The sequence below is a fragment of the Astyanax mexicanus genome, chromosome 12 (assembly GCF_023375975.1).
Source record: "Astyanax mexicanus isolate ESR-SI-001 chromosome 12, AstMex3_surface, whole genome shotgun sequence".
NCBI lineage: Eukaryota > Metazoa > Chordata > Actinopteri > Characiformes > Acestrorhamphidae > Astyanax > Astyanax mexicanus.
In genome coordinates, this window is record NC_064419.1 from 12907701 (window position 1) to 13196058 (window position 288358).

A 288358-nucleotide genomic window follows, 5' to 3' on the forward strand; every position below is an offset into this window, starting at 1 on the left:
TTGTGACTATGGTGTTGCTATGTGGTCACAATTTTTTTGGTATCTGTGGTGGTTGCTAAGCCATTGCTATGGTGTTTGTGGTGGTTGCTTTGGTGTTGCTAAAGTGATTTTAATGGACTGTAAAGTACACTGTTTAATACACTGGCTGCAATATAGGAGGAATAGCCTCTCTGTTACTGTAAATCCAGGTCTTCTTTTCAGAGGTTTGATGAGACACTTATCTCACAAGACATGGCGCAATATTGGGTTCCCAAGAACGAAACGAGACAAGATTTTAGCCATATTTTTAGAAGGTGTTGCTAAGGTGATGCAAAGGTGTTGCTAAGGTGTTGCTAAGTAGTTGCAAAGGTGTTGCTATGGTATCTCTGGTAGTTGCGATGGCGTTGCTAGGTGGTTGCTAAAGTGTTGCTATGGTATCTGTGGTAGTTGCTAGGTGGTTGCTAAGGTCTTGAGGGCATACTGCAATCACACTAACTAGGTGCCTTATCTGGATTTGCTGGGGAATCGTGCAAGAAGAACTGGAAAACTTTTATTAAAACTGGACCTTCCTCCGACAGGACATCCAATCAGAAGTGGCCACCGAAGATGCAATTAACATACCAGGTGTAAAAGGCTGTGTTTTCACTATAATTTGCGGTGTAATGATAATCAGGATGCATGTTAATCTCAGGTGTGAATGTGATCTAAAGGTCAGAAGATGGTTGGGGTGAGGTAGAACTGACCAAGAATGTGTAAGAAATGTAATTTAATTTCAGTCATTTAAGCCACTGTTAGATTCAACCTTCTTAATCCTGCCTAGAATTATAAAAAAGACACCGCTCTGTAAGTTTAGTTTTGCAAATACTATTGCAGCATAACTGATCCTGCAGTTTTCAGGATATCAATGCTGTTCCAACTCCAGATTTTCAGTCTTTATGGCTTTTATATGGCTTTTTGATCAGACACACAATTTGTGTACTTTTTGTCCCATAAGTAGGTTTATTTTATTTTTGGCAAATTCACTTTTTTTCTTTTTTTTTCTTTTTATCAGGGTTTTTTCCATCACATTTTGGATTTCCAGGTTTTTAATAGTGCTGTTATAATAAAAAATGCTAAACTATTTTTATGACTGCCATATTCTGTAAAATAAAATATACCAGCCCTGCTTAAAATGCTTAGAAATCAGATGCAAGGGAGATCAGAGTGGTCCAACCGGCTAAGCGCTGCCCCTATAATTGGGAGATCGCTGGTTCGAATCCTGTTAATGCAGCCTGCCATTGGCTACCGAAGCCCTGAGAGACCACAATTGGCTTTGCTCTCTCTGGGTGTGTAAATGGCGCTCTTTCCCCTTATCACTTCTAAGGGTGATGTCGATCAGCACAAGGCGTCTGTGAGCTGATGTACTACTCAGCAATGCTGCATCCGCAGCAGCCCGAAAAGAGACGGAGTCTGACTTCACATGTATCAGAGGAGGCATGTGCTAGTCTTTACCCTCCTGGTGTTGGGGCATCACTAGTTGGGTAATTGGCCTTGTGAACTGGGGAGAAAATGGAATAAAAGACAAATATTAGCAGAATTTAGATCTGACCATATTTTGACTTTGAACTTTTACTTAGTTTCCCAAATAAAATTTAATGGATCAAATGTATTTGGATATCAAAATGATGTTCCTGTGCTGGTTAGATAGAGAGATAAAGTTCTGATGTTTGATATGATATGTGTATTATATCTGTACCTTCTTCGGCTTTTCAGTTATAAAGGTTTGAACACTGGTACAAGGCTACAGTACATTTTTTAATTCTGTGTATTTCTGTGTTTTTATATCTGAATTCTGCTTCTATTACTCAATTCCGTGATATTGTCCATGTTTTCCACTTTGCGGAGATATCACAACTGATGCAGATGTATGTATTCCTGAGGTAAAATTAATGATCACTTTACATATTGTTATCCCATGACATTTGGCATGTCAGTGGAATTGAATTCAGTAACTGCCCCTATCTGTTGTAATTGATAATGTTACTGATGCATTTGATGGAAATTAGGTTAAAATGCTAGAATTGTCCTGTGATTAGAATAGAGCTTTTTTCAGCACACGGGTGCAGATGTTCACAGAGCAGAAGATCATGAGGAACACTGTGAGGACATGGAGGACAACATGAGGACAAATGGAACAAAAAGTCAGATACAGACTGACATGGGCATTTGGCACAGATTCAATAAAAGACTCTTGATGACAGGGCTCTGGGGTTTATGTAGGACATTAAGAGCATTGTTTTGTATTACCTTTTATAAGTTAAATAAAGTTATATGATTATTGTGTTTTTATAAGGTGTACAGTGTTATTCTTTTAGTCATAGTAGTTGTAACATATTAGTTTTTTTTATTTAATTTATGACAAAAAATCACTCCTGTTAATGGTACTCATTTCTGTAACTGGAACTCACTTCTGTTACTTTTTTTTGTTTTGAGTAACAGGAATTAAAGTAACAGGAATGATTTTTTTTAGCATAGAATTAGCAAAAACATGAAAAATGGCTAAGTGGTGGCTATGCTAATACCATGAGGGCACCTAGCACATTCTAGCAATTGTCCCAAAATTTGTATTTTAAAAATAAACAAATAATAATAATATCTAAGAATTCTTTTAGATAACAGAAATAAGTGTTGAGATTGACCACCTCAGTCATAGCAACAATAACATCAAATATACAGAAAAACTAATGAGGGAACTTAATTTTAGAAGAATCGACTGATGTCACTTCCTGTTGTAGATGTGACTTGTAAAATGTTGAGATGTTTCAGATGGTAATGTGTTACGGTAACAAGACTGACTAAAACCCAAGAACTACTAACACAACTAAAATGTGTATTTTTATTATAAAAAATACTTTTAAATCATATATAGGGTTTGAAGTCACACAACAATTTAAAAATGCATCTCTAGATGATTTTAATAATTATATTTCATGATGAAGTTTATAGTTAGAGAATGGGGACGGATAACTAATGCTTTTTTCAGTCTAAGTAGTTTTTATTATTATTTTTTTTACCTTTGCTTAAAATGTGCTTGTTAGTTTGAGCTTTTGGTAACTAAAAGAACAGAACACTTGTGTTTCCTTCCAATGCTCACTTTAAACACCTCTAACACACTAACTACTTCTAACCCCATTTCCTTCTTCCCCTCCTTCACTTCTCTATCCCTTTATTTCCCTTCGACCTCCTTTAAGCCCTATCTAAAAATGGTTTATCTTAATTCCTATTACTTTTGTACTTCATTATTGTAAGTCGCTTTGGACAAAAGCGTCTGCCAAATGAAATGTAATGTAATGTAATGTAAAAACAACGGGTCCTATCTTACACCCTGCGCAAGGTACCCCATGATGCTCACTGCTATCTTATACCCCACCAACACTCTATTTCAACTTCTTGTGCATGAAGTAAAAGTTAGTTGTTATAATTATAAAAATGTTAGGAATCATTCTAAAGCCCACGTTATCACTAAAGTCAGAGCAGTAGATGATCTGCACTGTTAATGGGTTTGATAAAGCTGCTCATAGTTATTACAAATATATATATATATATATATATATATATATATATATATATATATATATATATATATCTGTCTGTCTGCTTGCCTGTCAGTCTAACTGTCTGCCTGTTTGCCTGCCTGTCTGTCTGCCTACCTCTCTGTCTGTCTGCTTGCATGCCTGCCTGCCTACTCTCTGTCTGCCTGCCTGCCTGTTTGTCTGCTTGCTTGCCTGTCTGTCTGCTTGGCTGCCTGCCTACCTCTCTCTGTCTGGCTGCCTACCTGCCTGATTGCCTTCTTGTATGTCTGTCTTCTTGCCTGTCTGTCTGTCTGCCTGTATGTCTGTCTATTTCTCTGCCGGTCTACCCGTCTTTTTGTCTGTCTGTCCTTCTGCCTGTCTTTCTGCCTGTCTGTCTGTCTCTCTCTTTCTGTTTGTCTGTCTGTGACTTTCTGTCTGAGGACTTGATCAGGACGGTCTGAACTTATCCTCACACTCATCCTCCCCCACCGCCTGTCAGCACCTCTGAGCTCTCTCCTCTCTCTCTCTCTCTCTCTCTCTCTCTCTCTCTCTCACACACACACACACACACACACACACACACACAGCAGGCGGAGGCTGCGGGTCGAGGCGGACGGATGGCTTCGTTTAACGGCTCTGTTTCTGAGGAGAGCCGGTCCAGAGCGACGCTGGAGGAAACCAGCCGGACCCGGAACCAGAGCGGTAGGTTAAATAATAAAGAGCAGTTCAGATTTATAACAAACACAGCCCTAAACTACTTCTGCACTAGGAAATAAACAGGTCAGCTAACCTTAGCACTTACACAAATCATGAGGAACCTTCAAAACTTGTTTTACAGTCGTTTTTATTTCAAAATGACGTTCTAGTAAATTAATAAAGCCAATTAATATCTACATTTACTTTACTGTGATGCCTTTATTTTAACACTATTTTTAGCTGTTGTATTATGAATATTACGAAGTAGTTAAGAATAAAAATTAAGTGACCCTGACAGAAGAACATTGAGTAAACGTTTTTTGTCGTTGTTACATTTAAGCCTCTTACTGTAATTACATTAACGACTTACTGTACAATAAATGTACATTACCTCAATAATATTTGATAATCGTGATTATACTCGTATGTTGTGTTTATTTGTATATTTATTGTTCACATATATAACAGTGAACAGTTTTTATCCAGAGGAAAATGGATTATCACAAGCCATCAAACCAATATAAACTGCTTGAATGTTCGCACCAGGAAAGCCATATGGCATATGTCATCCAAAAGCAGTGTGTAAGACTGGTGGAGGAATACATGCCAAGATGCATAAAAACTGTGATTAAAAACCAGGGTTATTTCACCAAATATTGATTATTGATACTGAAATATTGATACTCTTAAATGTTTATGAATATGAAAGCTCTGCATCTTTTTTTGTTATTTCAGCCGTTTCTTATTTTCTGTGACATTTTCTGTTTTAAAAAAAAATTAAAAACTGAAGTGGTCTCTTAATTTTTTTTCAAAGCTGTATATCAGCTGCATTTTATCCAGTTAAACAAGAACACGGTTTACAATGAAACATGCAGTCATTTATGCACGAGTGATATAGTGATCCACAGTGTGCTTAGAAAAGTGTATTGTGACTCACAATAACTACATTGACAAACAGTATGATAACTATTGTTATACTGCCCACCCTTACACCATTACTGGAGTTTTTGTGCATTTTGAGGCTTTTAAAATCTCTAATGTAGAAACTCTTATACAAGAACATTAGACACTATTGTTGCACTAGTTTAAACAATGGAAACCAGAAGTGTCTGACTTGTCAAATGACTCAAGTGCGTGTTCTTTTTTAACGGAAATACAAGCAGCTCTTTTCGACTGCATCTCCTGTTTTCGTCTTCGGGTGTTACAAGGCAGGTAATAATACTGCAGCTGAGAAATATTAATACAATATATATAAGAATTTACTTTGGTGTTTACATATTTTCATATAACAAAGTCTACAGTTTACTACCTTATCATTTTTCTTTAAAAACATTGTACTGTATGTAAACCCTCAGTTATATACACACGTCACCATGAGGAAGCAAAGAGACAAAAAGACTTTTCTTATCACAGAACAGCAGCTCTCCCTAGGAGTGTGATAAAGAAGAGGCCCTAGGCTGTGGGTGTTATATATTCAGCCCCTTTCTAAGAATTTAAGAGAAGAAATGTTTTTAGATAAACGTATTATTATTTTAGTAGACATGCATTGTTTAGCAGCATCTTTCCAAATTCTTGTGAAAATATTAGATACAGAAATGTGAAAACATACACAGATTGAATGAAACACATGGTCTGATAAGAGTCATTTAGACATGGTTCCACTATATGATTTACTACAGAGTGCAATATATCAGACAAACCCATCGCAGGATATGTTGGTTTCCAGCTGTTTAAAAGAAAATGACAATAATCAATGTTTTATTAAAATATGTTTCTTAAAGTTTTTGCTACAGTGTTTCTGAAACTGTTAATTTCTCTTTAAAAGGAAACAATTGTATTCTTATGATATGAAATGATCATTATATGAGTATAATAAAGGGTCTTAATAATGCAACAACAATAATTTTGTTCATCTCAGTTGTTTCTGTGACAATAAATAATCATCTAAACCAAAAAGTTAGTGTAACATCTGTACTCCCATACCTAGAAAAGTGCATAGAAAAGTGTATTGTGCTTCTAAAACTGTATCTATTCTTTTTTCTTAACGAACTTAACACACAGATGCCCAGTCCACACATATACACACATACATCCACACAGCATGCTGAATGTCATGTGGTGCACTTCTGGATAAAGCAAACGCTGCATCCAAAACTCTTGTTAGAATGCTATTTATGCATACAGACTCCACACACACTCTTGCAACACTGCAACACACATGCTACATTTGCTGTAATACAAAGATATGTACAAAAAAAATCTAAAATCAAAAATGTATACTAAATAAAAGATTATATAGTATTATAATTCATGTAACAGGGAACAATATCTTACTGTCTTGGGTAAGTGATAAGGTTCCTTCTGGTCAGATTTGGTGTGAAATTGTAATTGAGTGTGTATAGCATGTGTATTTGTGACTTTATTTACTTTATTTAATGAAATATGGTCATCCTATCTATAGTTTGTCAATAATTAGGGTTTTATGCAGATAAGTCTACTTTAAGATTTGATTAGTCTGACTTTTATTTACTTTACTTTTTTATTGGTATTGTTTCCGAGTGTGAGCTTGTTTGTTGGATGATATAAATTTAAAAATGCATTAAAAATATTTGTAAAAAATATATGTAACACTGACAGTGGCACGGCGTCCTGTGCCCTGTGTGTTGAAACGTCATCAGTGTAAAGGATCTTGCGTTCTATTGCAGTTGCATCTCTAGCTCCATCAGTCACTAAAACCCAACAGTACAGTAGTACAACAAAACTGCAGTTCAGTATAGGTTGGGTCTCGTGTTCAGGACAGTGTTTTAAAAAGTCCAGTAAGAATGGCAGGGTATTGAGCCTGTATTGCTGTGTGTATTGTGAGTCCAAGTCAGAAAATGAGCTCATAGTTTAGTGTATCCGATTAATAGATCTGATCATTGAGTTTGAATTTAGTAATTCCCAAGATTTTTGGATTTTAACAACAAAAACATTTTTTTTGTTTTTTTAGGTATTTTAAACAGCTGTTTTGATTTGTGACTTGAGAAAAACAGTGATTGATTAAAAATTTATAAAATGGAAGTATCAATGGGAATTGGTGTTTTGCATAAATCAGCAGAAATTCATGTAAATTCATTGTTTTGTTAACAAGGAAAGTTTATTACTATAAAGGATCCTGTGTATCAGCATTTTATTTCATGTTTTTTATTAATGCTATTTAAACATTATTTTATATTTCAATTTGTATATTTGAATACAGTTAATTGCTCGTTAAAAGATGTCATTGCATTATTACGCTGTTGTCTGTTTTATGGAGTTGATGGGCAGATCTGATGACTGGGACGATTACAGAGGAGCACTAAACTCATTGACATGTTAGTCAGTTTAAGACGATGTTTGCATTGTGACGATGTGTATTGTATATTGTATTGTGCTGGGAGAGTCATTAGTAGAACAGGCTGTGGCATTCAATCAATCGATGATTGGTTGATTGGTGTTAATGAGCCCAAAGTGTTTGAAGAAAACATTCCTCACACCATTACACCACCATCACCAGCCCAGACTGTTGACACTAGGCAGGGTCGATCCTAAATTTAACCTAATTAGCCCGTCTGACACTAATAATCCCGTCTCACTTTATTCTGACGGTTGATTGAAACGTCATATGAAGCTGTTGGCATGTGTCGACAATTTTTATGATTGTATTAATTGCACTGCTTCCACATGATCAGCTAATCGCATGTATGGGCATATTCACGAGTCAGCCTAACAAACTGCTTAGGATAAATATAGTGCACAGAAGTTAATCAAATTAATTTAATTAATGGAATTGCTGTCTTAATAAGATTTTCATTATGTGTTAAACAAGATTGTGCATCTTGCCAGAGGGCAAGAAATCTGTAAGGAAATTTAGCACTCAAAGTTGTTTTGTGAAAAATGGAAGAGCGAAATTATAATCAAGAATTGCTCGAATATTTAAAGAATGTTTAGATTCTGCAGAAATCAAAAGACAAGGATATGTACTGGGTTTAAATCTATTGATAGCTCAGCTGCTTTTATTGTATATTGCCTGCAATGGGAAACGAATAGGACAAAGCTAAAATACAATCTGACTCCATCTATCTATATCTATTTAGCTGGTTAACAGCCCATCATACTAGTAGGACACAATCATAGGTCAGCTTTGCTGATTGATTAATTAAGTGATATTAATTAGTAAAAACTGTGTGGATTAGGCATAAATTATTTGTTTTTTAGTTATAAGATAATGAACTGCACAGTTACCACAGAGTTTCTAGACTGTGGACTTGTCAATTTTGTGGACAAAATGTTTAATCTTTTTTACAATATCAACCAGCCATAGATAAAAGTAAAGTCTTGTTTTAAAGGTCTTTTCAGTTTCATTGATTTTATTTAGCATTCTGTTGCTAATTAGCAGCCTAAATCCACTGTAAACAAACTTCCACTAATTCAAAATGCAGCAGCAAGAATATTAACACACTAAAAAACACAACCATCTCAAACCCATTCTAGCTTCCCTTCACCAGCTGCCTGATGCTTCTAGAACAGATTTTAAGTTTTTATTATTAGTAGTAGTATATAAATTAATAAATAGTTCTAAAAAATTCATACATTTCTGAAATGCTGATTAAATATGTTCCAATTCGTACCTTAAGATCATCTACTGATCATCTGCCTCTTCCAGATCTCCCATGTGAAGTTTATAAAGAGAGGAGATGCAGATTCTGTTCAGATTTTGCGCCAAAATTTTGGAATACATCACTGATAAATATTATTCATGCTGTTAAGTTATTTTTAAGTTTATTTTTATAGTAGCTTTTAATTACATTTTATTTTTTTTATTTATTGTTTTTGGTTCTGAGTTTTTTTTTCTCTTACTTTCTTCTTGTGTTTGTTTGCTTAATTTTGTTGGTGTTTGTTGAGCTATCTGTTCATGTACAGCACTTTGAGCTGCATTTTAATCTATGAAAGGTGCTATAAAAATAAAGTGTATTATTATTAAGGTTTCAGCTGAACAAGAAAAAAGACACTTTGCATGCAGTTAATGTTTTTCAGGAAACCCTAATCTATCAGTGTTGTTCTTTGCGTTCCACTTGTGTCAGTCTTTCCCGTGCAGTGTGTGAGCTCCTCTGATGATACTGTGTTTCTCTCTGGCAGGTCAGTGTCCTCCCATGACTTTAAGTTTTGGTAAAATAAAGATACAGGCGGGAAACGGCACCAGCGTTGGGACGGTGATTACTTTAGAGTGCCCCAGTAACCACAGGCCAGATGGACAGATATCCTGCATACAGGAAAATAACAACACACGCTGGAGCGGGGGAGTTCTTCAGTGCAAACGTAAGATACACACAAACACACGAACAGCTCCTGAACAGACTGTTTACACTGCAAACTAGAGCTGTAACGATACACTCAATTAACCATTCGATTCGTTTCGCAATACTGAGTTCACGATTTTCTCACAATATTTTAAACAGATGTGAATTAAGATGTTTTTTTTTGTAAAAATAGCTGTGTAAAAATGCACTATTTTTTAATATTTATTAACTGTATACCAAATAATAACTAACCAAAATGCACCTCATATAAATGCTCCAAATATTTGTATAGTACCATTTGTTATTAAATATTATAAGTACTGTTTTAAGCTTAAACAAACTAATGTGCTGTTTAATTTCATAATTAATCCCTTTTTTAAGTGCTCTAGAGTGAAAGTTTTATTGTATAAGACGTCTAAGCTGAACAGTGGTGAACAGTAATGAAATAAATGTAAATATTCTACTAAATAGATTTTTATCTATCTAATGGTCTCAGGTTGAGTCCTAGCTCACACATGCCAAGAGAAATGACAGATCCATAACAAACACTTTTAGAAAGATGCAACAAACTCTGGATATTGATTGGCTTAAAAAAGTGACTTAAATTGAAAAGTTGTTGTGTAATTGGCTTCAGTCTAAAATGATTGACCTTTGCTTACGCCCACTGGATCTCAGACCAGCACTAGTGGTGTTCAAATAATGCAAATGCTTGAGATTTGATAGTAAGAGAACACAGAATCATCTGTTCCCGCGATGCACATTATTAATTTTTTTCCAGCGCAATGCATTGTTACACCCTTACTGCTAACTCTGCCACCATAAAAAAACTGAAACAACGCTGTTAGGATTCTCTGACAGAGGCTATGGCGCCTGACGTGCGCCTGAATGTGTCTGAAGGAAGAAAACAGGCCAGACTGAGGATTGGGAGGAAGTTTTTAGCATGAGTACGACAGAAAGAGTAAAAATAGGGACCTGTCCCCTAAAAACCCGCCTTCCACATTCTATAATATAGCAGTCAGCACACCCAGTAACCTCAGAGCTGCGGGGGCTTTAAGCAGACAAACTGCAAGCACTGCAGGATTAGCAGAGCGTGCCACACTTCATTCATTTCCTCTGACTCTTTCTGTACAATTCTAATTTATCCTTTATACATTTCCACTGTCATGTTCTGTAAAACACTATAAATCTGGTGCACTGGACTTTAAGTGACAAGCTTTGCCAGACTATTGTTTCCTATAACTTTCCTGAATATATAAAACTATTTTGTTTTAACTATATTGTTTTCTCAATTAAACTAACAGCATTGATTTTATTTAATTATTTTGTATTATTTGTATTGCTTTGTTTTATTTGTATTGTTTTTGTTTTATTATACCTGTGATTAGTCATTCACAACTACGTCTCTTTATAATGATTATTAATATTAACATAATAATTAAGTAATGAGGACATATATTGTATTTTCTTGATATTTATTTGAGGTCAACTTTATATACCAAAAATAGCCCATTACAAAAACTCTCATATTCTGTGTTATTGTTATTTGTTATGTTTTTACCAATATGAAAAATTAACACACTATAGTAGAGGATTTGTTTATTAATTTTACCAAAATGTTTGCATATATCTGTACAGGCTGGTGAGGAAATGATATGCTTTAAGACTATGACAGTGTTTACACATTTCTGTAAACTATTTCATTAAAAAACTAAATGGCCCATTTAATTGTTGATGTCATAGAGCAAAATATCCTTATTATTAAGAATAAAAAACATAGTTCTTAGTTCTGTGTATGTTTTTAATATAGTTTATTTCTCCATCTCTTTTTCAGTTCTTCCTAATGGTGTTTTCCATCTATAGTTCTGCTGTATTGCTGCTGAACTGTAATTGTTTCCTAAACAACAGAATAACTCTTTCTCTCCTCTTTTCAGCTCTCCCGCAGTACGAGAACGACGCCTTCCGCCCGCGGAATGTGGGTCACGGCTTCCACCTGGCGGTGCTCCTGTCCATCATCAGCTCAGCCATCATCATCTTCATGAGCATTGTCTTCATCACCTCGTGCCTGCTGAGTCGAGTGAAGAAAGAAGAAAGTAGACGAATGGAGAGGTGAGAAGGGGAGAGGAGGAAGTGAGAGAGGAATGAGTGAGGAAATAAATGAGGCGAGAACAGGAAGAAAGGTGTTAGATGTTCCATGACGTGTGTTTTTTTAGTTTATTTATTTATACATCACCACATTCTGAACTATGATTATCTCTAAGAATCGAACATAGAGGGCCCTATCTTTGTGATGCTCATTAGTATCTCACACCCCATCACAACTTTAAAGAATATTTATGTAGATGGGCACGGTGGTCTGGAAATTTATGCTGTTGTTCATATAGATATTAAAATTATATTATATCGACCAAAAAAAAAAAAGATTTTAATTTTGGCCATATTTTTTAGCACTAATTATAAAAACTGTAATTTCTAAATGGTAATTTGTATTTGTAATTGTGTCTCAGTATACAGACTGTATAGTGACAAGTATATTTTAAAGCTTCATCCCCCTTTAACTCCAGCTTCAGTGTAATGTTTTAATTTTAACTGCATACTGATTTACAAATAATTCAGTACCTACTATCTTAGAATCTACTATTATTCATTACCCAATAACCATTATAATGATAATTACTCAGTATCTATTATTTATTTAAGTAGTAATTCAGTAAATACTAATTATACACTGACAATCACACTAATAGTTATCTATTATTCAGCACCTACTGAGTATCTCCTAATTGTCTAATATGTAGACAGTAACTGTAGTGACTGTGACATTTTTGAAAGTTACCATGTGTCTGTGTGTGTATATAGGAGGAGGAGGAAGGAAGATGAAGCATATTGGCAGAATATGGATCAGCAGGAAATGAGAGAGGCTTTTTACAGCCATAAAACTGGAAATAACAACAACAACAACAACAACAACAAGACTCAACAACGCCAGGCTGCACCCAACGTCCAGACTCTCACATTTAAACATCAGCAGGCAGCCTCCAGGTATAGCATCATCTGCCTGATACACACATTAACTCCCCCCCGCCCCTCCCAGACAAACACACATATATGGAAAGAGTAGCTATAAAGAAGAAGAAGAGTAAAAAAAAGGCAAAGTAGCCTGGCCTACTTAAACAGTGTGATCAGGAGAAAATGAACAGCCAAATGAACAGAAAGAAATAACATCAGTAGCATTTATTATTACAATATATATAATGTAAAATATATATTTACCATGTTTATTACTATAGAATAATTTTAAAAAAGCTTTAAATGAAGGGCATGAGCAAGAGTCTAAAAGCTTAACAAACAAAACAGAAAGAATCTAACCTCAAAAACCTAGATGGGAACAAAATATACATATATACATTTGCATTTTACATCCCTTTCAATGCAATGAGTTGCACCCATTACTGACACATAAACATGAACCTATGACATAATTCCAAATACCAGTGGAACTTCTCTACTTTATCCAATAATTCTCAGGTTAGTAGGTGGAGGGGTTGGGTGGGGGTATGCAGTGATGGAATAGTTACATAGTTACTTTGAAAAAGTAATCTGATTACTGATTGCCCCTTTAAAAATACTTAGTTTTTTATAGATTACTTCATTTTAAAAGTAACTAAGTTAACTTTTAAGTTAATGTCGCCTCAACTTAACAATTTTGCCAAAACACACTTTACTGGAAGCTTTGCTCCAGCTTTGGGACTTGTTCTGTAAATGTGCCACTGAGACTCCAAACCTTTCTTCAAATTTGATGTTGTGTCTTTGAAGCTAGGTAGTCTCCAGCACAGAGTGAACAACCAACCTTGATATTGATCATCTTTAACCTATACAAACTCAAAATAGTGGCTGCATTTAAAACTGCTATAAAACGCACATCTCACTCCTCCCTCCAGTGTGTGTGCCACTGTGTGGTGTTACATGTGTGTCGCATAGGCCAGACGTCACTCCTCAACACGCAAGAAGAAAGTAAAAATAAACTGTGGTGAATCTGCAGTCATGTTTTGTGTTTACTGACTGTTAAAACATGCACTGTTGAGTTTAGAGTAGAAGACAGTAGGAAGAGTGTAGGGGTTGGCCAAGCAAACAGAGAACTACACACTACTAACAACAACTTTATTAACTTTTTTTACTACTAGTCACAACCAACCTTTGCAAGACACACACACACACACACATACAAAAAAAACATGTATTATCATACAAAAACCTACACTGCCAGTAATACACCAGCTCTCATTGAGAATATCTGTCATGTTTGTTTTTTTTGCAGATGCCATCAGCAAGGCTACCATTTGATTGTCCAGCCCAGCCAACCTCTCCATGAAGCTATGCCCCCCAATGCATATAGGAACACACATACTTCCTTTGTCCTACAGACACAGTTACTTCCAGCCCAACCCAGCACTAGATACAATCCCACACTGGAACAGCCATCATGGATACGGCCCATTCCAACACCTGCGGTCCCACCAGACGGTGCAGTCTCAGGAGGTAGGGGACACAGCCTCAAGGACCCATTCTGGCAAAACCAACACTCACCTGACCCAAAAAGCCCACCCATCTGGGTTATTTCTGTATGAGAAGGGTCAAGATTCATTCAACAGCAACAAGACTGTTTGACAGCTGTGAACACACCAGTGAACTCCTAACATAGACTGAGAAGGATGCTGAACAGGGGAATAAGGCCAGGCCTGGTTTCTGGTCAGGGCTCCTAAGTTAGAATGGGTTTTCTATGCATTTTTTTATGAACTGTGCCTTAAAAACACTTCCAAAACCAGCAACTTGACTTGAAGCATTCCTATTGGACTATCATCTAACAGACCAGTCTCCTCTGTTATTGTAAAGTTTATGAGCTAGTTGGCAGGACTGTAATTACCATTTACAGATTTCTGGCAGATTGCTATTTTAACAGCGCAGCTCCCTGGATGTGTCCAACGCTTCTTAGCAGAGGAAACTGACCTGCTCATCATTTAGTATTTAGTATTCTGTTTATTGTTGATGTAAAAGTTGGGCTTGTCCATGCATGTGTGTAACAAAGTGGGGTGTACGCTGCATAGCTAAGATAGATATGGACTATTGTCAGGGTTTTAAATCAGTCAGTGGCGCTGACTGCCGCCAACATAGCAACATGACAGAAACACGGGTGCAAGGTGTGAAAATAGACTGTTGACGGGGCGTAAGATAGCAATGAGCATCACGATGTGCCTTGGGCAGGGTGTAAGATAGGGCCACTGGACTGCTACAGACTGAAGCCATGTTGTCTTTGGCAAAATATCAATATCTGTTCGGTTTCCAACCATGGTAGAGTTTGAGCATGAAGGCCTTTTGGTGACTGCTCTATATTCATGCCTTTGCTATGAACTGACACACTGCTGGTGTGAAGATCTGAAGAGGCATTATTTATGATTTTTTACCCCTAGTAACAGTTTTATTTTACAGTTTTATGTGATAATTGTATGATATTTTATCAGCGTTATGTGCAGAACATTCTGTGTTGCCTCTCATGTCCGCTTCTAACTAATGATTTTCAGCAGGATAACTGAGGCCCAACTGCAGCAACTATGGCCTCCATCCCCAACGGTATCTCATTTTGTATTCAGGCTAGAGGCTGCCCAACAGAGTAATAGAGCCTCCTTTCAAATGTACAGTTTTTTTTCCCAATAAACCAATAAAATAAGGTCATGTTGCCCTAATGTTGTAATGACTTGCATATATCATCAATAGATTAAGACAATAAGTTTCCTACTTTTTACTACTGTCTCTTATGAGTGTGTCCGTGTTCTTATGATACAGTAATTCAGAATGTGTGGAAAAAATGTCATGATAACTATTAGGGACTGCAGATTTGCATTTTCATCTAATGTCTACGCATTAAAGATATGTAATTCATTATTTTTTTTGCATTATATGTTATTCTTTTCTCTCTTCTAAGTATATTTTTCTAAATAATATCTATTGCTATTCACATGGCAGCATAATGGACCAATTTTGTTGTGAATAATAGCAGTTAAACAGTACGATGGGGGGAAAACAAAACCCATGTTTAATGTAATTAAATTAGAAAGGACGGTTGTGCTAATTTCAGCTTGTTTCAACTAGTTCCACACAGCAGAAAATGTTTTGACTGCAGGCTGCATGTTGCACTGGACTGCGTTGTCTTCCTTGAGGAACAACAAAAAGTGTAAACAAACAGAGGCTATATAGACTTTATTTATTTGCTAAATATTCATAACCCTTACATAACATTCTCTGTTATTTGAAAAAAAAAGCTGGTACATGTTCATGATTTCTCAAGGTGGTACATTTTCTCAAAATCTAATTTTTTTTACAGGAATAACAGGGGTTGGAAGGAACTAAAATACTGACTGAATAAAAATACCGAACTGGATAATAAAACAAATCAACTTTCTAACTATTGGGGTGCTTTTTCTTCATTTAGCAAAAGGAAGAAACCTTAAGTAGGAGTGGAGCAGTTTTTAAAGAAACAGGTAAGAACCCGTTTTCTGATTGGTGGTGATGGGTGCCAAGGGTTATTTTCACGGAGTTGAGCAGACTACCAGTAACTGAGTCTCTGTTAAAGTTTGCCTGGCTCGAGTTTATTGTTGCAATTATACCACCATTATCGCTGTTTATTGAAAGATTTTGAGTTAAATCTGTTTGGTTATAAACACTCGACTTAAAATAGTTCCACTGCTGCTCTGTTTGGTTTGTAAGTGCTGCATTGTTGCTAGGTAACCTGTATGTAATACATGGAGTGCTTTGGTTACAGTGCATTACCATCTGATAATGGCACTCATAAAACACTTCAGCCAATCAGAAATAACTGTGGAATAATTTAAATTGAACACTTGAATTTCTTGTCTTTTAATGTGTTTGAGAGCACCAGTTGTAAAGTTGTGAAGAGGTAGAGTATACAGTAAATAGCTCTATTTGGGTTTAATCTAATCCATATTATGGCAAAAATTACTCAACAAAGAAAAGAGAAAAAATAATTTAAGAAAGAACGAAGATCAGTCAATCTAAAAAGAATAATATTGTGGCGTGGAAGAGGAAGGAAGACCCGTGAGACTCATGATGAGTGCTCTTAAGCTCTTTTATTAAACAGGCTTGCCACTCACTTACAATCTTTAACAATATTAGGAGAGCTAAACCAACCTATCAAATAAGCTACCCACAGAACCCAGTGACTAAACTCGCTACTCACTTACTTTACGGTGAGTGCCCTAAACAGCACCCATCTGCATGGCCCCTCCCCATACCCTAGGTTACGGGGGAGGTACCAGCTACGTAGGCTGGAGCAACACAGCACAACAAAACACATAAGGCCCCACACACAAAAGAACAGAAACATGCCTACAGGCAGCCACACACACAACCCAGAGCCGCCACAATATCAAGAAAGTAGCCTGAAGTGCAGTCACCACAATCACCAGTAAAATCATTATACTGATGAAACTGGCTCTCATCAGGACCGCCCCAGGAAAGGAAGACCAACTACCAGCCTCAGAAACGGCAAGTTAACATCAGCACAGATAAGAGAAGCTAAATGCTTCACAGTGTATTTTGGTCTGTTTAACACTTTTAAGTTACTACATGATTCATTACGTGTTCCTTCATAGTCTGAATCACTTCACTATTCATTTACTATGTAGGATAAATTAAAATCACTGAATGTGAATTACACTGTTTATCACAGGTATTATTTCAGTGACTCGGTACAGCTCGGCTCGTTTCGGCTCATTCCGTCATGGATCTCCGTCCCCTCGGAGCGGACTGAGCGGAGAGTCGGCGCTCGGAGAAATCCCCCGGTTTCTACAATGGCAGGTCGGTATAGATCTTCCAAACGGACTGTTTTTTTTTAGTTTGAGTGGGTGGATTTAGTTTATCCGCGACTTTAGCGATGTTTAGAGCTCGCTGACCTGTTGCTGAGGGTCGGCCGGCCTTCAGTTAACTCAGTAAAAGTGTGGCTTCCAGCATAGATTCACAGATTTACAAAACATGCGCACTGATAAATCCCGCCGCGGAGCGTCTGTAAATCGTACAGGCCAATCCAGGTCCTGGGAGTATTAATCCGCCACAGGGTTGTACTGTTACTGCGCGCGCATGTCTGCTGCAGTCAGCTCCCCGTCCAACTGATAAAAAGTCCTGGGGCGGATTATTACTCCAGGATCTGGATTGGCCACCGTCTCAAGGAGCTAAACCCAGCAGCCTACTTAAATACGTCCTGAATTCACCCGCGTGACTGAATACAGACACTTGAAGCTGTTACACACACTGACAAGCGGTACAGTACTGAATAATTCACTTTATTAATGTGTTACATAATATGTCGGGCGTGTTTGTGCTAACATAAGACTGTAGCTATCGCTGTCTGTTACAATCTGCTGTAACACATTATATATATATATATATATATACGTATATATATATATATACACGTATATATATATATATATATATATATATATATATATATATATATATATATATATATATATATATATACGTATATATATATACATATATATATAGTGGCGTGGAAGAGGAAGGAAGACCCGTGAGACCCATGCTGAATGCTCAACAGCTTCTTTATTTAACAGGCTTGCCACTCACTTACAGCCTTTAACAAGACTAGGAGAGCTAAAACCAACCACCCACAGAGCTAAAATAGCCCAAAGGCCACCAACCCAGCTGTGTGTCTCCCAGATGGCAGATCCAGAGTGGTGCCCACCCTCTCTGCATAACCCCTCCCAAGGGAGATGCCCCACCCCTGTCATCCTCAATAGTATCTGTCTGCAGAGCCGCAGAGCCACGGATATACGGCAGCAGATTCACGCCAGCAGTTTCAAGCCAGTGGCATTCTGCGCATGCGTCAGCAGAACCGCGGATTTAAACCAGCACTTTCAGGCCGGTGGCATTCTGCGCATGCGTTGATACCTTCTTCGATTTTCTTAGCGTTAAATAACTGGTTTGACTTAGCTAGGGTTAGTTAAAAAGTTTTAGGAGGTATTCATATCATATTCTGACACATATTAGTCTTATGTGCCTCGATAGACTAATGGTCTATGTAGACATATTGTTCAATTACCCTTCAATTTAACCTCAACATTGATAGTTGGCTTACATGGGATTTACTTTTACATTTACTCATAACATGTATATGCCAGAATTAACTATTCACATCAAATATACAATACGTGATGTATATCATAATATAACTTTGGTGCAATGTTTTATATTTAGATTTATGGTTTCTATGCCAATAAAAATGATGAAGTTCTCCCATTTTTTATACTGATTGTCTTTTTTTTTTGGACACTTACATTTACATTCTTTTGTTCTGAGCTGTGAGTTAAAAGTGTCCCAAATGTGTGATGAACAAACCATTGATTTATCTTACCACATGTGCAGGAATTAAACTGAGCATAATGTTAAACACTGGGCTAAAACAAATACATATAGACATTTACATGGTAAATATTGCACACATGATTGTATAACCTAGCTAATGATTTATGTAAGCACCCTAAAATTGGACATGAATATGCCTAGGAATTAAATACCTTAATTAGCTATAATAATTAGAAGGACAAAATATCACTCATCTGCTTAATTCAAGCTCAAAGTTGAGCAATGGCTTTAATAATACATGGTCTGTATGTGTACAATTCCATGTGCAATACTTGAGTAAAATAAACGCTGTTGTTCTATTTTATAAATTACTGACACTGTTTCTCCCAAATTACAAATAAAAATGTAAATGAAAAATAAACAAAAAAAATCAAATACTGCAAATAATGCAAAGAAAGTTCATATTAGAATTAGAATTAATGTTTCTATATGAATATTAACTTTTTTTTTTGCATTATTTGAGGTCTGAAAGCATTGAATCTTTTTATATATATATATATATATATTTTTTTTTTTTTTAATTTACTTTCTGCAAATACATGGTCATACATAGTAAAATCAGACAAACTGATCATGATTTTGAAGTAGCCTATTTTATAAAGTATATTTTGTATATTGTGAAGTATACACACACACACATATATATATATACATTATATACGTATATATACATACATATATACTATAGTCTATAGTCTGATATTAATATAATAATATAACGATTGTGTAAAATACTTATTGTATTCACTGACTTACCTTCATGTTGGACTGCTCGGTTAAAATGGAGTTTTAGGTGACTCCTAAGTTTTGTGGCCGATGTTGGCTTATAATGCTGTATGGAGCACAACGGGCAGTGATATTTTTGGCAACATGTGCCACATTGCTCATATTTTGGCACGGAATTGCCTTTTCGGATTGAAACATGCATTTCAATCCCAGCAGAATCGCGTTGTCCTACTGCGCATGCGCAGAATGCCACCGGCTTGAATCTGCTGGCGTGAATCTGCTGGCGTATATCCGTGGCTCTGCGGCTCTGCAGACAGACCCTTCTCGTCATCCTCGCACACAGGAGAACAGAACCATGCCTACAGGCAGCCACACACACAACCCAGAACCGCCACATAGCAAGGACCACCGGGGCCGACCACGGGCTGCTCGAAGGCTCAATAACGCCCGTACTCGCCATCTCGCGGACTAACTGCTCCGCCGCTACGCGCTTTGCTAACGCCAGACGATGCGGCCTCAGCCTGATGGGCTGGGCGTCACCCGTGTTTATCGAATGAACCGCAAGGCTAGTTTTAGTACACTCGCGCTCAGACACAGCGAAACTCGTGCGAAAACGGCCGATCAGTTCTCGCAAACGGAGTTGTTGGGGACCAGATAAACCCACACAACTGCGCTCCAGCATCTCCTCTATCGGATCTACACTCAACCCCGCATCCAGCGGACCCTCTACCGTATCACGCACCGAATCACACACATTCCCTCCCACCAGTTAACTTACGGTGAATTTACACTGCTCCGACGCGACAACGCACATGGTCGCACTACCCCCCTCCAACCGGTCGCATGTGGGCGTGACAAAGGCTTTCCCTGCGTCGTCCAATTGAATCGTTTTAATAAATGGGAAATGCTTTTTATATAAGCTATTATTATTTCCAATAATTAATAAATATAAATGTGTCTTTATAGATATAAATGTTTGAATGAGCTTCATTACACTGTCTAGTGAGCAGTATATAAGCTGACAAAAGCAAACTTTTCCAATTAAATTACATATTAATATTTTAAAACCCCACCAGAGACTCCAACAATCACAGCAGTCTTTCTCCTCGCTGACAGAGTCCCTGTGAATCAGCAGGGATTTTATAAAGAACAGGGAAGCCTGAAACTTCTCTTCCAGGCTTCTCTGGACGCTTGAAAGCGGAACTAAAATTTGTTCATGCGCTGCGCTGAGGACGAGTTACAGGCCAACACCTGCTCTCTGATTGGATAGACGCATTGCGTTGGACGGACTCATTTGCATAAAGTTCAGCTCGGCTCAACTTTTCATCGCATCGCATCCCCCGCTCTCGACGCATCGGACCCATGATGCACCGCGCGACTGCGTCTGACGGAGGCGGCGCTTCCCATTGAAAATGAATGGGATCCGTCGCTGTGCGTTGTCGCGTCGGAGCAGTGTAAATTCACCGTTACCCCTAACTCGTCGCGTATCTCTACGGGGAGTCCAGTCACCAGTCACCAGCACCGAGCCCCTTGCACAGTCAATGATAGCTCCGACGCGTGAGAGCAGGTCCTTGCCCAGAATGCACGGGTCGTTGATGCGTCCTACCCAGAACTGTTGTTGAAAGGGCCCCTTGCCGACATCAATCTTCAACTCCGTTAATCCTAGGAGACCTATAGGATCCCCGGTGACTGAAGAGAGAGCGATGCGCTGGCTGTTGTCAGTCACAAACTCGGCCGCTACCTCCGTCGCTAGCTCGGGCCGTATCAGTGAGACTGACGAGCCCGTGTCCACCAGCGCGCTCACCGTCACTCCATTCAATGTGCATTTCAGGAAATAGCCGCTGAGTCCGGCAGTTCCGGAATCAGATCCCGAGGGTAAGCATAGCGTTCCTGGGGCCACCGTAACCCTCACTGGGTGGTCCCGGCTCCGACGGTTGGCGGCTGAAACGTGTTCTCAGCGCCCGCGTCAGTTCAGGCAGCTCGCAGTGGCACTCGGCAGGGAGCTCGATCAGTACCCTCAGCGCGTCGCCCTGCAGCGCCAGGCAGAGGTTGGCTGCCGTCTCGGCGTCCGTCCAGCCCGCACCGCCCGCCACGATCTCAAGCTGAGCTTCGAAGGCTGTCCAGTCAGCGCTGCCGTCGTAGGGAGTAAGGCGGGGTTGAGCCGTCAAGCCCGCCATCCCGCAGGCTTGCGGCGCCATTATCGCGCCATCCGTTCCGCGAGTCGGCACCGCTGTCCTTGCGCCATCCGCTCCGTGAGCCAGCGCCGCCGTCCTCGCGCCATCCGCTCTGGGAGTCAGCGCCGCCGTCCTCGCGCCATCCGCTCTGGGAGTCAGCGCCGCCGTCCTCGCGCCATCCGCTCTGGGAGCCAGCACCGCCGTGCTCGCGTCGTCCTCTCCCCGGCCACACCTCCGAACAGCCCGCTGGCGCCGTCAGGTCCGAGTCCACTCCGCTGGAGAGCCTTGCCTCTAGTCTGTTGGTCCGCTGTCTTCCTCCTCAGCCGTCCGATTTCCCCTGCCAGCAGCTCAATATCTTCCAGCAGGGTCACTTCTGACACCAAATGTGGCGTGGAAGAGGAAGGAAGACCCGTGAGACTCATGCTGAATGCTCAACAGCTCCTTTATTTAACAGGCTTGCCACTCACTTACAGTCTTTAACAAGACTAGGAGAGCTAAAACCAACCACCCACAGAGCTAAAATTACGGTGGCCGAGAAAGCCCAGCGCAGTGCAAATTGAAAAGCGCTGCAAAAGCACAAAACACATCCATCAAAATTACAACACAGGCGCAGCAAATAGAAAAACGCGCTGCAAATAGAACCACAACACAACGGAAGTGAGTCACAACACAACGGAATTTTCCCGGGGGACCTTAAAAGATGCTGTACCAGCTGTATACAAAGGACAATAAGTGGCAAACAAGCTTCTGAAAAGTAAGTTATGTTTATTAAAAGTTCTGCTTCACAAAACGCCTTGTTTGCCACTTATTGTCCTTTGTACACATAGTGAAGTCCGAGACGTTACTGAAGACGCAGCTTAGCTGGTACAGTATCTTTTAAGGTCCCCCGGGAAAATTCCGTTGTGTTGTGACTCACTTCCGTTGTGTTGTGGTTCTAGTTGCAGCGCGTTTTTCTAGTTGCTGCGCCTGTGTTGTAATTTTGATGGATGTGTTTTGTGCTTTTGCAGCACTTTTCAATTTGCACTGCGTTGGGCTTTCTCGGCCACCCTATAAAATAGCCCAAAGGCCACCAACCCAGCTGTGTGTCTCCCAGATGGTAGATCCAGAGTGGTGCCCACCCTCTCTGCATAACCCCTCCCAAGGGAGATGCCCCACCCCTGTCATCCTCGCACACAGAAGAACAGAACCATTACATTACATTACATTACATTTGGCAGACGCTTTTGTCCAAAGCGACTTACAATAGTCAAGTACAATGTAAAATAAGTTTAAAGGAAAAACATCTTTGGATAGGTATAAAAGGAGGACAAAGGGGAATAATAGGATAGAGGAGTGAAGGAGAGGAAGAATATATATATATATATATAAATAACTTTAAAATACTTTTAATTATTAAGCATATTGTCTTGATCTAATTGCAGAAATAACATATCTAATTAAAATCATAAAAAAACTACTTATAACACTGAAAAAATAGCATTAGTTACCCGCCCCCACTCTTTAACTTTATCATGAAATATAATTATTAAAATCCTTCAGAGATGTATTTTTTTGCATTGTTGTAAGACTCCACATCCCATCTATGCTTTAAAAATATTTTTTTTCTATAAGAAATCCATAATATTAAAGTTAAAATACACATTTTTGTTGTGTCCCTGGGTTTAACTGATTCCTGTTACCGTAAAACATTACCCCATCAAGTCACATCTACAACAGGAAGTGACATCAGCTGGTTCTACTGAAGATCATGGGAAGACCAAAATTAAATCCCCTTCATTTCTTTTTCTGTATATTATATTAATACTATTGTAACTATGACTGAGGAGCTTAATCTCAACACTCTGTCCTGTTTCCTAAATTAATTCTTAGATCTTATTGGTTTATTTTTAAAATACACATTTTTGGAAAATCACTAGAATGTGCTCAATGTCTTCATGCTTTTAGCATAGCCACCATTTAGCTATTGTTAATTGTTAATGATAAAAACTCAGTTCTGTTACTTTCAATCCTGTTATTCAAAACATAAAGAGTGAGTGCCAGTAACAGGAGTGAGTACCAGTAACAGAAGTGAGTGCCAGTAACAGGAGTGAGTACCAGTAACAGAAGTGAGTGCCAGTAACAGGAGTGAGTACCAGTAACAGAAGTGAGTACCAGTAACAGAAGTGAGTGCCAGTAACAGAAGTGAGTACCAGTAACAGAAGTGAGTGCCAGTAACAGGAGTGAGTACCAGTAACAGAAGTGAGTGCGAGTTTTTTACAGTTCTGTTTGATTCGTCATTTATCTATTTGTTTAATAAATTGCATGATAATAAAAATGTGATTCATTTTAGGTTTGTGTTTTCTTGATAAGTTAAAAATAGCTTTGCATGTTTTATAAAGATACAATGCGCATGTATATATAGTGATTTTATTTGTCATAAATATCAGTTATTTGAACATGCAGTCACCCATTTCTTTAAAATAAAGACTTTCTTGAGAGAAAATTAAAGAAATAAGTGGTCTTGCTTTTAAACATGATTTTCATATGTCATATGAGTTTAAGAAAAATGTACCCATCTTCAGCTTAAAAACATGCCTAAGACCAGTACATGTTTTAAATAGTTAAATACATGTTATTAGATTCAGACTTGAGAAAGATAAAAAATAAGTTAAATAAGGAAGAGTTACAACAAGCATATTGCACCCACTCGGTGGAATGGCCCATATACAGTGAAGAAAATAAGTATTTGAACACCCTGCGACTTTGCAAGTTCTCCCACTTAGAAACCCTGGAGGGGTCTTTTCATCCAGAAATCACAATGTATGATTTTTAAATAATTTATTGGTGTGTTACTAATGTAAACAAAGTATTTGAACACCTGTGAAAATCAATGTTAAAATTTGGTACAATATTCTTTGTTTGCAATTGTTTGCAGAGGTCAAACATTTCCTGTAGTTTTTCACCAGGTTTGCACACACTGCAGCAGTGATTTTGGCCCATTCCTCCATGCAGATGCTCTCCAGGTCATCCAGGTTTCTAGGCTGTCGATGAGAAACAACGAGTTTGAGCTCCCTCCAAAGATTTTCTGTAGGGTTTAGGTCTGGAGACTGGCTAGGCCAATCTAGAACCTTGATATGCTTCTTACAGAGCCATTCCTTGGTTATTCTGGCTGTGTGTTTTGGGTCATTGTCATGTTAGAAGACCCAGCCACGACCCATCTTCAGTGTTCTAACTGAGGTAAGGAGGTTATTTTCCAAAATCTCGCAATACATGGCCCTGGTCATCCTCTCCTTAATACAGTGCAGTCGTCCTGTCCCATGTGCAGAAAAACACCCACAAAGCATGATGCTTCCACCCCTATGCTTCACAGTAGGGATGGTGTTTTTGGGATGGTACTCATCGTTCTTCGTCCTCCAAACACAGCGAGTGAAATTAAGACCCATTCTATTTTTGGTCTCATCTGACCACAGAACTTTTTACCATGACCCCTCTGGATCATCCAAATGGTCATGGGCAAACTTAAGACACGCTGGACGTGTGCTGATTTAAGCAGAGGAAACCTCCGTGCCATGCATGACTTTAAACTATGACATCTTAGTGTATATTACCCACAGTAACCATGGAAACAGTGATGCCAGCTCTCTTCAGGTCACTGACCAGCTCCTCCCGTGTAGTTCTGGGATGATTTCTAACCTTTCTTAGGATCACTGATTCGCCACGAGGTGAGATCTTGCATGGAGCTCCAGTCTGAGGGAGATTGACAGTCATTTTCTAATAATTGCTCCAACAGTTGATCTTTTTTCACAAAGCTGCTTAGCAATTGCCCTGTAGCCTCTTCCAGCCTTGTGGAGGTCTACAGTTTTGCCTCTGGTGTCTTTAGACAGCTCTTCGTCTTTGCCATGTTAGTAGTTGGAGTATTACTGGTTGTGTGAGGAGGACAGGTGTCTTTATGCAGCTAAAAACCTCAAACAGGTGCTTCTAATTTAGAATAATAAGTTAAGTGGAGGTGGACTTTTTAGAGGCAGACTAACAGGTCTTTGAGGTCCAGAATTTTTGCTAATTGTCAGGTGTTTAAGTACTTATTTGCAGCAGTAACACACAAATAAGTTATTACAAAATCATACATTGTGATTTCTGATTAATTATTTTTTTAGCATTATATCTCTCACAAATATCTATATGTGAACTTTCTATTCCTTGTTTTTTGGCCCCAGACAGGTACCAAGAACAGCTGCAGAAAGATGCACTGTTCCTCTGCTCTGACCAGCACGTGGACACTGAGCTTCTGGACAAACTTGTGCTCCAGCTGAACCGCATTTACCCCCAGATACTGACAGACAGAGAAGCACAGAAAGTGAGTGGTTCTCCACTTTCAACAGCACCTGCCCTGATTAGAGAGGTGTATTTGCTATAAATAGGTTTAACGGATCTTGTCACTTTTAATTACCTGTTACTGTTTAAAACTTACTCTAGTTCTGTCTTTTCTCTTGTTTTAAGAGCATTTTCAGTTTTTTTTATAGTTGTTCTTTATTGTTAGTTGTAGGCAGTTTCTTGTTGCTCCAGAGTGTAAACTGTTTACTGGAGTCAACCATTTAAAAAATGCAGATAAAAATGCCAGGAAACCACTTTTTCTTTATAACAGTTTAATATTCTTTATTTTAAAACTGCTTTAAAACGGGCTATTTTTATTAATAAGCATCTAACAACAGCATTGCATAAAGTGAGCAACAGGGGTTGAAAAGAGAAGCCAACATAATTTGCACCCTCTGGTGGCTGGCTGCAGTACAACATTAATATTGGCAAAACAGGCATTGCAATCGTTTTTTGTCTGCAATATATATTGCAATATTAAAAAAGCAGGAATTTCCACCTGATTGTAGCAAGATGTAATTGTATTAATAATACACTCCAAAATTTGGGACAAATTGATCTCCAGATTTATATGGAATGGGAGAAAACCAAGAATAAAATATTCAACACTACAACTGCCCAAAGACAAGGGGGGACTGTCTTTACCTAATCTTAAAGATTATTATCAAGCAACTCAACTAGGACCTATACTTAAGTGGTGCAACAAAAACTACTGTTCAAGGTGGAAAGATATAGAGAAGACAGTTTTGCAATTCCCAATCCAATCTCTGGTTGGTGATATGAAACTTGTAAAGAAAATACAAGGCTTGATAGACCCCATCACCACCCACACACTAGATATGTGGATTGATGTATTAAAAAAAATACAAATTAGAACAAGAAGCACAATTGCTAAATTGGTTTGCCTATGATGAGAGATTCAAACCAAGTCAGGCAGATCACACCTTTAAACAATGGGCAATAAATGGAATCACAGAAATGTGCACAATTGTCAAGAATGGAAATCAAATGAGTTTTCAAGAACTAAAACTAAATTTTGGCCTGGGTGATTTTTTAGATATCTACAATTAAGGAACTATTTCACAACAGAGTTACAAGGCAAACAAATTCCAAAGACTCCAAATGCAGTCATTGATAAATTTCAGAGGGAATGCAGTGCTTCTTCCACTGTGTACATTAAAGTTAAGTGGGAAAAGGAGCTTGGCGATAATATCACAGAGGAAGAATGGACTAGAATTAATATAACGCAACACACTACAACTAACTCAAGAATATGGAAAGAATTTGGATGGAAAAATCTGACTCGCTATTTTATAACACCTGAAATAAAGAGCAAACAAACTGGGCAACACCAATCATGTTGGAGGATGTGTGCAAGTACGGTGGCGAATCATACACATATTTTTTGGGAATGTAATAAAATTAAGTCTTTTTGGGAGAAAATAAATTATACTATTACAGACATTTAGGAGTACCTGATTCCCAACACATGTAAGGTTATGTACCTTGGTGATATAAATAAATATGTCCTTATCTAACTAAGATCTTATTGATAGCAAGCAAAAAATTAATAACATGAAATTGACTGAAAAAAGACTGAACCCCCCACTTTTGAACAATGGGTACAAACTGTTAAACAAATCTATGTACTAGAAAAAATGTCTTTCAAGCTCCGTTTAAGGGGAAAAACATTTGCTAAGAACTGGAGGAAATAGAAAATGTATGACACCACAGAGTTAAATAAGAATGAATAGATCTAAGCACAAGAACACTGATTATCCATACTTACTATTGTAATAATATATATATATATATATATATATATATATATATATATATATATATATATTTTTTTTTTTTTTTAATATATTTTATTTATTTTGAGTGTTATTATTATTATTTATTTATTTTATTTTCTGTTTTTTTGGATTTTGTACTGTGGATATTACTGTGATTACCATTATTGTGAGTTCTATTAGTAGTATGTAACAATATGTTTGCATCCAGATGTATATTGTTAAATATTGTGGAAAAACACTAAATAAACATTTAAGTTTAAAAAAAAAATACACTCCATATATCAAAGATCAAAATAAAATAAAATAAATGATATTGAGCAGATATAATCTGTCTCTGATAGATATTTAATGGGAAATGAGAATAGTGTGGATTTTCCTTTTGTTTCAAATAGCAAATAAGTTGTACACAGAAGTGTTAAACCATTGTGATAAAGATGATAAACCGTTATACTGTGCAGTCCTAAACTTTAACCCTGCACCATCCTGTGTAATTAAACAGAGCAGAAAGGGAAATAAAACTTTTATTGGAAGTCAGTGTAAAAATGGCAGTGCCCTGCAACCATGGACAAAAGGGTGTATAGTTTATCACAATATTTAGTTGTTGTTCCTTTAAGTACTGACAATGTCTATAATACAATAAAAACAAAACCCACACTAATTTTTATTACTGTCCCAATACACTACTGTCACAATAATAAAGGGAAATACCAGCATTTAATAAAAGAATCTTGATTTTCATTCATTTTCTTAATCTATTAAACGTTGACAATCTAACGCTGATTTTTTATTTACGTTTAAATACACATTCAGAAATATGTGCACTGTTTGAAATGCACACTCAAGTAAATAAAAAGGCCTTAAATATATAGTTTCCATGAATATATTGAGCAACTAATTAATAAACTTTAAAAAGCGAAGGCAGGGGTCATTTTTTTAGTTGGGAGGTCTGGAGATGATACCATCAGTCAGGACAGAGCAAGCATTTTCTGCTGATATTTCAAAAAAAAAAAAAAAAAAAAAAAAAAGAACTCTTAAAAACTAAAATGCATCCAGCAGCATCCTTAGGAAAAAGATTTGTATTTAAGGGACAAGTATTGCTCATTGTTTGGTTGTTCCAACAAGATCCAGAAAGATGTAGTCTCTCATGGTGACAGTATGAGAATGAGATTACTCAGGTTGGCTGTTGTTCAATTGGGTATTGAAAAGTTTGAAACGATATCCAGCCCTAGAAGTAGCTGCAGGTTTCCATTGTAGCTAAACAGAAGCACATGGGCTGTTTAAAGACTGACCAACTCATTAAATGTGGCCCGGTGTGGACAGGATTGACACCTCTGGGTTAGAGGGTTCATTTGTGTAATGTTTCCTTAGGGTCAAAATCTTCATCCCAGCAGTAATTAGGAAGAGATATATTGTGCGGAAAACATTTTAAAGTTAAATGTGTGCACAACAATCAGTAGCCTACAGTACAGATACATGCTGTTTTTCTGTGTGACAGTTCCGTAACCTGAGTGTTCCTGCTGTCACACGGCTGGCTGAGCTGCTGAGCTATCTGCAGGAGAAAGGGGAGGAGGCATGTCACGAGTTTTATCGAGCCCTGCACCTCCACAATGAAGACCTGTACCTTAGTCTGCCCACACGTGTGTCTCGCAGGGGTAAGAACAAATCACACACACTCATACTACTCAGGACCCCACAGGATAGACCCCCACAGAGCAGCTATTATTATTTGGGTGGTGGATGTGTTAGTTAAAAGCTTAGATCGGGCCCAGAAAACTAGGAGGTGCTCATAATGTTAAGCTTGATCTGTATACAGGGTGAGCCAAAAGTCAGGACACCCTTTTATTTCAGAAAAGAAATATGGTGACCCAAAATATAGGACCCCTCACCCAATACTTGCTTGTGTATTCAGATATATTATTTTTCCTTTGTTTCTGAAATAAAAGTGTCTTGCGCATTTTGACTCACCTTGTTTATACTCTCATATTAACATATCTAAGTGCTTTTAATAAAAAACAATGTTTGCATTTTGCACAGTCACATTAATTTAAGCTTGATAACCTATGCAATTTAATAGATTTTTGTTTTGTTTATTTATGTATGTAGCATCCACCCATCTAAATGGATATGGTTGGATATTATGGACATTCTGTGCACATTTTTAAACTGCTGAGCTTGCCCTTATGTGGCTGACTAATGCTGGCTTTGTCCACAGAAGCTCCAGAACTAAGTGGATCAAACCCTAAAGTTTTCTACAGGGACCGCTGTGTGTTTAACGACAGGGGTAAACCAGTATTTACACATACGTTTACTCACTCCTATAGCCTGTCATTTTTAGTTTTTGTGCAGTTTAAACAAATCTGTTTCTATCTCTCATTTTAACAGGTCCTCTCTTCTTCCTCTGTTGTTTCAGCATAGCTTTGGGTCTGGCTTTAATTCACTACCACAAGGGTAAGGCCCATGATTTTAGTAAATCTATACATTTTCAGTCATTCATTCATTAGTTTATAATCATTAATTAATTCATTCATTCATTTATTTTATTTCTCTCTTTCTTAATGTTTTTAAAACTATTCAATGTGTATTTTCCAGAGGGGAAGATTGTGACTGATTCTGTCTTCAGCTGTACAGTGTTAGAACTGGGCCAACATGCCAAGCATATACTCCTGTCCTACTCCAAGAACGGATGCAAGATGGATTAAAGAAAGTTAAAAAAGAAGCATGCACTTCTGTGGACAGGACATCTTAAAATATTCACTATGCCAAATTAGGTTGAGCTAACACTTTAGTCAGCTATTCATAAAAACATTTCTGTAAATATTTGTAGATGACTTGTTCTAAGAACAAAGTTAGTCTTTGTATGCTCTTTAAAAGAGTGTCTTTTTAGGTGGCCTCCTTTAAACATTTAAACATTATGATTCTGTTTGGTTTTCAGTGAAATTATTTGGTAAAGTGCATGATAATTTTTATTAGGCAGGAAATTGAGGCCACTAGATTTTTTATGTACAGTTGTCGAATGAACTCATTTTAATATTGAATATAATAGGGCAGCACAATATATATTGTTTTATTATCAACACTGCAATGTGCTCATGCATAATAGTCACATAGCAGGGCATGCAACTGCAATAAAAAAAATGTTTTTTGCAGCTTGATACAACAGGAAAATTACAAAATAGCTCCTTCATTCATGTGCATTTGAGTCGCTTGAGGATTGAGGATCACCGAGTTGCAAGTTTCAGACTGTCTGATAAAGGCAGTGTTCTCTATTAATGTTAAAGGTGAATAGAAGTCTGCAGGATGTGCCTCTAGTCTCAGTCGACTGTGTGCAGGTTTGAAACTTTATCTTCTAGACTTATGATTCCAGCCTCATTTAGCTGGAACATGGTCGCACAAATGGTGGTTTAGCAAAGGTTTCAACAGTATTCACATCATTTCTCAGGTAAAATGATAGATTCTAGAGTTTAAAATACTTCTGTAGAAGTTTTTACTCTTTAAATAAAAGTGTAAACGTACTGGATTCAAAGCTACTTTAAGTATAAAAGTAATATAAGATGAAAAAATTCCATAAGTACAAAAGCTTAGGCCACACCACAGGATCCTATAGTGCACCACCCCCCTCCCCAAAACACATTTTTCTAAAAACCATAATAACTATAATAATATATAAAAATGTTAATGATAAATTTGTGATGTACTAGGCTCCCTGTTTCAGCTGAATACATGCCCATTGAAAATGAATGTATTTTACTACAATGTTAATAAATTAAAGAAGCTTAGTTGGGATGTTTGGCTCGAGTTCTCTCGCTTATCATCTTCATACGTCTGCTATGTTCTTCCTGGCGTGACAAGTGATTTTGCTATCATGATTGGGATTTTATTAAACGACGAGAGGCCGGAATGAAAACAAGCTAAAATAAAATAGGAGTAAGGAGGCTATTTTTAAAATGTAAGGAGTAGAAAGTTCAGATCATTCTAAAAAAAAAATTACTCCAGTAAAGTATAGCTAAACACCATTTGACACCTCTGTGATTTAGTAGTTAGCGGATCTCTTTTTAGAAGCTAGTGGTTAGTCTGTTAGCAGTCTGCTTCTTAGCAGTTAGCCTGTTAGCAACTAACTCCTAAACTAATGGGATGTATCTAACTAAGGCTTCACTCTCTTAGAAATGAATTTTTAACATCAGTACTAAAAACAGCTGTACTGAGCTGTAGTACCTGCCTGTATGAAAAAGGTGAATACTGCCTAAGCCCACACTGCACTCCTTTTCCATGACATACAGAATCAATTTATCAATTCTATATGATAACATAAGTGTTCTTTCATATATTGAATGTATTTGATGTTAATCAACAATGTGGAAAATAATAAAATAAAAAAAACACTGAATGAGAAGGAGTTTCCAAACTTTTGACTGTTTTTGTACCTATCACTCATTATTTCTTTATTTAGCTCCAATGTTGGATAAACAGAGTTCATTATTAGTACCATGATGTTGGATCTCCAGCATTTATCTTTTTAATGCATTTACATGAGATGAGACATATGAACAAACTTATCTGGCACCAGATAACGCTGGGCACAAATCAAACCTGTAATCAGTTTGAAAAACTATATTATTGGGCAAAAGTCACTGTTATTTTACAGTTATTGTCGCACACTGTTATACTGATCAACTCATATTATAATATTGTGTAATTATAGGTACACCAGCACTAGGTTACCTTTAGCATTGGAGTGGTACTCATTGTTAAAAAACACTATTCCATTATTCTAATTAAACAGGATTCATTATGTAGTGTAATGAAACAGTCTGTCAGCCATGGTCTGTGGTGGTTTTAGCTTGTATGGTGCCATAGGTTATCCTGCCTCCTTCAATGTTCCCAGTGGGCTGCTCATGTGAGGAGCAATTTTTCCCTAAGAAATGTAATAAACAACATCATCCTTTAGCTTGTTTATTTAGCTGGACGTTTTCACCAGGAATGTTCCAAATAGTACTCGGTTCTCCAGCGTGAACCCTAACGGCATCATGTCTGTTTGTACAGGAGCTGCTGTGTAATGCCTTCTGTTGATGATGTTTGATGTGACATTTTGATGTTTCCACTTATACTGGTGGAAATGCAGGCTGGTTTGCTGAAAACCACTATGGTTCTTATGGACGTGGTTCAAGAACTAGAGTTCTTTTGGTGGAAAAGTGTCTTAAAATAACAGTGCAGTCTGCAAATGATAAAAACAATCCACCCCAGCAAGATGGCACCCTGGGCAGCATTCCATGTTTCCAATACTTTAATCTACCACTCAATGGTACTGTGGTGATGAAGAAGGTTAAAAACCAAACAATTAAATGGTTTAATACTAAGAGTAATTAAGTCTGTAATGTTTACCTGTAACCTTGAATGTACACTTTACTAATTCTGGTTTGGCCGTTGAACCCCAAATGCTGTGATGAAGACGTTGATTACCACAATAATGAAGACACATCCTGTGGCAATGTTCTCCATGAGGTTTAGCTGATGTTGTTTCTCTTCATCATTCAAATTCCACTTCACTAGGACAAACGAGAACATGTTAAAACATAGACTTAAATGTTTAATGTGTTAGCAAAAATTAAATGATATACTTGATGTTGACAGTGATTACTTTGGTTCACAAGGTTTTTGTTATTGTTTACTATGTAATATTTTTTTAAGAAATGGCCCAAAATGTGAAGACCATGTTATCATTCTATTTAAAACCCTGGCTTTTGTCTAATTTTTCACAGCACATTTTTAAACACTCTTTTTTAACTTTGAGTTATTGTCAGCTGTCAGAATTATAAATTTTTGTCTTTGGTAATGTCTTTTGATCTCCTTGTTTTGCTGTATGTTATTCCCAGTCATCATTTTTCTTTTTTTCTTATTTCTAATTCTACTCCCATTTTCTCCCCAATTTACACGGCCAATTACCCAACCCACCAATTAGGACTCACCCTATCACTAGTGATGCCCCAACACACCAGGAGGGTGAAGACTAACACATGCTTCCTCTGATACATGTGAAGTCAGACTCCGCCTCTTTTCGAGCTGCTGCGGATGCAGCATTGCTGAGTAGCATCACAGCGCGCTTGGAGGACAGTGCAGCGACTCTGTTCCGATACATCAGCTCACAGATGCCTTGTGCTGAGAGACATCACCCTTTGAAGTGATGAGGGGAGAGAGCACCATCACTCAGAGGGAGAAAGGCCAATTGTGCTATCTCAGGGCTCCGGTAGCTGATGGTGAACTACCATATGATATAATAATAACCCCCACATGATATAAGGTCCTGATATAAAGAGGACCTTATATCATGTGGGGGTTATTATTAAAATAATGTGCAATGTGAAAATAAAACAGTATGAAGGTTGTCACTGATTCACTCTGACTCATTCCCAGGATAACAGAGTGAACAGGAAATTTTAGGATGCATTTAAATAGCTTGTATTTTCATTAAGTTAGCAAAGTAAATAAAAAGAAATGACACAAAAAAGAAATATTTTTTTAACATAACATTTAACTTAACCAAGTACCACTACAGGAATGGCAAAACACTCATCCCCCATATAATAGAAAACGGTATAAAAATGTTCAAAAAGACTGCTCCATATTTAATGATCATTTAGAAAAACATACATTCTTAAAAAGCGTTTTTCTGAAATGTAAACCGCAATTGTGTGAGTTGGCATTAAGGCATGACTGACAGGATCCACCATTGAACATGTTAGCGAATATAAATATCTGGTCATCTGGCACGATGAAAAACTTTCTTTTAAATCCCACATTAACAAACACTCCATTAAGTGCAGACAAAAGCTCGTATTTCTTTTTTTTTCTATTGGAATAAGTCCTGTTTACCTGTGCACGCTAGAAAAAGAATAGTGGAGGCAACCATACTAGCAGTGCTGGACTATGGTGTTGTAATTTATAAAAAAGCGTCCGCCAGTGCTCTCAAACCATTAGATTCAATCTACCATTCTGCTCTGAGATTCATTACTGGCGACCCTTACACTACTCACCACTGCACACTATACGATAGAGTTGGTTGGTCCTCATTAGCTGCCCAAAGAGAATCTCACTGGCTAATTTTTCTCTATAAATCACTCTCTGGCCATTTGCCATCTTATATCTCTTCACTGATCTCACTTAATAATAATGCATATCAGACTCGCTCCAGTGGCTGGATCACCTGTCAGATACCAAGAGTTTTTAGTGAACTGGGAAAATCTGCTTTTAGCTACAGAGCATCAGCGAGCTGGAATTCACTACAGGAAAACATTGAAGCTTAGCTCTCTGGAATCACTGAACCATTTTAAACTTTTAGTTTCTAATCACCATCAGAAAGCCTGTGACTGTTTTAAATGACTTTTTTTATTAGTTTATCTTTTTTCTTATATTATTTATATTATATATATATATATATATATATATATATTATTGTATTCATTTATTTTTGTTTATTTATTATTACTTTTATTTTTTATTTCATTTTAATGTTTTGTATTTTCATTCTTGTTCTTAGTTCTATTACTCATTTAATCACTTATCATTTTTAATATTTTTACTTTACTTTTACTATTATCTATTTACTTATTTTATATTTTATAATTTTATTTGTATGTCAAATTTGTTTTTTTTAATGGTATTTTAGAATGTTCTGTTTTACATATATATATTTATTAAATGTTGATTTAAAATGCAACATTGTGAATGAGGGTCACCCTCAATGTTTCTTCCCGGGTGAAAATAAAGGTTGATTGATTGATTGATTGACTTTAACTCTAGCTAGGCTATTCCAGCAAATGCACTTTTTAACTTGTTTTCAGACGGCTTTGGGTGAGTTTCGACAGAGCGGGGCGTGGCAAACCCCCTCATTCACACTTCTGCGGACCTCAGGGGCGTTACTAACGGCATTAAAAGGCAGTCTGGTCTGTTGGCCAACCGCTATGCGCAATTTAGACTTTAGACAATTTAGTTTTTCATTTACAATCGTCAGCTGTTGTGTGAGGACCCTCTCATGTAAAGACCAACTCGGGTGAAGACCTGCGAGTCCACCGACTAAGGCCACCCACAAGGAAGCCCATTCTACTGCCTCCTAAAATGTGCTCCCATCAGATTCCTATTATCTCCGGTACACACAGAAGGTGAAAAAACACACACAGGCGGCAGAATCATATGTATGCCGCCCTTACACCTAACGATTTTCAACCGATTTCACAGTCGCAGACAAATTTCCAGAGTCGGGATAAAATCACGAGAGTCTGGTTAGAGTCGAGCGGCAGTCGAGTTGTGTTCACATCATCTAGATTGTTAAGTGTAAGGTGGATACGACTGAAAGTTTTAGTCAGTCGGATTCGCGTCCTGGCGCTCCGATATAATCAACCGTGTTTAATATTATCGTATGTCTTGAGACCCAGCTCGCACAAAGAGTGACGTGAGTGATATCAACAACCAATAGGAGAGCTACAGGAAGAGGCAAGAATATGTTTCATGTGACTGTTCATGTACAAACAATTTAAAAAAGAACACATTTTGCAGTTAATAGGTCTTATTGGTTCTTACTTTAATATGTACAGTATAAAGTATAAGTATAAAGTTTAAACACAGGTAGCACTTTAAAGTCATTATATTTATAGTTATTTTATTTTGCACTACTTTGTCTTATTGTGCAGTGTTATTTTTAACATGTTCAATACACAGTTTGCAAGAATGTTGCAAGATGTTCTTTATTGTATTAATTCTATCTAAAATAAGGCAAATGTATGTAATGTACAATGTGGTAGCAAAAAAGGGGTAATGATGCTTATAGGCAGACTTGAATACAAAATATACTCTATTAAAACATATCAAGAACAAACAGTGTGGCGGAAAAAAATAAACTGTTGATTGGGACAAAAGTTGTGAGTCTCTGATAAATAATAGTATGGATAGACACATTATTTGTAACTTAATATGTAGTATGTATTGTAAGTAAACTCCATCAGAAGCATGATGGGAAATAATCTCAGAATCTAGTTAGATTCTTAGCCTTAGCAAAATCTGTGACGAGTCTTTAGATGTGAGAGGTTGTCAGACTTCAGTCTGTTAAAAGTCTTTTCATTGTCTTTTCAAAGTCGTGTAGTGTATGGACAGTTTAACCTGCGTTCACTAAAGCAAACCATGCCCACTGCTAGCTCATTCTCTGTTGGGCTTTGAAACTGCCAGCTAGCTGTTAATAAAGCTGATTTTATCGCCTCTTATGCAAATCATCTATCATTACAATTTCTGACTCTGACTGAAACCTGGATTAAACCAGAAAACACTGCTACTCCGGCGGCACTTTCAAATAATTTTAATAAAATAATAAAATAATATTCCTTCTCACATACTTCTCGTCTCTCAGGAAGAGGTGGGACTGGCCTATTAATTGCAAATGGCTTGAAACATCCACTACTACCTGGAATCTGCATTTGTGCAAAGTGTTTTCTGATGAAACAGCTTGGTAAATCTTAGGTCTTACAGGAGTAGAAGTCAACCCTTTCCTGTGGGGTCAGTGGTAGACAGTGATGGGAATAACTGCATTGAAATAAACGGCATTTATAACGCGGTTACTTTTTTCAGTAACGAATAATCTAACTAATTACTCTGACTGTCACTATAATGCGGTTATCATTTCCGACAACCCGTTACTTAAGACTTTGCTCCTGTGCTGCTGATTACTGTATCAGAGGAGCAGTCCTTGATCGTGACATGTTATTGGTCTCCCACTAAGAAAGTCAGTGATCCAGGTGACCAGATGCAAACACCTTCTGTCTCTATGAATGACAAGAGAATCTGGATTTGCTCAGTGTTTCCAGATGAATCTTGGTAAATCTTAGGTCTTACCTCTGGGGCTGCAGTAGAGCTTAGATCGGGCCCAAAAAATCTGTCCGGACACGGCCCAAGCCCGTGCAAGTTCTGCCCGAGCCCGACCCAACCCGACCCATAAACTGTCATTATTTGATACTTAAATCCGGTTCCGGTTGAGTGAACGCTGGCGTAATTGTCTGCCGCTGCTCTCCGTTTTTTTTTTTGTTTGTTTTTATTAGTGGATTATCTCCCCGGACGTTTTTTTTTGGGACTAACAGTAATGCAGTTTGTTTTCCTCACGTGCGCTGAAAAGTTTGTCACCTGCCTCTCACGAGTCCTCTCTGCCCTGCTCCACTCGGTCTCTGCCGCGCAGTAAGTAAGTTTCTATTCTTTAAGCTGCTGGGTTTTAGTGTTGTTCCGGAGGGTAGCCGCAACTTTTCCTCCTGAGCATCATGTCTCAGGTGGTTCAGTGGTTCAGTTGACTAACGTGTTATTAAATAAGGCTGTGTGTGCATATGAAGTAGCCACGATGGAGATTCAAACACTGCTTCTGACTTTGCTGGTATTATTTGGAATTATTTTTGAGCTCCGCTTCACCCCCCAAATATACGCTGTCCCGAGCGGGGCGCGCTGCATAATCCACGAAATGTACCGCTATACACGTTCGGACCTACTGCAGTTAAAGTCATCGGCGCCTTTGTCTCCAAGAGTTTACGAACTTTGCATTGCCGCAGGGATCGCCCGCCGCCCGCGTTACTGTCACCGGGGCTCGCGCCGCAGACTGTATAGGTGAGAAAGCACGTGTAGTAGCGGCGGTATTCCGGCTTTCTGGTCCGTGCGCTATCAGGATCCTTTAAGAACCACCAGATCAGTGAACTCTGATAATCTTCGTCCTCTGCAGTATCTACCAAATGCTGCTTCCAGTCCAACTTCGGATAAGATCAGACTAGCACTTGTGAATGCAAGATCTCTGGTTAATAAAACCTTTATACTGAATGACTTTTTTGTTTCTCGTGAACTGGACTTTCTTTTTATTTCTGAAACTTGGCTCACCAGTGGCGACTCTAGTCCACTAATTGAACTCTCTCCCATGAACTGTGACTTTATTAGCACCCCTAGACCTACCGGACGTGGAGGAGGCTTGGCAACAGTTTTTAAGCAAAAGCTTAAATATCGATCACTTCCAGTTGATAAATACTCATCCTTTGAAGTGCAGCTTTGCAAATTAGATATTTTTAGTCCATTGCTTTGTGCTCTTGTGTATAGACCACCAAAAATCAACAAGCTATTTATTGATGAATTTTCAGATCTTTTAACTTCTATTTTAGCTAAATCTGAAAAAGTTCTCATTCTTGGTGATTTTAATATTCACGTCTGCTGTTCTTCAAAGCCCTTGGTTGGAGATTTTTTACATCTCGTTGATTCTTTTAACTTAACCCAGTCAGTTACTGGTCCAACATATGAGGGTGGACATACATTAGACCTTGTCTTATCTCATGGAATAAACATTGACAATGTGGAAATATCTGATTTCATTCTGTCTGACCATAAGCCTATCATTTTTAATATTTCAATTTTACATCTGCCATCTAGTGAGAAGCTATCCTATAGCACTCGTGTTATCAAGCCTTCTTCTGCTAGCCAGTTTTCTACAGCTTTTACTGAAGCCCCTCTTGTCTATCATAACGAGAACTTTTTGAGCACAGATCAATTGGTTGACCAGTTTAATTCCATCTGTAGCAACATTTTAGATGTAGTTGCTCCACTTAAAACCAGGAAACCTAAAACAAAATCTACACCATGGCTGAACAGTGAGACACAAGCATTAAGGCAGGAATGCAGGAAGGCAGAAAGAAAATGGAAGAAAAACAAATTACAGATTTCATACTGCATGTTAAAAGAATGCCTGACTAATTATCAACGCGCTGTAAAAACTGCTAGAGAAAAGTATATTTCGTCTCTCATTTCAAAACACTCCCACACCCCTAAAGTGTTGTTCAATACCATAAATACAGTGTTTACTCCATACCTGGTGCTGTGAAGAGTTTTCAGCATTTTTTATGTCCAAGATCGACAACATAAGATCTCATATTGAATCTGGGTCTCTTAGCTCTGTTGACTCTTCTGTATGTTCTGCCTTCCTGAATAATTTTGAGCCAGTCTCCCTATCCTGCTTATCTGAACTAGTGTTAGGTATGAGGTCTACCACTTGTACCCTGGATGTGATACCCACACCCAGTGGCGGACTTAGCAATTTGGGGGCTCAAGGCGAATTTAGCTTGGGGGCCCATCAATAAAAAAAAATATTGATCAATAAAATACTAAAAATATTTAAAATGAATAAAAACTAATTAATATAAAATAAAAACTAATTTAAAACACAATCAAAAGCTAGTGCGCAGAATAATATCAGTTTCAGTTAGTTTCCGTTTCAAATAATTGAAACAGCTCCCCAAAACCTACACCTATCCTTTATATTTGACAATATTTGATTAACTTTACAGGTCCTCACTCATCTTAATTTATTTAACTAAACTGAGTTTTCAAATTATTTCTAGCCTCGCGCTGAATTCAGCTCCGCGCTGCGGGAGGGAGAAAGAGAGAGAGAGAGTGCGCGCAGCGCAGTGCAGCGCGGTGCATTTTGCCTGATTTCTCTTGTTTAAATATCAATAAATATGTGAATTTAATATTTTTTACTACCATATATTTTACTTCACTTGATAAGACCTTATTTATTAAAACTTTTTTTTTGATGCAATGCCGCGCGCGCTTTCCTTGTGACTGACGCTAAACTATTTGATGCAGCTGTTATATTATATTATGTTATATCAATACCATTTTAAAGTTTTTCGTTTCTATGTTTTGAAATTCGTTAGATTATATTTTTTCAACATTTTGGGTTTATTTTCGTTTGTTATTTTTCTAATAATAATAATAGAATTTACATAATTTAAAGTAATTCAATTACTTTTACTAGTTACATTTATAGTGGGGTAACTCCGTTAGTAACTAGTAAATATAACTGATTGCTTTTTCAAAGTAAGGTGCCCAACACTGGTTGACAATGAGCAAGTTTCCCGACGCACAAGAGCAGGCTAATTCTATTTGCCTGAACAACATGAAATGTTTAAAATTAATACAGACATGTAGAAAAAAACGAAGACAAACTGTAACCTAGATATAAATAATAATATCTTAATAATAATAGAATAATAATAAATAATATAATAATATGCCAACTAGGCATATTTATATCAGTAGGGTATTTTAATTTTCATCCCTGACTCTAATTCATTTAAGTCATATACCTGATTTGATATTTTTCCATACAATCCCTGCTAAAGTTTTAGGTGAAGGAGACCCAAAGAAGGTCAGTGCATGTTTCTGGAAAAACAAAAAAGTGGGCGTGGCATCGCAATGGTTACCATCCATCGCGATGTTGGGTCATAAATGACGATATGGCACCTCCTCGTCCTCCTCCTCCACCAAAACATTCGGGTCCGGTGGTGCTGACACACTAAAAAAAGCTTATCAGTTTTGGAAGAGCATCTGTTTTTAGTTTAGCCTCTTCCTTCTTTTTTCGCTCACATCCCACTTGTACACTTAATTTCACCTTAATTCCATCTTTCACAAGCAGCACGTTCGCGGTTCACGGCATGGCCACAAGGCATGGATGAAATATTTCATTTTAACGCGAAAGAGAGGGGGTGTGGACGGAATCTGTATTTCTTTGTAATTTGTTGTGTTGTCTTTGTTTCCATTTTAAACATACAAGAATCACCATTTATGAACGCACTGTGAATTACTGTGAATTACTGTGAATTACTGTCCAAAGGGCCCAATTACCAGTTGTAGGCCTATGGGAAGTTTGCAGCTAGTCATGGGGCCCCTACAGTGGGCTGCAGTGGGAGGGGCCCAAGGCAGTTGCCTAGCAATGCCTCTATGCAAAGACCGCCTCTGCCCACACCTTTGCTCAAAGATGTGCTGCATACTGTGGGCCCCAGCATTCTGTCGATTATAAACAGTTCCCTTGTTAGTGGTATTGTTCCTGACAGTTTTAAACATGCAGTGGTTCAGCCTCTATTAAAGAAGCCCAGCCTGGATCCTGCATTTTGTGATAATTATAGACCAATATCAAAATTGCCTTATCTTTCAAACGTCTTAGAAAAGGTGATTTTTCTGCAGCTTTCATCATTCTTAACAGAGAACAATCTTCTAGACACATTTCAATCTTGTTTTAGAGCACATCACAGTACAGAGTCTGCACTACTTAAAGTAATGAATGACATTTTGTTAACTGTGTATTCTGGAAAGTGTGCTGTGTTAATCCTTTTAGATCTCAGTGCTGCATTTGATACAGTAAACCATGACATCCTTCTGGAGCGTTTAAAGTGTGTAGTTGGCATCCAGGGAACAGCTCTACAGTGGTTCTCATCCTACCTGACGAATAGAGCTTTTACAGTGAGGCTTGGCAATTTTTCTTCATCTTCTGCTGAAATTACTTGTGGAGTACCACAGGGCTCTGTCCTAGGTCCTATTCTGTTTTCCTTATACATGCTTCCCCTTCAGACCATCTTTCAAAAGCATGGGATCTCTTATCACTGTTATGCGGATGATACCCAGTTGTATCTCCCAATGGAACAAGGAGATGATTGTTCCATGCTTGCACTAAGTAATTGTCTGCAGGATATAAAACTTTGGCTGTCTAATAATTTTCTAAAACTGAATGATGATAAAACTGAAGCCATTGTTTTTGGTCATCCAGACTGCACAAAAGTAATAGCTGATCACCTGGGCCCATTATCTGTAAATGTACGAATTCAGGCTAGAAATCTTGGAGTTATTTTTTATTCTGCACTTAAATTTGATAAACAGATAAACTCTGTGGTCGGTACAGGTTTTTATCAGCTTAGAAAAATTGCCAAGCTCAAACCCATGTTAACTGTTAAGGACCTGGAAATTGTAACTCATGCTTTTATTACATCATGTTTGGACTATTGCAATTCTCTTTATCTGGGTATCAACCAATCAGCTCTGTCACGTTTGCAGCTTGTCCAAAACGCTGCTGCTCGACTCTTAACTGGGACAAAGAAGAGGGAGTCCATCTCTCCTGTACTGGCCTCCCTGCATTGGCTGCCTGTCAAATTCAGAGTAGACTTTAAAATCTTATTAATTGTTTTTAAAGCCTTAAATGGCATGTCTCCATCATATATCTCTGACCTTCTGTGTCCTTATTCAAACCGAAGAGTCCTAAGATCTTCAAATCAGCTGCTCTTGGAGACGCCTTATTCTAAACTGAAGTCAAAAGGTGACAGAGCTTTTTCCGTTGCAGCACCCAAACTTTGGAATAGTCTGCCTGTTTTTATTAAAGCATCTCCCACCATTATGGTTTTTAAGTCGAATCTAAAAACCTACTTGTATTTTCAGGCCTTTCAATATTTTTAGTAAGTTCAAATGATTTATCTGTATGTCCGGGGTTAATCTAAATTTTGTTTGCTGATGCTGCTTTTATTTACTTATCTTTTACCTTATTGTTGTTTAGTTTTTACACGTTATTGCTCATACTTCTATCTGTATTGTACAGCACTTTGCTTGGCCCTTGTGGTTTTTAAATGTGCTTTAGAAATAAATTTGACTTGACTTGACTTGATTATGAGCCCGAGCCCGACCCATAAACTGTCATTATGAGCCAGAGCTCGACCCATAAACTGTCATTATGAGCCCGAGCCCGACCCATAAACTGTCATTATGAGCCCGAGCTCGACCCATAAACTGTCATTATGAGCCCGAGCTCGACCCATAAACTGTCATTATGAGCCCGAGCCCGACCCATAAACTGTCATTATGAGCCTGAGCTCGACCCATAAACTGTCATTATGAGCCCGAACCCGACCCATAAACTGTCATTATGAGCCCGAGCTCGACCCATAAACTGTCATTATGAGCCCGAGCTCGACCCATAAACTGTCATTATGAGCCCGAACCCGACCCATAAACTGTCATTATGAGCCCGAGCCCGACCCATAAACTGTCATTATGAGCCCGACCCATAAACTGTCATTATGAGCCCGAGCTCGACCCATAAACTGTCATTATGAGCCCGAGCCCGACCCATAAACTGTCATTATGAGCCCGAGCTCGACCCATAAACTGTCATTATGAGCCCGAACCCGACCCATAAACTGTCATTATGAGCCCGAGCCCGACCCATAAACTGTCATTATGAGCCCGAGCTCGACCCATAAACTGTCATTATGAGCCCGAACCCGACCCATAAACTGTCATTATGAGCCCGAGCCCGACCCATAAACTGTCATTATGAGCCCGAGCCCGACCCATAAACTGTCATTATGAGCCCGAGCCCGACCCATAAACTGTCATTATGAGCCCGAGCCAGACCCATAAACTGTCATTATGAGCCCGAGCCCGACCCATAAACTGTCATTATGAGCCCGAGCCCGACCCATAAACTGTCATTATGAGCCCGAGCCCGACCCATAAACTGTCATTATGAGCCCGAGCTCGATCCATAAACTGTCATTATGAGCCCGAGCTCGACCCATAAACTGTCATTATGAGCCCGAGCTCGACCCATAAACTGTCATTATGAGCCCGAGCCCGACCCATAAACTGTCATTATGAGCCCGAGCTCGACCCATAAACTGTCATTATGAGCCCGAGCCCGACCCATAAACTGTCATTATGAGCCCGAGCTCGACCCATAAACTGTCATTATGAGCCCGAGCTCGACCCATAAACTGTCATTATGAGCCCGAGCTCGACCCATAAACTGTCATTATGAGCCCGAGCTCGACCCATAAACTGTCATTATGAGCCCGAGCTCGACCCATAAACTGTCATTATGAGCCCGAACCCGACCCATAAACTGTCATTATGAGCCCGACCCATAAACTGTCATTATGAGCCCGAGCTCGACCCATAAACTGTCATTATGAGCCCGACCCATAAACTGTCATTATGAGCCCGAGCTCGACCCATAAACTGTCATTATGAGCCCGAGCCCGACCCATAAACTGTCATTATGAGCCCGAGCTCGACCCATAAATTGTCATTATGAGCCCGAGCCAGACCCATAAACTGTCATTATGAGCCCGAGCTCGACCCATAAACTGTCATTATGAGCCCGACCCATAAACTGTCATTATGAGCCCGAGCTCGACCCATAAACTGTCATTATGAGCCCGAGCCCGACCCATAAACTGTCATTATGAGCCCGAGCTCGACCCATAAATTGTCATTATGAGCCCGAGCCAGACCCATAAACTGTCATTATGAGCCCGAGCCCGACCCATAAACTGTCATTATGAGCCCGACCCATAAACTGTCATTATGAGCCCGAGCTCGACCCATAAACTGTCATTATGAGCCCGAGCCCGACCCATAAACTGTCATTATGAGCCCGAGCTCGACCCATAAATTGTCATTATGAGCCCGAGCCAGACCCATAAACTGTCATTATGAGCCCGAGCTCGACCCATAAACTGTCATTATGAGCCCGAGCTCGACCCATAAACTGTCATTATGAGCCTGAGCTCGACCCATAAACTGTAATTATGAGCCCGAGCCAGACCCATAAACTGTCATTATGAGCCCGAGCTCGACCCATAAACTGTCATTATGAGCCCGAGCCCGACCCATAAACTGTCATTATGAGCCCGAGCTCGACCCATAAACTGTCATTATGAGCCCGAACCCGACCCATAAACTGTCATTATGAGCCCGAGCTCGACCCATAAACTGTCATTATGAGCCCGAGCTCGACCCATAAACTGTCATTATGAGCCCGAGCTCGACCCATAAACTGTCATTATGAGCCCGAGCCCGACCCATAAACTGTCATTATGAGCCCGAGCTCGACCCATAAACTGTCATTATGAGCCCGAGCTCGACCCATAAACTGTCATTATGAGCCCAAGCCAGACCCATAAACTGTCATTATGAGCCCGAGCTCGACCCATAAACTGTCATTATGAGCCCGAGCCCGACCCATAAACTGTCATTATGAGCCCGAGCCCGACCCATAAACTGTCATTATGAGCCCGAGCCCGACCCATAAACTGTCATTATGAGCCCGAGCTCGACCCATAAACTGTCATTATGAGCCCGAGCCCGACCCATAAACTGTCATTATGAGCCCGAGCCCGACCCATAAACTGTCATTATGAGCCCGAGCTCGACCCATAAACTGTCATTATGAGCCCGAGCTCGACCCATAAACTGTCGGTTTGGGGCCGTTTGAATAAGCAAAATCTGTTCAGAACGATGTTAATTAACACTAAAACACCGAAGGAGCACAGACCTATTATTTAATAAAAATGTTTTTTTAAAGTCAAACGCGGACAAGTGGAGAAGCTCACGTGCGCCCAGAGCTGCGTGATTATTACATTCTAACTGGTGCAACTTTCTATAAACAGTTTAATTTGTAACTTACAAGGTTATAATAGTTTTATATAATATATAAATTATATAATATATAATTATATAATATATAATTTTCATTATAGTTGAATTTTTTTTTGTTTATATTTTTCTCCTCCAATTTCTCCACCTTTCTCCTCAGGTGTATGAGATACTCACAGGTATTTATAGCTGTGTGGTGTTTATTCCACTGTATCTCCTTTTTTTTGCATAGTTATTGTTAGTAATACAATGATTGTTTCTGGCATGTATTACAGGCCTAAAATGCAGGATAATTTGGGATAAATACATTCTTGCTGTATTTTGACTGCACTGCCATTGTCTATCAAGTAATATGTTTCTATTTTTAAAAGAAACAGAAACATTTACCCAGTTATATGCTAGTAAAAAGTGTCTGCGTGCCTTTCTTACCTATAAAGATGAGTAACACTCCAACCATTATTTGCAGACCTAGCGATAGGCTGATGAGAGTTATAAGTGGGGCGTAGAAGTTAAACTGGGGTCCCTGCTCCAGCACAGCCTTTAGCTGAGAAGCATTAGCCATTAACAGTGCTATGTCAAGCATGCTCTCAGCTGCACTCTTCTTGTTGGCGTAGTGGTTCATGTTCAGAGAAGAGGGGGGCACATGTCGATCATGGGAGGCCTGAAGAGAGGTAAATAAGTGTAATGTAAGTTAGAGTTTAGTGTGTTTACCCATTAGAATCTGTATATAAGCTGCACTTCAGTTCTTTACTCTCTGAAACATCAGTTTCACTGGTCCTACAGTAAAACCCTGTGAAACCACAAGATCTGCTCTATTAACCAATAGTCACTACAGTTTCACACATACAATGTGTATATTGCATGTCTTACATACTGTGTATTAATAAGTTTGTGTGTGGTAGCTACATGTGTTCATGTGAAATGGCTTGTAGGTGGAATTTGGAAGTTTTAGTTTAGTCATTGGTGGTAGACGGTCTAGAAACTCTGAGAACCACTGATCTGGAGAAATCAGTTCAGTTTATTCCTCTCTTACTCTTCAGTACTATTATTGAACATTATATGCACAATTTTATGGAAACTTTCATTTTTGTGTCCATAACATTTTCAGATATTTACACATAGTAAAACATGCTATAATTGTTTGTATAGTTTTTATTTATATTATATTACATTATTTTCACAAATAAACCTTCTTGAGCTACTTTGGAAATGTTTGTTTTTAATCAGGAATTTAGTATTCCAGGTGTAACCGGTGTTTACAGATGTGTTTTTAGTGGATTTTAATCTGATAAACAGACATAAACAGCCTTTACCTCTAGATAAGTGGGCACCTCTTTTCTCCTCTATGCTGTTCTCCCTCTATATTATGAAAGGGCAAAGATATTTAATATGCCCAGATATATACAGGCTCACAGGCTACTAAAATTAATAGCAGGATAACAGATAAACAATTAAGCATTTAATAGGTAATACAGACTCAAACTAGCATAACTATCTTAGCTATATAGCCTAACCCTGCTAAACAAATTTTAAACATAAAATAAAAACTCTCCATACCTGATAACAGAAATAAACAGTGTGTTTTTGTATTTGCATTGTGTTTCTGTATTTGCAGTGTTTCTGTATTTGCAGTGTGTTTCTGCATTTGCAGTGTTTCTGTATTTGCAGTGTTTCTGTATTTGCAGTGTGTTTCTGTATTTGCAGTGTGTTTCTGTATTTGCAGTGTTTCTGTATTTGCAGTAATTCTGTATTTGCAGTGTGTTTCTATATTTGCAGTGTGTTTCTGTATTTGCAGTGTTTCTGTATTTGCAGTGTGTTTCTGTATTTGCAGCGTGTTTCTGTATTTGCAGTGTTTCTGTATTTGCAGTGTGTTTCTGTATTTGCAGTGTGTTTCTATATTTGCAGTGTTTCTGTATTTGCAGTGTGTTTCTATATTTGCAGTGTGTTTCTGTATTTGCAGTGTTTCTGTATTTGCAGTGTGTTTCTATATTTGCAGTGTGTTTCTGCATTTGCAGTGTTTCTGTATTTGCAGTGTGTTTCTGTATTTGCAGTGTGTTTCTGTATTTGCAGCGTGTTTCTGTATTTGCAGTGTTTCTGTATTTGCAGTGTGTTTCTGTATTTGCAGTGTGTTTCTATATTTGCAGTGTTTCTGTATTTGCAGTGTGTTTCTGTATTTGCAGTGTGTTTCTGTATTTGCAGCGTGTCTCTGTACTTGCAGTGTTTCTGTATTTGCAGTGTGTTTCTGTATTTGCAGTGTTTCTGTATTTGCAGTGTGTTTCTGTATTTGCAGTGTTTCTGTATTTGCAGTGTGTTTCTGTATTTGCAGCGTGTTTCTGTATTTGCAGTGTTTCTGTATTTGCAGTGTGTTTCTGTATTTGCAGTGTGTTTCTGTATTTGCAGCGTGTCTCTGTACTTGCAGTGTTTCTGTATTTGCAGCGTGTCTCTGTACTTGCAGTGTTTCTGTATTTGCAGTGTGTTTCTGTATTTGCAGTGTTTCTGTATTTGCAGTGTGTTTCTGTATTTGCAGCGTGTTTCTGTATTTGCAGTGTTTCTGTATTTGCAGTATGTTTCTGTATTTGCAGTGTTTCTGTATTTGCAGTGTGTTTCTGTATTTGCAGTGTGTTTCTGTATTTGCAGTGTTTCTGTATTTGCAGTGTGTTTCTGTATTTGCAGCGTGTCTCTGTACTTGCAGTGTTTCTGTATTTGCAGCGTGTCTCTGTACTTGCAGTGTTTCTGTATTTGCAGTGTGTTTCTGTATTTGCAGTGTTTCTGTATTTGCAGTGTGTTTCTGTATTTGCAGCGTGTTTCTGTATTTGCAGTGTTTCTGTATTTGCAGTGTGTTTCTATATTTGCAGTGTTTCTGTATTTGCAGTGTGTTTCTGTATTTGCAGTGTTTCTGTATTTGCAGTGTGTTTCTGTATTTGCAGTGTGTTTCTGTATTTGCAGTGTTTCTGTATTTGCAGTGTGTTTCTGTATTTGCAGTGTGTTTCTGTATTTGCAGTAATTCTGTATTTGCAGTGTTTCTGTATTTGCAGTGTGTTTCTGTATTTGCAGCGTGTTTCTGTATTTGCAGTGTGTTTCTGTATTTGCAGCGTGTCTCTGTACTTGCAGTGGTTCTGTATTTGCAGTGTGTTTCTGTATTTGCAGTGTGTTTCTGTATTTGCAGTGTTTCTGTATTTGCAGTAATTCTGTATTTGCAGTGTTTCTGTATTTGCAGTGTGTTTCTGTATTTGCAGTGTGTTTCTGTATTTGCAGTGTTTCTGTGTTTGCAGTGGTTCTGTATTTGCAGTGTGTTTCTGTATTTGCAGTGTGTTTCTGTATTTGCAGTGTGTTTCTGTATTTGCAGCGTGTCTCTGTACTTGCAGTGTTTCTGTATTTGCAGTGTGTTTCTGTATTTGCAGTGTGTTTCTGTATTTGCAGTGTGTTTCTGTATTTGCAGTGTTTCTGTATTTGCAGTGTGTTTCTGTATTTGCAGTGTGTTTCTGTATTTGCAGTGTATTTCTGTATTTGCAGTGTGTTTCTGTATTTGCAGTGTGTTTCTATATTTGCAGTGTGTTTCTGCACTTGCAGTGTTTCTGTATTTGCAGTGTGTTTCTGTATTTGCAGTGTTTCTGTATTTGCAGTGTGTTTCTGTATTTGCAGTGTGTCTCTGTACTTGCAGTGTTTCTGTATTTGCAGTGTTTCTGTATTTGCAGTGTGTTTCTGTATTTGCAGTGTGTTTCTGTATTTGCAGTGTGTCTCTGTACTTGCAGTGTTTCTGTATTTGCAGTGTTTCTGTATTTGCAGTGTGTTTCTGTATTTGCAGTGTGTTTCTGTATTTGCAGTGTGTTTCTGTATTTGCAGTGTTTCTGTATTTGCAGTGTGTTTCTGTATTTGCAGTGTGTCTCTGTACTTGCAGTGTTTCTGTATTTGCAGTGTTTCTGTATTTGCAGCGTGTTTCTGTATTTGCAGTGTGTTTCTGTATTTGCAGTGTGTTTCTGTATTTGCAGTGTTTCTGTATTTGCAGTGTGTTTCTGTATTTGCAGTGTGTTTCTGTATTTGCAGTGTGTTTCTGTATTTGCAGTGTTTCTGTATTTGCTTTTACACCCCAGACAAATAAGTATTTTCAGCATAAAAAATGGGCCAAATTTGAGCATGCATAATCCATAGTTTTTTCCTGGCAAGTCTGACTGCACAAACCAGATGATGGAAGATCTCTGTATAGTTATTTTGCAATTTTAACATTATCACTATCATACTTTTATTACCAAAAATGAGATTTTTTTTTTTGCGTAATGTAGTTTAAATGATAAAGGAATGGTAAGAACAACTTAATGCCTTTTCAAATAAAATATTATGTTTGCTGATAAGTTTATATCTATATACAGTAAAGATTTATTGATTTTTATAATTCCAAACCTATATTGGCAATAAAATCAAATAATAATAAAAATAATAAAATTAACAAAATTAAAAAAGACAAGAAATGCAAACGTTGTTTGACGAAATAAGGCCACTTGTGAAATTTGCATTTTTAATACATATATAATGCAGATTAAATAATGTTTAAAAATGACCATTAACAGCATCTGCAGTGTTAAAAATAAAGAATTATGTATAATCCACTACTGATTCTATGTTGTTCTCCACCAGGTAACATAAGAGGTTTTTTATTTGTATTACAGAATGCTGATTATTTTTGGACAGGTGGGCATTGTACATGATTTATGTAAAAATAGTAGTTGCAGGAGAAGTAAGGTGTCTGCAATTCTTGAGTGTTATTATTTATATTTAGTATATTTCTATTAATTATCACCCAAACATCATTAAAATGATCAGAAAATATTGCTTTTTAATGTAGTTTGTATATAAAACAATATATTTTAGCCTTAAATATGTTTTTTGCCAATTAAGTAAAAGTAAACAATTACATACAATTAGATATTCCACCAAAAAATATCAAAGTTTAAAACTGATGTTTGTTGCATTAAATCAAATATATATATGAGTTACCACACTAAGATTAGTGTGAAAGTTAAAGCTAAAGTTAAATAGTTTAATACACTGTCAGTTGGTCAACACTTTTTGCATGAGTATGAAAAGTTGGCTTTGGGACTATGTTCATCAATAAGGTTAGAGTGTTGTTGACAAAAGCTTAGTATTAGTTATTCAGTTATTAGTTATTAATTAGTATTAGTTATTCAGAAGCTGAGGTCTCATGTTTACCTTCCTCTTCATGTGGCCATTATCTGACACTTGCCTTTACAAACTGCACTGTTTTCATTGATATATAGCTGCAATAAATTGTATTGAAATGTGGAAAAATTATACAACTGAAAGACATCTTTTTATACACATCTGTTTATTATTATTAATTTAAGGACAAATGCATGTTTTTGTTTTTTTACAGAATACAGCTGTATTACAATAATTTAGACTGGTGCTATTTCCTGAAAAAAGAAGGAACCTATGTGATCCAAATTCATTCAGTTCACATCCTGAGAGCATAGTTGTTTGATTTAAGGGTATTAAGGGTATAAGGATCTATGGAAGCCCATTTCCGCCACCTGAAGAAATATGGGATAGTAAGTCATAATTATGAGATAGTACGTCATAATTATGAGATAGTAAGTCATAATTATGAGATAAAAAAGTCATAATTATGAGATAGTAAGTCATAATTATGAGATAAAAAGTCATCTCATAATTATGACTTTCTATCTCATAATTATGACTTTCTATCTCATAATTATGACTTACTATCTCATAATTATGACTTACTATAATTAGGACGTTTTTTTTTCTTCAGGTGGCGGAAATGGGCTTCCATAAGGATCTGTATTAATTGGTAGTGAAATTTTATAAAGCACTTAAGGGTAAATAAATATTATTTATTTATAATACAATTAATAATAAAGAAATGTAATAAATGTAATAAAGCTGTTAAATCGGAAGAGGATAAATAGACTGTGATCCATAATCCAGTGGACCCTAAAGCCTTAGATAGGCTAATTTACTGTGTACTGGTATACAGGTATTTACAGAAGAAACTGCAGGCAGATTAAAAGCAGCATTTAGACACACCAGCAAGTGTTCAGTGTGCCTGTGCTTTATGGTATGATAAAGATTCTTGTGCACTAATAGCAAGCAGTTCTCTTTATTTATGTGAAGAAAACTTCCTTAGACTGTTCCATATATGTGAATGTGTGACCAATTAAGGACAAATAATGAGTCTTCATAGAACAGTTTTACCAAAAACCTGGACTACCGTGAAAGTGTCCACATTAACTAAGTATTGTACTAAGTGGAAACACGTTAGAGAGTTATACATAGGCTTTTCCCAATTATTACATTAACTATATTATCAACTTATCGTACAATAAATATACATGAATCAATAATAAGTGATAGTGGTGATCATAATGGTCTATTGTGTTTATTAGTATGTTTGTTGACATATATAACAGTATTCTATTAATTCTTTAATAATTAACAGTCAGTGCTTCACTAACTGTGACTCTATACACACAGTGTGCAGTGACTGCAGTAGGTGAAGAATATAATGAATATAATATAAATTTCCCAAACTATAATTAATTACAAATGTGTTGTCTTTAAAAGAGTATGAGTGTTTTGTTTATGCTACACTATTATCATTAAGTCAGTGGCATTTAAATTATTTTAAAATATATCAATCACTTAACCTTTTTCTTTTCACTAAGTAATACATAGAGGGTAATCCTTATTTTCCATGCAGCTGAGCATTTACAACTTAAAGGGACTGAAAAAATAAATAGTAAAATTAAAATCAAGTATTTAATTGGGTTAAGCTAAAGTAGTTCAAGTGGTCATGCTAAAATGTAAAGCAATAAAATAAAGAGATAAATAAGTGGAACATTAAAAGACAAAAAATGAAGTAGCTAAAAAATAACACCAAAATTATAAAAAAGAAAAGAAATAAAATAAAAGGTAAAGCACAAGATATAATAAATCAATGATGACATGAATAAAATAAATAAAAATGCCATATATAGATCGATAGATAGATAGATAGATAGATAGATAGATAGATAGATAGATAGATAGATAGATATTTAAAATACATTTCATTATTAGTGTCTAGTACATTGACCTAATTGCAAAAGTAAGATATGTAATTCAAGAAATTCATACAAACCACTTAAAACACAAAATAGCACTTGTTACCTGTCCCCTCCCTCCAACTATAAACTTACATTGTTTTGAATAGCTAAATACACGTGTTATAAGTTGGAAAAAAAGAAGTTTAATTGGGAAGAGTTACAACAAGCAAATGCCACCCGTTCTGTGGCCCTTTACAACTAGTTTAAAATTCCCAACAACCACACTTGGCGTAATTCTAAACCAATACTCATAATATTATTATATGGGCCACTACATACACTGTATTTTAAATTTAATTCAGTCCAATGTTATGCTGGTTTAAACTCACTGAGAGGTAACTGTTCCTTGTTAGCTACAGGATGGTATAATAATCCAGTTAAACAGCAAGTTAGCTTAACAGTTTGTAAACATTACCAACCTGGACAACATAGCCGCTGTCTGTGTGCATGTTTAGCTCCGTGCTGTCCATTGACATTAATTAGGAAACTCAGGTTGTACAGTATTCCCTGTTTGAGTCCTGAAAGGCTGCTCTCGCTCCGGTTGCAGTGTTTGTGAAGTAGCAGAGGAGGCTATTGGGTTGCAGAGGGCTCAGGAAAGGCGAGCTCTTCTGCTCAGTTCCACACACACACTGCCTGTGTACTAGTGCTGTATGCATTTTATGTTGCTTAATGTGATAACATTTTCTACACCAGTGATTCTCAAACTGTGGTATATGTGTTACACTGGAGGCAGCACACCAGAAATTGAATGCATGCACAAACATATTAATGATTGACGTATAACGGGTTTTACCTCTAATCTAACCTTTCACAACATCAGGTTTGTTGAGTTTAGTGTTTAACCTGGTAGATCCTGTAAATAACCTTCAATTTCATATTTCAGTTCTTTACAGTTTCAGTATTGTAGGTCCTACAACTGAACCCTGTGGAATTCCACTATTCACACTAACAACAGTTTCTGCATCAGTAATAATAGTAAAATAATTAGGCTAGGGTTTAAGGGGTGTCCTGTAGACTCTGTAGTTCACTACTACCTATTCTTCCACACTCCTGTTATTTTATTCTGTCTCAAACTTTCCACATGTCTCAGTAGGTATACTGCATTTACAAAAATCTATAATCAATCATTTGCAAAGTGGGTAAGGCTCACACAGTTGCTCCAGTAGCTGGTATTTAAACAGTTGTTTTGATCATGGGTGCTACTTTGCGTTAAAAGTTAAAAGAGAACCACAAATATATTCATTTTAATCAGATTTCCTCAGAAATAGAGAGTTTGCCTCCTCTTGCTCCTCTGGGAAGCCTTTACACTGTATGTATGGAATCAAGTTCCAAAATACACAGAATGAGGTGTTAGTATTCTTGTGCAAACACATGCGCTAAGTTGACACTAGGTGAATGGCGGTTGGTGGGCTTGAAGGAGAAAAGGAACTTGCGGGAATTTGCGGGTACGCATCATCAGTAGTGTACCTCTAGGTCATGAGGTGTTTCGGCCTTTAACACTATACACCCATAGGCGGCCAGCTGCAGGGTGATCAGTCCTGAGCTTGCGTCCCGATCCCAATTAGCCTGAAAGTCAATGTTTGGCCGACATCTCAGGGGACTATGCATGGCAGGGGCATCCAGTTCCCTGAGTCAGGCCTAGGCTGGCTGACTGCATGCCTCCTGCTTCACTACTTGGGGGCCCAACTGTGGTTGTTCCTCTTCAGCCAAAGCCACTGGCTGCTCCTTTCGGCTGCCTCTGATGCGTCTTTTATGGCTGTGTGCAGGCTCTGGCCCCTAAGTCCCATGTCCCTTAGAAGTTTTGTGGTAGATTTTCCCACAAAGCCTCTGCACCCAACCTCTACTGGGCGGACTTCAGTATTCCAGCCTTGATGTCGAGCTTCTGGGCCAACTCGGAATACCTCAGGTGTTTCCGCTCATATGCCTCCTCCATGGAGTCCTCCCAGGGTACAGTTAGCTCGACCATGTATACCTTCTTTAGGGAGGGTGACCAGAGCACCAGATCAGGCCTCAAGGTGGTAGTGGCAGTCTCTGAGGGGAAAACCAGCTGTTTGCCAACATCTGCCAGCATCTTCCAGTCGCGTGCTGGGCACAGCTGGCTCCTCTCCGATGGTATGGAGTTACTCCTGGCAGCTGTGGTCCCAGACAAATCAGACAAAACACTGAATGTACAATGCAGAACCTCCAGTGATTGACAGAGGCAAAATTCCCTCAAAGGAAGACTGGGAGGTACCCAAGAGTTCATATAAACTTGGATGGAATCAGTAGGGAAGAGTGAGCAATTAGTCTGAGGCAGGTGAATAAACTGGGCGGTAAGCAGCTGATCTGTAGTGGGTAATGAAGAAGGTTGACTTCAGAAATTTCCATCAGTCAGGCCAGATCAGGCCTCAAGGTGGTAGTGGCAGTCTCTGAGGGGAAAACCAGCTGTTTGCCAACATCTGCCAGCATCTTCCAGTCGCGTGCTGGGCACAGCTGGCTCCTCTCCGATGGTATGGAGTTACTCCTGGCAGCTGTGGTCCCTTCACGGACAAAGACAGTTCCCCATGAGGTTTAAGATGCCACTGATGGAGATTAGTTGGAGATGGAAGGACATCATAGGTGGCTCTGATGGTGAAACTCAAGCTCTTCGCATTCATGGCCCAAACATCCCTCCAGCTCAGCTTCCTCCTTTCCACTCCTTCCCATCGTGTCCACTGACCCTGCTTGCCAAGGGCGACTGCTTTGGCCCATCTTGCCGCCTCCTCCTGACGGCGCACTTCCTCCACCACCATCGTCCTCCGTGCTGGTGGGAGGAAGATGGTGGTGGAGAAAGTGCGCCGGCAGGAGGAGGAAGAATATCTATCTGCATTCAATCAAACTCATCACAGATTAATTAAATGAAGCTCCATTACTGTATACAATGGGGTTCCAACAACAATAGTTGTTATGTTGCTTTAGGGCATTTTCCCATTGTGTCTCACTTAAATTATTAATCAAATCTGATTTTGTTAAAAATATAAAAAAAATAACCTTGATAATAAAGAGTTCTGCACCCCCTTAAAGAAACTGGCATAAAATGAAAACATACAGACCTGCCTTATGAAACTGTAAGAGTTTAAATTCATTATTTGATTATTTTTATACTAAACACAGCATACACTACAGTTTTCAACATTTAATGCAGTATTGTTCACTGCACTGCCTCAATAAAAAAAATATACCATCGAGAAGCAATTGTATTTATACAGGGCTCAACTATTCTACACCATTTTGGCTCTTGGCCGACCACACACAGGCTATCTAGTGGAGTAAAGCCAGCATGGGTTTAAACCTTTTGACAAACCGCAGCTGAAAAGCTTTTACAAATCCCAGACGGAAGGATTTCAAACGGATCTTGCAAAATAAACCTCTTTAACAATCACAGCCACTGTGAGTTAACATTTGACAGCATAATTGTCCTGGAGTGTTAAGCTGGTTTGAGCAACTGTATGTCGTAACGCAGCTTTACAGAAAGTGGTATCAGGACAGAGAATCAGACAAAACACTGAATGTACAATGCAGAACCTCCAGTGATCGACAGAGGCAAAATTCCCTCAAAGGAAGACTGGGAGGTACCCAAGAGTTCATATAAACTTGGATGTAATCAGTAGGGAAGAGTGAGCAATTAGTCTGAGGCAGGTGAATAAACTGGGCGGTAAGCAGCTGATCTGTAGTGGGTAATGAAGAAGGTTGACTTCAGAAATTTCCATCAGTCTGGCCGGACAGGAGACATGAGATACTGTGTGTCTAAGTGCAGTGGGCCCTATGTCCATGAACCCCTGGATCTGCAGCCTTATCTAGGGAGAATCAGGTCTGCAAAAAATAATTGCCCAAACCATTTAGTCCTTTAACAATTTGCTAAACCTTTTGATAAAGCACCTTTTGAGTCACTATATACTTTTGAAGAAGGTGTGATGTGATGTGCCATCTCTATCAATCAGCAGAAGCATGTCAGGTAAATGAAATCAACTTGAGGGCACTGTGTCTTTGAGTAGTGTGACATAAATTACTCTACATACACTGGGTACGGAAAGTTTTTAGACACCTCAATCCTTCACTGTGTTTTATTGCAGCTATTTGCTAAAATCCAAAAAGTTAATTTTATTTCTTATTAATGTAAACTCAGCACCCCATCTTAACAGGGAAAACAACAGAAATGTAGAAATTGGTGGACAGCCATTTTCAGGTCTCTACAGAGATGCTCAGTTGGGTTCAGGTCAGGGCTCTGGCTGGGCCAAAAATGATCACAGAGTTGTTTTGAAGCCACTCCTTTGTTATTTTCAGTCTGTTTAGGGTCATTGTCTTGTTGGAAGGTGAACCTTCGGTCACAGAGCACGCTGCACTCAGGTCCAGAGCACTCTGGAAGAGGTTTTCTTCTAGGATATCTCTGTTCTTGGCCACAATTATCTTTCCTTTAATTGAAACCAGTTGTCCTGTCCCTGCAGCTAAAAAAACACCCCATAGCATGATGCTGCCACCACCATGTTTCATTGTTGGGATTGTATTGGGCGGGTGATGAGCAGTGCTTGATTTTCTCCACACACACCTCTTAAAATTAAAAGCAAAAAGTTCAATCTTTGTCTCATTAGACCAGAGAATCTTATTTTGCATAGTCTAGAAGTCCTTCATGCGAGCTTTCAAATGTCTTTTACTGAGGAGAGGCTTCCGTCGGGCCACTCCTCCATAAAGCCCCGACTGGTGGAGGGCGGCATGGGCGCAAATGGCACTGGGGACGGGGGGGGACATGTCCCGCCCCAGATTTATAGTGACCTCATCCGAAATCTAGCATCTACAAGCATAAACGTTGGGGTTTTAATTTAATTAACTGTACGTTTGTGGAATTCTGTGTTCCACAATGCCCTCGTTTTTAAACTAGGAAGCGTTCAGTTCAGAGGTTACATTGTTCGGAGCTCCGTGTTCCAGTTCCAATGTAAATTTAACGCACCTTCTCAAGTCCGGGGTTCTAAGGAGCTGGTAACTGCCTGTAGACTACAGACACAGGCAGTTACCTATGGAACGCCAAAAGGCCCAAAAAACGCCTGGACCAGACGCCTTTTATCGAAAAGAACGGCGTAAAATACGGCATTCTGTGTGAGTTTTACGCCGTATGATTTCAAGACGCCGTAATATACGCCGTATGATTTCACGACGGCGTTAAAAACGCCGCTAAAAGCACAGAAGTAGCCGTTTCCCGCGGCGTTTTTCGACCCTTTTGGCGCGTCGTACAGAGCGCCGTCTCAGTGCAATGAGACGGCGTAAAAAGCGGCGTTTTAGTGTCTCTCTTGACGCCGTAATAAGCGGCGTAAAAAGCGGCGTTTAATAATAAGATAATGAGCTCCACCTTCCAGTTTTGAAAGCCAATACATTTAAACTCTGTTCAGCCAATGCTCTTACAGAGAGACTCAGTCTAAAGCAATTCACTGCAGATCCGAGCTCCTGAACCTGAGCTCTTCAGTTTTTAAATACAAATTTACAATATACCTTCTTCAGACATTCCCGCTGGTGCTCATGGCTTTTATTAGTCTAATATTTATGCTGTTCAATGTATTTTAAATAAAATTAATAGAAGTAGGGACGCCCCTTGTGCATGAATTTTATTAATTAATAGTGTGTTTCTTTTTAGGCTATACGTTTGGTAAATGATAGCGAATAGGGTCATTCTGCTATATTACAAGAGTTTCTTGGTTTATTAGCTCTTAAATATTTGGCCAGGTACTGTATCAGTATTTATATTATTTGAAGGATCTAAATAACAGGAGTGTTAGTAATCATAAAATGTAAGGAAACGTAAATGTTTATAAGATATACAGTGATAAACCAAAAAACTTAAAAAAAAACACCCCGACAGCTGAATATTCAAGGACACGGAGGTGTTGGTAGAGAGGATGACGGCTAAATTTATACTCTCAATCACTGGATAGCTCAACTTACCGATCATTCAATCATTCAATCAATAAACCTTTTTTTCCTCTCGGGAGTACATCATTTCCAGTGTAGCCGAGCATTTACAATTTAAAAGGGACTGACAACATTGAGTAAGAAAATAGAATTAATAAGAATAAAATATATATATATATATATATATATATATATATATATATATATATATATATATATATATATATATATATATCAATGCCAGGCTGATTTGCCCCTGTTTGTGCAAATAAATGATTTTTAAGACCACCAGAGACAAAATTATGAAAATATGAAAATTGCAAAAAGTACACAACAACAATGTTAAATTCAAAGGATTTACAGTAAGATTTAAAGGCCTTTTTTAGGGCAAATAAATGACAAGACTTGATAAGACATCCGCAAACCGTGAATAGGTGTCTATACAGGAACGTTGCTATAGCCCCTTTTTAGGGATGTTTTAATTGTTTTTACAGAAGTGTCTCTCTAATATGTTAAAAATATTCAAATCTTAAAGTATACTACAATTAAAGAATTTTAGTAACAAAATCAATCTCCCCACGCAGCGCGGAAGATCTGATCCACTTTGTCTCGGAGCCGCGTCAAGAAAAATGCATACACGCACGCAAAATTAAACAGCGCTTTTTTAAGCTAATGATCCAGGCTGTCCAGCATTTAGACTGGAGTGAGTTAGGCTAGCTGTGGTGCTGTTGGTCAGTTTGTGTGTTTATAATAAATACTGTGTATTGTACTGCCTGTATGTGTATCAGCTAATTGATGTTACATAATAATAGAATATGATGAGATAAGTTGACACTCATAATGTGCGTGGGGCTTGCCAATGAGTTTGGATATTGAATAGATTTTCCAAAGTAAAGAGCCAGATTAATAATTTAATGAAGGTTTCTAAGCGACTGAAGTAAATATAATATAATAACAAATATAAATATAATAAATATGTAACTTGTAAGTCTATGTCTGTAAATGACATTACTTGTTTCCTTATGGAAATAGAAAAATTACCGGATCTGCTGAAGTATAAAAACTAATATTAATAATATTATGCTTAAACAACAACAAAACAATAATATTCATAGTAAATTAAGAATAATTTACATCTTATAATAATAATAATAATAATAATAATAATAATAATAATAATAATATTATATAATTATAATATATAATTTTATATAATATAATATATATATAATATATTATAATTATACTGTATAATTATAATATTTTAATAAGAATAAAAATAAGAAGAATCAGCTTCCTAATATAATTTGTAAATAATTTAATAAATTAATTTATTGAAACCCTGATGTTTTTGCAACAATAGGGTTCTTCGTGTGTGATATACTGACAAGGTGATGTGATTTCCGTCTGGATAAAAAAAAAGTGGGGAGCTGCACAGCATTTTGCTTTCACCTAAACCTAGAGTTTATTTTTAAGGGTCGAAAAACTTCTGTCTTCTGTGCTTTTAGCGGCGTTTTTAACGGCGTCGTGAAATCATACGGCGTATATTACGGCGTCTTGAAATCATACGGCGTATATTACGGCGTAAAACCCACACAGAACGGCGTATTTTACGCCGTTCTTTTCTATAAAAGGCGTCTGGTCCAGGCGTTTTTTGGGCCTTTTGGCGTTCCATAGTTACCAGCTCCTTACGGTACGTGTCCACTGGCGCTTTTTTTCAACGCAATCCGCTGCGCTGGATCTCCTTGCTCGTTTTTTAATTAAAATGAAACAACAGAAGTAGACAGTCATAAGTTTAATATTTTTATTTTTTTTACCAACCTCACTGTAACCTATAGCTCTATAAATCCATATTCTGCCGCTTTCAGCTTCTCTTCTGTGGTTGAAAGGCGCGCCTGTTCTGTGTGTGTGTGTGTGTGTAAGAGGCTTGTGTGTGTGTGTGTGTGTGTGTGTGAAGACGCAGCCTGCTCTTCCCTCATTGGCTGGACGCAGCCTGCTTTTCCCTGATTGGCTGGACTGGACACAGTGCGGCGGCCGGATTTATTTGAATAAAGTTGAGCCGGAGGGCGGAGCTGCGTTAAACGCAACGCAACCCGGCATGCACCGAGGCATGCAGCGGCTCTCTCCATTGATTTTATGTATGATGTTATTATGATGTTATTTTAGTAAGCAGTCGCTGTTAACTGAAATTATAAGATGTAAAATGTTAACATTGTCTTCCTGGTCTTGCCTAGGCTGTAGCAATGAAGAAACAAAAAACAATAACATATAACAATAACAATATTCTAAAGTTTATTGCAGCATATATATATATATATATATATATATATATATATATATATATATATATGATTTTACAGCTTGGTCCCCCCCAGTTCAACATTTCCATCTGAAACGTGATGGTTGACTTTGTGGAACTTTCTACCATCTTCCTACTGCACCTCTGGAGCTCAGTCACAGAGATCTTTGGGCTCTTCTCCCAAAATTGCTCAGTTTGGCTGGACGGCCAGGTCTAGGAAGAGTTCTGGTCGTCCCAAACTTCTTCCATGTGCTCTTAGGAAGCTTGAGTGCTGCAGAAATTCTTTTGTAACTTTGGTCAGATCTTTGCCTCGCCACAATACTGTCTCTTATCTTCTTGGGCATTTCCTTCCACCTCATAATTCTCATTTGCTCTGAGCTGCGCTGTGAGCTCTTATATAGACAGGTGTGTGCATTTCCTAATCAAGTCCAATCAGTTTAATTAAACACAGCTGGACTCCAATGAAAGAGTAGAACTATCTCAGGGAAGATCAGAAGAAATAGACAGCATGTGAGTTGCAATTTTTTCTGTCAAGATGAGGTGCTGAGTGTACATTACTGGGAAATAACATGAACTTTTTTTATTTTAGCAAATGGCTGCAATTTGCATTTTGTATTTGTGGTTTGTGTTGAAAAAAACACAACACTACTTGCTTATATTATTGGCCCAAACAAAAAAAATATATATATTTAATATATATATATTTGTTATACTTTTTTTCTTGCTGAGGTGATAAATAAATACATTTCCTGAAAGTGCTTTATATCAGCATTATAACTTTTGCATTACTTTGCCGTGTGTGTGAAAGAGAGAGAGAGTGAGTGAGAGAGAGAGAGAGAGAGAGAGAGAGAGAGAGAGAGAGAGAGAGAGAGAGAGAGAGAGAGAGAGAGAGAGAGGCCCTTTATCGAGTTTCACTTAAGGAGAATGTGACCTCATTGTCCGTCTACTGGCCTCATGAGATTGTATTGCAGCAGGGGAATTCAATTACATGCATTTAACGACTTCATGACATAAAATGATTAGTATAAACAGACTTAGTTTTGAACTGACTGAGTCACTCTATATACGTCTATTATACAGACGTGTTACTCTGTTTGCAAATGTTTTAGTTGAGTGGACAAAGACTTTTTCAGCAAGTTAAAGCCCACTGGGTTTAAAGAGCATTTTATTTTGTGTTTTTATTTTTTAAAGCTTATCATGGAATGTAACATTTTTTTGTGAGTGTGCTGGGACTACAGATGTTAGGCTTAGATGTTAACTTTTTCTAGAAGGCAAAGCAGTATTACAACATAATTAAAGTCACTGTGCTTTATAGAGATTGTACAACCACAACCATGTTGTCAGAAATTACCATTAACTTATTATAATGAAAACAGAAATGAAGCACAGAAATATCCATCAACATTTTTTTTCTTTTTATAAGTGGGGAAAACGGTAAAGAGTGAGAAGTAATTTTCTGCAAAAAACTCATTTTCACAGAGAGATTAAAAAATTCTAAACATCATTTCTTGGTTTAACATAGTTGTAGAATATGGAAGGAAGGCAAAATCAGCAAAACTCCACTTAACTCTTTAAATCTAAATCTAAACACTAGAGGGTACTGCCGAGCGAATCCACACTGAATGGGTTCATATGAAGCTTTTAGGCAAAATCTTAATTTGTAAATAAATGATTCATTCTTTTTTTTCTAAAATCTAAATAAAACATTAATAATGTTTATGTTAAGTCATTTTTATCTGCATGGTGCATACTGTCTAGCTCCAGACATAGCACAAAAAAGCACAAACATATATGTGTATTTATGTAGTGCATTTTTTCTGACTTTCCTAAATGAACAAAAAATCCTGAGTAAAAAAAATAGTCAATAACTTCCATTTATCTCCTTATTCATTCAGAACTTAATCTGCCACTCTCTTTTAAGCGTGTATTGGTCATTTGTGGTAAAAACAGAAAAATGGTTCTGCTGATCTGATCCAGATCGAATCCACAAAATCCACGAATCGACTTCCCATCACTGCTTGCTGCTGCGCTGCATCCGTACCTACGTTCCCTTCAGCTCGCCTCCCGCCTTACCTCCGTTGTCAAACAGCGGCGAGGCTCGAGCGCAGCGAGGCTTCTGATTGGCTGCTTGGCCTCGTCGTTGCCATGGGCGTGGAGGCGATGTCGCCTACTAAACTCGGGTTATCTGGGAAGGCGGATTTTCGGACGGACGCAGTGAATTTCAGAGGGGAAAACGAGACACAAAAGGAGCCTGGCGGTGTTTTTTAATCAGCGAGCTCAGCGTTTGGAGCGGAATTTCGGACTGGGCGTTTAGATCCGCGGCTTTAGCGCGTAGGATATCACATTTCTGAGATAAAACGCCGGGAGCGCGTCCACAGGCAGCACGCGGCGTTATTTTTAAAGATAGACAGTTTTTTTAAAGACGAGGAGAAACAAGAACGCGGCTCCTCCCTTTTTCACCCCCTTCACTATTTTTCACACAATTACTTCGTTTAAGCTGAAGTTCTACGCGGTTTGAACACAGCCTAACTGCGACACCTCGTTTGGCTGTAGTTAGCTGAGCCGCGGGCTGCGGATTTTGCACACAGCGGTTTGGCTCGAGGTCTTTAGGCGGACGATCTAACTGAAGCTCAGCTGAATCCCATTAGTGAAGTTGGATGGCTGCCTGAGCTTGTGGCTCCCACCGGCTGTAAACTGGACAGCACCGGTAGGTTATTTATTTGAGCTGGGTAGCGTGCCCATCCTAGCCCATTAACTAGCTTAGATTAAATGACATTTGTTTGAGCGCATTAATATATAGGTTTCGGTAGTTAACTAAATGCACCTGCCTGAAGGAGGAGGTTCCTCTGCGGCAACAAGCGCGTGGGCACCAGGGAGGGGGTAACTAGCGTTAGCTAATTAACCGAACTAGCTAGGTTAGTTAATTAGTCTGCTAGTGTAGGTAAGTAACCTAGTTAGTTAGGTTAAGTAAACCCAGCTGTGGACTATCAAACCATAAGTCTGTCATGTATGAGCTATGTTTCAGTTACCCTAACTATAGTTAGCTAAGCTAAGTTAGGTTAGCTACTTTTGCCGCTTTTGTAGTTATCTAGTTTAGCTTAGCTTAGTTACTACAACGTATAATAAAAAGGGGTGGGTTATTTGGTTTTGCTTTAACCACATTATTATTTGTAGTTGTTGTGTTTTTTTTGTATGTAGTCTTCTGCAGCATAAACATATGGCCTGTAGCAGTTTATACTCTAATTACGTCATTTTTTCGTTGTTGTGCACACGAATTTAAACGTTAAATTTCTAAATCGCACATTATTGTATGTTTACAGCTGGGGGTGGAACGTGGGAGTGTGAAATTCAGCCCGCGTTGCCCCATGTTGACGACCCACACCTGCTGCAGCTCCACCGCGGCGAGCTCGGCCACGGCGCCGCCGCCTCCTCCTCCCTCTCCTCCGCCCCTCCGACACTGGCAGCAGGAGCCCAGCCAGCGTTTCTAAAGCGGCCCGGTATGGAGGACGGGCCCGCAAGCGCCACCAGCGTCGCCTCCCCTGCATCTAAATGCCCCTCCGTACCAGGTTCTCGTTGCGATCTTCTCCACGCGAGTACTCCCGAAGCGCGGGACGGAGATGGGGACTCGAGCTCTCCCAGCGAAGGCTCTGTGGTGCGTGGAGGCAGCGACCCAAGTGCGTCGAATTACCGGCGGGGAGCGGGAGCGCGGCAGCAGCGCTTCATCCGCCGGAGCTTGTGGTTCGCCGACAGCGACGATCAGCAGGGATGCGAGCCCACCGAGAACGAATGCGCAACCGTGACCGCCAGCGTGAGCCTGCGGAACCTGGTGGTGGACCGGAGCCGCAGGGCCGCGCGCACGAGCCTACGGGAAGGCTCGAGCACAGAAAGCCAGGGACAAGGCGGCCATAAGGACAGTGCCACGGAGAGTGCGAGCGCCGACGAGGAGAGGGGACGCGTGGACGGAGCCGCGGCGGTTGTTGTCCCCGCAAGCCCCGCCACCGCCGCCACCGAGCTGAACGGCGACACCACGGACGGAACGCGAGGCAACGCGACGAAATGCGCGAGCGAGGAGAACGAGGAGGAGGCCGAGATGAAGGCCGTGGCTACCTCGCCCGGTGGTCGTTTCCTCAAGTTTGACATCGAGCTCGGGAGGGGCTCATTTAAAACCGTCTACAAAGGCCTGGACACCGAGACGTGGGTGGAGGTGGCGTGGTGCGAGCTTCAGGTACGTGGTGCTCTGTCTTTGGCTGGGCTTTAAATGCTGTATTGGCAGTTTTGGGTGTTTATTGGCTTTTATAGTAGTTTTTACTCTAGACAGTCTTATGTAGGGCTTTATCAAGTGACACACCTACTCTAGTCTGTGTGCAAAAACTAAAACTGGTCCTCTGTGGTGGCCTTTAGGGTATTTATTAATCAAGTCAATTACTATATCATTATGTTGGCATAAATAAGTCACTTACTGATATAATAGCCGTCGTTGTGGTGTATGTTTGGTATTATAATTGGTATCTAAAATGTTATCTTCAGTAGGTCTTTTAGCAAGTGTTCTTGTACATGAATGAAGCTGTTCCTCTGTAAAGATGGCACAGCATCTCCAGAAGCCCTGAGATCTGAGTGCATGCCCACATCCTACTGACTGTTTAGTATGATTGGGCTGGTATTTATTAACCATGTCCGTTGATATCATGATGTTGATGTACTGTGATACACTAAAAGCAGTCACCCTAAAAAAGTAACTTACAGCTGTCATTGTGGTGTTTATTTGGTATTATTATGGGCTGGTACCTACAACTGAATCATCAGTAGGTATTTTAGGAAGTGTCCATGTACATTAATGAATATGGTCCTCTATTGAGATGGCACAGAATCTTCAGAAGCCCTGGAATTGTTGATGTGCAGATCATAAAGCTACCGCTGATGGTAAGAGCTTGTCTGGTATATTGTGTAAATGTCACAATGTTGACACAGACCCCAATATTCAGCAGATGAAATTATTCATTGGAAAATGGCTAAAAGCTAATAATTTCTCCTGAACATTTTTTGATGATTTGATCAAAACACAACCAGTGTGGAGTGAAGTGCTATTTGTATACTTTTCTTTGTCACAGCATTTTGTGTTTGAGTATTGGAGAATGACCCAAGAATGGCCATTTGCAGGTGTAGTTTTGTCAGAGGTAGCTACTACTTCAGAGTTACTGCACTTGGTAAAAAAAAAAAAAAAACAGCATAATGAGGAAAAAGGTGCATAACATATTTAGGTTTAGTTATGCAGATGCTAAATTTAATAAAATCCTGCACAGGAGTGTGTTCATTTTTAATCAGTTTCAGCCAACAGTTGTCATTTTGGTGCATCCCACTGTGGTGGTGGTGGTTGGTGTTTGTGGATGTTTAGAGTTCAACTGGTCTTTGTTTGTTTGAAGAGACGAAACATATAAAATAATTTATCAAAACAAGAGGCAACTTTGACAACATATTTTGCATTCTAATTGGTCATCATATGAAATACTGTGGCTTGGAGCAAGTTTATAATTTATCAGCTTAAAATATAAAATATAAGTTCCTTTTACTCTACATCCAATTTACTTTCATTGCAACTTCTGGCATTACTCCAACAGTTCTGCAAGAGTGTATCCCAGGCCTGTGAAGCCGGCCAACTGCATCTTTTTGTACCGCCACTAGCACTCTTTGAAATGATGAATACTCTGTGAATTACGGAATATGTTTAGTGTATCACCAGTGCAGTACATGGGTCTAAGCAAAACTAACTATTTTTAAAGTTTAAACATTTTAAAGTTGTTTTTTATTATGTGCCATCATTTTAGAAAAGCAATATTTTTTAAAAGCAGAATTCCCCTGGTCCTGGAGATCTCTCAAAGTGCAAAATTGAGCTCAATATCTAATATAACACACCTGATCCCAGCACCGATGGCCTTTATTTGCATCTGAACATTGCAGCTGGCCTGTTTATTATATCTCCAGGACCATGACTTGGCACCCCTGCAAAAATCTATACAATTTACCAGGAATGTTTTTATGTTTATGGAGACCAATGCAATTCTATACATTGTCAATTAAATTTTGCTTGTTTGGTGCGATTTTATTTAAATCATTATAATTAAACATTCCAGCATATAGTAATTGACTTGATCATGTGGGACATAATAAAGCTAAAGCATGTTCTAGATTTTGTCTTGATTAACCTTATATGTTATGGTTTTGCTCAAGGGCTACTTGAATGATTTTATTGATTTAACTCCCTCTAGCCAAATTACATCAAATAAATGAAGCCTGTCATTTAGACGGTGCCATAAGGGAACAGTCTGATTGCTGTTGTCAGTCAAAGAGTTGCTAACCATTCATTATGTTTTCCTGTTTCATTACCTTGTTCCCGATATGCTAGCTGGATATTGATGGGCTTAATGTTACAGGTTAACGAGTTCCTTTTTTGAAAGGATGAGGGTTGGCTGATTTTAATTAGAATTTTGTTCCAACATTGTTTGCATAGTTTTGAGTATACTGCAAGATTACTCTGTCCTAACCCTGATTGAGCAAGAGCATATCTTAAATGCACATTCTTATAAATGCGTATTTCCTAAGGGCCAAAGGGCTGCACAGAGCTTTAGGCTTATAGTAGTTCAGTAGCCTGTAAACCTCAATCACATAATATTATCCAGTTTTAATAGAGCATAATTTTGTCACAGACTTAAAGGCTCTCTCTCTCGTTGCTGTCTCTTGCGCCTTCTGTCTTTCGTGCATGTGTCCTACTTTTCTTTTATTTGCGCCCATTTAGTGAATGATCACTAAATATTCCTCTCATCTATTGTGTGTATAAAAAACTGATTAAAAATAATCTCTCTTGTACTCTCTTCCTTTCTCCCCTCTCTCTCCCTCTCTGTTTCCCCCTCTCTTTCTCTCTCTGTCTCTGTCTCTTGCTTTCAGCTTTGTTTTTCTTGCTCTGTGTGTGTCTCTTGCTCTGTGTCGTGTTGAGGCAGAGTTGACGATGTTATCGTTATTGATGAAGCTGCTCATCAGGGTCCTTTCTAGTGTACTCTCAAAAATCAAAAGTCCAAGGGGAAGTTTTTTTCCCCCAGCGTAAGTCTGGCGTGATGTTTTTTAACTAACACACTGGTCACTGTGTTTTGTGTATTGTTTTGACACTGTGAATTGAGAAGAACCTATATATTTTCCCACCACAATGTAAAAGCTGCACACGTATATAGGGTTGTCACGATACCAAAATTTTGACTTCGATACCGATACCAACTGTAGTATCACGATTCTCGATACCAAAATGATACTTGGAAGAAAAAAAAAAAACGATAAAAATATCTGAACATAAAATGTTTATTTTTGACTGAACTGGATTGAACACTGAACAATCGGTGCAAACGTTTTTATTCTAAAATGAAACATTTGAACAAAAAACAAGTTTCGTTATTATAACCTTAACTATAACATAATTATCTAAACACTTCCTAAAAACTAAAACTAGAACCAGAGGTAATGGTAGCCTGACTATGTGAACCTGACGGGCGGGCAGAAGTTAAGTTCTGAATAAGGAAAATAAAGAGACAGAAGAACGTTACAATGTTATGTTCATTTTAACACTCACTGCTCCGTTTTATTAATCAACCGTTTACCGTTTTTAATAAGCCCATGTTCAGTGTAACGATCAAGCAGGCTATGTGAATGACCACAGATTTGCGATGGAAACGCGAAAACGTGAACATCTTAAGTTCATGTTTCACAGCCAATGGGATAATGGAGAAATAGAGAAAACCACGGGTCCAAAACAAAACTCCTGCACACTCCTCTAGTGTTAACGTGATTTATTGGCAGTCGCTAGTAAATCTTAGTAAAGCTACAGACAGAGTGTATCTTGACTAACTCCACAAACCTGTCGACTTCTCAGCTCTTTGTAGAGATCAGGGTGCTTGACTGCTAAATGAATGAGCGAAATATGATCAGAATTATGTTAAATAACACTGTAACATAGAAGCATAGAACTATTATTTAATTAAAATGATTTTTAAGAACAGCTAAACACGGTGCTGCAGGTCAAACGCGGAGGCGTTCACGTGCGAGAGACAGAGACAGAGAGAGACACAGAGAAAGAGACACAGCGAGAGTGAGAGAGAAAGAGATCTGCGTGTTCTGATGTGAGCTACTCACAGGTAAAGGTTCTCTTTTATCTCCTCGTGCTCATATTCTAGTCCCACACATGAGTCTGCAGCTCCCTCAGTGTTTTCTGTCGTATTTTGCGGCTAGCGCGAGCGCTTACAACTAACACCGCGGACCGCGAGGTGCCGCCGCGCTTGTGCCGAATCCGCTACTGAATCCGACTCCCGCTTCGCGGACAGAATCGGCACAACAGCCCCCGCTGTACAACTGCGGGAGTGAAAACGGCGCTAATAAATAAAGTAGTTTAGTTTCACTTTCAGTTTTCGTTATTTTCGTTATTTTATTTACAAATAAAAATATAAATAAAAAACAGATGCCTACATCTCAGACTATTTTCCCACACTTCACTCCTCGCGCCCGTTTTGTCCACAAGTCGCGGACGAGAGACATCTGTTATTTTAGCCGTCGCCATTCTACACTCGCTGCTGCTCTGCTGGCTTGCGCGTGAATCGATTCATTTGTTCAGAACACTAAGTTTATCTGAATCCTGCCACACCGACTGCTGCGGTGTGAATCAGTTTTCTTATGAACTGAATCAAATCGCGCCTACTAATTTGACTCATTTGAAGCTAGTGACTGGGCTATATACAGTATCGAAAGCATCGAACGCTAAAGAACCGAATCGTTTGTGATGACGTAGTATCGAAAAAGAATCGAACCTTCGGTACACCGTGCAACTCTACACGTATACAACAGACCAAGTCACAATGTCTTTGGAGCTGAATGATTTGTAAATGGTACAGCAGTGATTCTCAAACTGTGGTACAGGTACCACAAGCATCCCAAGGTGGTGCTTTAGATGACCTCAAAAAAATTCTGCTTTTGCTTTAAAATATTAAGAGCTGAAATCTATAAAGTTTTTACTTGTAATTTTCCTTGCAACACATTAGTGTTTTTCTTTACCCGTTAGAACCTATATGTAAGCTACACTTCAGTCCTTTACTCTCAGAACTACAGTTTTATAATTATTAGCATCAGTTTTATTGGTCCTAAAACCCTATGGAATGCCACAAGATATGCTCTATCAACCAGGTAAGCAAACACCCTTATCCATCTAGCTTCGATAATTTTTAGACACCTAGGAGACAATTGTTCGTTTAGGAACTTTTTATGTATGTATGTATGATGGAGCTGGTCTGTTTTTTGTAGACCAACATCAGGGTTCGGAGTCTGATGCAGGAGCGGTGTCGGGAAGCCAGAGAAGAGAATGCAACAAAGGAGTCACGTGACTAACTGAACTTCGCAAGATTGAAGATCAGTCGAGCTGCTGATACTGAATCTGTTGCAGTAATCTATTCTTAAAATGATGAGAAACTGCAGGAGCACCTAAGTGGCTTCCCTGGAGAGAAACTGGAATTCTCCAGAGTCAGAGTTGCAAAAAACCTTAGTGTTTACATGTATATCTTCTCCAGGTAATGTCCTAAAAGGTTGTGGGTTGCCATGCACATGTCAAAGGGTTTTTGTGAAATCGGGGAACTGGAATTGTGATTTTGTCTACTCCAGTCCACTAAGAAACTGGACCTATCCCCCCTTTTTTAAAAATGGGTGTCCTCAGTCATTTGCTTAAGTTTGTTGTGATAATAAAAGCTTACTAATGGCATATGCAGGATTTTGCGGCTCTGGTCTCTCTGTTCTCCTTTGGCATCCAGAGTTTTCCTCATTGGCAGGTTGAGGGCAGCCTGAGGAATAATCTGCATCTTTTTTACACAATGCTTCAAATAAGTTAGTTGAGATTAGTTGCAATGCTGACACTTAGGCCAGTAGGATTTAACAGCAGTGAAGATATTTAATTTTTTATTGTGGGACTGATTCTGGCGCACAAAAAAAGTGATGTTTTATGAGGAGTTAATTACAGGATCCATAAAAGCTAAATTGCGTAAGTGGCCAGCATGACTGGACAGATTTGCTAAACCTAGCAGCATTGGCTGACCTCAAATTTGTTCAAATTCTTTCTTTGTCCGAGTGTGTGGTTGTGGATGGACATGTATTTGGCCAAAAGCTGCTTCTCTAGATAAAAGCTCTAGGCTGCTGGTCATTGAGTGTGCGCACATCCAGATGGCTTTGGTTTTTGGGATGCTAATTTATGTGTAAATGCCTGGGGTCTCACTTTCTCACTCAGCCTTCTCCTCATAGTCTAAACCTTACTAGATCCAAATAACAAACAATTCTCAAATCATAAGATATATGTGATGGTTGTTGAATGTTTAATAACTACAGGGACAGAGTTTTCCTGTTTTTTCAATCAATATTTCAGAATATTTATCAATGTTTTAAGAGTAATTCAGAAGATATTTAATCTGTTCTGATGATATATTGCACTGTTCCCGGTTGGATTATCAGTTGGTTATCTCCTATAAACATAAGCTTAAGTAATTTTTTTGTAAATATGAGACACCAAAAGAGGCAATATTCTAATTATGACCCAAGTGCAAAAGGCTCAACCTCCTAATTCTCAGAGGTTCTGCTGTGTTGGCTTTGCTACAGTCACTTCTGGTTGGCGATGATATAAACAGAGCATCCAAATAATAGAGCATGGAAACCACAACAATAGGCCAAATTAATTTAGTATTGATGCAGCTGTATTACTGGTTTTAGCCCACAGAAATAAAAAAGGCACTTTGTTTTAAACTTTTTTGTTGTCTCTTCTTAGAACTAGCTTCAACAGCAGCTCAGCAATATTTGCTGTTTGTGATGATTCCCCATTAACAGATTAAGCGTTAAAACCTACCTTCAGCTTTTATTGGTGTTTTTTCTTTTTTATATTCTCATACTTCTGCTGGACCTCTATGCTGTAGGCCTTGTTTCTCAATTTTTTTTGTATCCAATAATATTTTACGAAGCCCCTTAAGGGACATGGTGTAGTGTGTTTGGTACAGGTTTGCTGACTAGCTAGCTAGCATTAGCCAATAAATCTAGCAGTCTAGCTAACTACCTACTGGGTTTCTTAGGCCCTGTTCACACGCATTCGGATATTTTTAAAAACTGAGGTTTTTGTCTCCATTTTTAAATAACTTTGTCCACATGTGCAGCTTTAAAAATATCCCTGTCTACACAAATGCCATACCACTTAAAAACGCTGAAATGAACTTGGGATTCTCTAGACATTCGGAAGATTTCTCACCACTTCTCAGCAACAACTACTTTATTTACAAAATTGTCCTGTCCGGTCCAGGCCTCTGCGCATTTTGGGGCCTCCGCTGAGTTGGGTAATGTAATTTAAACATTAAATTAAGCTGTTAATAATCCGCACATCTCAGAGAAAACAGGACCAGTCCATGCGCTGTCCATGTTTCAGGCTCATTCTGAACAGGCTAAGCTAACGTAAACAAAAAGCAGACGTGCAGACTCTGTGTGTGTCATCAGCGTTTTTAGAAGGCTCAGTTTTCCCCGACCACTGAGCTTCTGTGGAGAGACATGAAAATTAATGTTTACAGACGTTTTCCATCCAACCTGTCTGAGATTCAGCTGTATCTCCGAAGACTTGCATCTGTAATTGCAGTGAAAAGGTGGCTCTACTAAGTATTGATAGAGGGGCTTGAATACTTTTTCTCATTTTTATTTAATTACATTTTTTAAATCTATGTATCATTTTCATTCTATCAATTATGTGATCTTTTGTGTTGGTCTGTCACTTAAAATCTCAATAAAATACATTTAGGTTTGTGGTTGTAAGGTGACAAAATGTAAAAGTTAAGGAGTATGAATACTTTTGCAAGTCACTGTATGTTTTTCAGTAAGGAATCTCCATTCAAAATGCTGTGTAGTCCAAGACTAAGTTTAATACCCTGTCTGGAAACTAATGTTCAATGTTAATGTTCCAACATGTAAGGTAGCTGTGCCACAGGTAGCTTGACTGATGTGATTTCTGCCCTATTTGCCCAGTAATCAGTTTTTGCTGGTGTACCGTGGCTAATTATTGGAATATGTGATATGACATTTTTGAGTAATTTTCATTACAAAAAGCATAATTAGAGCAGGTTATTTGGATGTAGTGTAGTGAAGTGTAAATATTGGGAGATTATAATTAATTTTATAATTGATTACCGTGGGTTCTTTAATCACTTTCAAAACAAAACAATTGTTTTACATGTTTTAAAAGTTATTGTAAAGGAGAAACTCCACTGACAATTTGGTAATCTGAACAATTTTAACTCTAGACAAGCGGTGGTAATCAGAACAAGTGTTTACCGTACACTGTTTTTCTATGCCTATGACCTTTCACCTAGACACATCTGTACCTGGATGGACTGTAGAGGTTTTCATAGCGAGCAGACAAGCGTTCAGAGTCATGTATTTGTATTCTGGTGAGCTTTAGCTGCAGTATCCGCATACTTTTTAAGGCATGTCTTTTGCAGATGTGCTGGTGAGATTGATGGAGTTGTTGATAGCTGGGACTTGTTTGGACAGTTGTGTTCTATTTACATCTCTCTTATACCTAGGAATTTCATCACGCTCTGTCAAAATCAAAATGGCTTCCCACTTTGACCTACTTTTTGAGAAGAAACCATGTGGACTCCTCCCACCTGCACTCTGTTCACAAGATTTAAATTCTTCCCATTTTCCAGCTTGTCTAGGCCAATTTCAATTTCGATCTAGTTACTAGAGATTGAATCATTAAATTATTAAAGAGTAAAAAAAAGTAAAACTTGTTTTTAATTGGCCTTTAGAGACAGAAAACACACTTTTGGACAGTGATTTTAAGGAAATTAACCCCTGTGCATTAAATACATTTTATGGTTGTTGCTGTTTGTTGACACAGTAGATTCAATCCTGAGTTGGACATATAGTCCATATAGAGTACTAAATATTGAATAATAGACACCTCACACTACAGAATAATCTTAAGAATATCATGGTTTGCGGTTCCTGAGACCAGGAAACTTCTTTTTTGTATAAATTAACTGTACACTACATGTGATTCGGCTAGAGATTAGGGTGACGAAAGCCAGAGAATGCCTTTAATGGTATTTAGGAATAGGAGCAAGAGACTGAGATATCAGCTGTCTGATTGGAATCAGAGAAAAGCAGAAAGGGAGAAATTGAGTAACACGCTGGTAGATGGGTCATGTCAACAGAGTTTATGCTTTCAGGATGTGGCCAACACTTCCAGTTAGCGTTTGCGTAGATCCCCAGCTATTCCCACCCATCTCTCCTGTTTATCTTCTCAGTAAATAAATGTATGACCCCTTGGCTTGCCTTCCTTTGGCCTTTATGGTTTAAAGGAACCATAAGTTCATCACTGCTTCTCTGAACAGGACAGAACTTTACAGCATAGTCAGGGCTATATCTGCTGCAGCTTTGAAAATGCCATGAATCTGACCTGTACATACTTTAAATAATGACAAACCTCACGTGCCACAAATGACACACATAATTATACTTTGGATTGCATTTCACTTCCTTATTGCTTACTCTTTTTGCCCCCCTTTTATTTGTTCTCTTATGCTTTCCATTTCCGCTCATGTCATGCCATTCTTGCCTTCAAGTGTTGTAGAAAGAATGACTGACTTTCATTTATGTTGCATAACTAGTATAAATTTCACTTGTGATAGACTATTTAATCCTAAGCCTATTTTTGTTGAATTTGTAGTAAGTTGTTTGTTTGACACAATGGGTCACTTTTTGGTTGGCCTTCATGCTTCCTCTCAGACCAAAGTGGATTAGAGTGCTATTCCTATATAGTTCCTCAGCATACTCCTACTAGAGTTCATGACTTTTTATTAGGACTGTGTATTGGCAAGAACCTGGAAACAAGGTTGATGCACATCATGATGCATTAGGTGCATTAGAAGTGTGTACAAACTTCAAAAAGAAAAAATAATTGCTTGGTTTTAGTTTGTCCCCCTCTCAGGCTGTTGCATGGCCAATAGGTTGAAGCTGTTTGCCAAGTTGCTGCTGTGATGGATTACATTCGGTTTGAGAGAGTGATGTTGAGGTATTCCAGGTGCTTCCTTATGCATTTTTTTAGACATTGTTAACAAAAGCCTCGAGTTGGAGGCAAATTCGGGTAGTGCAAGACCTCTGCTGGGGGGATTCAGTTTGATTCAGCAGCAGGTTGGAAAGATGTAGTGCATAAACCCTTATCATGAAAAAATCAGTAAAACTCAGTTATGAAATGTGAGATAACCAAGGCATTTGCTGGTTTGAGGTGGATGTAGATTCTTTTTAACAATAACTAAAATTTCTGACCTCAGTGAAGCTGGCCCCTCATATTATTAGAAATGAAATAAAAATATGTCCATTGGTTAGTGCTGCGTTTGTGCTGGTTTATGCAGCAAAAATTAACGTTTGTGCTGTTATCGTCATTGAGATATTAAACATTATATTTACTGTTAATCTTATTGAGATATTAAACATTTTATTTCTGACCTGTTATGTAACCCAGCCCCTCATCTGTGGCTAAATTGCACCAAAGTGGTCTCATTGGTTAGTGCTACGTTTGTGCTGGTTTGTGCAGCAAAAATTAGTGTTTGTGCTGTTATTGTTATTGAGATATTAAACATTATATTTACTGTTATCATTACTGAGATATTAAACTATTTAATTTATTACCTTTTATGTAACACAGCCCCTCATCTAAAGCCAGATTTCATCAAAGTGGTGTTGTTTTTCTAGTGCTGTGTTTGTGCTGGTTTGTGCTATTAGAATAAATGTTTGTGCAAGTTTAGTTATTAGAGTTATTAGATAAAAAAAAATATATTTAATGGGTGGCATTACCCAATATTTATTTACACACATCACCCAGCCCCCCTCATTTATCAGTGTGGTTAGTGCTCACAAAAAGGCACTCAGCCCGGTTAAAAGGCATTAACAGGGCAGTCTGTTAAATATATGCTTTCATAAGTGCAGGAGCAATTTTTACAGTGGTAAGTAAGTTTTTACCATGAACAGTCATTTCACCTGAAGACATTCATCTGTGCTTTATTAGATGTGTAAATAAATATTGTTTTTCCTGTAGCTGAATAATCAAAATACCTGAAACATTTATTTTTACAGCACTGCTGAATGAGACCACTGTGGTTTGGGCTGTATTGGGGGGCTGGATAATGCCACCCATTAAATATTTATTCTAATAGCACAAACCAGTACAAACACAGCACTAGAAAAACAACATCACTTGATGAAATCTGGCCTTACCATAAAAGGTAATAAATTTAAATAGTTTAACATCTCAGTAATGATAACAGTAAATATAATGATTAATATCTCAATAACTATAACAGCACAAACACTAATTTGTGCTGCACAAACCAGCACAAACGTAGCACTAACCAATGGAAATATTTTTATTCCATTTCTGATTATATGAGGGGCCAGCTTCACACCTATTCAATATTTTTTTTCCTAATAAATCAATAACAATAACAGCACAAACACTAATTTTTGCTGCACAAACCAGCACAAACGTAGCACTAACCAATGAGACCACTTTGGTGCGATTTGGCCACAAATGAGGGGCTGGGTTACATAACAGGTAGTAAATATAATTTTTAATCTAAACAACGATAACAGCACACATGTTAATTTTTGCTGCACAAACCAGCACAAACGTAGCACTAACCAATGAGACCACTTTCGTGCGATTTGGCCACAAATGAGGGGCTGGGTTACATAACAGGTCAGAAAATTAAATGTTAAATACCTCAAAAACGATAACAGCACATACGTTAATTTTTGCTGCACAAACACAGCACTAACCAATGGACATATTTTTATTTAATTTCTAATAATATGAGGAGCCAGCTTCACTGAGGTAAATTTCTGTCTCTTTCATTACACACAGATCTAATTCTGAACTTCCATGTACATTTCTGAATCATCACGTCAGTGCTTTTACTGCAGAATTCAACCTTCACACAGCGAACGATAACTGTCTGACAGCCTGTTGACTGAAGTTATCTCGCTGTGGCATTTTTATCTTTTCAACTGTTAGTCAGTGCTGGCAGAAGCCTCCTCTGTGTCATGAGCATGTTCATTAAGCTAGAGCAGGTTTGGCAGCTTGTCATTTGAGTTGCGTTTCTACTTTCCTCGTAACCTTAGTCTTTAGGAGGAGGATGTAAAAGATCTCATCTTGCAGTTTTGTAGTATTTCATGGCATGACTGGCGCCAATTCACTGTAAAGTTAATGGAAAACGGAAGTGGTCGACTGTTTAGAATTCTGTACAAAAATTTAAATAGAAAAAATGTAATTGTGCTTATTAAAAATGCACTGTTTTATAGATTGATAAATCAACCTTATGTTGTTAAATTGGCTGAACCAGTTTCATAGTCATTGTTGTGCACTCATGACTAGTAGTAGAAATAGGGCTCTACAGATACACTCTATTTATGATTCGGAACCGTGGAATGTGACGTGAAGTACCATTCTGGTTCATACACAGCTGTCTAAAAACTCTGAAAATTATTAATCTTACACATTTAATTAAATTATGATACAGAATTTTAAGTATATCATGCTTAACCAGTATCATAACGACTGCTTATTTGTTGAGGTATTGCAGTACACTAGTCTTTTCACACAAACAAGAACTTAAACCATTTTACCATATGATATATTAATTATGCATTTATTCAAACACTTGAGCTTGTTAAACAGCGGCACTGGCTGATTTTTTAATTTGAGTGTGGTCTGTATGATACAGATTCATTATTGAACCGCTTTATGTCGTCTTGTCTGAAGTCTCGTCTTGTTTCCGCTGTTGTAAATGAAGGGAATTGGCCTCAGGGCAAAGTTACTCCGTAAAACAAGTCAAGCTACTAAGCGGCCTCAGGCAGTGATTGTGTCTTGTTGTGTTTTTTTTTTTTGTTTTTTTTATATATGCATATTTTTATTATTTTTGAACTTGGTACAACATTCATTCAACATGTTTTTTTTTCTCTTTTACATCTTTCAAGTCTTTTAGTCTTTAAACAACTCCCCTCCCTCCACCCACCCCAAAACATGGAGCCATAAGTTACAAGAAAACTGAAAAACAATGATACTTGAAAATTATATTAAATCAAAGAAATTAAATTATTTAATAATAATAATAAGCATGAAAAACCAGTAAGCTCATTCCATCTGCATGACCTCTGTAAAAGTAAACATGTAATTAATTAATTAAATTACAACAAATTATAAGGCACATTCTTATTTGGTGTATGTTAAATTTAGAGTTAGTAGATCAGGTCTTGTTTCTAGAAAAATAATAAATGAATCCCAAATGTTATGAGGTGATTTTTTTTTTTTTTTTTTTTTTTTTTTTTTGTTTAATTGTATACGTAAGTCTTTCAATCGCTAAGCAGTAAGAAAGTTCGTTAATCCACATGTTCAGAGAGGGACAATTGACACTTTTCCAGTGTCTGGCAATAAGACATTTCGCATGTAATAAGCAGAGGTTAAGCAGATTCCTCTCATGTTCTCAGGGCCAATGTTTCTGGTATCAGTTTGAGAATGCAGATCTCTGGACATACAGGGATTTTTTTTGTGGATTATGGTAGAGACTTATTCATTCTGAAAAAAATATATTTGTGTTTGTTAAATGTTATACTTTGTGTATTTCATTATGTTTTGATGATTTATAATGCAAAGCCTACTTTAATAAAAAAAGCTTACTGCTTAATAGTGACATTGCCACTGTTATGTGCAGTTAGAGCTGGGCAAAGTGGCCAAAATTGATCTCAATATATTTCTTATCATAGTATATTTCTGTTATCGATATGTGCAGTATAAAAGGACCATCTGTGGAGTACATAATCGCAGTGATGGAGCTGGGTGATAGGGTAACTTATTAGGCAATAATTTTTAAAGACATTTCCATGATGCATAATGTATATATCACAATGTTTTGTCATGCAAACAAGTGGCAGATTTTTTCATGCAATACAGTGGTTTTGTTTCACATACAAAATCTGATAAATTTGATGATGTGCAGTAGGGGTGTGCCATATCTTATCGTACACGATAATTTAATATCGTGAACGATATTATACCCTGAAATATCGTTTTCCATTATATATCTACTAGAGACAGATTATATCTGTCCAGTATCATTTATTTTACTTTAATCCTGGATATGTGGAGAGATTTGGAGTGTATTATTATTATTATTAGTAGTAGTAGTAGTATCATGACTTTCTGTATCATTGACTTCTGATAAAATTATTGTATTTTTTTTTTTCTCAGTTAAGAGTGTGCCATAACATGCCCATCGTATGCAATAATACAATTATAATTTTTTTTTATTTTGTTGCAGTAGTGTATTCTTGAGATATTTTTGTTTTTAATTCAGTGTTTTGTCATATAGTTATCATGAAAATACCATGCAATGTCATGATATTATTTTAGGGCCATATCGCCCACCCCTGATGTGCAGCAAAAAATGTTTCACTGTGTAAAGAAATGTACAGTTGGGTCAATTTTTTTACATTTTTTTTTTAAGTAGATATTTGAAAATGTCCTCGATAGGCTTGTTAAAGCATATTTTCGATACGATAAAGGTTATCGCAATACAATAAAATCATCTTATTGCCCAGTTCTAAGTTTTATTCTTTATTTATTGAACTTTTTTAGAACTTCACAGAATAAAGGTTTGATTTCAGTACATCTTTTTTTTATTTTAAGCATTCATAGAGTACATAATTAATAGACCTTAAGCAACCATGAAATCTTACTTGACCTATATATTTGATGAGTAATCATTTTCTGCTGCTGTAGAAAGAGTCTGTAACCTGAGTCTGAGTAAAAGAGGTCAGAATGTGCCAGATTTGTCTTTGTGATGGTCTCCACCTCTCTAGTAATGGAAACACATACGAAATGCTTTAAAAACTATCCAACAAGCAAACAAAAAAACGTTGTATAGCTGCAGGTATGGTGCCAGATTCTCTGCTCTTGTTGAGCTGGCTGTTTCAGGCCATGTTCAGCATCATGACTAGTGTCTGCTCCTGACCTCTGCATTTTCTCATCTCTGTTGTTCTGGTGGGAATTCAGGTCACTGGGTCAAACCCAAACGCTGGTCAGCTCTATAGAATACACAAACAATTGTGTCCATTCATGTTCTACAGAAGCTGGTTTTGTCTGTGTCTGTAGGAAACACACAGAGGAATGGAAACGTTCAGGAAAACCAGTGAGTGTTTACCCGAGCGGCAGGAGTTCTCGCTCAGTTGGCACATGCTTGGATAGATAATTAAAAAGATCATATCAGCGGGTCTTAATGCGCCAGTAATACTCAGTAATGGCTAAGCATTTTTGGCCAGTGTTTGTGTATTTACATGAGAAGTCCCATCCACCTGTTGGTTACCTCTGTTTTAAATTTTGTTTTATTTATAAAAATGGAATTGGATATAAAAATAAACAATTGTAAAGCAGTATTTTGTTTGTATTAAACTCTGCAATTTAATCATTAAATAATTAAGACATGAATCAAAATGTTGGGACTAACCCTTTATAATTAAATTAAAGTGTTCTATTTAGTATCAATTACAAAAGTGTCTTTAAAATTAGTAAGGATGCTCCAGAGTCAGTCATTTGATTTTTGAGTATCTGCCAATCCAATACTTTGGCAAAACAGTAAAAAAAGAAAACCCATCCAAGTTGTCACTTAAGGTTTTTCGAAAAATGTTTTATTGTTGTTGAAAGACAATTTAAAGCCTACACTGAGATATTATAATACAGTAAAAAAGCCTAATTCTAGTTTGCCAGGCCTAAACCACACTACACTAATATGTCCTTCCCAAAAATACAGAACTATTAGCATTTCAAATAAAAAATGAAATATGTTTCTAATTATGATTAATCGCAGAATTGTTGTGACTTTTAGTTTGTTAATTTTAAAAAAGATGCATGTTTAAATGGCTATCAATTAGTTGTTTAGTTTGTGCTAAAATTGTCTGCTTTGATAGCAATTCAATACAAATTAAACATGAATGAATATGTTAATTTTTTTTATTTATTTTTTTTTTTACTGCATTTTTACAAAAAAAACATTTCATTCGACCGCTCGTTCATTGCACATAGAGACGTATTGCCTATAGAATTGGACTCTCTGGAGCAGGTAAACAAATATGAATGCACTTTCACATAAACTAGAGGGTTAGAAGGGTATAAAGCTCTCCTGGCATTTAACTATATAGCAGTGGATTAAGCTCTGGAGTGATGGTGCCTAATCCACAAGTTGAGGTAGGGTGGTCTTCAAACATCCTGACTTTCTGCTAGCTCTAATCTGCATGAATTGTTTTGAAATTCCAAAGTTGGGAAAGGCTGATATCCTTCATCAGAAAACCCTTGTATTCTTCTCCAGGACCGTGGTGTACATGTTCTGGACCGCTGAACGTATGGCATTCCTCTAGATGAGATCTTGGCGGAGGCATGTTGGTGGTGTGGATGCAGTTATTTAAAGAATGGCACCTGTTCTCGGAGGGTTGGCACAATCAGTAGCTCTGGCACAGTGGAAATCTGCAGTACATCATTGGTCATGAGCGCTCGAGACTTTTCAGGCTGGGTTTGACATCCTCTGGCCTGTTAGGGGCTACTGAATAATGCAGGGTTCCCCTCGAGTCAGGAGGAGGAGGAGAGAAAGAAAGGAGGGTGGAGTAAAAGGGGGTGGGGGTGTGAGAAAGGAAGGGATGATGGGGTGCATGTGGAGCATGCAGGGACAGCTCATGCAGGCTAGCTCAGCTGAGTGGAATAGGCTCTCTGCAGCGCTGCATAATTTATGGGGCTCTGGGAGCGAGAGCTATAAAAGACACACACACACGCACGTTCTCCTGCACAACACGTGGACATCCAGAACATGCACTCAGTGGCACTTCCATCAGCCCTCTTTCACTTCTCATCTGTCTGTCCCTCTGTAGTATTTCTCTCTCCCTCCCTGATCGACCTTTAGATTAATCCAATTAATTACTGCCTGGTCTGGATGAGAGGTGTGTGTCAGTGAGTTGATCTGTCTGAGCTTGTGTGCGCTTATGCCGACAGACAGTTTAGGTATGTACCTGCTTATAAGAGATTACTTATAGATTATTGTGTGTGTGTGTGTCTGCGTCAGCTCTTGTGCCTGGCTTGTGTCGCTGGGTAATTGAGCTCAGAGCTGGTTATGTAATATAGCTGCTGGCTTTCGGAAGCTAGACCCTGCTGTTCCCTCTTTATCTGACCGGGTGGGAGGGGAGAGAACCATGACTAGACAGATGTACTGCTGTTACTATCTATTATTTTTCATAGGTTTTCAACATTCCCACATTTTGTTTGTCTATTGGGGGGTTTTCACACCTGTAGTTCTGTAGGTTTCTCTGGTCCCAGTCAGTTTAAGAGTTTGTTTACTTGGAGTGTTTCCTCCTTGTTTTGGTGTGTTTTCACACACACAAACTGAAACTCACCAAAATATGCACTAAAAAAAACACGCAAGCCTGTTTACTCCTCTGGTTGGTCAGAGTTGTCTGATGCAGGGGCAAAAAAGTAAGTATAGCAAGAATTTTGTGTTCTGGAGCAGGGTGTATATCTGTGCAGTGTGAAGCTGAACGCGGACAATTTGCACAGTAAACGGAGTGACATGGCAACAAACAGTGAATGCTGCACACTGCATTCAGTTTAGCATAGAGCAGCAGCAGAGACTGCATTGGTTCATAGGCATGGTAGTTAATTATCTGGGTAATGTATCAGGTTTAACTGCATGTAAATAGCAGTTTATCTTAAATTAAAATAATATATTTGAGAGTCGGGTCGGATTAAGGCCGGATCACATCCTCACCACTAGGGGTGGGCAATATGGCCCTAAAATATCATGATATTTCTGGGTATTTTTGCAATAGCGATATTCAAAATTATGTGACACAACAATTTCATTACTACTACTACTACTACTACTACTACTACTACTACTACTACTACTACTACTACTACTACTAATAATAATAATAATAAATTCAAGAATACATTACTGCAACAAAATCAATATTATTAAATTTCGTTTTTTTTTTAATTATTGCACTTTGATATGGCACATTGAGATTTTCTATTGTAACAGACCCAAACTCAGGCTGGGATTTTCCACTACTTACCTCGGGCCGGGTCAGGTGAAGAAAAGGCGTTTTTAATGCTATTTTTGTGTTTTATAAAGCTATGGTGTGACAATCACAATATAGCAAAGTAACAAATCAAACAGTTATAAACAAAATGTTTCACAAGTTAGAATGTTGTAATCATGCAGCTCGGGTGAGCTCGGTGTGTAGCTGCTAATAGTAATACTATATTTTTGCACTTTGACAATAAGCTCAATATGAAGTTTGATTATAAAGTATTTTATATTCTTATACCATGTTAAATTATATTAGATTAGAGGAAAGTCATGCAGACATGTGGATCATTATTCGTGTTGTAATCTTTTAGAGATCTGTTCCTAATAAACATTTTTCTAAAATAATAGATCTTATTCAGTATTGCCATGTTAATTTATTCTGAACAGATTTTGCTAGTTCAAACTGGCCCGAAAAAGAATTTAAAAAGACCACTAACCAGTAAAAGTAAAAGAGTAACCGTTTCAAGTAAAAAAAGAAAAAATATTACCCTAAGCTTATTTTACTCTGACTTACTGCTTTAGCAACCCCACATAGACTGTCTAGCAAAAGCACAGAAACCAACTGAAGCCGCAAAAGCATAGGAACAGACTTAGCAACTGCACAGATGTGGGAGCCACTCTGGTTATCAGAAAATGCAGGAAATGTAGTTTTCTAGTTAATGTTTTCATTGATGAAAACATTGTGACAAATTGGCAGGAATAAGAAGAGTGTAGAAAAGAACCAGGGCAGAAAAAGGAAATTAGATCCAGGAATGAATGAATGAATATGTCAGAGAGTGAGATGGATACACAGTGGAGGGGGATGGGGTTAGTATTGATCTATGCTGCCTTTTTATGGCCCCTGCACACACTCTTGAGTGTGTGGTCTCCAGGGCTTCGGACACTTCAAACCCATCAGTGCAAGAACATTACAAGATCACCAAAAAAAACCCCACTGAACTCTCTCTCTCTCTCTCTCTCTCTCTCTTTCCCTCTCTCTCTCTCATAATAGCAAACTGTTCTACTCTGTTGCAAATTTAGATCCCCCACATTTGTGCCCTTAGCCACTACCATTTTATAATGTTCACCAGCTGCTAGAAATGGTATATTGATATTGATTGGTTTCAGTATTGGGCTGATATCAGCAGGAAATGCTGGATCCGCTATCGGCGGGAATGAAAGCATGTGTCCAGTCTGTTCCTGTAATGCATCAATCCTAAAACAGCCCACACCTGCACTGTGTGCTGAAAAATTAGTAGTTGAGTGTTTAGAGTAGTTCTAGCCTGATCATAAGCTGATTTGTATACAGCAGGTAAAAGTTGTTCAAATCCAATCTGTTTCTTCTTATGTGTCATTTGTTGGACCTTGTGAGTGAGGAAAACACACTGAATCTCATATTTCCAGATTTGTTCAATTTAGGCAACTTCTGTATGGGGTTTTGAAAACCGATACATTATTCAGTTTGCGGTATGTGACAAAATAAATTAATAAAAAAATGAAAATTTAATAATAAAAAAAAATTGGTTCAAGGAGAAGTTAAAATGGATAACTACAGTGGTTCAGTGGTGGAATAATGACATTTTATGAAATATCTCATGACTATTTGTGATAAAGTCTTTGATTAGTCTAACTGGAAGGTTCTGGAACTGCTTAATAGATTTTGTTATTCACATGACGATAAAACTGAAACTTCATGTGATGCAATGTGCTCTTGCACTTGCCCATCAGTATAGGAATGCAAACTGTTTAGACAGATGTTTGATTTGGGTCCCATTTTAAAGAGAAAACAGCAGTGAAAAAAATATGCATTTTGGTCAGTCCTCATCTTAGTTGTGAAGTGCTTCAATTAATAATGGCTCGTTTTAAAGTTCAGCAGTATCGGCTATAAAATAAATAATCACTGTTAAATTTAAAGCTTTGCATCAGCAATATAGTAGCATATTAAAATGTTTGTTTCAGGTCTTTTTGAAGCATTTCCATTTGTCTCATAGACTTTTTTTTTTTTTTTTTTTTTCCTCTGTGTCTTTGCTCCCCCTACTGTCAAAGTGTAACTCATGGTAAAGCAGCAACCACATTTTGAACTTTACAAATGCATTTTTGGATATGCAGAAACTGTAGAACAATATTTTAGCATTGCACATAAATGACTATTTTATGCCACTCTGGGCTTGCATAATCTGTGTTATTTTCCCTGTCAGTCGAACATTTTTAAGGCTGCAGTTTTAAGGAAAATGCTTTTATAATGCTTTCAGTTTGTACACAGTGTAAAGGTTTTGTCAGTAAGTGAAAAGTGACCGTTATTGACAGTGATGGTCAGCACGGTAGTTTCACTGTTTTGCTGAGACGGATCTAAAACCACAGTGATATTTGATGTTTAATGAATGAAAAGGTAGTGTTCTAACTCTTTAATGTGTGGTGTGGTGTCTGTAAGGGTCCTCTAGCTTGCTGTTTGCTGTGATCTGCATTGTATTTCTTGCTCTCCACTGTCTGAAGAGATTGGCTGAGATTCATAGGGGGTATTGATGTTTAAGGTGAAATTATATGTACAGTGTGTGATTGGTCATCCCCCACCTCTCCACACTTTACACCCCCTTCCCCATCTTCTGTAAGTGCTGCCTGAAATCTGGTGATGTATTAGTGTCTATAGGAGACAGAACATTAATGAACCTGACTGTGGAGACTTTCTTTATGGCCACTGCAATAACAAGGATAAACCACTTCCATCAGAGCAGAGTTACAGGATTAGAAAATCCACTCCCAAGCTCTAGCATATCTAGCAGTTCAGGACTTTGGTTAATTAATGATCTTGTAAGGAACCATTTCTTAACCTGTTTGTGCCACAGCATAGATTTAGTGTTTCAGATGAGAATCTCTGTTTAGGTTGTACATGTTCTTAAGGTGTTCCATCACTTTCTCTCTCTCTCTCAGGACCGGAAGCTGACGAAGGTAGAAAGGCAGCGCTTCAAAGAGGAGGCGGAGATGCTGAAGGGTCTGCAGCATCCCAACATTGTTCGCTTCTATGACTTCTGGGAGTCTCTGCTTAAAGGAAAAAAATGCATTGTTCTGGTGACTGAACTCATGACCTCAGGGACTCTGAAAACGTAAGTAAGATCTTCAAATGCACGCCTTTGGCCTTTTCATTAAAGGGTATTGATTACTCTGTGGAGGATATTGAAAAGCTTGTATTGAAAATGAGATTTACACTTAGCAGACTGTATAATGAAACCAATATGTCTGGTTTAGTTAGTTCAGATGTGAAAGACCATCTCTTTTGATTTGATTAGTCATTTTGTACCCTACTTACTACTTGAGTGTTTTTGTATTTTTATACATTTTTTTTCTATTTAGAAATTTACTTAAATAAATTTCATTGTAATAAAATCCTTTTGCTATCAGTAAATTTGACGAATGGAAAGGAGGAGGGAAAAAAACACAGCGTTCCATAACTTTTTAGTTGCCTCCCCAAAAGTTAAATATGTGTATTACAGTGTGTGCTCTCTGTAGATAATGTTTATTATCAGGACACCATGTAATTTGGCCAGGGGCACCCAAACCTTTGCGTATAACTCATAATAAAATTTAATGAAAGACTGCAAGAATGTGATATATGAAGTTCCTTAAACTTTGACTGATCATGGTCATTTATTGTGAAAAAAATGTGAAAGTTAGAACATCTAGTTCTTTCCCTGTTTTTGCTTACACAGTTTCTCCATATTAGCTGGAGACACACCCATGGGTTAGCTTTCAGTTTCACATGAAATGCGTCCTTTTAAAATACAGTCACCGCTCATTGTGTGTGTGCTGTATCCTACTTCATGGTAATTTTTAAAGCATAAACATTGTTGTAATAGCAATGTTCTGTTTCTGGTAGCAGTCTATTTTCAATTTGTTTGTGAATTTAATATTTGTATATGTTATTTCAGAATAAATTATTAATTATTGATTTGTTTACAATAAGAACATTTTGTGATAAAATTTTAAGTTTTAATACTGTCTTAATAATAATTAACAATTCATTTTTAAAAAATCCTTAAGGGACAATAAGGTAAATTCTTATTTTCTTTTTTTCCCCTCTGCATAGCCAAAATATTAGATTGAAGCTCTCTGTCGGGAGAGACTCAGTCAATTGACTCTGGAGCAAAATAATGTGATTGGGATATCTCTAAAAACTGTTAATTTCTTCCCTCTGTTATAATTTCTTTGCAGCTATCTAAAGCGCTTTAAAGTGATGAAGCCCAAAGTCTTACGGAGCTGGTGTCGACAGATCCTCAAAGGCCTGCACTTTCTGCACACACGCACCCCACCAATCATTCATCGAGACCTTAAGTGCGACAACATCTTTATCACAGGTCCTACGGGCAGTGTGAAGATCGGAGACCTGGGCCTCGCCACTCTGAAGAGAGCCTCCTTCGCCAAGAGCGTCATCGGTGAGATATCCGTGCAGTTCTGCCTTCTGCATGATCATTAAGGGCCAACCTGACAGATTTCAGAGCATTTATTCATGTAGTTTTTCGGATGTCTGTACGATAAAGAGATTTATTTAAGGAAGTTGGAGACTTAACCTTGGACAAAGGCTACTGCATCCATAGCTCTTTCTCCCTCCATAATTATAATTAATGTTGTATGTCTATGTAAGTACATACACCTAAGTACTAAAGAGTGCATTAGTGCATTTAAAATGGATTGGAATGCCCAGGACACATTACTGTGTTGGGTGTGGGGTATTTAATGGTATTGAATCATGAACAAAAACGCTGACCGTCTGCCACAAGTGCCGAGTGTCATTGTAACAATGCAAAATTATGCAAGAATATTTTTGTTTAATTTTTATTTAGCAAAATAGCATAATATGATATATTTAAGACAAATACTATTTTTACGTTTTTCATTATCCAGTAGTTTGCTTTATTCACACTGATTTAAAATCAAAAGAAAAGAAGTATGAGTATAACAAAACAAAAGTAGAAATAAATAGAAAATCCACTCACAAATGATTCATGATCACATACATAGTGAGCATTTAAAAAATAACAATAATAATAATAAAAGATGGAGGATAAAGCATAACAAGTAGTACACATAATGAAATTCCTTACTGCATAATGAGATCCACAGCAGGACCTCATCACTTAGTGAAAATCAGTTTTTGAAGCCTTAGTGTAAATGTTATGTTATTTGGTCCATCTAATAAACATCCCATAGCTTTTGTAAGTTATATGTTGGGTTCTGGGTTAATCTGTTTAATTCTAATACACTCTAAAGCTGCTATACAGTATATTATATTACAAGTAAATTATTTTTTGGACCATCCGACCACACCATCAGGAATAACTCCCAATATTGCTACTGTAGGCTCTTGTGTGTGTGTGTGTGTATATATATATATATATATATATATATATATATATATATATATATATATATATATATATATATATATAATATATATATATATATATATATATATATATATATATATATATATATATATATATATATATATAATATATATATATATATATATATATATATATATAATATATATATATATTAGGGTTGTCACGATACCAAACTTTTGACTTCGATACCGATACTAACTGTAGTATCACGATTCTCAATACTAAAACGATACTTGGAAGAAAAAAAAACTAAAAAAATATCTGAACATAAAATGTTTATTTATTGGATTGAACACTGAACAATCGGTGCAAACGTTTTTATTCTAAAATTAAACATTTGAACAAAAAACAAGTTTCGTTATTATAACCTTAACTATAACATAATTATCTAAACACTTCCTAAAAAACTAAAACCAAAACCAGAGGTAATGGTAGCCTGACTATGTGAACCTGACGGGCGGGCAGAAGAGACAGAAGAACATTACAATGTTATGTTCATTTGAACACTTACTGCTCCGTTGTATTAATCAACCGTTTACCGTTTTTAATAAGCCCATGTTCAGTGTACAGACAGTGTGTATCTTGACTAACTCCACTAACCTGTCGACTTCTCAGCTCTTTGTAGAGATCAGGGTGCTTGTCTGCTAAATGCTTAGTCAGGTTGCTGGTGTTCCCTCCTCTGTAGAGGTTAGATCGGGCCCAAAAAATCCGACCCGACCCAGCCCGAGCCCGTGCACGTTCTGCCCGAGCCCGACCCAACCCAAACCATAAACTGGCTGTTTTCGGGCTGTTTGAATGAGTGAAATATGATCAGAATTATGTTAATTAACACTGTAACAAAGAAGAATATAACTATTATTTAATTAAAATGATTTTTAAGAACAGCTAAACACAGTGCTGCAGGTCAAACGCGGAGGCGTTCACGTGTGAGAGAGAGAGACACAGAGAGAGAGAGACACACAGAGAGAGACACAGCGAGAGTGAGAGAGAGAGATTTGCGTGTTCTGATGTGAGCTACTCACAGGTAAAGGTTCTCTTTGATCTCCTCGTGCTCATATTCTAGTCCCACACATAACGCTTCGCGGAAAGAATCGGCACAACACCCCCCGCTGTACAACTGCAGGAGTGAAAACAGCGCTTATAAATAAAGTAGTTTTATTAAACACAACATGTTACCATTTACAGTAAGGGGAGGAAGGGGGAAGGGTATGTAAACCCTTAGGCTAATGACTATTGGAGACAATTGGAGCCAGGAATCAGCCAACCTGGAGTCCAATAAATGTGAAGAGATTGGATGTGTTTGTTAAAGCTACCCTGCCCTATAAAAAACACACCAGTTTTGAGTTTGCTGTTCTTAAGAAGCTTTGCTTGATGTGATTAATGCCTCACACAAAAGAGCTCTCAGAAGACCTATGTTCAAAAAACTGGAAAGGGTTACAAAAGTATCTCTAAAAGCCTTGATGTTCATGTGTCCACGGTAAGACAGACAGGCTACGAATGGAGAAAGTTCGGCACTGTGCTGCTCTCTCTAGACGTGGTCGTCCTGTAATGATGACTGAAAGAGCACAGTGCAGAATGATCAATGAGGTGAGGAAGAATCCTAGAGTGTCAGCTGAAGACTTACAGAGATCTCTGGCACATGCTAAACATTTTAGTTGACAAATTTACAATAAGAAAAACATTGAACTAGAATGGAGTTCATGGGAGAACATCACAGATGAAGCCACTGCTGTCCAAAAAAAACATTATTGCATGTTTAAAGTTTGCAAAAAAACACCTGTATGTTCCACAGCACTACTGGCTTAATATACTGTGGACAGAAGATACCAAAATTAAGTTGTTTGGAAGGAACACACAACGCTATGTATGGAGAAAAAAGGCACAGCACACCATCAAAACCATATCCCAACTGTAAAATATGGTGGAGGGCGCATCCTGGTTTGGGGCTGTTTTGCTGCCTCGGGATCTGGACGGATTACCGTCATCAATGAAAAATGAATTCCTTTGTTTACCAAAACATTTTGCAGGAAAACTAAAGACCATCTGTCCGCCAACTGAAGCTCAACAGTGGATGGATGATGCAACAGGACACCGACCCAAAACATAAAAGTATATCAACAAACGAATGGCTTCAACAGAAGAAACTACTCCTCTGGAGAGTCCTGACCTCAACCCAATTGAGATTCTGTGGGACGACATCAAGAGTGATTCACACCAGATATCCCAAGAATATTATAGCTGAACTGAAACAGTTTTGTGAAGAGAAATGATCAAAAATTCCTCCTGACTGTTCTGCATGTCTGATCTGCAACTACAGGAAATATTTGGTTGAGGTTTTTGCTGACAAAGGAGGATCAACCAGTTGTTAAATATAAAGATTCACATATTTTTCCCCCCTCACTAACGTGTTCAATAAATCCATGCAAACATTTTTTAAAGCAGTCTGTGTTTGTCTATAGCTGAGACCTAGATGAAGATATCTATTATATATATTTACTAATTAATGCAGAAACCCAAGTAATCCCAAAGGGTTCACATACTTTTTCTTGGAACTGTATCTGAACACTTCCTTACCCCCAAAGCTTAAGCTTTCATTACTACTACTATTACTACTAAAACTCAGAACACAGTTCAGTCTATTGTGTTGTGTAAAGTATTGTTTCTGTACTATTGCCTGTAATATTTTCCAGTACTAACTGAAGATTTGCCTCAGGCACAAGTTTTGGGTCTGACCTTGAGCTGTTGTGGAGTGTAGTGTTTCCAGGTTGACCTTGCTGATTGCTTTTGTCTCTTTGACCCGTTGGTATTTCTCTTGCTCCCAGGCACTCCTGAGTTCATGGCCCCAGAGATGTATGAGGAGCACTACGATGAGTCTGTGGATGTTTACGCCTTTGGTATGTGCATGCTGGAGATGGCCACATCGGAATACCCCTACTCTGAATGCCAAAATGCTGCTCAGATCTATCGTAAAGTCACCAGCGTAAGTCCTGCTCTACCAACACTTTCACAGAAACATTGATCCCAAAAGCTTCTAGCAATCTAAGGAATTGCTCTCTAGAGGAATGAAAATCCTGTTATGATTCTTTTAAGAACAGCCCAGTGCTAGGGTTGTAAATTTCTCTCCTTTAGACAGACAGTGGAATGCTCAATTACAATAGAACACACCTTTTACATATTGTTTCACCACATTGTTTTTGTCTGGTATCTAGTGTTGTCATGATACCAAAATTATGACTTTTAATACGATACCTCAGTGGCGATTGCTCTAAGACTGCAAGGGAAGCTCAGCTTCCCCTAAAATGTAAAAAAAATAAGTGATTAAATATATACTGTTGTATGTACATGTCACTGATTAAATATGCGCTACACCGCGCTGAACTTAGTTCAGAATCAGCTTCTTATCACTGGTAACGCCGCGGAGTCCCTTTTTGATAGCAAAATGAGCGAATCAGCGATCTTTTAGTGTAAAAATCTGTGATGGGAGCATTTTTATTCTGTTCTGAGTTGAACCGGAGACTTTCCTAATCCTTATAGAGGCATTTTCTTTATTAAAAACGACTAGCGACAAATCCAGCTTCTATTTCTGGTGCTTTTCTGTAGCTGCTTGTGTTTGGAGACTAACTTCTGTTACTCTTTCTGACTTCTATCACTCTATTCTATCGCAGTTTCTGTCCAGCGGGTGCTGCTCAGCCCACAAAGCACTCACAGACGGACACACTTCACACTAGCCTCGCGCCAGTGCAAGCTGCACAAGCTGAGACAGTTTTAATGTTGTGGACGGATTTTGGCGGAGCCATTTGATAGTCTTCCTTACAAAGAAAAACGTAACAGTTAAACAGCAGGGCAGATCAACTGCTCAGATTAATTTGGTGTAAAAGGTGGGAAAAGTAACAGGTATTTTCAGCTGTTCTGGTGTGATAAAGTGAGCTGGCTGACTGGAAGTGCTAAAATATACTGATGGCCATTCCTCTTGATGAAACTATTTCAGGACATAAATAACAGGGGCCAGTAGTAAGTATTGTGTTACCATTAAAAATAATTTAAATTAATAAAGAGATTATTCAAGGAAATTAAAACTGTCCAAAAAGGAACTAAATTTACCTGCATTTTTTTCTTTACCACCTTTAAAGATTTTGCATAATGTTTTTTTTACTGATCATTTTATGTTTATTCATGTCATAGCGTCTTTTTTTATGTAGTTGTTCAATGTAAAGAATGGGTACCTTTTTGTTGTGTAGTGAAAACTTGACTTTTGTTTACAAAAAAAAAATCTCAGGGAGAGTAGAATTTTTGTATAAATAAAACTACATATGTTAAGATGTAGGCCGAAATTGAGCTTCCCCTCCTTGAAAGACCAGCATCCGCCACTGCGATACCTGCCTAAAATATCTCAATACTGAAACAATACCACAGCAAAAACCTAAAAGGTTTTTTGTATTTGCCGTGGTATTGTTTCAGTATTTAGATATTTAGGCAGGTATCGTATCAAAAGTCAAAATTTTGGTACAACTCTCTATCTGTTAAAAACTAAAAGCACAAAATAATCCCTGTATAAACAGAAACAGAGGATAAATCTGCCTTCAGGGTTTTCTTACAGAAACAATGAGGGTTAGGAAAAAGATAGAAAGAGTTAATTTGCAAGAAAAGTGGATTAACACGGCTAACATGCGTTACCCATTAGTTTATCAGAATGTAAAAAGCAGTGAAGGTACCTTAGCTAATGATGACAGACTGCACAGATCCCTTTTACACTTAAACAGCGCTAACTCTGAACTTAGACAAGCTAACCTAACTAGCAAACGAGCTAACAGAGCAGCGTTACCTGCCTTCAGAAATCTGAACAAGCATACCTCTCTAAATATCTTGGGGACGAGACGCATGCCACATATTTAGAATTGAGGTTTCTATGGTAGCGCAGCTGAACCTATCCTATAAATGATCTTCATCTAGTAAATGGGAGAGAAGGAGCCGCTGTGTGGATCAGCTGTGTGAGGTTCAGAATGAGGGACTCATTCAGAATGAGGAGGGTGGCGGGGGGCATTTGGCGAGTGGTACTTGGCTGGGCACGCAGTTCACGCTGCCTGATCGCATGCTGCGCCTGTTCGCAGCGCTACTTAAAGGGGAAATAGAAAATAAAGTTTATTGAATCCTATCCCCCCCAGCTTATCATACTTATCGAGGACAATATATATTGCGGAAAACATCGATATCGTTTTATCGCCCAGAACTAAGCGAAGGCATGAAAAACACCTGCCCGAACACATGCATCACATACTTTACATTCACAAAATACCCAGCACTTTATCCAATACATTTATCCAATACATAATAAAAATAAGTAAGAAGGCCCCTGTGCTCGTATAAATAAGCCTTCAGTCCTGTCTCACGCTGTTGGTATTAAACTACAGGGCATAAAATTAAATCACATTTGTGAAACATCGGCAGAATATTTCTCGTCACACCCCCTAGCATTGACCCTTAGAATCCAAAGTGGTCAGCATGACAAATGTATGCCATATTATAAAACCATGGTATGAAATGAGCAGATGGTTCTAAGTGTTTAAACAAGACTGCAGTGATGTGCAGTTCTCAGAAAAGTGGTGAATTGAATGAAGGCCAGAGAAGAGAACTTGGCAGCAGTTGGTGTGAAATATTGGAAGTTGGGAAGAAATGAAGGCTTGCAGTGACAGACAGTGAGTGGGGGAGGGTTCAGTCGTTTGTTCTGCAGCTTTTAGACTAAAAACAGAACCGGCTCCCTGTCGCATTGTCCCCACTATTATGATCATAAATTATGGGACCAGCAGCAGGCAAATAATTCCAACAGGTGGCGGTTATAAACATTATTATTATTATTATTATTATTATTATTATTATTATTATTATTATTATTATTATTATTATCCCATCTAGTGTGTATGGATCATGAAATCAATATTGGTGTAAAATGTAAAAGTGATTAGTAACATATACTAAAACTATAGTATCACACAGGGAGAATCAAACTGCATCTCATAAAAGAAGGAAACTAAATGGGCCAGTAACCAAATTACTCTGGGTTGTGCTCACCATCTAATACAGAACAGGGTCCTACATCTTGAGGAAAGTGCAGCTTTTCTGCGTGTTTAAACCCTCAGGTGGCTCAGTCAGTCAACACTACTATAAAAGCAAATACTATAAAGCAAACACATCCCTAACAAAGAGTTTAAGAACTCTGTTAAAGGAAATATCCAGTGTAAAATAAGCTTGAAGTAAAACTGATAAACCTTGATAATTAGTAGGAACTTTCGTTGAATAACCCCAGCATTTCACTCACCGCTTTCCCAAATACAGCGGTTTAGACAATGCTCTTAACAGGCCACAATGCTAGTGATGGAGACATAGAGTTGCCCATGAAAAGAAATCACTATTTTGCATCATTAACCAACTCAAAATAGCTCAACACTTCATTGGTAGAATTCTGAGGTAAGTCGACTAACAAATACAAATGAACACGTAGGATGGGGGAAGAGATTGCTAAATGAATTCAGTGGAAATGCATAAATCCCAGCTGTTGCTGAAAACATCTCTAATACTCAGGCATTTCAGCTCTGCATCCCACCACTTGACAGGTGCCAGTGTAACCAAATAATCAATGTTATTTACTTAACCTGTCAGTGGTTTTAATTTTGCGGCAGATGGGTGTGTGTGGGTCATGGTTGCCTGCTTGTGCTGACAGCAGTGTGTGAGGTTGTATCGAGATCTGTCTTAAGTGTTTGGAGACTGCAGGTGCATTTGTAATGTGTAGAGTGGGTTGATGGCTATTGATTTTGGCACAATAGCTCCACCTGCTACTGCTAAGCTACAAATATCCAACCCGAGTCTACCTGAGCCTGTGCATGTTCTGTCCTAGCCCGACCCAGCCTGAAACATTATTAACCCAAGCCAGACTTAACCCAGCACTGTTTTAGTGAGTAGAGCTTTAAAACAGCTTTTTGTACTGAGTGCAGCTTTAAAAATGAGATTTTTTTATAATAATAATATCATTGATTATAATTAATAGTAGTATAATATAATTGCTTCAACCACGGAAATTATAATTTTTCTCCCTCAAAATTGGCGGTCCTTGGTGTTTAAGGTGCTGAACTGCAAGTCGAGATCCCCTAAAGAAGCTCTTTAAGAATAACGACTGTGTAAGGGCACTCGTTAATCTGCGAGCGAGTTTACATAGTACTTTAGTTACGCACGGGTTTGGGAAACACTCTTTAATTAACGATCAATCTTAAGTATGCGTTAACAAAGTTCTTAGCGTTACGAAGCTTTTGGGAAACCCACCCCTGAGCTGTTTGAGTAAATATTTTTAGAATGATGTTAATGAACAGTGCAGGAGAGAAGAACCATAGGCATGTTGTTAATAAAACCCTTGCACACAGAGCTGCTCATTCTCTGCAACAAAGACAAAACGAAAACTAGCAGTGAGTAACTAAAGTGCCCATACTTTATGATTTCTGCCCCCAAAAGTTTCCATTGTCTTGCCTCATTCTCAGATCTACAGTTTTATAATTAACATCAGTTCCATTGGTCCTACAGTAAAACCCTGCTCTACAAGAACGCCACAGGTTCTGCTCTGTCAACCAACAGTGACCATCAGTTCACTACAGTTTCTGCACTACAGTTAATAGATAAATAAGATAGTGAACACTGTAGTTCACTGCTCGACTCTCTTGTTTATTTTCCTCTGTTTAAATCCTGATTCTGAGAAATAATGTATTAAACAGAAACAATCAATCAAACATCTTACCATAACACTAGCTTACAGACTGTAAAAGCGGGAAAACTCCACACAACAGAGCAGTGAAGAACAAATGATGAAAGATATGAGGACGTGTATGTGTGTGGATTACAAGTCTAGATTACTGTGGATAAATAAGCATGTGTGTGGTAGCTACATGTGTTCCTGTGAAATGGATTGCAGGTGGAACTTAGTTAGTTTGGTCATTGGTGGTAAGTTTGAGAACCCCTGATTTATGCTATATTATATTCTCTCTCCTGCATTTCCCTCTCCACCTCTATCTTTCACTCTACAGATTTTCTCACTCTGCCTCCACTTTCCTCCTGTTCTGGTTTAGCAGGGTTTGCTGTATGCATGTTATTTTTATCCTTTCGTTCCTTTTAAAGGGTGACTCTGCTCTGCACAGTGAAAGAAGATCATTAGCATCTGCTTGATGTTCAGTTTCAGTGGAAATAAAGTCTACCGCAGTCTGTTAACTTCTCTTAGTCTGGCTGTAAATAAGCACCGTTCAGTCAGAGAAGCTAAAAGTTAAAACAGCAGTGAAATGAACCGGTCAGTGGAGGCTTTCTTATTTAAATTAATTATGACTCACGTTATGAGACTAAGGTTAATGCTGAATTCAAATACCAATTGTTCAATTTACTTCCATGCACATTCTCTGTCTGAATCGTGCCCGTTATATAATCATTAACATGAGGTTGGGTGTGTCTCAATTGTGTACTAATTACTAATACTAACTAGTTTTTAATTGTGAAGCATGTAGTGTGTATATATATATATATATATATATATATATATATATATATATATATATATATATATATATATATATATATATATATATTAAAAAATGTATTCAATAAATCCTTGATACATAGTCAGAACTCGTTTATACTATGCTATGTGGGCCTAATTCAGCGAAACACTGACGAAGGAAGGTGCCTGCCTGATGACCCCTGAGAAGAGCTTGCACTGAAGTTTGTGTTAGTTTGGATGAAGGGGATTGGTGTGGTCCTGCTCTTGTAATAATTTGTCTCATGAGTTTTTGTAGACGTCTGAGTACTTGCCAGTTGAGGCACGGACCATGAACATAGTTCGCTATGCTTCTGGATTCTTGTCGAGCCAGTATCAGATGGTAGTGGTTGCTGTGTTCTGCTCACACAACTTATAATGTGATTTATTGTGTGTGATTGTGCTTAGGTAAGTGTGATGTTGCCATAGTTAAAGGAAGTGAGCTTAGATTAAGGAGGGATTCTGTGTGTGCATAGGTTATTTTTCGGTAGGTCTGTTACTTGGCAGTTGAGGCAATGGACCATGAACATAGTGTTAGGCTGTGCTTCTGGATTCTTGTCGAGCCAGTATCAGATTGTGGTGGTTTTGCTATTGTTGTTAGTTGAGTGAGTAGTAGATCCTGGCTGAGCCCTATGCATAACCCCAGCTGTTAGGTGCAGGATTTGTCAATTTCCTGTATTATATTACTACTTACTTGTTAACAGTATTAGAAAGAAATAGTGATAGGACTGCAACTAACGAATCTCGTTATTATTTTTCGATTAATTGATTATTAATCGGATAAAATTAGTAAAAAGCTTTAATAAACCAAACTGCCTTTCTACTAATGTTGTAATGAGTTTGTATTGTATGAACAATTTACCTATGTTTACATTAATTACATAAATTTTATATTATCATTATTTGAACACTGTGTATGTAATGAAATTCACTTTTGCTGTGATAGTTAAATATTTCCATGCAAAGTTTGAGTCAGAAAAGTCCTAGAAAAATGCAAGTGTAATAAATTTACTAAAAGGATTAGGGCTGGGTATCATCACTGATTTGCCAGTTTGATGTAATTCTGCTTTATAAGGTCCCGATTTGATTTAAAATCGATTAATTTAGGGAAATTTCAGTAGTAGTTTGAATATGAAATTTTGTAATCATACAAGAAACACTCAAACTTCCATTATTAAAATATTAGTGTTTATATTATGAAGACTTAACACAATAGTAACATTCATTTTTAATATCATTTAATGTAGTTAGTTAATTGGGACACCGTGCTTCACATCTCTATACAGATTTGGAATGACCACTTCACTCAAATGTTTGTGTGGGTAAAATATAACGTGGTTCCGGAACATTAATGAGACTCCGGAAGCCATCGATTTCAACAGCGCTGTATGACCATATATACTGATATTTTAGCTGCATAAAACAAAAACATAACATGCTTCATAAATTTCTTATTTATTTGCAAATAAAAGTGTAAAATTTACCCATACCCATACTTGGAGATCTGTCTAACACATTTAGTTTCCCCAGTAAATCGGCTTACCCGCTAAGCTAATGGAAATACAGAGGAAAATTACTTATTTGTACAGAAACTTCCCCGCAGTGCAGACTACGTCTGCCATGTTTTTAGATCTGTGCGCTGGAACTCTGAGCTGGTGAAATGCATCATGGGATTGCCCTTACTGTGAAGGATACATCTCATGCTAAGACACTGTATTAATAGCTTAGCAACTACATGGGGTTGGAGAATGAAACTAAAACACCTGCCATTTTAGTGTGGGAGGTTTCATGGCTAAATTGAAGCAGCCTGGTAGGCAATCTTCATTAACTGCACATTGCACCAATAAGAGCAAAGTGTGAAGGTTCACAGTTTTGCTCAAAATATTGCAATGCACATATTGCAATCACAAAGTCTTTGTGATGTATCAAGAGCCACGGTATCCAGGGTAATGTCAGCATACCACCAAGAAGGACCAACCACATCCAACAGGATTAACTGTGGACGCAAGAGGAAGCTGTCTGAAAGGGATGTTCGGGTGCTACATTGTATAAAAAAAACACGGCTGCCCAAACCACAGCAGAATTCAATGTGCACCTCAACTCTGTTTCCACCAGAACTGTCTGCGGGACAATAAATTATTGTGATCTAAAATCAGGTGTTTCAGTTTTATTGTCCAACCGCTGTACATAGCTATCACATGGGACACTGTAGCAATAGCTTAGCAAGTGCTTAGCACCCACATGAGATGGTAAAATATTAATATATTGTTTGTAAGAACACAGGTTTGGTTGGTGATGTAGCTTTATGGATCTGTTCGAAACACCTGATTTGGTTTAACAATACATTTATTTTTAAATCAATGCTTTCTGCTCAGATATACAGTTACACATTTTTTCAAGATGTCACCACAGTGCTGTACATTTGTGTTACTAAAACAATCTGTTAATAAAGCAACCACTGGTTCTTTATACTGATGTTTATTTTGGAATTGTTTTTTGTTTTATTTTTATTTTATTTGCATTTCCTGAGAATTTTTTTGTATATTTACATTTTCTACTCTCCAATTATCCCTGGCTGTTGCTGTTTGATTAGAGTAAGGTGTATAAGGAAGCTGTTTGAAACTGAGATTAAATACTTCTGTAATCTTATATGCAGGGCTCAGAAAGACAGAATAAACTATGATGAAACAAGAGCTTTTAGGGAAAAACTGGGTAATGTTAGGTTGAGCTCATGTGATTGTGATCTTTCCAGCTAAGTTTCAGCTATTTTTATAGACTGCAGTATAGTGTTGACTCACAGCACCTGCTCCTGTTTAAACAAGTCGTGGGCGAAAGAACAAAGCTATCACTTCCTAACATCTTACCCTCCCCTCTCTCTCCTTTTTTTCCACTCTCCTCCTCCTCCTCATTTTGTTTCCTAGGGGGTGAAGCCTGCCAGCTTTAACAAGGTCATGGACCCCGAGGTCAAGGAGATCATTGGAGAGTGTATCTGCCAGAATAAGGAGGACCGGTGAGTGACGTCCATGCTGTATGTGTGTAAAACTGAAGTTTTTAAGCTTTTTACTTCGTTTATCATCCATGATCCAGCAAAAAAAAAACACCTTCTTTATGTGTCTGTATTGTTCTATATCGTTACTGTTACACATAGACTTTCCAGTTTATTCTGGCGTTTGTTCATATTGTGTCCAAAATTGCTTTCATTAAAAATCTTTTTATGTTAACTTCCATTGGAAGTGTGGTTCCCACTTAGTTTCCCACAAAGACATCTCTAATGTGCCCTCCAGAGTGGCAAAAAAGATAAGTGTTCTGTTGGCTGGCCTTCTTGTTTGAAAAATAGTGATTTGAGTGCCCACTAGGGTGCCCCTTCTTTAATAAATCATGATGTGCTCTCCACGATCAAGAAATGGGTGCTCTTCTGCCCTTATAGTAGAGAAGGATGCCTTGATTTTTTTTTTCGCCCCTGCTTTCTAAACAGCCCGAGTTTGCATTGAAAATATAAACATTGAAAATATTAACTTTAATCCATTTGAAACCAGGCAAGTTTTATATCATAGTATTTTTATTATTATTAAAAATTTAAAATAGGCTTTTATATAGGTCTGTGACTTGCTGTACTATACTATAACACACTAAGGGTTTAAATTAAGGCTTTGATTAGTATAGGGTTTACTCTGTCCCATACAAATGACACAAAATATGAAGAAGTCAGACTTCATTAGCAGAACAACAGCTGGCATTTAAACAATAGACCTTAACGTTGTTGGTGTATCTCTTTTAAACACAACTTCCTTTAAAAAACTAAATATTGTTAGTATTTTTCCATAAACACTAGAAATGCTCCTAAAATACTCAGTTTAAGTATTTAAAAGAGATATTTCCCAAAAGTTCTATTGCAGACACAAGTCAGACACAATTTGTCAGTTTACAGTATATTGTTACTGAAGCCATCAGAGGCAATTCTCTTCTTTCTCCAGTTAACAAATAAATTAAATTCAGTGTGCATTAAAATTATCCTTTAAGCAACAGTGTTAATCTATTTAAAAGTCCTATAATTACTTTTTATTGTACTCTGAAAAAACACTCGTACAATGATGAACAGCAGCAGGACTCTGCTGACTCCACACAGAGCTGAGCGTCCAGTGCGTTAGCTTGTTATACTAACAGGCTAGTGTATGTGCTTCTTTGGTGGTGCTGTTCTGCACAGTGCTCCGCAGAGCCTCTAGTTGTATGGAGGTATATGAAAAAAGTATACAGGTTCTAATATTCCCTCCGGTATACTATATGAACCGCTATACCGCCCAGCACTATACTGCAGTTTTTTTTATTTGAGCAGATTTCTCTAGATGTCAGAGATCCAGCATTTATTGATGATGATAAACAGTGTGTATCCAAAAGTGGTAAAATAAATAATGATCTGCCTCTGTTAGATATATTATAGAAGAAGAAGATGATGATGATGATGAACTGAAAAATGTTAATTCTAATTTATTTATTTACCAAATCCAAACTACTAGCTTTATCTTCCCCTGTTCCTCTCTCTGAACTGAGAGTGTAAAGGCTGGCCCATGCTTTAACTAAGATGTTTACATCTGACTCTACATTTTTTTAAACTGTTGCTAACAAATCACTGGACAGCTCAGAATGCTTGGACTGCACATTCTGTTATCGCAGCTAAAAAATTCCTGGGCTGACTGGATAGCATCACTCTCCATGATTAAGAGAGAAAGAGTGAGAGGAAAGACTTGGTACCCAGAGAATGCATAGCAATTGTGCAGTTCTGGACTACCAGCCTAGAAAGGGCAAACCTTTTGTTTCCTTTTAGATGCAAATCAAGAGCTGATGAATAAAATCCTGAGCTGATACAAATCCAGTCATAAGGAGGCAATACAGCATTTAAAAAATTATATTGCGAAATGTTCTGGATCTTACAAGGATTAGACCATATTCTGCAAGTAAGGGCGTTATCACACCAGCACTATTTGGTTGAAACAGATTCTTTGTGTTGTTCATTTCAGATCAATAATTGCACTCGAGTTCAGTCCAAAACAACCACACTGAGACCTGCTAGAGGAGGTGGTTTTAGTAGGGTTCTGGTCTCGATCCAACCTGACTATCACATATACTATTTTAATTCGAGCTTAGCTGCTGTTCAGGTGCAGTTTAATTTAGCTCCATGCTAATCTGTCTGAATGCCATGTGTGCTGTGTTTACTGTTCGTGGCCACGTCAATCCGTTTACCTCAGACACTTTCCACTGCAAACGCTTTGTTTAAAATCGCAGCAGTGAATTTTTTGTTTTCAGCTTCACACTGCTCTAGAACACAAATTCTTTCTTCTCGCTCTTCTTACTTTTTCTGACCTGGTTAATTGGTGTGTATTTTGGTGCGTTTGGGTTTTAGATTTGTACTTGTGTTGAAACAAACCAATCCAAGGAGGAAAATGCTCCAAAATACAAACTTACCAACTAATGAGGACCAGAGAAACCTACAGAACTACAGGTGTAAAAACGCCCTTAGATGTAAGTGGTAGAGACCAGCAGACGATCTGCTGCCCAAGCCATGGTGGTCAGCTGCTGTTCTCTTACTCTCATACAGCCACATCCACAAATGCCCTTTGCTGCCCTTTGATGGGAACTTTTCCATACCAGCCAATCTCTTCATCTACTCTAGCCGGGAACAGCAGCCGCTGTCTCCTGCTTACATAACCAGCCCTGCCCAGCGTAAGGCACAGAGGGGAAAAATAGAGATTTGTTATTGTTCTAATTTGGCAGTGCTAGGTCCCTGTGTCCTTGTCCTGAATGGACATACACAGACCTTATTGTATGAGTAGGTCGTATTCACTCAGCATTCTTTCATGAAGTCTTCTATCTGCAGCTTGTGTAGGAGCAAGATAAGAGTCAAGTGTTTCCCAATACAAAACGACAGTGTCCTGAAACATATTAAATAAAAGATGCATGATGAGGAAGCCACAGAAGTTTCCCTGAACACTTGTTCATTTAGTCCATGTCTGCTTTTATCTACAGGCTTTAGTTTTACTTTCTTTTCTCTGTTTGATTCTAGTGAAATAGAACTAACACTAAAACACAAAGATTTCATTAACTTTTATAAAAATATATACATATGGTAGATTTTATTTTATGAAAATGATATGTGTATATATATATATATATATATATATATATATATATATATATATATATATATATATATATATATATATATATATATATTAAATATAAATTAAATATATATTTAAGGCCCACACTTTTCCACTCATTTATGATTGGAATAGCTCTAGAACGGCCAGTCCATGATTTAAATGGCACTGCTGAGGTAAATTTATATATGTGATTGGTGGTTTATCTGCTTGAATTTTCACACTTGCATTTTTAGTCCAGTTAAATCAGATTAAGCTGTTAATTGTCTCTCAGGTGTGAAATACATGATGTGCACCACAAGATTTACTCCTTTGGTATGGTTCTAAATGAACACCGGAGTGGTTGATTTGTGGTGATCTGACTATTTGAAATGAGTAGAAATTTCTTGAATTAAAGTTGACATGTTTTCCTTCTTTTTATGAAATAGATATTTTGGAGATATTTTGGGCTGCATGACATTGCAATATTTTGTTGGATTACAATATATATTTTTTTAACAGGAATTTTCACCAGATTTCTCTAGATCCAACAGCGATCCAACATGTAATGATAATGAACAGTGTATATTTCGAACATTGCTCAATCAAATGCCGACTGGTTGAACGAAGTTGTAGCTTGACTTGTATGTTTTAATAGTCTTACATGAGATTGCACATCCTATGATGGGATTATTGTGCATGCTTACACTGCGATGATGATGATGATGATGATGCTAAAACAATATTGATGTTGTGCAGCTCTATGTAAAATTGTTCAGATTTAAAATGTACTGCATACACATCTGTCACAGCCCTGTTTGTTGGGAGAGTGGAACTACTGTGGGACACATGTGCTCACTTTATTAAACACTGTGCATCTCCTCAGCTACTCCATAAAGGACCTCCTGAACCACGCCTTCTTTGCGGAAGACACGGGCGTGCGAGTGGAGCTGGCTGAGGAAAATGATGGGAGGAAGGCGTCCATCGCGCTGAGGCTGTGGGTGGAAGACCCGCGCAAGCTGAAGGGCAAATACAAGGATGGGGGAGTCATAGAGTTCACCTTTGATCTGGAGAAGGAGGTGCCGGAAGGTGTGGCTCAGGAGATGGTGAGTGGCATTTAGTTGGTGTGTTTGTTTTGCTGTTTGGTTTTCGAAATCCTTTTGTTAACACTTTTTACGTAGCCGAACCGGGTCATAAGTGAAACATATATATTGTGTAAAATAAGCATTTTTTGTTTTGAGAATATATATAATTTTATTTCTGTAGCACCTTTCATACATTCAAATTTGTCTCAAAGTGCTGTACATAAACAGATAGGTGAACACAAAACAAAAACAATAAGAGAAATTAGACCAATAAAAAAGATTAATAAATTAAAATATAAGAAATAAATAAATGGCTAAAATAAACATGAAGAATATGACCATATTTACTGTTATTATGAATATTTGTGGTATAGCAAAATAAAGTTTTAAAAACTGATTTTGGGGAAAACTAACGTGCCATTATTAGCACAGAATTACTATTGATCTTGAAAGTCACTTTAAAAAAATAAATACGAAAAATAAGATATAAAAATGGTCTGTTTTGACATTGAGACATATTAGCAGGGGTTAAGCTAAACATTATACTGCAACCAGCCAGCAGAGGCGCTAGACCTGTGGTTGCTGCTTATTTTTTAAGAGCCATTGGGATGTCAATGCTTTACATAGTTGTTGCCTTGCGAGGATTCCTTTGCTCCTGTGTTTGGTAGCTGCCACTTGATTGAAGCAGTAGATTTGTAAGCTTTGTGCATAAAATGTTTAGGAACAACTTTTCCAAACTTTTTTCAACATTTCTGTGTAGTTCTGCTGACCAATCTAAGAGAAATTTTCCATTCCATCTTCCATTACTAAAGTATTGGAGCAGACTTTTCGCAGATAAAAGTTGTGTAAATTGTTCTTTACTGCTGATGTACCGGAGCCGAGCCGCTGCGCTGTCCTCTGAGTGCGCTGGCTGCTCGGCAATGCTGCATCAGCAGCAGCTCGAAAAGAAGCGGTGGCTGACTTCACATGTATCAGAGGAAGCATGTGCTAGTCTTCACCCTCCTGGTGTGTTGGGGCATCACTAGCGATGGGGGAGTCCTAATGAGTGGGTTGGGTAATTGGCCGTGTAAATTGGGGAGAAAAAGGTGAAAAAAGAAAAAAAAGTTATTTACTGCAGAAAACATTCTACGTCTTTATTCTTGTTGCCGAGTTTAAGACATTTGGAGGCACTGAAACAGGAAGGGAGAAGATCTGCAAAATCTGTGAAACCGCAGCAAACAGTGATCAGACAGGGATTAAGCTGGCTATTCTCTATTTTACTCCAAAACTGACCCAGTGCAGTGTAGTTTAATCCACTTTCAAAATTTAGGTAGGTAACTCTACCTCTTTTGTGCTTAATTATGGTTTATTTTACAGTTAGAAAAGTGCTTTTTCCCTCCATTTTCTCTTTTCCTTTTACTCTTTTAGGGTACACTATTCCTTTTAAAGCAAGTTGAAACGGGTCACTAACAAATAAATGTTCTTAGGAGTTAACTAAAGTGTAGTTCAGTGCTTTCTGGAGGTCCTGGACATACTGTATCTTTACACTCTTCATCCTGACTGATATCCTGATATCTTACAGGCCTACTATACCCATGATGTGTCAGTTTTTATTTGTGTATTAATTTGTTTTTATTTTTTGTTTCATTTATTTTTCATTTTCAATACCTGCTTAAATGATAGTGCCTTTTGAAGATTAACAGTGGTCTGCTCTCAAAGCTTCTATGTGTCTCAATGCAAAAAAAACACACATTCAGTAACTACAAGTAATAAGAATCCCCAGTTAAATCTCTTCCAATGTGTCAGGCCACAGAAACACTTGAATGAATTGTTTACATATGTGTGTAATGTAATGTAATGTAATATAGGATTAAATCTGGAAAAAACACGACTTTAATCAGAGTTTATCTTGGTTTAAATCTCTTGAGAACCAGTATGAAAATAAAAGAACAAGCCAACATAGCACTGAAGCATAACAATCTGGGGGTGTGTGTGCATGTTTGTGCGCGTCTTCCTTTTTCTTTATTAGTGCTATAAGTAAAGATGTGTTAAAATCAGGTCAGATTCCTTTAGATGTTGTAAAAGGAATTGTACCTAAAGCTGTGTACCAATACCTAAATAAGTGGACAGCTTGGCTCTTCTGTTTAAAATGTGTAGGCCCATATTTATTCATCAATTTACATCCATCTACATTTTTTCCTAGGCAGATTTTTCAGATATTCAGATGTTGAGGAGCTGGGGGTTTACTAACTGGGCTTTGAGGAAATGGGTGGAGTAGTGGAACATTCAGGAGATGTGGTTCAATTAGAAGTGTTTAAACAGATTTTTCATGCATCTGAAACCTGCATCGATTTCATTGCTAAAACTGTTATTCAGTTTTTGTTGTATATCTTTTAAGTTTTACAATTAGTATGAAACAGAAGGACAAAATAACTAATATGAAGGGAAAAAAATACCGGTCTAGTCTTGGCTCGCCTGAAATAGGGAAGCTTTCACTATGGACCTATTACTGAGGATAAAATTTGAGAGAGAAAAATGAATAAGAAATGTATAATAAAATGTTAGCCACTTGTACACAGTCGCTGCTGCACACACTTATCCCTAAATGCCTTGAAAAATCCTCTAGATCTCATTATGTAATGTGTGTTTGTGTGTGTGTGTTTGTGCCTCTTTTTGTGCCTCTCTGTCTATCTGTGTCTGTTTTTCTTTCTGTCTGTATGCTAAAGAGAACGGGTTAGTTGTAACAGAGTTATTGATCTGCACAGTCTAAACACCGCCCTGCATCTGTGTGGTCGGGGTGTTGGGGAGCCACACTAATGTTTGTTCTTATTCAACCTTTATTGCTCTGGTTATTTAACCAGACCCTGGATGATCTCTGTCCAGTTCAGTGTGTTCTCAGCCCACAGCACACCTGCTCCAACTCAGCTGCTTGTTGTCCAGCCCTGCTGAAGCTGGAGGAGGTGTTGAGGAGCCGGGTGGGAGCATGTCAGACCCTTATCTAATCTGTGAGGATGTGTAGGGCTGTGAATGCTTGAGTGAAGACCTCATTAGTCTCTGTGTGGAGCTTCTGACTGCTTCTCCTCATTCACTCCCTCAGTGTCACCACAGGGCCTGCAGTTCTTACTTCAGTGTGTCTGAGGAGTGGATAATGAGGCTCTCACACTCTCTCTGTGTGAGAGGGAGTTCTGTACATCACTGCTCTATTTTTAGGCTGCTCTTCTCTGAATATGTTGAATGTTTAATTATGTTCCTTTAGTAAAACATGCTTAAACCCCATAGGGCTGGACCCGAATATTCGGGTATTCGGATATTCGTTCGTTGAGTAGGTATTCGGTTTTTAATTTTGGTATTCGGATATTCGTTTTTTTTCTCCTTTCCAGAGTTCCACCTCACTCTAACCACTTCTGTTTTCGCGGGTCCCGTCAGAATATCTTGCGCGCGGGACAGAACTGAACTGTTATTGACTGGAGCGGGAGTTTAATCCAGACGATGCGGGAGCAAAATGAATAAATAGTTAAGAAAACTGTAATAATTGTAAAAAAAAACCCTAAAGAAAACTCTCAACGCGCAGGATGGACCGACACACACACGCACACACCGATGGTGTTTGGACTGGGGTAAGGAACGGGACCGCACTATGTGGCGGGCGGGCGCGGGATTAAAAGAAGCAATTTTTTTGCGGAGCGGTAACGAGACAGAAACGCGGGAGCGTGGAAGAGTGGGTTTAAAAATCAGTCTCGCGCAGACCTCTATTATACATGATTAAAAAAATGCAGGCTCTTCGAAACTGATTTATATAATAAAACGTAAGGGGTAATGTGGCAACAGTAGGGGCTAAATCGGTTACAAAAGCCTGGCCTACAAAAATGATGTCTGAACGAATTTCCTCTTATCTAATATAATTTAAAATGGTTTAAAAATATAAAATAATTTCTAAGCAAACGAAATATTTAATATTGAGCTTATAGCCCAAGTGCAAAAATACAAAATCAGTAATACGGCTATGCCCTGCACAATGCTTAAACCGAAATAGACCAAGTACAATAACGTCATTAACAATGACTTTCCTCTACTCTAATATAATTTAACATGGTTTAAAATATAAAATAATTTCTAAACAAACGAAATATTTAATATTGAGCTTATAGCCCAAGTGCAAAAATACAAAATCAGTAATATGCCCTGCACAGTCCTTTAACCGAAATAGACCAAGTACAGTTTACAATGACTGTCCTCTAATATAATTACCAATGTTTAAGAATATAAAATACTTCCTGAACAAACGTTTTTTTTGTTTGTTTTTTTTAAGCAAATAGCCTAAGTGTGAAAACACAAACAGCAATTTACTGGGCTGGCTTGCGCTGCGGAGAAACCGTGCAGCAGCAGCCTCCTAGCCTGCTTACGCAGCGGATAAGCCGCGTGTGGGGCAGCAGAAATTCCGGGATGAAAACACAAAGAAATCTGAGCTAAAAACACAGAAAAAATATGGGGGATAAAAACACCAAAAATCCGGGGTGAATATGTCTCGTCGGTCAGAGCAAATTGAACATTTTTCAGTGGATTAAAGGGGCCGTGATTTGCTTTTTTAATTTTTTTTTTTTACCTCTTTTTTTAAAAACGAATATTCGAATATTCGCTTCGAATCAGTGCCGAATATCCGGAGCTCAAAAAACGCTATTCGGGCCAGCCCTAAAACCCCAGCAGCCCCTGATTCTGTTCACAGCACCTCACATTTTCTGTCTTTCTTTCCGTCTTTCTTTCCGTCTGTCTGTCTGATTTATCTTTTTGCCTTTTTGATGTTTTTGCTATTAACATTTTTTACTTTGCTTTTTGATACTCTGTTCAATCATTGCCTTCATTTTTTAAACTTTACATTTATTTACACTTCTAGTTTTTTCTCTTTTTTGGTATTTTATTATCTCTAGTTCAGTAATCACATCTCCTACACCTTTCTCTGTTTCTGCGTTTAGGTGGAGTCGGGCTTGTTTCATGAGAGCGATGCGAAGATAGTGGGGAAGTCGATCAGGGATCGGGTGGCGTTAATAAAGTGGAGACGGGAGCGCACCGTGCCGTCAGAAGCTCAGAGCAGCACCACTCAGGCCGCGCCAGTCCAGCTGGCCGCTGGCACAGTGCCCGCTCTGTGTGAACCCAGTGGCCCAGTGGACCTCGAGGAGTCTGAGGCAGACCAGCACAGCCACCTGGGCAACCTCAGTGCCAGCACCACCTCTACAACATGTGAGTGTGGGTTTGTCTTTTCCTGCTTTTGTTCTGGTTTTTATGGATCCACTTTACATGAGATACATGAGAATTATGCTCTTCTTAAAGAAAATTGTGCTCTTGCTTTCTTGCTCTCACTTTCCTCCTCATCTCTCTTGCTCTTGTTCTTACTTTCTTTCCCCCCCTCTCTCTTCCTTTCGCCTTCTTGCTCTTGGTTTCTTTCTCTCCTCTCTCTTGCTCTTGTTCTACCTTTTTCTCCCCCTCTCTCTTGCTCTCATTCTTAATTTATCGATGCATCTCTCTCTCTCTCTCTCTCTGTCTCTCTGTCTCTCTGTCTCTCTGTCTCTGTCTCTCTGTCTCTGTCTCTCTCTCTCTCTCTCTCTCTCTCTCTCTCTCTCTCTCTCTCTCTCTCTCTCTCTCTCTCTCTCTCTCTCTCTCTCTCTCTCTCTCTCTCTCTCTCTCTCTCTAGCTGACAGCGGTATTGGCTCTACAGTGTATTCAGACTCCCACAGTAGCAGCCAGCACAGTGTCCTATACCAGTCTCTGCAGGAGACAGTCTCCACGGCAACGCAGCAGGTCTGTATCATATCCCCCGCAACGACACACATGCTAATAAAGTTCAACAGCATGAGATGCATGTTTCAGTGAAGGCTTCATCTCTAGTGCATCGTTTAGTAGCTGGAGTCCCCCCTCCAACACTCTGGTATAAGCTCACTATTTATTTTAAAAACGTCTGCTGTGCTGAAAATAAATCTTCTTGTTTTTTTGTATTTCTGTATTGTATTGTGTTTTCCACCCTGTACGCATGTTTAATATTGGGTGTTAGTGTTGTGTCTGTGTTTTTTTATTTATATTGTCTCTTGCTTGCTGTTAGCATCATCCCAGCGGCCTGTTTTTGACATCTCGAGATCGTGTTTTGGAAGTGTTGGGTTCATCCCAGGGGGCGGGGTGTAAAGCAGGTGCATGCGCCCAAGGTTCTTGCCTGACAGACAGTCTCAAACATCACATGCACATTCAGTCTGTATTCCGGCCAGTGAGCCCTGATCCTTTGCACGTCCTGCCGGCCCTTTCAGATCGGAGAGAGGAGGATGGCGAAAGCTGTTTCTTCTCACAGAGGTTGCTGCTCTCTCCTCTGACGTTTGAGCCTCGACGCCACAGCGACTCGTCCATGGGGCTGCTGTCGGAGACTGAGGGCGAGCATATGGTGGTTTCTGAGGCCCGAGCTCGGCGTTCTTCTTTGAGCTACGCCCCTTTGAGCCACGCCTGCCCGTCGCTGCTTCTGCTCAGGACTCGGGCAGAGAAAAGTGCTGGTGCTGTCCTCCCTCCTCTGTATATGTGCAGTTGCCAACGTCGATCTCCTGTGCCCTCGCCCACTGGACTCCTCCCAGGCACAGGTGGGCATAAGGGCTCCCACAATGAAAGCTCAGACATATCAGACCTCAATAAATCTCTGCAAAGCATCACCGGCCATAAGCATACCCCCAATGCCTCCTTTCTAAGAGTCCCGCCAATACTGGCTGAAACGGGGCCGCACCGGCCCGCCCGCAGCCACGGCCATGAGAAGCAGATGGAGTCTCTGGGCGGTGAGCCAACGCCAAAGCCGACCGCACCCCGCAGAGCGAGCATGTGTGTGGGTGACCACAGCCTCAATCACAGGGTAGGTCTTACGGACTGTGAGCTTTGCCATCTATTGCTGTAGAGGGCACTCTCTGCAGGTGGAGACACATTCAGGAATCCTCCTGCTGTTGCTTTTTTAGAAGGTTTGCGCAATTTCTTTCCCTCTCTGTCCGTCTCTCTCTCTGTTGCAGCCTATCTTGCTGTTTGCTGATGCTGTTTGGGAAGATCAGCAGGTTTATCCTTTATATCTATCATAAACCCAGTTGAAAAAACTTGTCCCTTGCTTCTGCTTCTTCCTGCGGATGTTCCACGCTTGCTCAGCACTGCTGTACACTCTGCTCAGTGCCCAGCACTCACTCTGCCTTGGGTTAACACGTCCTCCCACCTCGCCACTCGCTTCCTAACGGAGACCAATAAACTAGATCCTGCTTTTGGGCTTTAACTCCTACTGACTGTAGAGTGCCAGTAGACCGCCTTGTTGCTGGATGGTAATGCAATCCTCCTTACCTGAATCACCTGACCTCTCTTTTGTCTTTCTGTCAATAATTATTTGTGCGTGCGTTCGTGCGTGTAATATGAACAAAATTTAATTTGATCATTCAAATTGTGTAAAAAAAAAAAAAGGCTTATTAGTTTCATTAATTTGTGCAGTTATAGTAAAAGTCACATTGTTTCATTGTGTTTCATAAATTATTATTAATTTTTTTTTTTTTAGGAATGTGTCAATGTGTTTATCAATATTGACAAATTTGCAATGTAGGAAATATTTCGTCTGCGGACTTAAATTATGCAGTTTTCAACTTTAACTGTTTTACATAAACTCACAGAATAAAAGCACATTTCATATACATTTCGGCTGAGTAACTATCTATTTAGCTTTCTATCTATTTTACATTTGGGTGAAGAAATGAAAACATAAAAGCTGACATTGTTTTCTGGCATTTTGTAATTACTGCTCTTTTGCCTTGCAGTCTGGAGTGTCCGGTGCAGCTCTGCAGCTTCACACCCACCTACTTCAACCTTCGCAGAGCTATGCTGCTGCACCTGCTGCAGCAGCTGCACTGGTAGCACCTACGCAGCCTGGCTACCCACCTCCAGGCCAGCCTCTGCAGCCCCAGAGCTACTCGTCTGTCCCCTCAACTGTGCAGCAGCAGGCCACCTTCACCCAGCATGTACCAGTGCAACAACCTGTACCTGCACAGAGCATGAACATCCAGAGCTATCCTGCTACAGGACATACTGGACTGCCAAGTGTTCAGGCCAACCTGCATCAGACTGTGGGTTATGTTCCTGTTCCCCCTGTGCAGGCTTTAGCACCTGTGCAGGCTTTAGCACCTGTGCAGGCTTTAGCACTCCCTAACCAAGCACCACCAACTGTGCAGCAGACACTAGGTACAACCACCCAAATTTACCCACTGTTGCAGCAAGGTATGGCAGTGGTTAATAACCAAAACCTAACAGCCTCCCAGAGCAGTGTGTTGCCTGTTCCAGCCCATGTACCCATGCAGCAGGCCTCAGCCATGCAAAACTTTCCAGATGCTGCAACGCTGCAGCTTAGCATACAGACTCTTCAAACTGGAGCTTCCAGCTTGCAGCATGGTTCAGTTGCACCTTCACTGCTGCAGTCCAGACCAGAGGCAGTACAGCATCAGCAGGCGATTGCACACCAAGGATTACACCCACCGGGTGGGATCGTATCTGGAAAAACGGAATTAGCAGAGTCTGCTCTTCACAGCCCTTCACAGCTGCAGTCAGTAGCTTCTGCAGGTACACCTGCCTTTTCAAGTCACACAGCCTTGGAATCACAGGTGAGTTCATTTCTGTGTCAGGCTAAGGTTGAACATTTTATTTATTGCTCAGAGTAAAGATTCTGTGATTATGGCCTTCCCATATAGAAGGGAAATGGATTGTGGAATTAACACTGAAGGACATGCTTTACACATGCATTTCTGGACAAGCTGAGCTATACCGAATCATTACTGAAAGTAAAGGAGCATATGGACTAAGACAATAGAATAATATATTAGGTTTTTACACCAGTATGGCATAGGGTTTTTCAGAATTGCACAAGTGGTTTATAGCTCTGGTGGTACTACAGTGGTGTAAAAAAGTGTTTGCCCCTTCCTGATTTCCTGATTTTTGGCATGTTTGTTACGCTCAAATGGAACATCAAACCAATTTAAATATTGGACAAAGGCAACACCGGTAAACACGAAATGCTATTTTTAAATAAAGATGTTTATTGTTAAGGGGGAAAAAAATCCAAACCTACATGACCCTGTGTGAAAAAGTGACCTAATAGCTGGTCGGGCCACCCTTAGCAGCAACAACTGCAAGCAAGCGTTTGCGATAACTTGCAATGAGTCTTTTGCAGATTTGTGGAGGAATTTTGGCTCCACTCATCTTTGCAGAATTGTTGTAATTCAGCCACATTGGAGGGTTTTCCAGCATGAACAGCCTTTTTAAGATCATGCCACAGCATCTCAATCGGATTCAGGTCAGGACCTTGACTAGGCCACTCCAAAGTCTTTTTATTTTTCTGCAGCCATTCAGAGTTGGATTTGCTGGTGTGTTTTGGATCATTGTCCTGCTGCAGAACCCAAGTTCGTTTTAGCTTGAGGTCACGAACAGATGATCGGACATTCTCCTTCAGGATCTTTTGGTAGACAGCAGAATTCATAGTTCCATTTATCACAGCAAGTCTTCCAGGTTCTGACGCAGCAAAATAGCCCTAGACCATCACACTACCACCACCATGTTTTACTGTTGATATAATGATCTTTTTTCTGGAATGCAGTGTTTCTTTTACGCCAGAAGTACTGGGACACACACCTTCCGAAGAGTTCAACTTTTGTCTCATCGGTCCTAAGAATGTTTTCCCAAAAGTCTTGGGGATCATCAAGATGTGTTCTGGAAAAATTGAGACGAGCTTCAATGTTCTTTTAGCTCAGCAGTGGTCACTGCCCTCTTGCGGAATTTTGGGCGGCCGTCCACTCCTGAGAATGTTCTCCACTGTTCCATGTCTTTGCCATTTATGTACAATAGCTCTCACTGTGGTTTGCTGGATTCCCAAAGCTTTGGAAATGGCTTTATAACCCTTTCCAGACTAATAGATCTCAATTACCTTTTTTCTCAGCATGATGTGTAGCTTTTAAGGATCTTTTGGTGGACTTCACTTCAGTGTCCTATTTAAGTAATGTTTTGTTTGAGAACAGGTGTGGCAATAATCAGACCTGGGTGTGGCCAGAGACAGTGTACTCAGGGGTCAGAAACCACACTGATTATGTGCTTTAACTTTTTCACACAGGGCCTTTTTTCTCCCTTGATAATAAACACCTTAATTTAAAAATAGCATTTTGTGTTTACCTGTGTTGTCTTTGACTAATATTATATTATATAATATAAATTTGTTCGATGTTCTGAAACATTTAAGTGTGACAAACATGCCAAAAAAAAAGGGGGCTAACACTTTTTCACACCACTTTATGTGAATCTGTTTATGCATATGGTTTTTATTCCAACAAAAAGACCACAGCGCTAAGACCAACTAATTAAATTAAGAGTCAGGTTTGTTCTAGATTGTTTGGAATGAAAGTATGTGCAGTGTAAGTGGTTTAGATACTCTTTAGCAGTTTATTGATGCTGTTGTAGACAAACAGTTTCGTGCTCCAGAAAGACTATAAACAGATATTTTGAAAGAAGGTAAAAGACACATTATTAAATGTTAATTAAATGGAGGTTTAAAAGTTCCAGATGGTATACATGCTGCTGAAATTGTGGATTTACTCTTAATAGGACACTGTGTATTCACTGTATTGCTCTGTGCATCAAACTGTAGTGCAAGTACACACATCGTTTCACTCCTATTGAATGTAGGACAAAACGGGGAAAACAAAGCTTGCATCTGCTTCAGTTAATTTTTTGTGTTCTTTTTATATCCTTAGTTTGTTTAAATTCCCCTGTTTTATATTATTAGTTTAATCTGTTTAACTTGCAATCTTTTTGCTTTGGAACCTGCAGAAAATCCTTCAGTCATCCAGTGTACCATCTCAGATGTTTTCCGCTCAGCCTTCATTGGCCCATTGTACTGCTGCTCAACAACAGCAACCACACCAGACTTCATCAAAGACACCAAGTCACCTCGCACAGGTGAGTTTTCTAAGCACTTTTAATGGTGTTGTCCAAAAAGGTTACTTGATGACTTTACCTGAGGCAAAGTAAATCAGCTTGTTTAGCTTTGTGTTGGAGGTAAGTAGGTTATAAAATGCTCGTCACAACAGGTGTCAGTGCTTGTGACACTATCCTATCTTATCCTGTTGTGAAAACTACCTTCACCATTTGTAATATCTACATACATGGTAAAACCTTACCTTATTTATTATGTTATATAATAGTGCAATCAGCCGTTTTTAGCTTTTTTTAATTTACAGTATTAAAACATTTAAGCGGTAAAAACTTTTTTTGTTTTAATTAACATGAAGGAAGATTAAGTATACGTAGTAATGCACTCTGATAGCTAAATTGCTTTTATAGTTCTATAGATCCTGAAATAGAACCCAGGGGGACTCTGCAAGGTATCCTAAATAAAATTGTTGCCATATTCACAATTAAAACCATGTCCGTGTGGCCGTTTTAAGGAAATATAATTGTTAAATATTTAAACGTTCTCTCAACTTCTTAAAGTCGATCATCTGCTTTTTCCACTCCATTCCAGCTACCCTCACTGAACCCTGTATCTTCTGTCGGGGTCCTTCTTTCTGGACAAGATTCCTGTTCCTCCTCTTTTTCTTCCTCTGTGCAGTCATCCCTCACTCCACTGTACCTCTCTACCGGCCAGCCTGCCCCTTCACTTCCCTCGCTTTCACCGGTGCCCTGCTCACAAATGGAGGAAGCTGTTTCAGCCCAGCATCCTCTTCTTCTACCCTCCACCTCCCCATTACCCACACAGAGTCCTCAGAAACCCTTCACTGCTCCTGCATTCACAACTGCAGCTCCCACAATAAACGCTTACCAGCACAGCTACCCTGTGGCTCAGCAGAACAGTGCAAACTCAATCACCACACCTTCCTTACTCACCATATGTCAGACCACTCCCCCAGTGCACCAGAACCTACCTCCTTCACCAAACCCTGCCTCACTCTCCATTGGAGCTCTTCCCACCTCCCAAGTTCCTCTTCCTCAGGTAAAGTGCATATGTGTGTAATAAAACGGTCTTTAATGCAATGAAAGCACATTCTTGCAAACAGGAGAAAAGTAAAAGTCATGGTAGTGTTTTTTCTATGCTGTCAGGAATTTGAGTTGGGTTTAAGATTTAAAATTAAGGAAGAAGACAAAGTGCAACGTGCAACAAATTGTGCAGCATAGGTCTATGTATACAGCAGTATTTGTTGTATTAAACACAGCAGTTTCATTCCTGTTGGTTTATTATGATGAGTATTTTTAAGCTAAAATGTATGTTTGCAATTCTGGTTGTATTTAAAATGCACGTACATGTAAAATAATGCATCCTCATCTGTAGTTTTAATTTTGCGTGCATTTTCTATAAAAACTAGTGCAGCATGCAACAATGAAAAAGCTTCTGGGACGTGTCCACCTTTATGCAGTCTCATTAAAACTTCTAATTGGACTCAGGAGTGTAAAGGTCTGCGCTCATAGCTGCATTGTTTGCATTCAAAAAATAGCCATACTAGCCAAGAAAAACCTGTCCGGACCAAAAGAAGCAGATATGGATCAATAACCCGAATAGCATCCGCCGCAGCATCACGGCACCTCTCTGCAGTCTGGGCTTCCACTTTGGGCACCAGTTGCTGATGCCTAAATTTAAAAAAAAGAAAAATGATTTAGAGTCAAAAGGCTTTTGTTGTCATTCCATCTGAGTACCTAGTACACAATGCCATAAAATTACAGCTCTCCAGAACTAACACAGTGCAACATGAAACAAACAATGAAAACAACAAAGTGCAAACGTGCAACAAAGAGTGTAACAGATCTAGAACACTACGATAAATACAACAAATACAGCAGACATGACAGTTTAACAGGACAGTGCAGTTCCGACACAGTATAAATGTGCGGGCGGCGAGAAGAAGCTGCAGAGATATGTAACATAGTGTAACACTTAGTCAAGAAAGGTATGTAGTTTTAATGTCAATACTGCATATGTACAGGACATACAGAGAGCTGAAATTGCATTAACTCTCCTTCCCTAAGAAAAAAACACAAAGCGATTGTTGACAAAAGTACAACTAAATAAATATATAAATAAAAGAATGAAAAAAAAATGAAAGACACTGAACTTACGTTACAGATATAGCCATATGTGAGACAAGAGACACAAGACAATAGTGCAGTATAAGAGTGTACCAGTTGGGTATGATTGGGGTGGGGTGGGGACTGATAGCACCTGTTCATAGTGGAATGAGCAGCAGGTATTGCTGATGGGTATAGAGAAGGTTTTAGTCTCTGTGTGGACAGTGATGATTTTAAGTGTTGGGGAAGCATGCTGAAATTTTTACCATTTTCTTCCTCTAGGGTGCCTCTACCAGCAATAATCAGGCTCCAGCTGTGCTTCCAGTCCCAAAACCAGCCCAGATGTGCTCCACTCAGAGTGGTGTCTTTATTTCCACCTCTTCAGTTCCAGTGCATTGTTCTCAGACTGCTGTCACCACAGCTCCCATCGCCACCGCCGTCCCAGCCTGCCCTGCCCAAACCGCCACTGCCGCCCAGCTTCCTCAGCCTGCCCTCCAGGCGGCCTTAACAAGCCAGTCTCCATCTTTGGGTACCGCAGTACCGGATCTCGGCAGCACTGCTGCGCCTTTGGATCTGAACCAGGAGCCCCAGGTCTTTGCAGCCAGCTCCAGCATGAGTCAGCAGAAGCAGTCCAGCGCTCGCGGGAGTGGAGTGGGCCAGCCGCCCACTGACGTTTTTGCAGAGGTACAGCAGAATTGCAGTGTGCTTCGAATAGTCATTCCAAATGTAATGTATATGATCATTGTGAAATCTCTCAATATATCTCTCTCTCTCTCTCTCTCTCTTTCACAATTGTTTATTGTAGGAGTCTATATTGGATAAACAGACAACAGTGGCTGGATCTGCCTATGACAGGTATTCCCGTGATCACGTTTTTGTGCTTCATTTGGTAATTATCAGCTGATATCTACTCCCAATCCAATATTTTGGCATTGCAGTAAAAATTAAATAAAATAAACACATCCAAATGTTTAATTATCAAAACATACCTAAATCAAAACTAAAAACAAAAAAAAAACACAATCACAATTTTCAGAGTACACTGAGACACTTCAGTTTTAAAATCATTAAACATGCATTTTACACAAGTAGTTTAATAAATATAGTGCCGTGGACTGTGGATTGTGCTGGTGCTTGTTGTTTGTCAGGAGGTAAATCAATGTACTGTTTGTGTTGAAGGCGCATTTCTCCTTTCGCTTCAGACGCTGCCTGAACGGTACTAGAAGCCTCTTCACTACTCATTCACACTGAATAGCACTACTCTATTGTAATATTTTTTTATGTTCCCACTCTTCACTTTCCGTAAACATGTAGTGTTTAACGTTATGTGGTCCATTGGTCCATGCTGTACATAAATCATTGATCTGTATCTTTTTCACCCGAGTCCCATCTTTTTGAAATTACATGATTGGACGTCCCTTATGGATTTAGTTATTCTTTACTCTTAGGTTCCCCCTACAGTAAGGAGGTGTCGTTTGCCATTTGAGACATGATTTTAACATGCATTTCTGGACAAGCTGATTAATTGAAAACTTATTGAAAGTGGTTGGTGTGGTGCAGCGGATAACACCACGGCCTTCTTATGACCTACCACATCATATGGGAGACTGGGGTTTAATTCCCGGTCTGGGTGACTAGGCTGTAATACACCAATAAGAGTCCTTGGGCAAGACTCCTAAGACTACATTGGCCCAAGTCTGTAATAGAAACAACCTTGTCGCTCTGGATAAAAGAGTCAGTCAAATGGCGTAAATTTAATGTAAAAGTAAAGGAACAGAGATGGTAGTGATGTGCATGCAGTTCTCATGTGGTTCAGTGTGGTCCTGCCTGCTTCTCCAAAGTTGCAGGTAGTTCATTAGGATGAACCATTTGTTTGATTTCAGTGTAAACTCTGATGCCACATCTGGAAAGGAGATGAGTGATGGGAACGAGGGGACACATGGTGGGAGAAGTGAGTCGAGGGTCCGGAAACATCTCCGCAAGTCCTCTCGCACACGGTCACGTCAGGAGAAGACCGGCAAGCCTAAGCTGAGCATGTTGAACGTGAGTTTATTCCAGCAGTCTAACTGGCACATGCCTGATCAGCAATTTACAAAACAAAAAATTTTAGTTGTTTAAAACCTACAACTTTTTTTTTTTTTAAACAAAGCACTCTGCTAAAGATTCAATTCATGATTATGGATTTGCCATTCAAATTTTTTATTTCCTGATATTTGGATATTTGGAACACATTTTTAATACAAATAATGCCAAATGCACATTTATATAAATGCTCCATGTGTAAATATTTGTATAAGTGCTATTTATTAAGTATTATACGTACTGTTTTAAGCCTAAACAAACCACTATGCTGTGTCTTTTTTTTTAATTTAATTTAGTGATCTAGATTGTGAACGAACATTTAATAAAGTAAATATTAAACTCTACTCTTTGTGTATCTTCACTGAAGTATTTTCATTTTTGGTGATTTTAATTTACTTTAATCTGCATTTTATATTAAAATATCTTAAGTTTGCCACAGTCCACAATGGTGGCACGAACCACAGCTTCCCAGAATGAGCCCCAGCTCACACAGAATTATGTTTGGAAGTATTGTCATAATTTTTCTTATACTATGCATCATGCCTTCATGTTGTGAACAATGGTTCTATTAACCCCTCTATTAACTTCTCTGGCTGCTGCTGCTGCAGGTGTGTAACACTGGGGACAAGATGGTGGAATGCCAGCTGGAGACTCATAACCACAAGATGGTCACCTTTAAGTTTGATCTGGATGGAGATGCACCGGAAGAGATTGCCACATACATGGTGAGAGTACATCCTCTCTCAAACCCACCCAGAGCTGGGTCATTCTCAATACCTGCACAATGCGTTACTTTGAATCTGATACATACATACCCACACTGTACTATTTTGATACCCTTTTCTAAATAAAAAAAAAATACAACAAGTGATAATATTTCTCACACAGTGTATTTATTTGACAACCATTTATTTAATTTCTTATGCTTTTAATAATGGGTATTTAAATGGAACTAAAATAATCAGCATTAGGCAAAATTAAACAATATTTATATTAATATTGTCGATCAGTATTAGTAGGGGTGTCACGATTCTCTAAATCCTTGATTCGATTTTATTTCCAATTTTAGGGTCTCGATTCGATTCTCGGTTTTATTATTATTTTTTTTTACAGCAGAGGCGCCGAATAGTCTATGGTCAGTTATTGGTTTGATTTATCTTATTTTAAAAGGTGGGCTTGATCTAAGTGATGCAAAGTGATACAAGCGATCTGTAATACACCACATTAGGCACTAAATGGTCAAATTTAAATTATTTAAATAAGATATATATGTAATGCCATCTAGTGGCTTTTTTGGTAGCAGCAGTGTGCACTATTAAAACAGCAATATGCAACATAACAAAATAAATAATAAAAAATACAGGAACAGTCATGTACAAAATAATAGACAATTAGAGCCTTAATGAACTGAACTCTATCCTACTATAACAGTTAAAGATGAAAAATAAGACTCGATCTCTGAGAATGACAAGTTTTTTCTTTAATAAAGATATATTATTAACTTTATCTGAGAGAAAGATGCTCTTTCTGCAGTCCCCCTAGTGGCCATTCCGCCGGCGGAATGGAAATCGACTCGGCGGACATTTTGATTAATTATAAACAAATAAATAATGTTTTTGCGGTGAAACCGCTCTGATATGACGGGGGACTCCCGAATCCGTGTATCATTCGTTCATTTGATATTCAATTGAGAATCAAAATCGGAAAATTAAAAAACCAATTCGTTTTTTCGTTTTTGAATATAATACCAAAAAACGAATAACGGCTTGTATTTTGTATTTTTATTTGGTTATCCAAACAAAAATTGGAAATTTAAAAAACGGACCAGGAGCCGAATTTGATTTTGATTTTGATTGCCATCAGCTCCAGGAAATACAGCTACGTTGTTGTCATCAGTGATGTAGGCACTGGGACCGTGTACCTTTTCAAATGAAAACAGTGAGGGAAGAAGTTTACTACACCATGTATAGACTAACCAGCTAGCTAGCTAGGTTAGTTAGCCAGCTAGTCACGTATATAAAAAAGTATGTAGGCGGCAATTCACAGAATAACATTAACTAAATATGACATTTAGCTACGGAACGTTAGACAAACACCTGAAAAATCCTGCCGATTTTTTCTGTTGTCATATCGTCTTCTTTCACTGCAACGCGTTTAGTTCCTCTGAACAAGATAAAACTCTCCATCCTCAACTCCATCCAAAGCCTACAGCAATACAGACTGTGTAGATAACACTGCAGTGAACTCCCGCGCAACAGAAACCCACCAAGAATAAACAAATCAGTAACTTCCGGGGCACACAAATGGGTCAAGTTCAAAATCAAAATCAAATTCGGCTCCTGGTCCGTTTTTTAAATTTCCAATTTTTGTTTGGATAACCAAATAAAAATACAAAATACAAGCCGTTATTCGTTTTTTGGTATTATATTCAAAAACGAAAAAACGAATTGTTTTTTTAATTTTCCGATTTTGATTCTCAATTGAATATCAAATGAACGAATGATACACGGATTCTCCTGGTCCGTTTTTTAAATTTCCAATTTTTGTTTGGATAACCAAATAAAAATACAAAATACAAGCCGTTATTCGTTTTTTGGTATTATATTCAAAAACGAAAAACGAAAAAACGAATTGGTTTTTTAATTTTCCGATTTTGATTCTCAATTGAATATCAAATGAACGAATGATACACGGATTCTCCCGTGGCTGTGTGTGTGTGCAGCGGTGTGTGCGTGAGTTCAGGCAGTCAGACGGGAGGAGGGGGAGAAGGGGGAGGGGTGACACACACAGCAGCAGACACAGACAGGAGCTTTACACAGAGATCTCACTACAGAACCAAAGCTAATAACTTAACTTTTATCACCTTAAAAAATCATAAACACCTACAGCAACTACAAAATACAGTTTAAACCCGAATAAAACCGCTTTATACATGTTAAACAGCTTACTCACCCAAGATGAAAAAAACGCTATTTTTCACTGGAGTATTTAAATCCTGAACTTCCCCATCGAAATTTAATCCATCAGGGTTGAGAAATAAAAGTAGTATACAGCTTTCCATTTAGCCACAGATGTCCTCTTATCAGACTCAGAGCGTGAGGACTTTTACGAAGAAAAGCGCTCATAATTTATTCAGCGTCGAAAAAACAGCACGAAATTCAAAATGCTCCATTGACTTTGACTGACAGCCGTTTCGTCCAATTGTAGACACTTTCCGCTTTCAAATGAGCCATTCTGTGTCAAAATAGACCAATCAGAGCCAGAGATACAGCCGTGCGTATCCGCCCACATCTCCGCCTGTTCTGTTTCTCCGGCTTAGCTCCGCCTTTACGCAGCGGTTCTAGGCGGTATATCATTGGTCTGGAAGGCTGTCAATCAGCGAGTTTAGGCGAATCAGCAGTAAATAAGGAGGTTATCTGACCCAGAGCGAGAGCGGATCCAGGCGGTGTGTGTTTTGAGGTGCGTTCACTGTTATTTGGAAGCAAAGCGCTTCATGGAGCGTTCAATGAACAAAACTTTACACTTATCAGAAGTTTTGCTGGAGCTGTTTGAGTGATTCTGGGGAGCAATTGTACATTAACTCAGCAGTGTAACACTATTGATTCGGCCATAGGTATGTGTATATATGCATGTACATATGTGTGTGTATATGTGTGTGTGTGTGTGTGTGTGTGTGTGTGTGTGTGTGTGTGTGTGTGTGTATATATATGTATATATATATATATATATATATATATATATATATATATATATATATATATATATATATATATATATATATATATATATATTAGTTTTCTTTTTACTTTTGAGTCATTTACAGAGATTTGTGGCTGTATAAAGAAGTTTTTGGCCATTGGGGAACTTTGTGCCATTTGGATGCAGTTTGGGACACTTGGAGACGTTTTTGGCACACTTTGGTTAAACTTTAATAAAAGTTATAGGCTTATAGGTAGATAAATAAAATTTTGGCTGCTCATGGACAAGTAGTTAGTGCACCTGTTTAAGCAGAATTAGTTTGATATCATCATGTTCTTTAAAGATATGATGATTTGTATGTGAAAACAATAGGCGATTTTAAATTTTTTTTGAAAAATTATCAAAATATATCATCAATAATAGGTTATTTAATTTACCAAATACTGAAAACCAATGGGTCCATTTTTGGACCCCAAGTATCTACTTTCATATGAGCCATTGACCACCAGGGTACAGTGTACAGTTAAAAAAATATTCAAAGCTGAACAGAGGGACCCTCAAAACAGGCGAAAATTCCATTTTTGGTTAAAAGGGGTTAAGGTACCAACTATTAACAAATTTGAGGCCAGACAAAACAACGGTTATTTTATATTTTCAAGTTTTTCTTTAAGAAGATGAGAATGCTCACATTCCCTGGAGAAAGGGCGGCTCTTTAAGCAGTCACAATGTCCGCGGCGTCGGCTACAGTGTGCTGCGCCATTTGCGTAGCGTGCTTGTGTAGCTTAAAGGGAGGGATCGTTGATCATTTTTTTGACTTTGATGCTCTAGACCATGACATAATTTCGATCAATTTCGATTAAATATTGAAATCATGACACCCCTATAGTGTAGTGTGGTTTAGGTCTGGCAGTCTAGAGTTTTCCACAGTCTTACAATATCTTCGAAGAGAGAGAGCGTCTGAGAGTCTTCAGCACAGCAACCATGTGTCGACATTTTGAAGGAAAATGAAGTGTGGATGAATCTTTACAGGTAGAATCAGACTTTGAGATTACTATAAAATATTTAGCTCGCTGTTCCCGCTGCCCACATTTGTGTGCTCAAAGGTGTCGTCGTGTTTGGCACATTTATGTATGTTTCATGAAAAGTATTGAAAATAAGCAGATTATTTATTTATTTATTAATTTATTTATAGACCCTTTGGTGCTCTGTAGTACCAAAGGGTCTATACATTTTTGGTCTGTACTTTTTTGGTACCCTAGCAACAAATGCTGTAATAACTGGTATAAAATGTTGCAGAATGTGAATGAACCCTCTGCCAAACTGGGGATTTATTTTTTTATTATTTTTTGGGTGTTATGGGCTGCAGCCCTTAACTACTTCTAACAGCTGTTGCTTTGACCTTTGTTCCTGAGTCATCTGTTTTCTATTAGTCTCTGACTCCCTTCTTTTCCTGCCTTGTTGTATGAGAGATGCTTCTTCAAGTGTCAGTTTGTATCTTTCTCTCACTCAGTCTCAGTTCTGCCTTTCTGCACTGCAGCAGCACAAGCCTCCACCCCCACTCTTTTCCTTCCCATCTCCGTTTCCATATATATCATAAATCTGTGACTTATTATGGCTTCACTGCTTACTTTCTGCTCCTGTGTTTATGATCTGGCTACATACCAATACTGAAATCTGATACTGCTACTCAGGCTGGGTATCAAAATTCGATACTAAAAAGGCACATACTGAAATGTCTCGGTACTACCGAGTACCAAAAGGTCTAGAAAAAGATACTTATTTTCAATACTTTGCATGAAACACCCATAAACGTGGCAAACGCAAACAGGGTTTTTATGCTCAGTAAACAATCTAATTGTGGTTGTTGATCACTCCACTCACTCTGGATTGTTGCACATTGGTGTGTTCCAGGTTGAGAATGATTTCATCCTGCTGCTGGAGAAGGAGATGTTCATCGAGCAGTTGAAGGATATTGTTGAGAAAGCCGAAGACATCCTGAGTGAAGATGCAGAGGGAGAGAGGGGCTCGGACCCGTCGTCCCGACCCGGTCACAGCCTCATCAGCAGAACCTCGGGCTCTGAGGTAAATTCAGGATGGTCTGGGACAGACCAGGTAGACCTGTTGCCGTAGTTAGGAAGGACATAGTTAGGAACTTGATTAGGAAGTGAGAATTTCCCTTTCATTTGAGGACATATAGACCCATGCAAATCAATACAACATAGATTAGAAATCTGTTCTTATTCTTACAATAATCTTAAAGTGCTTTTTAGAGCACCAAGTTTTCCTCATTAACAGCTTCAATATTAGCAAAATTCCGTGTAACCTTATCATTATTCACTAGGAATGTCCCTGATCTGATCTTGTGAATGGTCACGCAGTCACGTTGATTAAGGCTCTGAAACATGTAATATACAGAGCTACACTAGTGTTTATTTCAACCATTAAACCTCTTATTTAATTTCAGTAACTCATTAAAATATAAAAAAGCATCAAATCTATCCTGAGATATTATTATACAAAAAAGTATAAATCTAGTCTGCCAAGCCTAATAAACCACACTACACTATTTATTTGTCCCTCCAAAATATAAAGAAAAATAACAGCATAAAAAAAATCAGTAGGTTTAAAAAATATATATATATGATTAATCACAGAATTGTTGTTGTGACATGTTTTTTTTTTAAGATAAGGTGCATATTTAAATAGAAATCATTTCTATAGCTATTTAGTACTACGTTTATTTTGTGATAGAAAATGGCTGCTTTGATACTATTATTTCAATAATAATTAATAGTTGTTTTAAAAAAAAAATCCTAATTTTGTTTAACTGCATTGCCAAGTATCAAGTATCGGATCAGGACTAGGTATTGGCAGATACTCAAAATCAAATGACTTTGGTTTGGGAGCAAAAAATGTTATTGGTATGTCCTTAGTTTTAGTATTTACTAAGAATTACATCCAGCAAATCCTCTGAAATTGTTCACTTAACTGAGAAAAATCCAGAAATGTGCAACACCAGATAAAACAATGTTGATCGTTGAGATTGCTCTTTCTCTACCCAGCTTCTCCATGCTGTGTGTCACTAAACATTCTGCCGGTCCCATACACTATATCATTTCTTAGTGAGAATGAAGACCAGTTTTACCTGACAACCAGTGTTCACATTTCCTTCTTTCATTAAAGGCTGAAGATCTATCTCTGTTTGAAGTATGGTTATTAAGCCTTCCCCTGGGTGTGCTTCACTCAAGCCAATGCAGCAAATGCTGAGCAGGCAAAATATGAGAGTAATGAAACGCTAATGCGTTCCCTAGAACACAGTTAGTCTTTTTACACCGAGGAAACGCATGCAGTGAGCTTTGGTGGGGTTCTGGCTGGAAGGTGTTGATGCATAAAACATAAACATGTAAATCAAGTTTTAAATGAACCCAAAGCAGAAAATTATCAGATTTGATAAAAAAAAAAAAAGGTCATTATGCTCGAGGCATTCCAGGTTGAGATGTGCAGCAGTGTGTTAAATATGTAATGAACTGTGTATATATCGACTGCACAATCAAAGTAACTTTGTTTACCTATTGTTTACAGGTTTTAACACCTCAGCTTATGCAGTCTAACCAACTGGTCTACCAACAAAATGGTAAGAGTTTTACATGTATGTGTGCCTCATTGTTTAAAGCTTCTGAATCTGTTATTAGTTGGTTTAATTCACTAACTAGAAGACTAGATTCACACAGCAGATGCAAATGGTCATCCAGACATTTTCTTTTTCTCTCTCTCTCTCTAATGCTAAGATCCACAACCAGCTGTGAATGGCTTAACATAGTCTCTTCTTATTAATAATCTGTAAATTCTAAATGGTGTATTAGTTATTCTAGATTTACACCTGCTGTTGTTGCAGAAGCAGTAGGTTTATACTGTATTTTGAGGTTTGGAACATGGGGTAATTAATTGTGGCATGCTGTATTTAACCAATTGTAAATAAGATAAAGATGCAGAATTGTTTGATTGGGGAATCTTGTTTGTTACTAAACTTTAAGCATGTTTAATACATGTTAATTGAATGTATATTGTGTGATACTAACATTAATTGTATGAACAGTATAGTCCACAACAGACAGATGTTGTGTTAAGTGTATTTAGAGTTTTAAAAATGTTAGCGACTGTAAAAGAAAACTCTTAATAAAAATGGCAATAAATCACAGTGTAATATATCATAAACCCTTTATTAAAGTTCTGTTTTGTATATGTGTGGATTACACCATATGTTAAACACTGCTTTGAGATTCGGGTTCGTGTTGACTTGATTTTTAGATTTTTTTTTTTTTTCAGAAATACTTTCATAAAACTTTTTTTTTATTGTAAATCTAAATATAAAGTTATTATATTAATATAAATAAGTGTTTATTAATATTGTATTTTACCGGTAGTTATTTTGTGTGTGTGTGGGTGTGATGTATGATTTTGTTGTAATGTGGTTTTCTTGTATGTGTCTCTGTTTTGCTTTTGTCTGTTGTCTGACAGTACTTCACACTGGAAAACGTTTGTTCATCATCTGCCCTGTGGCTGAGGTTCCTACATACAAAGGAGAAGACAAAGGTACACACATCACTGATGTCATAAAAAACTTTTAAAACCTTAAATAGTAACAGAATTAAATAACAAGGCTATCAGGGGGTCTCCTCAATCTCAAACACATTTTACAATGCAGGTAAGAGGGTCCAAACAAGTGTAAGACAGGCCTTAGTACGATGTGGCAAGGGTAGCCAATCTGAGGCTCATCTGCTTCAGATGATCAGTGGGTGCATTTATATTTGGAAGTTTGTTTTCCATGACTACAAAAAGAGGGGAAAACCTTCAGCAAAAACCTTTAATTGTAATTGAGAGAAGATTATGTATAGATGCAACTGAGCTGAAATTTAAACACTAGAGGGCGCACTGGCCAGGATTGGAACAGCATCTGCATCATTCATCAGAAATGATGGATACTGTTACACATCACACATTTTACCCGAGTATTAGTGTGTAAAAACAAGTTTATCAATATAAGCAATTTTTACTTTATGATGTGATAAAACACACATAAAAAAGAGGGTTGCAAGGTTGTTTATTTTATGTATATTTATTCTAAACCTGGAAGTTTTAGAGTTTAAATCCATTAAAACAACACAGTTATGAAAAATATATATTATATTACATAATAATTTTGTAAAATTAGTGTTCACTGTTGCTAGGTAAACATTTAAACTTGAATAACTTTGTGCATAGGACTGGATGATATGGCTGAAGTTTATATCACAATCTATTCCTTAATTAAAATCCGGAACACCTGTATAATAAAACTAACGTTCTTGTTTATTTAATCAGTTCTAAACGATGCATGTATTTATTTAAATCAAATCATACCATTATTAAAACATTTTCCATCATGACTAATTGCATTATTGTCTAGCAGTATTATTACTGTTATACCCTCTGATATTTGTGTTCATAGTACATCATGTTCATGCTGTCATTAAAGCAACACAGTAACAAATCAAATAAATTATTGTTCAAATTTTAAACATTCTAGTTTTAGATGAAGAATAAATCAATTGTTCTGTAATAAATAAATGAAATGCAAGGTTTCACAGCTTGTCCCAAACTGATTTTTGATTATTGTCTACGTATCCTTTTCTTTTCTTTCTTACAGACTCTGAAGGACTTCCTGCAGCTCAGATACCAGATGCCAGTGTGGGTGAAGCCGTAGCTCCTCAGAAACCTTCATCTCTACCCAAGCCCTACGTCACTTCCCCAGAGTCTAGCCAATCAGTGGAGGATCATCAGGCTAGTCACTCAGTAGCAGCAGCAGTTTCCATGGTTGCAGACATTCCATGCTGTCCAATCACCCCTCCTGTTCCCCAGGATGCGAGTTCAGAAAAATTACACGCAGCTCTTCACCAGCCGGCCAGTCGCGATGTCAGCCCTGTTACAGACACACCCCTGAACCAGGCCCAAACCGTAGTGCTTCAGCAACCGTTTTCCACACCCATAGCGCCCCCTACTGTCAGCACTGCGCAGTCCCAGCCCCAGAGCCCAGCTCACCAGACACAGCACGCCCCTTCTTCTGCATCGTCTACGTCAGGCCTGGCCTCGTCCCAGGCTCAGCCAGGCACTGGACCGGGGGAGTCTGACGGGGAGGGCCCTCCCAGGCTGGAGTTTGCTGATCGGACAATAAAGACCCTGGACGAGAAACTTAGAAATCTTCTTTACCAAGAGTACAACCCGTCACAAACCACCAGCTCAGCGTCCGACCCCCCGGGCTCTCCGCCCATGTCAGACAGCCAGGGCAGCGACGGTGCTCTGAGAAAAGGAGAAATGCTGGTAAACCTTCTTATCAAATATCTTATCAGATGCCTTGGATATGCTTTTTTGTGTAGTCTACAGTTTATGATGAACAAACATTTTTCTATTTATTTAGTAATTAATTGAATATTAGCTGTACATGGATGTCATGGATTTCGCTACATATAGAGTATGAGTGTGTGAATATGTAATTTGTGTTACTTTATGTGTTACTTTATGCCCTGCTTTTACATTAAAATCCAAGGTGCATATATATATATTTATACTTATTTATACTTATTTATTTTATTTATTTATTTTTGTGCAGTGTATTGTCTCAAACAATTGCAGTAAATAAGTTGTCTTAAGGCATTTATATGTCACTTTATATAATGTAATATCATTACTTCAAATACACATTAAGTTTAAAGAGCAACAGGTAATGATTCTTTTAAAGAATAACTCAATCTGTTTTTGCAAACAAACCAAGTTCTGCATATTTAATGTAATTTCTAAAAGCTTTAATATCTTAAATAATAAAAAACAGGTTACATCTCTAAAAGTAAACAGAGTTTATACATCAGCTTATTCACATATAATGTATTTGCTAAGTAAACAGAATAAGCAGTATCATCAAAAACAATTATCATATAAATGTACTGTATGGTAAAATACCAGCCAAGAACGTGATGCTGTAAATAATGTATATTCAAATAATTTTAACACATTTCTGATATTACTGTTATTGACACACAGTGTCATTGTTCCTACATGTGTCTTACATTTGAGTTAAAATATTTTGCAATGTGTTCTCAATTAAAAAGTAAAAACTGAGCTCTCATTCATATTTTTAAATGTGAGTGTGTTTATATACTGTGACAGTTTTCCACCATATGTTGGAAACACTGCTGTGAGATTTTGGTTAATGTTGATGTGATCACAGTTCCTGCTATGTTCAGGAATATTTTCATATAGTAAATGCATATTTCTTTAATAATGTATGCAAATTTGTATACAATGGGCCCAAAGTTAAAGATTACAATTAATTTTTTTGTGTTAATGTATTCATTAATTTATGAATACTTATTGTTTATAAGTATACATACTAATATTTATTGTTTAATATTTTGGAATTGGATCTGGTGAACAAGAGGAAGATTAAAGCGCACTGAACTCTAAACTAAAGTCATGTTCAGGAAGCCAGCATGAGATGACTCTTGATAAAAATAATTAGTGTATTTTTATCATTATGTAGATCCAGTTGCATTTTTACTTTTTAAACTCCGAGATATATTTAGAAGTTTTCTGTTGTCATCAGATAACCATTGTTCTATTGATCTTTCAGAAAATCTGGTGTTTGTATCTGTTATCACATGCTGATCACTCACTCCTTTCCTCCTGCTTCCTCTTTCAGCCTCAGATTCCAGAGAGGAGCGATAGTCTGGGAACCCTCAGTGACTCTGCTGTTGCCCGTAAGTGAGGGAGAGAGAGAGTGTGTGTGTGTGTGTGTGTGTGTGTGTTTGTGTGGTGGCTTCACAGAAAAATTATGTATTTTTTATTTTTGTTGAGTAAAGTTTCAGTACGTTTTCCCATCCTCTCTAACTATAGTAGCAGATAGATGTAGCTGCTATAATCCATTATAATAAAAGCTTTTAAACCGCCCATCTCTATGAAGAATGTTTTTATTGTTTAAAAGCATTAAACAAATGCATGGGGAAGTGTGACATTCAGAAACAGGGAGTATTAAAATGAGAGATGGCATCGGGCCAAGTTTTTCAGTTTACTGTAATGAGTGATGTGTGAGTGAAAGTATGTGTTCATGATTTATGTATTCATTGTGTGTTCATTTATCTTCTTCAGCTTTGAACAGAATGCTGATTCGGAACGACTCCACAGAAAGCTCCAGTGGACAGAGTTCATGCAAGAGTCGCTTCAAGGTAAGATAATTAACGTAAACCTTCTGTTTATAAACTGAGAAAAGCTGTTTTGCTTAATAAAAATGTAATGTTTAAGCAAATCCATGGCATTGGCTAGCTGCCTGCGTTGGTCCTAATTTAAATCGGAGTTTCAACTTCAACTATAATAACATGGATGTGAGAGAAAAATGCTGTCTGGCTTCATTCAGACAAATTTAATGCAGAGATGTGCAAAATATGCGAAAATGTCATTCAGCAAGAGGTGATTTATATGGACAAATTTCTTGTTATAATTTCCCAATAAATACAATCATCTTTTTTTTTTATGACTTTCTAATTCCCTGATTGCCCTTTGAAATAATTGTTGTAGTATTATATTTTGTGATAATTATCTTATTATTAAATGAACTCTGAAAACATTTTGTAATATTTTATATTGTAATACATCCCTAACACATGGTTTAATACATATTTGTAAAATGCTATAAAGCTTTTACCAATAATTTGTTTAATTCTTTTAATTGTAATAAATGTAAATAAATAATAGACACTTTCAGATGGACAGCAGTCCAGGCAAGTAAAATGCTAGCTAATAAAAAGTGATATATATATATTACATTTTTTTGGTTTTAGGTAAGATACAAGTCACATCAGCATTATTACACAGATTTTTTTCTCTGTATTGTTTCACTCCTAGTTTGCTTGCATTTGTTCCTGTGGATAACTCTTAGGTGGAACTTCTTTTGAGTTTGATTGTGGGATCTAAAATGTTTGAGGACCACTGTTCTAGATTGTTCCGACGCCTCCAGATGTTGTGCGTTGTTTGGAGCACAGCAGGACGAGCTCTGCAGGAGCTGCTCAGAGAGACGGAGAAGCTGCAGAAACCACAAACGCTGAGGTTTCCTTTACACCCAACAACGGAGACCAGGCCAAGACTCACAGCAACCGCTACTCTGCTCCTCCAGACTTCTATCAGGTGTGGAGAAGATTCCTATAATGAAACAGACTGCCATCTAAATATACACCTCTACTCTCGCGTGTAAAATGCATTCATTATTTTTACTTAAATACAGATGGGGAAAATACACTTTTACTTTTAAAATGGGCATATTACTAAAATATCATAATATTTTGTAGTATTTAATATTTGAGTAATTCCCCAGTAATTAAATGTGCTGGTTATGTTTATGACCAAAAAGTTAAAAATAGCTTTTACTTTTTTAGGGTTATTTATATGTAATTCTTTAGTAAACTATTTAGTTTTATTACCTTTACAAACGTAACATTATGCAGTTACAGTAAAGTTAGTCAGTCCTTGTTTACTTAGTAATGCAATAATTCCACAATAATCTAATAATCTCAGAAATAATAGTTGTAATAATTAATATTGTTATAATTACCTTATAAGTTTGTGACCAATAAGGTAATATAGCTTTTCATAATGCAATACCATTTAGTTCTTCCATTTTTAGGTTATTTATATGTAATTCCTTTTTTAAACTTAAATTTAGTTTTATTACCTTTATGAATGTAGCGTTTATGCTGTAATAGAGAATTTTATTACGTTCTTTGTTTTATAATTATAATAACTAAAGTGCCACAGACTAAGACCAAGTTAATTTATTGAAGCCTTTTAGGATTAGTTATTTGGTTTGTTGTAGGTGTTAGATTTTGATAAAAAAAAAAAAAAGAGTTGATTTTTCAAATTGACTTAGAATCAAATTACAAATAGCATGTTAAAGTGATGCACTTCCTGTTTTATTTATTGCTGTGGTCTGTTCTCCTGTAGGATGTGCACTCGTCCAGCCGGGAGATTATTCCTTCAATACCACATGCTCAGACCTCCCTGTCGATCGACGTAGCGACGCAACACGGCTTGAACCTCTCCTCCGATTCCTGTGAAGAAGATAACAGCTTTTCTGCAGCCCATAAACCCAGCCCGCATGCTCACGCTCTGTCCGAGCACAGCGGCACCGATCTCATGAAGCGTGCTGTGGCCTTCTTCCGCCGCTCGGGCCGCAGTAGCAGCGTGCAGAGCTCAGACTCGCCCAGCCGCCCACCGCTCCTTAACGGGCACGCCCCCTGTGTCTCCAACCACGCCCACTCCACCTATGTCAGCAGCGATAACGACTCTGAGTTTGAGGACGCAGACATGAAGAAGGAGCTCCAGAGGCTCAGAGAGAAGTAAATATCACACAAACTCCATTATCCATTATACAGTACAGGCCAAAAGTTTGGACACACCTTCTCATTCAATGCGTTTTGTTTATTTTCATGACTTACATTGAAGATTCTCACTGAAGGCATCAAAACCATGAATAAAGGTGAAATAACTGAAAATATTTATTTTATATTTATTTATATTCTAGTTTCTTCAAAATAGCCACCCTTTGCTCTGATTTCTGCTTTGCACACTCTTGGCATTCTCTCTATGAGCTTCAAGAGGTGGTCACCTGAAATGTTTTTTAGGCATGTCTTATCAAGGTTAATTAGTGGAATTTCTTGCTTTATTAATGGGGTTGGGACCATCAGTTGTGTTGTGCAGAAGTCAGGTTACTACACAGCTGACAGCCCTATTGGACAACTGTTAAAATTCATATTATGGCAAGAACCAACCAGCTAACTAAAGAAAAACAAGTGGCCATCATAACTTTAAGAAATGAAGGTCAGTCAGTCTGGAACGACCATCAAGCGCTACAACGAAACTGGCATACATGAGGACAGACCCGGGAAAGAAAGACCAAGAGTCACCTCTGCTTCTCAGGAGAAGTCACCAGCCTCAGAAATCGCAAGTTAACAGCAGCTCAGATCAGAGACCAGTTGAATGCCACCCAGAGTTCTAGCAGCAGACCCATCTCTAGAACAACTGTTAAGAGGAGACTGTGCAAATCAGGCCTTTATGATCAAATTACTGCTAGGAAAGCACTGCTAAGGAGAGGCAACAAGCAGAAGAGATTTGTTTGGGCCAAGAAACACAAGGAATGGACATTAGACCAGTGGAATTCTATGCTTTGGTCTGGCGAGTCCAAATTTAAGATCTTTGGTTCCAACCGCCGTGTTTTTGTGAGACGCAGAAAAGGTGAATGGATGGATAACACATGCCTGGTTTCCACTGTAAAGCATGGAGAAGGAGCTATGATGGTGTGGGGGTGACACTGTTGGGGATTTATTCAAAATTGAAGGCACAGCATGGCTACCACAGCATCCTGCAGCGACATGTCCATCAAATCAAATCAAATTTATTTGTATAGCGCTTTTTACAACTGGTGTTGGCACAAAGCAGCTTTACAGAAACATGATTACAGGACAAAGAATCAGGCAAAACATTAAACATAGAAAATACATAATACAAAACCCCCAGTGAGCGCGGAGGCAAGGAAAAACTCCCTCAGAGCTGCAGGAGGAGGAGGAAACCTTGGGAGGACCAAGACTCACATTAAAGGGGGGACCATCCTACCACTGGTCAAACAGCTTTTAAATTAATTTTAAAAAGTCTTTCATACATCCACATAGGTTTTATATATTCAGGTGTATAGCAGCTCCACTAATGGCTTATAGAGTGAGATGGACGATGAGCAGCTGATCTGTGGTGGTGGATGGAGAAGAGCTGACTTCAGAAACTTCCAGTCTGGCCAGACAGAGGACATGAGAGCCTGAGGGTCCAACATCCCTCGGTATCGGGTCAGACAGGTGGGCAGTCAGTAACTCTGAGGAAGGCAGAGAGATGGAATTAGTTTTGACTGGATTTATGTAAAACAGAGAATATAAAACATTATCAGAGTGTGGCAAATGACTCCGGCAGAACTGAATAAAACAGCCTAACTAAAGGCAGAGAGCCAGAAGGTAACATAGACATGGAGGCTCCCTGAAACACTGGCATCCACCCACTCCACCGTCCACAAACCTGAGTGACCGTGTGCAGTGGGAGAACAACAGCACCAGCATCTCAGTTTACCACAATTTCCTCTGTCCATGAACCCCTGAATCTGCAGCCTTATCTAAAGGGAAAAACATTAATTACCAAAAGCTAAACTAAACAAGTAAGTTTTCAGTCTAGACTTAAAGATTGAGACTGTGTCTGAGTCCCGAACATATTCGGGGAGATTATTCCAGAGTTGAGGCGCTTTATAAGAGAAAGCTCTTCCTCCTGCAGAGCTCCTCTGAATTTTAGGAACTACTAATAAACCAGCACCCTGAGATCTAAGTAATCGCGGTGGTTCATAACAGGAGATGAGGTCTTGTAAATACTCAGGAGCGAGCCCGTGTAGGGCTTTATACGTTAACAGGAGAATTTTATAGTCTATGCGGAATTTGACTGGAAGCCAGTGCAGTGCTGATAGTACTGGACTAATATGGTCAAATTTTCTCGTTTTAGTGAGGACCCTGGCTGCAGCATTTTGAACTAGCTGAAGTTTATTTATTTATTTAAGTTACTGCCGGAACATCCAGACAGTAGCGCATTACAATAATCTAGCCTTGAGGTAATGAAGGCATGGACTAATTTTTCTGCGTCATGCAGTGATAGGGCATTTCTTAGCTTGGCTATGTTACGTAGGTGTACAGAAGCTGTTCTAGTAACATTAGATATGTGTTTATCGAATGCTAGATCTGAATCTATGATAACTCCAAGGTTTTTAGCTGCTGAACCAGGGGTGGCTGAGAAGTCAGCCAGATTTAGCATTAAGTCTGATCATTTATTTCTAGCAGCTTTGGGGCCTAATAGGAGAACTTCTTTTTTATCACTATTTAATAGGAGGAAGTTGTGCGACATCCACAATTTTACATCTTTTACACAATCCTCGATTTTCTTTAATCTCACTCTGTCGTCAGGTTTGGCTTATGAAGAGCTGCGTGTCATCCGCATAACAATGAAAATTCACATCATGTTTTCTAATAACTTTGCCCAGTGGGAGCATATATAATGTAAATTATATATGCTCCCATCTGGTTTGCGTGTAGTTGGACGATTATTTATTTTTCAGCAGGACAATGACCCCAAACACACCTCCAGGCTGTGTAAGGGCTATTTGACCAAGAAGGAGAGTGATTGAGCGCTGCAGCAGATGACCTGACCTCCACAGTCACCAGACCTGAACCCAATCCAAATGGTTTGGGGTGAGCTGGAGCACAGAGTGAAGGCAAAGGGGCCAACAAGTCCTAAACACCTCTGGGAACTCCTGGAAAACCATTTCAGTTTACTCTACCTCTTGAAGCTCATTGAGAGAATGATGCCAAGAGTGTACAAAGCAGTAATCAGAGCAAAGGGTGGCTATTTTAAAGAAACTAGAATACATATATACATATATACGTATATATGTATATATATATACGTATATATGTATATATACATATATATATACACACACACAGAAATACAGAACTCCACATGTGTTCATTTATAGTTTTGATGTCTTCAGTGAAAATCTACAATGTAAATAATCATGAAAATAAAGAAAATACATTGAATGAGAAGGTGTTTCCAAAATTTTGGCCTGTACTGTACATCACAGAAGCAGGCCACATTGATGTTTTTCTCCTTCACTTCCTCTGAGAAAATGTTCGTTGAATTTTAATCATATTTTAGTTCTGTCTGGATCAGGGCAGGGTGCCTAATTTTGATACTTTGCATGGAACGCACAAACATGTCAAACGCTCTCTAAAGTCTGAATCTACTTTAAAACATTAAACCGCACTTCAACTGTTGACACACCACCACTGCATTGAAGTCACTCTGTGTCGCTTTCTCTCTCTCGCCCTTTCTCTCTCTCTCCTGAGATATTATAGTAAAGTGAAAAAAGAATTTAAACCACACTAAACTATTACTGCCTCCTCACAATAATACAGGGAAATGCCAGCATTTAAAAAAAAAGATCATGATAATACATTTTTAGGTTATTGGACCATAACTTATAATATAAATATAATTAATTTTGCCAATCTAATCAAAAACTGCACTGCATCCAGCAGTATGTAAGTATGTTTTTGTTTCGCAATAAAGCTCCACAAACAAAATGCTCATTGTTTTTAAAGGTTTCAACAAGGTCCAAATAAAATATGGAGTCACTCATAGTGACAGTATGGGAATGAGATTACTCATGTCGGCTTTTAAATAAATACATAGTTTGAGAATAATTATCACTTTTTGTAATTTTTGGTTGCAATTTAGAAAAAGGTATCACAAAGTATTGTATTGGTACCAAAAATTTATAATTTTTAAAACAATACCCAGTCCATACCCAGTTTCCTGTAAATCCTCAAAAAGCCTCAAAATGTCTTAAAATAGAATTTGGGTAATTAAGGTCTGAAATTGTCTTAAATTTACTGTAAAATTGCTGTAGGTCTTACATTTTCAGACTGTGTGTTTAATGCCGGTGGGAAATTACAGTGGCCTCGGGGACTGTGGACGAGACCGGCAGAGTTCGATGCGCCTGTCTTTGGCCAGCTAGCTAACGTTACCAGGGAGAGAACTAAGGTTAGCGGCGAGCCGGCTAACATTTGCAGCAAGATAGCTTACTGGAAGGTCAAAGTAAGCCTTAACTAGAATCATAATAAAGAAAAAAGTTGATTACAACTGTTGTAATCAAATGTTACCACTGGGGCATCCCACCCTACACGGGGTACAAACCAAAATCTGCACGTTTTATTAGTTTGTTTTTGTGCATTTTTATGTTATCAGATAATGATAAATGGACACTGATCATTATTTATAGAGAAGATGCTTCATTTTTCATTATTATTATTATTATTATTATTATTATTATTATTATTATTATTATTAATGCTGTTTATTATTATTATTATTATTATTATTATTAATGCTGTTATCATTGTTTTTATTATTATTATTAATAATAATAATAATTTTATTAGTAGTTTAGTTTAGTAGTTGTAGCAATGGTAGTAAGTATCATTAAAATTGTAAACAATTGGTTTCTCTTTTTTTTGCTACATAATTTTCAAATTATTGGCTTAGGACAGGCTTTTCATTTTGAGCTTTTTCATAGTTTATAATGGAGACTGCTTTAAATGTTCTTTTATTCTTTTTTGCTTCCTACATGCAGTTCAGTGTGTTTAACGTAATGCAACTTTCACATGCTATGTTGGCTCTGTTCTATAATCACAAGGGAACAAAATTTAAAGGGAAAAAACAATGTAATCTTTGTCCATTCACAATTAAATTTGAACACATTGTATATTATTTTTTCTTTTAGGATACTGATTCTTCCGACATGAACACCAGCACACGAATACACTAATAATAGGACTAGAAACATGTGCTTAAATGTACATGTAACTTATAACTTTACATTTTAATTTTACATATCTCTCTCAGGCATATGAAGGAAATCTCAGAGCTGCAGGCTCATCAGAGGGGTGAGATAGAGCAGCTGTACTCTCGGTTGGGCCGCTCTGTGCCGCCCAGCGTGGGCTTTCTGCATGCAGCGCCCCCCACTGGCCGCCGCCGAAGAGCCTCCAAACACAAACTGAAGGCCGGCAAGCTCCTCAACCCCATGGTGCAACAGCTCAAAAGCAATCGAGGTAAGTGTGAGTGTGTCTGTGCATGAACAGAACGTAGCTGTAGCTTTCACTTACGGCTTTTCAGAATCCTGTTCACACATGCAGACTTTAAACAGTTTATTTACTGCAATGTTCATACCTGCTATGAAAAGGGTCCTCAGTTCAAAAGACCAGCTCCTTAATAACTGAATCATGTTGTAAACACACAAAGCACAGCTTAGCGCTGTAACAATAGGCCACTTGAAATCATGCATCATTCTGTAGTCCTCGTACGGCTTCTGCGTCTAAGTGGTTTTTCCCTAAAGGGAAAATGAATGGGCTTTTCAAAAACCCGCCTCTGTCACATTCTGTGGTAAATAAATCTGTTCAGAACCCTGTGCGTTTTATTCTGTGTACATTTTACTCATGAAAAACACTGGATCCTCTGAATTACGAGAACATTTGAGTCGAAATGAGAAAAATGCTAGCGTTTAGCTAATGCTACAGCGGAGTGAACTGACCTCCCGGCGCCCCTGCAGAGATCAGCCGGGGACTTTTTTTCGGTGCAACACCAGCAAACTCCGGCTGTAAGTTAGGAGCATGTTACACACAGCTGATCCAACTAATGAACTAACTGCCCTTTCTGAACAGAGCTGAGAGCTTCACAGCATAAAATCACTAAAATAGGTCAGTGATACTCCAGAACCAGCTGTAACAGCTGTAAAGCTGTTTTAACATTTACCCTCTTTATTATGCAGTGAAATAAATTGGTGTTTCTGGTTCCTAGTCACCTCAGTGAGGGCAGGTAGTTAGTTGATTAGTTAGTTTTTAGTTGTTTATTTGGGTCAGGTGTTGTAATTAGTATAAAATAATGACCGTAGTTAAATACTAAACCTGCAGGGAAGAGCTGCCGAACTGAGAACCACTTTTATTATCTGCCTTTTAAAGCTCTAACACAGACTACACTGCTCAACATCACACTGCTCAACATTACTGAAAGTGTTTTCACCTGTTTAAATGCTTTAATGATCCTCTGTGAAGAAGCATTAGAATCCAAAACGCGATCTGACCAGAGTTCACGTCAGTTAAGCATTAGCTTAAAGCTAGCATTTTTCTAATTACTACGCTCTTGAAATTCAGAGGATCCAGTGATATTTAAGAGGTAAATGTGCACAGAGTAAAACGTACGGGGTTCTGAACATATTTATTTACCACAGACTCTTGGCCAGTCTTTGAAAAATCCTTTTAAATTCCCCATTCACTTGAACCGCTTAGACACGGAACCCCAAATATGGGCATAAACAACATGGTGCCAACAACAAAATGAAGACACAACTTCAGTGGTCTATAGCTTAGTGTGCAGTGCTAGCTAAAGCAATTGTAGTAAATTGGTTTTGTTAGCTTTTAGTCTACGTCTTTTTTTTTTTTTTTTTCATTTTTGGAATTGTAAAACTGGTCTTAGCCTTTAGCCCTTCTGCTAAAATGATCAACACAATCAAAATTTGTATCTCTCTATAGCTGAGACCTGTTCCAGTGCTTCAACTTCTCCAGCCAAAAGCTCGGTCCTCAACACCTCTGCAGGTTCCAGCATGGCCACGCTGCAGAGTCCTGTATCAGAACCACTGCAGCCAGTCCAAACCCAGCAGCCCTGCTCACTCAAAGTCTCTCTGTCCTCTGACAACATCTACGGTTCACCCACACACACACCACCTGGACAAGGTAACAACTCTGCACATCCAGTAAACCATAGAGAACAACGCCATTACTGTTTGTGCATAATCCCTGTGTACTTTATTAGCCAGTGTGCGTCAGTGGCACGTTCAGTCTCATCCCTTCCTCTCTCATACGGTCACATACATCCTCTCTGTGAAAGTCCATAACACACAAATTTGCATGATCACATGATGCATTTCTGGCATGCCTAGACTTTCCCCATCTGTGTCGTACATGCATATTCACATGCACCCTATAGGGCACAAGCTCCATAACGCTTTAGGAACATGGCGGACTCTTTTGGAGAATACGCTTTACATCGTGTTAACAAAACACAACACAGAAGACCAAAGAAAGAGGGAGATTGTGTATGGCAAAGTTGAAGGTACATGTGCTGTATCAAAGCTGCGTCAGTTAAAGCTGATCAGGGATTAGCTGATCTCACTCTTACTCAAGCAATTACTGTTACTAGTATATATCAAAAACTAAAACATCCAAAAGATAAATAAAAAATAGAGTACAATCAAGAGAAACATCAAGTTTTTTTTTTTTGTCCTCAAAATCATTGAATCATGAATTCGTGAACTTTGACCTTACTCAAACACTGAACAAGAAAAAAAGCTTCTTCTCTCTAAAACAAATGTTTTGTTCAAGACCATGTGGATAAGCCAGAAGCCTGTTGGAAGACCTACATTTTATGTTCACCAGAAAGCGGTATAATTGCATTTTCACCATTGAGAGAAAACCAAACCGTATCCCAACTGTGAAGTTTTGTGCCGGGTATATTATTTTTCTGCTTTGGGACTAGGACATCATGCCATTATAAATGGACCTGAGAATTCCAAATTGTACCAGCAAAGCCTCCAGCAAAATTGAACTGAAATTTCACTATTCTAGAAGTAGCAGAAACAGCAGTGGCCAAATCTCCATTAACCCTGAGCTTTAAAGGCTGCAGAATTTTTTTAATTCAGTTATTTAAGTCAATAATGCTCTTCAGATTATAAGTCTCATTTGTCAAAGTCTACGGTCAAGAGATGCTTTTGTGAAAAAGCATTTTAAACAGTACCTACTAAAGATAGTCAATAATTTGAATTAAACTTCTGTTAAAAAAAAATAAAGGTTTCAAGAGCCAAAGAATACCACATACGTCAAATATGGTGAAGGTAGTGATATGACATGAGAATATATTTAGTGCTAAAGATGGAGCTGGATCACTGGTGTTTATAGATTCTGTAGCAGGTTAAGTTTAGAAGTATACAGAGCTTTCACTTCTGCTTAAATTCAGTCACTTTCTGCAGAACTGAACACGATTTGGCCAAGTCATTCACCTGGCTTTAATTGAGTAGAGCTGAAAAACTGAAAAACAAACCCACAAGCAAAGCCGTACCTGAAGCCAGCGCCAGCAATTAAGTCTTGAAAGTAAGGAAATTCAGTGTTTGGAGTTGAGGCAGTCAGTAAGTGAAAGAATCTGGATCTGATATTAAAAGTAACTTTTATTTGTGTTTTGAGCCTTCTAACTTGCAATATTTGTAGACCCTACAATCACATTTGATTGATTGATGGATGCTGAAATTTAAATCTACAAAGTTGGTGTACAGAGGCAAAATTACGAAACTTGCCACTTATGATCCTGACTGTAAATGCAAGTGCTGTTACAGTTTACTCAGTACAGATTATGTACACTCTGCCATACACTACCAAGGCTTTCCAACAGTGCACGTTTTACACCACAGTGGTCCAGATCTTCACACACTACAAACTTTTACTCCTTTTGGTTAATAAGAAACAGTATAATCTTCACAAATTGCTGCAATCTGATCTTAAAGTGGTGGTAATAAGTTGATCACAAAATTATTACTGTTGACTCGCTATACCTGACCCCCAAGAATAGTCTTGTTGTAAGAAACACACTCACTCACCCATCCATCATAAACGTGACCATGAGTCCTATTGTCTTTGGCTGTGCCTTACTGACAATGCTGAGATGATGCGGGTCTCTGAGCCCTGATGTGTTCGCTGTTACACCACTCTCTCTCTCTTTCTCTCTTTCTCCCTCTTTCTCTCTCCTCTGCTTTCTTCTCTCTTTTTATATTCGTTTTTCACAGGCTGGACCGTTTACCACCAAACATCCGAGAGAGTCACCTATAAATCTAGTAGCAAACCGCGCACTAGATTCCTCAGTGGACCCGTGTCTCTGTCCATCTGTTTGTATTTGTTCTTTTCTACTTTATTCACTCATTCATCCTTCCTCCATACATCTCCCTTTACCCACTCTTTTGTTTTTTCTCTCTCGCTCTAATTTTTTTTAGCTTTTGTGTCTTTACATTTTAGTTTTTTGTCTCTCACACTTGTTTTTATTTAGTTTTTGTTGTTTTCTTTCTTTAAGTTGGCTTGGAAAAGGCAAAAAACTTTGCAACAATAATTTAAGTCAGTAATGCTCTTGAGGTGATAAGAGTATCGTTGTCAAGAGATGCATTCATAAAGATTGATTTTAAACAGTGCCTGCTTCTGAAACAGGATATTAATTAAGATAAAACCAACAATAACTTGCATCAGGGGAAGAAAAGGCATACTACATGTTTCAAACATGGACAAGGTAGTTTTATGACATGATCTTTCAGTGCTACAGTGTATCATTGTTATTAATTGTTGTTTATTTTTGTAGTAGAATGAATTTAGAAGTATACAGAGCGTTTGTTTCTGCTTGAATTCGGTCATGTAAAAAGTTACATTTACTCTTCAAACAAACATCTTAGCAACCCTTTTATTTTTTATTGTTAATAGCGCACTTTTTCAAGCCAAATTAATCTGCTTATAGTTTTCTTTGCTTTTCTTTATTTTTCTGATTTAAATTTGCTCTTTCTTTCTTCAGTCTTTTATTCCTTGTTTCCCAATGTATTTATATGCTGATTTTTTTTCTCTAAATTCTTCTTTATCCCCAAACCATCTTCACACACAGCCATCCACTTTTCATTTGTTCTCAGACCCGGACCATGTTTTCCACTCACCCAATCATGTTGTCCCCCGTCAGCTCTTCAGGCTCCTTTGTTTCTGTTACCTGTATTCTTCTAGTCATTTTCTTTCATACAAACGCTTTGTGCTCCGCTTCTGCTTACCAGATAATGTTAACCCTGTCTTCCCCCAAACATGGGCCTTCCAAACCTTCCAGACCCTTTTATTGAGGGAGTATAGCTGTAGGTTTCTGCCAAAGCCTTTGTATCTTCTGTACATGTGCTTTCTTTCTTTCACTAATTGTCCCTGGCTCGCTCGGGTCACGTTTTAAAAAAAAAAAAAAGAAAAAGAAAAAAGCCCCAAGCCAGCGTAAGAGGATGATTGGCGCGATCTCATGTTTGGATTCGGAAGACGTGCATGCCAGGGGCACGAGCCAGGGTCACTGTGGAGACCATCAGGGCTGTATTTTGAATTCTTACCTCACTTCTTCTTCCTCTCTGGCTCTCCACTGCATGACTTTCTCTTTAAACAAAGTAAAGGCTGCATTTGCTCCTCAGTATTTAGAGTCTTGTTTTAATCATTTCTTTGTTATGCTTTAATTGCTTAAATAGCTGCACTTTGATCTTGTTTCTATTTTAAGTGTAGCTTACTTTAAGTTCTATTTCTTGTTCCTTTTTAGTTCTATTATAAAATATATAACTATATACTTACAGCTCTGCCCCCCCTAAAATTAACTACTGTACTGATTAAGCATAGGCATTAAATTACACTGAAATTAAGTCCAAATTTAAATTAATTAAACAAACGAGACATTCTTTTCCAGTTTTGTGGAGAGCAAATTTGCAGGGCAAAAGGGTCACTTTAACACACCTGTTGTAAAATTATTGGTTCTTGAGCTTTTAAGTCATCAGGTAGTCTTATTTTATTCACAAATATCTCAAGTAAGTCTGAAGTATTACATTCTAGATATCTGAGGATTCAGATGGTTTACCACAAAAGCTAACTAGTAAACTGATTTATTTTACATACAGTTAAACCTGTAGCTGTGCTCCTACTGCCAAGATGTCCTTTATTCTGAAAAGTGGTGGAATATGTTTGTAAATATGTATGTAAATCAGATCCCTAAAAATTTGCTTCAATTAACTTGACCAATTTTTCGTCAGCGCCTTTCGTATGTAAAAAGGTGTAAAAGGTTTACCACTACTGCTTTAAATCTTCAAATGCTATAAACAGTTCCAACCAGTTACAGTTGTGTTATAGAGACCTGGCATGATCCTGTAAACCCCTACCTATAAACATATATATTAGATTCAAGACATACCTCTACACTTTGTCATCTTCCACCATTTAAAGAGCTTCTGTTTTTTCCTTTTTTTAATCATATTAACTTTGACTTTAAAAATGCAGTGCCTATATTATTTAAAAATAATTATCCATAAAGTGTCCAAAGGTGGGAGGGCCTTGTCCAAAAGTTATCCATCAACTTATCGTAATGGAGCATTATAAACATGCCATTTATTTCATAATTGTTGGAAACTTTGGCTTCATTGCTCCAATATACAGTTGTGGTCAAAAGTTTACATACACTTGTAAAAAAACATAATGTTATGGCTGTCTTGAGTTTTCAATAAGTTCTACAACTCTTATTTTTCTGTGATAGAGTGATCGGAACACATACATGTTTGTCACAAAAAACAGTCATAAAATTTGGTTCTTTCATAAATTTATTATGGGTCTGCTGAAAATGTCACCAAATCTGCTGGGTCAAAAATATACATACAGCAACATTAGTATTTGGTTACATGTCCCTTGGCCATTTTCACGGCAACTAGGCGCTTTTGGTAGCCATCCACAAGCTCCTGGCAAGCTTCAGGTCGAATGTTTGACCACTCTTCTTGACAGAATTGGTGCAGTTCAGCTAAATGTGATGGTTTTCTTGCATGAACCCGTTTCTTTAGCACTGTCCACATGTTCTCAATGGGGTTTAAGTCAGGACTTTGGGAAGGCCATTCTAAAACCTTAATTCTAGCCTGGTTTAGCCATTCCTTTACCACTTTTGATGTGTGTTTTGGGTCATTGTCTTGTTGGAACACCCAACTGCGCCCAAGACCCAACCTTCGGGCTGATGGTTTTAAGTTTTCCTGCAGAATTTGGAGGTAATCCTCCTTCTTCATTATCCCATTTACTTTCTGCAAAGAACCAGTTCCACTGGCAGCAAAACATCCCCAGAGCATAATACTACCACCACCATGCTTGACAGTAGGCATGGTGTTCCTGGGATTAAAGGCCTCACCTTTTCTCCTCCAAACATATTGCTGGGTGTTGTGGCCAAACAGCTCAATTTTTGTTTCGTCTGACCAGAGAACTTTCCTCCAGAAGGTTTTATCTTTGTCCATGTGATCAGCAGCAAACTTCAGCCGAGTCTTAAGGTGCCTTTTCTGGAGCAAGGGCTTCTTTCTTGCACGGCAGCCTCTCAGTCCATGGAGATGTAAAACACGCTTGACTGTGGAGACTGACACCTGTGTTCCATCAGCTTCCAAATCCTTGCAGACCTGCTTCTTGGTGATTCTTGGTTGACTCTTGACCATCCTGACCAATCTCCTCTCGGCAGCATGTGATAGCTTGCGTTTTCTTCCTGATCGTGGCAGTGACACAACTGTTCCATGCACTTTATACTTGCGTATAATTGTCTGCACAGTTGCTCTTGGGACCTGTAGCTGCTTTGAAATGGCTCCAAGTGACTTCCCTGACTTGTTCAAGTCAATAATTCGCTTTTTCAGATCCACACTGAGTTCCTTTGACTTTCCCATTGTAGCTTTTGTAGCTGAGTCTAATCACTGGGTCAAATGAGCCCTAGTTAAATGGGCTCATGAGAAGTCAACAGCTGTAGTCAATCAGAATCACTTACAAGAAGTGAAGAGGCCATGACATGAAGCTAATTTGATTGACACAACTCGCTACATCACCAAAATTGACAAATTTTGTTGCTGTATGTATATTTTTGACCCAGCAGATTTGGTGACATTTTCAGCAGACCCATAATAAATTTATGAAAGAACCAAATTTTATGACTGTTTTTTGTGACAAACATGTATGTGTTCCGATCACTCTATCACAGAAAAATAAGAGTTGTAGAACTTATTGAAAACTCAAGACAGCCATAACATTATGTTTTTTACAAGTGTATGTAAACTTTTGACCACAACTGTAAAGCTTAAGAAAACAAACTTTGGATTTTAGTTGTAATTTTTTTGGGGTTGTTTTTTTTTTTTTTTTTTTTTTTAGCTCTTTCCAGTTCTTTTTTTAGCTCTTTCCAGTTTCGGATTTCTATTTATTTGTTATTTGGGGTCTGCCCAAATAGGTTTGTGTTCCTCTGATAAATCACCTGCACCCACCTTCTCCCAAACACCCAACTTTTAGTGGCTAACTAAATCTCCCAGCACCTCCTTCTCTTCCTGATCCTGTTTCTGTTCACTGATTGGCCGCTGTCTTTGGCTTTCCAGCAGCTTGTCCAATAAGCTGTGTGGTGTGTTGTTTCCTGCCTCCCCCCTAACCATGTGTGTCTGTATTGTTTTGCCTCTTTATAGGGTCCACTCTGAAACGACTATGTCTAGGCAAAGAGCGCAGTAGTAGTAACTATCCTATTTACTCTTCTTCTGTCTCTTTTTCATCCTTTGTTTTACTCCCTCACCCTCCCTTGACTTTATTTCTTTTCTTTCGTTTTTTTTTTCTGTCTCTTGGCATGGCCACTTGTGAAAGTAAATGCTGTGGCGATCATCTACTGGTTGCGATAGCGTGCAGCTGTGTGTTACTTTTTTTAACGTTTAACGTTCTTTTGTTTCTCTAGTGCATGGCGATATGTGGCGTGACTTCAGTGAATTGCTGTTTCATTTATGTTCACGTGTGCAATTGTTTTGCGTTTTTTTTTTTTTGTTTGTTTTTAACAGTCATGCCGGTTGTTGAATCTTTAATCATTTGGTTGCTTATTGTAAGAAACACTCGGCCTATCCCAGCCGACATCGGGTGGAAGGCAGGATACACCCTGGACAGGCCACCAGTGTGTGTGTGTGTGTGTGTGTGTGCGTAATATACAGTTGTGGTCAAAAGTTTACATACACTTGTAAAAAAACATAATGTTATGGCTGTCTTGAGTTTTCAATAAGTTCTACAACTCTTATTTTTCTGTGATAGAGTGATCGGAACACATACATGTTTGTCACAAAAAACAGTCATAAAATTTGGTTCTTTCATAAATTTATTATGGGTCTGCTGAAAATGTCACCAAATCTGCTGGGTCAAAAATATACATACAGCAACAAAATTTGTCAGTTTTGGTGATGTAGCGAGTTGTGTCAATCAAATTAGCTTCATGTCATGGCCTCTTCACTTCTTGTAAGTGATTCTGATTGACTACAGCTGTTGACTTCTCATGAGCCCATTTAAATAGGGCTCATTTGACCCAGTGATTAGACTCAGCTACAAAAGCTACAATGGGAAAGTCAAAGGAACTCAGTGTGGATCTGAAAAAGCGAATTATTGACTTGAACAAGTCAGGGAAGTCACTTGGAGCCATTTCAAAGCAGCTACAGGTCCCAAGAGCAACTGTGCAGACAATTATACGCAAGTATAAAGTGCATGGAACAGTTGTGTCACTGCCACGATCAGGAAGAAAACGCAAGCTATCACATGCTGCCGAGAGGAGATTGGTCAGGATGGTCAAGAGTCAACCAAGAATCACCAAGAAGCAGGTCTGCAAGGATTTGGAAGCTGATGGAACACAGGTGTCAGTCTCCACAGTCAAGCGTGTTTTACATCGCCATGGACTGAGAGGCTGCCGTGCAAGAAAGAAGCCCTTGCTCCAGAAAAGGCACCTTAAGACTCGGCTGAAGTTTGCTGCTGATCACATGGACAAAGATAAAACCTTCTGGAGGAAAGTTCTCTGGTCAGACGAAACAAAAATTGAGCTGTTTGGCCACAACACCCAGCAATATGTTTGGAGGAGAAAAGGTGAGGCCTTTAATCCCAGGAACACCATGCCTACTGTCAAGCATGGTGGTGGTAGTATTATGCTCTGGGGATGTTTTGCTGCCAGTGGAACTGGTTCTTTGCAGAAAGTAAATGGGATAATGAAGAAGGAGGATTACCTCCAAATTCTGCAGGAAAACTTAAAACCATCAGCCCGAAGGTTGGGTCTTGGGCGCAGTTGGGTGTTCCAACAAGACAATGACCCAAAACACACATCAAAAGTGGTAAAGGAATGGCTAAACCAGGCTAGAATTAAGGTTTTAGAATGGCCTTCCCAAAGTCCTGACTTAAACCCCATTGAGAACATGTGGACAGTGCTAAAGAAACGGGTTCATGCAAGAAAACCATCACATTTAGCTGAACTGCACCAATTCTGTCAAGAAGAGTGGTCAAACATTCGACCTGAAGCTTGCCAGGAGCTTGTGGATGGCTACCAAAAGCGCCTAGTTGCCGTGAAAATGGCCAAGGGACATGTAACCAAATACTAATGTTGCTGTATGTATATTTTTGACCCAGCAGATTTGGTGACATTTTCAGCAGACCCATAATAAATTTATGAAAGAACCAAATTTTATGACTGTTTTTTGTGACAAACATGTATGTGTTCCGATCACTCTATCACAGAAAAATAAGAGTTGTAGAACTTATTGAAAACTCAAGACAGCCATAACATTATGTTTTTTTACAAGTGTATGTAAACTTTTGACCACAACTGTATATATATATGAAGAGTTTGGTTCCAAAACGCTATAAATCCATTTTTATCAATTTGAGTAAAAAAGGGTTTTCTTTAGCGAGAAAGTGGTAGGCTGAAAACCACTGTTTTCTGTTTCAAACTATCAAATACCATACTAAGGTTAAAATAACACAAAAAAATCAAATCAAGATTTTAATATTTAAAGATTTATTTTTAAAAATAATTCGTTTTTTCGCAAAACTCAATAAATCCATGCCAAGTTTTTTTTTCTTCAAAATGTCTTATATATCCTTTGGCATCAATAGATTTTTTTTTTACTAATAATGTGCAAAATACAATAATAAATAACAGTAAATTGCCTAAAAACACAAATTTCAAAACATTTCTTTTCGAAAAAGTGCAAAATTCCATTAAAGAACAAGACATTAACACTATAAAATCCCCAAAATCACGTTACATTAGTGTGTGTGTGTGTGTGTGTGTGTGTGTGTGTGTGTGTGTGTGTGTGTGTGTGTGTGTGTGTGTGTGTGTGTGTGTGTGTGTGTGTGTGTGTGTGTGTGTGTGTGTGAACTGCAGATGACAGCGGGTATCCCCCCCCCTCCTGAATGCCTCATTTTCTTTTCACGTCCATGAGACTCTTTTGATGGCTTTCTCTTTTTTTTCAATAACTGCTTCACGAACAGGCTCCTCTATACCATCAAAAACGTTCATTTTCGCGGACTTTGAGAGTGAAAAACGAAAGTGAAAATAGGCTACACGAAATACCGGCACGCTCAACAGCACGCGTGTTTACATTCTATAGCTCGTGGAATGCTGCCCTGTGATTGGATGAGTGGAGATGTGGCGTTCTGCGGAAAAACAAGACTGGCGTTTATCGCGTTTTGGAAAGAAAGAGAAAACAGGGCAGTATTTAATGGCGGATGTGGCGTTTTGATGAAAATTGAATATTGTTGCTATTCTCTTATGGCGTCCCCTCAGGATGATGTGCTGCAAGTAAGCCGAAGCAGCTGTGGCTGGTTATCTTTTAGTCTTGCTTAGTTTGGGTTTTCCTCTCTTACAGATAAAAAGATACACAAATACAAATAAGCCACTATGTTCTCTTCTAATGTTAGTTTAGCTCCAATTTTCCAATTTGATTCAGCTGAGCTAGTCTAGCAGTCAATGTAGAGATGAGATTTTAAAAGCTAAAGTTGGCGAGCTCTCCTCCAGTGGATGGTGGCACAGGAAGAGTTGCAGTAATGAGGCCTGGTTCCTGTTGCAACCTGTATTCACTTAACTAACAAAGGAGGTCTGGAGGTGATGAGCTGCTCTCTGGTTATTCCCCCAAAATCCTTGTCAGGTTTTACTGTTTCACAACTTTGATTAGGATGGGAATTAGGGGCTATAAATATAATTAGCCAGAACTGTTGCATAACAGTGTTGTAATTTTGGACTTGGCCTGTTTTACCACTGGGTTTGGATTCTTCTATATTTTCTTTTGAAGGAGGAACAACCCTGTTTGAGGTTGAGCGTTAGCCAAACCCATTTTTACCTATGCCAAAATAAATACAGTTTGAATTGGTCTAATAAAATTAACACCATCAGTATGACAGAGGCTTTATGGGGCATGTTTAACACTGGTTTAATGCTTTAACACCAAGCAACCAAATGATTATCCACAGCTCAGGCAAACAGAGTTTCTAGCCTTTCTTTGTTCATTGACATTTGATTATTTTGCAGCACTTGTAAAAGATTAACTTTTTATTCCAGGGTCTTCGCACAGCGCTGGTGCTACCCCAGTGACCACAGCATCCAATCAGCAATCTACCCCACCTCCTGTGGTAACACCTGTGCCACCTCCCCGGCCAATGACAGCGCTGGCGCAGGCTCAGACGAACAACAGCAACAATAAAACCGGGACTTTTACAGATGACTTGCACAAGCTGGTGGATGATTGGGCTAAGGAAACGCTTGCTGTCGCCCCTCAGCCCCGCCCCTCTCTAAACCAGATTAAACAGCAGCAGCGGCATCAGGACTTCAAGCCAACATCCATACGTATGAGTGGAGCTTCGAATCAGGCAAGTTTTTAAACGTTTTTTAAACTTTCAAAGCAAGATTGCAGTTGTGATGTTCATTTGGAGGAATTATTAAATGTGTAATATTAACTATTAATTTACCTGCTTGGTCAAAATCTGCTAACTGCACTTCTCATACCTGTGCAATTATTCAGAGAGTTATGTTAATAGTAGATATTGATTTCCTAAATCATACTAAGATCTAGAAATCTCTTAACACTAATATTCTTGATTTCCTCAAAACAAACTGTTTTGCCAGAAATAATCAAGCAGGGTTTAACACAGCACTCCCTAATGAATATAAATTAACTTTTTCTTTATCTCTTTAGTACGGTGGCCCTGAAGTGCAAAACAAATTAACATGTCAGAAAACAAATTTACCAAAATTAAAACAAATTTACAAGACGCAAAACAAATTTACAAGACGCAAAACACTTTTACAAACTGCGGTTTCTGACGGAAAGGGAGGGTCTAACACACAGGAAGTTCTTGTTGCGGACCCTCCTTGTCAGTACAGCTGCTTTACAAAGAGAGAGTGGAGTTATGGACACTAAACTACGTTTTGTGGCACGTATTGTAGCAGCAGCAGTAAATACATAAACTATCCCTGTCCTGTTGCTACTGCCCCCGCCGCACGGTTCAGCTAATGCCCCGCGGTCATCAGCCACTGCCCCGCCGCGGTCATCAGCCACTGTCCTGCCACGGGGCAGTCAGGATGTTTGATCACCACCTCAACTCAAACTTATTGGATGGAGAAGGGCTTTATTCTACCCTCTAGCTTACGCTTGGCATTAGGTATGGTGTCTATAGTTTGCATATATCTGCCCTAGAAATGTTTATTCTACACCGTGCTTACAGATAACTGATGGAACTATTGGAGAGAGTCACATGGCAGACCTCCAATTATGCATGTTATGCGAGTAATGTCAAATATAAATCTTTATTTTAATTTTCTCCCAATTTAGCTGCGGAGGAAAGCGCAGCGACTCTAGGAGTGATCACCCTAGGAGTGATGAGGGAAAAGAGCGCCACCCAGAGAGAGCAAGGCTTATAGTGCTCTTTCAGGGCTAAAGTACGGTGGCCCTGCAAAACAAGTGCAAAACAAATTGAAGTCAGAAAACAAATTTACAAAACTTAAAACAAATTTACAAGACGCAAAACACTTTTACAAACTGCGATTTCTGACAGAAAGGGAGGGTCTAACACACAGGAAGTGCTTGTTGCGGACCCTCCTTGTCAGTCAAGCTGCTTCACAAAGAGAGAGTGGACACTGAATTACGTTTTGTGGCACGTATTGTAGCAGCAGCAGTAAATACATAAAGTATCCCTGTCCTGTTGCTACTGCTCCCGCCGCGGGGTTCAGCTAATGCCCCGCGGTTATCAGCCACTGCGGCGGGGCAGTGGCTGATAACCGCGGGGCAGTGGCAATTTGTTTTAAGTTTTGTAAATTTGTTTTCTGACTTCAATTTGTTTTGCACTTCAGGGCCACCGTACTTTAGCCCTGAAAGAGCACTATAAGCCTTGCTCTCTCTGGGTGGCGCTCTTTTCCCTCATCACTCCTAGGGTGATCACTCCTAGAGTCGCTGCGCTTTCCTCCGCAGCTAAATTGGGAGAAAATTAAAATAAAGATTTATATTTGACATTACTCGCATAACATGCATAATTGGAGGTCTGCCATGTGACTCTCTCCAATAGTTCCATCAGTTATCTGTAAGCACGGTGTAGAATAAACATTTCTAGGGCAGATATATGCAAACTATAGACACCATACCTAATGCCAAGCGTAAGCTAGAGGGTAGAATAAAGCCCTTCTCCATCCAATAAGTTTGAGATGAGGTGGTGATCCAACATCCTGACTTTGTTTTACCCTCTTATGTGGTAAACCTTTAATTTTAGAAAACAATGAAAGAACGGGTGTCCTAATACAATGTGTAGTTTATCCACCAAAGAAACTAGCTCAAAAGCCTTTTTACTTTCCCTCCAAAATCAGGACTGGCCACAATCTCTTGATTTTGTTCAACCCACCTAAAGATGACTAGCATAACAAATCATTTTTCTTATTGAACGAAGAAAGGATTATTGTTTATTGTATGTACAGAAACTGTAGTGCACTTCTTTTGAGCATTATTTCTTGATCTTCTCTATTCTTTCTGTGTGCAGATAAAGCCTCCAGTTCCTCCAAGCTCTTTGCCGTTTCAGCTGCCACTCACCTGCCCGCTCTCTTCATCAATGGGTCCGGCAATGCCCCCTACCCTCAGCACCACACCCTCACCCGTCCTCCAGCCGGCCAGCTACCTTCTTCCCACTGCTCCTTTCGGAGGAGTGATGCCAACCCCAGGGTACCAGACACAGTGGCCTGGAATTCCTTGTCCAGCTGGCACGATGGGCCCAGGGAACTTGCTTGGCACGGCGGGTATGGTACCCTTCCCTGCACTGGCCAACCCTGCACTGCAAGCCTTTCCAATGGCGCTGAATGGCTCGGACAACCCTGTGTGTCCTGGCAGCGCTAGAACTGTTTAATTCACCTTCTCACCCGAGTCACCCAGTGTTTTCCTACTAATCCCATTCCACGAGCAAAGTCCTGGGCCAACAACTAATCCGTACATTTTACACATGCGCTAATGCGTGAGGTTACCATGATCTCACATCATTTGAAACTACAGTACTTCACTCCTAATTCCTTTGCATTGGTCCAGTGTTAATGATGTAAATCTCCTCCCTTCCCATCCAGAGCCTGTAAATAGTGTGTGTGTGTGCACGTGTGCCGGAGAGAGTGGAAGTACGTCTGCATTTGTCTGTATTGTATCACTATGGCCTTTATGAATTCTACAGCCATAATTGGTCAATCTCATGTGGTCTCTATTATATTTTTCGTATTATGTTTTGTCCCCCCCTTCCCACAAGTCAGCAAATCACTGTTTCAAAGGCCTAGAAGAGATGAAACAAAAGGGTTTTTTTTTGCTGATGGCCACCAGAGCTGTAGCTACACAATACACTGTGGAGGGTGAGGGGAGGAGCAGATCATTTTAGAAGCACTATCTAATCTAATCTGTTTAGTGATAAAGAGTAAAGATTTCCAGCACAACATCTTCACCTGTACCTGTATTTGTGGGACTACAGATCTATGGTTGTTTTCTTAAGATTATTACTTTAAACTGTTTGTTTGGTTTTTTTTTTGTGTTCATCCACAGTGTAGAAGGAAGTCTCGGACCACATTACAAATTCTCTACACAAAAAAAGAAAGAGTCTCAAGGAGAACGTAGTGCCTTGTGATCCCAAAAATCTGCAAGTCTTTAATGCGTTACCGTGAATCTTGTTTTAGAATAAAGTCGTATTTTCACTTTCTTCCCCCTTTTTGCACATTTATTTAGTCGATACTTGATTGTTTACATTTTTAATATCCTTCAGATTAAGCACTGCATGCACCATGCTCTTAATTTGATTGCACAACTGTAACAACATTTTGTATTGGTCCAAAAAATTTAACATTTAAACAGATTTGGTTTTGGTTTACAATGCTGACACAAAGCTGTTTCAAGCACAATGTGAGAAATTTAACATCTAAACTGATGCCCACTTGCTTTTGCCATCTTGCTGTCGGGCAACGAATCAACACAGCCTCTGTTACTGCATTCATAGAAATGTGAAACGGGAGAAATTGTGGTGCTTGAGAACGGCATGGTTTTCATAGTGCGTTTTGGTGAGGGAGGGGCAGGAGAACCTGTTTGCATGCTTTAAAGTTTATTGGTTGTTTTGTTTGTTTGTGTGTGTACTGTTTGTATCTGAGAATGTAGCGCTAGCCGCACCATGGCGATGTGGTAGTGGGACAGTGTAGCTATGTAGCGTTACAGTACAGCCGGTGTGATCTGGGTGGGAGGGTGACGACTGTGTAGCTACATACATTTATTTAAGTGCAATCTCTCCTCATTTCATAATGGATTAATCAGATGAAAGTAGGAAAAGCTTTGAGAAATGGCCTTGCCGCTAGCCTTATCCACACTCCAGGGGCCAGTATTTGGCACTGTACAGGACTGCCTAGCGTTCCATACACTGACTAAAATGAACTTAGTTTAGGTTGAACTTCAGTTCGGTGTTTTTATCTTATCCCTTGGCACTTTTTTTGTATTTGATTTTTGTATTGGAGGTATTGTTTATTTGTGGAGGACTGTGCAATCTGTAGACTAATTCAGATGGTCTATTTACTTACTTTACTTACTAGCTTATTTTTTTCTTCTTTATTTTCTTGTTTTTTTCCCATTCTCCAGTGCTGCTAGTGTATCTTGAGTGACCGATATATTTTAAAAAACAGTGGTGAGCGACAGTGACTAAAAGCACACACAAAGTAGTGTACACACTACACAAGGCAATACATTGACTTGGCTCTTACAAACTGACCAAGTTATTTCTAGAAAAGTGTGGAAACTAAAAGTCCAGCCCTAAGCCATTTGAACAGCAGTTCCAGATACTGCTCTCTTCATGTTGGCATTTGTGCAGAAGAATCTAGCCATGCTCCGCCCAGAAATGTGCTACTTTTTGTAGACTGGGTCTGTAACAAAGGCTATGCTACTGGGCTGGGTTGTGTTTGTGTCACTAATCAAAACCAAATTAGCCACCAGATTGAAAACAATCGAATATTAACAAGACTACATCATTTGGTCTATACTAATAACACTGTAACCTCGTAACAGTTGATAATAGAATATTTCTGCTGGTGGTTGGAGCATATATACCATTCCCCTGTTTTACTTTAGTTATGTTTCAGATGATCTAAAGTTCATCAGGTCTGATTTAAGCATAATGGCCTTGAGTCCTAAAGACACTGCTATAGTAAAACTGCACTTCCCTGTTTTCTCCACAATCAAAGCCTGACGTTAAAGTACTATAGAGTACTAAAAACTTGGACCAGCACGCTCAGGCTCTGCACTCCAACTTCCTTAAAATAAAAAAAATAATAATAATAAATAAAATCGAGCCACTGTTTTGTATCCTGTGTTGAGGAGGTTGTGAACCGTGGTTCTGCCAAGCTGTGAAATTGTACAGGTTGCCTGTAATTAATGTATGTATATTTCCTCAGCTTTGTACAACTTAATTTTTTGTTTCTTTTGGGGCCTTTCCCTTGTGTACATCTTTTTATTCCATCAATTCAGTATGAATTGGACTTTTTATATAGGCTATTATGCAGATTCCTCTGTTGTTTTGGGTGGAACACTTCTAGTACGAGATTTTTGTCCTCTGTTACTTCTTGTATTTCGCATCCACTTTGCCATTTCTGTGCAATCCTTAATCAGATGTGGAACTCACTTATTATTTATTGTTAACTGCTGACCATTATATTATTATTTTTGTTATGGAAGCTTTGTTCTTAATTGCTTCTCCATAGAAAACACACACTCTCTGCATTACTTTATTCAGCCCAGCCCAAACAAGCTGCACTCCAATAACAAAGACTCTGTACATGTTTAAGAAATAAATAAACATTATTTTGTGCTTGATAACGGAGTCCTGGTTTTGTGTGTTTATTGACTTGTTGTGTTAGTCTGGAAGATGCTAAGCTGGATGTGGTCACCAGGTTCACCAAACCTCTTTGCAATGTTCCTGTTGGAAACAAACCACCCAGAAATTTCGGCTTAATTTTGAAGTCATATGTTAACGACTTCTACACTGTAGTGTACTGTTAATGACTTCTACACGGGTATGTCTACACTGTGATGAGTAACTTGAGATATCAATTTTTTTACTAGTCAAAATCAGAATTGTATATATCTATATTTTAATATATTGTAATATAGTTCTAAAGGGTCATTAAAGACCTCTGTAACTCGGCTGTTCTTAATGGAATTTCACTCTCTTTTCTGCAGTCACATTTTACTAGTAAAAACTGAATTCCAAAATGATATACAGTTGCAAGAAATGTGAACCTTTTGGGATTACTTGGGTTTCTGCATAAATTAGTAAATATATATAATAGATATCTTCATCTAGGTCTCAGCTATAGACAAATATAGACTGCTTAAACTAATACCACACAAAATAATGTGTTTGGATGATTTTATTGAAAACAACATGTTAACATTCACAGTGAGGGGGGAAAAATGTGAACCTTTGTATTTAATATCTGGTTGATCCTCCTTTGGCAACAAAAACTTCAACCAAACATTTCCTGTAGTTGCAGATCAGACCTGCAGAACGGTCAGGAGGAATTTTGGATCATTTCTCTTCACAAAACTGTTTCAGTTCAGCTACATTACTGGGATATCTGGTGTGAGTCGCTCTCTTGAGGTCATGATGCCACAACATCTCAATTGGGTTGAGGTCAGGACTCTCAAGAATGCGTATTTTCTTCTGTTGAAGCCATTCGGTTGTTTATGTACTTCTGTGTTTTGGGTCGGTGTCCTGTTGCATCATCCATCCTCTGTTGAGCTTCAGTTGACGGACAGATGGTCTTAAGTTTTCCTGTAAAATATTTTTGTAAACTTGGGAATTCATTTTTCATTGATGGGATGAGATTTTGATGATTGTGCTGGGCCTGTGTGTGTTTCTTCCAAAAACAAAATCAATTTTGTTTTTTTCTGTCCACAGAATATTTAGCCAGTAGTGCTGTGGAACATACAGGTGCTTTTTTGCAAACTTCAAATGTGCAGAATTTTTTTTTTTTTTTTGACAGTAGTGGCTTCATCCGTGATGTCCTCCGATGAACTCCATTCTAGTTTAATGTTTTTCTTATTGTAGATTTTTCAACAAAAATGTTAGCTTGTGCCAGAGATCTCTGTAAGTCTTCAGCTGACGCTCTAGGATTCTTCCTCACCTCATTGATCATTCTGCGCTGTGCTCTTGCAGTCATCTTTACAGGATGACCACGCCTAGGGAGAGCAGCAACAGTGCTGATCTTTCTCCATTCGTATACTGTCTGTGTTACCGTGGACACATGAACATCAAGGCTTTTAGACATACTTTTTTAACACTTTCCAGCTTCATGCAGGTCGACAATTCTTGAACATAGGTCTTCTGAGAGCTCTTTTGTGTGAGGCATGATTCACATCAAGCAATGCTTCTTAAGAACAGCAAACTCAAAACTGGTGTGTTTTTATAGGGCAGGGCAGCTTTAACCAACACATCCAATCTAATCACATCCTGGCTCTAATTAGCTCTTAGAAAAGTCATTAGCCTAGGGTAGAGGTCACTAATAGGTGGACCGCGGTCCGGGTCCGGACCCAAACCGATAAACTACTGAGAAGGATTTAATTCTGACAGTGTTTATTTAAAGCGGTGGAACTTTTCTTGTCTTTACGGTATACACGCTTTGCGGCGCAGTAAACTCACAGTCCAATGACGTGTGCTGTAAAATCACCAAACGCTCTTCTCAGCCAATCAGATCTGTGCAGATGCGGGAGGGCAGAGCACACACTGGTAAAGCAGGCAGTGAGAAGCAGCAGTCGGAAAATAAAGAGAGAAAGGCTAATTCAGATGGTGCGCACCAAAAAAGAAATGAAAAACTTCCTTCTATAAAACATACTAATAGTAATAATATTAAATAAAATAAAACTGGCCAAGTTCAGCAAACATTTCTCCATATATTGTACTATTTGTCAATCATGTAATTACTGTCACAGGTCTATTTAAACCAATTAATATTATTAAAATATACAGAATAGTATGGATAATTAGTTTTGTCTTTCAGTAGTTGATAAAACACTAACAGAACTACTAGGCTTCTTCAGTATACAGGACACTGGCGCAAAAAGGGTGTATGCTACGGTGGCCGAGAAAGCCCAACGCAGTGCAAATTGAAAAGCACTGCAAAAGCACAAAACACATCCATCAAAATTACAACACAGGCGCAGCAAATAGAAAAACGCGCTGCAAATAGAACCACAACACAACGGAAGTGAGTCACAACACAACGGAATTTTCCCGGGGGACCTTAAAAGATGCTGTACCAGCTGTATACAAAGGACAATAAGTGGCAAACAAGCTTCTGAAAAGTAAGTTATGTTTATTACCTGTGATTACCACGGTTGTGTGCATATTATTAAAAGTTCTGCTTCACAAAACGCCTTGTTTGCCACTTATTGTCCTTTGTACACATAGTGAAGTCCGAGACGTTACTGAAGACGCAGCTTAGCTGGTACAGCATCTTTTAAGGTCCCCCGGGAAAATTCTGTTGTGTTGTGACTCACTTCCGTTGTGTTGTGGTTGTATTTGCAGCGCGTTTTTCTATTTGCAGCGCGTTTTTCTATTTGCTGCGCCTATGTTGTAATTTTGATGGCTGTGTTTAGTGCTTTTGCAGCGCTTTTCAGTTTGCACTGCGTTGGGCTTTCTCGGCCACCGTAGTATGCAGTGTATGCGACGCATAGGGGCGCTGCGCTAGAGGGGGCGCCAAATCAATGCCGGAAAATTGTTTCTAAGCAGCATTTTCTGTAAGAGCTGTTTATTCATGTATGATAATACACAGCGGCGTCGCCTGACCTGGGCTTCCACGGCTTTAGCCAGCTGTATTATTAGTGAGGAGACAGGCTGCTGTTCGCTGTAAATGGAAAATATCTTGATACAAATCATGGAGCCAGTTTAAGGATAAAGTTCCGCCTTTCAGGAGAAACAGCCAATCAGCTTGCTGGTTTTGCGGAGCACGGTGGGCTAGTAGGGAAGCCCCCACCGCCTCGCTGGGGAGGATTTTTGAGGGTTTTAGAGTTCTTGCACCAGGTTTCAGTGCTGATGTTAAAAAAATGGCAATTTTTTCTAAAAGAAAGGTAACTGAACTAACCATGTTAAACTGTGATGATATGTTTCTGATAGCTGGTTAAAAAGACTTATCTCTGAATCAAAACACAGATCAAGGTTTGAGAAAATAAAACTATATATGTTTAACTTGCCCTGATGTATCTAATCAGCCAATAACGATTTAATTTTCACATTGTTTTTTATTAATTTAGGATTGCAGGATTACTGTAAGCTTTTAATTAACGAAAATGTAAAACAATAAATTGTATGTTTTCCACCGGATCCAACTGATCAGCTAATAAACTAATATATTTAACTGGGCTGAGCCCCGGATTTTTACATACCCAGGCAACGCCCCTGATAATACACATCAAAAACCAGAAGCACAGCACTAATCAGGCGCCCATCCAATCCTTCCCTATCTACCCTCCTGTCACTTCCTCCCAAACACAGGCGCTTGAGAACACGCCCCATAGAGAACGTGCCCAGGCATATATATATTTTTTTGTCATGGCGCACCTGCAGGACAGGTGCTGTATTTACAATATAACGGAGCATAACAAGTAAGTAAGTAGATGGTGAATCACAAAACTAAAAAAATGTAGAACAGGGTTTTTTATACTGTGGCGTTGCCACTGGGGTGTTGGGGGTTAAGGGGTGCGCCATGTAGAGAACAGGTGCCAGCCAACCCTGATTCAGAGTGATCAGGTGAGGGGCGGGTCCTGAACTGAGGTATAAATAGAGAGGGAGGGTTTATTTTGAAAACGCGGGGAATTCTGGATAGTGGTTTTCTCGTACCGTCGAGGACCACGGTAAAGTTAGTTTCATTTTTGATATTCGACTTTTCGGCTCTAATAACTTCTGAACGGAGGATGGTAGCCAGCAGATACTTACATAATCAGGACAGTACGACCACAGAGAGTGACGCACACCCTTGCTTTTACTGTTTGGGAGAAATTTGCGCAACGCCCTTTTAGCGTTAATACCGAAAAACTAAGCGCACTTTTCCTGTCAGAATAAAATGCATGTACTTCTAGACCACCTCTACATCTGTACACACTCATTTATTTACCTCCAAATCACTTCAGTGCATAAAAATGCCTATTAATGTTCCCACATAAGAATAGATGCTTTAAGAAAAAAAAACACCAATAGCTCCATATCCTTAGGGTTCATACACATCAGAATAACGGGGATGTATACTTTGAGTCATGAGGAAAATTGCACACCCATTAATATTATGCAAAATGCTCTAATTTTTTATTATATTTTATATATTCACAAATTCAATAGCATTTCAGCAACTGTGTATGTCACAGCTAGGTGGCAGCAGACAAATATTACATTTTATATATTTAAAAAATCAATAGAATTTAAACCGAATTACACAGAACACTAAAAACAAGTGTGTATGATACAGCTAGGTGTCAGGAAACACACACACTCTTTGAAATTTGGATACATTGCCAATTCTACTAATTATTAAATTATATACATTTTAAAATGTAATAGCTTTCAAACCGAATCACACAGAATAATAAAAACAAGTGTGTATGATACAGTTAGGTGGCAACAAACACACACACGCTTTATATTTATGATACACTGCCAATTCTACATATTAAATTTTATATATTTTAAAATTCAATAGCTTTTAAACTCAATTACACAGAATAATAAAAACAAGTGTGTACGCTTTTAGCAACTGCAAGATGCCCACAAACATACACATTTTAGATTTTGAATGCTTTCCAAAAAACAGCCCCACTGCTTGTGAATGCAAGAACCTTCAGGGCACAGAAGAATTTTTCATTGATAACCCACTTTCAGCCCTACAGTGTGTCCATCAGTCTTTGGCAGTGTATCATAAATATAAAGAGTGAGCGTGTTTGCTGCCACCTAGCTGTATCATACACACTTGTTTTTATTATTCTGTGTGATTCGGTTTGAAAGCTATTGAATTTTAAAATGTATATAATTTAATAATTAGTTGAATTGGCAATGTATCCAAATTTTAAAGTGTGTGTGTGTTTGCTGCCACCTAGCTGTAGCATACACACTTGTTTTTTATTATTCTGTGTAATTGAGTTTAAAAGCTATTGAATTTTAAAATATATATAATTTAATAATATGTAGAATTGGCACTGTATCATAAATATAAAGCATGTGTGTGTTTGTTGCCACCTAACTGTATCATACACACTTGTTTTTAGTGTTCTGTGTAATTCGGTTTGAAAGCTATTACATTTTAAAATATATATAATTTAATAATTAGTAGAATTGGCAATGTATCCAAATTTTAAAGAGTGTGTGTGTTTCCTGACACCTAGCTGTATCATACACACTTATTTTTAGTGTTCTGTGTAATTCGGTTTAAATTCTATTGATTTTTTTAAATATATAAAATGTAATATTCACTAGAATTGACACTGTATCCAAAATATAAATGGTGTGCGTGTCTGCTGCCACCTAGCTGTGACATACACAGTTGCTGAAATGCTATTGAATTTGTGAATATATAAAATATAATAAAAAATTAGAGCATTTTGCATAAAAGTGCGCTTAGTTTTTCGGTATTAAAAGGGCGTTGCGCAAATTTCACCCAAACAGTAAAAGCAAGGGTGTGCGTCACTCTCTGTGGTCGTACTGTCCTGATTATGTAAGTATCTGCTGGCTACCATCCTCCGTTCAGAAGTTATTAGAGCCGAAATGTCGAATATCAAAAATGAAACTAACTTTACCGTGGTAAAGAAATATGGGTCATGCCGTTTTTGCGTGGATTACAGAAACTAAATGCGGTCACTAAGCTGGATTCATACCCATTTCCGCATATTGACGACTCTTTGGAACAACTATCTGGGTCCGCATGGTTTAGTACACTCGATTTGCGTAGTGGATATTGGCAAATTCCGTTAGCGGAGTCGGACGAAAAAACTGCTTTAACGTTTAAGACAGAACTATGGCAGTTTCGCGTTCTGCCGTTCGGGCTTTGCAACACGGCGGCAACATTCAAGCGTTTGATGGAGCGCGTATTAGAGGACATCCCCAAGTCCACCTGCGTAGTGTACCTGGATGATTTGTTGGTCCACGCATTGAGCTCTGGCAAATTTGGAGCTAGTATTGGGTCTAATTATTGCGGCTAATTTGAAGCTGAACCCGGTGAAGTGTAATTTACTGCAGAACAAAGTGAACTACTTAGTGCACGTAGTGAGCGAGGTGGGGATTGCGTTGGACCTGGAGAAAACTAAAGCTGTACTAGATTGGCCAACGGCGTGTAATTTGAAGACGTTACGTGGCTTTTTGGGGCCAGCGTCATACTATTGTGAGGATATTTGCCGATATTGCTGCGCCGCTGCATCAGCTGACGAAGGGCGGGACTAAATTCAAGTGGTCGAGTGAAGCTGATCATGCTTTTGGGCTGCTAAAGAAGCGCTTGTGTAAAACGTCAATTCTGGCGTACCCTAGACTGAACAAACAGTTTGTGGTCGATACGGATGCGAGCGACCACGGCATTGGGGCAGTCCTGTCATAAATTTACGACGGGGCTAAACGCGTAATCTCGTATTTTAGCAGGCGTTTGGATAAAGCGGAGTGGAACTACTGCGTTACACGCAGAGAGTTGCAAGCGGCTGTGGCTGGTCTAGAACAGCACTGGACTGTTGCTCAATTTTTGCAAGTCATTCGGAAATCAAGGTGCCAGAGTCTGGAGGAAAACTGGGGAGAAAGAAATGCCAAAATGCCTGAAGTCCAGTGTCAAGTACCCACAGTCAGGGATGGTCTGGGGTGCCATGTCAGCTGCTGGTGTTGGTCCACTGTGTTTTATCAAGGGCAGGGTCAATGCAGCTAGCTATCAGGAGATTTTGGAGCACTTCATGCTTCCATCTGCTGAAAAGCTTTATGGAGATGAAGATTTCATTTTTCACCACGACCTGGCACCTGCTCACAGTGCCAAAACCACTGGGAAATGGTTTACTGACCATGGTATTACTGTGCTCAATTGGCCTGCCAACTCTCCTGACCTGAAGCCCATAGAGAATCTGTGGGCTATTGTGAAGAGAAAGTTGAGAGACGGAAGACCCGACACTCTGGATGAGCTTAAGGCCGCTATCGAAGCATCCTGGGCCTCCATAACACCTCAGCAGTGCCACAGGCTGATTGCCTCCATGCCACACCGCATTGAAGCAGTCATTTCTGCAAAAGGATTTAGACCAAGTATTGAGTGCATAACTGAACATAATTATTTGAACGTTGACTTTTTTTTGTATTAAAAACACTTTTCATAATTAGTTGGATGAAATATGCACATTTTTTGAGATAGGGATTTATGTTTTTTTCTTTACTTTTTTTGCCAAAATCATCAATATTAAAACAATAAAAGTCTTGAACTACTTCAGTTGTGTGTAATGAATCTAAAATATATGAAAGTCTAATGTTTATCAGTACATTACAGAAAATAATGAACTTTATCACAATATGCAAATATTTTGAGAAGGACCTGTAGTTGCACCCCTGATACAGGATATAGCACTGAATCACAACACAAGTTAAAAATTATAACGATCTAGACCTTGGCCTGACAAAATACTGAATACGTACTGAATTCTAATTAAATACACCTAGCTGAGGGTTTCACATACTTTTTTCACCCTGCACTGTGAATATTAACAAGTTGTGTTCAATAAAACCATGCAAACATATATTTTGTGTGGTGTTAGTTTAAGCAGACTGTGTTTGTTTATTGTTGTGACGTAGATGAAGATCAGAACTCTTTAGTAATCCCCAAAGGATTCACATACTTTTTCTTGCAGCTATATATATATATATATATATATATAACTATATATGCACGCCACAACCAGAGTCGCCTGAGGTATGCAAAAGCACAGCTTTTGGGTCAGGCGACTCTGTTTGTGGCGTGTTTGCAGAAATGGCTTCTTTCGCATCACTCTCCCATACAGCTTCTCCTTGTGCAAAGTGCGCTGTATTGTTGACCGATGCACAGTGACACCATCTGCAGCAAGATGATGCTGCAGCTCTTTGGAGGTGGTCTGTGGATTGTCCTTGACTGTTCTCACCATTCTTCTTCTCTGCCTTTCTGATATTTTTCTTGACCTGCCACTTCTGGGCTTAACAAGAACTGCCCCTGTGTCCCTGTCTTTCCTTACTATGTTCCTCACAGTGGAAACTTCCCCTGAACAATTATGTTGATGAGCCCATGATGCCCCTCTTCAGAGGAGATTCAAATAGGAGAACAACTTGCAATTGGCCACCTTACACCTTACAACTTACACTTGGCTATGAAGTTCAAAGCTCAATGAGGTTACCAAACCAATTTTGTGCTTCAGTATGTCAGTAAAAAGTAGTTAGGAGTATTCAATAAAATGATAAGGGTGCCCATACTTTTGCACCTGTCACATTAATGCATATTGCACTTTTTTTTGGCAGAAATAATGAAAGAAATTATTTATGTGGGCCATTCTACTGAATGGGTGCCATTTGCTTGTTGTAATTCTTCCAAATTAAACATTTTTTCTCATCTTTTTTTAACTCTGAATCTAATAACACATGTAATAAACTATTCAAAACATGTACTGGTCAATCTCAGACAGTTTTACTTAATTATTTTGGTTTCTAATTCAAAAATGGTTACAAAACACATGTGACGTTTAAAAATCATTCTTAAAAGCAAGTGCACTAATAAAATACTTTTCCCTCAAAGAGTTTTTTTTTTAAAGAAATGGTTAACTGCATGTTCAAATAACATATTTATGGAATGAAAGGACTGAAAGTAACAGGACTGAGTCCTGCATAGCATAGAATTAGCAAAAACATGAAAATAGCTAAGTGGTGGCTATGCTAATAACATGAGGACACTGAACACATTCTAGTGATTTCCCAAAATTTGTATTTTAAAAATAAACAAATACTATCTAAGAATGAATTTAGGTAACAGGACAGAGTGCTGAGATCGACCTCACGTTTTACTGTAACAGGACTAAGTAATAACCCAGGGACACAACTAAAATGTGTATTTTAAGTTAAATATTATGGATTTATTACGCAAAAAAATATTTGTACAACATATATAGGATTTGGAGTCACACAACAATGCGAAAAATACATCTCTGAAGGATTTTAATAATTAGATTTGATGGTGAAGTTCATAGTTAGAGAGTGGGGACGTGTAACTAATGCTATTCTTTTAGTGTTCTATTTTTTTATTAATGTTTTTAATTACCTCATTAGACAAATGTACAAGACGCTATGCTTAATTATAAAATGTATTTTAAAGTTATTTTGTGTGCACATTTATACATTTATACCTGGGGACAGAAATGGCACCTATTCAGTGGAATTGCCCATAATAATAAAAAAATAGAGATTAGTTATGCAACATGAAATGTTAAATTAATTTATTGATGCAGTGTATAAATAAAATAAATACACGGAAAAAGCTTGACTAAATAAACTGAACAAAAGGTTCAGATTTGTATACAGAAGAAATGTGTTAAAAGAATATTATTTATTTATACACTGAATTTGTGATTATTGGCATTAGTTTATGTTGCATATAAATGAGTTGTGTTTTTATATTCTTATTCTCTTTTACATTTTCTATTTTATTTAGTAATTATTTTTATTTTTATTTTAGCAGTTCTGGTTCTCTATAGTGTATAAAGACCAGGGACACACAACCGTAATTAAATTCTGACCAGTACAAATAAAAAGAGCAGCGGCTACATTCAGCCAAAGGGATCACAGAAAAGAGAGAACAACGGGTCTGTTGCAGGACCAGAGCTGTTTACTGAGAGTCTCACCGCTTTATTTCCCCGTTTTATCCTTAAATCACTGTCACACTATGTCCTCTATGAACAGGTGTGAATGGACCCAAAAGCTAAAACCTTTAAATTAAAAATAGTAATTAGAAACTTATTCTGGATATTTCTTCAATTTTAGAAAGTATTATAATTCATTTTACTAAAAAATGTAAAGAAAGCGTAGCGTTATTTCCTTTTTTCTACAGTAAACAAGCTGGCTTTACACTGTAAAGATGCTGCATCTCTGCTACTGTGATCTGATTGGTTGATAATCTGATGCTGGAGTTACACAAACTTAAAGTAAGGCCTACAGTACTGAAACATTTGATATAGTTCTGTGTTTCAGTATTAAATTGATCAGACATTTATAAACCTTTTCCATCAGTTGTTCCACATAAACCCATTTATTCTCCTCTCTAGAGATTCTCTGGTTTGGCATTGCTGGTTTTAATGTGCATTTAGTTCTGGTATGTTCTCTTGATAAACGTGTTTTCTAAATAATAATTTGTTTATGCAAAAAAAAAAAAAAAATCTGAAAAGACTGGAGGCTAAACTTTTCAGAGATTTACCTGTTCAGTTATTCCGGCTTTACTATATCACCTGAGCAATTTTCCTCTTTACCTTTAATGGGGTGCATCCCTATTTAGTATAAATAAAATGTAACAAATCAGACTTATTGTGTGTATATATATAAAATCATTTTTGTACCTTGTAACACAAATCTGATGTTTTAAACCAAATTGCAAAATGCAAAAATTGAAAAATCAGCAAGTAAATGGTTCATTTTTTCATTTTTCCTAAAATAGTGAGGGGCAGAGATGAAAAACTAAAATTGAAAAATGGATAAATTTTTTTTTCTCTTGTACACTGCACAACATAAAAAAAGAATTAATCTATTTCTACATCCAATTTTCAGGTTTTTTTTTTTTTTTTTTTGCATTTAACCTCAAACTGTCTGGAAATTTAATAAAAAAAAGTAACACTGACCAACAAAACAAAACCATTATTTCTTTTTTTTTTACATGGTACAGTGTACAAGAGATTTTTTATCAATTTTTCTCATTTTATTTTTTTTTTCTTCTCTGTCCCTCACAATCAGAATTTCAGGAAAAAATTAAATGAATCTTTTAGATTTTTCAGATTTTTGCATTTTGCAAGTTGAATTATATCATCAGGTTTGTATTACAAAATGTCCAAAAATGGACAAATCTGAAAAGAAGATTCAACTTTTCATTTTTCTTGAAATTCTGTTTGCGAAAGGATAAAATGAAACACTAGATAATTTAAAAATTGGAAGAAAACCTATTTATTCTTCACTATCACTATACTAATGCCCAAATTTCTATTTTCGAATTTAGCTTGATATGGTCAGAAAATGAAACTGCTAAACCAACTAGGGTAAGATTTTGCAACAAAAATTAAATACATTTTTTTATTTGTCATTTTATTTAAAAGGAATTCCCCACCCTGTATGTTTCCACTTTTACACATTAAATACATTTTCCCCACAATAAATACAGGAATATTAAATCTCTCCGACAGACTGGGAGAGACCCGTAACTAACCGCTTACTGTGAAATGTATCCACTGATTCGCGAAAAGGTTCAAAACAGGCTCAGGAAGGAAGTAGCTAACTAGCTAGCTAACCCGAGCTAAGCTAAGCTAACTAACTAACCAACATACATAGGCGAGTTTTAGCCTGCGCGAGTTTCCGGCAGTGCAGGCTTTATTTATCTAATAAATTTAAAGTTCACTGTTTAGATATATAACGTTACATATTTTTAATGAAAGCAACAACTAGAGGTGGGTAACCCAGGTCCAAAAAGTAAAAATCCACCCCAGGCTCTGCCGCAGCTTAGCCGCCCAGGCCGTTGGTACAAAACCCTGGGGTGGATTTTTATTTTATGGACCTGGGTTACTCACCTCCTCACTCTAGTCGTTGGCGGCCACAATAATTACTGGCTTGTCATGTGAAAATGGCGAATGTGCGGCCACGCGCCTGTGGGATTCAACTGTAGCCCCTTTTGTTCGCTTCAGTTCCTGTAGCTTTTATTCTGTTTTCAGGCTGATTTACGGGGGATTTCATACGTTTTAACCCGCTGTGATTAAAGCTGTGTCGGCTCAGATTCAGGGATATTTTCTGTGTGAATCTCGCTGGTTTTGGAGCGTCTCCGCCGGATCTTGAGCTGGATATTGTGCTGCTGTTGACAAGAGAAGGCAGGAGGAGGAGTGAGTGTTTCTAACAGTTCCTTCTGTTCTGGGTGGGAGAATTACTGCCTTTTACTGGATACAGAGACCAGTTTAGGGGTCTCTTTAGCTGAACTCGCTCACCATACAGCTCTAAAACTGCTTATTTTCAGATTTAGCTGGTTAAGATGCAGACAGGTAGCTAGTGCACTAGCTGGGCTAGCCTCCCTGCTGCTCGTTCACTGCAGTGAGTGAGGGAGCTGCTGGTGGAGCTGTAGAAGTAAATACATTACCTATGGTTACTGTAACCACGGGTTATGGAACACTGAGAGGACTAATCTATTTTAAAGCAGCAAATTAACAAAACAGGCATTTTAAACCTATTTTTTGCTGCTTAGTGACTGTGGCAGTGAGTAGGCAGTTCTCTGTTAGAGGAGCCTGAGGGAGGAGAGCCACTGGAGGGAAACATTGAAGCTACAGAGATGCTCTGAACTTATAGCTAACCAGGCTAATCACAAACTGTGGAAACACATTTCCCGCCACGCGGAAAAAAGCGAGGGTCCTCCACTAAGTTACAATTGCGATATTAAGTCATAATTATGAGATGGTAAGTCACGATTACAAGATAGTAAGTCATACTTCTGAGTTAAATCTGGGGGTATGAAATTAGTGGTATGAAAAAGTATGGGCACACCTGATCATTTTTTATGATTTTCCTGTATAGGTCAGTAGTTTGTTAGGATCAGCAATTTCAGTTAAATATATTCTATAGCAGACGAACACATTGATATTTGGGAAGTGGGTTTATAGAATTTACAGAAAGCGTGTAATAATTCTTTAAACAAAATTAGACGTGCATAAATTTGGGCACCCTTGTCATTTTATTGATTTGAATCAATAAAGGTTAAGGTGAACAATTGCAAGTTTTTCTTCTGCATCTTCTCTGAAGCGTGACAACATGGGAGCTTTAGAACAACTCTCAAATGATTGTTCAACATCATGGTTTAGGGGAAGAGTACAAAAAGAATACAAAAATTTCCACTGTGAGGAACATGGAGAGGAAATGGAAGACCACAGGCACAGTTCCAGTTAAGGCCTAAAGTGGCAGGCAGTTAAAAAATCTCAGATAAGCAGAGGAGAGGGATGGGGAGAACAGTCAAACTCAACCCACAGACCATCTCTAAAGAGCTGCATCATCCTCTTGCTGCAGATGGAGTCACTATGTCTTGTTCAACTATTCAGCACACTTTGCACAAGTAGAGGCTGTATGGGATAATAATGCAGGAGAAGCCTTTTCTGAGCACACGCCACAAACAGAGTCGCTTGAGGTATGCTGAAGCACATTTGGACAAGCCAGCTACATTTTTGAAATAAGGTGCTGTGGACTGATGAAACTAAAATTGAGTTGTTTGGGCATAAACAGCCTTCTTGCACACTTTATTTCACTTCTCAAATTTCACTGTTTGTCTGCTATATGATGAATTTAACTGAAGTTGCTGATCTGAACAACCATTGATTTATAAAGGAAAATCACAAAAATATCAAGGGTGCCCAAACTTTTCATACCACTGTATCTTATTTATGAGGTATAATTGTGACTTAGCATCTCGTAATTATGACTTGGTGGAGGACTCTGAACAGTACATAGTGCACTCTTTTAATTCCATTTTTATTTTCTTTCCTTTTTTACCAGATGTAAGCTGGACCTCTTCTCTGCAGGGTCTGCGGACAGCATGGGGCTGGACTTCGACGTGAAAACATTCTGCCACAACCTACGGGCCACCAAACCGCCCTACGAGTGCCCTATTGAAACTTGCCGCAAGGTCTACAAGAGCTACAGCGGCATCGAGTACCACCTGTACCACTATGACCATGACAACCCACCTCCCATCCAGAGCACACCCCAGAAGAAGCGTAAGGGTCGCCCGCCGCGGGTCTCCCTCTCTGGCTCGGTTGACGGGGCAGACTCCAGCGGTGGGCCTGGACTGCCCGGGCAAAGTGGAACGCCTGGCAGTCCGGCGGAGCACTCTGAACACTCCCATTCTCCTGAAAGGGAGACTATGACTTATGCCCAAGCTCAGCGCATGGTGGAGCTTGAGATCGGCGGCAAAGTGCACCGGATCAGCATTTTCGAGGACCTGGACGTTGTGTCGGAGGAAGACAGCGATGCTGAGGATGCACCTGCCTCTGGTGCAGGAGGCTCCACTGCTTGTAATGGGGGTGATGGGGGCGGGACTGATGGCGGGGGTAACGGGAAGGACAGGCCAGACACCCCTGGTGCAGCCAATGGGGGAAAGGGGACTGGGGCCACACCCAAATCCGGTAAACACAAGAGTAAAGAGAAGAAAAAGGAGGGTTCGCATCATCATGGTAACATGGCTGGCCCGGCTGTGAAGTTGCCGGAGGCTGTGTTCCGAGAGCTGGATCAGGAGAGACCTGATGCACCACCACGGACGCTGTCTTATTACAGGTAAGCATTTAGGCATCTTCTGCTCATATATTCTGCGTTAAAGTTATGCTTTATCAAGAATCAAATTTACACTGAGTGTAGTCATTTAGCCAGGATATGACTTGGTGTCCGTATTTCTTGCTTCTTTAATTTGTTGCTTAATTTAAAAAAATTAAATGCGAAAATATAGTGTTTCTTTCAAAATCTTCATCTAATGAACATATGTATCTGTAAACAAAATCCTTGATAGTGGTTTCTAATGGTTCAGTGTAGAGGAACTAATGATATCACTTTATTTGCATGGTTCATTAAAGATGCCTTGTAGATGCTCACTTATTATTTAAATTTACATTTAACTAAAAATTTGTTCCATGCAACTGACCCTTCAGCTGAATGAAAATGTTTCTCTATGGACTATACACCTAACTCTAACGCTCAACCCTAACTCTAATCTTAAATCAACTCAAAAAATTTAACCCCAAAAATAACCTAAACTTAATCCTAAACCTAAACCTAAAATAGTAAGGTTTTGGGTACAGGTTTAGGGTTACATTAAATAGAGAATCATTTGTTTTACTTGCAATTAATAGATATATTGATGCGTCTATGAAGCATCAAAAATGGACGCTCCAAGTAAAGTGTTACAGTGAAACCAAATGATTTGTATTTAATGGAAACCAAGGACTGCAACACTCTGCATGTACACATCCACCACTGTAGTTTAAAAAATTATTCTCAGAAAAACTCATGCAAAAATAAATAATATAGTATGAACCTTCTAAACTTCAATGGAATTCAGTGTAAAAGGACTGAAATTCATGTCATTTTGGAGCATTTTTACAAAAAGTAAAAAAAAAAAATGAATGTACAATAGTTAGGGGTGGGAGTTTATATTAATTAGATATGGAATGGAATTAATGGAATCATGGAATGGAATTAATCTGCGACTTTCAAAATAGGAAAATGGAGATCCTTTACATATAGAAGCTGCAGAGTGAATCTCAGTAGACAGACTGGTATATTTGCTTCTGTCAGAAACCTTTAAAGAACTTTTTTTTATATAACAGAGATTTTCAAATTTTACAATTTTTCTTATATGTAACCAAAATATAAATAGGGTTAGGGTTGTCACAATACCAAAATTTTGACTTCGATACCGATACCAACTGTAGTATCACGATTCTCGATACCAAAACGATACTTGGAAGAAAAAAAACAATAAAAATATCTGAACATAAAATGTTTATTTTTGACTGAACTGGATTGAACACTGAACAATCGGTGCAAACGTTTTTATTCTAAAATGAAACATTTGAACAAAAAAACAAGTTTCGTTATTATAACCTTAACTATAACATAATTATCTAAACACTTCCTAAAAACTAAAACTAGAACCAGAGGTAATGGTAGCCTGACTATGTGAACCTGACGGGCGGGCAGAAGTTAAGTTCTGAATAAGGAAAATAAAGAGACAGAAGAACGTTACAATGTTATGTTCATTTTAACACTGACTGCTCCGTTTTATTAATCAACCGTTTACCGTTTTTAATAAGCCCATGTTCAGTGTAACGATCAAGCAGGCTATGTGCCTGACCACAGATTTGCGATGGAAACGCGAAAACGTGAACATCCTGGCTGTTTTCGGGCTGTTTGAATGAGCGAAATATGATCAGAATTATGTTAAATAACACTGTAACATAGAAGCATAGAACTATTATTTAATTAAAATGATTTTTAAGAACAGCTAAACACAGTGCTGCAGGTCAAACGCGGAGGCGTTCACGTGCGAGAGAGACAGAGAGAGACACAGAGAGAGAGACACAGAGAGAGAGACACAGCAAGAGTGAGAGAGAGAGATTTGCGTGTTCTGATGTGAACTACTCACAGGTAAAGATTCTCTTTTATTTCCTCGTGCTCATATTCTAGTCCCACACATAACTCTGCAGCTCCCTCAGTGTTTTCTGTCGTATTTTGCGGCTAGCGCGAGCGCTTACAACTAACACCGCGGGCCGTGAGGTGCCGCCACGCTTGTGCCGAATCCGCTACTGAATCCGACTCCCGCTTCGCGGACAGAATCGGCACAACACCCCCCGCTGTGCAACTGCGGGAGTGAAAACAGTGCTTATAAATAAAGTAGTTTAGTTTCACTTTCAGTTTTCGTTATTTTATTTAAAAATAAAAATATAAATAAAAAACAGATGCCTGCATCTCAGACTATTTTCTGGAGCCCGAACCCGACCCGGCCCGAGGAATGTGGTGGGAAATCTCGGCCCGAACGTGCCTCGGGTCAGTTCGGGTTCGGGCAGAGAATCTAAGCTCTACTCCTCTGCACTGGATAGACTTATAACACCGTTTACAAACTGGGTTTGTGGTGTTGGTCGGATGCCCTTCTTCATCAGCGATGTAAGCAAAATTTGCCCACACTTCACTCCTCGCGCCCGTTTTGTCCAAGTCGCGGACGAGAGACATCTGTTATTTTAGCTGTCGCCATTCTACACTCGCTGCTGCTCTGCTGGCTTGCGCGTGCGTGTGTCGCTCTCAACCGAGTCAAATGAATCGATTCACACGTGAATCGATTCATTTGTTCAGAACACTAAGTTTATCTGAATCCTGCCACTCCGACTGCTGCGGTGTGAATCAGTTTTCTTATGAACTGAATCAAATCGCGCCTACTAATTTGACTCATTTGAAGCTAGTGACTGGGCTATGTACAGTATCGAAAGCATCGAACGCTAAAGAACCGAATCGTTTGTGATGACGTAGTATCGAAAAAGAATCGAACCTTCGGTACACCGTGCAACTCTAGGTTATATATAAAAGCTGCTTACTGTACGTTAAAAAAAATTTATATAGTTGAAATGAAAATGTAAAGAAAACAATAGCTTGCACATAACTTTAAAGAGGCACTAAACCCTAAACTATATTTTGTAATAATAGCTGAAATGTGTTCCTTTGAAGTAATAAAACATACCAGTGCTGCATAATTTTTTTATAAACCTTTCCTAACCTTTAAAAAACACTTTTTTTAAAAGCACACTCACAGGTTCAATTGTGCTATAGGTCAGGGGGATGTTTCTGTGTCCTTTGGTACGTGGACACTCAATCAATAATCCTGCCTCGTGGTGATATCTAACTTCTCAATGATGTCTCACCGCTATCAGAGGCTTACTGCTCAGCCCAATCAGCTCTCCCTCTTGTCTGCCCCTAAATGCATACAGCACCCTGTGCCCCTCTCACATTACCCTTCTTATTTTATAACATTTTTCAAAATTCAGTATCAAGTCAGCTAAAATCAGGAGGTTTATTTGCCCTTTGAATGGTGCTGTCAGTTTACAAATAAAGAAAACTGAAATTATGTAAGAACTTAAAAATCGCAATTGTAATCGAGAATCGCTCATTTATTTATTAAGATTATTATTTTATATTTTAGAAAGCTAAACCCTAACTAAACTACATGTTTTTTTTTTTATTGAACCTAAATGTCTTTTTTGCCTCCCCCACATTTACACTACAGGTACATAGATAAGTCTGTGGAGGAGCTGGATGAAGAGGTGGAGTATGACATAGATGAGGAAGACTATATCTGGCTTGACATCATGAATGACAAAAGGCGCATTGATGGAGTAACGCCGATCCCCCAGGAGGTCTTTGAGTACCTGATGGATCGTCTGGAGAAGGAGTCCTACTTTGAAAGTCACAACAAGGTTTGACTGCACTCTTCAGTTTCTACTCAGGGTTGATCTGAATTTGAATCATTAAATGAAAAAAATAAGATGGTTCTGACCCGACCCTGTTGCCTTTTGTTGATTGTTAGCATGGCTGGTGATGATCCTTAAGTTTCTCTCTTCCAGTTGAAACATATCTGTAGCTGTAAACACCTCTGCTGACTTCCTCTGAGGGCATGTAAACATCTCTCTTTGCTTCCCCATCTTCCACCAGCTGTGCTTATGACGCAAATACGTCTGTTAAACAATGAAGTCAATACACAATTTAATGGATTGGTGTTGCTTACACAGCGTTCGTATCTCAGGTTGGGCAATTTGCAAAAAAAATAAGAGACCACCAATGATGATTTTTTTCTTTTACCTATCTCTATAACCTCTGAAATATAATCAAGCGTGAGATGATGACAAGCCATCAAACCAAGCTGACTGCTTGAATTTTTGTACCAGGAGTGGCATAAAGTTTTCCAAAACAAGTGTGTAAGACTGGTGGAGGAGAACATGCTGAGATGCATAAAAACTGTGATTAAAAACCAGAGTTGTTCCACCAAATATTGATTTCTGAACTCTTAAAACTTCATGAATATGAACTTGTTTTCTTTGCATTATTTGAAGTCTGAAAGTTTTGCATATTTTTTGATATTTCAGCCATTTCTCATTTTCTGCAAATAAATGCTCTAAATGACAATATTTTAATTTAGAATTTGGGAGAAATGTTGTCAGTAGTTTATAGAATAAAACAACATTGTTAATTTTACTGAAACATATACCTATAAATAGCAAAATCAGAAAAAAATAATTCAGAAATTGAAGTGGTCTCTTATTTTTTTCCAGAGCTGTATACAGTCATATGAAAAAGTTTGGGCACCCTATTAATCTTGATTATTTTTAGTTCTAAATATTTGGGTGTTTGCAGCAGCCATTTCAGTTTGATATATCTAATAACTGATGGACACAGTAATATTTCAGGATTGAAATGAGGTTTATTGTACAGAACAGAAAATGTGCAATATGCATTAAACCAAAATTTGACCGGTGCAAAAGTATGGGCACCCTTATCATTTTATTGATTTGAATACTCCTAACTACTTTTTACTGACTTACTGAAGCACAAAATTGGTTTGTTAACCTCATTGAGCTTTGAACTTCATAGCCAGGTGTATCCAATCATGAGAAAAGGTATTTTAGGTGGCCAATTGCAAGTTGTTCTCCTATTTGAATCTCCTCTGAAGAGTGGCATCATGGGCTCATCAAAACAACTCTCAAATGATCTAAAAACAAAGATTGTTCAACATAGTTGTTCAGGGGAAGGACACAAAAAGTTGTCTCAGAGATTTAACCTGTTAGTTTCCACTGTGAGGAACATAGTAAGGAAATGGAAGAGCACAGGGACAGTTCTTGTTAAGCCCAGAAGTGGCAGGCCAAGAAAAACATCAGAAAGGCAGAGAAGAAGAATGGTGAGAACAGTCAAGGACAATCCACAGACCACCTCCAAAGAGCTGCAGCATCATCTTGGTCTGTGGATTGTCCTTGACTGTTCTCACCATTCTTCTTCTCTGCCTTTCTGATATTTTTCTTGGCCTGCCACTTCTGGGCTTAACAAGAACTGTCAAAGAACGGTTAAATTTTGGTTTAATGCATATTGCACATTTTCTGTTAGTACAGTAAACCTCATTTCAATCCTGAAATATTACTGTGTCCATCAGTTATTAGATATATCAAACTGAAATGGCTGCTGCAAACACTCAAATATTTAGAACTAAAAATGATTAAGATTAATAGGGGTACCCAAACTTTTTCATATGACTGTATATTCAATATTCATTGAGTAAGGCAAGTTTGGTGCTGCTTCTGGTTTCTACTGTGCAGACTCCGGCTGCAAATTTAACAACATGGTGGGCAATTTTCTTAATTTCTATAGATAGTAAGGTAATAGAATTATGGCATCAATATGTCTTTTACGGCCATTGTGGGGGGGGGGGGAACCCTTCTTAATTTTACTGTAAATTGAAGTCATCATACAGATAGTTTTAAAGGGAACGTATTATGCAAAACCCCTATAAACTATAAACACACTAAGCTCCACTACTCCAATCCATCCATCTGTTTTCTGTGGATCAGCTAAAAGAGTTTGGTGTCTTGGTGTATGGTACTTTCAGACTGTTGAGAACAGACCTGCAGTATTCTAACTTGTGTAAAAGTTAAAGTCAATTGGGTTCATTTCTGTGGGTCCATTTGTCATGAAATTTTGACATGGCATAAAGAACAACTACCAGACTCACATTGTTTTATATTATTGTTTGTTTTTAAATTTACCACGATAATCTGATTTACTATTTTTTAAAGCAGTCTCATCTTCTTTCATTGCTTCCATTGTCACTTACACAATCTTTGGCTGCCGTGATCTTTCCCTGACAGGGTGACCCCAGTTCCTTAATCGATGAAGACGCTGTCTGCTGCATCTGCAACGATGGCGAGTGTCAGAACAGTAATGTCATCCTGTTCTGCGACATGTGTAACCTGGCTGTGCATCAGGAGTGTTATGGAGTTCCCTATATCCCAGAAGGCCAGTGGCTTTGCCGCCGCTGCCTGCAGTCGCCGTCCAGAGCTGTAGACTGCGCCCTCTGCCCTAACAAGGGCGGAGCCTTCAAACAGACAGACGACTCCCGGTGGGCACATGTTGTGTGTGCGTTATGGATACCTGAGGTAAGTATAATGCAAGTATGACTTTTTAAAATTTCTCTGACTTTGTCTCTGTTGCAGAGCAAACATTCCCATATTGGTTGTTCTTTTAAAATGTGGTACAAAATGTCTCCGATCTGATCATGTGAACTGAAACTGGAGCCGATTTGCATAATTTTCGAAGGATGGAAATCGGGTGGAAAAGATCTGGATCACTGACTTATCACAGGTGTTGCGTTACATTATAAGTTCACTATAGAACTATAGACTTTGCTGCACTCGCGCTGTTGCATTGATTAAGGCCATCGGGCGCTCTCTATTTCTCACATCCACACACACACTCGCAAAAAAAGAAAAAAGCGATATATGCAGCCACACAAGTGCTTATTTCCTCCATTAAACCTCTCTTTTAAACTCAGTAATTCAGCAACTGAGTAACATTTTAAAATATTCTAATTTTAAAAGCATCATTTAATATTTTATAATACAGTAAAAGCCTGCCAGGCCTAATAAACCACACTACACTATTATTACTGTCTCCTTCCTTAAGAAACAAGGAAACATCAGCATTAAAAAAAAAAAAAATCATGGTCTTAATAATCTTTTGATTAATCACAGAATTGTTGTGTGAATTTGTTTTTTATTTTGTTTATTTAAGAAAAGATGCATATTTAAATGGAAATAATTTATATGGCTATTTAGTACTTGTTTACTCAAAATGAAATTACCTGGGGACAGAAAAATGTTATCGGAAGATCCCTAAACTGTAGTGATTTTCCCTCTGCAGGTCTGCTTTGCCAACACTGTGTTCCTGGAGCCCATCGACAGCATCGAGCACATCCCACCAGCACGATGGAAGCTGACCTGCTACATCTGCAAGCAGCGCGGCTCGGGCGCCTGCATCCAGTGCCACAAAGCCAACTGCTACACGGCTTTCCACGTCACCTGCGCCCAGCAGGCCGGCCTCTACATGAAGATGGAGCCGGTGCGCGAGACGGGCGCCAACGGCACCTCCTTCAGCGTCCGCAAGACGGCCTACTGCGACATCCACACCCCGCCGGGCTCGGCCCGACCACTGGGGGGCGTGGGTGGTGCCAGCACATCCCACAGTGAGGGGGAGGCCGAGGACGAGGAGGAGGTGAGCGCAGTTGGTGAAGAAGAAGGAAAGGGGTGGAGCTCAGAGAGAGCCAAACGGGCCAAGGCCAAGTCCAGGAGGAAGATGAAGAGGGCGAGGAAGATCCTGGCAGAGAGGAGAGCAGCTGCGCCCGTAGTTTCTGTGCCATGCATACCTCCACACAGGTGCATTTACCTCCGATAATACTAGAGCTGCACCAAAATTTAAATTTTTGACCCATTTTTTAATTTTTTTACTTTTACATCATTAGATTAGATTCAACCATATTGTCATTGAAAAAGTACAAGTAAAATACACAGAAATGTCACCTAATTGTAGTTTTGCTTTAAATAAAGATACTGTTTATTGCATACATGAATATTTATTGCGTACTGAGCATGTTGACATGCCAACTGTGTATATTTGCAGAAGATAGACAAGATTTCAAAAAAAATTTAAATACAATGCTAATATGTTATCTCAGCTTTAAAGCCACAATACCAACAGACACGGGAGCGTTTCTTGGCTAGGATAGAGTGGGTTAGCCCTGATTCTGCAATGCTAACAGACACGGCAGCCCACTTTGACTAGGTAAGAGTAGTTTTGCTGTGATGCTAACAGCTGAAAGCAGCCAGGTTAAAATCTGCAATGCTTAAAGGCACAGCAGTTGCATCCCCAATTTATACTGTACAAATGTACACACAAACAGGACCTGGTGAGTATAGTGTGTATTTATCAGCACCTCACTGTTTTGTTTGATTTATTTTATTATTATTTGATTCATTTTATTTTGTATTTGTTACCCACATACCGCCTTTAGTAGTGGTCTGGTTAGGACTTGTTGTATTTAGTCTCTAATTGGGAATTTGGTGTTGTAGTTCTGTTCTGTTTACTGACATCATCTTACTCCATTTCCTTTATCCATCTCTGTAGGCTTAGTAAGATCACAGCAAATCTTACTGTACCTAGAAAGAGTCAGTTCATGCAGCGGCTGCATGCCTACTGGACCCTGAAGAGACAGAGCCGCAATGGTGTCCCACTGCTGCGACGCCTGCAGACGCATCTGCAGTCTCAACGCAATCCTGAGCCTATTCCTATTCCTACGGTCAGTACACACATACACTATGGCTTTAATGAAAGCAGAATGCATTGATTTTCTTTGTTCTGCAGTAAAATGCTTACTTCTCGGCACTCTCTGCTTTTGGCGTGTTTATGTGTGTTTTATGCAAAGTATCAAAAATAAGCACAGTTTTTTTTTGTTTATTTGTTTGTTTTTTTCCGATACTTGGAAGTATTGAGACATTTTGGCCGGTGCCTTTTTTGGTGCATTTTTGATAACCAGCTCTACTATTTGTGGTATATTTTTTGTTTGTAGAGGGACACTGAAGAAAAGCATGCAGCACTCAAGGAGCAGCTGAAAGCCTGGCAGAGACTCAGGCATGACCTGGAGAGAGCCAGACTGCTGGTGGAGCTTATCCGCAAGCGAGAGAAGATCAAGAGGGAAGCGGTAAGACTTCCACACACACTGTCACTGAGTCTCTCTCAGTGTCCAGCACATGCTGGTTTATATGTGTAACTAACTATAATTTCTGTGATTGTATAGATTAAGGTTCAGCAGCTGGTCTTGGAGATGCAGTTGACTCCATTTCTGGTATTGTTGAGGAGCACATTGGAACAACTGCAGGAACGAGACACTAACAACTTCTTCACTGAGCCTGTCCCACTGAACGAGGTGGGCCACATTTACCTAGTTAGTCCCAATCCTGTGAGTTCCCTTCACTGCCTTGTGCGTTTGAAAAAGCTCTTACTTTCCCTAATAAACATCATATCCCTGAGATCTAGTGTTCAGTGTTTTCTACCGTGTGCTTTATTTCATCAAATGTTTATCAAGGTTTGTTTCTAAACACATACTTCCTCGAAAATTATGTTTCCCTCACTGTCCTTCCATTTTTTAATAATGTGTTGGGCAGCTTTTAACCTGATTTTAGTTGTTTCTGCAATCTAGCAATCCTTAGATGTTTGCTCTGCTTGATTAGTGCCAATAATTAGACTCTTCTGAAACAGATGAACATCTTTGCTACGACCACCAGCGGTTAGTTTGAGCCAGTGGGTCTCTGTTTGTGCCAGTATCTTGAGACTCTAAGTTTTGCCTTTTGCATTTTGTCATTGATTCTTGTTAAATGTAAATCAATTCAAAATTGTCCATGTCTGAATGTAATATTTAATAAATATGCTCTTGCTACGTATGTTTTTCTGCTTAGGTCCCTGACTACCTGGATCACATTCAGCAGCCGATGGACTTTCAGACAATGTGGCTGAGTCTGGAGTCTCATCACTATCTCAGCTTCGAAGCTTTTGAGGGAGACTTCCTTCTCATTGTTAACAACTGTCTGAAATACAATGCCAAAGATACGGTCTTCTACCGGGCGGCACTGCGGCTGCGGGAGGCAGGGGGCGCAATTTTGCGGCAGGCACGGCGCCAGGCTGAGCGGATCGGCTACGAGTACGAAACCGGCATGCATCTCCCCCGAGAGCCGAGCCCCGAGTCGCCCCGTGAGAGAGATCGTGAGCGAGAGAGGGAGCGCGAGAGAGAGAGAGAGAGGGAGAGGGAACGAGAACGAGACAGAGAGAGATCACCTTCAATCAATGAAGACGGTGAGTGTGTGTGTCTCTGTGTGTGTGTCTCTGTGTGTGTGTCTCTGTGTGTGTGTCTCTGTGTGTGTGTCTCTGTGTGTGTGTCTCTGTGTGTGTGTCTGTTGTCGTTTAACACTAAAGCACTGTGTACTAAAGCATAATTTTTTAATAGTAACTAAACCTCCTGACTTCAGCTGACTCCACCAAAAGGAGGGGTAATGTGGGAGATGCACTGGGTGATGTATGGGTTTAGATGCAGGGCAGGAGGGTGAGCTGATTGGGCTAAGCAGTGTGTCTCTGATAGTGGAAAGATGTGGTAGGTGGTTGGACGTCACCAGGTGGCGGTTTTATTGATTGATTTGCATATTCCAAGTACCAAAGTACACATCATCCACACCTATAGCACAGTTGAATCTGCGAGTGCGCAGCAGAGGCGCAAATCTTCACAATAAAAGCGTTTTTTGCATAATGTTTCCAGTAATTTTAAGCAGGTCTGGTATGTTTAATTACTTAAAAGAAACACATTTCAGCTAAAAAAAGTTTTAGTTTTAGTGCCCTTTTAATGTTGTCACAAGAACACAGTGATCAGGGCTAGGTTTTGTTTAAAATTGTTTGCTACTGATATGATGCTTTGAATTCGAAAGATGTTCTTAATGAAGTGGCACAAACATACTCATTGTTTGTTTGTTTGTTTGTTTGAACAAGATCGAAATAAAATGTCGTCTCTCATGGTGACAGTATGAGAATGAGATTACTCATGTCAGTTGTATAAAATATGTTGGGTGAAAATAATTATCTCTTTTCAATTTTTTTAAAATTATTATTATTTTTTTTTACAATAATAAAAAAAAAACAATTAAAAAGGTATTGTTTTGGTAGCAGCATTGAACATTTTAAACGATATCCAGCTCGACTAATGGTGTTAACAATTAATGCGCATATTTGTATTGGTTAATTGTGTGACATTCTGTATCCTCAGAGCTGATATTAGTTGAGAACCGGCGGAGGTTGCCACTTGAGGAGCAACTGCGGATCTTGCAGGAACGCTTTGATGAGGTCAACTCAGGAAAGCACAGCATCGGCCGATCGCGACGAGCCAAAGCTCTGAGGAAGGAGATGACTGTCATAAAGCGCAAGCTAGCCCATCAGCGTGAGGGCCTGTCCGGTATGGCCTGCCGCGATTCAGGGACCTCTGGAGAGAGAGCATCTGCCCTAGCGCATCATTCCTCAGGGACCACTCGCCACGATGAGGGAGGGGAGAGCAGCAGCCAGGAGATTGGTGGAAAAGGTAAAAAAATAAAAAAACCAACATGCTGATCTGAAGATTGATAGCTTCTATGGGTGCAAGAAAAATTAGTATTGTACAAATTATTATGTTTTGCAATACTGTATCATTTCTCGTTTCTCGAGTGTCAATTAGTATTTAATTTGAATGCAGATATTGTGTTTAATCCCCCCAACTGTCACGTAACTGTACTCTGCCTTTTCTTTTCTTGAGATTTTAAGAGCATATTGTCATAAAATTTGTGGTAAAAATGCTATTATTATTTAAAGTAAAACAGTGTATTGCCTTGCTTACAATATCACAATAAGCGCAATGTATTGGATCATAACCCCTATATCATGATTTGAGCTGGGTATCATTTAGAAATGTTTTATACCGATCCGTTAAATTAAATACTGATACTTAAACTACATTTGTGTGTTTCATGCAAAGTATCCTTAAATAAACAACAATGTTTTCTAGACCTTTTGGTTCTCGGTAGTACCGATTATATTCAGTTGTTGCCTGTTTGGTATCAAATTTCAATGCGATTAATGTTCTTTTTTTAGACGTCAGTGCATCTGCTTCCACCCTGGCCTCAGAAGTGGGACGCAGAACTTCTGTCCTGTTCTCCAAAAAGAACCCAAAAGCCACTGGTCCCCCAAAGCGTCCGGGTCGGCCCCCAAAAAACCGAGAGGCGCTACACAGCGTCGGTAACGTGAGCTCCAGTCCTGTCGGCCCTCCCCAGCTCACCTCTGTTCGCCAACGCAAGAGACCCCGCAGCCCCCGATCCAGCTCCAGCTCTGAGAGCGACAGTGACAATGACCACGTTCTTCTGGGTACATACTCTCACACACATACACACTTAATACATGCTTTATCATTTAATGATCGTTTTTAAAATAACTATGTTACTATGACTGTGAATGCTCTATAACTGGTAACGCTTTATTATTGTCACTTAGATTTTAGTGATTAAACAAAAATGATTAGTTTTCTCTGATATCAGTGGCCAAAATGTTCTAATGCTTTTATTCAGTCATATTTTGATATTTAAAGAAAAGTAATGTCTAAAAAAATCTGTTGGTCGAATAGGATGCCCATATTAAAATCAGTAACTCTACATCCATCCATCCGCTATCGTTTTGCTAAAAGTTAAGAGGCAGCGTAGACCATAATCCACAAAATCCCCAAATTTAATACGACTGTATTTATGTAGGTTTTTCTGGTCCAGATCAGTTGATACATTCATTTACTTATAGTGGTTCCACCCTTTGTTTGGTTTGTTTACACAGACACCTAAAACCTAAATGATCAGAGCTGTCTGGTGCTAGAGTTTGTTTAACTTCTAAAACACCTGCCTGAGAGGAATGTAATGTGCAGTTTCATCACCAGGTGGAGCTATAACATACACCTGAATGATTGATTAGGTTCTAGTTTTATGTGCTGCATCTACTGCATGTTCCAGTTTATGGCAGATTGAATTTACATATCTTGGAAAAAAAAGCATTTGTCACTTTTGTCAATCAGGTAATCAGCTTAATGTAGTTGAGTGCATAAATGTAGCTGGATATAATTGCATTTAATAAGTACTTCAGTGACCACCCTTAAATTCCATTTTGGACGTGCTCTATATAATAGTGCATTTCTAAGTCCTTGCTATGTTGTGTAAGACAAATATAGCTATAAACTCTGTGTGGCTTGTCTTCACTAATTTCATCCTCGTTCTGCCTGTGTCTCAGGTCTGCCTAGCAACGGCTTTGATGGAGGCAGTCAGCCAGTGACTGAGAGCTTCAGAGTTTATAGGAATGAGCGAAGTTTGCCTCGCTCCAGCTCCGACTCAGAGTCCACCACCAGCAGCAGCAGCAGTGCAGCCTCCGACAGAACCAGGTACACACACACACCTGATGGATGGATATTGCTGGTTCTGACTCTAGAAACCATTACATTTGATTGCGATTTAGAATACAGATTATCAAACGATGCATATTTTCCTTCAATACAGGATTTTTTTTATCTTGTTGCGTGTCTACTTAGTTTTTTTAAATAAAGTATCTGTAATTATCCATAATGAATTATGCTATTCAGTAGACTGAAAGAAGCATAGTTATTTCAATTAATTAAATGATTCTTACACAAACCTAGGATTAATGTTAGAGTAATATTAAAACCAGCTACAAGGAACAACAAAAAAACAAGAAGGTGATTAAACTGCACACTCAGCTCTCAGCTCTGAGAAATAAAACCTCTTACAGAGAACTGGCTCCATCATTAGCCTTTCCACACTACTGTATACTGCATTTCTTGGTGTGGTGGTAACAACTGATTGTTAGTTAGCATAAATTCTAACAGTTAGTTACACTCGACTGTAACCAAGAGAACTTGGAAGCTTTTCTGTCCTTAGTCTAGTTCTGTCGTACCAACATGTGGCATAGTAACAAGTTAAGATGATTATTTCGACTGATGGCCAATGTGCCCTTCTGTGTTGAACCTTAGCCGTAACTACACGTATTCTGCACATCGCCGCATACCCTACACAGCACCCTACACTGTCATAAGATGTGCACCTCCCCAGAAGTAACTACACTTCACGCAATGCGGATAGAAGCAGCTGTGCATTTTTTACCTTTGTGCTTTAAACTGAGGAGCATCACAAACTCATGAAGCCAGAAGCATCAACTCACCCTGCTGCATAGGGTGCTCGCACAGACTACACCGTAGAGAACGCTCTAATTTGATGCAACAGGGGGCATTTATACTTCTGTTTGTGCATTTGTGACCCTGCATCAATTTTAAGTTTTTCCACACACTACAGTTTTACAGTGTAGTAGTTTTATAGTCAGTTATATGCATGATGCCTTCCCCTAGTTACCATTTCAGAATAACATTTACATTTTAGGCTCGACGCAGAAGTATAAACCAGCTAGGGCTGGGCAAAATATTGAGATTTTAAAAAATATTGAGAGATTTTTATATGAGATATGAGATGGGACAATATTGTTTATATTAATATAAACTATGTTGTGTAGCTCCTTATATGTAACATTGTTTCAGCCCAGATTAATAGAAATTTAAAAACTCAAACTGCACTTTAGGTGCCATTTTTATATTTCCAAAAACACACTGTATTTGTGTGTGTCCCTTGTTTTTAGGCTGCTTTAAGTGGATTTAAAACTTTTATTTGAAGAATCTGTTTATAACCAACCAAATAGCCTTTTACTTGTTAATTAAATAAAATGCTGCTAGAACATTTTGGCTAGTCTAATATACAACATTTGGCACTGAATGTGAATACCAGTGCCTGTGGAAAGTCTGGAACTTGTAGATTTGTCTCTAAAGTGTCTTTCTTTGTCTCTGGAGGTTTTTACATATTGGGATGAAAAAATATAGAGATAATACATCTCTGGATAAAATTCAGAGACCACTTCAGTTTCTGAATCAGTTTCTCTGATTTTGCTATTTATAGGTAAATGTTTAAGTAAAATTAACATTGTTGTTTTATTCTATAAACTATGGACAACATTTCTCCCAAATTCCAAAAAAAAAATATTGTCATTTAGAGCATTTATTTGCAGAAAATGAGAAATGGCTGAAATAATAAAAAATAACTTTTAGACCTCAAATAATGCAAAGAGTTTTCCACCAAAGTTCATATTCATCAATAGTTCAGAAATCAATATTTGGTGAAATAACTGGTTTTAATCACAGTTTTCATGCATAGATATTATTTTTTTATTCATGTTGCCCAGCCTTAAGTCTGACTATGTTTGTTTGAATCACAGTTTTGAAACGAGTCACAGTTCAAGAATAAGCAAAATTCCAATATTTCCTTGTAACATATTTAGTTTCATGCCTTTGATGGATGACTCAGTTTAGGATGACTCTGCTGTATGTATATAGTGTGACCTGTAAAAAGTATTAATAACAGAATTACCTGTTTGTTTTCTTCCTGTATTTTTTTGTTTAGAAAGGCATTACAGAAAAACATAGAGTTTCTTATTATATTATATACAGAGTTTTAACATTGCCTAAAATTATTGAGCATCCATAACAAAACTATATACATCCAGGGAGTACATTTGCATATCAGAAAATCCAGAGCAACAGTCAAAAATGAAAATGAACATAAATAATACATTTATACTAGGGGTGTCACGATTCTCTAAATCCTCGATTCGATTTCATTTTCGATTTGAGGGTCACGATTCGATTCGATTCTCGATTTTCTTGTTTTTTTTCTCTTGTTATTATTTTATGCCTCATAAAATTTAAACAATATATTTATTATTATTATTATTATTATAAATATTATAAATATTATTATTATTATTTATTAAGATATATATGGTAATGCCATCTAGTGACTTTTTTTGGTAGCAACAGTGTGCACTATTAAAACAAGCAGTTTATCAGAGCTGTGTGTGGATGGCTGGTGAAACTGCTCATTACATGAAGCTGCAGTTCTTCATCCAACCACTAGTCGGAGCTGCAGCAGCACAAGCCCCGCTCTCTTCACTCAGTCACTACTTCAGTACAGCCCAGCCACGGGCTACAGAGCTCAGCCAGTCCGTTTTTACTGTTTCTGTAAACAAATAAAGGTTTTAACCCCACTAACCGGATAATACAGCTCACTACAGTTCATCTTTCAGCCCAAGCAGCTAACAGCAGCAGGTTAGAACAGCCGACACGGAGGCACTGCTCGGATTACATTATAAACAGGTCAGTTAGCGCGCTGCTAACCTCAGGATGTTTATAACTACGGAGTTTAGTGGACACACCACGGCCGCCAGGTAAGTCTTTTAAAGGCTACTGAAGACTATTAAAGGCTATTAGAGTGTAACCCCTGGCTCCCAGGGGTTACAAGAGGTTATTGAAAGCATTATTGGGGGGCAGAAATCAGTACAGGCTGGTTAGATAAGTGATGTGGGTATTGTCTTATAAATATTTACACATAACTTATATCTCTCCTGAAAAGCTTTTATTTTAGTCAGAAACACGCTTGTGTTTACTTTATCTGAGAGAAAGATGTTTTTTTAATTCAATGGAAAGCAACAGGTGTAGTCAATTATAAGTTTAAGATTTTTAATCCACCTCACTGTGATCTATAGTCAGTGTTCTCAAGTCACACTGACACACGCATTTCAGCGAGTTCACACGCTCTCACCTGCGCGCACCCACCCCTCCGTTAGATACAGATACAAAACCTGCGCGCCCAACCCCCGCCCCCCCTCCCCCGTTGGACAGATAAAAACAGTGATCACACTCCCGCCGACTGCGCTCATGCAGTGGCTATCTCTATTTAAATGAATAGGATGCGCTGTGTTGGTGCCGCGCCATTTGCGTAGCGCGCTGCGCTATTTGCGTAGCGCGCGCGGGAGGGATCGTCGATCCTCTTTTTGACTTCGATACTCGAGATCGTGACCTCATTTCGATTCGATTTCGATAAAATATCGAGATCGTGACACCCCTAATTTATACATAAAATAATATATCCAGTCCTTATATTACCTTAAACAAACCAGGGTTACATCATTAGCTTAAATTACAGCTCAAGTGTTTCCTTCTATGTATATTTCTAACAAGTCATCTAGTCTTATTTCTAATATATACTTTGTCCATTTATTCCAGTGTTTTTTTAAATAAATCCATTCTTATATTCACTGAGAATGTTACCTTTTTCATTAGATAAATCTCCTTAGTTACATATCCAGTCATCTAATGTTGGTCCTTCCTGTTGCATCCATTTTCTGGTCAGAGCTTTTTTTTACTGGCTGCTAAAAGAACAGCCAGCAAGTATTTATCTATTTGATCTATGTCAGGGTGAATATAGCCTTAATACAACATCTTACAATCTAAAGGGCACTCCATTCTAAATATATGTTGAGGAGCTTGCAATATATCGTCTCAAAACAGCTGATCAGCTTTTCTTTATTCAGCAACTCACAGCAGTTTCATGAGCAAGACGTGAGGTTGTCCAGAGCTGTACAAAGCCAACATACTGCGAACAGACTTTTTTTTTCTCAAACTTTTTAGACTTCTTATGTTCCACCAATGACCAAAACAAAATGTACAAGTTCCACTTACAATCCATTTCACATGTGCAGATGTACCACACACATACTTATTTATACACAGAAATCTAGATATGTAATCCACACACACATACATATCCTCATATGTTTCTCCAATTGTTCTTCACTCCTCTGTTGTGTGGAGTTTTCCCGCTCTTTTACAGTCTGTAAGTTAGTATTATGGTAAGATGTTTGATTGATTATTGTTTCTGGTTAATACAGTATTTTATCCTACTGAGAATCTCAGAATCAGGATTTACACAGAGAAAAAACAACAACAAGAGAGTCGAGCCGTGAACTACAGTGTTCACTACCTTATTTATCTATTAACTGTAGTGCAGAAACTGTAGTGAACTGATTGTTAATAGATCAGATTTTGTGGTTCCACATGGTTTAATTGTAGGACCAGTGAAACTGATGTTAATAATGGTAAAACTGTAGTTCTCAGAGTATAGGACTAAAGTGTAGCTTATATACAGCTTCTAAAAGTAAAGTACTAAACACTAACTAATATAATGTTAGGAAAATTACAGGGACAGGAAGCTATATACATTTCAGTCTTTAGTATCTAGTTATTTTACCACCCTAGTATGCTTTTAATATCACCAGTGGAACATGTACCACTGCATTTTTATGTGCATTTCTCAAATAGCATATTATCATTATTGGCATTGATTATTGATTTGTGTTATGATTTTGGTTTTAATTCAATATAATTAAAATTATATTAGTATATTTTGAGGAATCCTTAATCCGGACAATAATTTTGATTAGGCTTCGAACACACTTCTTGCAGCATCATGGATGAATGGGTAGCAGCCGCATTGCTGTGGAGTGGTCGTTCAAGTTTTTGTGTAAAGCCATAGCAACGTATTGTTGTAGCTACAGCAAACCACAGTGTTACTGAGCCAAGCACTAATTGTATCTGCTGGCAGAATTCCATTATCATTTCTAAAAGGTTGATCTTTAAGGTTTGATCTTCGTTGTTTCTCTCTCTGAGTCAGAAAGGACGTCGCTAGTGAAAGTTTAGGTTGTTTTGAAGACTTTTTCCAAGCAATTTACGTACACATACTTTACTGTCTGTTTTTATGAATAGCACCTTCTGATAGCTGGAAATATATTTTCACTTTCACACCAAACCTTGTTTATCTAAAGCTAAAGTGAGAATGACTTTATTCTGAAGTCCAAAAATAAAATGGGAAGACATGTTTTTGCGTCTTTACAATAAGATTAGGAACATGTTTCTGTAGTCATCTGATTATTCCAGTATTCATGTTAACAGCATACTTAATTTTTTTAGGTTAGGTCTGTAAAATCTGATACAGAGAGCTAGATGTTAGCTCAGAAGTAGTATTTCTCAGTTCATGTACACTACTGGTCAAAAGTTTTTCTCCCTTTGTTTAAGCTCCTTAGGTCAAGTTCATAACCGAAAATGGTAATTTTTTTTGTAAACATCTAGGAACTTTTAAGGAAAACAACTGAAATAAAACTTGGCTATAAATAAAACAGAAGACCTGAAGACGTTCGGCTGACCAACATGGCTAGACGTCTTACTGGCAACATTCTCAGTTTGAATAGTAATAAGAAGAATTAGAGGTCTGACAGGTAGAAAATAAAAATGCTGCACTGCTATGGACCGGTAGAGTTAGTGCTGGACGATATGGCCAAAATTCATATCACGATATATTCCTTAATTACGGTCGATACGATATAATTTCGATATCGATATAAATACTTTGAAGGCCTCAGAAAAGCTGCTAAGAATCCCTGCAATGGAAATCTGTACACTACTGTCTGAAATTTTAATTTAAATCTTTAAAGCCTCCTCTCACAAAACTTTAGAAATACTTTAGAAATAAAAAAGGGTCAAAATAAATAAATGCTCACTTTTATTTGCATGTAGCAAAATAAAAACATGACATCCCTGTCAAACATGAACCTATAACCTATATACATATTACCAATATAAATAACTTTACATTACAACAGAGGCAGAGCTTCTTATTCTTTTGTAAACATATTTAACAGATCAAAACAAAAGTGTTTTAACCAGAATAAGGAATACAAAAGCCTTTATATACATAAAAGGAACATGATATCCCCGTTAAATAAGCAAACCTATAGGCTTCATCAACTATAAATAACTAGACTAGATACAACATAAACTACAAAATTGTTTCAGCCAGAATAAGGAAGATACTGTGTGTAGTGAAACTGCTTGAGGTGGAGGAACAGATGTATTACTGTTGCTGGTCGGCTCCACTTTCCGGCACAATTTGGAGCAAGCTGAAGTCTGAAGTTTATCAGACCTTTAAAAGCCGAACTACTGAATTAGACCTGCCTCCCTCAACCATTTATTCTGTTTAATCACTTGTGGAAGCGTCAGGTGCACTCAAGCTAACTTCAGCCTCGTCTCATTCTGCTAGGATTAGGGTCGGTTTTGCTTCATCGCGGGTGGATTTTAGGTACGGAGCGGAGCGCAGCTGAGATCCGCTCGGTAAGGGTGGGTTTTGCTTCATCGCGGGTGGATTTTAGGTACGGAGCGGAGCGCAGCTGAGATCCGCTCGGTAAGGGTGGGTTTCGCTTTATCGCGGGTGGGTTTTAGGTGCGGAGCGGAGAGGAGCGGAGCGCAGCAGAGATCCGCTCGCTTAGGATTGGTTTCGCTTTATCGCGGGAGATTTTAGGTGCGGAGCGCAGCAGAGATCCGCTCGGTTAGGGTTGGTTTCGCTTTATCGCGGGTGGGTTTTAGGTGCGGAGCGGAGCGCAGCCGACATCCGCTCGGTTAGGGTCGGTTTCGCTTCATCGCGGGTGGGTTTTAGGTGCAGAGAGCAGCAGAGATCCGCTCGGTTAGGATTGGTTTCGCTTTATCGCGGGAGATTTTAGGTGCGGAGCGCAGCTGAGATCCGCTCGGTTAGGGTTGGTTTCGCTTTATCGCGGGTGGGTTTTAGGTGCGGTGCGGAGCGGAGCTGAGATCCGCTCGGTTAGGGTCGGTTTCGCTACATCGCGGGAGATTTTAGGTGCGGACCGCAGCGGAGCCGACCCAGGTTTAGCCTAGCCTAGCCTAGCCTAGCCTAGCCTATCTGGCTTCGTGCCTGTATGATCACGCACTGACGTAGCCCGGCCCGGTTGTATTCAGCGCTGCAGTGAACTGACGCTGCTAAAAAACGCCTGTTTGTAAATAATACATATCGATATGCCACAAAAATGATATCACCGTTATTGAAACATTTCTTATCGCGATAAATACCGATATCGAAATATTGTCCAGGCCTAGGTAGAGTATATTCTTAACTGGAGTATTCTCCCAGAATCAGAAACCAAAAACAGACTGTGGGACCAGGAAATAAGTGAGAAGCGTTTAGTACAACACACACACACCACACCACAGCACACATAATTAAAATCATTTTCATCATCTTTTGGGTTTTACAGGGTGGTTAAGTCACATCTTTTTTATTAAATTATCTTCTTAAACTCTGTCTTTCTCTTCTGGCAATCTACATTCCCACTACCTCAGTACCACTCCCTCTAAACAAGGCCGGGGCAAGCCCTCCTTCTCCCGCTCAGCCTTTCAGGAGGACAGCAGTGAGGAAACATCAGGAACAGAGAACGACTCCTACTCTGTGGGAGGATCCAGAGGGGTTTCTCACTGTGAGTTTATCCACACACACTAGGATTTTTACACACTAAATGTTTACAGTTTAGGAGTTTTATGGTTAGTTACTTGTATGATCAGATGCTCACCCAACTGTTGACCATTATAGAATTCAGAATTTTGCTTTAAACCAGCATGCATTTCCCCCTTACTATACTCTCTCTGCTCTTTATAGACTGTAGATTGACTCTGAAGTCCACATATAAACACATGCTATATTGCAAGATAATCATTTATTAGTCCAGCAATGTTATCATAGTAAAACAAGAGGTAACTGGAGTAACAATATACACATTATAAATAAGTATAAAATATCAAAAACCTTGAATATTTACATCCGTTTCACATGAGAAACCTGTGTTGCACAGGTACTCGTAGTACGGGTACAGTGGAATTTGATTGAGAGATTAGGGTTGGGAATTACAGGGATATCACAATACATTTCCCACATGTAATAAGCATGATGTCTATTGCCTGCTGTGTTTATATGCATGTTTGTTCACATATATGGCAGTGAACAGTATTTTAGCCAGTCATGCTTTTAATAATGACCAATCAGTGCTTCAATAATGACCAATTATTAAGTAAATGTGACTCCATACACACAGTATAGACTGCAGTAGTTGGAAAAAAAAATATTTTCCAATCCAATCTTCCCTATCCATCTTAATAGTCTTTAAATAAAAATATTATTGTTTATCACAATCATTTCTGAGACGTCCACACAAAAAAATTGACAGGCCTATGTATCGACAAGCCTGTGTATTTGTAGTGTATTGCAAACGAAAACGATACAATGTATCGCAACATCAATATTTTGTCCCACCCCTAGTACATATTATACATTGTTTTTAGAATTTTGTAAACAAATCGTGGTTTCAATATTCTTGGCCTGGATATTTATTTATGATATTCAGTAAAATATATAAAACTGTGTTAATATGTAATGCTTGTGTGTTGCAGTGGTGCGAAGCAGGGGTAGGTCAAGCTGTTGGATGAGCTCCACAGACTACAGTTCCCTCGATGCACTTGATCTGGTCTGGGCCAAGTGTCGAGGATATCCCTCTTACCCTGCTCTGGTGAGACTAAGCAGTGTACTGACTCAGTATATCTGCATTTCTTTGCAAATTCCATCTTGGAAAGAGGGTGTGCAAGCGTGTGAGAGAGAGAACATGAGAGAGAGAAAGAGATGGAGCCTTCATCAGAAAGTCTGTAGTGAACAATGTAATGTTACATTTTTTATCTTTTCCACCCAGTTCTCATCTTTTGAAATATATTTCTTGAATATACACGTAACATAATAAAGGTTTGTAGCAATGGGCATTTTACCTGTTTTTTTATGTTTACTGTTGTTTACTTATCTTACTCCTTTTTATTTTCTGTTCTGATTCTTTTAAACCATTCTATTAAAAGCAAGTGGACAAATAGACTGCAGCTATTTCTGAAACTTTTAGAAGCTGCATCTTTTATTACTGAAGTCTTTTGGAAGAGGAAATAAATAAGTATAAATATTAAAATTAAATATTGTTTTCTAAAAAATAAAACTTCTTTGTCTACTTCCCTCTCTCTCTCTCTCTCTCTCTCTCTCTCTCTCTCTCTCTCAGATTATTGATCCTAAGATGCCGCGGGAGGGAGTGTTCCACCGAGGGGTGCCAATTCCCGTTCCACCTCTGGAGGTGCTGAAGCTGGGTGAGCAGATGACCCAGGAGGCACGAGAACATCTCTTTCTGGTGCTCTTCTTCGACAACAAGAGGACTTGGTTAGTCTCAGTTAAACTTTTTTCACAATCACATGAACAATCTTACAATCATTTTTAAAGCTGTTAATCATTTATTTTCATTCATTCATATTAATTTTGTTATTTAGAAAAGAACTGAAAAGCTTGTCTGTGGTATCTGTGTTTAAAGTAAACAGATACTTCCCCTTTACCAGTAATACCCGACACTTTTCAAATATTGGATTTTAGATCAGTATCCATTTAATTTGATTTTTTAAAACATTTTAAAATGGATTTTCTCTTGTTGGTAGTACATTAACTAACCCCTGCTCTTGTTAGTAAGAGTTTGTTGTGTTTCTGCTGGCATGCAGCACAATTTCAACCTTCATAAAAAGCAAAGCAGCAATATGTGTGAAGTTTTGCATCCTGTGATGAAAAGGCCGGTAAATAGGGCAGAGGAAGCGAGGTGCTGAAGTGCAGAAACAGACTAGAAGAAGAATTGGAGCAGTGTGGTTAGAAACAGAGGTAAAGTCTTGAAAGAAACTGTTTGTTCACTTGTTTTAGACAGATGTTAATTTTGCACTAAATAACACAAAGTGCTTTAAAAGGCGGTTTGTGCAGCTTCACTGATAACAGTGATGATAAAAAAAAAATGACAATAAATATAAAAGGAATTCGGGTTGGATTTCGATTGGAATAGTAAACATGTCGAAGTGCTCTAAAGTCTGGCTCTACCTTTAAAAAATCATCCACACTTCGTTAAACTGTCGACACACTGCCGCTGTGCTGAATTGTCTTTCTCTTTTTGTCTCTGTCTCACTCGCTCACTCGCGCTGGATGCAGTTTATTTATTAAAAGTTATTTTTAAGAAAAATCAGCGTTAGATTGACAAAATTAAATTATATTTACATTAGTATTGTTTATCACAGAAAAAAATGGTATAATTCTTAATGCTGGAATTTCCCAGTATTATTGTGAGGGGACAGTAATAATAGTGCAGTGTGTGTTAGGTCTTTAGACTGGAAACTTTTTTATAATGTTGGAAAAAGAGAGAGAGACCAAGGGGGCTTGAGAGAGCACAGTAACGTGTGTCGACAGTTTAAAAGATAATGTTGTATAAATAAATGTTTAGAAGTAGTGTCAGTACTTCAATCTGTATACCTTGCTGTGCGTACTCTCTGCTTTTTAAGAAACGCATTGCAAATAAACGCCATTTTTTTTACCAAGACCTTTTCGTACTCTGTAGTACCAAGACATTTCGGACAGTGCCTTTTTGTGGTTGAATTTCAATACCCAGCCATACTTCTGTGTATGTTCTGTATAAGTTTAAAACCAAATAAATGTATACAATGTTTATATATATTTTATATATATGTGTGTGTGTCTGTGTACACACAGGCAGTGGCTGCCCCGCTCTAAGCTGGTCCCGCTGGGTGTGGATCAGGAGTTGGATAAGGAGAAGATGCTGGAAGGCAGGAAGTCCAACATCAGAAAGTCTGTCCAGGTGGCCTATCACCGCGCCATGCAGCACCGCAACAAAGTGCAGGGAGATCCCAGCAGCGATACCAGCGACAGTGACTGAACACACTCAAACACACACTCAAACACACATACACACTCTCTCTCAAACACACACACACACAAACACAGTGATTCACTCTCTCTCTCATAGCTCACACAGTGTTCAAGCATGCATGTAACCATATATGATCAGTTTACATTGATGGATCTCACACAGATAGACACCCATTGGACACCCAACTGCCCAAACACACACACACACACACACACAGAGCAGCCCGGCTCTTCTGGTGCTACCGCTACGTTGGGAGTGCTGTTTGATGTGTGGTGGTGGTCTGAAGGTCTGTGGGGGTCAGGGGTTAAGTGTATAGTGTATGTTGTCAGGTCTTGTGTGTATCTGTGTGTGTAAATATAAACAGTGCTAGAATGTTTTATAGAAATGCTCTTTTTCACGGCACAGATAAAAGGACAGTTCCATGTCTAGTTAGTGAACTATGGGTGCGCAATATTGCAAGAACAGAACATGATGATAATATAAATATAAAAGAAGAAATTCAGGCATTTAGAGTGGCTTGATGGGAAATAATTAATTGTAAAGAATTCAGTAATGGTGGTAGGTCACATTGTTTACCACACAAGTACACTGATGAACCAAAAGTCATTGGATAGCAGAATGTAAATCGATTGCAGGAGCCAGGAGAGGGTTTGAAAATGTGCACACTTGTATTAGCCAGGTTCTCACTACACAATGTTAGCCCACATTCTCAGTCTCCGCCAATTTTTAATAGATCACTGACAAAAAACTCTGCTCTGTGGAAATCGTGGATCTCTCAGCTCGATCAGTTGTGTGGTTGAAAGATGCTCGCCGAGTCTCAGCCGCCCCACAAATATTCAGCATGCTAAATATCTGATCCAGTTGGCAACTGGGAGTCTATCTACAGACGATGGGATCACGTACAAGGAGAAAAAGAACCATGGGTCCAAAACACATCTCCTACATGACCCGAGCAAAATGTATATATAGTCTAACTACTTTTTATTTCTGTTATATCAGTAAACTACTGTTACACTCTAGAGGGCACTTACAAGTGAGTCCTCTATGAATGAGGGTGAAAAAAGTTATGTAGAGTGAACCATGACCCTGGCTTAAGTTGTGAGGTAATATCTTGTGAGTGATGCTCAACACTGGTCAACATGCTGATCGTGAGTGCAGATGGATGAAACATTACGTTTTTAAAGTAATGTAAGCATTTAACATTTCTCAATTCACAGTTTTACAGGTATACAGGGAATAGAAGTAATGTCATAGAGGTCATTACCACCTACAATGGACAGTACAGTGTGTGGTAATGTTTGTGGGATTGAACTTAATATGCTTATCCTGCAGGTCAGTGGAGCCTTCTTTAGCCTCTGTGGGACGTGTGAATAGTACTAGAACACTGTATTAGTTTCTGACACATGGCATGTTTTTCTTATTATTTTCCTTCTGCTGTAAAATTGCACTGTTTTGTGCAATGTTCCAAGTCATTTGGGGCATGTCTCTTGGTCCTTTTATCATCAAATTTTAATACAATGTAAAGAACACCTGCAGATACACATTATGTACAAAAAGCTATAAGTTATTTTCAGATTTAATTGTGCTTTTTTCATTATCTTTATTACAAATTGAATATATCACTTAAATTTAAGCCAAACCCTTATTTGAAAAAGATCAAATGTTTGTGGCATCCGTTTGTGGCATCCGTGGCATATTTAAAACCAATTAATACAATACAATTTCTGTAGTGTAGCTTTCATCTGCATTACTGAACAATGCTGACTCAGTAGGTTTCTCTACAGGGAAATGTTTCCCCATTACCCAACCCACTCATTAGGACTCCCTCTGTCATTAGTAATGCCCAAACACAAGGAGGGTGAAGACTAGTACATGCCTCCTCCGATACATATGAAGTCAGACTTTGGCTCTTTTCAAACGGCTGCTGATGCAGCACTGCCGAGTAGCATCACAGGAGGAAAGCACTCGGAGGAAAGTGCAGCAACTCTGTTCTGAGCTAACAGACGTCTTAGGCTGATCTACATCACCCTTTGGAGTGATGAAGGGAAAGAGCGCAATCTACCCACCCAGAGAGAGCAAGGTCTATTTTGCTCTCTCAGGGCTCCAGCAGCTGATGGCAAGCTGCATGACTGGGATCGAACCATTGATCTCCTGATTATAGTGGCAGTGCCTTAGTCCACTAGACCACTCAGGGCCCACCTTTCAGTTTATTTAAACCATTAAGTTATCCAAGTTCAAAGAAATTCTTCAAGTCTGAGACAATATGCCCAGAAAAGCATGTAATATATAATAGCAATTTACAGCTCTGGAAAAAAAGAGACCACTTAAAAGTGATGAGTTTCTTTGATTTTACCAAACTGAAAACCTCTGGAATATAATCAAGAGGAAGATGGATGATCACAAGCCATCAAACCACTGCTGAAATTCTTGCACCAGGAGTGGCATAAAGTTATCCAAAATAGTGTGTAAGACATGCCAAGATGCATGAAAACTGATTAAAAACCAGGGTTATTCCACCAAATATTGATTTCTGAACTATTAAAACTTATATGAACTTGTTTTCTTTGCATTATTTGAGGTCTGAAAGCTCTTTTTTTGTTATTTCAGCCGTTTCTTATTTTCTGCAAATAAATGCTCTAAATGACAATATTTTTATTTGGAATTTGGGAGTAATGTTGTCTGTAGTTTATAGAATAAAACAATGTTTATTTTATTTAAACATAAACCTATAAATAGCAAAATCGGAGAAACTGATTCAGAAACTGAAGTGGTCTCTTGAATTTTTTTCAGGGCTATAAATAGCTTACCTCTGTAATAAATATTCACTCACAATGACCATCACTCTCATACCCCACACTACAGCCAGGATGTTTATAAGTATATTGAGTTATTATTATAAACGAGTTTTGATTATTTACCATCTATTTCGTGCAACTGCACTCGGACACGTGCTAGGACTACACTCTGGTTACATTTTATTTTGGAAATATTCTTGTGTATTGTGATTACATATACATAGAAATCTTTAACATTTGCCTTTTACCCAAAACTTTAAAATAACTCCATTGACGTTATTTTATTATTTTATTTTTCTCTATTATTTTTTGGGGTTTTTTTGCATGTCGGTGACGACATGTATGATTGTTAATTGATGGGGTTCAAGATTGATGGTTTGAAATTAGCCTGTATAATGTGATGGATCAGGCTGATCACGTTGATGATAAAACAGTAGATAATATTTGAGGGTTCTTTTGCAATTGTTATCTTCAGCATAACTAGTTTCACAAAGGCCAGTACTGCAACACCATTAACACATTATGCAGCCCTAAAGTTCCATCATAATGGAAAAAACAGACATAGTGTTTGCTTGAGCGTAGACTGTGTTTAGTTCCCTGTGTGTACAATTTGATTCTGAGTGACCATTTACTGAAGGGTGGAGTCTTCATAAAGCTTTATGATGTCGACTGAATTTACATGAATGTACATCATTATTTATAAAGACTTAATTTGACAAGTTACGGCAATTTATACCTGATTTCATATTTGACCTGAATTTATGACCTGAGTTCAAACCAGAGTTCTTTCTTTGTGTTCTGCCAAATTCTGCCTCACCGCTAGAATTCATTCTCCTTCATGTTAATTTCAGCACAACACACCTTCTTTTTCTTCTTCTATTGTTTAATAGGTTACAGTAGACTGCCGCAACTTCCTGTAATTGGCCAGCAAAAGTCTGAACCAAACAAGAAAGTGTTTTTACACTTCAGATGAATCATAGCTCACACTAAAGCCAGTGTTTATGTGTGGATTGGAGGTTTGTAATGAAGTATAATGAGTTATTATTGGAAACGAGTTCTGATTATTTACCCTCTTCGTTTAAGCGAATGCAGTCAGACGCGTGTGCTAGGGTCAAATATTTCATATTGGAAATATTCTGATGTATTATGATTACATATTGTCGCTGTCACACAACAACTAGTTTCAATACTTACCTTTTTATTACTTGGTATAATTAGTATGCATCATATTTTTTCACTAAAAACTCCAGAACAGCTACGTTGTCGTCCATTTAAAGTTTCTTTTTTCTCCTCCAGTAAAATTACCATTTTGGAGGCACAGCTTCTCAAGATGTTATGTTTTTTGTGTGACAGTGACCTGTGTGCACATCCATTGTATTTTTTGTTTTTTATTATTAATGTAACATGGTTCAATATTAGCCTGTAATATTGCCACAATGTTCTGTAATTGAACCAAACAAAAAAGTGTTTTTATACAGACCAACTGGACCGTGGTTTTGTTGTTCCAGTTTTGATTCGATCTCTTTTGATCAGACCAAATTTTACACTTTTCAAATGTCTAAAGACCCGGACTAATCAAGGTAGTTGTAAAAGAAACATATAAATTAGCCTATGTAAATGTTTATAGGGTTTTTTCAAATTGTCATGAAAAGCTTGTGTAGGTGTTTATATAGCATTATGAGCTCTGCCCTCAGTGAAGTGTGGGAACACCATTGTGTGTGAACATGCTTGCTTGCTCAGTGTTAATGTGTACATGTGGGGGTGTGTGTGTTTGAGAGAGAGAGAAAAAGGAGTAAATGTTAAGGATAATTTCACACAGCTTGCCCTCTTCATTTTAAACCAAGGATACAAACAACAAACGGATAAAACAATATTTTATTTATTTGTTCATACACATGTTGATCCCAGTGTTTTTACATACACACACACACGCACACACACACTACACTCCAATACACTCCCACAGATCCCCTGTTCTGGTGTATCTGTCGTTGTTCACTCTGTTTTTGTTTTTGTTCTTTTCTTGTTGACTGTTGTGAATTCAGAAGGACTGAGTAGGAGAGACATTTTGTTGTCTGGTCTTACGCCAGTTCTGTCACTGTAGAACTTTTATATATATAAAAGAAAAGCTAAGATAGAATTTAATAATAAAAAAAGAAATTGAGTTTTTTATGCCTGTGTTTCTGATTGTGTTTTTGGGGGAGATGCGGGATGTCATAGGGTGAAATAGACGGAAACTTTTTAGTGTAAAACCTGACTTTTAAAAACATTCATGCAAAAAAAGTTGAATGAAACTCAACCATCACTTCATTTTCACCTTATTTAATGAGAGAGTAGTTCAGACACCTGAGTTCACGGTGTTAACCCTCATTGTCTGGAGTACATTACATTACATTACATTACATTTGGCAGATGCTTTTGTCCTTTTGTACATATCCATATATTAAATAACACTTTAATATTTCAGTCCTGATAGCCTGTCAGTTTGACTTGGTTATGTCAACAGAGAACAAGGTATTGCTTTATCCAGCGTAGCCTGTGATCATATAGGATCTTTAGGCAGATGAAGACAGAGAAAGACAGAGAAGACAGTGAGTCACGTTTTATGAGCTGTAGAGCAGGTTCTCCAGCCCACAGCTGCAGTTCCTATAGTAGTGTTATTAAACACGTATTGGTACATACTGTAGGTGGACAACAGGAGAATACTCATCTTTTCCTGCACAGTTTGTTAGTCATTCTGTAGCCCAGAGGCTTTCAACTCCAGACCTCAGACTTCAGTGGAGAACTGTGACCACTATACTACAGCTAAGCCTTCGGTTTGGTTGCATTTAAGGCCTAACTAACATGGTCAAAAGATGTCTAACTTTTTACTGAATAATAGATACTTTTGTTAATAAAATGTAAAAATGTAAATGTCAAGGGGTTTAGGGGGTTAAACAGCAGGAAACATTTGTTGATTTGATGAAATTATTAAACAGGTAAGGAACCATTTAACCTCCTGAGACCCAGAATTTTACTAGCAGCATTCACTGCTTGAGGCAGCAGCAGCACATTTTTCACATTCTGTGGTAAAGTTGATTCAAGCTGATATAAATATAGATGTTGCTCTAGAACACAACTTTCTTACTCTGTTTACTTTATCCCTGCACCAGACAGCTCTTACCAATAAGAGGAGACGACCTGCTCATGTGTGGTTTATTAGTGTGTGTGTATTTTGGTGTGTTTAGGTTTTGGGTACCTGTGTGAAAACAAACCATGCTTAGTAGGAAACGCTCCCAAGTAAACAACTTCAACTGATCTGGACCAGAGAAACCTACAGAACTACAGGTGTAAATCCTCCTATCACTACTGCGGTGAACAGTTGTTGTATGCGATGTCTGCCCAGATCATCACACCAGCAGTTCAGGTAGTTTGTTGCTCCCGACAGTCAGTCTTGGCCATCATAACTAGACTTTAAGGCGTGATAACACTGACGTGACCTCATAAAAACTAAAGTACTGCTAGTTTTATTTTTCAAAGTTTAAGCAGACAGGCCTGGTGTGGAGAAATATGACGTGTTACGCAATCGTCTTTGTCTGTTTGCTCTTTCATGAAAGGTCTCGACTGTTGTGCACACACACTTATGTTTCTCTCCAACCACTCAAACATATCACTCAGTGACATATTTTCACAGCGTGTGCAAAATATTCTTCCTTGACTTTTTATTGTTTGCTTGTCTGTATCTCTAGGTCGCTTTGTTTCCCTTTCACCTGCACACACACACACACACACACACACACCCTCAGCTCTCAGAGATGCAGTCGTGCACACCGAGTTGCACAATAGACCAGTATCAGCTTACACTGCTGCTTGAATGTCAACATTCATATGCTCCAATATCATCTCTCACACAGGCTGTTGTTACCCGCGCTGTATACTCACAGTGATGCTGAGTTATGGGTCGTTCATATTCTGTTTCTTGTTTGATGTAAGTAGGTTGGTGGGAGAGTATTGTACAATACGATACTATTATACTACATATTGGTTCATTCATCATCTCTAGCCTGGATACGAGATGGGATACAGTTAGGCATGGAGGAATGCAAGTTCATTATGGCATCCTGCAGCAGCAGTGTTGGCAGAGGTGGAAAGTAATTAATTACATTTACTCAAGTTACTGTAATTGAGTAGATTTTATGAGTAATTTGTCATTTTTAAAGTAGTTTTTAAAATAGGTAATTTAACTTTTACTCAACTACATTTTGACACAAGTAATTTACTTTGCTACATTGGAAAACTCCCCGTTACTGAGTAAAAAATAAAATGCTGGGGAAAACACTATTGTCTTAATTAAAAGAATATATATCGGCACTGATGCTCGCGTGTGGAATAACAAGGCAATAACGTCCTCATGCAATACAAAATGTACCTGCCCCGACCTGAGAAAGCATGTGGTGATGCGTATTTTTATCATTAAACAATCTGCTTAAATGTTAAAAAACATGTAAATAACAGTTAAAGCACAGCATGACCATGTTATGTATGACCATAACTTTTTAACAGTAAAGAAAGAAATTGGATCATAGAAACCTATACCACTTGTTTTTGAAAATGGTGGTCTGAACAAATACTGCCTGAAAGATCCAAATTATTATGTGGAATAATAGTTCATTAAAATCAATTTAACTCATGATTTGTTTTTACTTGTTTACATCAAATAATTAAAAGTAACTATGTAACTTTTACTCAAAGTACATTTTAAATTGAGTACTTTACATTTACTCAAGTAGATTTTTAGATGGGTACTTTTACTTTTACTTGAGTAGAATTTTAGCAAAGTAAAGGTCCTTTTACTTAATTACAATTTTTCAGTACTTTTTCCACCTCTGAGTTTTGGTTTCCTAGATATCCCACCAGCAGTACCAGGCATTAGACATGGTGCCAATCATGTTTATCTGCCCCAAAGAGTCCTGTATGCAGTACTTCTCTAAAAGGACTTGACTGAAAACTGTGTATACATTATCTCACAAAAGCAAGTACACCACTAACATTTGTTCAAATATTTTAGTACATATTTAAGCATCTGTGGGGTATCCTCAAAATGAAGGTGGAAGAGCACAAAATCTGACATCTACCAGCTCTGTCATCATGCAGAAGTGGAAGAGGATTTCAGTGGCAACCTGTGAATCTCTAGTAAACTCCATTACCAAGTGATAATGCAGTGCTAAAAACATAATAAACACAAGGCCACAAAAAATATTACGGACACTTTGTGCACAATTTGACCATTTTTACTTACAGGTGGACTCACTTTTGTTGCAGTGGTTTAGACATTAATGATTGTGTGTTGAGTTCTTTTGAGGGAACCATAATTTCATACTGTTATTCTGTAGCTGTACACCAACTATTTTACACTGTATCAAAGTGTCATATTTTCAGTGTTGCCATAAAAAGATGCGAGGGGTGTATTCTGTACTGGTATTCGGGAATCTGGGTCAGCTACGGGTGCATCTTAAAATACAGTTGCAAGAAAAAGTATGTGAACATTTTTGTTGACAAATCTACAATAAGAAAAACATTAAACAAGAATAGAGTTTATAGGAGGACTCCACAGAGGAAGCCACTACTGTCCAAAAAAACATTTTTGCACATTTGAAGTTTGCAAAAGAGCACCTGGATGTTCCACAGCACTACTGGCTAAATATTCTGTGGACAGATGAAACCAAAATTGAGTTGTTTGGAAGAGAAACACAACGCTATGTGGAGAAAAAAAGCACATTTTACAGGAAAACTTAAGACCATCTGTCCACCAACTGAAGCTCAACAGAGGATGGATGGTGCAACAGGACACTGACCCAAAACATAGAAATAAATCAACAACCGAATGACTCTAACAGAAGAAAATACTCCTTCTGGAGAGTCCTGACCTCAACCCAATTGAGATTCTGTGGCATCATGAACTCAAGAGAGTGATTCACACCAGATATCCCAGTAATGTAGCTGAACTGAAACAGTTTTGTGAAGAGAAATGATCCAAAATTCCTCCTGATCGTTCTGCAGGTTTGATCTGCAACTACAGGAAATGTTTGGTTGGGGTATTGCAGCCAACCAGTTATTACATTCAATAGTTTACATAGTTCCCTCCCCCCTCACTGTGAATGTTAACATATTGTGTTAAATAAAAACATGCAAACATATATTTTTTGTGGTATTAGTTTAAGCAGACTGTGTTTTTTTATTGTTGTGACTTAGATGAAGACCAGAACACATTTAATGACCAATAATGGTAGAAATGCAAGTAATCCCAAAGGGTTCACACACTTTTTCTTGCAACTGTAGCTGAGTGCATTCATTAGAAGGGGTGTCCACAAACATTTAACGACAAACATTTAGTGATGGAAAATAACGACAGATCAGTTATTGGTCTTTGTTTTTATGAGAAAGATGAAAAGCAGGAAAGTGTCAGAATCCTCCATGCATGACCAATAAGCAAAAGCAGTCAGTGAAACCCCTGGAGTCCATCTGTTTTCATGTAGAGACAGGAAACCCATCGTCAGAGTGGTAACTATTGTGGTTACATGGAAGCTGAGAGATAGCAGCAACTGTAGTTTGTAATGGAGCAACGATAGGATCTAGCGGTTCAGCACAGAAACCTATCAGTAGTCCTAATGACATTATTGTGGTGAGATGAACACACTGATGGCTCCACAAATTGGATGCTTTCTCAACAACAGAACAATCAGCTACATTAAAAAAAATATTACTGAGAAGTGTCTGTCACCGATTGTGCTTTTATAGTCAGTGACAGATTTGATTTATCATGTTTAGTCATTACTCACTTCTCTGTGTAAACAAAGACTAGATTTTCTCACAACAGCATCTGGGCAAGTCTGGGTCATATTAATGAAATTATAATATCTCAGTATACAGTATGTAATAAAAAATACTGAAACACCAGAAACACATTATGTTGTATATTTCATACCTAACCATGTATTTGGGTAATATATAGCGTTAAAATAAAAAAGGGATTCTTAATCATCATTAAGTGTGATTTAATTGTTTCTCATTTTCTAAGCAGTGTATTTTTTATTAGAAACATTAGAGTTGCACTAGACAAGAGTGTCCAGAATACTGTTTGTGGTGAGGAAGATGAAAAGGTAAAACTTAATATAAAATATGGTTTTATTACTTACAATTATGATATTCTTCAGCAAAAGCCAAAAAGGTGGAGGTTATGCCTCATATGTTTCTAAATTTATATTAATTTCCCTGTTAGAATACTAGTTATTAGCACAAACCTCATGGAGGATATGAACAGATGGGGATCTGGTATTCAGAGCATTCCAGTAAATCATGTTTTGGGTTAAAGTAACAGCTGTGGTTTTTCACACTGTGTGTGAGATGCAGTTTGTGCAATGTAGTCATTCGTTTTCTAGCTGAAGATGGTGGTGAAGATAAGTGAAGAAGAAGATAAGTGGTGTGCGGTTGCAGAAGAGCCGTTCTGCTTCTGCTGTCTCTCAGGTTACAGAGAGCTTCCTTTAAGCTGCTGTGGTGTCTGCTATGATGTGCATGCTGAAGAAATAGAAGTGAGGGAAAGAGAAGAGAGTTGGGTGAAGGGCGGTAATGCATGATGTACCAAGTTTAAAATCAATAAAGATATGGGTTTAAAAAAAGAAATGTAATTTCCTAAACAAAACAAAACACTGGCAGTAGATAGTAAACTACACAGTGAAATGCAAACCGAGACACAATGGCAGTTTTTTTCCAGTCCATGTCCATGTTTCATGTTCAAACATGTCTCCTGCTCCGTGCTACTTTAGGTATTATGTGACTCTTTAGCAGTGTAGAGTCTGTTTAACATTTTGGTGGCATTTAGTAACATATTAAAACCTAAGTCATATTTTTTTATTAATAATTGAAGTGTGTTCTGCTTGAAAATTCCCTAACCTTTAAAAATGCATTTATTGCGGTCACTTCCACCTCTGCAGTGCCCTCAACTGTGCTATAGGTGAGGATGATATTTTGGTGTACCTTGATGCATGGACACTTACAATATGCAAATCAGCCAATCAGTAATACTGCACCCTGGTGAAGTCCAACCCTCTGCATCTCACCACTGTCGGAGGCACATTGCTCAGCTCAGCCCTGCTCTATCCCACCCCTAAACCCATACATCACCCAGTGCCTCTCCCAAATATCTCTTCCCATTTTTTTTATTTTCAAATCTGAGCTGAGTCAGCTAAATCAATTGTTACCCTTTAAGAGAATACCTGTTTTTTCTTGTGCATGTGTTTCAGAGCAGGAAGTCACATGTTTTTTCACATTGGTATCTATAAGCCTACTCATCGTTCTTGACCCAGGTAACCCACCTTACAGTTAGCTCCGCCCATGAAACTGTTTCTAAACATATGAACATTTATATGTGTGTGTGTGTGTACGTGCAAGTGTATTTTCAGCATTGGCGTAGGAACCGGGGTGGATAACATTATTATTAGAAATTATTTTAGAAACAGGTGGATTTGTCCCCCCCAAAAATTATATTGTTTCGCTCAGATCAGTTGTACTATTTATGAGGAGACAGACCGGACCAATCACGGAGCCGGTTCAGGTATTAAGTCCCGCCTGTCAGTAGAAACAGCCAATCAGCTTGCTGGTTTTGCGGTGTGCTGGTGGGGGGAAGCCCCTCCCCCGCTATGAGATTTAGCTGCGGGATCAGGATGCAGCCGCTTCAGCTGATTTTAAAACAGATCTGGATATACGGAGATTTTTCTAAAAGAAAGGTAATGTTAGGCTAACCACGTAAACTGTGATGATATGTTTCTGATAGCTGGTTAAAAATACACGTCTCTGAATCAGCACACAGATCATCAAACCCACTGTGTGATTAATAGATTGCAGCTGTGTTAGTGAGTTAGTTTAACTTTGGAATTAGATAGATTGGGAGACAAGGTTAAAGAAAAAAATAAACTATATATGTAATGTTCAACTTGCCCTGTACCTGATCAGCTAATCATTTTCAAACTGTGTTTATTAATTTAGAATTACAGGACTTATTGTGAGCTATAATGAACGAAAAAAGAGTGGAGAAAATGTAAATATACAACAGAATTGACATGCCAATACATAATAATAATAATAATAATAATAATAATAATAATAATAGTAATAATAATAATAATAACAATAACCAAATCTGTTATATTATTTTAAATATTAGGTCATAACTAATCATTATTGTCATATGTGTTTAATTCAGACATTGCATGCATATTTTTTCTAACAACAGTAACTGTAACATAGAGTAACATGTTTAGTTGTAAAATCACCTTTAATAATAATAATAATAAACAAAATACAGAAAAAAATATATTATTTGTGATTAAAACTTGTTTCTTACTGTGCACATGACAATAAACTCTTTGAATCTTGAATCTTGAACCCCAAGAACACTGTCCCAACCGCATGCTGGTAAAAATATCGTACTGTGGGTGTGCTTTTTTTGTGAAATTATTGGATATCTCTATAGTGCTTTTTACAACTCACATTATCACAAAGCAGCTTTATAGTAAACAGAAATAAGCAATAAAACAACAAAATCAACAAAACAAAACATCCAGTGAGCAATCCAAATGAGACAGTGGCAAGAAAAGGCTTCCTCAAAGCTGGGGGAAGAAGCCTTAGGTCTCGCCAGGAGGGACCCATCCTCTTCTTGTCAAAAGTATTTATTCACTATTGATAAAAAGGTTCCATTTCACCACACAAGTCTGTTGTTTTCAAAACTGCATCACTGGTGGACAGTCATTAATTCAGTACATAGTGAACAGATTTTCAGAGTGTGGCTAGTGATTGACAGGATCAGATAACAGAAATAACAGAAAATCTAAAACTGAAGAGAACCAGAATGTAACAGACACAAAAGCAAACAATTTCACTCATGTGCTCCACATTGTGTTTTTGCTGCTGTGGCTCTACAATCCCAAATTTAAACAGAAGATTATTGAAATCAACAGTGTTGTGATAAAACTTCTGCATAAAATTAGTTGCACCTATTGGAGTATTTATTTTGTGTTAAAAAGATCCAGTTTTTGTTAGAGTAACTGTCTCTACTGTCCAGAGAAGGCTTTCTACTAGACTCTTGATTGCATTCAGCAAGTGAGGTGAGGATGTTGAATAAGCACATCAGTAGTGGGTGTAGTTGGTAGTTGTCAGTTACGCCATGTTAAAGGTTACAGTTAATTGAAAGCGTTAACTTGTACCTGTAGCTCTGCGGACTGGAAGAAGGTTCAGGGCAGATCTGAGTGGGGAGGCGGTTCTCTGAGGGAGGAGGAGGAGGGGTTAAGTTACGGTAACTACAGCAGGACGGAGATAAGAGGTGCTGTAAGCAGTCTGAGAGACTTTTCCCCAGAGTCCGGCTGTTTTCAGCGATGTTTTCTCGAGAGCGGCTCTCAGGTAACCGAGGCTGATGTGCGGGTTGTACCTGTCCGCGCGCGCGGTGCTCGCGCTGCTCACCTGGCAGCTTTTAGCAGGATTTGAGGAAATTACGAAGAAAAATGTCCTGACGATTACTGAGGTAAGACCATACACACACGCGCGCGCGCGAGCGCGTTTCAGCCTGCCTACACTCTTCGAATGCTGCAACTAATGAGTTATGATTATTTTGTTAGTCGACCATTCAGACGGTTATTTTTCTGATTAGTCGATTAGTATTTCTCCCCTGCCACAACCCCACCTCTTTTTCCTGTGGATACAGCTCCTGTTCCGAGCTTTAAAAACGATACAAACAACTGACACCTGTTTTTAAATACCCCTTAAATGTGCAGTATAAGTTTTAATGTGCAATATTTGTGTGTTTAGTGAGTGTTTTTAGTTGAGTTAGTTGAGTTAGTTGAGAGCTTCTGCACTGCTTTACTCTTGTTGTTACCTGCTCTCACTTATTTGGTTTGTCTGTGGGTATGGCTCCTGTTCCCAGCTTCCTTTATCATCGCTTCAAAACAATAGAAACAATTAAACAAGGAATTAAATGTCCCTTAAATGTTCAGAAAATGTTTAACGTGCAATATTTGTATATTTAGTAAGAAAATATTTAATCTGTTTTTTTGGGCACTTTTGGTAGCCATGCTGAGTGTAAACTGACTGACATTGTTCCAGACCCTTGTTCCAGACCCTAATTTAGTTTTTTGGGAGGGGGGATCTCCTTAGTTGCTTTTACCTGCACTTACTTCTTATTTATTTTGCTTCCCACCTAAACGGCCTACTTACACTCCACTAGGGCTGCAACTAATGATTATTGTGGTAGTTAACTAATCAGATGGTTCTTTTTAGTAGATTAGTGGATGGAACAACTGATCACTGGATTTAAATACTCATTAAATGCCCAGATGTTTAAACGTGACATTCATATATATGAATGTTAACTGAGTGAGTGATATGTCGACTAATCGTAAAAAACTGTTTCAATCCTACACTTGACTATATGATTGATTATATGATTGATTAATTACTTTTTAAAATCTTTTTTCGTTTTGAGGTTGTAGCTCTTTTTGAGTCATTCTTTCTTTGAAGTGACGAATTATCGACTGCAGGTTGTAGTCTGACTGCTCTACCCTCTTCTCTGGTTTTGAATGTAGTTCTGGCACACACAGACACACATACACACACACACACTTCTCTCCTCCATGCCCTTCAGAAAGAGAAATATTCAAATTAGATGAGCCACAGAGCAAAGGTCATCTTCAGGTACCTAAAATGAGGTAAAATATAAGAACCATAAGAACGTCCATAAATAAACAAAAGCAGTTTACTGTTTAAACCAGTGCAGCTGATAAGCATCACAATCCACAGGTGTAGCTATGAAGTACACACAGACACACACAGTTCTTTGTCTAATTAATTTCAAGATATAAGAGGAAATATTTACTACCTGGAAACTCCAACGCATTTTAAGTCACATCCCAGAAATATTGCTGATTTACAGACATTTAAATAAAGATAGTCTTTAATTATTTGATATAACTTCTCACAAATTTCCCCATGGACTCATAGTATGTAGTCAGTGTACAGTAACACAGGTAGGTAGAAGTTTCTAGTCTATTATAGTATGAATGTTTACTTTTGTAAATGTTGATTTTGCGTATACTGCATCCTGTCTCAACTTTTACTCAAACGTTTACTCAAACAAAAAGCCTACACAACTGAATAATATATCGTCGCTGTCCAATGAAAAACACTTATCTCCATTTTTGTTTACTACATAATTTAAACAGACAAACTGTCCCTCACACTGTGCCAAAATGTCTTGTAGAACGGAACAATAGGAACTCACCTAAATTACCTAAAATAAACTCTTTTTCCATTGAGTTCAATTAAAAGTTTACAAGGTTTTTTTCTCTCTCCTGTAAAGTTGCTGTTTTAGAGACAGCGATGATATACATTAATGTACATGACGTAATGTTTATTCAACTTAACTAGGATATCATGATAAACCCAGGCTGACATTAATAATATACAATGTGTTGCTTTAATCTTTAAAGTCATTAGAGTCATTTTCCAGTAAGCATATTTTCTGCTCATAACATCTCTGGTGGTGTAAAGCAGTCAGAAGCATAAAGTGGAAAGTTAAAGTGGTGTTAGACCCTCTGGAAATTTCCCCTCCCCGCTTAGTTTTCTCTCTTTTTGTGTCAGTTTTCTTCTTTTTTTTTCGCGTCGTCATTCACGCGTCAGTGGAACGGCTTAGTTATAAGACGTACACACACACACCCACACACACAGTGTATATGCATATACTGCAAATATGAGTGTTTGAATTAGTGCAAAACAGTGCTAAGCAATGTGTGGAATTTACAAATTTCCCCTGATTTAATGGAACTGACTTCTCAAATCTTTTAGACCAAGTGCCACCAATAACCATACTACAACCTCCATCTACCACCTACAGTCCATTTCACAGGAACACATGTACCACACACACACAGTAAACTAGACCTGTAATCTACACACACATATACACGTCCTTATATCTTTCACCAATTTTTCTTCACTCCTCTGTTGTGTGGAGTTTTCCCCCTCTTTTACAGTCTGTAAGTTAGTATTATGGTAAGATGTTTGATTGATTATTGTTTCTGGTTAATACAGTACAGGTCCTTCTCAAAAAATTAACCTATTGTGATGAAGTTCATTCTTTTCCATAATGAAATTATAAAAATTAAACTAAATTAGCATATTGTCACGCCGCCGTGCTCTCCTTCCACACTACCGGACTCCATTCCCCAAAATCCCATGAACAATGACGTCAATAGCACCCGTTCACCTTCACCCAATCACATTACGCTCCGACGCTCAAACTCACCTGTATTCTGAAGATGTTCCGGTTCATACTGATCTAACTTCCTGTATATAAGTCAGCCGTTTGTAAACAAACATCGCGAGGTATTGTATTGACTTTCCGTTGCATACTGAGCGTTATTCTCCTGTATTTTTTATTGGCTTCTCGCTACGACCTTGTTTTTCGGTAAATCGGTTTATGTCTTTTGTTTTGCCCTGTTTGGATTTTATGTTTGGTTGGACTGTCTTTTGGTTATGAACTCGGACTGTTTATTCTACTACGATTCCTGTATTCGGAGAGTTTTTTGTTTGCTTGGCTATACTGTTTGTAATATCTGTTTGTCAGCCTGTTATTAAACCTGTCTGTACATTTTACTCGGCTAGCATCACTCCATCTGGCGTTACACATATCATGAAAAGGTTCTCTAAGCGAGCTATTAACGTAATCATCTGAATCAACAAATTAACTCTAAACACCTGCAAAAGATTCCTGAGGCTTTTAAAAACTCCCAACCTGGTTCATTACTCAAAACCGCAATCATGGGTAAGAGTGCCGACCTGACTGCTGTCCAGAAGGCCATCATTGACACCCTCAAGCAAGAGGGTAAGACACAGAAAGAAATTTCTGAATGAATATGCTGTTCCCAGAGTGCTGTATCAAGGCACCTCAGTGGGAAGTCTGTGGGAAGGAAAAGTGTAGCAGAAAACGCTGCACGAGAAGAGGTGACCGGACCCTGAGGAAGATTGTGGAGAAGGGCCGATTCCAGACCTTAGGGGACCTGCGGAAGCAGTGGACTGATTCTGGAGTAGAAACATCCAGAGCCACTGTGCACAGGCGTGTGCAGGAAATGGGCTACAGGTGCCGCATTCCCCAGGTCAAGCCACTTTTAAACCAGAAACAGCGGCAGAAGCTCCTGACCTGGGCTACAGAGAAGCAGCACTGGACTGGTGCTCAAATTTTGCATGTCATTCAGAAATCAAAGTGCCAGAGTCTGGAGGAAGACTGGGGAGAAAGAAATGCCAAAATGCCTGAAGTCCAGTGTCAAGTACCCACAGTCAGGGGTGGTCTGGGGTGCCATGTCAGCTGCTGGTGTTGGTCCACTGTGTTTTATCAAGGGCAGGGTCAATGCAGCTAGCTATCAGGAGATTTTGGAGCACTTCATGCTTCCATCTGCTGAAAATCTTTATGGAGATGAAGATTTCATTTTTCAGCACGACCTGGCACCTGCTCACAGTGCTAAAACCACTGGTAAATGGTTTACTGACCATGGTATTACTGTGCTCAATTGGCCTGCCAACTCTCCTGACCTGAAGCCCATAGAGAATCTGTGGGATATTGTGAAGAGAAAGTTGAGAGACGCAAGACCCAACACTCTGGATGAGCTTAAGGCCGCTATTGAAGCATCCTGGGCCTCCATAACACCTCAGCAGTGCCACAGGCTGATTGCCTCCATGCCACACTGCATTGAAGCAGTCATTTCTGCAAAAGGATTTAGACCAAGTATTGAGTGCATAACTGAACATAATTATTTGAAGTTTGACTTTTTTTGTATTGAAAAAACTCTTTTTTTAAATTTGTCGGATGAAATATGCAATTTTTTTTAGATTTTTGTTTTTTCTTTACTTTTTTTCCCAAATCAACAATATTAAAACAATAAAAGTCTTGAATTACTTCAATTGTGTGTAATGAATCTAAAATATATGAAAGTCTAATGTTTATCAGTACATTACAGAAAATAATGAACTTTATCACAATATGCAAATATTTTGAAAAGGACCTGTATTTTATCCTACTGAGAATCACAGAAGTCGAGCAGTGAACTACAGTGATTACTATCTTATTTATCTATTAACTGTAGTGCAGAAACTGTAGTGAACTGTTTATGACTGTTGATTAATAGATCAGATCTTGTGGTTCCACAGGGTTTTACTGTAGGACCAGTGAAACTGATGTTAATAATGATAAAACTGTAGTTCTGAGAGTGAAGGACCGAAGTGTAGCTTCAGGGAAAAGCACTAAACACTAACTAATTTAATATTTGGAATATTACAGGTACAGGTACAGGATTTCAGTTGTTATTATTTTAATGCAAGCAGGTTTTTTTCTGAGGTCATCTGGCTACCGGTACTGTACCAGTATGACCAATGTTAACCATATCACAGTTTGAGAACCACTGCTTGAAATAATTCAGAATGTTTTAATGTTGTTTACTCTTTTTTGTTTTCTCTCTGTAGGAGTGGTCCAATGTTGGTAAGTAATACCTCTGGCTTTTATTGGCTGCTGTAGTCGCCTTCATTCAGGTTCCTTTTTGACTTTGGTAGACCTTCATTGCTGTTGAACTGTGATAGAATGCCTTTTCCCATCACTCCAACTGTCCAAAGTCTGTTGGGATGCAGGATTGTTCAGAGCAGACTCCAGGATCTAAATTTAAAATAAAATTATATATCCGCATTACATGCATAAGCTAAGCACGACTGAATGCTTTTCCAGTTTATTTACTGCTTTTAATCCATGTATTTATTGTGTAGTTTCATTTTTAATATCTAAAGTGTACATTAATTACATTAATAACAGCTGTGTTATTCATCTTTGTCCACTACATTTTACGAGTAAACCGCAATGCTTGAGGGAAAGTAGTGGACTAGAGGTGTAAAAAGCCCCCAGTACCATCACGTTTTACTGGCACTGTCCCTCTCATTCTTTCTCTTTTCTTTTCATGTGTCATGTGCCAGTCAAAAGATTTTACACACCTTAAATTCATTGCTGTTTTTCATTATTAAAAAAAAACCTGCATTGTAGATTAATACCAAAGTCTCACGAACTATGAAGAAAAACACATGAGATTTATGAGGTAGAGTCACCTGGAATTGCTTTTAGTTAACAGCTGTGCCTCATCAAGAGATACTTGAATTTCTTGCATCTTTATTAGGAGCATCAGCTATGTTGTAAAGCGGTATAGTTGGTAAACAGTCACTAGCTCCATTTGAGTAATGTTCCAATCCATATTATGGCAGGAATGTTCAACTAAATAAAGAAAAAAATAAGTCAGTCTATCCGAAAAGAAGAATTTTAAGGGACTTTTGAAAGTGCCGTCACCACAAAAAAAAAATAAAAACATTACACTGATGAAACTGGCTCTCATCAGGACCACCCCAGGAAAGGAAGAATAAGAGTTTTCTCTGTTGTACAGGATAAATTCATCAGAGATACCAGCCTCAGAAACTGCAAGTTAATAGCTTAACCCCAGATAAGAGCAGCTAAGTGCTTCATAGAGTATTATGGTCTGTTTAACACTTTTAAGTTACTACATGATTCATTATGTGTTCCTTTATAGTCTGAATCACTTCACTATGCATTTACTATGTAGGAAGACATAGAAAAACATTGAACGAGAGGTTGTGTCTAAATATTTGACTGGAATTATTCAGGAAAACATTGCTATTAGAGTTTGGATTTGATTGTCCTCAGTGACAGAAAGAGCTCCTCCACTCTTCCCAAAAGTCATTATCATTCCAGAGAATACAGTACTACTACTGCACATCTTAATGCTGGGGGCTGGGGGTTTGCCAGCAGGTCATTTACAGGAACAGTATTGTTATTTTATTTAGTATTCTGTTTATTGTTGAGGTAAAAAGTTGGGTTTGTGATGCTCAGTGTGCACAGTGCGCCTGCATAGTTAGAATAGGTATAGATTACCGGTGACTGTTGGCGCACCTGCATTTTCTATCGCCAAGATAGCAATACACTAGAAATGTACCTGAACACACCTCATTTCCAGACCAATTCACCCATCTGCATAGATATATTCACAAGCACTAAAGCTATTTAAAGGCACAAGGCGTGAAATTAGACTGTTGACTGGGTGTACGATAGCAATGAGCATTGCAACGCGCCTTGCACAGGGTGTAATAAGGCCTATAGTGTATAGTGTATAAATGCTGCAGCAGAATGGTAAAGCATCATGTAGAAGTATGTTTTGGGTGTCTGTTTACATGTTTTTATAGATGGAAAGCAAAATTGGTGCCAGCTGAACCTCTCAACACACCTCTTCAACAGTACAGCTGTGTGTGTGCGTGTCCGTCTTCGTGTGGAGCCACTGGGTAAGTAAATAAAAGAAAATGAAGATTATATTGATATCACTCTGTGGCTCTCATTTTTTTGCCTTTTTTATCTTTGTAGTGGCCGGAAACACCTTACTGATTGAGTTTGCTGACTTAAGTTCTACAAATTCTTCTATCTTGATCAGCAATCAGGAAAACAGGATTCAGGTACCAATATTTGGCGATATGCTTAAACGTAATATTGACATTCTGGTTGTTTAACTTTTCAGTGGCATCAGTACATTGTGTTATGTAAGTTCGCTAATATAAGGAGCCATTAGTTTCTCTGACTGGACTAACATTTTAATATTTGCTATATTCTGTGTAAATATTCAGTATAAATAATCTGTAGATTTTTTTCTGATTTCCTGTTGCTAAAATAAGTTTATTATTAACTATTATAATTATTATTACAGTATTTTGAAATGGTCCCTTTTCAAAAAAAGTTGTGATGTGTCTGACTTACAATAATGCAAATTATATTGAATATATGGTAGTGATAGTATGTATAAAAAACAATAAAAGAATAAACATTCGCCTGGTCTCGCATTTCACCAGAATCAGTAAAGTTGTCAAGGTTGTTGTTAAGGATGTCAGCAGTAACTTGGTGTGTAATACATATCTTGTATGATGAGACTGTCTTTATGTATTGTAATGTATTATGGTGTGCTGTGGCTCTTTGTTTTGCTGTAGTGGAGATGGCTGTCTAAAGCTCGCAGCAGGAGAGTTGACTACAGATCTAGCAGACGGCTCTCAGGCAGAGGAATCTCGAATGTCCGGAGAAGACGTTTGGTACAACCGTCTTTAAATCATACATCACATTTTTTCCTGTTTTGCAGGTTAACCTTACTGTATGTGAGTGTAGAAAACGTGTGGTCAGTAAAGTTGTGATATGTTCTTCTGTGTTACTCTGTTGCCCTCTAGTGGGAGTTGCAGTTTGACTGTTTTAAGTCTCAGGCTGGGCGTGTGGTCCTTGTGTCTGTTCATGACTTTAACCGTACATGCCGCAGTTCCCCATACATCGTTCAGCACATGCCAGCAGGTAGCCCAGCCGTGCTTTCTTTTTTGTTTGTCTGTCATTTTCTTTTTATTTCTTTCAGTACATTTAAGGGATAGCAGTAAAAAAAATGCAGTACACTCCATTGGTGGGAAAACTTTTTTATTCTGTTCACTCCAGTGGATATACCCCCATCTCTGCACCCTCCTAGATGCCCTATTTTTTATTATTTTACCCTATTCTGTACTATTAGTTTTTCTTTTTTTATTTATTGTCCACTGTTTACATTGTTACAAATTTGCACTGCTAAATTATTATATAACTGCATACTTGCACTGTCTGTATGGCTGACATCAATATGCACAGCAACTGCACTACCTCCATTACACACAAGGACTACTTTTATAGTGTTATATATCTTTACCTGTATCATTCTATCATATTCTTTTTTTGTAACCTCTGGATGTCTAGAACCTCTGGGTTCTCTCTATCTATCTCAGAATACTGTAGTTAGTTTTTATATATAAGATTTTGTAGATAAACTCCTCTAACCCAACACAGACTTTATCCAAATCTAAAGGATCAAATACAGTTGAACAGAATCTATCAGTGTGACTACGTGTCCATCATCATCAGCTTGCTGTCCAGCTCAGCTCAGCCTGTCTGCCAGAAAGACAAGCACAGGTTCTTCAGCTCAGTGTTCTTGGTCATTTTTTGTATATCAAACAATCCATAAGTGTCCTTAATCCTGCAAGAAGGTGAAAGAGAAGTAGAGTGGATGGAAAGATCTTCTGGCCTGCACTGGCTATCTAAGGAGAGGTTCCCAGCACTTCACTCTTAAAGATATCTTATTGTCTCCTATAGTTTGTATACATTGGTCCCAGACCAGCAGAACATCAGTGAAGCTTCTATGCCACTCTAACAATCGCTGGTATAAACATTGTGAACTTCCTGATTCCTGAAAAGGCTTTTTCACTGTAACAGTCAAAAAGAGGGTAAAGATAATATAGGTAAATTATTCAATAAACAGTAAGAAAAATAATATACCTGCTGTAACGTCTCAACAGTTTCTGTGATTCTCGCTCATCTAAATTAACCTTTAAAACTAATTACAGCTTAATGAGTTTAATGGTTTCCTTGAATGAGTTCAAAACTTTGATATAAATTTCTATTATGGAAATGCAAGCAGCAAATGCTATTCCTAAATGTTTTAATTTGAGTTGTAATAATACATATATTATTAGTATAAAACAATTAAGAATAAAAATAGATCACACACAATATGTAATTTTCCCTTTTGTTAAAAAGAGTGTTCTACAACTTTTGATCCACCCTGAAGTTTGAAATATTTGCATTATTATTTTTTAACACATACACATACACATGCACGTTTTTACTTTTTTTTTCTCTCCATTGACCAGCACACTGCAAATATTCCAGAAATCAAGTGCCCAACTACAAAGTAACAGTGGATGCCTCAGCTAAACTCTTCAAGGTTGACATGGATACAGGGCAAGTAGTGAAAGCCAGGTTGTGCTATAAAAACTGGGAATGCAGTGAAATCGCAGGTACATTTACGGTAAGATCTTTGTCTGGTTCCAAACTCTATACAGCAAAGCTAATTTACACTTATCAAAACAAATACGAGACTGTGGGTCCCTTCATACGATGTTTGTTGCTATATTACACCCTGTCATGCATCTATTTTCACGCCTTGCACCGTTAAAAGGAGCTGCTGGCGTACCTTTACAGCGCGAACGCATATCCTCTGCAGAGAGACACTACAGCACCATGCTGTTATGATACTAACGCGCCAAAGAGTGCAACTGGCTTTTAAAGGGAATAACAACTGGCACACTGATTGGTTTATTGGTTTATGTCCTCTTCGGAGGACAACTTTATTTTTATTACAAGAAGTGTATAGTAAATCATAGTACTGATAATACTAATAGAAAAAGAGGGGAAAACTCCAAACCGAATAGTAAGTGATGGATGATTGGGTGTGATCGGGTGTGTGTGCATTGGGTGTAGTGTATGTGCATTCAAGTGTGTTCATGCAAGTGTGTGTGTGTGTGTGTGTGTGTGTGCGCGCTTATGGATGTATGTCAGTCAGTGAAATGTAAATACACAAGCCTAAACAGATAAACAGCATCATCAATCTATGGGCATATATATATTATGATTGGGGGGGGGTATTTATAGAGCCCCTGGTCTTCCAGAGCTTAAGAATGGTTTTCTTGGCTATGGCGAGGGCATTGAGTGTAGGGGCAATGTTTTTAGTGTTTGAGTCCAAAACAGTACAGTCCCCCAGATATGTCTGTGTCCATTAGTTCCATTTTATATAATTTATGTTGTGTCAAATGTAATCTGTGAATGACTTTATACTGAATTAGCTGAAGATTACTATTAGATATCATTGTGAAAGTGGAATTACATACATTGGTCCAGAAGTAATTATGCCCGAAGCCCAAATTAATTATGGAAATAAGCACGTCTTTAGTGCATTTTGAGCCACACAAGGCGTATTTTTGGCACCCTCACGATACCAAAGACACACCAACACGCCCTAAATCCAGCTGCTCAATGGACAATAGACCAGTGCGCTATAAACTGATTAAAAAAAAGGGCCCTGTGTGTGTTTCTGTTTCAGGCCATGAAAGATTAATTAATTCATTTTAGATGTTTTCCTAGGTTCAGAATACTGATCTTCAACCTGCAGTCAATTTGAGTTTCCCTCACCTGGTACCCTGTGTATGTTTACAGGTATGATGTCATTAAACTCATTTACACAAATAACAATATATCAGCAAGTATTGGAACTGTTGCTATACTAATGTATAATAAACCAAAGTGTTATGTATAAATATAATTAAAAATATTTTCTGTTCAAAGGTATATGGTGCTGGTGTTGATGTCAAAAGAGTTACAACATGTCCATTTGAAGGAAAAACACTGCCAGGTGACTTTAAATATTTTAAAACATGCACAGTATATTCTTTGTTGACACTCATCTGATGGTGTTTTAGTTGAGTTGGGTCACCAGCCAATCCACACACCCCACTAAAGCCATTATTTTGTACATTGGCTGTAAGGGTTGGCTCCAGACAAGCTCCGCCTGCAGCCACCAGAGGGCAGCAGGGAGTGGCTGCCAGAGCCAATCAAGCACAACAGCCTACACCTGGCAGGAGGACTATTTAAGAGCACAGACAGCTCAGTTCTGGTTGCTGGATCTTTGTCTCCACATGAGCCAAACCATACAGGCTGAAAGACTAGAGGGCTGAGAGTTCCCACACTCCCCCTCACCTTACGAGTTTAAAATCTCCTCTGACCCTTTCTTGTTTCAAAAAAAGAAGTGAAAAAAAAACAAGCACAGTAATTCATTCCTTGTTTGGCTTTGTTTCTTTCAAGACAGAGTTTATTTGATTCAGGGAAGCCCTTTTGCATTTCTTATTTCTTAGTTTTCCCCTGCCATCTAGGGGTAGCCAGTCTTCTCCTGGCGTCCTATGTTTTGTCCCAACCTTGTAGAGCTTTACACTAGGAAGTGTTTTTTGTTTGTTTTCTCTGGTTCTTGAGTTTACCTGTTCTGAGATCTAACTGCTCTGCACTTGGGTTCAAATTACCATGGGTCTGTGGTAGCTCACTTAGTTGAGCGTGTTTAGTGACCCCATCTACCTGGGTTCAAACCACTCGCTGGGTGATACCTTACATTGGCATAGTGTGAGGCAGAAAGTAAAGCCCCAAGTAAGTAAAGTAAAGCAAGTAAACACATGTTTTTTTGTTCATCATTAGGTGTGTAATGATGCATTGCGATGAAAAAAATGTTGATGCGCATTGCAGAAACAGACGATTCTACGCTCTGTTACTATGAAATCTCATGCAAGTTGCATTGTTTGAACACCAGAGGATAATGTATCTGGCATTTGGCTTGTGGGAGCTGGGGCTGAACCTGGGGGGCTGTGGTTCAAGTCGCGATTGTGGTAGTCATTATATGCAAAGGATTAGTGGTTGTGAAATCAGCAGGAGCTTACAAACACCTATAGCAAGATATTTTTTTTTTAGGATAAAGCAAGATAACTAGTTGTGTTTTTGGTTTAGGAAATGGTAGGATCTCCCATTCAATACAATGGATCTACTTTTTCCCAGAAACAAGTGAAAATTTGTTGTAAATGTTTACAGAGTACTTAGTGTGTATTTATTAGCTCATTGTATTCTACAGGTGGTGGAGATGTTTTGTCCAGCAGCACACTGAAGCCTGATGGTAGATCTGGTTATGAATGGAAGCCTCTGTGTCTCTTTGACTCACCAAAGCCTACTGTATCTCTCTGCTGGAAACACCAGGAAAACTCACATTGTTTTCCACTCCAAAACATCACCCTGCAGGACAGAAACCTGGTGAGTAGGTAATATAAAAATGCATAGACTGGTGTTTGAATTATTATGGTTATACATTATTAGTTCATTCATGGCTACCTTGAAAGTACACTCCTTCAGCTGCAGTGAATTCAGTCCTAATGATTTAAAAACAAAGGCGGACAATTTTTCACATTTTAAAAACATTCTTTGCAGACAATCCACTGTTTGTACACTGGTTTTATACTATTATTCATCTTGCTTGTTTGGTATCTAACTGAGAAAGTCTGTTTGTATATAAAATAATGATTTAATAAAACTTAATGTTTGCGTTTACCCCCAAAGAAATACAACATGACTGATGTGGATAGACATACCAATATGTGTGTGAAGGTAAGAGATCTGTGTTGTATTGTTACCCATTTACTTCTGTTTGAATAAAGTTTGATTATATTTTTGAGCATTTCTAAGTTTAATAGTCTGATTTTCTTGTTGTAGTTTACTCTGAATGACAGCCATCGAGTCTTTTGCCCATTCACCTCAGGTAAACAACATTAATTTATTTTGCAGTAATTTTTCATATGCTTCACACACTGTATAATATTATAAAAATAGAAATATTGCCATTATATTTGTGTCCATGATGAGCAAATGTAAATTTACAACTATCAGTTGTAATATCATTTAATCTGCCGTTTAAATGTTTAGTATTATACAGTGGCTTGTAAAAGTATTAATACCCCATGAACGTTTTCACATTTGTCACCTTACAGCCACACATTTAAATGGATTTTTCCAAGAGTTGAAGTGATAGACTTAAACTTCATGATGCTGTTTGTTCACTAGTGTTCTCTAACGTACCACTGAAGCCTTCACAAAACAGGTGTATTTATACTGAGACTAAATTACACACAGCTAGACTTGGGAATTAGGTTAAGACTTCTAAAAGCAATTGATTGCACTGATTTTTTGAAAGTAAAGGGGGCTGAATACTTTTGCATGTCACACTATTCAGATTTTTATTTGATTAAATTTAAAAACCATGTCTCACTTTCATTTCACAATGATGTGCTACTTTGTGTTAGCCTGTCACTTAAAATCAATAAAATACATTTAAATGTGTGGTTACAAGGTGACAAAAAGGGACAAAAAAGGTTTTAAGGTGACAAAAAAGGGGTACGTATACTTTTGCAAGACGCTGTAGATGTATAGTTTTCAATATTTCTTGTGTGTTTTCAAATAAGTGATTAAAACCCATATTGTTGTTTTTGATTAATTACGAAACTTTATACATGGTTAATTTACCGTACTTTTCGCACTATAAGGTGCACTTAGAATTCTTTAGTTTTTCCAAAAATCCAGAGTGCAACTTATAATCCGGTGCACCTTATGTTTGAATTTTAACAGTCAGGTTGTAAGGAACAGGAAAGACACTACACATAATACAGGAGTTTTAGGGAAGTCTGGAGCAGTTTTAGCATTAGTCACTAACCAAAGCGCTAGCCCTTTCACCGTTCAGAGGTAAGTATATGGACTGGAGTATGTCTGTTTACCGTGTTGAAACAAGCTACGTGGGACAAACCACTAGCTGATAGTGCCCTGGTTTACCCGAACACTCAGGGGTCCTCAGTGTAGCACTATCAGGCAGCATTTTCTAGCTAGCACTTGCTGGTCAAAACACTGGAAATCCAAGCTTACTGTAAATAAACATAAGTGTTTACTCACCCAAATAAACATTTTTCAGAAGAGAAATCTGTGTAGATTAACATTCAGCGCTCGTTTGATTAAAAAAAAAAAGTTTTTTTTGTAATTACAGTTTTGTTTATTTGTAAGCCCCCCACCAGCATCGAGACCTGCTGAATTAGAAGGGAAAGATGGTGGCACCCTTGCTCACTTCAAATTTCATGCCTTATGCATGAAAATAAACCAGCACATAGACGTTCATTGATAGCACACCTTATAATTCAGTGTGCCTTATAATACATTTAATATAGAACTTAATCACAGCCCAAATATCTACCCATCTCTCTCATCTCTGTTTCACAGGTTTATCTGAATGGGAAGTTGTAGTGGTCCCTGGTTCTCAGTGTCTGCGTGTATACCTCTCCTCTGGTATAAGCGCATCCTTCGCTGCACAGCTTTGTGAGGAGGAGAAGGGGGAGTGTGTGGGGAAAGGAAATGTTCACTCTGTTCAGATGGTTAGTGATAACCTGCTTTAATATTGTATGTTATTTCAGAAATGTAATACAGGAAGATTGATCTGTGTACTCACCAGGGTACTAATCAGAGTACTCACCAGGGTACTCATTAAGGTACCTGATTGATAGTTATCAGGGCACTCATCTGGATAGCCATCAGGGTACTCATCAGTGTACTTATCTGGGTACTTATTTGGGTTCTCATCAGAGTACTTATCTGGGTACTCATCAGTGTTCTCATCAGCATACTTATTTGGGTACTCTATCAAAGACTGCTCTTTTCCATGTGCAGGACAAATAGTTTAAAAAACTCCTTTGTCCTTCAAGCCATCAGACTGAACAAGGGGTTACAGGGAGACAGAGGATGGGATGGAGCAGTAGACTGATAATAACACAAACCGGACTATGTGCAATGATGTAAAATCTAACTACAATCATAATATGCAATACCTCTCATGCTGAACTTTTTAATTGTTTGTAATTTGTCCCTTTTTATTTTTATCCCTCTGTTACTTGTGTGTATTTCGCTGAATTAAGCCCACAAAACTTCCGTAAGCTCAACAGTGAAGTATGGTGTTCCAGACCCACCCCACCCCCACAGCTCTGCTAAAGCATCTTTAAACATCTTTACTCCACACCTAATCTTTCCCAACTTTTCCTATCCTAACCTCAGAGCTTCTTCTTTCTGTGTTCTGCAGGAAGAAAGTTCTACAGAGGTGGAGCTAAAGGTACCACTTCCCTTTTTCAGACCAGGACTCTGTGTGCAGGTAAGACACAGCTCATTTTCAATAATCTGCAGAGATGTTTTAGTGTGAAAACCAATAGGGAGTGAATTAGCCACATCAGTAAAAAGAAATGAGTAAGAGATATAAACCAGTGATGACTGTCGCAATTCAAACCAATCTCTGATTAATTGATAGCTGGTGATTTGTATAGTTTTTTTGTATATGTTTTTTTTTTACATAGAAAGAACTAGTTCAGTTTGATTTGCATGATTTGCTGCCTTTTCCCACTGATTTGTGTAACAGATTATGCAGGGTGTCTATTGTAAAAACATTTTAGGTTTCTTGAAAAAGGCTTAATAAGTGTAACTTTTTTCATTCTCATGTTTTTGAACTTTTTCTTTATTATTGGACTTAACACTGCAGAGGTAATGAAGCAGTACAAATCCATAGTACTCAGTGTTTAGTGTTTAACCTGTTACATAAACTAATGTGACAACAACCCCAAACCTGAAGTGCAGCATATTTAGTTCATGTGTATAAACTACAATTTTACAGGAATTAGCTAAACAAGAGACTGAATAGCCTTTAAGAATATAGCTATTAGCAACTGGGCACAAATCTCCCTCCAATAGATTCCTCAAAGCTGGTAGTCCTGCTATACAGGCGTCACATAACCCCAAGACACCATAAACGTATTGAATATGTGTAAAGCTGTTAATGTATTTTCTCATCTTTTAGGTGTGGCGCTCAGAGCCTGATCTGCGTGGAATTAGAATCATTTGTCCTGATTGTAAGTGCTGAAATTTAAGTTTGCTTGGAATCAACAAGTATGCCACCACTCATAGATTTATATATATATGTATATATATATATATATATATATATATATATATATATATATATATATATATATATATATATATATATATATATATATATATATAATTATTTATTTTTTTTCTCTTTTAGATAAAAACAGGAAATGGGGTCTCGTTGTTTCTGGTTCATTGGTGCTCCTGGTAATTCTAGTGACAGTGGGACTCTTCACCTACATGTTGATCAAACAGAAGACATCAGGTTAGTCAGTAAAGCTGCTACAGATCATCGTATGGAGTTTTTCCCCAACTATAATCTCTATAATAATACTAAATGGACTTTGAAATGTGTTTAAATGCATGCATTCTATGGCACTGGTTAATTAATCAAATAAAATAAAATTTGTTAATCTAGAGCTTTTTACAACTGATGTCACAAAGCAACTTTACTGAAATGTGACCACAGGACAGAGAATCAGGCAAAACATTAAACATAGAAAATACAGAACCCCCAGTGAGCGCGGAGGCAAGAAAAAACTCCCTCAGAGCTGCAGGAGGAGGAGGAAACCTTGGGAGGACCAAGACTCACATAAAAGAGGGGACCATCCTACCACTGTTCAAACAACTTTTAAATTAATTTTAAAGTGTCTTTATTAGGGTTGCAGCGGTAACCGGTTTCACGGTATACCATGGTATTAAAATGCACGGTTATCATACCGTGTGTGTTTGCTTATTACCGGTAAAACGCAAGCCAGCGGAGAAACTCACCCGCGCATGCGCAACTCTGCTCCGCTTCAGCTGCTCAGCACACAGCGGTGAGAACAGCAGAAAGTGCATCAGACTAAACAAACCTCCGTCCGCCTAAAAAAAGGCTAAACTAAAATCAGCAGTGTGGGACTATTTCAGAGACCCGCCGAACGCACCCGAGGATGGTTATCCGATTTATAATCAATGTGGCCGTAAAGTCACAGCTAAAGGTGGACATACGTCAAACCTGTTCTCCCATCTCCAAGAACACCACCCGCTGTGCAGCGCAAAGTATGTGTTTAGTTTATAATTTTAATCTGAACATAAATAAAATCTCTTTGTAGTCGTGCACAACCCATGCGGTAAGCGCCCGCAAAAGCGCTGAGTTATCCGAAATTTGGGCACGCAGGTACAGGCGTGAAGTGCGTGCTACGACGGATTCACGTGTCCGTGTAAAGGTGCTCGCCGGACTGGATGTGAAAGATGCCATTCATTTACATGCGTTAATTTTCAAATTCTGACGTGCCTGTTTTTCATGTGTTAAAACCAGACTCAGAAATAAATCCCCTCTATCTGGTTATATACCAACTTGGCAGTAAAACGGACGTTTACAACAGTTGTTGATCAGACACTGACCCAGGCTCAGTTTATCAGATATTAAATAATTTAAACTTAAATAATTGTACTGAATAGTTTAAACACAGGATCTTTACTTCTTAGAGGACATGTAATGTGTGACACGTGTGTGTGTGTGTGTGTGTGTGTGTATATATATATACATATATATATATATATATGTATATATATATAAAATTATATACACCCTTAATGATCTTAAGAGTAGTGGAAAAACCTGGTTTCCTTCACCTAATGGTGTACAGTTTATTTTTTTTAAGGAGACATTATCTATATAGTTGTTCCAGGTTTCTACAATAAATAGTTAATTGAACAAAAAACCTTTGTTGTAATTTCTTTAAGGGTCAGTTTAATAATATATGTAACAAACTGTGATACCGTGATAACCGTGATACCGCAGGATTTTCTGAGACGGTTATCATACCGTGAAAATCTCATACCGTTGCAACCCTAGTCTTTATACATCCATATATATTCAGGAGTATAGCAGCACCAGTATTGGAAGCAGTTAGGGTTCATGTAAATTTGGATGTAATGTATGTAATGTTGTAGTGGAGAGTAAACAGCTAGTTCCAGGCATGTTGTGAAACTGGATGCTGGGCAGCTAATCTGTAGTGGGTGATGGCTGGCTGACTTTAAAAACGTCCATGAGTCTGGCCGGACAGAGGACAGGAGAGTCTGAGGGTCCAAGATCCATCAGTATCGGGCTGGTCAGGTGGGAAGGGAAAAACATTAATTACCAAAAGCTCAACTAAACAAGTAGGTTTTTAGTCTAGACTTAAAGAGTGAGACTGTGTCCCAAATTCAATTCAATTTCTATAGCGTTTTTTACAACAGAAGTTGTCACAAAGCAGCTTTACAAAAAAAAAAAGCAGGTCCACGCTTCTTATAAGCAGCACCACAGAGATGCCAATTATTGTGTTGACACAGTGGCAAAGAAACACTCCCTTACATTAAGAGGAAAAAACGTGTAAGGGACCAAGACTCAGTTTGAGGAACATATCCTACTCGGGTTGACCCGCTCAGTGCAAACAAATATTAATTAATAAACAAATAACATAACAAAACAGTACAGAGAGATAATGTGGAGCTATAGCTAATGTAACAGGTACTAATTTATGAATGTAAAAATGTGATGAGCACATAATGAAGACCTATTCCTAATATAGGAACAGATTCTGACTGTGTTAACGTTGATCAGGGTTGCAGAGCCATAGTACAACAAAACGCAGTGGAGAACCAGGCTGGGAACATCAGGAACAGGGCATCTTCATACATGTAGAAGAGATAGATAGAGAAAATACAAAGGAATTCAGGAATGTTATTTCAGAGTTGAGGCACTTTATATGGTCCTGTAAATTCAGGGAACTACTAAGAAACCAGCACTCTGAGATCTAAGTAATCGCAGTGGTTCATTTTAGGAGATGAGGTCTCGTAAATACTCAGGAGCGAGCCCGTGTAGGGCTTTATACGTTAACAGGAGAATTTTATAGTCTATGTTGAATCTGACTGGAAGCCAGTGCAGTGCTGATAGTACTGGACTAATATGGTCAAATTTTTGAGTTTTAGGAAGAACCCTGGGTGCAGCATTTTGATTTAGCTGACGTTTTTAAGTTACTGCAGGAACATCCAGACAGTAGTGCATTACAACAGTCTAGCCTTGAAGTAATGAAGACGTCCTATTTTTTCTGCATCGTGCAGGGATCATTTAATCAACCTTTATTTCCCCCGGTAAATACATTGAGGGTAACCCCCATTTTCAATGCAGCTGAGCTTACACAAAATTAAAGGGATTGAAAATGTTAATTATAAAATCAAGCAAACAATATAATATTTAATTTGCAGACAGGCTAAAATACTGGGAATTCTGCCAGATAAAATTGAAATATTAAAAATATAGGTAATATGCTCTAAAATAACAGAGGCAAGACGCAAGAAGCAGAGATCCAGACCATCCGTACCTGTAATTTTCCGAGGGTATAGTATAGTACCAATAAATAGCAAAAACAATAGTAGCAAGAGCATTAGACACTATGCATAGGGAAACTGTTTGGAGTGTGAAAACACCATGGTTCTGGTTAGCAGTAGAGGTAAAGTCACACTCAATCATAGGCATGTTTATGCCTGCATTCTTAAATCTATGACCAGCTGTAACAAGATGTACATTAAAAAAACATGACCAAGCTCTTTCTGGTTAGATATTTTGTGGTCATCAACTAGGATTTTGGATGGTATGTTGGAAGGATTGTTTTTGAGTGAGTTTACTATTTTTCAGAAATGTTTGATGCTGGAGGAGATGGTGAACAGACTGAGATAATAATTGGATTTGGCATTTCTAATTGCAGAACAGTGATGGTAATGGTATAGTTACTTTGAAAAAGTAATCCGATTACTGATTACTGATTACTCCTTTAAAAAGTAACTTAGTTACTTTATGGATTACTTGATTTTAAAAGTAGCTAAGTTACTTTACAAGTTACTTTATTAGTTACTTTCAGCAGCTGCAGACACCACCTCCCGCCGCCTTAACATAAACATTATAACCAGTTTTGCCAATACTCCCTTTATTGGAAAATGCATTTTTAACAGCAACAATTTATCTCTATTTAGTTGAACTATTTCCTAAAAAAAATACGTTGTTTTTTTTTATAAAAATAAAAAAATTAACTTAACATAAATATTTTCTTTTATAAAAAATAAAATATGGTCTTTCTTGATTTTACTAAACATAAATACTTGTTTTTATAAAAAATATATAAAATAAAGAAAGTCTTTCTTGACCTGACATATTTAACACTGTAAAACTGAACATTGAACTTGTTCTCTGCAGGGCAGCAAGGAGTGGTTTTATAAAACAGAACCGTGTATATGGTCTAGACCATGGATCACATATTTGCAGACTGCGGTCCGGGTCCGGACCCAGACGTTGTCCAATACGGACCCATACCGGACCCAACTACTGAGAAGGATTTAATTCTGACAGTGTTCATTTAAAGCACCGGAACTTTTCTTGTCTTTACGGTATGTGCGCTCTGCGCCACAGTGAACTTCCAATCACGTGGGGTGTAAAATCTTTAAATGCTCTCCTCTGCCAATCAAATTTGTGGCAGACCGCTGCCCTGGCTAGTGAATTGGGACGCGGCCGCAAAAAAACGCCTTTATTAAAAGATCGCCCGAGAACTGGCGAAAAACGAAAACGGGCGGAAACTAAAGACACGCCGAGCGCGAGAGAGAGAGACAGGGGAGAAAGCGAGACACGTGTGATTGGGGAAGAGCGGAGGGGGAATGGGTAAGGGAGCGGTGTGTGTGTGTGTGTGTGTGTGTGTGTGTGGAGGAGATGAGGTGGAGAGAGAGAGTAACGCACAGTGACTTAAAGAAGTAACTTTAATCTGATTACTGGATTGGAAATAGTAACGCGTTAGATTACTCGTTACTGAAAAAAAGGGTCAGATTAGAGTAACGCGTTATTGACATCACTGTTGCAGAAGTACATTTGTTTCTCAGTTGTTTGAAAGTTAGCCAGTTCTCTTTTGTCTTTGTGCGTCTTGCAACACTCCAAGCTTTATTCCTCTGTTTAAATGAGGAGATTTCACCGGTAAACCAGGGGCTCAACCTATCTTTAAATTTCAGCATTTTATAGGGGGCATGTTTATTCACAACTGCTAAGAATGATACTGAGAGTAAGGTGAACATCACTTTTCAATTTAAATTTCTTCTTACCACCATCCGAGAGCCTGTTTTTTTTTTCTGGAGCAATTTCTAATGCAAGCAACCAGGCAATGATCACTGAATCCAAGATCTAAAACTCCTGAGGAAGTAATTATTCTATTGGATAAAATTAAATCAATCAGACTATACTTGGTGTATTTCTTAACCTGGCAATGTTACGTAGGTGTAGAAAAGCTGTTCTAGTAACATTAGATATGTGTTTATCAAATGCTAGATCTGAATCTATAATAACTCCAAGGTTTTTAGCTGCTGAACCAGGTGTGACAACAGTTTTGGGGCCTAATAGGAGAACTTCTGTTCTCCTTCTGTATTACTGTTTAATAGGAGGAAGTTGTGAGACATGATTTCACATCTTTTACACAATACTCAATTTTTGATATTTTCAGGTTGTCATCAGGTTTGGCTGATATGAAGAGCTGCATGTCATCATTTTAGTGGTTCTCCCCAACCCATTACAGAAGTCTCCTACTATAATTTCTTTATCACTTCATACTGCTAAATCTGCAACAAAAACTCTGAAGAATTCTAAATTCGGCCCTGGTGGTCTGTAGATATTAATTAAAGAAAATGCATTATTTTTTGTAACTGGATTCATTCAAGAGAATAAATTTGTCATAGTGTTTCTGATTCTAAGGTTAAAAGGAATATTTATAAGTTTGTATGTTTTTTTATACATAAGCTTGTTTCCAGTAGTGTCATTGTCATGGAATGGATTTATGCTAGTCTTGAACTGAATTGCATCTTAATGATGACAAACCATGAATATATTCATACTTATATATATTCAGTCTAATATATCATATTCATACTCATTTACCATATTCACACTTATTTACCATATTCACGCTCATTTACCATATGATCTATGTGTGAACAATTGAAGTGGGTCTCTCCCAGCTGACAATGTATTGTTTGGTAAAACATTTTTGGAACATTACCGGTAACATTCTTAGATGTTTTCTGCATGTGCTTATAGCATTTCTATGTACGTTTTATAAACATCGCTGCAACGTCTCTTGTATCAATGTTTTAAATTAGACTTTTGGAATGTTACTTTTAACACTTTCCTAATGTTAGTTAGTTGGGAAAGTTGCATGAGAAACGTTGTGATACAAACAAAAATTTAATTATACCAATTAGGGTTGGGCGATGTCTCCTTAATTGGCAGATGACGATGTTTACAGTGAAACATCGCAATGGACGATGATATCGTTGGCTAAAAATATTTTAAATTAATAAAAAATAATTAATATAAAATAAAAACTCATTTAAAACACAATCAAAGGCTATCTACTAGTGCGCAAAATAATTTCAGTTTCAAATAATTGAAACAGCTTCCCAAAACCTCAACCTATCCTTTATATTTGACAATATTTGATTAACTTTACAGGTCCTCACTCATCTTAATTTATTTAACTAAACTGAGTTGTTATATTATTTGTAGGCTCGCGCTGAATTCAGCTCTGCGCTGCGAAAGAGAGAGAGAGAGCGGCGCATTTTGCCTGATTTCTCTTGATTAAATTTCAATAAATATGTGAATTTAATACCTTTTAATACCATATATTTTACTTCACTTGATAGGACCTTATTTATTAAAACGTTTTTTTTTTTTTATCGCAATGCAGTGTGCGCTTTCCTTATGACTGATGCTAAATTGTTTGATCCAGCTGTTATATAATATTATGTTATATTAATACCGTTTTAATGTTTTTCGTTTCTATGTTTTGAAATTCGTTAGATTATATTTTTGTCAACATTTTGGGTTTATTTTCGTTTATTTTTCTAATAATAATAGAAATTACATCATTTATTTTCTTTTGTACATTTATTAAGGGGCGAGTAACAAAAGTATGTGCATGTTTCTGGAAAAACAAAAAAGTGGGCGTGATGATATCGTCCATCGGCACAACCCTAATACCAATCTGTCCAGCAGTCAGCAATCTCTTACTAAGAGGTACACTCCCCAAAAAGAGCTTTGCATCAATGTGGGATGAGTTCTTTTTTGTCAATGAGTCTAAAACTATGAGATGTTTATTAGTGAAATCTCAAAAAATGTGAATGTGAAGCTTGATTACAAGGTCTGCTTTACGTACCACCAGTGATAAAAGTTCCACAGTTTGAGAACCACTGTCATAACTGATAAAGAATTGTGTTTATATAATCAGTTCTTCTCTGTCTTCAGTGTGGCGCTGTGCAGAAAGGAAGCCCGTACTGCTGGTGTGCTCCTCTGAAGATGTGGATCATGTGGCCGCCATGTGTGCTCTTGCGTCTGGCCTACAGGAGGAGCTGCGGATTGATGTTCGCCTGGCTCAGTGGGCGCTCTGCAGCACTCGGGCTTCTCTGGCCCAGCTTGGGCCTGCACCCTGGCTGTACGGCCAATGGCAGGAGGTGCAGCAGGCTGGGGGCGTGGTGCTGCTGGCTTGGAGTCTTGAAGCTCAGCAGGCGTTCCTCAGGTGGAGGGAACTGAGGGAATGTGAGCGGTGGAAAGGACAAGAACTCAAATGCAAAGACTGGACCAAGAGACATTTAGAAAAACAAAAGGATGCTGAAAAAGAGATGTCCTCCATCACAGCACCAGTGTTCAATGCCACCCTCTCATGCCTGTGGGCAGGGTTACATGGCAAAAACTCTTGCCAAGGGTTTGGATTGGTTTGTTTCCGTGGCCTTGGCAACAGCTGCCATATTCCGAAAGATCTCAGGGGTATCCGAAGGTTCTGTCTGCCTAGGGACCTCTCTAACCTCGTACATGAACTGGACCTGAGGGAAAGCAGCCCTGAAGGTGGGGTTAAAGAAGTCTCCAGTGGCTGGTGTTGTTGGTCCCGCCTCTTCTCAAAAGCACTGTCCCTATGGCTGTCTCAGAGGCTTGCGCAGAGGCTGGAGGTGTTGCTACCTCAGATAGACTCAAAGGAAAAAGCTAAAATGAGGTCCAAAAATATTCTAAAGCTATCATGGAAAACTCACAATGGAAAGAAGATAATGAAAAAGAAGAAAAAGAAAAAAAAACTGTTTTTCAATGCAAGCCCACAATGAAAAATAATGTGTGTAATGTGGTGTCAGAGAACGAGCAGCTTAGATTTTCAGCATAATTTGAAAATCTAGAGTATATGCCATTGCTTGCCATAAACCTATAGTATTATTTTCATTGTTTCATTCTGCATACCTCAACACTGTGCTCAGCAACAGTTAAGCAGCACAGCTCCTCTACAATCTGTATGTCACTATGGATTGATGTGTTTGCCAAATGCTAGGGGTTTGATGAGATCTCGTGCCACGAAATCTCGTAAGATTAAAACAGTACAACACTTCTAATCAGGTGTTAGTTGTCCCATTAATCGCATGGTCCAGACTTTGTGATTTAAACTGCAAAGCAAGGCAATGTGTTGAGATCCAGTCGAGCCGGTCTGGTTGAGATGGGCGATTGACAGCTGAATATAGAACCCTCACTGAGGGGATACTGTCAATAGTTGTCTTAAGCAGGGGTGTCCAAACTTTTCTTGCTGGGGGCCAGAAAGAGAAAAATGATGTGCAGTCACGGGCCACAGACTGTAATAAAACAAACAATGAAATATACTACCTATAATAATACATTTTCTTGATTACTATCATTTACACATCATTTTACTTGAGTTACTATCTTTATCTAACTAAGATTTTTTAAATTAATATTTCATTTCATAATGTCTCTTAATATTATGCCCCTTCATTAGGGCAACTGATTCGTGACCAATTAAACATATACACTTCCCTCTGAACTCAGATAAAAAATAGTATTTTTCTTAATGTTCCCGAAAATTTCTGCATCCGCTGTCTATTTTCCTTTTTTCCAAAAGCTCAGGAACATTAATGTAGTCGCAATGAAGGAAGGAAAGGAGATAGGAGCATTTTTATTGGGTTAGTGTAAAAGCAACACCTAGCATTCAAACTTTGAATCTCTCTTTATAAAACCTGCTTAATAGTGGGCCAACTTTCAGATTATTTCTAAAACACGCGGGCCATCCAAAAAAAGGAAACGGGCCGCAAATGGCCCATGGGCCATAGTTTGGACACCCCTGGTCTAAAGAGACTTGTGTGAGATCATACAGGAGAGAAGTTTTTGCGTTTATGGTTAAACCAGCTGTAGTATTTACATACTTTTCTGTATTTTACTGCTTATAATAAACAATATAGAATTCATAATCAGAGTAAAATGTAATTGACATCCATAAGAAGATAATTACTTATAAAATATGTTACAATTTACCTGCAATTTTGCAATTTGTGAGTTTTAGTCACATTAAATATTTTCAGTCAAGTATTTTAACTAAAATATGTATAGCCTCGTTCTCTTCTCGTGAGATGAATGTTTCATCACACCCCTACTAAATGCTGTACATGTATCCAGGCTTGTCATTTTTGAGTATTCATGATGTAAGTCATATTTTGAATAAGGATAAAACAAGTATTTTTGACACTAAACAGAAAGACAAGAATTTAAAAAAGATAATAACAAACTGTAGAGAATGAAAGGCCAGAAGTCTTAGGATAGCAGTCTGCAAGTTAATCATCAAGTGTTACTTCAGTAGATGGCTTGGAGATCCCCACACCTGTATTTTGATGGTTGTAAGGTGTGGGATGGTTGATGTAAGTGAGTGGCGGTGTGTTTGGCTAGAATTGTCTGAAAATGACAGTTGACATATCCGACAGGTCAGTTCAGAATTCTTTAATAAAATCAATAATCAATTGAGAGAAAACAATAAGGAATGAGACCGTTCCACCAGTAGGTTTAACCTGCACCTGCACAAAGATTGATTACATTACTGATGTCCAGATCTTAGGGTGGGTGTGGTTTTCATTCCAGTAAACACAGTTACAGAAATGTTCTACGTCCTTCTATATCAGATTAATCAGAGTAGCATGTTTCTACTCACTTTAAAATAATAAACCTGGAACAGAACCCACAGTATTACAGCCTCCTTTTACCTACCTGTGAAGACTGATTGAAGGCTCAGGACCAGTGGCTGAGCAGAAGGATACTAAAGCACTCATTCCCATCCCCTGCTTGAACCACAGCTGGAAAGAGAGGAGTTAAGATCCTGTCATGTTTTATTTCCAAACTAGAAAACAATAAGAACGGGCAGCTATGTTCACCATGTGTGTTATATGTGCTGGTAATACACACACACTCTTTGTATTGGGTATGTCATTTTTGTGTAAATATAATAAAATGTGTTCATCAGTACAACAGTACATTTCATGGTTACAATAAGCATTGAAAACTTGTCTGGTTGGTTTTAAAAAATGTTTCATTTGTTTCCTTGCTGTTTTTACCGTGTGCCTCAAGGCAGTGCTCTAGTGTAGAATAATGGATGAAGTCATCATTCCTGTCTGTTGGTTGGTCCTGGATAGGGTTGGGTGATGTCTCCTGAATTGGTAGATGACGATGTTTACAGTGAAACATCGCGATGGACGATGATATCGTTGGCTAAAAATATTTAAAATGAATAAAAAAAGAATAAATATAAAATAAAAACTCATTTAAAACTCATTTCTAATAGTACGCAGAATATCAGTTTCAGTTAGTTTCAGTTTTAAATAATTGAAACAGCTCACCAAAACCTCAACCTATCCTTTATATTTGACAATATTTTATTAAATTTACAGGACCTCACTCATCTTAATTTATTTAACTAAACTGAGTTATATTATTTATTGCCTCTGCGCAGCGGGAGAGAGAGAGAAAGAGAGCGCAGCACATTTTGCCTGATTTCTCTTGGTTAAATATCAATAAATATGTGAATTTAATACCATTTAAAACCATACATTTAACTACACTTGATAGGACCTTATTTATTAAAAAGTTTTTTTTTTTAATTATTATCGCAATGCCGCGCGCGCTTTCCTTATGACTGACGCTAAATCCTTATAACTGTTGGATCCAAACTGTTATATTAATACCATTTTAACGTTTTTCGTTTCTGTGTTTTGAAATTCGTTATATTTTTTTCAACATTTTGAGTTTATTTTCGTTTGTTATTTTTCTAATAATAATAGAAATTACATAATTTATTTTCTTTTGTACATTTTTTTAAGGGGCAAGTACAAAAGTAAGTCAATAGTTACTTTTACTGGTAACTAGTTACTTTTATAGTGGAGTAACTCAGTTACTTTTTTGGAGAAGTAACTAGTAACTATAACTTATTACTTTTTCAAAGTAATGTGCCCAACACTGGCTGACAATGAGAAAGTTTCCCGAAGCACAAGTAGCAGGCTTATATGCGTGAATAACATGAAATGTTTAAAATTAATACAGACATGTAGAAAAAAAACAAAAACAAGCGTTAACCTAGATATAAATAATAATATCTTATTAGATAGAATAATAGAATAATAATAATAATCAATAGAATAATATGCCAATTAGGCATATTTGTAGCAGTAGGGTATTTTAATTTTCATCATATCACGTCATATACCTGATTTGATCTTTTTCTGTACAATCCCTGCTAAAGTTTTAGCTGAAGGAGACCTAAAGAAGGTCAGTGCATGTTTCTGGAAAAACAAAAAAGTGGGCGTGACATCACGATGGTTACCATCCATCTTATGTTGGGTCATAAATGACGATGGACCATCGGCACAACCCTAGTCCTGGACATACTTTTTTTTTATTAGTTTAATCTAAAGTTCCTGAAATTATAACGGCCAAGAAGGTGACACCTTTGTGCCCAATAATGAAGACACACCATCAAGATTAAAATTCAATTATACAAATTATTAGAGCAATTGAATCAAATACTACACAAAAATGTCATGTTCTTGTTCTGATATGGATGATTGTTTTATAAAACAAAACACTTTGTATCACTGCACACATTCATACAAAAAAAACAAAAAAAAAACAAATGTTTTTTTCTTAAAAATTAACACAGCAACCCTAGTGCAAATCACAAGCAACTATCATCACAGCACTGAAATACTAGTCCTTCTCAAAAAATTAGCATATTGTGATAAAGTTCATTCTTTTCCATAATGAAACTATAAAAATTAAACTTTCATATATTTTAGATTCATTGCACACCAACTGAAATATTTCAGGTCTTTTATTGTTTTAATACTGATAATTTTGGCATACAGCTCATGAAAACACTAAATTCCTATCTCACAAAATTAGCATATCACGAAAAGGTTCTCTAAACGAGTTATTAACTAATCATCTGAATCAACAAATTAACTCTAAACACCTGCAAAAGATTCCTGAGGCTTTTAAAAACCTCCCAGCCTGGTTCATTACTCAAAACCGCAATCATGGGTAAGACTGCCGACCTGACTGCTGTCCCACTTTTGAACCAGAAACAGCAGCCGAAGCTCCTGACCTGGGCTACAGAGAAGCAGCACTGGACTGTTGCTCAAATTTTGCATGTCATTCAGAAATCAAAGTGCCAGAGTCTGGAGGAAGACTGGGGAGAAAGAAATGCCAAAATGCCTGAAGTCCAGTGTCAAGTACCCACAGTCAGGGATGGTCTGGGTGCCATGTCAGCTGCTGGTGTTGGTCCACTGTGTTTTATCAAGGGCAGGGTCAATGCAGCTAGCTATCAGGAGATTTTGGAGCACATGCTTCCATCTGCTGAAAATCTTTATGGAGATGAAGATTTCATTTTTCACCACGACCTGGCACCTGCTCACAGTGCTAAAACCACTGGTAAATGGTTTACTGACCATGGTATTACTGTGCTCAATTGGCCTGCCAACTCTCCTGACCTGAAGCCCATAGAGAATCATTTGTGTGCAATGAATCTAAAATATATGAACGTCTAATGTTTATCAGTACATTACAGAAAATAATGAACGATATCACAATATGCTAATATTTTGAAAACATTAGCAAGTTCATAAAATAAAATACATTGAACTTAAAACATACTTTTACTTATCAAAAAAATATATTAAAAAAAAAAAAAAAAAAAAAAAACTAATTACAAAAGGTGAGCTTACCCAGTGAAGGATAGGCAGTGTTTGTGCGTGAACAAGTTCAAAAGAACACGTTCATTTTTTCCTAAACGTTGAACTGAACGCAACACATTTTTTAATAAAGAACTTGAATGTGAATTAGTTCACGTTATGTGTCATGAACGGCAGACATCACTGTAAATGAACTATGGAATTTGTTTTCCAATGAAAACGGAGTGACATCTGTTTTCTCTTTTGAAACGCAACGAAAGAAAGTTCCTCCCTCCTGTATTCTCGCTGGTGCCGATTAAATCATGTATCACCAGACAGAAATGGTTTTGACAGCAGAGAGAGAGAGAGAGAGAGAGAGAGAGAGAGACCAATGATGAGAGTGAGAGAAAGCGCTGCAAAAAAAACAAAAACAAAAAACATATTTTATATTATATATTCTTTTTTTTATTAAATGCTGGTAGATTTCATTGCACTAAGTATAGAACTGGTCTACCTTGTCTGTCCTGCTGCAAGTTTCATCACCTGGTAAGAAACCCACAATTGCAGTGTCATGAGCAAATGCCTACAATGAGCAGTTTTAAAGAACGTATAGTGATTTCTAGCTTGTAGTGTGAAAAAAAGTATTTATTTGAATATCTCTCGAAAAAAGTAAAATGAACTGAACTTTGCACTAGTTCAGAATTAAAATTGTGAACTTTGAACGTGAATTGTTCACTTTGAGCCTGTATGAACAGAACTTGAACTAGTTCAGAAAAGCTGTGAACTGGCACAATACTGGACATTACCCAGGACTTCAGAAGTAGTTTAGAATTAACATCTATAACAATATACAAAATCATGTCAAAAACACCTTTAATCATTACTGAAACTTGATCTATTTAATACCCATTTCCTATTTACAACAAATATCCCAAACCAAACAAAAAGTAAATATATTTAAGAAAGGCTTACGTTACCCGAAAAGGGCTACTCTAAATATCACAGCTGAGTATCAGGTCTCTTCTGAAGTTTAGGATCTGATACAAACATCTAATATAATAAAAAATATATAACATGCACATCAGAACTTTACACATTCATCCACTTACTCCAATAAACCACCTATACATTAAATAGTAGTTTAGTTGTGCTTACCCCTTAAAATAAACACCACAAAAGCAGCAAACTTCTAGCGCTTATTCCATAATGCTGCTGCCCTAATTTGAATTTAAAGCCTCACAGCTACAGGGATCACAACCCAAAAGAAGCAGGGGCTCCACACATGCGCCTCCCTCACTCGCTCAATCACTTTCTACACCGTAAATTAAAAGCACAGTTAGGGCACTATTGAGTATGTCAGCAGAAAACCACCCAAACAGCTGATGTTCGTCGTATTACCAATATTACAGGGTTTATTCCAACATGACCTTACCTATAATACCTTAAATATCTTAAATATCACTAATTACAAAAATGATATTTAACTGAGTTTATCTGTATGTTTGTATTATGTGTTTTGTGCCTTGTATCATTGGACACACGAACCAAAAAAGGAAAAACAGTACATAAAAATAATCTTGCAAGCAATGAAAGAAATAAATACATATAATAACGAACATTGGCGTAGGAACCGGGGGGGATGGGTGGGACATGTCCCACCCAATATTAGAAACAGGTGTATTTGTCCCCCCAAAAATGATATTGTTTCGCTTAGATCAGCTGTATTATTAATGAGGAGACAGACCGGACCAATCACGAAGCCGGTTCAGCCGCCTCTCAGTAGAAACAGCCAATCAGCTTGCTGGTTTTGCGGCGCGCGGAGGAGAGGCAGTTTGCTGTTGGGAAGCCCCTCCCCCTCGCTTTGAGATTAAGCAGCGGGATCGGGACACGCAGCCGCTTCAGCTGATTTTAAAACAGATCTGGAAACACGGAGATTTTTCTAAAAGAAAGGTAACGGTAGGCTAACCACGTAAACTGTGATGATATGTTTCTGATAGCTGGTTAAAAATACACGTCTCTGAATCAAAACACAGTTTAAACCCACTGTGATTAATAAACTGCAGCTGTGTTAGTGAGTTAGTTTAACTTTGGAATGAGCTAGATTGGGAGTCAGGGTTAAAGGAAAAAAATAAACTATATATGTAATGTTCAACTTGACCTGTACCTGATCAGCTAATCACTATTTCATTTTCAATTAATTTAGTATTACAGGACTTACTGTGAGCTATAATGAAGGAAAATTCATTTAGCTAACTAGTTAGCTAGAAGCCAGATGTAGTGGATAGCCAGAATTTAGTACAGTACTTTATGTTTGTAGTTTAAAGCAGTTTCTTAACCCTGGTCACTGCCCTAAAATTGTGCTTTCCACCTGACCCAGCTGATCAGCTAATAAACAGTCATTTACTGAGTTTACCTGTTAAAATCCTTTAGCCCCTATATGGAGCCTAAATTAATCATTATGTATATCCAGCAGTGTATTAGACACATCATTCCACCACTTACTTTATTAAATGCTTTTAAACAGAGGAAGCTGTAGAATATGCAGAACAGTGTTAATATGCAGTAGAATATGTAAGAACAGGGTTGAGAAACACTGCTGTAACGTGACTTCTGTTCATTTGTAGTTTACAGTAAGACCACATGTCCTGACGTTTATAAAAATCTCTATGAAACGTAAAGTTACATTCTTTTACATAAAATGACACCATCTTAAGAACAGCTCTCAGTAATAAAAAATAATAAAAGCGCGGGAGAAAATGTAAATATACAACAGAATTGACTTGACATAATAATATTAGTAATAATAATAATAATAATAATAATAATAATAAACAAATCTGTTATATTATTTTAAATATTAGGTGATAACTGATCAGTTTTTGTGCTATGTTTATAATTCAGACATTGCATGCATACTTTTTTTCTAACAACAGTAAATGTAACGTGGAGTAACATGTTTAGGTTGTTAAATCACCTTATAATAATAATTTACTTTTAATTAAAAGTAAATTCCACAAATGTTGTTCTAGGAAACTATAGAGTGGGCTTGGGTTCATATTGGCAAATGTGTCTCCCCCAATATCAAGCCCGCTCCTACACCCTTGATAACGAACATAAACACAGCTTTAAATGTGCAGGAAGCTCTTTCTCTGCCAGGTTAGAGATCTAACTATAACACTGCTGAGTTAAATTTCCAAACTCTTAGCACTTGTTCACCCGTCAAATCACAGCGTTTCCTCCAGACAATTTCAGACACAACTCGACATTTGGCATGAAACCACCCATCTGGCAACAGTGCGAGCCGGTGTACGCTGTTAATTTCAGGTTTTCTTCATTTAGTTCAATAATGTGAGGATTATCTTTTAAACAGCGTTAATATAACGGGCATAGAAATTACTTCATGATCAGCTCAGAGCTTCACTAACTTTAATTCAGAGCTCAGTTCAGTGTGTTTATGGAGTTTTAAACGCGGCTAAACCCCTCTCTCACCTGTGTGTGTTTCTGCGACCGGTGCTGGCGCATGATAATGATGAGGTAGTGTCCGAATTCACTCCTATTTCACCACTACTAAGTGAACTAAATAGTATCACCCGACATAGCGCAACATTAATGAGGGAGTAGGGAGCCATTTCGGTCATAGTCTCTCTGAAACTGCGGGAGTCTCCCGCATTTCGTTAGTGGCTCCCTGATGCCCCTGATCTCCCAGAATTCAGAACGAGTGCCCCAAGAGTGCACTGCACACAAACGCACACACAGGCGACAGACTTTTCTCTAATCGCGTGTGGGAAGGAGAGAGAGAAAACAGAGAGGGTTCTGATTGGCCTGTTCTCTGCAAAGAGTCTGTGAGACAGCCAGTTGTTGTAACCTCCCTGAAATCAACTTTTGCAACTTGGGATGTCTGAAGTACATACATTGTTTTAAAACACTTATGTCCAGCTGTCTGCATATTTGGACTTTGGGTGTATTGAATGTTGCTGTGTTTATCTATGAATTATGTAAATGTAATCTTATCCATGTTATTACCTGTAGTTTTTATTGTTTTCACATTACAATACACATCTTGTATATTTAGGACTGTCTAACTGTCAAACCCAAGCTTTTTTCACATTTAGGGATATCCATTTATACATTGTAAAGATAATAAAGCTTATAAAAATGATATATTAAATTATATATAAGTACCAAACCATGATATTAAGCCATTTTTTCATACTAAGCTGTTATTTTAAGATACTAAGCCGTTTTTGGAGGTACTAAGCTTTTTTGGGGAACTACGTGTAAGACATTATGTTTAATATCCAAGCCATTATTTAAGCAATAATACACAAGAGGTTTGTGCTAAAATGTGTCATATTGGCACTGCTGTACTGTGGCCATAGAGCAGCGCAGCAGTGCCAATATTACACGTTATAGCATGAACCTCTTGTGTATAATTGTGATTAAAGCACAGTTCCATTATCGCTGTTTTATTAAAATATTTTAATATAAAGAAGATGAGAAAATACGATCTTTTTGGTTATAAAAACTCCACAATCAAAATAGTTCCATTGCTACTCTGTGTGTCTCTGCACTGTTTGAATTGAAAGTGCTGCTTCGTTGCAAGGTTACCTGTTGTAACGGCCAGTATTTAGTTCTGTGTACTCTGTCCCTTTAAGAGACCCTTAGGCCAAGCGCACATGGTGTACATAGGTAGCTACACTGATAACTTAGAGCTGCAGAGAGTTGTTGTGCTGTAACACTAGACCTACTGGACCCATGCTCCTTAACTTAGCTTATTTCATTTTCATAGTAACCCCTTATATGTGCTTTTAGTGTCTACTTAATTCATGTATGAACAAATAAATGAGTGGAATACCGCCAGAGAGAGTGAGAGTGTCTTATCTGATCCACTGTGCTTTGTGTTTCACCTGCCCAAAGGCTCCCTATCCAGGCTGAAGTGTTTTTAGGTACTACGCCATTATAGTAAGCTCTTATTTTGAGGTACTATCCCACTATTTTGAAATACTAAGCCGATATTGTGAGGTACTAAGCCATTATTTTGAAACACTAAAGCTATTATTTTAAGGTACCTAACTCTAACTACAACTGTAACCCTAACCTTAGCTACAACTGTAAGCCTAACCCTAGATACAACTATAACAAAAAACCTAGCTACAAATGTAACCCTAACCTTATCCACACTTCTAAACTAACCCTAACTCTAGGCACAACTGTAACCCAAACACTAGCCAAACCTGTAACCCTACCCCTAGCCACAACTGTAAGCCCAGCCCTAACACTAGCCTCAACTGTAACCCTACCCCTAGCCACAACTGTAACCCTAAAACTAGCCACAACTGTAACCGTACCCCTAGATACAATGGTAAGCCTAACCCTAACCCTACCCCTAGTTCCAACGGTAACCCTACGCCTAGCCACAACTTTAACCCTAACCCTAGCCACAACTATAAGTCTAACCCTAGCCAAAACTGTAACGCAAAACCCTAGCCACAACAGTTACCCGACCCCTAGCTACAAAAGTAAGCCTAACCATAACCCTAGCCACAACTGCAAGAATAACCCTAGCTACAACTGTAAGACTAACCCTAGCTACAAATGTAAACCTAACTCTAGCTACAACTTTAGACCTAGCCTTATCCACAATTCTAAACTAACCTTAACCCTAGCCACAACTGTAACCCTACCCCTAGCTACAACAGTAAGCCTACCCCTAGCTACAACTGTAACTATACCCCTAGCTACAATGGTAAGCCTAACCCTAAACCTAGCCACAACTGTAAACCCAACCCTAGCAACAACAAAAACCCTACCCCTAGCTACAACTGTAAGCCTAACCATAACCCTAACCACAACTGTAACCCTAACCCTAGCCACAACTGTTAGCCTAACCCTACCTACAACTGTAAGCCTAACCCTAACCCTAGCCACAACCATAACCCTAACCTTAGCTACAACTGTAAACCTAACCCTAGCTACAATTGTAACACTAAACCTAGCTACAAATGTAACCCTAACCTTATCCATAATTATAAACTAACCCTAACCCTAGGCACAACTGTAACCCTACCCTAGCTACAACTGTAGGACTAACCCTAACTCTAGCCACAACTGTAAGCTTAACCCTAGCTACAACTGTAAACCTAGCCCTACCTACAACAGTAACACTAGACTTAGCTACTAATGTAAACCTAACCTTGTCCACAATTCTAAACTAACCCTAACCCTAGCCACATCTGCAACCCTACCCTACTACAACTGTAAGCCTAACCCACAGTAACATTTCTAACATATTTACTCACTTTTTTCACTCCCACAACCTTAATCCTTTACAGCTTCAAAAACATGCATTATGCAAATTAGGTGTTGACGTCATTTAGCGACCCCCCCTACAACGGTGAGCCTTACCCTAACCCTAACCACAAATGTAAACCTAACTCTAGCCACAACAGGAACCCTACTCCTAGCAACAACTGTAAGCCCAACTCTAAGCCTAGCCACAACTGTAACCCTAACCCTAGCCAAAACTCTAACCCTAACCGTAGCTAACAACTGTAAGCCTAACCATAACCTAGGGTGACCAAACATCCGTATTTCCCGGCACATGTCCGTATTTCACGTCCTGTCAGTTACTGGCCTCAGCGCTGCATCGGCTGCTGCCATGAGCCCCGCCCAAAACACTCACACTGCAGTCTCTCAGTCAGAGCTTACACACCGCTCCACCAACACCGTGCCCACAGCCGCCGTTGACTGACCCCGCCCGGAATTAACAGATCAGGATGTAAATATAACTGTCTTCTGTGTGACAGGAAAAAAAATATTGAATTTAACTCACACAGTCTCAGTCAGTCTCTCACCACATTCACCACGTAGCCTGTCACTCACCTCCTCCACAGTGTCTGCCTCTTTGTAAAAAGCTAAATATCTATTGAACCATGGAACAATTTGTCTATGATAGGTTTAAAAATAAAGAAAACATAAAAAAATAATAAAATAAAACAAACAAAAACCCTAAAAAAAACGTAAAATAACACTTCTGCTGCTCTTATAATAACATTTAAGAACACGGCAAAAAACTAATTTATGTAATCACGTAAAAATAAAGCTATTGTAAAAAAGTGACAGCCTATTTAAAAAGCAACAGAAGTTGTTAATTTGTAACATTTCTAACATATTTACTCACTTTTTTCACTCCCACAACCTTAATCTTTTACAGCTTCAAAAACATGCATTATGCAAATTAGGTGTTGACGTCATTTAGCGACCCCCCTGTTTATTTTCTGTACACTGTGCAGTATTCCTTACTCTTCCTTACTTCTGTCTTGTTTTGCAGACTCAACAGTTATAGAAAAATGGTAGTCGGGGCTAAGCAGGTATGTTTTGTCATTTTGACACACTGTTTTTACTTTCATCAAATGTCAAGGAGCAAGTAGAGGATATGGAGATCAGATGCAAATGCGAATATTTATTGGAAAGAAAATAAACATACAAAGAACTAAATAAACAAAGAAACACAGAGAACATAGGAACTAGAGCAACAGACCACATAACCTAACAGATGTAAACATGTACAAGAACCAACAAGGAAAGAAGCAAAAGCTGGGTATAAGATATTAGGCGGCAAAGGAAACTGGGAACACCTGAGCAAAGGTAACGCGGGGGCGGAGCTACAAATGAAACACAGGTGAAAACACTGTTGAGAAAATCACACTACTCCTTACTGCGCCGTTTCCAGTGCGTTTCCCCCTGGATTCTTTCGATGGAAGCCCGAAGTAGAGATAAAGTATAGAGAGACAGGATACTTGATTATCAGCAAAATGACAATTTATTAAAGCAGGGATCCCTGGGAACATCTTCCAAAATCAAGAAAAGGGTTCAAAGTATATTTCACAGACACAAGCATTTAAAGACAAAACCCCTCCCTCACAAGTGTGAAGACACCTGGCCTGAGTCCCCGAGAACTGATTTTAACTAATTCGTTACCAATACTTGTTTGTGTAAAATTGTATCAAGCATATGTTCTCTTGCTGGCATTGCTTAACCCAAATTTGTGTCTTTGCTTTGACAATATGGTTATCTACTCGCTCAGCTGCGGCCTAAAATTTACTTTGAGAATTGAATAGAGGAGTTATCAGCTCGGTGGCTCCGGCCGGCTGCCTTCTCACCTGTTACATTAGTAGAACACTCAGTACAACTTACACAAACACAATGAGCATATTTACTGGAAAGTTATAAAACCTCTGCTACTGCTACTTTAAGTCACGCCATATCTCTGATAGTTATTAGAAAACATTTAGCACACATTTAATTAAGGCAATTCAACGTTATACCCTTGACTGACTCCCTGACTTCTCCATCACAAGTACAGAATGTTCCATTATACAAGACAATGTTGCAAAGAATTTTACTGGCAGGCCCTGTTTTGTAAGTAACTGCTAAGCATTAATGCACATACATTATTCTAAGTATATAAGTGTTAACTAAATACTGATTAAGTAATTATTTAGAAATTACACTACCGTTCAAAAGTTTGGGGTTACTCAAACAATTTTGTGTTTTCCATGAAAGTCACACTTATTCACCACCATACGTTGTGAAATGAATAGAAAATAGAGTCAATTGACAAGAGATTGACAAGGTTAGAAATAATGATTTGTATTTGAAATAACATTGTTTTTACATCAAACTTTGCTTTCATCAAAGAATCCTCCATTTGCAGCAATTACAGCATTGCACACCTTTGGCATTCTAGCTGTTAATTTGTTGAGGTAAGCTGGAGAAATTGCACCCCACGCTTCTAGAAGCAGCTCCCACAAGTTGGATTGGTTGGATGGGCACTTCTGGCGTACCATACGGTCAAGCTGCTCCCACAACAGCTCAATGGGGTTCAGATTTGGTGACTGCGCTGGCCACTCCATTACCAATAGAATACCAGCTGCCTGCTTCTGCTGTAAATAGTTCTTGCACAATTTGGAGGTGTGTTTAGGGTCATTGTCCTGTTGTAGGACGAAATTGGCTCCGATCAGGCGCTGTCCACTGGGTATGGCATGGCGTTGCAAAATGGAGTGATAGCCTTCCTTATTCAGAATCCCTTTTACCCTGTACAAATCTCCCACCTTACCAGCACCAAAGCAACCCCAGACCATCACATTACCTCCACCATGCTTAACAGATGGCGTCAGGCATTCTTCCAGCATCTTTTCATTTGTTCTGCATCTCACAAACGTTCTTCTTTGTGATCCAAACACCTCAAACTTGGATTCATCCGTCCACAACACTTTTTTCCAGTCTTCCTCTGTCCAATGTCTGTGTTCTTTTGCCCATCTTAATCTTTTTCTTTTATTAGCCAGTCTCAGATATGGCTTTTTCTTTGCCACTCTGCCCTGAAGCCCAAAATCCCGCAGCCACCTCTTCACTGTAGATGTTGACACTGGTGTTTTGCGGGTACTATTTAATGAAGATGCCAGTTGGGGACCTGTGAGACGTCTGTTTCTCAAACTAGAGACTCTAATGTACTTATCTTCTTGCTTAGTTGTGCAACGCGGCCTCCCACTTCTTTTTCTACTCTGGTTAGAGCCTATTTGTGCTGTCCTCTGAAGGGAGTAGTACACACCGTTGTAGGAAATCTTCAATTTCTTAGCAATTTCTCGCATGGAATAGCCTTCATTTCTAAGAACAAGAATAGACTGTCGAGTTTCAGATGAAAGTTCTCTTTTTCTGGCCATTTTGAGCGTTTAATTGACCCCACAAATGTGATGCTCCAGAAACTCAATCTGCTCAAAGGAAGGTCAGTTTTGTAGCTTCTGTAATGAGCTAGACTGTTTTCAGGTGTGTGAACATGATTGCACAAAGGTTTTCTAATCATCAATTAGCCTTCTGAGCCAATGAGCAAACAAATTGTACCATTAGAACACTGGAGTGATAGTTGCTGGAAATGGGCCTCTATACACCTATGTAGATATTGCACCAAAACCAGACATTTGCAGCTAGAATAGTCATTTACCACATTAGCAATGTACAGAGTGTATTTGTTTAAAGTTAGGACTAGTTTAAAGTTATCTTCATTGAAAAGTACAGTGCTTTTCCTTCAAAAATAAGGACGTTTCAATGTGACCCCAAACGGTAGTGTAAGAGTCAACTAAACATTGATTAAGTAATTATTTAGAAATTAAGAGTCAACTAAACATTGATAAAGTAATTATTTAGCAATTGTTATAGAAATATTAGTTATTTAGCAATTGTCATTAATATAGTAATAATTTAGCAATTGTTATCATAAGCACCAGTACCATTTTTACAACACTTAAAGGTCACATTCCATCATTTTTAAATTCATTTTAAAGGTTGTGTCTCATTTCAGGGGCTGCATCCTTCGAAGGACCCATTTGAAGGCCGATTATGTCACCAACGTGCGACTAGACTGTCCCATTTCGAAGACTCCTTCGAATGCGGCCGACGAATGCAGCCTTCTTTTTCTCGGAAACGAAGGATGCACCGGGTGTATCCTTCACAGCCTACAGTATCCCAAGATTCATTGCATGCTGGCTTATTTCAGCACGGAAAGGGCGGAGTCAGCAGAGGTGTCGGCTGTATTATGTAGGATATGTAGTATTATGTAGTTTATATATATAAATACTTATAGATATTATAAATATTATTTATATATCATTTCTATTATTTAGTTTATTTTTTTATTTAGTCTATTTATTTATTTACATAAATTATATATATATATATATATATACAGTTGTGGTCAAAAGTTTACATACACTTGTAAAAAAACAATGTTATGGCTGTCTTGAGTTTTCAATAAGTTCTACAACTCTTATTTTTCTGTGATAGAGTGATCGGAACACATACATGTTTGTCACAAAAAACAGTCATAAAATTTGGTTCTTTCATAAATTTATTATGGGTCTGCTGAAAATGTCACCAAATCTGCTGGGTCAAAAATATACATACAGCAACATTAGTATTTGGTTACATGTCCCTTGGCCATTTTCACGGCAACTAGGCGCTTTTGGTAGCCATCCACAAGCTCCTGGCAAGCTTCAGGTCGAATGTTTGACCACTCTTCTTGACAGAATTGGTGCAGTTCAGCTAAATGTGATGGTTTTCTTGCATGAACCCGTTTCTTTAGCACTGTCCACATGTTCTCAATGGGGTTTAAGTCAGGACTTTGGGAAGGCCATTCTAAAACCTTAATTCTAGCCTGGTTTAGCCATTCCTTTACCACTTTTGATGTGTGTTTTGGGTCATTGTCTTGTTGGAACACCCAACTGCGCCCAAGACCCAACCTTCGGGCTGATGGTTTTAAGTTTTCCTGCAGAATTTGGAGGTAATCCTCCTTCTTCATTATCCCATTTACTTTCTGCAAAGAACCAGTTCCACTGGCAGCAAAACATCCCCAGAGCATAATACTACCACCACCATGCTTGACAGTAGGCATGGTGTTCCTGGGATTAAAGGCCTCACCTTTTCTCCTCCAAACATATTGCTGGGTGTTGTGGCCAAACAGCTCAATTTTTGTTTCGTCTGACCAGAGAACTTTCCTCCAGAAGGTTTTATCTTTGTCCATGTGATCAGCAGCAAACTTCAGCCGAGTCTTAAGGTGCCTTTTCTGGAGCAAGGGCTTCTTTCTTGCACGGCAGCCTCTCAGTCCATGGCGATGTAAAACACGCTTGACTGTGGAGACTGACACCTGTGTTCCATCAGCTTCCAAATCCTTGCAGACCTGCTTCTTGGTGATTCTTGGTTGACTCTTGACCATCCTGACCAATCTCCTCTCGGCAGCATGTGATAGCTTGCGTTTTCTTCCTGATCGTGGCAGTGACACAACTGTTCCATGCACTTTATACTTGCGTATAATTGTCTGCACAGTTGCTCTTGGGACCTGTAGCTGCTTTGAAATGGCTCCAAGTGACTTCCCTGACTTATTCAAGTCAATAATTCGCTTTTTCAGATCCACACTGAGTTCCTTTGACTTTCCCATTGTAGCTTTTGTAGCTGAGTCTAATCACTGGGTCAAATGAGCCCTATTTAAATGGGCTCATGAGAAGTCAACAGCTGTAGTCAATCAGAATCACTTACAAGAAGTGAAGAGGCCATGACATGAAGCTAATTTGATTGACACAACTCGCTACATCACCAAAATTGACAAATTTTGTTGCTGTATGTATATTTTTGACCCAGCAGATTTGGTGACATTTTCAGCAGACCCATAATAAATTTATGAAAGAACCAAATTTTATGACTGTTTTTTGTGACAAACATGTATGTGTTCCGATCACTCTATCACAGAAAAATAAGAGTTGTAGAACTTATTGAAAACTCAAGACAGCCATAACATTATGTTTTTTTACAAGTGTATGTAAACTTTTGACCACAACTGTATGTATATATATATAGGAGAAGAGAGAAGGAGAAGAAAAAATTGGTAGTCACAGAGGTGGCAAGGATGGAGAGAGAGAAGCTCTTGGTCAAGTCTATCGGCCAATGCCAGCAAGGCCAATGGACAAAGTGGGAGGGCATTTTACCAAGATCTGTAAGTTGGAGTGACCTGTGGAGGATGCCTCAGGCAAGGATGAGTTTTCTCATCCGAGCCACATATGACACCCTTCCTAGCCCAGCAAACCTGGCACGGTGGTATGGTACTGAAGAAAGGTGCAGCCTGTGCAGTACAGCTGTGGGAAATCTTCATCACATCCTAGCTGGCTAGGTGGCCTTGTCCCAGGGTCGATATAGGTGGAGGCATGACCAGGTGCTGAGGAAGCTGGCGGAACACATTGAAACCAGAAGGCTCCTTGTAAATGAGGAGTCAACATCCCAGCAGAAGTGTGTGGTCAACTTTATACCAGCAGGACATGCCATACAAAGCTGCCCACAACAGGACAGGACATCAGTCCTGACCCCAGGCAAAAATTGTTCAATGACCGCAGACGTCGGTAAGCAGCTACGCTTTCCCACTAACATCACTACTACCACACTGAGACCTGACATCGTTGTGTGGTCATCAATGGAAAAGCGTGTCCTGTTAATCGAACTGACCGTGCCATGGGAGCAGGGCATTCCAGAGGCATATGAGAGGAAGAAGTCACGGTATGCTGACCTAGTGGCAGAATGCCAAGAGAGAGGCTGGAGAGCAACAGCTTACCCGGTCGAAGTCGGCTGCTGAGGCTTTGTGAGCCTCTCAACAAACCGCTTTCTGAGAGACATCAACCAAGGCCAAGAGGGTTATCAAGGATCTTTCAGAAGAAGCAGAAAAGGGAAGTTCCTGGCTCTGGTTGAGGAGAAACAATAAGAGTTGGGGAAAACAGGAGGCCACATGTTAACTTCACCATCAAAATCCAGCTGCAGGGAGACGTCCCTGTACGCTGCCCCACCATCCTGAGATGTTCTGGAGATGAAAGGGGCGAAACATCAGTGAAGGATGGCTCCCAGCTGAAGACCCAGCAGCTGGTACTTTGGCACCGGCGGAGGTGCAACGAGCAGAAATGCTTTTGCAGGTATTAACATCTGCCTGTCATCAAACTATATATATATATATATATATATATATATATATATATATATATATATATATATATATATATATATATATAGAAAATACATAATACTATATAATATATAATATTTATATATAATAAATAACATAACCTAATACTTTATTCTAATTTATTCTCTTTTTTCCAACTTCATTTCAAACGCCCTTTTATTTGTTTATGTTCCGTTCCACCCGTTCACAATAAAATATTTAAGTAACTGCACAGTTAATTAACCTGGACTTAATTAATCTGGTATTTTGTGGTCTGAAGCAAAACGAGAATCAATCAATCAATCAATCAACCTTTATTTCTTTCACTCTGGAAGAAACATTGAGGGTGACCCTCATGCACAATGTTGCAGAGCCTTTATAACATCAAATGAATTGAACACATTTAATGATAATTTGGAAGTAATAAGAAATAAAATAAATAAATAAAAGTACGCATTTTAAATTAACATTTAATAAAAATATATATGTAAAACAGAAAATTCTAAAATACCATAAAAAAATTGACATAAAAATAAAAAATGTATAAAATATAAAATAAGTAAATAAATAATAGTAAAAGTAAAGTAAAATATTAAAAATGATAAGTGATTAAATGAGTAATAGAACTAAGAACAAGGATCAAAATACAAAACATTAAAATGAAATAAAAAATAAAAGTAATAATAAATAAACAAGAAATAAATGAATAATAATAATATATATATATATATATATATATATATATATATATATATATATATATATATATATATAAATAATATAAGAAAAAAGATAAACTAATAAAAAAAGTCATTTAAAACAGTCACAGGCTTTCTGATGGTGATTAGAAACTAAAAGTTTAAAATGGTTCAGTGATTCCAGAGAGCTAAGCTTCAATGTTTTCCTGTAGTGAATTCCAGATCGCTGATGCTCTGTAGCTAAAAGCAGATTTTCCCAGTTCACTAAAAACTCTTGGTATCTGACAGGTGATCCAGCCACTGGAGCGAGTCTGATATGCATTATTATTAAGTGAGATCAGTGAAGAGATATAAGATGGCAAATGGCCAGAGAGTGATTTATAGATAAAAATTAGCCAGTGAGATTCTCTTTGGGCAGCTAGTGAGGACCAACCAACTCTATCGTATAGTGTGCAGTGGTGAGTAGTGTAAGGGTTGCCAGTAATGAATCTCAGAGCAGAATGGTAGATTGAATCTAATGGTTTGAGAGCACTGGCGGACGCTTTTTTATAAATTACAACACCATAGTCCAGCACTGCTAGTATGGTTGCCTCCACTATTCTTTTTCTAGCGTGCACAGGTAAACAGGACTTATTCCAATAGAAAAAAAAAGAAATACGAGCTTTTGTCTGCACTTAATGGCGAATTTGTTAATGTGGGATTTAAAAGAAAGTTTTTCATCGTGCCAGATGACCAGATATTAATATTCGCTAACTTGTTCAATGGTGGATCCTGTCAGAGCAGTTATAGTTCCGGAATTTAAAATAATATTTGAAAATCTGGAAAACAGCATGAGTTTGGTTTTATTAGCATTTAAAACCAACTTGAGATCATATAGAACGTTAAAGTTGTTCTATTGCAGCATGTGCACAATCTGCTGAGCAGTGTAAGATTGAATCATCTGCATAAAGGTGTAATTTGCAGTCTAAGGTAGAGGCGGCAAGATCATTGATAAAAATATTAAATAAAACGGGACCCAGGATTGAGCCCTGGGGCACTCAATTTGTTATGGGCTGTACGTCTGATTTATGTTTACCAATAGACACACATTGCTTCCTGCCAGAAAGGTAATCCTGGGCCCACCGGGTTGCATTATTGCTAAAACCAATCTTATGTAAAGAACCTAATAGTAGATCATGATCAACAGTATCAAAAGATTTGAGAGATTAATAAAAATGGCAGCACAGTAGATTGGTCTATAATTATTTAAATCTGCATCTCCTCCTTTATGCAGAGGAATAACATGAGCTGTTTTCCAGATACTGGGAATTCTGCAAGATAAAATAGAAAGATTAAAAATAACTGGGGTTGCGAGACGCAGAAGGTAGGGGTCCAGACCATCCTCACCTATTGTTTTCCGAGGATTAATAGAGGGAAGGGCGTTAGCTACTATGTATGGAGACCAGGTCTGGAGGGAGGTCGATTTTCTGGGAAGCAGTAGTAGTAATGACAGGCTGATTTACAGGCAGGTTTAAGTCAGTGTTGTAAAATATCTGACAAGCTGCAGCAAAGTGTACATTAAAACCTTGGCACAGTTCTTGCTGGTCAGAGATCAAATTACTATTGACTAGAATTTTAGTTGGGATTTGTTGGAGTTGTTTTTGAGGGAGTTTACTGCTTTCCAGAAATCTAGTGGATTAGAGGAGCTAGTAATTTGGTTGAGGAAATAATCAGATTTGGCTTTTCTAATTGCAGAGGTGCATCTGTTTCTCAATTGTCTAGATCTGTCTCTTATTCGTAGTTTTTTGTATGGAGCATGTTTATTTGCCACTGAAAGGAATGATTTCCTGAAATGTTCTAATGCAACATCCACATCTGTACTTTCAAATGTTAAGTGAATTTTGCTCACTGCTAAGTCAGAAAGAAAAGCTTGTTCATTAAAGTTTTTAAAATTTCTTCTATCCACCATCCGAGAGCCCGTTTGTATCTTTGAACTGGTTCTAATGCACCCAATTGGACAATAATCACTAAAGCCAAGTTCAAAAACTCCAGCGGCAGTGATTTTATCTGTTTTGTTAGAGAAGATTAAATCAATCAGGGTAGATTTGGAGGGGTCTTTTAGGTTTGGTCTGGTTGACACAGTGATCAGCTGTGAGAGGATAAGATTGCCGCAAACTTCTTTTAAATGATCGGATGCATTAGAAAACCAGTTCAAATTAAAATCACCTAGGACCAGCATTTCTGAAGATGTATAGTGCGATAAAAGCTCTGCTAACTCATCTGTTGCAGAGGGTGAAGAACAAGGAAGCCTGTAAGTCATTTTTTCCTGGTGATACTTTTAGTGCTAAAAACTCGAAACACTTTTGCTTAGAAATGGCCTTTAATATTTCAACTTTGACATTCGTTTTTTATAAAAACAGCTACTCCACCCCCTCTAGATTTTCTGTCTATTCTGTACAACATGAAATTTTCTAAAGCTACATCAGTGTCACTTACATGCTGCCTGAGCCAGGTTTCAGTCAGAATTAAAATATCGGGATCAGCATGAGCACTTAAAATTTTCAGTTGGTCCATTTTATCTTTTTGCAGTAGATTTCTGATATTTAGATGCAGAATTCCAAGACCCAAGTTTAAAACTATTAAAATCATTAAAACTATTAAAAGGGGTCTATGGGGGATTTAATAAGAGGACACAATCAAATCTAAATCTCTGGCTCATTTCTCAGCTCTGACTTTGGTTGTGGTGGGTAGAATCTCAAACAGGAAACAGGAAATACTCTGTAGGGTAGACTGTCCCATTTCAGTAGCCTTCCCATCCTTCAAGGACACACCTTCGTAGACCGCGTCCTTCGAAGGATGCAGCCCCTGAATTGAGACACAGCGAAACAGTCAAGTTTTGGTCTCTAATATAATTGAATGCCATGTGAGCCGTTTTGTGTGAAAAAAGTGCTCAGGTGTTTATTAAGCCCTGCTTTAGATTACTAAATTACAGGTGTCTGCAGAAAGACAGGTTTTAGCTGCTGCTCATGAATATTCTTACATGCAAATATATCGACTCTGATTAGCTAACAGCACTGCAGCAGAGAACGCCTACCATGCGCCCCATGCGTGTGAGTTATAGCAGAATCGAACTTTTTAGGATTAAGGACAGTTTGGCCAGTAAAACAGCAACTATGGACAATAATATCAGAACTACCCTGGGCAGACTGCAGCTCCTCTGCGCTCAGCAAGGTTTTACCAACACGTGAACATCCCAACGCAAGGTAATAACACGCTGGACGTTTACACCAACACCGATATTTTCATTGTTATGCGGATGACACGCAGCTCTTCATATCAGCCAAACCTGACGACAGAGTGAGATTAAAGAAAATCGAGGATTGTGTAGATGTCAGGAATACCCAGGCAGGGAGACGAGGAGACGGACGCAAGTGCAGATATGGCGAAATGAATAATTTAATAAATAAATATAAATAAACAAAGAAACAAGTAAACACTTAAACATAGAACAGGGAGATATTTATAAGGAACTGGGGAATAAACTAAATAACTGAAAATAGATAAACATATAACCGCAAAACCAAAACAAACGAGAGAAACTAAAGAACATAAACAAAACAAACTAGAGATAATAATAATGATAAACAAACAGGGAATATATACAAGGAGCTAAACTAGGAATCAACACAAAGCAGGGTATATACAGGGAGCTAGGGAACACGGAGCTAGAAAAACCAAACTAGAAAAACCAAACATGAAATAAACAGAGGTAAACACGGAGCAAATAAACGACTAGAGCTAAGAGATACGAGGAAAGACAAAACAACAGGGGAAGATGCAAAGACCGACGAAGGACAAGTAACAGAGGAGATCTATTTAACCAAACAGGAAACACACTAGAATTGGAAACACCTGGGGAAGGGGCGGAGCTACAAGTGAGACATGTGGTGGACAAGTACTGAGACGGGAGACACAGGGGAGCACAGGTCACATGGGGAAGACACACAGAGACATGAGACAGGGCTAAGATGTGACAGTAGAAGATGTGAAATTGTGGATGTCGCACAACTTCCTCCTATTAAATAGTGAAAAAACAGAAGTTCTCCTATTAGGCCCCAAAGCTGCTAGAAATAAATTATCAGACTTAATGCTAAATCTGGCCGACTTCTCCGTCACACCTGGTTCAGCAGCTAAAAACCTTGGAGTTATCATAGATTCAGATCTAGCATTTGATAAACACATATCTAATGTTACTAGAACAGCTTTTCTACACCTCCGTAATATTGCCAAGCTAAGAAATGCCCTATCACTGCATGACGCTGAAAAATTAGTACATGCCTTCATTACCTCAAGGCTAGATTATTGTTATGCGCTACTGTCTGGATGTTCCTGCAGTAACTTAAATAAACTTCAGCTAGTTCAAAATGCTCCAGCCAGTTTCACTAAAACGAGAAAATTTGAGCATATTAGTCCAGTCCTGTCAGCACTGCACTGGCTTCCAGTCAAATTCCGCATAGACTATAAAATTCTCCTGTTAACGTATAAAGCCCTACACGGGCTCGCTCCTGAGTATTTACGAGACCTCATCTCCTATTATGAACCACCGCGATTACTTAGATCTCAGGGTGCTGGTTTCTTAGTAGTTCCTAAAATTCAGAGGAGCTCTGCAGGAGGAAGAGCTTTCTCTTATAAAGCGCCTCAACTCTGGAATAATCTCCCCGAATATGTTCAGGACTTTTGGTAATTAATGTTTTTTCCTTTAGATAAGGCTGCAGATTCAGGGGTTCATGGACAGAGGGAATTGTGGTAAACTGAGATGCTGGTGCTGTTGTTCTCCCACTGCACACGGTCACTCAGGTTTGTGGACGGTGGAGTGGGTGGATGCCAGTGTTTCAGGGAGCCTCCATGTCTATGTTACCTTCTGGCTCTCTGCCTTTAGTTAGGCTGTTTTATTTAGATCTGCCGGAGTCATTTGCCACACTCTGATAATGTTTTAATATTCTCAGTTTTGCATAAATCCAGTCAAAACTAATTCCATCTCTCTGCTTTCCTCCGAGTTACTGACTGCCCACCTGACCCGATACCGATGTTGGACCCTCAGGCTCTCGCGTCTCCTGTCCGGCCAGACTGATGGAAGTTTCTGAAGTCAGCTCTTCTCCACCACCACCACAGATCAGCTGCTCATCATCCATCTTATTCTCCACTACTGATTACATCCAAGCCATTAGTGGCGCTATTACACTCCTGAGTACATAAAACCTATATGGATGTATAAAAGACTTTTTAAATTTTAATTTAAAAGCCGTTTGACCAGTGGTAGGATGGTCCCCCCTCAAATGTGAGTCTTGGTCCTCCCAAAGTTTCTTCCTCCTCCTGCAGCTCTGAGGGAGTTTTTCCTTGCCTCCGCGCTCACTGGGGGTTCTGTATTCTGTATTTTCTATGTTTAATGTTTTGCCTGATTCTTTGTCCTGTAATCATGTTTCTGTAAAGCTGCTTTGTGCCAACACCTGTTGTAAAAAGCGCTATACAAATAAATTTGATTTGATTTATTTAGTATAAATATTACAGTTTTATTCATTCTGTAGAAACAAAAAAATATTTCAGAAATAGTTATATAAAATATTAATAGTGTAACAAAATAAAGATGTGACAAAAACAAGTAATGTAACCACAAATATTATTGTGTACGAAATTATATAGCACAACCCTAGTTCTAATATATATATATTTATGATATGTGCAAAGCACTGCATTTTATTTTTTATTTACCTTTTTTTCATGGTTAGACACTGTCCCAACTTTTTTTTAGGTGAAATGTTGTCGCCGCTATATATGCATTTTATTAAGGTATTCCAAATATTGTTTTATTTTTTTTAATACTGTTTTACGGTTTAATGGAGAAAATACATTTTTTGAAAGGTAATGGAAATTATGTGTTTAGGGTAAGGATGCGTAAGAGGTGATTGGCCTGGATTTAATTGGCCCACTGCAAGAAACAAAGTTAACCATGACTGATTTCTATACAAAGTGGGTTGTTGCTGAGCCACTGCAAAATAAGACTGCAACTGAAGTGTCAGCAGCCATCATAAAGGCACTCTACTTGTTCGGCATGGTCAAGACAATTATTACCAGTGTTGGGAGTAACGGCGTTAAAACTAACGGCGTTACTAACGCCATTACTTTTTTCAGTAACGAGTAATCTAACTAATTACTCTGACTGTAACTATAACGCCGTTACCATTTCCGACACCCCGTTACTGCACGTTACTTTGGCTGCACTTTTTTTTACTTCGCTTTGCCCTAACCGATCCTCTGTCCGGTGAACTTGAGCTTCTGGCCGCTGTGCCTGTAGGTTTAGGTGGTTTGGCGAGGTGAAGTGAGGCACAATTGTGACGATTTGCGTGCTCTAATTAATTCAGTGATTGCCGTGGACAACCCAAGTTCCGAATTAAGGACGTTAAACTCTTTTTAGCTGCTCCGTTTTTTGTGGTGCTGCTGCTTCCACTTTTAGAGAAGGCTCCTATTAGCTCCTATTTTTTATTTTATATAAAGCTCTGATGTGATAATCACAATGTTGCTAAGTAACCAATTATTATTGTTCACTACAGCGAACGAAATAGCGAAAACTGAAAGTGAAAAAAACATTTGTGTTAACTGAATCTAATAAAAAAGTAATTAAAAGGAAAAAAACATAACTATCTCGAACTGTATTTTGTGTTTATAAAACTAACTAAAACGAACTGAAATTACAGATAGAATACCCTCATTTTCGTGTTTAATTTATTTATAAGCGCTGTTGTACAGCGGAGTTGTACAGCGGGGTGTTGTGCCGAGCGCGCGGCACCTCGTGGTCCTTTAGTTCTTGTGTAAAGCGCTCGCGCTAGCAAGCCCACCCTAAAAACTTGCTGAACAGAAAAAATAAAAACAAAATAAAATTAAACTATAATAATAATGAAAAATGAAATCACGTAGCTCTGGGCGCACGTGAACGCCTCCGCGTTTGACTTGCAGCACTGTGTGTAGCTGTTCTTAAAAAAAACATTTAAATTAAATAATAGTTCTATGCTTTTATGTTACAGTGTAAATTAACATAATTCTGATTATATTTCGCTCATTCAATCAGCCCGAAAACAGACAGTTTATGGGGCGGATCGGGTCAGGCTCATAATGACAGTTCATGGTTCAGGCTCGGGCAGAACGTGCACGGGCTCCGGCTGGGTCGGGTCGGATTTTTTGCGCCCGATCTAAGCTCTATTCCCTTTTGGTGTAGCTGTTATATTAATACCATTTTAACGGGCATTAAATTGTTGTTTTTGTCCATTATTTTGTTTTGTTTATATATACATATTTCCTTTGAGTGTGGCTTGGTTTGTTTAATTTCATCCCCAGACGCGTTTTTCATGTTTTTCAGTATTACAAGTTTTAGTAATTTTCTTTGGTTCTGTGGAGAATTTCGTTTTGTTTTTTTGAAATTCGTTAGACTATATTTTTGTCAACATTTTGGGTTTATTTTCGTTTGTTATTTTTCTAATAATAATAGTAAATGCATAATTGATTTTCTTTTTTTGACGGGCGAATAATAAAAAGTAACGCGATAGTTACTTTTACTGGTAACTAATTACTTTTATAGTGGAGTAACTCCGTTAGTAACTCAGTTACTTTTTTGGAGAAGTAACGAGTAACTATAACTAATTACTTTTTCAAAGTAACGTGCCCAACACTGATTATTACTGGCCAAGGGAGAGAGTTCATTAATGAGGTAAAAGTCTAGTATAATGTGAATTCTTAACATTGATATTTATCTTAATTAGCACACATCTTTTTCTGAAGTATGTAAATGAAAGCCATGGTGATTGGGACATCCATTTACATGCAGTTGTGTATGGTATTAACACTGCTAATCAAGTGGGTATTCCTTATACATTCATTATGGTTTGAATTCAATATATAATGTTTTATTTCTGATAACTTAATTAAGTTTCAACCAGTCTTCAACCAGGCACAGACCGTATTTATTATTCTTTCATTGGCACCCTTATTTGCCAGAGGTTATAAACACCTGTCCCATGGGAGAAGACTTTAAAATTGCTGACCCAGAAGATGATCTTGAAATTTTAAATGAGAAGGTTAGGTCCGAATTCTTGTAGTCTGACCACAGAAGTTTTGTAAATACAATGTCATGTAGTAAAGTGTAATTTATTTTTTTTGTCAGGTGCCTAGAAACATTGAAAATTCGCAGAAAAGACAACAAAAGTCTTACGGGAACTGTAAGAGAAAGCTTATAAGCACAATCAGTGCTGGCGATGAGGTGTTGATTTCTTAAGATTTCAACAGAGAAAAGACACCCTTGCTGACCGCCACAAAGGTCCTTTCCCTGTGGATAGTATCTCTAAAACGGGTGTGGCATCAGTGTTGAAATGGGACTCGATGTTGCATCAATATTTCACGGCTAAGGCCTTTCCACAGAATGGAAAGTAAGGGCTAAATAGTGTTTTGTTTATAATGGTGTATATTGTAAAGTTTCTGTTATTAATATTAATATTAGACTTTCTTACTGGGTTATAAAAAACTCTCAACATCACTTGGCTTAAATGTAATGTAAGACTAGAGATATTTTCTTTTGAAGAGAATTTACTACTGTGATTTTGGGAAACTAAGCCATGACTAGCCCACCAGTTGATACTTTTTGCTATATTCACTTATCTTATTTCCACCATACATTTCTTCTTGTCCAGTCCTAGGGACTTGCTGTCTATCTTACACAATTAGAGACTATCTCTATCTTTAGCACATCTACATAATGGATTTTTTCCCCAACTCAGGGGGAACCTAAGCTTACTTCAGTGCAGCACTTGTCTACATCTGCTTCTATCCTTTACTTAACAGTAATATTTAATATTTTGTTTCCAGCACTTCCCTCAACAAACTTCTGGGAACTACTGTGGCATCCGCATACTCATGGTTAGCATCCTTTTGAGCTGTGATAAGCAGCATTTTGAGTTATTGGGTATAATAGAGAGATTTATTTTTTACAGTATCTGCACCAATACCGCATTCAACTTCAAAGAGGTCAGTGGCATTTATTAATATAGAAAAAAATATTTAAAAATCCCACCCCAATAGTTTGATCATTGTTATATATGTTTTTGAACAGGGATTCTTAACCGGGGGTCGTGACCCCCCTGGGGGCCACGACATACTTTCAGGGGGGTTGCGTTTTCTCAGCTAAATTTGCGACAAATCAGATTTGGGCGTCAAACTAAATAAATCCAACTCATTCTCAGGGTACCGCATGCTTCAAATAGGTCGCTTTTTTTTCAAACTGACTCATTCCGTACTAATTGGAGGAGGAGATGCAAAACGCCCGCTTCCAGAAACTTCAAAAAAACGAAGAAAGCGAGAAAATATGATGAAAAGTACTTCGAATATGGATTTAAGCAGACAAGCGAAAGAGAGGATGCTCAACCACAGTGTGTGGTTTGTGGCAAAGTGCTAGCCAAGGAAAGTCTCAAGCTGTCCAAATTGCTACTGTGGCAAGAGGAGTAAATAAATAAATCTTTATTAAATAAATAGTGCACGACTACGCCACCTAGAGGGCATTTCCCTCTTAGGAAATACAAGAACACACAGGCCCAAGACACTCGGAGAACAGAGACGTAGTTTCCAAATTAAAACAAGTTTTATTAACAATTATCAAGAAAAGATTATACACACCCAGAATCACAAAAAATATATATTAGAACTGAGGGCTTACCAGGACAGCAGGACAGCAGGACAAAAAAAATTATAATAATCACCTACACACACACACAGACCACTGCACACGAGCACACACCCACAATTACAAAAAAAAAAAAAAAATCCCAACCGAGGCAGAAAAGAAATGAATTAAACCAAATTACTAGCACACCAAACACAGAATATTAAGAAATTAAGGTAAGGCTTCCAACTGACCAAAGTAATCCTCCAAGGAGAATAACCCCATAAAATAAACCCACACTCAAAAAAAAGGATGCAAAACAAAATAGAAACCCAATTAGAGAAAAGAGCTCCAAAGAAAAGAAAAAACCCAAATTAACTCAAATTCCAACACAAAAAAAGTTAAACACAGAAAAAAAGATAAATTAGATCAATCAAAAATATAGAAGACAAAATACCAAATTAGACACAAAACAACCCCAAAAGGCAAAATTAAGAAACTAAGAGACAAAAACTGAATATCACAAAAAAAATGAAAACCAACACAAATCAATACGAAAACACAAACTTAGTCAAAATAAATCCAAACAAAAAACAAAAAAACTAAATCAAAACAAAACAAATAAGCCAAAGCAAAACTAATTAATTAATTTAAATAACTAATTAATTAATCAAAATTAATCCAAACAGAAAACTGAAACAAAACTAATGAAACAAAACTAATGAGACAAAACAAATGAAACAAAACTAATGAGACAAAACAGCAGCACGGTGAGGCGCGATAAGCCACTCAGCACACTCTGGATGCGATATCCTATAAAATAAACACTAAGGTTAACAATTTAAAACATTCCAATTAAAAAATTAATGTAGGTTTTATACCTACCAACACAGTTTCCCTACGAGGATCAGTATGCAGACGGCAGAAAATAGTACTAGCAGCTACAGCAGACACAGCAAGCAGCAGCAGACACAGCAAAGCAGCAGACACAGCAAGCAGGAGCTACAGCAGACAGCACGTACAGCAAGCAGCAGCCGCCGCAGACAGCAGAGGGTGGCACCGGCAGGCACAGCAGAGCAACGCAGCCGCTATCACTACCCCACAACCCAAAAGAGAAAGTTAGCTAAAAATCCCACTTACACTCAACGTGTACACCAAATAAGCAAACCTACCAGATCAAAGTGAAAGTGAAACCTCACCAGCCGAAGCACAATACACAGCGCTGCTGGGCCGGCGATCAGGAGGAGTCCACTAAAACTAAAAGCAAAACGTGACTAATTAAGCAAGCTACTCTTTCAGGTTGTAACACCGTAATATAGGTAAAAAAAATACCTAGTTTGGAAGTGATCCAAAACCGCGCTGATCCAACCGCGCTGAATGCCGCCAGCCCGGAAGTGAGATACCCCGAGAGGAGTGAGGGACAAGTGCACCCCACAAAAGGGTCCCCGATCTATATATAGGACAAGGAGGACCCGCCCAGCACCCTAAAGTGCCGGCACATCATTTGGGTGGAGTCAATACAAAACCCCTCCTGCTACAATCTACCCCCCCATTTTGAATCGCCGTCCCGGCGATGAGATAAGCAAAAAGGGCCTACTGCCAGGGTCTAAACATGGCCGACTGTGCATTTGACACGAACCCTTGCGGTTCACCTGCCCCATCATCTATGCCACCACCCGAACGTGGAAGTCGATGAACATTAGAATGCTGGCCTGCTGTGGAATGCGCAGTACGGCGCAGCGAGGACTGACTAGAACAAGGCTGATCCACTGCGGGTAAAACAGAATCTGAAAGCTGAATTCTTGGTGGCACAATGGAAGCATCTAAAACCTGCTCTTCTTCCATTTGTGCCACCATAAGGGGCCCCATGGAACCCGAAGCACTTGGGACAGTTACTGCCGGTGGTATGGTTTCCGATACCAACAGCCATAGATCCTCATCACTTGACGTGTCCATGGCCATTACTGGAACTTGAGGTGGAGGGGCCTTCGGAGGAGGAACAGACACATCCTTCTGGACTTGAGCCTTCAACATGTCACGATGGACATGCCTCACCTTACATAGGTCGCTCACTGGAGCAACGGTGTAAACAGCTCCTTCACCAACAGGGGCTCGCAACACTTGATGGACTACAGAACTCCACACATCCTGGATTTTGTGGCGCCCCCGGGCACTATGGTCTCTGAGATAAACCAACTGCCCCTCCTGTAAGGGCAACTCTCGAACACGCTGATCATGCCATTCCTTTCGGCGACCAGCCGCTATCCTCAACCGCTCTCGGGCTCCCTCAAATGCCAATTTTAGCCTGGCCTGATGCTCGACCACCCAGTCCTGAATTTCCCCAGGTACGTGCTCCTGCACCCGACCTAACAAAAAATCTATGGGAAGCCTAGGTTCTTGGCCAAACATTAAAAAGTATGGGGACTCCCCAGTAGCCTGATGAGGAGTAATGTTACAGAAAACAACCTGTGGCAGGTGGGATGCCCAGTCCTGCTTCCGAGAAATTGGTAAGGTGCGCAAGAGATTATGCAAGGTTCTGTTAAAACGCTCGCACTGTCCATTACCAGCTGGATGATATGGGGTTGTTCGAGACCTTTCCACCCCATATAACTGGCAAAGCTGCTGCATTAAAGAACTTTCAAAACTCCTACCCTGATCCGAATGGATACGACTTGGGACACCGAACTTAAAAAAACATTCCTTCAGCAGAACCTGTGCCACAGTGGAAGCCCGCTGGTCACGAGTGGGAACGACCACAGTGTATTTACTGAACACATCCGTCATTACTAGAACATTTTCCAGTCCATTCCGGGATGGCTCCAACATAGTAAAGTCAATGGCCAAGATCTCATTTGGCCTCGATGCAAGGACATGACCCATGAAACTATGGGGTACCTGTCCCGAATCTTTAGCGACTTGACACCGCTCACACTCTTGGCACCACTGTTTGATATCTGTCGACATCCCTGGCCAATAACAACGTTGCCTCACCAATTCGGTAGTTCTCTCAATGCCCTGGTGCCCATGCTCCTGGTGCAAATGTCTCAGGATCTCCGGCATCAGGACTGCAGGCAGAAGTAATTGAAAGTTCTCCTCCCCACCATCTGGACGAAATACCCTACGATATAACACTCCTTCTTTCTCAACCAGTCGGTCCCACTGGCGCAACAGTGCCATGGCTGGTCTAGAGACCTGACGTCTCTCAATAGGGGAAGGCTGAGCTTGCTTCCTCCAAAACACCAAAACCTCTTTAAGGAGAGGATCTTCATCCTGCAAAGAACTGAGGTCCAAAGATGAACTACCTGGAAACACAGAGACTACAGTCTGAGTCACAAACACCTTGGGGTCCACTCGGGAGGCCTGTTGGGCCAACACAGGAACTGGGGTACCTGGAACGTATTCGGCCAAACCAGGAGCCAATGGATATTGGCGGGACAATGCATCTGCATTCCTGTTACTGCGACCGGATCGATATTTCATCTCAAAATCAAAAGCTGCAAGTTGTGCTGCCCATCGGTGCTCTGTGGCTCCCAATTTTGCGGACTGGAGATAACTTAGTGGGTTGTTATCTGTGTAGACCACACACTTGTGCCCCAAAAGATACTCACGGAACTTTTCTGTCATGGCCCACTTGAGTGCAAGAAATTCCAATTTCATGGAACTATAGTTGACCATGTTGCGCTCAGGGGGCCGAAGACCTCGACTAGCATAGGCTACTGGCCGGACACATCCCTCGTGCTCTTGTGAGAGCACAGCCCCCAGCCCACTATAGCTAGCATCAATTTCTAAAATGAAGGGACGTGCAAAGTCTGCATAGGCCAGGACAGGGGCTGAAACCAACTTACCTTTTAGGGCCTCAAAGCTCTCTTCACATTGGGACGTCCAGGCCATTCCCAAACCCTGTGCTGACCCCTTCTTACTCTTTGTGCCTACAAGTGCAGCCACCAACTTATGCAGAGGGCCTGCTAGTTGAGCAAAACCCTCTACAAAGCGCCTGTAATAACTAGCGAATCCAAGAAAGGAGCGCAGCTCTGCCACATTACTGGGGCGCTGCCATTGAGCTACCGCCTCAATCTTAGCAGGATCAGTAGAAACCCCCTTGTTTGAAATGACATGTCCCAAATAGCTAACTTCCTGCTGGAAGAAAACACATTTCTCCAACTTCGCTTTCAACCCCTCCTTTTGGAGGCGCCCAAGCACGATTTCCAGTCGCTGCAAATGCTGAGTAACCGAGGAGGAAAATACAATGATGTCATCCAGGTAAAGAAGAAGCGACTGGTATTGCTGATCCCCAAACATCCGTTGCATCAAGCGCTGGAACGTGCTTGGGGCGTTACAGAGTCCAAAGGGCATCCTGTTCCACTCAAAGAGACCGAATGGGGTACAAAAAGCCGTCTTAGCTTTATCCTGTTCTGCCATTGGGACCTGATTATACCCACTGGCCAGGTCCAGGGTGGAAAACCAGCAAGCTCCAGAAAGCGCATCCAAGCTCTCATCAATGCGAGGTAGAGGGAAAGCATCCTTGCGTGTTTTGCTATTAAGCAAACGATAATCAACACACATGCGCAAAGTACCATCCTTTTTCTTTACCAGGACAATAGGAGAAGCATAAGGACTGCTACTTTCTCTGACAACCTGTGCCTCCAAAAGCTGATCAATGTGTGCCTTCACCAGTTCATACTCAGATGGTGGGATGCGTCTATGCCTCTGCCGCACTGGAACATTATCCAACAAAGGAATTTCGTGCGCAATAAGGGTTGTACAACCCAAATCCCCCTCATGGACTGAAAAGACTGAACTATACTTCTGTAGCAGGGACTTAACATTCTTCTGATCCTGATCAGTCAAAGCAGACAAATTAACAGACTCTACACCATTTTGTGCAGAGTTAACAGCTCCTTGGGATGACACTATAGCAGTAGTGGACCTGACCTCGGTAACCCCGGAAGGTAAGCTAACCACCTGAACGGTACTTAAAGAACCCAAACGGGTATGCGGGTGGAGTACAACTTCAGTAGTTCCAACATTTACTACCGGAACATGAACCGTACCTCTAATAACTTGAACAAGACAAGGAGAGACCAACAGGCCTGCAGGAAGGCCAACCTCAAAAGGCTCAAAAAGAGCAGATCGGCCAGAAGACAGCTCTGGACAAGTACTAGCGACCAACTTCATCACACCTCCAGGTATACGCAACACCCGAGATCCTCGAACCGTTACGGTACCCATAGGATCTCTTGGAACTTTGGCAGCAGACTGGTGACACTCCTGCAAAGCCTCAACAACCGGACCCGGAGCTTGCACAACTGAAGGCAGCTCAAAGAATTAAGGGCCATGTAACCCAAACAGCTCTCGATAGCACCGGCTAATAATGTTCATTCCCAGGACACCAGGGACTGCAGGCGAAGAACCAGGGGGATCCTTCACAACCAAGATCCCACAATGAGGAATCACCTTATTGCAGAGCAAAACATCCAATTCTAAATACCCTATATAAGGGATATCTAACCCGTTGGCTGCCCGAAGCTGTAACCAATTACAAGACTGAAGCCGATCATGCCCCCAAGGTTCGAACTGTTGTAGAAAGAAGCTTTCTGTTACTGTAGACACCATGGAACCAGTATCTAACAAGCAAGGAATGACAACACCACCAATTAAAACATCAATGACCGGACAGGACGATATTAACCTCGACACGGTACCTGTCCTTGAGCCTAAAGATACCCCCCCTGAACAGTGGCTCTGCAGCTCAGTGGGCTTCAGTTTTCCGACTGCTGTGAAGGGCGAGATGTCCTACTAACATTCGGCGGTGGAACCCTAGGCGGTGGGAAGAAACGTTCTCCGTCACAATCCCTCGCAAAATGACCCGGCTGTTGGCATCGTCGACAAATTATACGCCCTTGGTAAGAAGAACGACTAGGCCCTGAGGTAGCCTGCAAAGAAGCAACAGTTTGGGTTAACTGGTTAAGTTGGTCTTGCTGACGTCTCAAAATTTCCTTCAATTCCCCCAATTCTGATGGCTGAGAAACACCCGAAGGGGCTGGACGGGAACCTCCCTGTACGCCATACTGTAAGCCATAGGCGGATGGCAGGGAAAAACTACGCCCCCTAGCACCTCCTGGTAACCCCTCTCTTTCCCATCGAATGGCTTCCCCACGTACCTCTAACAAGGTCGGCGGACAAACTGTTTTAACTCTCTACGAAGAGCCCCATCTAAAACATGCTCTACGAACTGATCCCTAAGTAAAACACCTACATTAATCATCCCCTCAGGAGCATGCTGCCGTACTGACTCCATCAAAGCCATTAATGCTAAAGAAAACTCCTGTAATGTTTCTCCTTCCTGCTGCTTTCTAGAAAAGAAAGCCTGTTGCAATGTCACATAAGACTGGGAACAACCATAAAGGTCAGTTAAGATAGCTAAAACTCGGGCGGGATCCCCCCTGTCTACACTAGGGCGATATTTTATCTCTTCCCTTGCTTCCCCTTCCAAGTGATCGAAAAGAAAGAAAGCCTGATCAGCCACTGAAAGGTGACGGGCTCGCATGCAAGCCTGTATTTCTTCACTCCATTCTGCTATACCAATCCCACTCTTACCATTGAACAGTGGGCACTTCCGATCTCGAGGAATAACCACCAGACGCTCTGTAACAGCACTAGCACCAACAGATGGAACATTACTTACCACCACAGAAGCAGCTGGAGTAGCTACACTAGGACCAGCTAAAGTATTAGCCCTTTCCTGCAGCAACCGCTCATTATCAGCCTTAAGCTGCAACACTAGGTCTCTGAGCTGCTGTATCTCCTCCTCCATCCCAACAGAGGGCGAGCTGCACAAAAATTGAACAAAACTGTTAAGAGAAATCAAGTTCCTCAACCAAATGCTGCTGTTTTGTTTCTACTTTAAACACTAAAATATCTTTCAAAAAAAAAAAAATGGAACACACGTCTCTGACTCTCAAAAGTGAATACCCTGCCGACTACGCCAAATGTGGCAAGAGGAGTAAATAAATAAATCTTTATTAAATAAATAGTGCACGACTACGCCACCTAGAGGGCATTTCCCTCTTAGGAAATACAAGAACACACAGGCCCAAGACACTTGGAGAACAGAGACGTAGTTTCCAAATTAAAACATGTTTTATTAACAATTATCAAGAAAAGATTATACACACCCAGAATCACAAAAAATATATATTAGAACTGAGGGCTTACCAGGACAGCAGGACAGCAGGACAAAAAAAATAATAATAATCACCTACACACACAGACCACTGCACACGAGCACACACCCACAATTACAAAAACAAAAACAAAAAAAATCCCAACCGAGGCAGAAAAGAAATGAATTAAACCAAATTACTAGCACACCAAACACAGAATATTAAGAAATTAAGGTAAGGCTTCCAACTGACCAAAGTAATCCTCCAAGGAGAATAACCCCATAAAATAAACCCACACTCAAAAAAAGGATGCAAAACAAAATAGAAACCCAATTAGAGAAAAGAGCTCCAAAGAAAAGAAAAAACCCAAATTAACTCAAATTCCAACACAAAAAAAGTTAAACACAGAAAAAAAAGATAAATTAGATTAATCAAAAATATAGAAGACAAAATGCCAAATTAGACACAAAACAACCCCAAAAGGCAAAATTAAGAAACTAAGAGACAAAAACTGAATATCACAAAAAAATGAAAACCAACACAAATCAATACGAAAACACAAACTTAGTCAAAATTAATCCAAAAAAAAAAAAAAACTAAATCAAAACAAAACAAATAAGCCAAAGCAAAACTAATTAATTAATTTAAATAACTAATTAATTAATCAAAATTAATCCAAACAGAAAACTGAAACAAAACTAATGAGACAAAACTAATGAGACAAAACTAATGAGACAAAACTAATGAAACAAAACTAATGAGACAAAACAGCAGCACGGTGAGGCACGATAAGCCACTCAGCACACTCTGGATGCGATATCCTATAAAATAAACACTAAGGTTAACAATTTAAAACATTCCAATTAAAAAATTAATGTAGGTTTTATACCTACCAACACAGTTTCCCTACGAGGATCAGTATGCAGACGGCAGAAAATAGTACTAGCAGCTACAGCAGACACAGCAAGCAGCAGCAGACACAGCAAAGCAGCAGACACAGCAAGCAGGAGCTACAGCAGACAGCACGTACAGCAAGCAGCAGCCACCGCAGACAGCAGAGGGTGGCACCGGCAGGCACAGCAGAGCAACGCAGCCGCTATCACTACCCCACAACCCAAAAGAGAAAGTTAGCTAAAAATCCCACTTACACTCAACGTGTACACCAAATAAGCAAACCTACCAGATCAAAGTGAAAGTGAAACCTCACCAGCCGAAGCACAATACACAGCGCCGCTGGGCCGGCGATCAGGAGGAGTCCACTAAAACTAAAAGCAAAACGTGACTAATTAAGCAAGCTACTCTTTCAGGTTGTAACACCGTAATATAGGTAAAAGAAATACCTAGTTTGGAAGTGATCCAAAACCGCGCTGATCCAACCACGCTGAATGCCGCCAGCCCGGAAGTGAGATACCCCGAGAGGAGTGAGGGACAAGAAGTGCACCCCACAAAAGGGTCCCCGATCTATATATAGGACAAGGAGGACCCGCCCAGCACCCTAAAGTGCCGGCACACCATTTGGGTGGAGTCAATACAAAACCCCTCCTGCTACACTACACCATTTGCAGGCAAAGCACTCGACTTTGCAGTCAAAACCCAGTTTTTTTAAACGTAAACTGCAGAAGCTAAGAGGCCAGAAACTTGTACTCCAAAAAGCCACAACTGTTAACCAAAGGGCTTTGTTCGTAATATCACACTGGATCGCAAAGACTGTGAAGCTCCACACACTAGGTGAGACTTTTTTTCTGAAACGATTTTAATTATGTGTGAGAAAAGTGCTGCAGACCAGCTAGCATTAATACCAATGATACAGTGGCTAACCGCATTGGCTGAAAGGTAAAAGACATCGAGGAGCAGGTTATCAGCAAGATAAAGTCAAGTGTGTATTTTGATTTGCAGCTTGATGAAACTACTGATGTGTCCGGAGAGGCACCAGTGCTTGTTTATGCCAGATTTGTCGAAGGAAATGAAATTGTCGAGGATTTTCTGTTTTGTCGTCCCCTTCCTGGATGAGCCACTTGCGAACAGATTTTTGTTTTGCTGGATACTTATGTACATGACATTAACTGGAACAAGTGTGTGGGAATATGCCCCGATGGCGAACGAGCAATGAATGGCAAACACAGTGGGCTAGTCACAAAAGTCCAGGCTGTTGCCCCGCTTGCATTGTGGACACACTGTATGATTCACAGACAATCTCTCGCAGCTAAAAAAAATGCCCACTAATCTCAAACTGGTAATGGATGAAGCTGTTTGTGCTGTGAATTCCATCAAGACAAGTGCAACAAGTGGACGACTTTTCAAAATTCTCTGTCAAGAAATGGGATCAGAGCACCACCAGCTGTTGTACCGTAGCGAGATATGATGGCTGTCCAGGGGTAAAGTACTCGCCTTTACGAGCTCTGTGATGAGGTGAAGGCATTTTTATTGAAGAAAGGCTCTCCTCTAGCTGCTAAGTTTTCCAAAGAAAAATGGCTTGCACAGCTAGCTTATCTGGCAGATGTTTTTAATGGAGTTAAATGCAGTCAGCAAGAGGTGAATGGAAATGCAATCCCTTCTCTGCAAAGAACACAGGATTGTCTCTTGAAGCAGAAGAGTCACTGATTGATCTGGCCACTGACACAGCCCTAAAACAGAGGTTCTCAGAACGCTCTCTGCCTGATTTCTGGATTTCCCTGTTAACGGATTTCCCAGCAGAGTTCAATGGCGTTGAAAAAAATCCTCCTCTTTAAATCAACATTTCTCTGTGAATCTGGATTTTCTGCACAGGGTGGCCGCGGGTCCTTAAAAAGTCTTAAATGGTATTAAATTTCATTTTTGTCAAATAAGGCCTTGAAAAGTCTTATTTTGTCTTATATTTTCAACCAAAATGTCTTAAATTTGCGGAGCTAAATTTAGGGGGGAACAATTCCGTCAGCCATGTGTTGAACTTTGGGGGTGGAAATCGGTAGTTAGCCATGCAGTGCCAACCCATTCTCATTTCCCATGCGTACGAATTGGTGTGCAAAACCAAACACCGGCATGCGTACTACACATGCATAGTGCTGCGTACACATACTACGCTGCTATTAAGTATATGTAAAAAGCGAGAGAGAGAGAGAGAGCGCCTGTAACACAGCGAGCGAGAGAGAGACTGAAACATAACGTGCGCGCGCGAGAGAGAGAGCGCGCCTGTAACACAGCGAGCGAGAGAGAGAGAGACTGAAACATAACGTGCGCGCGCGAGAGAGAGAGCGCCTGTAACACAGCGAGCGAGAGAGAGAGAGACTGAAACATAACGTGCGCGCGCGAGAGAGAGAGAGCGCCTGTAACATAGCGAGAGAGAGAGAGAGAGAGAGTATTTACACAGTCATGCTAATAAAGCTACATTGAATTGAATTGAATTGAGTATAGGACACAGCGAGCGAGAGAGAGAGCGCATGTAACATAGCGAGAGAGAGAGAGAGTATAGGACACAGCGAGCGAGAGAGAGAGAGAGAGTATAGGACACAGCGAGCGAGAGAGAGAGCGCCTGTAACATAGCGAGAGAGAGAGAGAGTATAGGATACAGCGAGAGAGAGAGAGAGAGAGTATAGGACACAGCGAGCGAGAGAGAGAGCGCCTGTAACATAGCGAGAGAGAGAGAGAGAGTATAGGATACAGCGAGAGAGAGAGAGAGAGCATCTGTTCAGCATCCTGAACAGCAGAATTACACAATTTCTAATAGAACATGACGTTCTGAGTAAAAATCAAATTGGCTTTTTACCAAACCACAGAACATCAGACCACATTTTCACCCTCCACACGCTCATTGATAAACATGTAACTCAAAATAAACACAGAATCTTTACCTGCTTTGTGGATTTCCATAAAGCTTTTGACTCAATTTGGCATACCGGATTATTTTATAAACTTATTGAGAATGGTGTTGGGGGGAGAACATATGATGTAATTAAATCGATGTACTCACAAAGTAAATGTGCAGTTAAAATTGAAAAGCTCAGAACAGACTTCTTTCCACAGTCACGAGGAGTAAGACAAGGCTGTAGTCTGAGCCCCACTCTGTTTAATTTATATATTAATGAATTGGCAGAAAAATTGGATCAATCCAGTAATATACCTGGTCTTACTTTGGGTGACACCGAGGTCAAATGTCTTCTTTATGCAGACGACCTCGTTTTACTGTCCCCTACGAGAGAGGGACTACAACAAAGTCTCGAAATGCTGGAGGACTTTTGTCACACATGGGCTTTGAAAATAAACCACCAAAAAACCAAAATCATGGTGTTTCAAAAAGGGACAAAAAGTCAGGGGAATTTAAATTTTAAAATTAATAACGCAAATATTGAATATACTAAAACATACACATATTTGGGTATAACATTCAGTTGTACTGGAAGTTTTGGCTTGGCTGTGAAGGAACTCAAAGAAAAAGCGAGAAGAGCTATTTTTGCCATTAAAAAATCTGTTAAATTTGAAATTCCCATTAAAATCTGGCTAAAATTATTTAAATCAATAATAGAACCCATTGCATTGTATGGTAGTGAGGTTTGGGGACCCCTCACTCAAAATGATTTTTTAAACTGGGACAAACACCCAGTTGAAACTCTGCACACAGAGTTCTGCAGGAATCTCCTCAGTGTGCAGAGGAAGACCCCGAACACGGCCTGCAGAGCAGAATTAGGACAGTACCCTCTAATAATTAACATTCAAAAAAGAGCCATAAACTTCTGGAAGCACATTAAATCTAGTGACCCCCACTCACTCCACTATAAAGCACTGACCTGCCAAGAGCTGAACATTCAGAGGAGTCCCCTAACCCAGCTGATCCTGAATCTCACTGACCTAACACACACCACCCAGCCCCACTACACACTCGCCCAAAACATTAAACCCAACCAAATTATTACCCAACAAAAACAGAAATACATCACACATTGGACTGAGACAGTAAAACAGCAGCACAGACTGCAGTGCTATTCGGCTCTGAACCGAGAATACACTCTGGCAGATTACCTGACAGAAATTAAAGGTAGAAAACTGAGAAAGATGTTGAGCATGTACAGACTCAGTGAGCACAGCCTGGCCGTGGAGACCGGCCGGTGCAGGCAGAACTGGACACCCAGAGAGGCCAGACTGTGCTCTCACTGTGAGCTGGCAGTGGTGGAGACAGAGCTGCACTTCCTCACAGAGTGTCCAAAATACCACTCCATCAGGAGTTCATATTACAGGAAATTTAGCAGCGTCGCCCCCGAGTTCCTACACTGCACTAATACACACAAACTGCCCTACATACTGGGAGAGAGCAGAGAGCTGATCACACTCGCTGCCCAATACATTACAGCCTGTCACAACCTGAGAGACAACCAGTGAGACCGTCCACCAATCACTAATATCTGTACTTATATCTGTAATATGTTATTTTGATATTAATATATTAATGTTACCTCTTTTACTTCTATTAATCTAACTTTAACATGCTTTATTACTACTTTTACTTATTTTCTTTATTAATAACTCAACCTTTTTAATATTACTGTTTTTTTTTTCTTTCTTTCTTTCTCTCTAATCTGTAGATTTATTTATGTATTTTATTTTTGTTATTATTAGTATTTTTTTTTTATAACGTCTGTTTACTTGTATTATTAATTGCTTTGGCAATAGTGTATGTAAATTACATTCATGCTAATAAAGCACCTCTGAACTGAACTGAGAGAGAGTATAGGACACAGCGAGCGAGAGAGAGAGCGCCTGTAACATAGCGAGAGAGAGAGAGAGAGTATAGGACACAGCGAGCGAGAGAGAGAGAGAGCGCGCCTGTAACACAGCGAGCGAGAGAGAGACTGAAACATAACGTGCGCGCGCGAGAGAGAGAGCGCGCCTGTAACACAGCGAGCGAGAGAGAGAGACTGAAACATAACGTGCGCGCTGGACTCTGAAAATATTAAACAAATGTTAGATACATTTATTCAAACACACTATCAAGCTACCAAAAAAGACATAAATCTGGCAACTGATTGCCTAAATAAAATTTTTTACCAACTAACTAAAAAGTCAAATCTAAAGACATTAATAACCAAAACATTGAAACAAAAACCAAAAGAAAAATGGTTTGACAAGGAATGTTTAACATCCAAAAAACAATTACGAAATTTAGCCAACAGGAAACACAGGAACCCAAATGACCAACAATTGCGACTAGAATATTTTCAAACATTACGACAATACAAACGATTAATTAGAACTAAAAAATATCAATACACAGAAACCCAATGTAGTAAAATGGAAAAAGCTATTAAAGAAAATTATTTTTGGGATTTATGGAAAAAAAATATTACAACAACCAATCTTAAAAATACCTCAATTAAAAATAGCAAAATATGGAAAATGTTTTTTGAAGACCTTTATAAAACTCCAGATGAATCAAACAAAAATACCATCACTGAAAAACTCAGTACATTAGAATCAGCTATAAAAGACAATCAGTCTCCATTAGAATACCCCATATCTATACAGGAATTAAAGGAAACACTCAAATTACTAAAACAAGGAAAAGCCTGCGGAATTGATAATATAAAAAACGAAATGTTAAAACACAGCAGTCCCAAATTACAATTGGCCATACTAAAACTTTTTAATCTAGTACTTAATTGTGGATTTTTTCCTGTAATCTGGAATAGAGGTCTAATTACTCCAATTTATAAAAATGGTAATAAATTTGACCCAAATAACTACAGGGGTATCTGTGTAAACAGTAATTTAGGCAAAGTCTTCTGCAGTATACTAAACACCAGGCTATTAAAATATTTAACAGAACATAATACCCTATCAAAATGTCAAATTGGATTTCTACCTAAACACCGAACCACAGACCATATTTACACCTTAGATGCACTCATTCAAAAACACGTCCATCAAAAAACCAAAGGGAAGATATTTGCTTGTTTCGTAGACTTTAAAAAAGCATTCGACTCAATTTGGCACAATGGACTATTTCTCCAATTACTTGAATCTGGTATAGGGGGGAAGGTTTATGATTTAATTAAATCCAAATATAATGATAATAAATGTGCAGTAAAAATTGAGAACAGAAGAACAGATTTTTTTAAACAAGGACGTGGAGTGCATCAAGGATGTAATCTATCTCCAACTTTATTTAACATATACATCAACAAATTGGCTACAACCCTTGAAAATTCTCCAAACTTAGGTCTTGAATTAAATGATAAAGAAATAAAACTCCTATTATATGCAGATGATTTACTTTTATTAGCTCCAACAGCAGAAGCCTTACAACAACATTTAAATATATTAGAAGAATTTTGTCAAGATTGGGCCCTAGACATTAATATCAACAAAACCAAAATAATGATTTTCCAAAAAAAAGCCAGATCACAAAAATCTAAATTCCACTTTACATTCAGAGGAATAACTCTACAGCACTGTATGGACTACAATTACCTGGGCCTGGTAATAAGTGCATCTGGCAGGTTTAATAAGACTACGAATGCACTGGTAGAGAAAGCAAGAAAAGCATTTTTTACCATCAAAAGATCCCTAAACAAATTTAATCTTCCAATACAAATCTGGCTAAAAATATTTAATTATATTATTAAACCCATACTTTTATATGGCAGTGAAGTTTGGGGACCTAAAATTTATCAAGGACACGCATCATGGGACACGAATCCAATAGAAAAATTTCACCTGGAATTCTGCAAAGAAATTTTAAAAGTCCATCGCAGCACGGTGAACCCAGCGTGCAGAGCAGAGCTCGGCCAGTTTCCTCTCTCCCTATCCATCATAACCAGAGCTTTAAAATTCCACTCTCACCTGTCCCAATCCCACCCAGACTCATATCACCACACAGCATACCTTAATACCTGCACACACCCAGAAACAGACCCTCTCACACACATTAAACACCACCACCACCTTCACACCACCACCTGCTACACCCTCAAACACACACACCTCCAAACCATCCACAAAACACAGCAATCAGACTATATTAATCACTGGCTTCATGAAATTTCCTCCATTAATAAATTAGAATGTTACAGATCATTAAATAGAGAATACACCCTCGCAGATTACCTGACTAAAATGAAAAACCCCAGAGAAAGACACACGCTGACGATGTACAGACTCAGTGCCCACAGCCTGGCGATAGAGAGCGGGAGACAGAGGAAACACTGGAGACCCAGAGCAGAGCGAGTGTGTGATCACTGCAGCTCCGGGCAGGTAGAAACCGAGCAGCACTTCCTCTCCTCCTGCTCTAAATACACCCAGCTCAGACTCCAGTTCCTACAGAACATCACATCCACCATCCCATCGCTCAGATTAATAACAGAGGAAGATCTGATCAGACTGTATTTAGGAGAGATTCCAGAATGTGTTGGATTATCTGCTAAATATGTACACAACTGCCACACCCTGAGAAACCAGAGCCCCACCCTACACTAAACCACCCTGCTTATATAATTATATATATATTATTGCATAAACTATATGTACATTTATTTCTTATTATTATTATTTTTTTTTTTTTATCACATATTGTAATTTATTTATTATCCTTCAATTTTGTCATAAATTGATTATTATTTTTGTATTTGTTGAATTGTTTGCTTTGGCAACAGTTGTTGTTTACAATTCATGCCAATAAAGCCATTTGAATTTGAATTTGAGAGAGTATAGGACACAGCGAGCGAGAGAGAGAGCGCCTGTAACATAGCGAGAGAGAGAGAGAGAGAGTATAGGATACAGCGAGAGAGAGAGTATAGGACAAAGCAAACGAGAGAGAGAGAGAGAGTATAGGATACAGCGAGAGAGTTTAGAGTTTTAACCACACTTTATTAACAATATTGGTTAAAACAGACCATCAGTTACATAAAAACACAGGTTGTTTTATGCTAAAAGGTCATTAAAAATGAGTTCACCATTTAATATTTCACATAAAATTCCATCATAGTCCCACACATTTTTAAAACCAACATGATTGTCCATCGCATCATAAAACATAAAATCAACCCTCACCCTGGCCTGTATTAACCGTTTAAAAAGTAAAAGAACATCACAATCTTGGCCAGAGTCTATTTTCTTCTTTCTGCTAAAATAAATTGCACTCTTGGCCTGCCCCAAAATAAAATTCAACAAGTGACATTTCTTTTTCCTCTTTTGAGAGTATGGAAAACCCAAAATAAAAAGTGACAGTGTAAAACATTCAGTAAAACAAGTAAAAAGGGAGGTTAAAACCCTGAACAGTAAAGCCAGTCTCGTACACTGAGTAAAACAATGAAAAACAGTTTCCCTTTCAAAACAAAAAGGGCACTCAGAGGTCACTGCAGGGTTTAAAATGGATACAAAAGCATTCACAGCGATAATTCCATGCAAGATTCTCCACTGCAAGTCTCCAGCGGACTTGGTCAATGGTGGCTTGTACAGTGCTCTCCATGCTGGTCTGACGTCACTGCCAAGGCCAAAGTGCGCCCTCCAGGGGGTGTCGACCAGCCCGGCCAGTTTGTCTTGATGGAACACCTTCACACACCCCCTGTACATGGCCTTGGCATGTAGACTGTCAAACCGCATGTCTGTTAGTCCGTCCAGCGATAAAAGAGGGCTCTGTGTGTCTAAAATGTTAAAATTGGGCCTGACCCAAAGACATGGAAAAGGGTCCGTCCTCTGAAGCTCCGCCTGCCCAGGTGTCCATTTTTCCAGAAGGTTCCTTTCTTTTGTTGTCAGCGCCTCCCGAAACCTGTGGAGCATCTGAGAAACGACCCTGACTGACCATATTCCAAGCTTGTGAGCCAGTTCCTCCACACCATCCAGGGTCGTCCCAACAGTCTTTAGGAGATGCTCCACAGTAACCAGTCCCACTTCCATCAGTCTTTTGGACAAGGAACCTTCTGCGATGGCCAGGCGGGCTCCATGGACCACAGGCTCTTGAAGAAACCAGTACATGGACAAACTGGAGGCCTGTCTCTCCACCAAGTATAACTGCCAGGCCCTAAAAACACTTGCATAAAAAGAAGACATTCCGGCACATAAAAACTCATCAGTTTGTAATAAAAACACACTTTCCTCTAGACCCAGCCCCCCCGCTCTACGCAAAATAAAACCAGTCACATGTCTCCAAAGGGTGTTAAAAGAACCAAATAAAAACCTTTGTAAAAACTGTAATCTAAAAGTAGCCCTCCTGCTGTCAAGGTGAATGAGACCCTGCCCACCCTCATCCCTTGATAAAAACAAAACACTGCGCTGGACCCAGTGAAGATTATCCCACATAAAATTAACAATTAAAACTTGAATACCAGTTAAAAGTCCCCGAGGGGGTTCAAGAACAGCCAACCTATGCCAGAGGGAAGATGCTACAAGATTATTAACAATCAGTGTTCTTCCTCTAAAAGACATTCTGGGTAAAAGCCACCGCCATTTGTCAAGCTTGTTCTGTACCGACTGTAAAACCCCCTCCCAGTTCTTTTTAACTACAGTATCACTTCCCAGAAAAACCCCTAGATATTTAAAACCATCATTAGCCCATTTTAAACCCTCTGCCAAGGTTGGCTCCTCTCTTCCCCAGTTCCCTACCAGGAGTCCTGTACTCTTAGACCAGTTCACTTTTGCTGATGAAATTTGATTAAAATCTCCAATAATATCAGTTAAAATTTCAACATCTCGATTACCTGTGATGCCAAGAACGACATCATCGGCATAAGCTGATAAATAAAAGCGTGGAATTTCAGAGTGAATAAAAACACCTAAAAGTTCTTTTCTAAGACGGTGAAGCATGGGTTCAATTGCTAAAGAGTACAGCATTCCTGATAGGGAACAGCCCTGTCTAATACCCCTCCCAACTTTAAAAGGAGCACACAAGCCACCATTGACCTTCAGTACGCTCTCAATGTCAGTATAAAGCACTTTTATCATGGAAATAAAAGTCGATGTAAAACCAAAAGCTTTAAAAGTATCCCACAAATATTCATGCTCAACCCGATCAAAAGCTTTTTCTTGGTCCAGGGAGACCAGTCCAAAGCGGGGACCCCACCCAGACACTTCCAATAAATCTCTAATAAGAGAAATGTTATCAAAAATTGACCTACCCGGAACACAGTATGCCTGATCCGTATGTATGGCCTGCCCAATCACCTCCTTCAGCCGGTTTGCTAGTACTTTGGAGAGAACTTTGTAGTCAGCACACAGCAAGCTCACGGGTCTCCAGTTCTTGATGTCCGTGAGGTCTCCTTTTTTCGGCAGCAGGGCAAGGACCGCTCTTCTGCAGCTCAGGGGTAACTGCCCCCCAGCCAGACTGCAATTTAGCACTTCCAGCAGGTCCTCCCCCACCACCTCCCAGAAAGACTTATAGAAGTCCACAGGCAGACCATCAACCCCAGGAGCCTTCCCATTGGCCATGCCCTGAAGTGCCCCATGCAGCTCCTGCATGGACACGGGTTGCTCCAGCTCTTCATTGGCCGCAGGAGACACCTGTGGCAAACCTTCAAAAAAGCGCTGCTGTGCCGACTGGTCCTCCATCCATTCAGGGGAATAGAGCTCCGAGTAAAACTCCACAGCTCTCTCTCTGACCTCTGATGGGTCAGAGAGCTCCCTGCCATCGGCTGCACGGAGACAGTGAATGACCTTACTCTGGCCATTCTTCTTCTCCAAACTGAAGAAAAACTGCGACGGGGCATCCATTTCAGAGAGGTTCTGAAAACGAGATCTGATCAGAGCACCCTGTGCCCGAAGGCCAAGCAGGTCAGCTAGGGCAGCCTTCTTGCCCTTAAGTGTCTGGGTGCGGTCCTGGTCCACCCCAGCCTCTGCAGTGCTCTGTAAAAACAATATCTCTTTCTCTAAAACAGTAACAGATTGTGTTATGCTGTTCGTGACATTGAGAGTGTACTGCTTACAGAATTGCTGGATTTGTATTTTGCCAACATCCCACCATTGTTGTACAGAAATAAAATCAACTTTTTTAGACCTCCAAGTGCCCCCAAAAAAAGTAAAACAACATCTAAAATTAAGATCATGTAAAAGACTTGTGTTAAAATGCCAGTAAGCGCTCTTAGGTTTTACATGATTAATAAAAACTCTACCTGACACCATACTGTGATCCGAAAAACCAACCGGGGTGATAAAACACTCCTTAAAAATCTGCAAATGATGTCTAAAACAATAAAACCTATCCAATCTAGCCATAGAAATAAAACCATCCCTAGTGTGCGCCCAAGTATATTGTCGGGCAGTCTTATGTTTGGAGCGCCACACATCAGCCAAGTCATGAGTTTCAATAAAATTATTAAGGATGCGCCTGGAAGCTGGATCAGGTTCAAAGTGGTTTCGATCTAAAACATCACCTGTACAGTTAAAATCACCCCCAATAAATAAAAAGTGTTGTGTATCACACTGTGCCACTGTAGCAGAGAGTTTTTCTAAAAAAAACACACCTGTCTCTTGGTATTACTGGCGAATAAATACAAATAAAAATCAAATAAAAAAGCTCAAATTTTACAGTTACTTTTAGAAGACGACCCCCAACTACCTCTTCAGACACACAGGACTGGGGCTTAAAAAAAGGTGAGAAAAGGACAGCAACACCGCTGGAGTTAGAGGTTCCATGTGAAAGACACACCTCCCCCCCCCCACTCCCTCTGCCAGTCCACCGCGTTCACCCCATCACTGTGAGTCTCTTGAACCAGAGCAACGTCCACTCGCTTAGTTTTAAAAGTTCAAAGAGAACTGCTCTTTTTCTCACGTCTCGTGCTCCGTTAACATTAAAAGAGGCTACTTTAAAATCACTCATTAATAAAAACAAAGCAAAGCTAAAAAACAGAACAGAGACGGAGAAAAAGAGCAGTTCATACCTTTGAGTCGTCATCGGGATGGCCAAGTAGTTTCCTTACAGCTGTAACGTGTTTACGCAACCTGTGCACATCTGGCTCTCCTATCCCCCCCTCCTCCTCACTCCTCGTTAAAACTTTAGAACACTTTAAAAACATCTCCAGATCAGGGAAAAAATCCTCTACTTTTACATTTCGTTTACCTTTAGTTTCATTTAAGAATTTATGCACCTGATCAGGAGTGTATTTGCAACTACTGAGAGTGCGGTTATCAGAGCGCGGTGAGTCGGAGGATCCGCGCGCGCACTCCGCAGCAGAATCCTCCGACTCACTCGCTGAACCGGTTTCAGCCCGGGGCTGAGAGGACACACTGGGTTTTGGGCTTTTAGATAACGTTACTTTAGATTTTTTTAGCCTGGCGGCCGGAGGTTTCCTTCTGAGCCGGCCGTTTAAACACGGGCTCTTTTTCACTCCGGTAAAGTTGGTTTCATATTCGCATATTCGGATTTCTTTCTTCAATAGCTTTTGAACTGTGTGTGCAAAATGGTTAATACTTGCTTATTTTATATGCTGACATCCAAAGCAAGCTGCTACAACGTCTTTCCCCTCTCAAACATCTGCCTTTAGAAAACCACAGAACACATTGTCGTCTATGGGCTGCCGCGACCTGCACGAGAGCTAAGGGACCGTCTACAAACTACGCGACACAGCAAAAAGGCGAATGAAGATGGGCGGGGCAAATGCTTTATGCTTCATTATATGAAAGTGTAGTGTACTTTAGTGTTTTTAGCTGGTCACAAATGACAAGACTTCAGGAGTTCCTGACAATATTTTTTTATAATAATTGTTTTGTTAAAAAAACAATCTAAAAATATAAAGGTTACACTCATTTTTTGTTCAATTTGTAACTGTTTTTAAAAAACCTTTTTAAAAAATATTTCATAAAGTTTTTCATTCTGATTTTGTGACAAAGTTTCAACTGAGTATATATTTTATCAAATAATCACTTGTAGCCCATTTTGCAAGTCTTACTGTCATTTGACCTGCAGTTCAACAGAGGGCTTTCAGGGTTTCTTTTTCTGTTTTACTGTTGATAGTAATACTGTCATTGGTGGGTAGTAACCATTGGTTTGTTTAATTTTAGTTGAGTATACAGAACCGTAATTAAACCATGTAAGAATTGTCAAATGATAGTATTAAAAGGTTTACATTCTATTGTGACTACTTCTGAAATAAATATTATGAAATATAACTAATACCTCTTCACTTGCACAATTGTTTCAGCAGGTGGCACCAAAGTTGGACAATTATAAATGTTACTGTCTAAATATTTGAGTTGTATTTTTAACTAATTTTTGTTTAATGTTATTTTTTTTCTTCTAATAAATTTTTTATTTATCTGTTTCTTGCTGAATCTTTGTTGTAACAATATCAATTACTTCCAATACCTTGTTTACTTTGAAAAGCTCTTAGTGTTTTGCAAATGAGCCTTTATGTAAACCAAAGCAAAAATTTCTTGATGAAATCTAACGGTTGCTGAAAATACTGACTAGGTGTGGACTGCACACATCAAGTTATATCAAGTCTAACCAACATGACATACTACAACTATGATATTGGTCAATTTAACCATTGCTGATTTGTAGCAACAGTTTTTTGTGAATTAATTTCAATAGCTTTTGAACCGTTGAGGGTATCACAACAGAACAAGTTGTATTAGATCAAGTCCCACCCATATGACATACTACAACTCTGATATTGGTCAATTTAACCCTTGCTGATTTGTAGCAACAGTTTTTTGTGAATTAATTTCAATAGCTTTTGAACCGTTGAGGGTATCACAACAGAACAAGTTGTATTAGATCAAGTCCCACCCACGTGACATACTACAACTCTGATATTGGTCAATTTAACCCTTGCTGATTTGTAGCAAAAGGTTTTTGTGAATTAATTTCAATAGCTTTTGAACCGTTGAGGGTATCACAACAGAACAAGTTGTATTAGATCAAGTCCCACCCACGTGACATACTACAACTCTGATATTGGTCAAATTAACCCTTGCTGATTTGTTGCAACAGGTTTTTTGTGAATTAATTTCAATAGCTTTTGAACCGTTGAGGGTATCACAACAGAACAAGTTGTATTAGATCAAGTCCCACCCACATGACATACTACAACTCTGATATTGGTCAATTTAACCCTTGCTGATTTGTAGCAACAGTTTTTTGTGAATTAATTTCAATAGCTTTTGAACCGTTGAGGGTATCACAACAGAACAAGTTGTATTAGATCAAGTCCCACCCACATGACATACTACAACTATGATATTGGTCAATTTAACCATTGCTGATTTGTAGCAACAGTTTTTTGTGAATTAATTTCAATAGCTTTTGAACCGTTGAGGGTATCACAACAGAACAAGTTGTATTAGATCAAGTCCCACCCATATGACATACTACAACTCTGATATTGGTCAATTTAACCCTTGCTGATTTGTAGCAACAGTTTTTTGTGAATTAATTTCAATAGCTTTTGAACCGTTGAGGGTATCACAACAGAACAAGTTGTATTAGATCAAGTCCCACCCACATGACATACTACAACTCTGATATTGGTCAATTTAACCCTTGCTGATTTGTAGCAACAGGTTTTTTGTGAATTAATTTCAATAGCTTTTGAACCGTTGAGGGTATCACAACAGAACAAGTTGTATTAGATCAAGTCCCACCCACATGACATACTACAACTCTGATATTGGTCAATTTAACCCTTGCTGATTTGTAGCAACAGGTTTTTTGTGAATTAATTTCAATAGCTTTTGAACCGTTGAGGGTATCACAACAGAACAAGTTGTATTAGATCAAGTCCCACCCACATGACATACTACAACTCTGATATTGGTCAATTTAACCCTTGCTGATTTGTAGCAACAGGTTTTTTGTGAATTAATTTCAATAGCTTTTGAACCGTTGAGGGTATCACAACAGAACAAGTTGTATTAGATCAAGTCCCACCCATATGACATACTACAACTCTGATATTGGTCAATTTAACCCTTGCTGATTTGTAGCAACAGGTTTTTTGTGAATTAATTTCAATAGCTTTTGAACCGTTGAGGGTATCACAACAGAACAAGTTGTATTAGATCAAGTCCCACCCACATGACATACTACAACTCTGATATTGGTCAATTTAACCCTTGCTGATTTGTAGCAACAGGTTTTTTGTGAATTAATTTCAATAGCTTTTGAACCGTTGAGGGTATCACAACAGAACAAGTTGTATTAGATCAAGTCCCACCCACATGACATACTACAACTCTGATATTGGTCAAATTAACCCTTGCTGATTTGTAGCAACAGTTTTTTGTTAATTAATTTTAATAGCTTTTGAAACGTTAAGGTTATTGATACAGAACAAGTTGTATTAGATCAAGTCCCACCCACATGACATACTACAACTCTGATATTGGTCAAATTAACTCTTGCTGACCTGTGGTGATAGATGTTGTATTAGACAAAACAGAGCAGAAAACAATGGCAGACAGACAGAGAAACAGACAAACAAATAAAGTACAAAAAAAAAAAAACAAGACAGACAAGGGAAAAGGTGTGACAAAAGATAGTTTGCTATGTGGGTGGGACTTGATTTAATAGAACTTTTGATATTACAGCTATTGAAATTAATTCCCAAAAAGCCTGTTTCCACAGGTCAGCAAGGATTAATTTGACCAATATCAGAGTTGTAGTATGTCATGTGGGTGGGACTTGATCTAATACAACTTGTTCTGTATCAATAACCTTAACGGTTCAAAAGCTATTAAAATTAATTAACAAAAAACTGTTGCTACAAATCAGCAAGGGTTAAATTGACCAATATCAGAGTTGTAGTATGTCATGTGGGTGGGACTTGATCTAATACAACTTGTTCTGTTGTGATACCCTCAACGGTTCAAAAGCTATTGAAATTAATTCACAAAAAACCTGTTGCTACAAATCAGCAAGGGTTAATTTGACCAATATCAGAGTTGTAGTATGTCACGTGGGTGGGACTTGATCTAATACAACTTGTTCTGTTGTGATACCCTCAACGGTTCAAAAGCTATTGAAATTAATTCACAAAAACCTTTTGCTACAAATCAGCAAGGGTTAAATTGACCAATATCAGAGTTGTAGTATGTCACGTGGGTGGGACTTGATCTAATACAACTTGTTCTGTTGTGATACTCTCAACGGTTCAAAAGCTATTGAAATTAATTCACAAAAAACTGTTGCTACAAATCAGCAAGGGTTAAATTGACCAATATCAGAGTTGTAGTATGTCATATGGGTGGGACTTGATCTAATACAACTTGTTCTGTTGTGATACCCTCAACGGTTCAAAAGCTATTGAAATTAATTCACAAAAAACCTGTTGCTACAAATCAGCAAGGGTTAATTTGACCAATATCAGAGTTGTAGTATGTCACGTGGGTGGGACTTGATCTAATACAACTTGTTCTGTTGTGATACCCTCAACGGTTCAAAAGCTATTGAAATTAATTCACAAAAAACCTGTTGCAACAAATCAGCAAGGGTTAATTTGACCAATATCAGAGTTGTAGTATGTCACGTGGGTGGGACTTGATCTAATACAACTTGTTCTGTTGTGATACCCTCAACGGTTCAAAAGCTATTGAAATTAATTCACAAAAACCTTTTGCTACAAATCAGCAAGGGTTAAATTGACCAATATCAGAGTTGTAGTATGTCATGTGGGTGGGACTTGATCTAATACAACTTGTTCTGTTGTGATACCCTCAACGGTTCAAAAGCTATTGAAATTAATTCACAAAAAACTGTTGCTACAAATCAGCAATGGTTAAATTGACCAATATCATAGTTGTAGTATGTCATGTTGGTTAGACTTGATATAACTTGATGTGTGCAGTCCACACCTAGTCAGTATTTTCAGCAACCGTTAGATTTCATCAAGAAATTTTTGCTTTGGTTTACATAAAGGCTCATTTGCAAAACACTAAGAGCTTTTCAAAGTAAACAAGGTATTGGAAGTAATTGATATTGTTACAACAAAGATTCAGCAAGAAACAGATAAATAAAAAATTTATTAGAAGAAAAAAAATAACATTAAACAAAAATTAGTTAAAAATACAACTCAAATATTTAGACAGTAACATTTATAATTGTCCAACTTTGGTGCCACCTGCTGAAACAATTGTGCAAGTGAAGAGGTATTAGTTATATTTCATAATATTTATTTCAGAAGTAGTCACAATAGAATGTAAACCTTTTAATACTATCATTTGACAATTCTTACATGGTTTAATTACGGTTCTGTATACTCAACTAAAATTAAACAAACCAATGGTTACTACCCACCAATGACAGTATTACTATCAACAGTAAAACAGAAAAAGAAACCCTGAAAGCCCTCTGTTGAACTGCAGGTCAAATGACAGTAAGACTTGCAAAATGGGCTACAAGTGATTATTTGATAAAATATATACTCAGTTGAA

General features: G+C 38.5%; 6 protein-coding genes across 12 annotated transcripts; 5 read left to right on the forward strand and 1 right to left on the reverse strand.

Annotated features, from left to right (window-relative positions):
- The first annotated feature begins 4069 nt into the window (after positions 1-4069).
- On the forward strand, positions 4070-15481 carry LOC103034958 (uncharacterized). Its single transcript, XM_022670773.2, has 5 exons — positions 4070-4232; positions 9384-9563; positions 11476-11650; positions 12401-12583; positions 13860-15481. The coding sequence occupies exons 1-5, from the start codon at positions 4148-4150 to the stop codon at positions 14167-14169; spliced, it is 933 nt and encodes a 310-aa protein (XP_022526494.1). The 5' UTR covers positions 4070-4147; the 3' UTR covers positions 14170-15481.
- Positions 15482-17272: 1791 nt separating this feature from the next.
- Positions 17273-32439, forward strand: LOC103024909 (caspase recruitment domain-containing protein 19-like). Its single transcript, XM_007237048.4, has 6 exons — positions 17273-17413; positions 26094-26233; positions 29545-29701; positions 30262-30330; positions 30432-30497; positions 30639-32439. The coding sequence occupies exons 1-6, from the start codon at positions 17407-17409 to the stop codon at positions 30746-30748; spliced, it is 549 nt and encodes a 182-aa protein (XP_007237110.2). The 5' UTR covers positions 17273-17406; the 3' UTR covers positions 30749-32439.
- A 1002-nt stretch (positions 32440-33441) lies between these two features.
- LOC111192738 (ninjurin-1-like) lies at positions 33442-46929 on the reverse strand. Its single transcript, XM_022670965.2, has 2 exons — positions 46737-46929; positions 33442-33592 (listed from the first exon to the last, which is right to left on the reverse strand). The coding sequence occupies exons 1-2, from the start codon at positions 46927-46929 to the stop codon at positions 33453-33455; spliced, it is 333 nt and encodes a 110-aa protein (XP_022526686.2). The 3' UTR covers positions 33442-33452.
- Positions 46930-63808: 16879 nt separating this feature from the next.
- Positions 63809-157539, forward strand: LOC103038317 (serine/threonine-protein kinase WNK2). 6 transcript variants are annotated; one of them, XM_022670762.2, is made up of 31 exons: positions 63809-64350; positions 64964-65868; positions 86780-86952; positions 88058-88278; positions 92073-92230; positions 100732-100820; positions 104831-105050; positions 109979-110243; positions 110695-110801; positions 111100-111882; positions 112814-113650; positions 115863-115991; positions 116557-117024; positions 118374-118775; positions 118897-118946; positions 119975-120134; positions 120782-120898; positions 125784-125954; positions 127455-127506; positions 128391-128465; positions 129559-130229; positions 131605-131662; positions 132051-132127; positions 132897-133082; positions 133896-134290; positions 139440-139645; positions 141122-141322; positions 143422-143520; positions 147856-147900; positions 151740-152047; positions 154205-157539. In XM_022670762.2, the coding sequence occupies exons 2-31, from the start codon at positions 65143-65145 to the stop codon at positions 154562-154564; spliced, it is 7809 nt and encodes a 2602-aa protein (XP_022526483.2). In that variant the 5' UTR covers positions 63809-64350; positions 64964-65142; the 3' UTR covers positions 154565-157539. The 6 variants fall into 6 exon arrangements, with proteins under 6 accessions (XP_022526483.2, XP_022526485.2, XP_022526486.2 ...); XM_022670764.2 differs by lacking the exon at positions 147856-147900; XM_022670765.2 differs by lacking the exon at positions 143422-143520.
- An 11682-nt stretch (positions 157540-169221) lies between these two features.
- On the forward strand, positions 169222-201618 carry brpf1 (bromodomain and PHD finger containing, 1). 2 transcript variants are annotated; one of them, XM_007260512.3, is made up of 16 exons: positions 169222-169809; positions 171461-172237; positions 175731-175920; positions 178357-178644; positions 179408-179919; positions 180668-180839; positions 181110-181241; positions 181338-181466; positions 181996-182389; positions 183348-183656; positions 184202-184471; positions 185375-185522; positions 193221-193354; positions 194322-194437; positions 194963-195117; positions 196474-201618. In XM_007260512.3, the coding sequence occupies exons 2-16, from the start codon at positions 171501-171503 to the stop codon at positions 196655-196657; spliced, it is 3870 nt and encodes a 1289-aa protein (XP_007260574.3). In that variant the 5' UTR covers positions 169222-169809; positions 171461-171500; the 3' UTR covers positions 196658-201618. The 2 variants fall into 2 exon arrangements, with proteins under 2 accessions (XP_007260574.3, XP_022526490.2); XM_022670769.2 differs by lacking the exon at positions 169222-169809 and adding an exon at positions 169886-170374.
- An 8124-nt stretch (positions 201619-209742) lies between these two features.
- Positions 209743-234355, forward strand: LOC103038626 (interleukin-17 receptor E). The gene is made up of 17 exons (XM_022670770.2): positions 209743-209998; positions 214984-214999; positions 216754-216849; positions 216929-217017; positions 217543-217641; positions 217774-217891; positions 219268-219425; positions 220538-220609; positions 220739-220805; positions 222063-222238; positions 222542-222589; positions 222695-222740; positions 224243-224394; positions 225093-225161; positions 225858-225909; positions 226089-226196; positions 233229-234355. Exons 1-17 carry the CDS (start codon positions 209891-209893, stop codon positions 234074-234076), a joined length of 2322 nt encoding a protein of 773 aa, XP_022526491.2. The 5' UTR covers positions 209743-209890; the 3' UTR covers positions 234077-234355.
- The last annotated feature ends 54003 nt before the right edge of the window (positions 234356-288358 follow it).

Bases quoted from the DNA above. Each gene is read 5' to 3' on its own strand.
- LOC103034958 (XM_022670773.2), top strand. From the start codon at position 4,148: ATGGCTTCGTTTAACGGCTCTGTTTCTGAGGAGAGCCGGTCCAGAGCG. The intron at 4,233-9,383 runs GTAGGTTAAATA...TCTCTCTGGCAG, and splicing joins CCGGACCCGGAACCAGAGCG to GTCAGTGTCCTCCCATGACT. The intron at 11,651-12,400 runs GTGAGAAGGGGA...GTGTGTATATAG, and splicing joins GAAAGTAGACGAATGGAGAG to GAGGAGGAGGAAGGAAGATG.
- LOC103024909 (XM_007237048.4), top strand. The intron at 30,331-30,431 runs GTAAACCAGTAT...TCATTTTAACAG, and splicing joins CTGTGTGTTTAACGACAGGG to GTCCTCTCTTCTTCCTCTGT. The intron at 30,498-30,638 runs GTAAGGCCCATG...TGTATTTTCCAG, and splicing joins TTTAATTCACTACCACAAGG to AGGGGAAGATTGTGACTGAT.
- LOC111192738 (XM_022670965.2), bottom strand. From the start codon at position 46,929: ATGAACCACTACGCCAACAAGAAGAGTGCAGCTGAGAGCATGCTTGAC. The intron at 33,593-46,736 runs GTAAGAAAGGCA...CGTTTGTCCTAG, and splicing joins AGTGTTACTCATCTTTATAG to TGAAGTGGAATTTGAATGAT.
- LOC103038317 (XM_022670762.2), top strand. From the start codon at position 65,143: ATGGAGGACGGGCCCGCAAGCGCCACCAGCGTCGCCTCCCCTGCATCT. The intron at 105,051-109,978 runs GTGAGTGGCATT...TTCTGCGTTTAG, and splicing joins AAGGTGTGGCTCAGGAGATG to GTGGAGTCGGGCTTGTTTCA. The intron at 130,230-131,604 runs GTAAACCTTCTT...TTCCTCTTTCAG, and splicing joins TGAGAAAAGGAGAAATGCTG to CCTCAGATTCCAGAGAGGAG.
- brpf1 (XM_007260512.3), top strand. From the start codon at position 171,501: ATGGGGCTGGACTTCGACGTGAAAACATTCTGCCACAACCTACGGGCC. The intron at 178,645-179,407 runs GTAAGTATAATG...TTCCCTCTGCAG, and splicing joins GTGCGTTATGGATACCTGAG to GTCTGCTTTGCCAACACTGT. The intron at 194,438-194,962 runs GTGAGACTAAGC...TCTCTCTCTCAG, and splicing joins ATCCCTCTTACCCTGCTCTG to ATTATTGATCCTAAGATGCC.
- LOC103038626 (XM_022670770.2), top strand. From the start codon at position 209,891: ATGTGCGGGTTGTACCTGTCCGCGCGCGCGGTGCTCGCGCTGCTCACC. The intron at 222,590-222,694 runs GTAAGAGATCTG...TTCTTGTTGTAG, and splicing joins ATACCAATATGTGTGTGAAG to TTTACTCTGAATGACAGCCA. The intron at 224,395-225,092 runs GTTAGTGATAAC...TGTGTTCTGCAG, and splicing joins ATGTTCACTCTGTTCAGATG to GAAGAAAGTTCTACAGAGGT.